The following is a 288,358-nucleotide window of genomic DNA, read 5'->3' as shown; positions in this document are numbered from 1 at the left end:
TTCACATTTCTAGATTTGCTCAAATATGACTTGCTTATTAAGGTCTTTATCAGGATACTATTCCACATAATTCACCCTTCCTTTCATCTGTAAAACTTTATCCTCTTATCCGGCTTTAGTTTTCTTCATGGATGTTGTCACAGCCTGACATTTTATTATGCATTTACTTGTTAACTTATCATCTATCTCTTCTCCTAGAATATGTGCTCCATAAGAGAAGATAGCAAGATTGTTCTGTTCACTGTTGCAAATCGTAAAGTTGATCTGCATTCAGAATATATGTGATAAATAAATACTTATCAAATTGTTAGGAATGCTCATTCCTTGATCTTTAAAATCTCTTGATCCAACATCAAAGTTTCTAGATCATTAATCCTTTCACTTGTCTTAGAAATGCATAGTGTGGTTCTTCCACTTCCACTTCCACTTCCAAATTTCTCTTGCATTTTGGTTAAAACTTAACACTAGGAAGAAAACTTAATACATATGTTGGGGCATCTATATCTGTTGGATCCATTTTTTAAGTTTTTACTACTTTAGGAAGATTTCTTGGTATTTATGTGTTTCAAATCACTCTTCATCTTCAGGTGGAAAGCCAGGAAAAAATTTACTGAAGGCATATTGTCACATATACTCATAGCATCCAAAGAGCATCACTTGTAGGTTCTGTCTTTCTCAATATTAAACCAGAGTTATTTAGAGATACATTGACTATTCAGCAAGTTTATAAGCTATGATCAAAATCACAATGTGAGAAAAAGAATAAAAGAAGGGATAACTCCTCAAGTGTTTTATATCACTAGTTGCAGGCCTGGTATTTGGAAGTAAAAGTAATAACCCAGGCAACTATCTTATAAATCTGCACTCTTTACTACATATCTATGTTGTTCCCATATCAGCTAACCTTAGCCCATACTCCCCAAGGCTTTACTATTTGCAAATTAATGTGTGAAATGCCTTTACTCTCAAAAATAAGGCCTTTTCCGTCATAACACAGCAATAATAGGAAACAAAGAAGTTGGTCAAAGATTGGCTGTGAATTTGAAAAGTTAGAGAAGGCAGAAGAGGTAGGCAGAGGCCTTCTGAACTTCTATTTGTTGTTTTCTAATTCTATGGAAAAAGGTTGTAATGACATCCCCGAAAGTATAGTTGGAAACAGTTCAATGGTGGGGAAATTTTCTCTTGCCAAGGGCCATTGGGATATTTATGGCATCATTTGCAGGCCATACACAATTATTAACTTAAAAATTAGCCTGCTATAAGTTTATCGACTTTCAAGTTCCACCTGCAGTTACCTTGGCAGGACCAGATCAAATGATGTTGCAGACCTTATATGGCCAGAGGCTGGACGCTTCCCACCCTCACAGACCATTAAAACTAACGGGTGCAAATAATGTTAAGTCAAGAATTGGAAGAGTGGAGGAAAATCCTCTAAACTCAAAATTCCATGTATTCTTTATAAGGCTATTTTTCCGTCTTCTGCCTCTCTCACTGTTTGATATCTTAGAAACCATATATGATTTCTCAGAGAGGAAATCCTCAGGACAATTAAGAGTGGTGTGTATTGTGGAGATTAATGAATCCCTCATTAGAAATGAAATTTGACTGGGAATTGAAAGAGACATGAAATAGAAGCTGTTTCCATAATCCAAAGTCCCTTTATTATCCTAAAATACTTTATTTGGAGCAGTTCATTTTGTATGACTCCAAATAGAATTAATCTTTCTCTGTCTATCTATCTCTCTATTTCTCTCTCTCTCTCTCTCTCTCTCTCTGTCTCTCCCTCTATCTCTCTCTCTATCTCTATCTCTATCTCTATCTCTATCTCTCCCTATCTCTATCATCTCTATCTCTTCCCTTATTCACTTAAGGAAAACAAACACCTTGGCAAGGCTAGATTCCTTAGCAACCTGGAAAAGTTTGCAGAATAGACAAATAGACAAATGAGAGAGGAAACATTTGTGATCACTAGTAATAACCATCTTTTTCTGCCTGATTCAGACATACAAATGTCTGTGTTTGGCTTTGTTACTTACTAGCTCTGTGACCTTTAGTAAAGTTACTTAATCCCACTAATCCAAGGTTTCCCTAAAACATAAAATATAATGTTTCTCTAGGTTGTTGTAAAGATGAAACAAGATAAAGTTATAAAACGACACACATAGTGACTGGCACATAAAAACAGTAGTTTACTTTCTACTTCCCCTTATTCTTTCAATTCTACCTGATTTTACTTTTGTAAATTTTATTTCATTTTTAAGATTTATTTACTTATTTGAAAGGCAGAGTTACAAAAAGGCAAAGAGAGAGAGAGTCTTCCATCCACAGATTCCCTCCCTAAATGGCCACAATGGCCAGAGCTGGGCGGATCCGAAGCCAGGAGTCAGGAGCTTCTTCCAGGTTTCCCATATGGGTGCAGGGGCCTAAGGACTTGGGCCATCTTCTACTGCTTTCCCAGGTCATAGTGGAGAGCTGGATCAGAAGTGGAGCAGCCAGGTCTTGATGCTGGCACTACAGGCTGCGGCTTTCCGCTCTACGCCAAGTCACCAAACCCTGATTTTACTTTTTTAAAACTTGATTTTATTTTCAATTAAAACATAATCACTGTACAACTTTAGGGGGTAAATTGTGATGATTTGATACATGTACACATTGTGTAGTGATTAAATCAGAAAACACTGGCACATCTGTCTCACACATTTATTGTTTCTTTGTGGAAAAATACTCAAAATTCTTTCTTCTAGCTAATTTGAAATATATAGTACATTATTTTTGTTGAGTCACCATACTATGCAATAAAATACCAGAATTCAGTCCTGTTATTTATAATTATTTTTTATCTATTTACCAACTTCTCCCCATCCTTTGCAGCCTTTGTGAAATATTATTTTCCTTGATACTTCTGTGAGATCAACATTTTTAGGGTCCACATGAGTGACATCATTTTAGTGTTTGTCTTTCTGCATCTGATTTCATGTAACATAATAACCATCAGGTTTTCCCAGGACTTCATCCTTTGTATGTTTGAATAGTATTCAATTATGTAAATATACAACATGGTTTTTTATACATTCATCTGTTGATAGAAATTTAGGTTGATTTCTTAGTTATGAATATTGCTATAATCTTAGCTAATACATTATCCCTTTTAGTATTTTTTTTGTTTGTTCTACTTAATACTTTTGGTTGAATACTGTAATCAACACACAGTTATCCTTAAGTGTTGAAACTTAACTGAAAAGTGATCGCTGTTAAATAAAAGAGTGGGAATAAGAGAGGGAAGAGATGTGCAATTCAGACATGCTCAAGCTGACTTACCCCAAACGGTAGAGTTAGAAACATACCAGGGGATTCCAATTCAATCCCATCAAGGTGGCATGTACCAATGCCATCTCACTAGTCCCAGTGATCAATTTCTGTTCACAATTGATCATAATGATAGGACTAAGAGCCAAAGGGAGCACATAAACAAGACTAGTGTCTGCAAATACTAGCTGATAGAATCAAAAAGGGAGAGAAATATCCAATATGGGAAGCAAGATACACAGCAGACCCATAGAATGGCAGATGTCCTAAACAGCACTCTGGCTTCTAACTCCACCATTTGGGGCAAGTCCGATAGAGCATGTCCCAAATTGTACATCTCCTCCCTCTCTTATTCCCACTCTCATATTTAACAGGGATCACTTTTCAGTTGAAATTTAAACACCTAAGAATAATTGTGTGTTAATCACAGAGTTCAACCAATAGTACTAGAACAAAACAAAGAGAAAATACTAAAATGGATAAAGTATTACATTGTACATCACCAGTCAGGACAAGAGCTGATCAAGTCACTGTTTCTCATAGTGTCCATTTCACTTCAACAAGTTTCCCCTTTGGTGCTCAGTTAGTTGTCACCAATCAGGGAGAACATATGATATTTGTCCCTTTGGGCCTGGCTTAATTCACTCAGCATAATATTTTCCAAATTCCTCCATCTTGTTGCAAATGACCGGGTTTCATTGTTTTTGACTGCTGTATAGTATTCTATAGAGTACATGTCCCATAATTTCTTTATCCAGCCTACTGTTGATGGGCATTTGGGTTGGTTCCAGGTCTTAGCTATTGTGAATTGAGCTGCAATAAACATTAATGTGCAGACAGAGAGTTTTTTCTACTTCTTTGAAAAAGATTGTAATTTTGATAAGGATTGTCTTGAATCTATAGATATCTTTGGGTAATACAGACCTTTTAATAAAATTGAATCTTCCATCCCATGAATATGGAATATTAGTCCAGCTAAAACTTTGTTAATTTTGTTAATCTTTACCAAAAAAAAACCCACCTATTTGGGGAGAGCATTCAACCCAGTGGTTGAGTCACTGTGTGAGATGCTCACATCCTACATCAAAGTGCCTGGTTTGAGTCCTGGCTATTGTACTTCCAATCCTGCTTCTTGCTGATGTGTACCCTGAGAAGCAGCAGATGATGACTCAAGTATTCAGGTTCCTGACACTCACATGTAAGACCTCTGCCTGGCCCATCCCTGGCCATTGCAGCTGTTTGGGCAGTGAACCAGTGAATGAAAGATCTCTCTCTGTTCATTCTCTCTCTCTCTCTCTCTCTCTCTCTCTCTCTCTCTCTCTGTCTCATCTCTCATCTCTCAAAAAAATGAAAAGAAATGCATTTAAAATTTAAACACACTTCATTTTGGTGATCCTTTGTGATTTTTTTTCAGTCTCTCATTCATTAATTTCTGCACTGGTCTTTCTTTCCTTCTACTAATTTTAGGTTTGTTTGTGCAGTTCTGCTTATTCCATGAGGTTCAATATTATGCTGTGGGTGCTGATTGCCAATATAAGCTTCCCTCTTAGAGCTGCTTTTGGTATGTCCCCTAGGGTTTGATATGTTGTATTTCCATTTTCATGTGTCTCATGACATTTTAAATTTTATTCATTGGCCTATTTGTTTTTTTAAAAATACGCTGTTTAATTTCCCATGTGTTTATACAGTTTCTCCTGTTACTGATTTCTAGTTTTATTCCACTGTAGTCAGAAATTATATTCAATATTAAATATGCTTTCATTATTTTTCAAAATTTATTGAGGCTTTTCTGTGGCCAGATATATGGCCTGCCCTGGAGAATGTTCCATGAGCTATTTAGAAAAATGTGTATTGTCCTGCTGTTGAAGGGAATGTTTGGTATTTAGCTCTTAGGTCCATCTTGTCTAGAATGAAGCTTATCCTAGATGTCTCTTTCTTAATTTTCTGTCTAGGTGATATGTTCATTGATGAAAGAGGAGTATTGAAATTTTATACATATATTTATATATATAAATACATTTATATATAATTTATATTTTTTATATTTTATATATATAAAGGGATATATGTGTGTGTGTGTATATATATATATATCCCTTTAGGTCCATTAGTATTTGCTTTATGTATTTAGGTGGTCTGATATTGAGTACATATTTATTTAAACTTGTGTTCATTTTTGCCTTTTTCATTGAATAATGGTATTATTTATACAGATTTTGAGTTAAAATCTATTTTAGTAAATGTAAGTTTATTCTTATGCTATTTTTGCTTTGTATTTGCATGATTCAGGATTATACTGAGAAACCTCTACCCCTAAGATTCACATTCTACCTTCTTTTGTCTCTCTAAATCTCTATAGTCTCTACTGTGCTTCTATAGAAGCAAGGGTAAAGAAATGCCTTGTTCCTAGAACAGTGGCAGCAATAAACTTTCCTATTTAACAAGTCTATTGTTTTTCTCTCTCTTTAATGAAGATGGATAAATATTACACTGTAGCTAAACAACCTTATTAGCTAAATGAATTATAGTCCTTTTACCAGAAGTCCAGGTAATATAAGGAAAAGGAGCAACGGGATTAAGGGCACCTTGGTAGGAACTACAAGCAATGCTTAATACGGGCATATGTAATTCAGGGTCCATAATCACAAAGAAGCACCAGAGCAACGCATTTCGTTGGTAGAGAGAATAGGATCTGATAGGCTCTTCTGAACTGAAGTGTGAAATAGGTACTGTTCTCCTGATACTACTAAGTGCACACAAGGGAAAACAACTTAGAGACAACATACAGCAAGCCTTTCAATCAGCCATGCGGTATTGCAGTAGTAGAATACACAGTGTAACTTCTGGCTTGTTGTGAGCTCATGCTCCTATTGCTGACAAAAGTTGGCCTTCATAACAAAAACAATCTTTAAACTCCTCTACACAGCCCCAGATTTCATTGTATTTGAGGACTATCACTCTAGACTAGAAATCCCCCAATGCCTTTGGCTTTTCAAGCTTATGTACTGAGTCTTTCATTAAGCAGAAAATTAAAGTCCTGGGGAAAATCTTGTCATGTCCAAAGGCCATATTAATACCCCATAGAAAATTTCAATACTTTAAGAAATCTTTGGAACAAAAAGGACTTACCTGGATGCATGTTGAGGGCTTTCTCTTATGTGATACAAAATTAAAGGAACAGAAGTTGTAGTGACGTGCTACTGGGAGAAGGACATAAAATTTTACAGAGGAGAAACATGATTTGCAGTCATGCCATTTGTTTAGATTAGATTTCTGCCACTTTAGTCTTTACTGGAAAATGTGGCATTTCTAGTATTTCTTGTTGCTTACTTCAATATAATCTTTCTCTATCATTGCTCTTCAAAAATAATAAAGATTGTAGTCCATAAAATGTTCCTACATGTTTGTTACATGGTAGAGCAAAGAAAATAAATAACTACCTATTTTTAAGCCAACATGATACAGGAGAAAAATTCTTCTCTAAGTAAGCACACCAGAATATCTCAGGTGGTGGTCATATGCCGCTCTTTTGAAACCAATAGCCAAACAGTTTGGGCTCTACTTCTCCACAGTATATCACTGCATAAAGCAACGGGATAACAGAAGCTCATTAAACAGTCCAAGATACAAGTATAAGAGAAGATAATTTTAATAAGTAATATGAGATATAAGGGTCTTTTTTCCTAACCTCAACCCCTCATATCCTTCATATTCCTCTAAATCTTAATTATAATCTCCAAATCTTTTCATTTCAGAAATCTGGTCCTTACCTTCATTGCAACAATCCCTCTATCTCCAATTTCTCATTATAACTTATTGCTGACATCATTACTCAAGAAATACTACTAATGTACACTCCTTATTATGACATTCTCATACTCAGAAATATTTAATAGCTTCCCATCACTAATTAAATAAAGTTCACATTCCTTAGTCAAAGCTTCCCATGATTTCATCTTTCACTGTCTATTCCATGTCCCATAGGATGTTAATTCTAATATATTCAAGATGAAATAACCATTTTTCCATGCAAATACATTTTCTTCTATAAAAAAAATTGGAGTAAGGCTCAAAATCTACTCTCATTGAAGCCTTTCTTGATGTAATTTCTACTCTGTCTGCACTCTTACAGCATTCTATTTGTTGCAATCTTACAGCATTTAAAACATTCTGACTTCAATTACTGTTAATTATTTACTTAACAGTATACTTTAAACATAGCCCAGTATATAATAAGTAGATATTTATTGGATTAATAAGTGCAAGAACACTGTTTCAAAGTTTACTAACTATGCTTACATTTAAAATGAGTCTATAAAGGACACAGGCTACTTCATTAATTGGAAAGGGTCCTTGCATAGATCAACAGAGTCACTGAAAAATGAAAGATAATTTTCCTGGTATGAGATATCAAGCTAAAATATCATTAATCTGCAGCAATACTTAATATGTGATAGAATTTCAACAGGTTGTTGAAAACTAAAAAATATGAGTTACAGTTGAAGATACTGGTATGAACCACTTTCTTCCTATTCATAGTATATGTAAAATAAGTATTGTGAGAGATTGCAAGCTGAAGTATGTCTCATGTTACAAACTGCACAAAGTATTCAGGGTGTGGCTTTTCTTCATTTAATTTATGCATAAATATCCCCAGAACTGACTGCACTACAGATATAGAGCTATCTGCTATGTTTTCCATTTCTGGAATATTTTGTTTTGAAAATCTATTAATGAGCTATAGAAAGTTCTTTTTCAAGCTGGCAGCCATAATTGTTTATATTTGTTTGTAATTTGTGTCATCAGAAAATACTCTTTCTTGGCAACTAATAATCCTTATGGAATGTATTCCAAGGGGGTTGGGGGGAGGATAAAAAGATACCTATGCAAAACATGGTTTTTAGAGCTCAATACATCTACTTCCCAAAACTACAGGTTAACAGACATCGGAAACAAATGACTCTTTAAGTCTCAAACCAGTTCACCATTACAGATCACATAACTTATTTTTTTTTCTTTTTTGACAGGCAGAAACTAGTACAGTGGAGTACAGCTCATGTGGAGCATGAAAGATATGCTCTCCTTCAGAGAAAAGGTATGTTTTCTCCTTTGGAGAAGTAAAGTTATTTTAAGATTATACATTTATGATGGATTCAAAGTCATAATCTCTGGGAAACAACTATTGACCATGTGTGATGGGTTATTTCTTGCAGTACACCAAAGTACCCTTCTTGACATTTCTATTTTGCTATCATCCTAACTTACCACAATGCCCATAGCAAATATAATACCATTCTAAGAACTTATTGGTAGAAATGAGAGCAGATTAATTCTACCCAAACCTGTTTTTCTGTTTTCATATGTTAAGGGACCAATGCCATTGACCAAGGTATTCAGGTAGGACTTCTAGCCAACCTGTTCTCCTTACCCCAGACCTAATGCTTATTCTTAAGGATCTCTACTACTCCCCATAAGAATGTGTCCTATTGATAAAAGACATTTTATCAAGTGATATGCACACTTTTTCCTAAAGATGATTTCATCCACTCCCACATACTGATCAGGATGAATGTATTATTGGTTCCCAAATCTGCATCTTTAGTCTAAGGTATATCTCTATTTCATGAACTCAAAACTCATTTTCAACTGCCTACTAAGCCACACTAATTAGATAGCCCATTTACCTATCATAAATTAAACTCATCTTTCCATAAGAAATCTTTTATCCTATATTACCTGTGATGTACATATAATTATAAATACAAATATATAAAGTTACTTCATGGAGGTCCAGGCAAGATGGCGGAATAGGAAGGGAGCACACTGATAGTCTGGGGAGAGACAGTTTAATAAAAGTGGAGATACTGCAAGTTCAAGGAAGAGTAGGGGAAGAAACAGCAGAGGAAACTCTTCCGGAACTGGTAATTCATAGTCAACCTGCGTGGAGAGTGTGGGAGCCCACAGTTTGGGACACCAGCGGCAGACTCACCACACCAGCGCTGGAACGCGAGGTGAGCTGAACCTCAGTAGCCCGAGACACCGGCAGGCAAGCAGAAAGAGGAGACTAGAGGGAGCGACCCCGTGGGGGAAAGTTCACCAGGCTAACTAGAAGAGAGAGAGAGAAAAAAAAAAAAGTGACCGATACGGACACGAGTTTCTCTCTCTCCGCTCACCTCTCAAAGGCGAGCAAGACAAAGAGCAGGCGCCATCTTGGACATACGTCATAAGCAGGGCGACCTCAGGTCTGCACCAGGCCTGAGCCTAGCAGAAAAACCTGACTCTGTGGGGGGAGGGGAGTGAATGAACAGGAGATTAGGACCCAGTGAATTTTTGGTGCTACTGAACTGAGACTGTGAAAAAAGAGACGGTGGGGCAGAGAACTCATGGAATTCACCTGAGTGCTCTCCAGAGACGCTACAATTCGGTAACCTTGGCAACCCAGTGGGAGATTGCAGGAGAATTTTAGCCCACACTGAGGGCAGAACAGATTCCCTGTGTGGTCCTTTGCAAAGAGCTTCCGATCTCTGGCTCCTGTGGGTATATCATTTGCCTGCTAACTACCTCCAATTCCGTTCAGCTGTGCATAATTACTTCCCTTTTGAATCAAAAAAAAAAAGAAAGAAAGAGAGAGAGATTTGCCACGCCTAACCTGGGAGTGTCACCTTTGGCACACCCCTGACCCTGAGGAACCAAACAGAGCTCTCAGGCCACACCCATCTCAAGCCTCTAAGGCTCCATCAAATACAGACAGTCCACTTAATCTAGAGTCAAAATATAACAAGAAAAAAACACCACAGTGAAGAAAACAAAGAATATCTCCAATATGCCAAACAACAAACGCAAAAACCGAGGTAATAAGAACATGGTAGACACTATGACATCCCCAAATGAAAAAGACACCCCAATTCAAGATTATGAAGATGATGAGATAGAAGAAATGAAAGAAGAGGATCTCAAAAAATTGATAAGAACATTAAGAAGTCCTCAAAAACAAATTCTTGAACTATAGAAATCCTTAATGGACAAGATAGAAAATCTTTCTCATGAAAATGAAATATTAAGGAGGAATCAAAATGAAATGAAACAACTAGTAGAACATGAAACTGTGATAGTGACAAGAAATCATAATGAAGTGAAAAATTCAATAGATCAAATGAAAAACACAATAGAGAGCCTTAAAAACAGAATGGGTGAAGCAGAAGAGAGAATATCGGACTTAGAAGACAGAGAAAAGGAAAGGATATAGTCAAACCAAAGAAAAGAAGAGGAAATTAGAAACCTAAAAAATATTGTGGGGAATCTACAGGATACCATTAAAAAATCCAACATTCGGGTTCCAGGAGTTCCTGAAGGCATGGAGAGAGAGAAAGGATTAGAAGGCCTTTTTTACTGAGATAATAGCAGAAAATTTCCCAGGTTTGGAGAAGGACAGAGACATCCTAATACAGGAAGCTCATAGAACCCCTAGTAAACATGACCAAAAGAGATCCTCACCACGACAGGTTGTAATTAAACTCACCACAGTGAAACAGAAAGAAAAGATCCTAAAATGTGCAAGAGAGAAACGTCAGATTACTCTCAGAGGATCTCTAATGAGACTTACAGCAGACTTCTCATCAGAAACCCTACAAGCTAGAAGGGAATGACGAGATATAGCCCAGGTACTAAGATAGAAAAACTGCCAGGCCAAAATATTATATCCTGCAAAGCTCTCATTTGTGAATGAAGGTGAAATAAAGACCTTTCATAGCAAACAGAAATTGAAAGAATTTGTCGCCACTCATCCAGCCCTGCAAAAGATGCTTAAAGATGTCTTGCACACAGAAACACAGAAACATGGTCATCAATATGAAAGAAGGTAAAGGAAGGAAACCTCACAGCAAAAGATCACAGGGAATTCAAAGCATATGTTAGAAAATATCTTTGGCAAATGGCAGCACAAAGTTACCATCTATCAATAGTCACATTGAATGTTAATGGCCTGAACTGTCCAGTTAAAAGACACCGATTGGCTGATTGGGTTAAGGAACAAAACCCATCTATTTCTTGCTTACAAGAAACACATCTTTGCAACAAAGATGCATACAGACTGAAAGTGAAAGGCTGGAAAAAGATATACCATGCCAACAGAAATGAAAAAAGAGCGGGCATAGCCATCTTAATATCGGACAACATAAACTTTACCACAAAAACTGTTAAGAGAGATAAAGAGGGGCACTATATAATGATTAAGGGATCACCTCAACAGGAAGATATAACAATTATCAATGTATATGCACTTAATTACAGGGCACCGGTTTATTTAAAAGATTTGTTAAGGGACTTGAAGGGAGACTTAGACCCCAATACAATAGTACTGGGGGACTTCAATACTCCACTCTCAGAAATAGACAGATCAACAGGACAGAAGATCAACAAGGAGACAGTAGATTTAAATGACACTATAGCCCAAATGGATCTAACAGATATCTACAGAACTTTTCATCCTACACATAAAGAAATTACGTTCTTCTCAGCAGTACACGGAAGCTTCTCTAGGATTGACCACATACTAGGCCATAAAGCAAGTCTCAGCAAATTCAAAAGAATTAGAAGCATACCATGCAGCTTCTCAGACCATAAAGGAATGAAGTTGGAAATTAGCAACTCAGGAATCCCTAGAGCATACGCAAACACATGGAGATTGAACAACATGCTCCTGAATGAACAATGGGTCATAGAAGAAATTAAAAGAGAAATCGAAAAATTTCTGGAAGTATATGAGGATAACAGCACAACATACCAAAACTTATGGGATACAGGAAAAGTAGTGTTAAGAGGAAAGTTCATATCAATAGGTGCCTACATCAAGAAATTGGAAAGGCACCAAATAGATGAGCTTTCAATTCATCTCAAGGATCTAGAAAACCTGCAGCAAACCAGACCCACATCTAGTAGGAGAAGAGAAATAATCAAAATCAACGAAGAAATCAACAGGATTGAATCCAAAAAAATTACAAAAAATCAGCCAAACGAGGAGCTGGTTTTTTGAAAAAATAAACAAAATTGACAAACCATTGGCCCAACTAACTAAAAAAAGAAAAGACCCAAATCAATAAAATCAGAGATGAAAAAGGAAACGTAACAACAGACGCCACAGAAATAAAAAGAATCATCAGAAATTGCTACAAGGACTTGTATGCCAGCAAACAGGGAAACCTATCAGAAATGGATAGATTCCTGGACACATGCAACCTACCTAAATTGAACCAGGAAGACATAGAAAACCTGAACAGACCCATAACTGAGACAGACATTGAAACAGTAATAAAGGCCCTCCCAACAAAGAAAAGCCCAGGACCAGATGGACTCACTGCTGAATTCTACCAGACATTTAAAGAAGAACTGACTCCAATTCTTCTCAAACTATTCAGAACAATTGAAAAAGAGGGAGTCCTCCCAGATTCTTTCTATGAAGCCAGCATCACCTTAATTCCTAAGCTAGAAAAAGATGCAGCATTGAAAGAGAATTACAGACCAATATCCCTGATAAACATAGATGCAAAAATCCTCAATAAATTTCTGGCCAGTAGAATGTAACAACACATCAGAAAGATCATCAACCCAGACCAAGTGAGATTTATCCCTGGTATGCAGGGATGGTTCAATGTGCGCAAAACAATCAACGTGATACACCACATTAACAGACTGCAGAAGAAAAACCATATGATTATCTCAATAGACGCCAAGAAAGCATTTGATAAAATACAACACCCTTTCATGATGAAAACTCTAAGCAAACTGGGTTTGGAAGGAACATTCCTCAATACAATCAAAGCAATTTATGAGAAACCCATGGCCAACATCCTATTGAATGGGGAAAAACTGGAAGCATTTCCACTGAGATCTGGTACCAGACAGGGATGACCACTCTCACCACTGCTATTCAATATAGTTCTGGAGGTTCTAGCCAGAGCTATTAGTCAAGAAAAAGAAATTAAAGGGATACAAATTGAGAAGGAAGAACTCAAAATATCCCTCTTTGCAGATGATATGATTCTTTACTTAGGGAATCCAAAGAACTCTACTAAGAGATTATTGGAACTCATAGAAGAATTTGGCAAAGTAGCAGGATATAAAATCAATGCACAAAAATCAACAGCCTTTGTATACACAGGCAATGCCATGGCTGAGGAAGAACTTCTAAGATCAATCCCATTCACAATAGATACAAAAACAATCAAATACCTTGGAATAAACTTAACCAAGGATGTTAAGGACCTCTACAATGAAAATTACAAAACCTTAAAGAAAGAAATAGGAGAGGATACCAAGAAATGGAAAAATCTTCCATGCTCATGGATTGGAAGAATCAATATCATCAAAATGTCCATTCTGCCAAAAGCAATTTACAGATTCAATGCAATACCAATCAAAATATTGAAGACATTCTTCTCATACCTGGAAAAAAATGATGCTGAAATTCATATGGAGACACAAGAGACCTTGAATAGCTAAAGCAATCTTGTACAACAAAAACAAAGCTGGAGGCATCACAATACCAGATTTCAGGACATACTACAGGGCCGTTGTTATCAAAACAGCATGGTACTGGTACAGAAACAGATGGATAGACCAAGGGAACAGAATAGAAACACCAGAAATCAATCCAAACTTCTACATCCAACTTATATTTGATCAAGGATCCAAAACCAATTTTGGAGTAAGGACAATCTATTCAATAAATGGTGCTGGGAAAATTGGATTTCCACGTGCAGAATCATGAAGCAAGACCCCTATCTTTCAGCTTACACAAAAATTCACTCAAAATTGATTAAAGACTTAAATCTACGAGCTGATACCATCAAATTATTAGAGAGCATTGGAGAAACTCTGCAAGATATAGGTACTGGCAAAGATTTCTTGGAAAATACCCCAGAAGCACAGGAAGTCAAAGTCAAAATTAACATTTGGGATTGCATCGAATTGAGAAGTTTCTGTATTTCAAAAGAAACAGTCAGGAAAGTGAAGAGGCAACCAACAGAATGGGAAAAATATTCACAAACTATGCAAGAGATAAAGGGTTGATAACCACAATGTACAAAGAAATCAAGAAACTCCACAACATCAAAACAAACAACCCTCTTAAGAGATGGGCCAAGGACCTCAATAGACATTTTTCAAAAGAGGAAATCCAAATGGCCAACAAACACATGAGATATCTATTGAGATAATCATATGGTTTTTCTTCTGCAGTCTGTTAATGTGGTGTATCACGTTGATTGTTTTGTGCACATTGAACCATCCCTGCATACCAGGGATAAATCTCACTTGGTCTGGGTTGATGATCTTTCTGATGTGTTGTTACATTCTACTGGCCAGAAATTTATTGAGGATTTTTGCATCTATGTTTATCAGGGATATTGGTCTGTAATTCTCTTTCAATGCTGCATCTTTTTCTAGCTTAGGAATTAAGGTGATGCTGGCTTCATAGAAAGAATCTGGGAGGACTCCCTCTTTTTCAATTGTTCTGAATAGTTTGAGAAGAATTGGAGTCAGTTCTTCTTTAAATGTCTGGTAGAATTCAGCAGTGAGTCCATCTGGTCCTGGGCTTTTCTTTGTTGGGAGGGCCTTTATTACTGTTTCAATGTCTGTCTCAGTTATGGGTCTGTTCAGGTTTTCTATGTCTTCCTGGTTCAATTTAGGTAGGTTGCATGTGTCCAGGAATCTATCCATTTCTGATAGGTTTCCCTGTTTGCTGGCATACAAGTCCTTGTAGTAATTTCTGATGATTCTTTTTATTTCTTTTTTTTTAAACTTTTATTTAATGAATATAGATTTCCAAAGTACAGCTTATGGATTACAATGGCTTCTCCCCCATAACGTCCCTCCCACCCGCAACCCTCTCCTTTCCCACTCCCTCTCCCCTTCCATTCACATCAAGGTTCATTTTCGTTTCTCTTTATATACAGAAGATCAGTTTAGTATACATTAAGTAAAGATTTCAAAAGTTTGCTCCCACACAGAAACATAAATGAAAAATACTGTTTGAGTACTAGTTATAGCATTAAATCACAATGTACAGCACACTAAGGACAAAGATCCTACATGAGGAGTAAGTGCACAGTGACTCCTTTTGTTGACTTAAGAAATTGACACTCTTGTTTATGGCATCAGTAATCAACCTAGGCTGTTGTCATGAGCTGCCAAGGCTATGGAAGCCCCCCTGAGTTCACTGACTCTGATAATTTTTAGACAAGGCCATGGTCAAAGTGGAAGTTCTCTCCTCCCTTCAGAGAAAGGTACCTCCTTCTTTGAAGACCCGTTCTTTCCACTAGGATCTCACTCGCGGAGATCTTTCATTTAGGTCCCCCCCCCCCCAGAGTGTCTTGCCTTTCCATGCCTGAAATACTCTCATGGGCTTTTCAGCCGGATCCACGTGCCTTAAGGGCCGATTCTGAGGCCAGAGTGCTGTTTAGGACATCTGCCATTCTATGGGTCTGCTGTGTATCTCACTTCCCATGTTGGATCATTCTCTCACTTTTTTATTCTATCAGCTAGTATTTGCAGACACTATTCTTGTTTATGTGATCCCTTTGGTTCTTAGTCCTATACTGAAAAGTGATCACTGTTAAATACAAGAGTGGGAATAAGAGATGGAAGAGATGTGCAATTCAGGACATGCCCAAGCTGACTTACCTCAAACGGTAGAGTTAGAAACATACCAGGGGATTCCAATTCAATCACATCAAGGTAGCATGTACCAATGCCATCTCACTAGTCCCAGTGATCAATTTCTGTTCACAATTGATCATAATGATAGGATTCTTTTTTTTTTAAGATTTTTTTTTATTTTTTTTTAAAACTTTTATTTAATGCATATAATTTTCCAAAGTACGACTTATGGATTACAATGGCTTCCCCCCCATACCGTCCCTCCCACCCACAACCCTCCCCTTTCCCACTCCCTCTCCCCTTCCATTCACATCAAGATTCATTTTCGATTATCTTAATATACAGAAGATCAGCTTAGTATACATTAAGTATGGATTTCAACAGTTTGCTCCCACACAGAAACATTAAGTGAAAAATAATAGATGATTTTTTTAAATGATGATGAAATCAGAGCAGACCTATTGTCATGTTTAATCCCAGTGAGAGTCAAGTTGGGAATTGATAATTTCTTTTTTTTTTTTTTTTTTTTTTTTTACAGAGGATCAGTTTAGTATGCATTAAGTAAGGATTTCAACAGTTTGCACCCCCATAGAAACACAAAGTGAAATATATTGTTTGAGTACTCGTTATAGCATTAAATCTCAATGTACAGCACATTAAGGATAGAGATCCTACATGAGGAGTAAGTGCACAGTGACTCCTGTTGTTGACTTTACCAATTGACACTCCTGTCTATGGCATCAGTAATCTCCCTATGCTCCAGTCATGAGTTTCCAAGGCTATGGAAGCCCTCTGAGTTCTCCGACTCTTATCTTGTTTAGACAAGGTCATAGTCAAAGTGGAGGTTCTCTCCTCCCTTCAGAGAAAGGTACCTCCTTCTTTGATGACCTGTTCTTTCCACTGGGATCTCACTCACAGAGATCTTTTGCCAGAGTGTCTTGGCTTTCCATGCCTGAAATACTCTCATGAGCTTTTCAGCCAGCTCCGAATGCCTTTAGGGCTGATTCTGAGGCCAGAGTGCTATTTAGGACATCTGCCATTCTATGAGTCTGCTGAGTATCTCACTTCCCATGTTGGATCACTCTCCCCTTTATTTACTCCATCAGTTGAAAATTAACTGAAATGTGATCCCTGTTGAACATGGTGGTGGGAATGGGAGAGGGAAGAGATGTGTAATTTGAGACATGCTCAGGCTGACTTGCCCCAAGTGGTGGAGTTGGAAGCATACCAGGGGATTCCAATTCAATCCCATCGAGGTGGCATGTACCAATGCCATCTCACTGTTCCAGGTGATCAATTTCAGTTCACAGTTGGTCATGGTGAAGGGACTGGGAGTCAAAGGGAGCACTTAGACAAGTCTAGTACCTGCTAACGATAGGATTCTTTTTATTTCTGTGGCGTCTGTTGTTACGTTTCCTTTTTCATCTCTGATTTTATTGATTTGGGTCTTTTCTTTTTTTAGTTAGTTGGGGCAATGGGGTGTCAGTTTTGTTTATTTTTTCAAAAAACCAGCTCCTCGTTTGGCTGATTTTTTGTAATTTTTTTTGGATTCAATCCTGTTGATTTCTTCGTTGATTTTGATTATTTCTCTTCTCCTACTAGATGTGGGTCTGGTTTGCTGCAGATTTTCTAGATCCTTGAGATGCAGTGAAAGCTCATCTATTTGGTGCCTTTCCAATTTCTTGATGTAGGCACCTATTGATATGAACTTTCCTCTTAACACTACTTTTCCTGTATCCCATAAGTTTTGGTATGTTGTGCTGTTATCCTCATTTACTTCCAGAAAATTTTTGAGAGTGTAAAAAAGATACTATTTTTTTTTAACCACCACTGTGATGATGTTGTGAATAAATGACTGAAAGAGACAACAACTGGAGAATGAGAAACCAGTAAGAGGCTATGGGAATAATCTTATACTTGAGAGGATGAGAGACAGAATTAAAGTAGTACATTGGAAATAAAACTGAGACCTGTGCCACTGGTGAATTTGAATATTTAACCTTTATGCTATATTGTACCATCAAAGACAGTTTCCTGAAAGGAAGTTGAATTTTTAGAAATTGAAGATGAAACTAAGCTGAGGCAAAATGGCTTACTCTGGAAATTCTAAGGAGATGATTATGTAGCCATCTACATTGTGGAAAAATAGAATATTTAAAAGATTCCAGGGACCGGCGCTGTGGCGTAGCTGGTAAAGCCGCTGCCTGCAGTGTTGGCATCCTATATGGGTTCAAGTTCCGGTGCTCCACTTCTGATCCAGCTCTCTGCCATGGCATGGGAAAGCAGTAGAAGATGGCCCAAGTCCTTGGGCCCCTGCACCTGTATTGGAGACTGGGAAGAAGCTCCTGGCTCCTGTCTTTGGATCAGCTCAGCTGCGGCCATTGTGGCCACCTGGGGAGTGAACCAGCAGATGGAAGATCTCTCTCTCTCTCTCTCTCTCTCTCCCTCTCTTTATCTCTCTGTGTAACTCTGACTTTCAAATAAATCTTTAAAAAAAGATTCCATTAAAGAATGTGCTGAGTCCATTTGTTCTTTAGAGGATCACTGAGAGTCATTCAGTGGTCACATGTACCACTGCCACATAGACACTCAATTGGAGATTATTGCAGGCCAGTGAGATGTATGCAAGCAAGAACTGGAGAAAAAACCATGGAATCGAGAATAATAATTTCCTACCAGACATGTTTAATAAACGCAATGGAATAATTTAGGAAAAGAGAGAAGTTAACTAAAAGATAATTTCTCATGTTAATGTATTTTTATTGCTTTGTTTAATTTGTCCACAACACTCTCAAGCTTACCATGAACAGTAGCTAACAATTATATTCCAATTACGTTCCTAGGACTTTTAAAAGCAATTTATACACATTTTTTTTATTTTCACAACAAACCTGTGAATTAGATCCAAGCATTATCTTCATTTTACAGAGAAAGAAACTGAGACCAGAGCAATGATGTTCCTAACCCAAGGTAAAACACTTCATAGATCATTGTGGAGGGTTCCCCACACACATAAGAAACTTCTTACTCAAAGTGGATAGCATGTATAGGTGTCAAACAATAAGGACTATCAAGTGTGAAACAGTTAATGATTGCCAGGCATTGTGCTGAACACTTTGACGGCTTTTTCTCATTTAATTTTCACAACTATATGAAGTATTTATTTTTTCATCCTATTTTATAAATAGGGAAAGTGAACCACAAACATCTTAAAACACTTTCTCAGGGTCACACTGCTGTGAATGGTCTAGCAGCACATCGAATCCAACATCTTCAAAACTTGCAATCTCTGTCCTTATGCAACACTGCCTCCCTCCCTAACAGTAAGCAGCGGTTCAAAGGATGGAAACATTGATTGGCTGAAGTTCTGTAGAGATTTTTGCTACATTATATAAAGAGATTCTGTGAACTAAGCCAGTCAACAATCATAGGGAAGGTTCTAAGATCAATAGAAACTTAAAAAAAAATCATCGATTTATTTGCTTGAAAGCCATAGTTACAGAGAAGCAGAGGGAGAGAGAGGCAGAGGGAGAGAGAGAGAGAGCTCTTTAAACTGCTGGTTCACTCCCCAAATGGCTGCAACAGCCAGAGGTGAGCTGATCCGGAGCCAGGACCCAACAGCCTCCTTTGGGTCTCCCACATGAGCACAGGGACCCAAGGACTTGGGCCATCTTCTACTGCTTTCCCAGGCCATCGCAGAGAGCTGGATTGGAAGTGGAGCAGCCGGAACTTGAACTTGTGCCCATATGGGATGCTGGCACTGTAGGTGGCAGCTTTACCTGCTACACCACAGCGCCAGCCCCAAGGCATTTTTCTAATGTCCTCCTGAACCCTTTAGCTGTAGTTAACATGCAGTGTCCACTATTCTACTTCTCACCTGCTGTGCCCCCTTCAGTGCCCTTTGCTCAATAAAACCCCTGAGAGCCTCACCCTTACCACAGCTACTCAAGCCCACTGTCAAGGCATACGTGTAAAAAGTAAAAATATCTGACACACGTGACTTTGTTTATTCATTTGTCTGAAAGGCAGAGATACAGAGAAAGAGACAGAGAGACCCAGCTTTACCCACTATACCACAGTGTCGGGCCCCCAATAGGAACATTTATAGAATAAGCACCATGTTGGGTCTCCTACCCCAGAATCCCTAACAGCTATATTCTCCCTTCAATTTACAAAGAGCCATTTTATTTTCAGGAAAACCACACACAAGCAAACCCATCCCAAATACAATCTTGATATTCAATCAATTTAAGAAAATAGAACAATTTAAAACTTATTTGGGACTTTTCTTCTCCAATAGTTTTCATAAGCTATTTTTTAAAAATTTATTTTATGTATTTGAAAGACAGAGTTAGAGAAGTAGAGACAGAGAGAGAAATCTTCCATCCGCTGGTTCACTCCCCAGATGGCCACAACAACTGGAGCTGCACCGATCCGAAGCCAGGAGCCAAGAGCTTCTTCCAGGTCTCCCATATGGGTGCAGGGGTCCAAGGACTTAGGCCATCTTCCACTGCTTTCCCAGGCCACAGCAGAGAGCTGAATGGGAAGAGGAGCAGCCAGGACTAGAACAGGAGCTATATGGGATGCCGGCGCTTCAGGCCAGGGCTTTAATCCACTGCACCACAGTGCTTGCCCATCCACAAGCTATTACCTTCAGTATGAAATCCAACAGACTCAGATAAACAATTATGCCAAAACAAACGGAACAAGAAGAGAAATTGTTTGCTCCTATTATTGTAGGACTTCAAAGCATATTGCAAGTATCAATTAATGTTCACATCCGCTCTCTGAGGTGACAGCATTTTCACATGCAGTTTACAGATGGCTGAACTCAAAGGCAGTTACCTAACTAGTGACTGACATCCAGAAAACAGACTCCAGAAGTCTTGAGTCCCAGTCTTTCTGCCCCTTTGCATGCCAAATATATTTAGTAGTAACATCATTTATGATACTGTTTTTGTTTTACTTACTAGATAAAACAGGTACATGATAATCACTCTAAGGTGATATGTATCCAGGATCGCAATATACCAAGCATCATGAGTGCAATATAAAAAGCATTTTGTGGAATCTAAACTGAGTTTGAAGTTTGATATGATAGTACATCTGGTCTTTTTTATTTAGTGGGAGTATTGTGGTGAGGAGGAGGGAGCAAAGAAATGTATCCTTGGTTTGTTCTGGGAGCAGGGATACTGTGTCTAAATGTTGGTTGGTATTCATGTTTATATGTGTCTACAGACATACATATACATCTCTGATATTCTCATCTCCATCTACAACATTTCATGATAAAGATGTTTAACTCCAAGTAAATGACTGTGCAATGTAGAAAAATACTACAAACATTTATCCGCAGGAAACAAATTTGTGAAATCCTCTAACATTATTGAAAATAGCCTACTACAATAATTATCCCCAACTTCTGTTACACTTAATGACTTTTATGAGAACATTAAAGGAATGCAACAATGTTGTTGTATTTGCAGGCATCATTTCATGTTCCATAGGGTAATCTGGATCTGTTTTGTAAAAGATCTGTAAAAGGTGCCCATTGCAAAGTGAATGAGGGACTATGGGTACTATGGAAGCAATTTTAAAACAACATGTTTAATTTATAATCAGATAGAATATGAAGGGTTGTTTGAGAAGATTGTATGAAATAATGTATTTAAAGCAACGCGACACAGTACTGAACATATGATAAAAGTTTTAAAAAAAGTTTTCTTACTTGTTGCAAACCAGGAGATAGTACCTAGGCTATTATCAACCTTCTGAAAGGGTAATGGACAAATTTCTGTTATTTGCCTGAAATGGACCAGCCCTTAATAAGCTATTTTATTTCACTCCTGGAATGTGATAGAAAGACCCTTTGCTCTCCTGGGCAGTCTTGATTTGAGGGAGGGCAAGGAGTAACCATACCCAGTTCCCAGCTATATTCATTCTTCATCTTAGAAACTGAAGCTGTAATTGTCTGAACTTACTGCTCTACAGGGACTAATGAATTTATGAAGGCCTGGTTTTTAAGTTGGATATAAAGAAAGTAAATGGATAACAGAATGGACTTATGTATTTGTGGAACAAACTCAATCTCAGAAGTGTGGCAAGTTGCAGCATAGTTATGCCTTCTTACCCCTGTTCATTGTAGTTAAGGTAGTCAGTTCTGTCTACTATAGTAAAACTTACTATATTGGAGGCAAGTTTCATGCCAATCCCTACATTTGATACTTTATGCATGTCTTACAGATACTTACAGTGCTTTGACCTACTACCTTGATATGATCTCCAGATTCTATATTTTTTCTTGCTTCTAGCTCCCCATTTAGGATTGAATTTTTATCTCATCTGAAACACTGGTATTTTATTTTTCTAAGGTTTTAATATTTCTAACTTCTCTTTATTCTTATCCTAGACTCTTCTATGCTTCCCAACTTCTGGTTTATGTCTATATTTCTGGGTTCCACTAGTACCTGGAGGTCAGTGTGACATGTGCTTACCTTGAAATACAGGAGACAGTACAATATATCAAATACAATACAGATTAAGCAACGGTGTAGATGAGAAAAACTGAATAATTAAGTCTGATCTATGAACTCAGGATCTATTTGATTAAAAGCATAGATTGCATCTCTTAATGCAAAGAACTAAGATCTATCACCTCCGTATTTTCTTGGAGTTTCTTCATTGTTAGATACATCATGTCCATCTTATCCTGCTTGGGAAGAAAATGAAAACAATACTACCTATCAGTAGTGGAGGCAATTTAAAAGGGGGTAATTTATAATTTCATAAAGAAGAAGATGGGGATCTCATATTTTGCAGCCTGTATGATCTTTGCTAATCTTATAATGCAGGATAAGTAAGGCCACTAAGCAATAAAATCTCAGTAGGACAGTTTCATATTTCTATATGCATGCTGTGCATCTTTTCTGGCTGCAGCGTTCCATTTGAAGCAAAATGGAGGTGCTAGGTTAAAAAGCTTGAATCTGTGTCCTTAATCAACATGGTTGGGATTGCCACTCCAGTGACTGGGGTATGCCCTTTTTGAGAAAGTTCCTTTAACCTGAAGTTAAAAAAGATTGATTGACAGAAATTCAATTTTTTCTCCAAAGGGAGACTTTTTTCTTCTTAACCATGTGTTATTAACCCCCAGATCAAGGGGCCAATGGATGACTAAATGACCAAATAAAAAGGTGTGTCACCTGGAGAACTGCTTTCCAGAACCAGCATTTTGCCAAACCAGCTATTAGGAAGAACTTTCTGAACAGCATTTAGCTTAAAAAAGGAATCTTCGGCCTGCCTTTTCTATGCCTTGCAGGCTCTTGGGTTCTGAATATATTGCTAATAGCTTTGGAAACCATTCTTTATTTCCTGTACTCATTAGACTATTTGGTATGTTGGGGGTGGAGAAGAGGAGAAATCTGCAGTACCCATGGCCCCAGAGGCTTGGAGCTTGAGGGGCAACAATCTGCTTGCTTGGTTTTCTATTTAAGTTTTGTTTCTTCCTGTAGATAAACAGATTGTCAATCTTCTGTTACTTAGCTCATATGCCAAGGTCTTTTCTACTTTCATTTATATGATATTTCTTAGGAACAACTCTGCTCTGGTCCTATATCGTATGTAGTGATTTTCCTTAGTTATCTGTTCATCACAGGGTCTACGTTATTATCACCTTCGAGACTTTGAATCCCAACTCCCAAAGAACAAATGAAAATTACTCCATTCCACAACTCCTAAATCTTTGTAAAAGTTTATGTTGTCTTTCTCAGAATTCCAACCTGAACTGACAAACCAAGACAAAACTACAGATTGGCAAGAAGTTGTAGATCTTAACAGATGACAATTTTCCTTCTGATATACCATGGTTCCTCCTTCCTTCCCTCCTCTCTTCTCTGCTACCTTTCTCCCACCCAGCTTCTTACCTTCCTTTTTTCCTTTCTTTTTGCTTCCTTAGCTCCCTTATTTTTCTTTCTCCCTTTAGCAAACATTAATTAACTCAAGGCTTATGTTAGGCCAGACACTGTGGTAGCTACTGAAAGTATAAAGAAGAATTAAAACAACGATCTTAAACTTTTGTGCATAGACACACTGACATCATTACTTGAAAAGAATATACAGACAGGGTCAAGGGGTGTAGTGTGCAATAGAAATGGATACTGCTCACCATATCAAGTAATAAAGTAATAAAATTAAAGGAGTTGCCAGTCTGTGCTTGGAATTGAGGTGAATCTCTAGAAGAAAGACACAAAACATGAAAGAGTAAGGGCATTACATAGGATTTGATGTACAATTGAAATACACTCAAAAGGCATCAAGCAAATTATACACCATTGGCAATTAAAATCATAAAATCCTAAAGTTGAAGTTACCTTTAAGGATCATATAACTCTACCAAGTGATGCAGAAAATTGTCTTTCTGATTCAGCCAAAGTGCATCCAGAACTGTTTTTATGAGATTTCCTTTGGTTACCCACGTTAAGGAAAAAATTACCACTTAACTTACTTAACCTGAGAATTCTTATATGTTGGAACCCAGGATGAACATAATAAAGTCATTCATTTAAACTGCATTGTAATGCTAGAGAATAGCATTAGAGGGAGCAAAAGTTAGATATTTTGGGGAAATTCAAGGAGTTTAAATTCTATTATGAGAACAAAATTGTGTTAGATTTTTTTTTCTGTCCCTAGGAAACAATTTTATTTTATTTTATTTTTTTAACTTTTATTTAATGAATATAAATTTCCAAAGTACAGCTTATGGATTACAATGGCTCCCCCCCCCATAACTTCCCTCCTACCCGCATCCCTCCCCTTTCCCACTCCCTCTCCCCTTCCATTCACATCAAGATTCATTTTCAATTCTCTTTATATACAGAAGATCAGTTTAGCATATATTAAGTAAAGATTTTAACAGTTTGCACCCACATAGAAACACAAAGTGAAAAATACTGTTTTGGAGTACTAGTTATAACATTAAATCACTATGTACAGCACATTAAGGACAGAGATCCTACATGAGGAGTAAGTGCACAGTGACTCCTGTTGTTGACTTAACAAATTGACACTCTTGTTTATGGCATCAGTAATCACCCGAGGCTCTTGTTATGAGTTGCCAAGGCTATGGAAGTCTTTTTTTTTTTTTAAACTTTTATTTAATGCATATAAATTTCCAAAGTACGACTTATGGATTACACTGGCTTCCCCCCCATACCGTCCCTCCCACCCACAACCCTCCCCTTTCCCACTCCCTCTCCCCTTCCATTCACATAAGATTCATTTTTGATTATCTTAATATACAGAAGATCAGCTTAGTATACATCAAGTATGGATTTCAACAGTTTGCTCCCACACAGAAACATAAAGTGAAAAATAATAGATGATTTTTTTTTAAATGATGATGAAATCAGAGCAGACCTATTGTCATGTTTAATCCCAGTGAGAGTCAAGTTGGGAATTGATAATTTCTTATTATGTGTTAGATTTTTTAAAAGATTGATTTATTTATTTGAAAGGCAGGACAACAGAGAGAAAGAGAGAGAGAGAGAGAGAGAGAGAGAGAGAGAGAATGAATCTTTCATCAACCTCTGGTTCTATCCTCAAATGGTCACAACAGCCAAGTCTGGACCAGACTAAAACCAGAAGCTAGGAACCCCATCCTGGTCTCCCACATAGGTTACAGGGGTAAAAATACTGTGCTATCTTCCACTGCCTTCCTAGGTCCTTTAACAGGGAGATGGGAGATGGATGGGAAGTGGAACAGCCAGGACTCAAAGTAGTACTCCAATGTAAGATGCTGGCATCACAAGTGTGGCATGGCCCATTGTGCCACAATGCTGGGACACATATGTTAATTTAAACCATATACATGCTGCTTGTGTGTGTCAACAGTCATTAAATATTAACAGTTTAATATAGTTCAACTTATTGCTGGAAGACCAGGACACAATGAATAAAGCGTAAGTACCATAAGCATATCTAGAAATAATATCCTCACTGATTAGAAAGAAGAGATGATATTGATAATTCAAAGAGATGAGAAACGTGGTTGGAGAAGGCAGCTTGGCAAGGTAGTGTTTTGAATAGCTTTTACAAAATACACGTAGTATTTTTTATACAAAGGGACAAGAACAGGTGAAATAAATGGAGCAAAAGTACAGTCAGTAAAGTACATGGAGTTTATTGCAAACTTTTGGTATATCAACAGGAATGAGGCATATAGATATGAGGGTAAGCCATGGAAATATGAGTAGAAGTGGAAGCAAAACCATAAATGGTCTTGCACACCAAGCTGAGGGTTTTCAATTTGGTTCAGGAGACAATGAGGAGCCTGCCAATAATTGTTTGCAGTGGAGTTGTACCAAGACAGAATTGGATCTAAGAAATTTAACTCTGTAACTCTCAATGATCACCCAGTATATTAATAGTGAATGGGATACAAATTGAGGGAAATTTCAAACATCAGAATAATAACAATTAGGGCTCTGGAAACTGTAGAAGATTTAAAGTTTTGAGAGGAACCAAATATATGAGAATTGTTTATTCACAGACTCATAACAAATAGGCAAATATAGTTTGCCTAAGATATTTACAACATCTTTTTTGTTTTCTTTACTCCTATGTTTATGTAATTAATTTTCTTCTATGCTTGACCATTTCTTCCATTAGAATCAGTTCTCATATAAAAATGGTTCCAATGATTAATTCAAAATGAAGTGTAAATGAGCACTACATTTTAGCATCCCAACTCTTTTACTCTTCCCTCATCCACAACTCAGTTCAAAAAGCAATCTTGTTGATTTGCTTTCGAGGCTGGCAGTGGAAACCTCCTCAGAAGTAAAGGCCCTAAGAGACTGAACTGGATGGCTTTTACTTATCATCAGTGGCATTACAGCATTAACTACAGAGTCATTGGACCAATAAGGAACCTCTCATGGAAAAAAAAAAATAAGGTATTGGAATTCAGAATTGTCTTAGAAGCGACACTCGCATTCCATTTGTCAACTATCCATTTAAACAATTGATTTTTTATAAAATGAACCTATCAAGTGGTCAGCCAGCCTCTGCTTGATTACCTTTTGGAATTAAGAATATTTTACTCTTAGAGGCAGTCAATTCTACCGCAATCTTTATTATTATCATTCCTTCATGTGCTAAACCTAAATTTGGCTGCTGACTCATTAGTCCAGGTTTTTTTTCTCTAAGATTACAGAGAATAAGTTTGCTCCCTCTTCTAAAAGGACACCTCTCTAAATAGTTGAAAAGAAGTAGCATGCGTCCACTGAGTTTTCTTTTGTAGGATAAATATTCAATTCTACCAACCAGATACTATAATTATTTCAAGTTTCCTTGTCCTCATTACTTCCATATTGACCATTTTCAGGCTAACTAATCCAAGACCCTTGAGGGTGGTTTGAAAAATCAAGGAACAGAAAAGTCTGTCCCTCTGAAATCACACATAAACACATATTCATGGAATACAATAAATAGCCTTCCTCCATTTTCTATATTTGATCATTGACAACTTTTAGAACCTCATTCCTCTGCCCTGCTCACCCCTGCTCACTCCTGCTCATATCTGGGTCAACTGACATAAGATGGCCAATGGGCCCCCTACATGCCAGATGGAGTTTCAAATAGTGCAACGTCTACCTGAACAATAAATCAACCTCTACTAGTGATAAAAGCCTGAAGCCATATCTGGACCCCTCCCTTTACCTTTTCTTTGGGTCCCTGAGTAAGTTTTCTCTGCTAGGAACCCTCAACTTGTTTTGAGTACTGAATATATTTTATTAGTATTCACTGGTGAGTGTGTTGTTTCATTTGCCTCAATATTTCAATAAATAACTGGCTGAATGGGGGATAATGTCCATTTCACAGTAAACTGATAAAAAACAAGGTTTCAGATGTTTGTTTTGGGAAATTTCTGCAAGTGCTGCCATATTCTAATTTTAGTCAAGAAAGCTTCCACTAGACACAGACAAGCCATGCATGCCCTTACGGCACTGATATGTCTTAGTGCTATATTTGTCATAGTCATTAAGGGCATTTCATGCATTATCTTCATTTAGCCTAGTGACTTGTAGTATCTGCCCATTTTTTTAACGCTTCTGTCCTCTTCCCTTTTGCCTTCATTCAGCTATTATCTATGAGTCTGTAATCCTTGGGTTCTTACATTTCCATGCCAGTTCCAATTCAAACCTTTAAATATCCATATTCTTTACATTCCTATGAGTTTTTCTGTCACTCTACCTTTAGGAAGGCCCATGATATCCTTCAAAAAGTCTGCGAATGCTCCTCAGAGAAAAGACTCAGTAGGCATAGTCTGAAATGAGAAACTCACTTCTGAATAATGAACTTTTTCTTCTCAAAATATGAAAAATTGTCTCCTCTAACATTTAGTCATTCCTGTTTCTGTATTACAGTGCTATTTTTGTCTGGGCCTTGTGAATGGGTGTTCAGGATGTCAATTTAATTTAGTAACATCATCACTATAAAAGCAGCTGTCCAAAATCCATATTTCTTTTCTTTTTATTTTTTTTTTTTTTGGACAGGCAGAGTGGACAGTGAGAGAGAGACAGAGAGAAAGGTCTTCCTTTGCCGTTGGTTCACCCTCCAATGGCCGCCGCGGCCAGCGTGCTGCGGCCGGCGCACCACGCTGATCCAAAGGCAGGAGCCAGGTGCTTCTCCTGGTCTCCCATGGGGTGCAGGGCCCAAGCACCTGGGCCATCCTCCACTGCACTCCCTGGCCACAGCAGAGAGCTGGCCTGGAAGAGGGGCAACCGGGACAGAATCCGGCGCCCTGACCAGGACTAGAACCCTGTGTGCCGGCGCCACTAGATGGAGGATTAGCCTATTGAGCCGCAGCACCGGCCCCAAAATCCATATTTCTAAAGAATTTTTTTTTTAAAAAGACTGTTTCAAAATAGATGGATGATCTAGGAGCTGCTGTGACACATAAATGTCTCTCTCTCCCTCTGTGTTTGTGTGTGTGTGTGTGCATGTAGTATTTTCCCTTTGAATTTCTGTATTTCCAAATGTTTGTAGCACTTTAAGGGTCTAACTAATTTTCCTCAATGAGTTGCTTTCTACACACACATATGCAAATACACACACATACACACTCTTTAATCCTCAGCATTTGCTACCTTCGGCATGAATAAGACATAAAAATATTGGAAACAAAATCTTGTGGCATCATAAAAAATATAGTGTTAGTTACTCAAAAACTCCAGTACCATGATGCATTTTGGCAATATTAATCAATGATTAAGAGCATAGTCTTTGGGGGCCTGCACTGTGATGTATGAGGCTAAGCCTCTGCCTGCAGAGCCTCCATGCCATATGGGTGCTGGTTTGTGTCCAGGCTGCTCCTCTTCCAATCCAGATCTCTGCTATGGCCTGAGAAGGCAGTAGAAGATGGTTCAGATACTTGGGCTCCTGCACCTGAGTGGGAGACCCAGAAGAAGCTCCTGGATCCTAGCTTCGGATTGGCCCAGCTCTGGCCATTGCAGCCTTCTGGGGGAGTGAACCAAATGATGGAAGACCTTTCTCTGTCTCTCCCTCACTCTGTCTATAACTCCTACTATCAATTAAATAATTAATTAAAATCTAAAAAAGAGCATAGTCATTGTTTCTAAGCAGATCTGGAATCAAATCTCAGCTCGTATTTTCCAGCTATATGACCCTAGGAAAATTACTGAACTGCTCAGAGTTTAAATCTCTGATAAATGAAATGGAACTGTTTAGCTATTTATTTCTATGTTTAAAAAAGGTGCCCTAAAACTTAGTAGCTTTAAACAACAACCTTTACAACAACCATTAAGCTAAACAACAATTTAGCTCAGAATTTCACAGGCTGGCAATTTATATTGGACCCTGCTGGCATTTCTTTTGTTGTTTTAAAGATTTATTTATTTATTGGAAAGGCAGAGTTACAGAGAGAGACGAGAGAGAGAGAGAGAGAGAGAGAGAGAGAGAGAGAAATCTTCCATCCACTGGTTTACTCCTCAAATGGCCATAAAGGCTGGAGCTGGTCCAGTCCAGAGTCAGGTGACAGGAGCTTCTTCTGGGTCTCCCACATGGGTGCAAGGGCCCAAGCATTTGGGCCATCTTCTGCTGCTTTCCCAGGCAATTAGCAGGGAACTGGATCAAAAGTAGAGCAGCTAGGACCTGAACTGACATCCGTATGGGATGCTGGTGCTGCAGGCTACGGCTTTACCCACTATACCCTAGCACTGACCCTGCTGGCATTTTTTATCTCCCTTATGTATCTGTAGTCAGCTACAAGTTAGCTAGAAAGTTGTTCTGGTGTTCAGTGTTAGCCACCTAGGAAGTTGTGGCTGTTTCCCACTTGATCTCTGATCCTCCAGTAGGTTAACCCAGACTTAATCATCCAAAAATGGTAGGAAAAAGAGATAACAGCTCCATCAGTCTGAGACTCCAAATTAGCATAGTATCACTTTGACACATTTTATTGACCAACTCAGGAAAAGGGAAAACTCATGTTTAACAATTGAGGATATAGACTCCACCTCTTGACGGGAGGTATGATAAAGAAATGTACCAAAACGTGTGGATAGAGAAAGCAGGGAACAATTAGGGATATGTTGCAGTGCACCACAGGCAATAATAAGAGTATTTATATATTAATACCATTGTGTGAATTAATTAGATAATGCACATTAAGATCTTAGCATTTCTGACATACCAAAAGCTATTTGTTACTATTAAATTGGTAGGTTGTCTGAATCAGAAAGGCCTATTGGTGCTGGTATAAGCTTTTACATGAAGTCTCTGAATTATGTACATTCTATTGGGGATGGAAGTTATAGATATCAATCCATGGCATCAGTTTTGAATCTAATAGGGTACAGAGGATCTCAAAAGTCTTAATCTGCTCCTTCAATTAGGTCTCTAGCTAGATTTATTATCTTCAAGGTTTTTGAAAAATCTTATTAATATAGAGAACAGATTTCATGCATTCCATAGGTACAGTCCCAAAAAGACAGCCACACTTCCCTCACTCCTTCCCTCAACCCTCATTTGCCCACCCTTCCTACCCTCTCTTTATCAGTTCTTGCAGACATCATTTTAATTCACTCCAGATAGAATATTTTGAGATTTTCCAGACTAATCCATAGGTCAATTGGGAGAACTGAGAGAACTGGAAGTTGGAAGGGAACCTATCTGCTCCCAAGATAGGAGGTTCTGGGATGTATGGGACCATACTAACTTTGAGATAGCCAGATTTCAGTCCTTTTCTTTTTTATTTTTAAAGTTGGTTTAAAGAAAGAGAGAGACAAAGAGACAGATGGAATCAAATCTTCTATTCACTGGTTCACTCTTTAAGAGCCCAAAATAGCCAGGGCTAGACCAGCACAAATCCAGGAAACCAGAACTCAACCTGAGTCTCCAAGGTGGGTGGAATTGATCCAAATACTTGGACCATCACCTGCTGCTTCCCAAGGTGCAGATTTGCAGGAAGTTGGACTGGAAGTAGAGCCGGGACTCGAACTCAAGCGCTTCAATATGGAATGTGGGCATCTCACATGATGTTTTAACTATTAAGCCAAATTATCACCTCTCATTTATTTTCTAAAGCCTAAAACTACATTGTTCTCAACTATAATTCTACAATACCATGAACAGAGAACAGCAACATCATCAGGAACAAATATGGACTGAAGCCTATCATGTGTGTACTACATGGTAACAAGCATACTCATACAGATATTAATTGATTTTTTCTGAGATGTCATACTTTCAAAAATGTGATCCAGAATAATCCACCAACTTTGAAGTTTTTCCATTATCTTTGCTGTTGTAAGATAGCTGTCCTAGATGACACTACTTTAAAAGTTTTAGAGGTGACTACTTAATTTTTTTTCCAGTCCAAAGATGAATCCTTGCTTGAAAATGAATTTGGACATTTCACTTATGATGAGAACAAGTTTATAGAAGTGATGCTGAGATCATCCCACATAGCTAAGTAGATTTATTGGAAGGGAGAGAACTAGTATTGCTTTCCAATTCCCAAAAACAAGCTCCAGCTGATGTACCTAGAAATTAGAATTAATTCACGTATTGTTGTGATCACATAATGTCAAAAGACAGAAAAAATATCACTAAATACCGGCTTCTCTGTTCTCCATCAACTGCATACAAATCTCAAAACTCCATATCAATTTCTGTTTCAGCAATGTCTCTTAGGAGATATGATACCAAAGAAAAAGAAGAAAAGAAATGGAAACAAACTTATATGCTAAACTCAGTCCAGCTGCACCCAAATTACAACAACATCTTTCCTAACATCTTGTTTAAAAATGGCATTTGAGGATGCAGCAAAATAATTTGGATAATTCAATCATTCATTTATTCATCCATTTATTTGTTCATTCAATTAATCATTCATTCTCCCATCAAATAATTTGTTGAGTGCCTTCTATTTGACTGACTCTATGCTACATATTAAAAACGCAAAGATAAATTTTAAAAGATGGAATCACTTCTCAGGCAAATGCATACCTCCTGTGTTTAACATTCAATATGTGTATCTGCCTGTGCCCAATCAGTTCACTGGCAAAGCATATTTTAATGAGACTCATACTTGATATAGTCTAAACTCTGCAAGATACCAGGATTTTAATATAAATGCAGCCAATTCCCCTTTGCTGAGGCTGAAAAACTAAGATTGACTGTTTTAATGTATATTTCAATTTACAGTATGTAGGGAGGCCATTGGGGAAATATATAGTCTTAACTGCTTAGCTGAAAGTTGTCATTATGTCAATAAGAAATCATTATAGTCAAACATTTCTGTCTCATACATGGTTAAAAGTCTAGGAGTAATTTTACACAAATCTATAGTTTTTCTCATAGGGAAATTATATGTACAGTTGTTAGTCTCATAACAGTTATTATTATTATTATTATTATTGAGAACTTTCAAGAGAAAAACTTAAAGGTTCCTCTGCCACATAAAACAAACTTCCTTTGGTCCTCAAACTGGCGGAGTCTGTAGTGTTAACGTGGCAAGTGGTAGGATAGTTACTCTACTTGGATTATTACACGGTGCCAGTCTATGAATGGCAGCTGAAGGACTCAGTGGGTTAGCTGGATATTTTTCCCCAATCACTTTGAGGCACTAAGGGCTTGACTGAATGATTGCATCATTCTAGTAATGAAGTCCCTCGAGAACCTGTAGAAGGCAGTATTTCAAGCTTTCAGGCTTCACTGCTCAAGGTGCAGCTGGATTGCAGGAGCAGAAAACTAATTTGAGGGCACTAACCTTATGTTTTGATGAATACAAGAATAAAATCATGGAAGGCTCACAATCACATCTACACATATTCTTGGAGAAGTCAGCTTCTAGTAGCCAACATTTTAATTTTGGTTTCTAACGCCACTGCATCCAAATAAACAATAAGTGACAACAAAAGGCATAGCATACCTTCTCCCTAGTATTCACTTGGTCTCTTGGCAGTGCTACAAAACTTTATCTCCTCTATGGACAATAATATAACTTACATCTACTTACATCCCTGGAAGTATTTCATTAGCTCATTATTTACACCTTTTATGAGTTCCCTTACTTGAAATTCATGTTAGAATCACGGTTCTTTTAGAATAGTATTATCTAGCATCAGTATTTTTCTCAGTATTATTTAAAATTGAACTATGGTTTTGTAGTTTTGTAACCTTTCCTTTATTTACCTAGTACTCAAACAGTTCCAGTGGTACTTCTTCATCTTCTAACTAGTGACAGTTGCAATATCTCATAGGAATATTTTCTAAAACATAAATACTAACATGCCATTTCTCTCCCTATAGCCTTATTATGCTTCTCATTGCTCTCTGGATGAAGTCAGACTTCTTAACACAGCATACAAGACCCAGAACACTCAGATTTCTATCTTTGGAATTTTATTTCAGGCCTCTCTCCATCTTGATTTCTTCACTACAGTCATCGTAACCTTCTTCTGGTCCTTTGAATATGCCATGTTCTTTCAGCCACATGGACTTCGAACACTATTCTCTGCACATGGAATTTCTACATCCTTCTGATTAATATCTTCTCATTTTCAACCATGACATCATCTCTTCAAGGAAATATTCCTGATCCCTCAGGTAACAATCCATTTTATTTGCTCCTTGTAGGCCCAACATGTCTCTTTTAAAAACTTTATATCACTGCACTTAATTTACAAAATATATACAATAATTTGTTTAAGGTTGACTTCTCCATGAGGCTAAAAAATCCATAAGTTTAGGGAACAAATTTGTTTGGTTCACCACACCTCTAGTATTTAGAAAAGTGATCATTTTAACTGTACTATTCTATTTGAATGTCATAGGCCTCCAGCAATGAACCAAGTACCAATTATCATTTAGGCCCAGTCAGTATCAGCCCTGCTTTGCCTCCATTCACTCAGCAGCAAATATACATACCAACACTTCACAAATCAGCATGTATCAATACTCAAAGGAAAAATATGTGAAATCATATTATATGTAGCTATATAACTTAAAGTTTCAGATTGTTGTTTTCATAGATCTGAGAGGAAACAAAATATAATGAGACTCTCCATGCTGCAGTGGTTAAGAATATAGATTCAAGAGCCTGACAATGTGGGTTAGAATCCTGGTTATGTCATTTACTTGCTGCATGAACTAAGGCAGGGTGCTTGGTATTGCCACACATCTCATTAAACAGTAGTCAGTAAATAATGACACCTACCTCATAAGTTGTCCTCGACAATCAAGTAAATTCTAATATATGGCAAGCGGCATACATTGTGTAAATTGCTATTATTTATATTTTAATATCATTGAATTTGATGTTTATTATTATTTATCCTTGTTAATATCTAACTCTGGGCAGAAGTATGATACTAACCAAAAAGGCAGCAGGTAGTTATTTTCCAAATTATTATTAAGTATATTTTAAGCAATCAGAGCTAGAATTTAGCTGTGCCATGCCTCAGTTATATTTCCATTTAAAACCCATTTTGCCTGAATGTCACCTGGCAAGAAGTAGAAGACAGATGTGTTAAGACAAATGCATACTAATACACCAAAATTCAAAGGGCAATATTTTAAATAAGGATGAAAATCAGAAGAGCATTGAGACAATATGCATTTTGAATATAGATTGCTACAAACACATGCAAGGAAAATGAAATCTGGCTGTGGAAGAGACATGTGCACTCCCATGTTTATTGCAGCACTATTCACAATAGCCAAGAAATGGAAACAATCTAAGTGTCTATCCATTGATGAATAGATAAAGAAAATGTGGTACATATACACAATGGAATATCACTCAGCCTTAAAAAAGAATGAAATGTTGTCATTTGCACCAATATGGATGGAACTAGCATACATTATGTTATATGAAATAAACCAAGCACAGAAAGTAAAATATCACATGATGTTACTCATATCTTAAAAAATAGGTGATCTCACAGATGTTAAAAATATAATGATGGTAGAGGCTAAGGAGGAAATTGGGGAGGGAGGTATGAGGAAGGGCTGTTTGATAGACTAGATTGTAGCTACAATACCGTAAGAAGCTCTGGGGTTCTATTACCCATTAAAGTGACTATAGATGATGTTAATGCACTGAATACTTATCTAAAAAAATCTAGAAGACAGGATTTTTGATGTTTACAATATAAACAAAAGACAAATGCTTGGAAGGATAAATATATTTACTCTGGATATTTTACAATATATACATGTAAGAAAATACTCATAGAATCCATCCTATAAACATGTACAATATTTATTTAAGTTAAATTTTTAATTTACTTTTTATTTAGTAAATATAAATTTCCAAAGTACAGTTAATGGATTACAATGGCTTCCCCCCCCCCCATAATTTCCCTCCCTCTCACAACCCTCCCATCTCCCGCTCCCTCTCCCATTCCATTCACATCAAGATTCATTTTCAATTATATTTATATACAGAAGATCAATTTAGTGTATATTAAGTAAAGATTTCATCAGTTTGCACCCACACAGTAACACAAAGTGTAAAATACTGTTTCAGTACTAGTTATAGCATTACTTCACATTGGACAACAGAGTAAGGACAGATCCCACATGAGACATAAGTACACAGTGACACCTGTTGTTGACTTAACAATTTGACACTCTTGTTTATTGCGTCAGTAATCTCCCTAGGCTCTAGTCATGAGTTGCCAAGGCTATGGAAGCCTTTTGAGTTCGCCGACATCTATCTTATTGCGACAGGGTCATAGTCAAAGTGGAAGTTCTCTCCTCCCTTCAGAGAAAGGTACCTCCTTTTTGATGGCCCCATTCTTTCCACTGGGATCTCACTCGGAGAGATCTTCCATTTAGGTCTTCCTTTTTTTTTTTCCCACGGTGTCTTGGCTTTCCATGCCTAAAATACTCTCATGGGCTTTTCAACCAGATCCGAATGCCTTAAGGGCTGATTCTGAGGCCAGAGTGCTGTTTAGGACATCTGCCATTCTATGAGTCTGCTGTGTATCCCGCTTCCCATGATTGATCATTCTCTCCCTTTTTGATTCTATCAGCTAGTATTAGCAGACACTAGACTTGTTTGTGTGATCCCTTCAACTCTTGGACCTATCAGTGTGATCAATTGTGAACTGAAACTGATCACTTGGACTAGTGAGATGGCATTGGTACATGCCATCTTGATGGGATTGTATTGGAATCCCCTGGCACATTTCTAACACCACCATTTGGGGCAAGTCCAATTGAGCACGTCCCAAATTCTACATCTCCTTCCTCTCTTATTCCGACTCTCATATTTAACAGGGATCACTTTTCAGTTAAAATTTAAACACCTAAGAATAATTGTGTGTTAATCACAGAGTTCAACCAATAGTACTAGAATAAAACAAAGAGAAAATACCAAAATGGATAAAGTATTACATTGTACATCAACAGTCAGGACAAGAGCTGATCAAGTCACTGTTTCTCATAGTGTCCATTTCACTTCAACAGGTTTCCCCTTTGGTGCTCAGTTAGTTGTTGCCGATCAGGGAGAACATATGATATTTGTCCCTTTGGGCCTGGCTTAATTCACTCAGCATGATGTTTACCCGATTCCTCCATCTTGCTGCAAATGACCGGATTTCATTATTTTTGACTGCTGTATAGTATTCGATAGAGGATATGTCCCATAATTTCTTTATCCAGTCTACTGTTGATGGGCATTTGGGTTGGTTCCAGGTCTTAGCTATTGTGAATTGAGCTGCAATATACATTAAGGTGCAGACAGCTTGTTTGTTTGTAAATTTAATTTCCTTTGGGTAAATTCCAAGGAGTGGTATGTCTGGGTTGAATGGTAGGGTTATATTCATGTTTCTGAGGAATCTCCAGACTGACTTCCATAGTGGCTTAACCAATTTGGATTCCCACCAACAGTGGGTTAGTGTCCCTTTTTCCCCACATCCTCTCCAGGATCTATTGTTGGTAGATTTCTGAATGTGAGCCATTCTAACCGGGGTGAGGTGAAACCTCATTGTGGTTTTGATTTGCATTTCCATGATTGCTAGTGATCTTGAACATTTTTTCATGTGTCTGTTGGCCATTTGGATTTCCTCTTTTGAAAAATGTCTATTGAGGTCCTTGGCCCATCTCTTAAGTGGGTTGTTTGTTTTGATGTTGTGGAATTTCTTGATTTTTTGTAGATTTTGGTTATCAACCCTTTATCTGTTGCATAGTTTGCGAATATTTTTTCCCATTCTGTCAGGTTGCCTCTTCACTTTCCTGACTGCTTCTTTTGAAGTACAGAAATTTCTCAATTTGATGTAATCCCAAATGTTAATTTTGGCTTTGACTGCTTGTGCTCCCGGGGTATTTTTCAAGAAGTCTTTGCCAGTACCTATATCTTGCAGAGTTTCTCCAATGCTCTCTAATAATTTGATGGTGTCGGCTCGTAGATTTAAGTCTTTAATCCATGTTGAGTGAATTTTTGTGTAAGGTGAAAGGTAGAGGTCTTGCTTCATGATTCTGCACGTGGAAATCCAATTTTCCCAGCACCATTTATTGAATAGACTGTCCTTTTTTTTTTATCTTTTATTTAATGAATATAAATTTCCAAAGTACGACTCATGTGTTACAATGGCTTCCCCCCCCATACCGTCCCTCCCACCCACAACCCCCCCCTTCCCACTCCCTCTCCCCCTCCATTCACGTCAAGATTCATTTTCGATTATCTTAATATACAGAAGATCAGCCTAGCATACCTTAAGTAAGTATTTCAACAGTTTGCTCCCACACAGAAACATAAAGTGAAAAATAATAGATGATTTTTTTTAAATGATGATGAAATCAGAGCAGACCTATTGCCATGTTTAATCCCAGTGAGAGTCAAGTTGGGAATTGATAATTTTTTTTTTTTTACAGAAGATCAGTTTAGTGTACATTAAGTAAAGATTTCAATCGTTTGCACCCCCATAGAAACACAAATTGAAATATACTGTTTGAGTACTCGTTATAGCATTAAATCTCAATACACAGCACATTAAGGACAGAGATCCTACATGAGGAGTAAGTGCACAGTGACTCCTGCCGTTGACTTCACAAATTGACACTCCTGTTTATGGCATCAGTAATCTCCCTATGCACCAGTTATGAGTTTCCAAGGCTATGGAAGCCCCCTGAGTTCTCCGACTCTTATCTTGTTTGGACACGGTCATAGTCAAAGTGGAGGTTCTCTCCTCCCTTCAGAGAAAGGCACCTCCCTCTTTGAAGACCTGTTCTTTCCACTGGGATCTCACTCACAGAGATCTTTTTGCCAGAGTGTCTTGGCTTTCCATGCCTGAAATACTCTCATGGGCTTTTCAGCCAGATCCGAGTGCCTTCAGGGCTGATTCTGAGGCCAGAGTGCTATTTAGGACATCCGCCATTCTATGAGTCTGCTGAGCATCTCACTTCCCATGCTGGACCACTCTCCCCTTTATCCATTCTATCGGTTGGTGTCAGCAGATACTAGACTTGCCCATGTGCTCCCCTTGACTCTCAGTCCTTTCATTATGATCAATTGTGAACTGAAATTGATCACCTGGAATAGCGAGATGGCATTGGCACATGCCACCTTGATGGGATTGAATTGGAATCCCCTGGTATGTTTCCAACTCTACCAATTGGGGCAAGTCAGCCCGAGCATGCCCCAAATTATACATCTCTTCCCTCTCTTATTCCCACTCTTACATTCAACAGGGATCACATTTCAGTTAATTTTCAACACTCAATAATAACTGTGTGATAATTACAGAATTAAACCAGTCATATCAAGTAGAACAGACAAAAAAAATACTATGAGGGATAATGTATTAAGTTGTCCATCAGCAGTCAGGGCTATGCTGATCAAGTCACCATTTCTCATAGTGTCCACTTCACTTCAGGAGGTTTCCCCTTTGGTGTTCAGTCAGTTGTCACCGATCAGGGAGAACATATGGTATTTGTCCCTTTGGGACTGGCTTACTTCACTCAGCATGATGTGTTCCAGATTCCTCCATTTTGTTGCAAATGACTGGATTTCGTTGTTTCTTACTGCGGTATAGTACTCTAAAGAATACATATCCCATAATTTCTTTATCCAGTCTACCGTTGATGGGCATTTAGGTTGGTTCCAGGTCTTGGCTATTGTGAATTGTGCTGCAATAAACATTAGGGTGCAGACCGCTTTTTTGTTTATCAATTTAAACTCCTTTGGGTAAATTCCAAGGAGTGGGATGGCTGGGTCGAACGGTAGGGTTATCTTCAGGTTTCTGAGATATCTCCAGACTGATTTCCATAGTGGCTTGACCAGTTTGCATTCCCACCAACAGTGGGTTAGTGTCCCTTTTTCCCCACATCCTCGCCAGCATCTGTTGTTGGTAGATTTCTGTATGTGAGCCATTCTAACCGGGGTGAGGTGAAACCTCATTGTGCTTTTGATTTGCATTTCCCTGATTGCTAGTGACCTTGAACATTTTTTCATGTGTCTGTTGGCCATTTGGATTTCCTCTTTTGAAAAATGTCTATTGAAGTCCTTGGCCCATCTCTTAAGTGGGTTGTTGGTTTTGTTTTTGTGGAGTTTCTTGATCTCTTTGTAGATTCTGGTTATTAACCCTTTATCTGTTGCATAGTTTGCAAATATTTTTTCCCATTCTGTCGGTTGTCTCTTCACTCTCCTGACTGTTTCTTTTGCAGTACAGAAACTTCTCAATTTGATGCAATCCCAATAGTTGATTTTGGCTTTGACTGTCTGTGCCTCCCGGGTCTTTTCCAGAAATTCTTTGCCTGTGCCAATATCTTGAAGGGTTTCTCCAATGTTCTCTAATAACTTCATGGTGTCAGGACGTAGATTTAGGTCTTTAATCCACGTTGAGTGGATTTTTGTGTAAGGTGTAAGGTAGGGGTCTTGCTTCATGCTTCTGCACGTGGAAATCCAGTTTTCCCAGCACCATTTATTGAATAGACTGTCCTTGCTCCAGGAATTAGTTTTAGATCCTTGATCAAATATAAGTTGGCTGTAGATGTTTGGATTGATTTCTGGTGTTTCAATTCTGTTCCATTGGTCTATCCATCTGTTTCTGTACCAGTACCATGCTGTTTTGATTACAACTGCCCTGTAGTATGTCCTGAAGTCTGGTATTGTGATGCCTCCGGCTTTGTTTTTGTTGTACAAGATTGCTTTAGCTATTCGAGGTCTCTTGTGCCTCCATATGAATTTCAGCATCATTTTTTCTAGATCTGCGAAGAATGTCTTTGGTATCTTGATTGGGATTGCATTGAATCTATAAATTGCTTTTGGGAGAATGGACATTTTGATGATGTTGATTCTTCCAATCCATGAGCATGGAAGATTTTTCCATTTTTTGGTATCCTCTTCTATTTCTTTCTTTAAGGTTTTGTAATTCTCATTGTAGAGATCTTTAACATCCTTGGTTAAGTTTATTCCAAGGTATTTGATTGTTTTTGTAGCTATTGTGAATGGGATTGATCTTAGCAGTTCTTTCTCAGTCATGGCATTGCTTGTGTATACAAAGGCTGTTGATTTTGTGCATTGATTTTATATCCTGCCACTTTGCCAAACTCCTCTATGAGTTCCAATAGTCTCTTAGTAGAGTTCTTTGGATCCTCTAAGTACAGAATCATATCGTCTGCAAAGAGGGATAGTTTGACTTCTTCCTTCTTGATTTGTATTCCTTTGATTTCTTTTTCTTGTCTGATGGCTCTGGCTAAAACTTCCAGAACTATGTTAAATAGCAGTGGTGAGAGTGGGCATCCCTGCCTGGTGCCAGATTTCAGTGGAAATGCTTCCAACTTTTCCCCATTCAATAGGATGCTGGCTGTGGGTTTTTTATAAATTGCTTTGATTATATTGAGGAATGTTCCTTCTATACCCAATTTGCTTAGAGTTTTCATCATGAAAGGGTGTTGAATTTTATCAAATGCTTTCTCTGCATCAATTGAGATAATCATATGGTTTTTCTTCTGCAGTCTGTTAATGTGGTGAATCACATTGATTGATTTGCGAATGTTGAACCATCCCTGCATACCAGGGATGAATCCCACTTGGTCTGGGTGGATGATTTTCCTGATGTGTTGTTGTATTCTATTGGCCAGAATTTTATTGAGGATTTTTGCATCTATGTTCATCAGGGATATTGGTCTGTAATTTTCTTTCAGTGCTGCATCTTTCTCTGGCTTAGGGATTAAGGTGATGCTGGCTTCTGAATAGACTGTCCTTACTCCAGGGATTGGTTTTGGATCCTTGATCAAATATAAGTTGGATGTAGAAGTTTGGATTGACTTCTGGTGTTTCTATTCTGTTCCATTGGTCTATCCATCTGTTTCTGTACCAGTACCATGCTGTTTTGATTACAACTGCCCTGTTGTATGTCCTGAAATCTGGTAATGTGATGCCTCCGCCTTTGTTTTTGTTGTACAAGATTGCTTTAGCTATTCGAGGTCTCCTGTGTCTCCATATGAATTTCAGCATCATTTTTTCCAGATCTGAGAAGAATGTCTTTGGTATTTTGATTGGTATTGCATTGAATCTGTAAATTGCTTTTGGCAGAATGGACATTTTGATGATATTGATTCTTCCAATCCATGAGCATGGAAGATTTTTCCATTTTTTGGTATCCTCTTCTATTTCTTTCTTTAAGGTTTGTAATTTTCATCGTAGAGATCCTTAATATCCTTGGTTAAGTTTATTCCAAGGTATTTGATTGTTTTTGTAGCTATTGTGAATGGGATTGATCTTAGAAGTTCTTCCTCAGCCGTGGCATTGCCTGTGTATACAAAGGCTGTTGATTTTTGTGCATTGATTTTATATCCTGCCACTTTGCCAAACTCTTCTATGAGTTCTAATAGTCTCTTAGTAGAGTTCTTTGGATCCCCTAAATAAAGAATCATATCATCTGCAAAGAGGGATAGTTTGACTTCTTCATTCCCAATTTGTGGTACCATCTCACCATAGACCTCCTCCCAGTAGCACCACACAATTGGGAGGAAATTCAATGTTCTTGGCTACTTCTGGGAGATGAAAAGAGCAAATTAGACCATACATCCATGATCTGACTTTCTGGTGGAGGTAAGGGTAGCCTGAAGGACTAGCTTTTGACTTGCCTGTTAAAAATACTGATAGGACCTATTGTATTAAAAATATTGTGTTAAATATTGTGTTAAAATATTGATAGGACATATTGTATATGCCTTTGGGAGGCTCTAAACAAAAGAAGAAGTTGTTGGCGTACTTTTCCTTCAGAAAAACCAGAGAAATAGGGATCAATATATGTCAGAGGCTTCTACAATAGGGACAAAGAAGAGTTAAGCATGCCTCCAATGTTCCATTTCTCCAGAGGTCTGCTTGACGAACTGATTCATGTTTAATCAAACTCAGAGCAATAAAGGGACAAAGTACACCATATATACCTATGAGAAGCTGAGAAAATAAGATCTTGAAGTTGTGCTGCTGCTTCAAAAGGCACATAGTACATCAGGAAGACATCAATGGAACAGAGACTATGAGTTCTTGAAAAAAAAAAAGAAACAAATCAGTAAATATCTCTAATTCAGAATCTGTATGTATAAGTTCATAGAAAACATATACACAACAAAATCATGAGAGGTTCACAGACTATCTAGTCATGATGATTGGTAATATTTTTTCCTGTGGGAAGCCAGTCCATAATGACAGGGAGTAATATCTGTTTTTCACATGCATAAATACCAACACTAAGTTCCAAGAAACATGATGAAACAAGGAGAAATGACTCAAGCAAAGGAACTAAATAAACCTCTAAAATGAACACTAAAAAATGGATGTATATGAATTAGTAGCATCAAAAAAGATAAAATACTTAGTAATACATTTAACCAAGTTGGCAAAAGACTTATACACTTAGCACTACAAAACACTGCAGAAAGAAACTAAAGATACAAATAAATAGAAAGACATCATGTGAATATAGATTAAAAGACAATGTTACAATATTTCCATACTGATCAAAGTGATCAACATACTTCATATGTTGATATAAAAATCCCAATGACAATTTTAAAGAAATTGAAAATCCAATTTCAAAATTCATATGGAATCACAAAACAGTCTTGAGAAGGATGACTAATTCTATATACCAAATCATAGATTCTGAAGTTAAAATATATTTCAAAGCTATGATAAGGAAAAGAGTATGGTGCTCGCATAAGTCAGATATATAGGCCAATAGAAAAGAAGTGAGAGCCTGGATATAAACCCACACATACAGTATCAATAATGCTGCCAAGAAAATACAACAGGAAAAAGTATTCTTTTCAAGAATTGGTGATGGGGTCACTGGAAGTATACATGCAAAAAATGAAATCATATCTGTATCTTACATTACAAAAAAAAACCTCAAAATAGTTTAAAAACTTAAATGTAAGGTTTTATACTATACATCCTAAAAGTTAACATAATGTCTTGATGATGTTGAACTTTACAATGATTTCTTGGTTATGACAGCAAAAGTACAGGAAACAAAATAAAAAATAGACAAATAGGAGTATATCAAACTAAAAAGCTTCTGCACAGCAAAGAAAACAACCAACAGAGTAGAAAGACAATTTAAAAATGTGAGAAATGTTTACAAACTATATCTGATATGGAAAATATCACAAAATATGTAGAGAAACTCTGTAACTTGGTATAAAAACAAATATCCCATTTCAGAAACGAAAACTTAGTAAATGACTTGAATATGTGTTACCCTAAAGAGGATACACAAATGGCAAAGAGGTCTATAAAAAGATGCTTAACACCACTAATCAGCAGGGAAATACAAATTGAAACCACAGTGAACACAATAAGATAATATCTCATACCTATAGGATGACTAGAGACAGAGAAAGGAAGAAAGAAAATCAATACTAGATAATCGTCATTCTAATGAAATGAGGTGATTTTTCATTGTAGTTTTTATTTGCCATTCCTGGTTGCTAGTGATCCTGAGCACTTTTTCATGTGTCTGTTGGCCTTTTGTATTTCATCCTTTGAAAAATGCCTATTCACATCCCTTGCCCATTTCTTAACTGGATTTTTTGTTGTTGTTATTGAGTTTCTTGAACTCCTTATATATTCTAAGTATTAACCCTTCATCAGATGTATAGTTTGCAAAAATAGTATTTATGTGTATGCATATAACATCTGTGTTTGAAGGGAATGTGGCAAAATGTTAAAATAGGTAAAATAATAATAAAATAAAATAAATGTTGGTAAAGACACGGATAAATTTGAATCCCTGTACATTACTGGTCAAAATGTAAAATAGTGCAGCCATGATGTAAAAATAAATGTGAATATTCCTTTAAAAATTGTAAATAGAAGCAAGAGATGATGGCAGTAATCTCACATCTGTGTTTATATCCATAGGAATTACAATCAGGATCTCAAAGAGATATTTGCAATTCTATATATTTTGCAATATTAGTCACCATAGCCAAGAGGTGGAAAACCTAAAATTTCCAGTCTTGTATGGAAAAATATATGGAATATATACATGCCAAACTATTATTCAATTGTAAAGCGGAGGAAATCCTGCCATATGCTACAACATGGACAAACATTATGCTAAGTGAAATAAGGCAGCCCAGGAAGGAAAAATGCTACATGATTTCATGCATAACGAGTTATTAAACACAATGAAACTGATGGAAGCAAAAATTAAAATTTTGATCTCCAGGGAAGGGCTCATGCAAGATGAAAAAGTTCTGGATAGCTTCTCTACAACATTATACTACGATAATCAATACTTTGAATGTCAAGATGTGCTAAAGTGGATATCATTCTTTATCATAAAAAGCTATAAATAAGTAAATTCATAGAAGCAATAAATAAAATTTAAAAGGTTAAATTCTATAGTGTATAGCAAATACAACTTCTTTTCAAATGCTTACGCACTAAATTTTGTAATTGAAAATACACAGTGAAAAAGAAAGCTTCATTAAGTTCCAGAACACAAATTTTCCAAGCCATATTTTCTAGTCCCATTGCAGCAAAATTAAAACTAACAAGAAACACTCAATGAACCAAAAACTTAACACAAGTAATAAGTATATCTAAAACTAACTATTGAATCAAAGAAATTTAAAATGCTACTACAAATTATGTGGAAAATTTCATACTACAAATGAAAATGCATATGATAGAGCCAAAATATCATTTAGAAGTATCTTAACATTCTTAAATACATTCATTCTTAAACATAAAGAATGAAGACAAATGAAGTAAACAGTCACTCAAGAAGCTAGAAAGGGGGGAAAAGTATCCCCAAAGGAAAAAAAGAAATAGTATAGGAAAAGTAAAAACTAATCAATTAGCAAACAAAAGACAAACTTGTTAATAAATACAAAATCCAGTTCTTAAAAACATGAAATAAGAAAGGTAGAAAGGACCAAGGGAGGGAAGAAGGAAAGAGAGGGAGGGAGGGAGGGAGGGAGGGAGGGAGGGAGGAAAAGAGGGAGGGAGGGAGAGAAGGAAGCAGGGGAAGAGCAAAATAGACAAATATCTTACAAAAATATTAGAGAATATACACAGTTGAAATTAGAAAGGAATGCATCCACAGGCACAAATAATACTAACAACCTCTAAGACACTATTTAATTGATATTAATACACTTAATAATCATGGCTATCTTAATAAAATGGTCATTTGAGAAAATAATTTTCCAACATGAATCAAAGAATATGGGAAATGTGTATAGACCAATAACCACAGACAATGTTATTTTTAAATCATCAGGTTATTATTTACCAAACCCTGTGAGTTTTTCAGTGTGTTTCAGAGCCATTATCATTAACAGGCCATTTGTATGATTCCATTTTTCTATTTTTCTAAAGTTAATGATTGGGGCCGGTGCTGTGGTGTAGTGAGTAAAACCACCATATACAGCACCTACAGTGCCAGCATCCCATTTGGGTGGAAAACAGCACACACATGCACACACAACAAGATCTGGAAGTAGCTCCTGGCTCCTGGCTTTGGATTGGTCCAGCTTGTCCTTGCGGCTATTTGGGGAGTGAGGATGGAAGACCTCTCTCTCTTCCTCTCTCTCTCTGTTACATGGCTTTTCAAATAAATAAATAAATCTTTTTTTAAAAATTAATGATTTTTTCTCAGGTGCTAAATTTCAGCTGTTTATGAAGTATGTTCATAAGACAGTACTATCACTCAATGCTCTCAAATTTCTATGGTTTTCAAATCTTATGACTCATAAATTCTCAGGTTAAAGGATCTTCTGTGTTGAACATTAACTCTGATTCTAGCATGCTCTGACAGTGTGATAACCAAGTTCTAATTCTTTCAGTGATCTATGATATTGGATAGAACATTGCCTTGAGTTAATGACTGAATGGATGAATAAAATGATGTACTTATTTGCTTACTGGAAAAATTACAGACCAAAAACAGAATAAAGATGGGAAAATAAATGAATGATGAATTATTTTCTGCAAACATAATAAGCAAAAAGCATGTGATTTTAAACGGTTTCCATAGTTACGATGATTTGAATTTTAAATACAAATTTAAATATATACTAAAACACTACAGTCTCAGTTCATAATAGTGAAAGACATGAACTGATAAATCACATATGAAGGAATACAATTTCTTATCTTTTCTTACCTAAATTTTATAATGTGATTATATTACTATCTAACCTGCTTTTTTAAAATATATATATATATGTGTGTGTGTGTGTGTGTGTGTGTGTGTATATTTGAAAGGCAGAGTTTAGAGAGAGAGAGAGAGAGATCTTCCACCCACTGGTTCACTCCCCAGATGGCCATAAAGGACAGAGCTGGGCCAATCTGAAGCCAGAAGCCAGAAGCCAGGAGCTTTCTTTAAGTCTCCCAAACACAGGGGCCCAAAAACTTGCACCATGTTCTACTGCTTTCTCAAGTGCATTAGCTGGGAGCTGGATCAGAAGTGGAGCAGCTGGGACAAGCTTCCTTCACGTGCACCTTTGGAGGAAAATGCTTCATCCAAATCCCAGCATTCCACCCTTGGCTCCCGAGGTTCATGTGTACCTCACACACAAAAAAGTATTCATTCTACATCAATAGTCCCCAAATCTTAACTCACTCTAGCATTACTTAAAAGTCCAAGTCCAAAGTCTTATCTGATTCCTAAGGCAAACTCCTTCTGCTGTGAGCCAATAAAATAAAAAACCAAGTTATCTACTTCCAAGATTCAATGACAGATATAGATAAGATAAACATTCTTATTCCAAAAGTAAAAAACAGAGAAGAAGAAAGAAGTAACTGGCCCAAAACAAGATCAAAACTCAGCAGGTCTGACTTTAAACAAGAAAGCTCCAACCTAGCATCCTGTGCAAGGCCTTGGGAAGCTCCACTCCCATGAATTTTCTTACTCCAGCCTCCATAGATGTTCTCACAGAATGGCTTTGCATACTACTACCTGCAACTTTCCAAAGTAGGCACTGAATTTTATTGGTGTCTTCTTGGAATCTCAAGAGTAACAGTCCTAATCCCACTGCATTCTAGTGTGGAGTCTTGGTGACAGACTTATTCCTGGCTTTTAAGCTTTCCTTCAAAATTTTCATGGAAACCACCATGGTCACCCCAAAGCACTTGTTTTCTGCATACCCGCAGAATCAGAACCATATGGGTGTCAAGGATTGCGGCTTCCTTCCTTCAGAACCGTAGCACAAGCTACAGCTTGATCATGGCTGAGCAGTGATGGATTACCTCGCCAAAATGCAGGAAGCCTAATTCCAAGGCAACTATGGGCACTGACCACATGGAGTGTACCCCTGGGTTCCCTGAAATAATTCTGCCTTTGTAGGCATCTGGTTCTTGAAGATTTCTGAGATACCCTCAAGATGCACTCTTGGTTCCCATTGATCTGTGCTAACATCTTTAGAAAGCTGTTCCTGGGCTGTACCCTTACACACTTTTTCCTAGGTCCTTATGTAGTCAGGATACAAATTTTCTAAATCTTCCCGCTCCCTTTCCCTTGGTCCACAAATATGGGCATGAATAGTTTAAAGTAACAAAGCAGCTGCCTGAAGGATTTGATGTTTAGAAATTTTTTTGTGCCACATTTTTATCACTTTTAAATTCAGCCTTCCTTAAAACTATAATGCATTGACACAGTTCAGTAAAGGCTTTTGTCACTTCATAATAAGGATGGCCTTTTTTCTAATTACTAATCTTAGCCTCCACGTCTTCTGAGCCTTTACCAGAATCACCCGTAACACTCCACTTACAGTACTGCAGGCTTTTTCTAGACTGTCCCTCCAAACTCTTTCAATTTCTGCCCATTATAGTTTCAAAGCCATCTCCACATTTTCAGGTATTATTTAGCAATAACCCCACTCTTGTCTATTCCAAAATACCCAAAGCTTAATGTTTATTTTAAAAAGAATTTTACTTAGCTCACAATTCTGGAGTCTCAGAAGTGTGGTGCTGGCATCTGCTCAGATCTGGTGAGGGTGTACATACTCAGGGATACTGTAATGGCAGGAGAATATGTTAGAGTGATCACATGACAAGAGAGAAAGCCATAGAGATTCAGGATCTATGCATGTTCTTTGTATAATTCATTCTTTTTTTTTTTCAATCTTTTTTTTTTGACAGACAGAGTTAGACAGTGAGAGAAGAGAGAGAGAGAGAGACAGAGAGAGAGACAGAGAGAAAGGTCTTCCTTTGCCGTTGGTTCACTCTCCAACGGCCACCGCGGCCGGCGCGCTGCGGCCGGCGCACCGCACTGATCCGATGGCAGGAGCCAGGAGCCAGGTGCGTCTCCCATGGGGTGCAGGGCCCAAGCACCTGGGCCATCCTCCACTGCACTCCCGGGCCACAGCAGAGAGCTGGCCTGGAAGAGGGGCAACCGGGACAGAATCCGGCGCCCTGACCGGGACTAGAACCCGGTGTGCCGGCGCCGCAAGGCGGAGGATTAGCCTAGTGAGCCGCGGCGCCGGCCTGTATAATTCATTCTTGCAGGAAGGAACCAAGGTCCCAGGAGAACTACAATTACACTCTCAAATTGTTATTATCTTCCATTAAGACTCACCTCTTAAAGGTTTCTTGATCTTCCTACACTACCACACTGAGGAACAAGAGTTCAGTGTCTGAACCTTTGGGAGACAAAACAAATCCAAATTATAGCACTTCCTAATAGTAAAAGTAAAAAATGAATTATTGGTCAATATCAGAAAAGAAGGGCAGTTCTTCATAGAATAGCTTCTGAAATTCATTTTTCATAGGGTTTTAACCACAGGAAGAAGGAAGTGAGGCAGTAGACATTGCCTTCAAAAATGTTGCTTTAGCAAATGCACTAAGGGGATATGTAGAGATTTTATTGAAACAAGGCAGGAGAAATACTTGGAGAGTAACGATTTTATTTTGATTGGAGAAAAGCTGAAATGATAACAAGAAAACACAGCACATTGTAATCAATTCTGTTCAGAGTGGCAATAATAAAAATACAGGGGATCGCTGATGGTCTTCCTGATAATCTTAGTTTAAAACCCAAGTAAATTATAAGAATTGTAGATTAACTGAACGTCCTTTACATGAGTTTTACTTCTCTTCAGCATCTGTCTCCTTGGTTTCCATGATTTCATTATTTGGCCTATTCTGTGATTGTGGAATTTTAGTATTGATTTTATAAAGCCCTTGTTAGCCCTCTATTAGGGTCCTTCTATAAATCTCAACCAACTAATGAGCTTCATAATTACTGATCACCCTTGTACTCAGCATGAGTCTACCTGCTGGTGGTTCACTGGTGAAAGCTCTACTTTCTCCATTTTTAACTCAAGACAGACACATACTAGAAAGAGAGAAATGCAAATAATAACCACAATGAGATTTCACCTCATTCCAGTTAGAATGGCTATTATCAAAAAATCAGAAAACAATAAATGTTGGCTAGGATATAGGGGGAAAAGTTACCCTAATCTGTTGTTGGTAGCAATCTAAACTAGTACAACTATTGTGGATAGACAATAGTATGGAGATTCCTCAGAAATATGAATATAGATCTACCATATGACCCAGCCATACAACTCCTTGGAATTTACCCAGAAGATATGAAATCATCATATGAAAGAGTTTTCTGTGTCCCATGTTTACTGTAACTCAATTCACAATAGCTAAGATATAGAGTCAACCCAGATATCCATCAACTGATGACTGGATAAAGAAAATGTGGTATACACACTCTAAAAAATACTACTTAGCCATAAAAAAAGAATGAAATACTGTCTTCTGCAACAAAATGGATGCAACTGGAAACCATTATGCTTAGTGAAATAAGCCAGTTCCAAAAAGACAAATATCATATATTTCCCCTGATATGTGGTAATTAATATACAGTACACAAAAATGTAATGTATATGAACAAAATTGGCATTTTGTGATTTGATTATTGTTTATAGCCCTTGTCTCTAGAGAAACAGTGGTTTTCCTACTTACCACTTGTTGAATTCTTCATTTGGTAGAGGGTTAAACATGTGATTATATTTAGTGAAATAAAAAAGTCCCAAAAAGAAACACCATATGATTTGCTTGATCTGTGGTAACTAACATTATACCAAAAAAGTAATGTGTAGGAGTGAAATTGACATTTGAGATGCAATGATTGTTTATAGCCCTTGTCTCTACTGTTGAGGTACAGTGATTTTTCTTCTTACTGTTTGTTGAACTCTTTACTTAGTGAAGGATTAATCTTATAAGTATAAAGTAAATTGAAAGTAGATCATTATAAAAATTAAAAGATGGAATAAGAGGGGTAGGAGGAAGAAGGATTGAAGTGTGGGTAAAAGGGAGAATAGGGTGGAAAGTATTACTATGTAACTAAATCTATATATAGGAAATATATGAAATTTGTTCACCTTAAATTTTTTAAATAAATAAACTGGAAATATGTCATTGTAAAAATTAAAAGCAAAAATAAGAAAGGAAGGAGAAAGAAGGGTGAGAACATGTATGGGAGGGAGGATGGGGTGGGAGTATCATTATGCTCTTAAATCTATATATATATGAAATACATGAAATTTGTTCACCTTATATAGATTTAAAAATTTTAAATAATTTTCTAAAAACAAGTGAATTAGAAGCATCAAAAAGAATTTTGTTCTCAAATACACACAAAATGTATTTTATGTTGTTAATATTTATTTTGTTTATTATTGTTTTGTAATTGTTTTGTTTCAATCTATTTGAAAGGCAGAAAAAGAGACAGTAGGAGCTAGACAAAGACACAAATGGTATAATATTTTTCTTTTTCTTTTTTTAGCCATAAATTTTATTTGCCACATAAATTATACTTTGAAGTTCACATTCTTCTCACATGTTTCAGTTTCTAACAATTTTGTTGCTTCACCTAAAGTCAAGCATTTTTAAGTCTATATGATCAGCACTGTAAATAATCTGTTTATTTTGATGTAATTGTTATTTAGACTTATCATTATGAAAAACTGATTTGATCTGTTAAAATAATTACAAATTTATGTTTGTCTTATAGTATTTCTTTTAAAGAATTATTTATTTATTTGAGAGGCAGAGGCAGAGAGAGAGAGAGAGAGACAGAGAGAGATCTTCCATTCGCTGGTTCACTCCCCAAATGCCTGCAGTGACCAGAGCCTGGCAGATCCGAAGCCAGGAGCCAGGAGTTCCCTCTAGGTCTCCCATGCAGGTGCAGAGGCCCAAGCACTTGGACCATCTTCCACTGTTTTCCAGGCCATTGCAAAGAGCCGGAACAGAAGTGGAGCAGCCAGGTCCTGAACCAGCACCCATATGGTATGGTTCACTCCCTAAATGCCCACAAAAGCCAGGGATGAACAAAGTGAAGCCAAAAGCTTGGAATTCCATCCAAGTCTCCTACCTAGGTGGCAGAGACCCCAAGTACTTGAGCTATTACCTGCCTCCAAGGATACACATTATCAGGAAGCTGGGTCAGAAGCAGGGTAGCTGGGGTTTGAACCAGGCACTACAATATGGGATTCAGGCATCCCAATCAGCAATATAATCATTGTGCCAAATGACAGACACCAGGTTTATTTTTGGTTTGATTGAGAATGACATACAGTTTTGAGTGTGAACAAAGACTGCAAAATGACTCAAAGAACATTAACATCCATGTACTGCTACTGCTGAAGACTTAGAGCAATAAGAAATTACCTGATACAATATAATCACCTCCATTATATTCTTTTTCTTCAGAGTATGATAGTTTGTCCAGAACTTTGGGTCCAAAATGTTGTTTCCACTCATATTGTTCAAAAAATTGACAATTCAATGTGTGTGATTATGTAAAACTATCAGCTATAAGACTGTCTTGCTGAGGAACGAAAATGAAGCAGCATATGATCTAAATGTGCATTTTAACATGCAAAAATGTACATTTTGGAATTACACTAACATAGCCTGTCAACTACAATACACATATTCAGAGTTCAAGATGTATAATGTATATCTCAGCATTTCAATTTCGAATTTTGGATCTCCTTCCTAGTTCTTACAGAATAATGTGGTCAGTTTCCACAAATATCAAGTGTCCTGAGCTGCCATCTTATCAATGCCAGTGACAATCCATAGTACATTCTATTTGCTTAAATAAAATACAACATGTTTCTCAAGACTGAGTCAGCAATTAATCTATGTGTACTTGTCAATCAAATCTATCACTAGAATGTGCTAATTAGTATCTAACCCTGTCCATCTATATCATTTCCTGTCACTAATATAGTTTTAAAAGCAAAGAAGGCAGTCTTTCAAATTAGTTAGATGAGTGCATTGCATTCTTAATGAGTGACAAAGGATCATGCTTCTGTTTTATCCCCCATAGCATCTAGCATAGAACAAGGTATGTAGTAAACTATATAAAATAATGTCACACCATATTTTATAATATCATGCAGTTTAACAAGTGCATCAAATTGCACTCTCTAGCTTGATCATGGCATTGATATTGTTACTATTTTTATTAGCAATATTCCTATACCATATGTGATGATTATTCTATGTACGATATTGTGACTATCATAACTGAATCATTCATCAGCCTGGAACAATATGATTGCTTGCCTTTTAATCTAGTACCTTCTTGAATAAAACTTCTTCATGTTTAAAAACTAACCATTCATGCATGCATGTATAAAATAAATATTTATCTGGCACCTTCCATGCATAAGACAGTGAAGATTATACAATGGTTTGAATATTTGAGGTTTAAAAATTATATATTTTGCAGGCAGAGCCAATTTTATAGGAGAAAGTGGTGGTAATGGCTCTATTCCAATATTTTGGAGAAATTATTTTATTCACCCTAGAATCAATAGGCAAAATTCTCATAATTTTGTTTTATATGCTCAGGACACTGTCCTGAGAACCTCAGAATAGACTTTAGTCTTTTTTACAATATAACTCCAGTTCTTTCAGATCTTCTCCAAGACTCATCTATAAGACCAGCAACAAAATAATGCATATTTCGTTGAATATTCAGTAACAGTTTGAGCATATTGTCATAAAATTTCACACAATCCAATTGTTTCACTAAAGGCAGAGTGTTTTTAACTGAAAGAAAACATTCTAAATAGAGGGGAGCTTAGACTGTACATCCATACATATCAGCTTATACAGATATATAAAAGTACATGGAAAATCCCAAATGTTCTCAAATTTTTTAAACCATGAGAACTACTCTTATTTCAGCAATATTTTATTGTAGTGAAAATACATAACTTAAAATTTACTCTTAACCACTTTTACATATGCAGTTCAGGAGTGTTAAGTATATTCACATTGCTTTGCATCAGATCTCGAATTTTTTCATCTTATAAATCTTAAACTGTATGTTCAAAAAACAATTCCTATTTTCTCCTTACCATCAACTTCTGGCAACCAACTTTCTAGAATCTGACAACTTCAGGTACATCATAGAAATGGAATTATATGTATTGATCTTTATGTGATTGGTTTATTTACCATAATGCTTTCAAGGTTCATGCATGTTATAGCATGTAACAGGATTTTCATCCTTTCTGAAATTGAATAACATTCCATTGTATGTATGTGTATATATATATATGTGTGTGTGTGTGTGTGTCTGTGTGTGTGTGTATATATATGCCACGATTTGTTTATCTAGTCACACATAGATGAACATCTATGTTGCTTATATACCTCTTGGCTATCATGAATAGTGCATGGCTGCACAAATATCTCTCTTACATATGGATTTCAATTCTTTTGGATATATACTTAGAAGTTGGGTTGCTGGGTCATATAATTCTATTTTTTTATTTTTTGACGAACCCCCCATACGGTTTTTCCGTAGAAGTTGTGCCATTTTACATTCCCATCAATAATGCATAAGGATTCCAATTTCCCCATATTGTTTCTCATAACCATTTGTTATTTTCAACCATACTTCTCATACGTTCTCCCTCCCCCAATCCTCCTCCTTCCCTCCCTTTTATTTTCATTAATTTTTGTAAAGATATAATTTTAATCCAATCTATAATCACAGGCTTAAAATACCACTAATCACAATATTCAACAATAAAATGTAATACGTTCTAAAGGCAGGAACCATGAGTTCTCTAACTTTGTTCATCTTTTTCTAAATTGTTTTGGCTCTGTGGAATTCATTGAACCATGGTATGATTCCATAAGAACCACTTTGAGAATTCTTCCTTGTCAACAATCCATGAGAGTAAAGTAATTTGATTTGTTTTCTTTCAAGAAATCTATTTCCTTTCAAATTATCTCAGCCTTTAAGAGAGTATATCTTGAGCCTCTCCTCATTAGATATCCATTTATATAATACCTTATATATGAAATGCTCCAGATTCTATGATGTGTAGAAAGTCTGGTTATACAGAAGGGCAACAGAAGTTGGGTGATGGCTCATCAAGGAAGTCTATAAAATTGAAAAAATGTTGCACAATGTTTTCCTAACATTTAGGATACTGCCTAATATGTGAAAAAATATTTGTTGAAAGAGTTAGTGAAAGCTGAAGACAGTAATATAGTATTAACAAGGCCATTACACATAGACTTTACCAGGTGCACAATTCCATTTTTGTTGTTTCCATTAATTGATAAATTGTTATCAGCATTATCCATGTATGTATTTTAAAATTAAATATTTATTTAAAACTTATAAGAAAACCAGCCTTTCCCTACTTTATCTTTCTCCACCCTGTATTTCTGCTCTCAGAAATAACAACTACTCATGTTTTTGAAATTACTTTATGTTTGTAAATGTTTGATCAACATGCAATACTCATACATTTGATGGCATACAGTACATATACACAGCACAAACCAATGGCAACTAGCTTTTCCGTTTTCTTTATTTTTCTTCGTGTTTTCAGCCTACCAGCTCCTCTCTTACACAGTATATACTATATTATTGTAAACTATATTTGCTTTGCTGTACTATAGAACACCAGAACTTATTATTTCTCTCTGTATATAGTACCCTTTATCCAGCCTCCCTTTATCCCCTACCCTTCCCAACCTCTTCAATTACTATTCTAAGTTCAGATCAATCATTTTTCAACTTCCACATATTAAAGAGAACATAAGGCATTTGTCTTTTAGTGTCTAGTTACTTCACTTAACGCAATTATCTTTAGTTCTATCCAATTTGATGCAAATGTCAGGATTTCATTCTTTTTCATGACTTAATTATGTTCCCTTGTGCATATATACTACATTTTCTTTATCCATTCTTTTGCAGTGTCACCTGACATTCAATGTTATAAATAATATGCTCAGACTGGTATTCCTAGGCTTTTCATTTTTTTATAACAATGTATTGACTTTTTACTATGGAAGACAGAGATGTACATTCTTCACTTCCCAATCACATTTGCATATGTATGCTCGTATGTACCCATGAACATGCACTCTTACCTGCCTCTATTCTCCCAATATATTTATTGGAAAAAATCAGCTTTCATTATTTTGACTACTATATGTTTGTAGAATATAAGAGAATGGTATATTGTTATATTGTTACATTATAATTAATAATTGTTATATTATTGTTATATTGTTACATTACACTTGTTATCCTCAGAGTTAATACTTGTATTTATTTGCAAAGTTTTTCTACATATTTTTCTCTAATTTTCTCCCAAACTCTCCACCAAAGATGTAGATCTCCTATCAATTAGTTCAATTCATCAAGCAATCCACAGATTTAATTACTTTTCCTGGGGGAAGCTTTTCAAGAACCTTCTTCATCCTGCTTCACTCTGAGCTGATGGTTCACCAAGTCTTACATAGCCCTACTTTGTCTACCTTCAACATGATCATAGCCATTCCCATTCTTGTTTTCTATGTTGGGTTTCTCATATTCCTCTTTTAAAATTTTTGTTAGCATAAATAGAACAGATTTCATTTCATAGATATAATTCTATGAAGATAACCATATTTCTCCTTTCCTCTATCAAACTTCTCTTTAGGTTGTTTTCTCATTTTGGAGGATCTATCTCCAGTAGAATCCTGAAAGGTTACATGGGAGATTAAATGTGAGACCTTGTATATCCGAGCACACTTCATTCTAACCCAAGATTTGATTAATTCGTTGACTGGATATGGAATTCAGTATTTACTTTAAAATATCTCTGGGGTGGGCATTTGGCATTGCAGTTAATGCCACTTGAGATTCTTGCATCATATTACCTGAGTTTGTGTTCTGACTCTGCTCTTGATTCCAACTTCCTGCTAATGTGCACCTTGTGGGTCAGCAGGTAAAAGCTGAAGTAGTTGGACCCCTGCCAGCTACCTGGGAGATTTGGATTGAGTTCTGGTCTCCTAGCTTTTTTCTCTTCCTCCCTCTCTCTTTCTCTCTCTCTCTCTCTCCCCACACACCTCCCTCCTGTCGCTCCCCCATTCACGGAGGAACGACACTGGACCCTGCGCTGTTCTTTCTTCTGCTCGGCCCTTCCCAGGTTAGCTGCCGGTTCCTCACTTGCAGAGGAACGACGCTGTCCCGGGTTAGCTACCGGCCCCTCCACCTCCGTGGAGGGGCGGCACCCCCTGCCGCTTTCCCCCTTCCGCGGAGGAGCGGCACACCGCCGGCCGGCTCTCTCGGGGGCTGCTCAGATGTTATCCGGATGTTCCTTCAGATGTTCCTGGTGCATGTTGTCTCTCTCCTCCTTTATAGTCCTCTTCCACCAATCCCAACTCTGCTACCCACACGCCAAGCACGCTGCTCTCCTCCAATCAGGAGCAGGATCAGCTCCTGCAGGTTATTGGTCGAACTGGAGGCAGCTGCGTAGAAGTTGTTTGCTCCTCTCCAGTGCCATATTGTGGGAGAGCAGATGCATAGAATTAGTCCTAGTTCCAGTAATTTAGTCTCAGTTGCTCCCCACACCCTCCCTCTTTCCATTTCTCTCATTCTAGCTCTCACTCTCCTTCTCCTTAACTTTCAATTAAATACAAATTTAGTACATAATCTATCAAAAGTTTCAAGATATTTGACATGTTATTATATTTTAACTTGCAATGTTTCTATAGAGAAATTTCTACTTCACCTTCTAAAGTTACTATTTAAAACTTGTACTATCATATTTTTAAGAATTTCTTTGAGTCACCTGAATATTTCCTTTCCATGGCCATCTACTTTTTCCTCTTTCTATAAGGACAGTAATTAAGCATTTTAAATATTTTCTTCCTATTCCCTACATATATTTGTTTTCTACAAATTTATTTTACATTTTGCATTGTTTTTGTTTCCTGTTTTTCTTGTTACAGATTTTCCTCAAATATCTGATGATTTCAGCTGTATATTTATACTCAAGCATAAAGTGCAAAGAACACTAATCAGACACTTTGTGCAGGAATCATACTTTGATCGATCAATACATGGTTGGCTTCATATATGTCAAAATGATTGGGCTATTTCTTCAGGGAACTCCCAGGTATCAACATCTGTAGGTCTCCTCTCTTGTACTGCTGAGTTTATAGCTAGCAGAATTGTTTAATACCCTGCTTTCTGTCTGCCAGAAATGCAGATTCTTAGAAGGCAAGAGGAACTTGGGATCTTAATTCTATAATCAATGTCCTTGCATTTGGCTGTACTGGGAATCCTCAAGTCCTACATCTATCTAGTTCACTGAAGGGAGCAAACCTTCAAGCCTCAGACATGTGGAGTAGGAAGTGGATCTGGTGATCTACATACATAGCCAATTCTTTCCCCATACTTAGAGGTCTTACTGCAATTGCTGAGTATCTCTGTGGTTCTAGGCTCACACATTTGCTTTCATGCTACCTCATCACTTCCCAGCTTAAGTTGTCAGTTTTTTGTGGTTTGCCAAATTATATGACTTCCAGTCTTGAAAATTTTGCATCTTCTTTCTTTATGGGCTTATGTCCCATTTAGTCATTTTTCATTGCCACTTTAGTGAGATGTGAGGAGGAAACGGAGATAAGTAGTTAATTACAATTCAGAAAGTTTTACACCAGTCTCCAAGATTTTTTAAAGTTATTTTCTACAGATCTCAGCATTTTTTAGAAAACAGTTTTTATAATGATGCCTAGAAATCAAGGTATCCAAATTTGGTGAAAGTGTGTTCATGTATCATTGAGGGAAGTAGTTTGCTTGTATTTGAATTTAATTTTATGTAGCCCATGAGAATTACTTTATCATAATTAATAAAATATTTAATCTATTTCTATTAAACATTTAAAAATGGGGGGTCACCTAGTTTTCAAAAACATAATTACTAAGCCTGCCAAAACAATTAGAAGATGTTCATTATTTTGTACTTGAGATTATTGTGTATTATTTCAAAAAATATGAAAAAAATCACATGGTAAATAATATTTTAATCACAGCTTGAATGTGTTATTTTGATAGTTTTTAATGTAAAACAATTAGTTAAAATCATAAGAAATGTGTCATATATTATTCCATACTGAAGACAGAAATTGGGCCAAAGGTGTACTCTATCATTTCCTGTAATATTTTTTCCTTATAACTTAAATGAATGTGGATTCACAACACTTACAGCATATGGTAAGGATTCTATTAAGTGCACTTACCACCAACATTGCCTGTCATATTCCTATATGACAAAAGAAAACATAATTTGCTATTTTACCCATTCATGGCATCTGACTACATAGTGTGTTCAAAATCACCCGAATTGCATTAATTCATCAGAAGTGATTGAAAAGTGAAAATCAATTTCTCTTCTAAAATATATTAATATAAAAATTCAGTATCAATTCTACTGTCATTTCTTGAATCACATCTCAAACAGTTTTTACCAAAAATCTGGTTTTTAGGGTCAGCATTGATTTAAAGAGAGTTCAGCAACTTTGATTTCATCTGCATTCCAATAAGAAAGGAGGGTTATATTAGATAATTTATCCAGCAGAAGAAATTACACTGTGTATTGTAATGATCCATTAACACTAACGTGAACAAAATAGTTTAATATTTGAAACTGGTTCCCATCACTGTTTAAAATAAAATAATAATTTGGAAATTATGTTTTAATAGAGTCTATTAGAGGAATACATTTGGTTTCATGCTATAGACATAAAATATTCACACACAATCACACACACAACATATACTCAAAACATATATACTCCCCATGAGCATCTTAAATTTATAGTAAACCTTCTAATGAAGCAGGATAGTCTTACAAATCTATTGGACTCTGCTGAAAAAAAATGGTAATTTCAAGTTGTGATGGTGATATCTCATTCACATTATTCAATCTTCATACTTAAATGCCAATGAAAACAGAACAAGGTATAGAAAGTAAATAGCCTTAGAAGGAATTGCTTTTATTAGATGGGCAGGGTTAAAAGACAAAGTTTCCTTCCCATCCCAACATGCTAAATATCTATAAAGGTGACATGAGCAAGAAAAAACATAAATAAGAAAATATACCACTTATATCATTACATTAGAGACTCAAATATAGGGAAATAGATGAGGAAATGTGTTGGTCAGCATTTACCATTCTGAAATTCTTTAAATTCAGAAGTCATTCCTACCAGGTCCCATAAGTTTCTCCTGCTAAATTCTTTAACAAAATATTATTTTTTCAGTAATACAACATTGAAAGGGGTGAAAAGAAATATTCAGGAATCAAAATCTTTTTAAAAAATTTTTACTATATCAGAGCTCATAATACATATTTTATAAAAATACTCTATAACTGAAAGAAAGCATTAAAGGATAGGTTTGCAGTAGTAACATAACAATCAAATTTATGGAGATAGTTATATAATTATTGTAAACAAAATTAATTGCACAGACAAAATAGGACATAAAATAATACTACAATAGTTAAATAATTATGTAGTAATAATAATTCAAGTCTATAAAACTAAATTATATCAGCATGCCTTATGAAATGCAGAGAGGATGTAGTAAAACATGCTACATATTTCAATTTCATAAGGAAAAATTAAATGAAGTGTTCTCAAATTTTGTAATTAAATAAAATAGGGTTACAAATAGAATAAATTTTATAAAATGTAATGGATTTCATAAAATTTTATAAAACAAAGCAAAAGTTATCAAATTGGCAATTTTATTAGGATAATATCAATTTTAAAGGTACAATATCAAAAATACACTCATACTCTGTGAGAAAATAAATCGATATACCTTCTTAGAAAAAAATTGGCAGAAGGCTTAAATAGGCATTAAAATAATTCTACTCAATGACTCCTTATTTTTACAACCTAGAAAATATGCCATATGTTAAATATTAGAGAAATCACATAGAATAGATTGCAGTAATACTCAATGTATCATTATTTATGAGACATAAATTTGCGTGAGCAAATAAAATCTAAGACAAAAGCAAGGAGACTGGCATAAAAACCATAGTATATATTTGTACTCTAATATAATGTTCACATTAGAAGTACTTTTTCAAAAAAAGTAAGAAACAATGTACATATGATTGAAAATGACATTTTGAGATTTGTTTATAGCCCTTATCTATACTCCTGAGGAACAGTGGTTTTTCTATTTACTATTCATTGATTTCTTTATTTAGTGGAGGGTTAAGCTTGTGATTATAAAGTTAAAAGTATGAGATTATAAAAATTAAAATAAAATCATAAAGGAGGGAGGATGGAAGAGAGGGAGAGGGAGAGAGAGAGGGTGAGGGAGAAATATGTTCTTAAAAATTAAATGAAAAGTGATCGCTGTTAAATATAAGAGTGGGAATAAGAGAGGGAAGAGATGTGCAATTCGGGACATGCTCAAGCTGACTTGCCCCAAATGGTAGAGTTAGAAACATACCAGGGGATTCCAATTCAATCCCATCAAGGTGGTATGTACCAGTGCCATCTCACTAGTCCCAGTGATCAATTTCTGTTCACAATTGATCATAATGATAGGACTAAGAACCAAAGGGATCACATAAAAAAGAATAGTGTCTGCAAATACTAGCTGATAGAATAAAAAAGGGAGAGAACGATCCAACATGGGAAGCAGGATACACAGCAGACTCATAGAATGGCAGATGTCCTAAATAGCACTCTGGCCTCAGAATCAGCCCTTAAGACACGCGGATCTGGCTGAAAAGCCCATGAGAGTATTTCAGGCATGGAAAGCCAAGACACTCTGGGGGAAAAAAAAACAAACAAACAAACAAAAAAAACAAAAAACCTAAATGAAATATCTCTGTGAGTGAGATCCCAGTGGAAAGAACGGGTCATCAAAGAAGGAGGTACCTTTCTCTGAAGGGAGGAGAGCTTTTACTTTGATCATAGCCTTGTCTAAATATGATCAGAGTCGGTGAACTCAGGGAGCTTCCATAGCCTTGGCAACTCATGACAAGAGCCTAGGGAGATTACTGATGCCATAAACAAGAGTGTCAATTTCTTTCTTAAGTCAACAAAAGGAGTCACTGTGCACTTACTCCTCATGTAGGATCTCTGTCCTTAGTGTGCTGTACATTGAGATTTAATGCTATAACTAGTACTCAAACAGTATTTTTCACTTTATGTTTCTGTGTGGGAGCAAACTGTTGAAATCTTTACTTAATGTATGCTAAACTGATCTTCTGTATATAAAGAGAATCGAAAATGAATCTTGATGTGAATGGAAGGGGAGAGGGAGTGGGAAAGGAGAGGGTTGCGGGTGGGAAGGACGTTATGGGGGGAAGCCATTGTAATCCATATTCTGTACTTTGGAAATTTATATTCATTAAATAAAAGTTAAAAAATGTGTATGAAATACATGTGTTCCCATTATATAAATTAAAAAATTGGCAAAAAGAGTACCTAATATTATTGACATTCTTACAATATGACTTAAGTAAAAAGATTACATATGGTGTTACCCAAATTTTTGTTAATGAAAAAAATATGGATCAAAATAAAGAATGAATTGAATGCAAAAGAGATATATTGAAGAGTTATTAAATTTTATTAATTATTGACAGGATTAGATCTAGTTGTCTTTATTCCTTTATAAGATTTTTTTGCTTTGCAAATTATACATAAGCCATTATATACTACATATAAAATGAGAAGAAACAAAAGCTAATTGACCACAAAAAAGTAACCTTTCCAGTAAAGGTATATTAATCTTCTTGGAGCAAAGTGAGAGAGGTCTGCAGCAACTTATGTCACTGGTGATATTGCCTGAAGAAGAACCTGGCAGACCACTCTGACTTTGTGTCTGGCCTGGATCACCAGAAGGAGGTAGGGTACCCACCTATCTAAGAGAAAGAAGAGTACATTGACTTTTCCCATGCCCCCTCAAGGGCACCCAGCGACTAGCAGGGAGTGAGCACCATCTTAATAAGTTAGGTAGAGGCTGCTATAGCTCCTGCATGAACCCAACTAGGGAATTTTATCAGAGGGATAAATCTATGATCCCCCACTGACTTTGAGTCTGGCCTGGATGGTTGGCTGGGGTTGGGGTACCCACTTAGGCATGTGAGGTGCTTCATTCCCCTCACTCTATTATGAGTGCCCATCCTCAAACTTCTAAGGCAGAGCACCACAGGAACATCTCAGCTCCTTTGGTCTAAGTGGCAGGCTTGCAGGCCAGAGAGTGGATCCCCTGTTCACTGTTGACTGTGGGACCCCTTTGTGCTATGACTATGGGAATTCTGTGACTACAAAATAGGGTGTGGGGTGTATCAGGGTCTCTGGGCAATCACTTTGTCTGGATTCAGAGGCTCAGAATTCCCTGACTACCAGAAGTAGGTCATTGCAGAGGACTCCATGGTCACACTGAGGACTACATACATCATTTGTGCAGTTCATGCACCTGTGTGGATGGGATGTGTAGCTACTGTGGGCTCACTTCAAGCATTGATCACCTTGGTAGACAGGTGAGGCTGTGATCACTACAGATGATATAATCATACCCTCAAGGCTGCTGACCATAGAGGAGACTTACTACCCCCGACTTGGGTGTCATCCTGGGTACTGATCCCACCCTCAAGCATGGCCCTTAGCTTCCTGGCCACACCCAGAACCTGCCTCTGGATGTCCACTTAATGAGAAGACACTCCACTAACACTCAGAAGCATAGTTGAAAGATAAAAGCCAGCAGAGAAGAAAACCAAGTGTTTCCCTGAATGCCTAAAAAAATGTAGAAATACAAGAAATATGAAAAAGTAAGACTATATGACACAGCAACACTTCCATATTATAATGTGAAGACAAAGAGATTGATGAAATGCCTGAAAGGGAAATAAAAGAATGATCATAAGATTACTGAAAAACCCAGAGAAGCAAATATATTAAAGAAATTCACACACTACATGGATAAAGAATTTTGCTGAGAAGTTGAGATACGGAAGAGAATTCAAACTGAAATTTTAAAATGAAGAATTAAATGTGTCAAATAGAAAATGCAGTGAAAAACCTTAACAACAAACTTGGTGAAGTCGAAGAAAGAATATATGAGCTAGGAGAAAAATCCACGGAAATATCTCAGTCAGACAAACATGAAGAAATCATTAGAAAAACCAAATATAGTCTTCCAGAATTGTGTGATACTATTATATAACCAAGAGATCCTGAATGTGTGGAAAGGGATAATAGACCTAACAAATTAAAAAGAAAAATGAAACAATAAGATGTATCTTTTTTGACCACAATGGAATGAAGCTGGAAATGAACAAAGTAAGAAACTCTATAAAATATGCAAACATATGAAGACAAACAACATATGAAAATCAATAAATGTAAAAATATCACAGTTACAATTGAGAAATAAAAACCATATCATTATATCAACAAATACAGACAAAGCATTTGATAAAATACAAAATCCATTAATGATTAAAAAAGAAACCTTAAGCAAATTGGGTATAGAAGGACCATTCTTTAACATAATCAAGGCAATTTATGACAAAACCACAGCCAGCATCTACTGAGTGGGGAAAAGTTGGAAGCATTTCCATTAGGATGCAGAATCAGACAAGAATGCCCATTTTCACCATTGTTATTCAGTATAGTATCAGAAGCTTCTGCCAGAGCCAGACATCAGAAAAAAATATCAAAGGGATACAAATTGGAAGGAGAAAACCAAGTTATCTCTGTTTGCAGATTACATTACACAACATATATGGAAACCAAAAGACTATACTAACAGACTACTGAAACTCATAAGAGAGTTTTGCAAAATAGCAGGATATAAAATCAACACACAAAAATTTAAATACCTTGGAATACACTTAATCAAGAAGATGAAAGATCTCTACAATGAAAATTATAAAACATTAAAAAAATAGAAGACAAAAATGGAAAAATCTTCCATGTTCAGGTATTGAAAGAATTAATATTGTCAAAATGTCCATACTACCCAAAATAATTTACAGATTCAATGAGATCCCAATCAAAGTACAAATGACATTCTTCACAGATTTAGAAAAAACAATGCTAAAGTTCATTTGGAAAAAGAAAAGACCCTGAATAGCTAGAGTAATGCAAACAACAAATTCAAAGTGGAGACATCACAACACCAGATTTAAAGACATAATACAGGGCAGTTATAAATGAAACAGCCTGGTACAAGCACAAAAATATACATGTAGACTAATGGAACAGAATAGAATCTCCAGAAATCAATATATGCATCTACAGTGAACTTGTCTTTGACAAAAAAGCTAAAATCAATCCCTGAGAAATGACCGTCTGAACAAGTGGTGCTGGAAAGTATTAGACAAGTCCCCAATCTTACACCTTATACAAAAGTCAACTCAAAATGGATCAAGGATCTACATCTATGACCTGAAGCCATCAAAATACTAGAGAAAAACATTGTGAAAAATCTGTAAGATAGTGGCATAGGTAAAGACTTCTTGGAAAAGTCCCCAGAAACACAGGCAATAAAAGAAAAAATAGAAAAATTGGATTGCATTATCCTGAGAAGCTTCTGAATTTGGGACATGCTCAGGCTGACTTGCCCCAAGTGGTGGAGTTGGAAGCATACCAGGGGATTCCAATTCAATCCCATCGAGGTGGCATGTACCAATGCCATCTCACTGTTCCAGGTGATCAGTTTCAGTTCACAGTTGGTCATGGTGAAGGGACTGGGAGTCAAAGGGAACACATAGACAAGTCTAGTACCTGCTAACGCTAACCAATGGAGTAAATAAAGGGGAGAGTGATCCAACATGGGAAGTGAGATACTCAGCAGACTCATAGAATGGCAGATGTCCTAAATAGCACTCTGGCCTCAGAATCAGCCCTAAAGGCATTCGGAGCTGGCTGAAAAGCTCATGAGAGTATTTCAGGCATGGAAAGCCAAGACACTCTGGCAAAAGATCTCTGCGAGTGAGATCCCAGTGGAAAGAACAGGTCATCAAAGAAGGAGGTACCTTTCTCTGAAGGGAGGAGAGAACCTCCACTTTGACTATGACCTTGTCTAAACAAGATAAGAGTCGGAGAACTCAGAGGGCTTCCATAGCCTTGGAAACTCATGACTGGAGCATAGGGAGATTACTGATGCCATAGACAGGAGTGTCAATTGGTAAAGTCAACAACAGGAGTCACTGTGCACTTACTCCTCATGTAGGATCTCTATCCTTAATGTGCTGTACATTGAGATTTAATGCTATAACGAGTACTCAAACAATATATTTCACTTTGTGTTTCTATGGGGGTGCAAACTGTTGAAATCCTTACTTAATGCATACTAAACTGATCCTCTGTAAAAAAAAAAAAAAGAAAAAAAAAAAAAAAGAAATTATCAATTCCCAACTTGACTCTCACTGGGATTAAACATGACAATAGGTCTGCTCTGATTTCATCATCATTTAAAAAAATCATCTATTATTTTTCACTTTATGTTTCTGTGTGGGAGCAAACTGTTGAAATCCATACTTAATGTATACTAAGCTGATCTTCTGTATATTAAGATAATCGAAAATGAATCATGATGTGAATGGAAGGGGAGAGGGAGTGGGAAAGGGGAGGGTTGTGGGTGGGAGGGACGGTATGGGGGGGAAGCCATTGTAATCCATAAGTCGTACTTTGGAAAATTATATGCATTAAATAAAAGTTTAAAAAAAAAACAAACAAACAAAAAAAATAGCAAACTAATACCTCCATATAATAGGATATTATTGAGTGTTAAAAAATGAATTATTAAGCTGTGAAGACACAGAGAACCTTAAATGCATATTGCTAAATAAAAGTTCAATGTAACAAGTCTGTATACTGTAAAAAAAAAAAAAAAAAAAAAGATAATCTAAAATGAATCTTGATGTGAATGGAAGGGGAGAGGGAGTGGGAAAGGGGAGGGTTGTGGGTGGGAGGGACGGTATGGGGGGGAAGCCATAGTAATCCATTATTCGTACTTTGGAAACGTATATTCATTAAATAAAAGTTAAAAAAAAAAAAAAAAGGAAACATCCAACAAAGTGAAGAGGCAATGGACAGAAACACAGAAAATACTTGCATTCTATGCAACTGACAAAGGATTAATACCCAGGATTATAAAGAGCTCAAGAAACTCAACAACAGTAAAACAAACAATCCACTCAAGAAATGGCAAAGGACATGAGCAGGCATTTTTCAAAGGATGAAATCCAAATGGCCAACAGACACATGAAAAGATGCTCAGGGTTACTAGCCATCAGGGCAATGCAAATAAAAACTACAATGAGGTTTCACCTCACCTTGATTAGAATGGCTGGCATCCAAAAATCAAAAAACAAAAGTGCTGGCAAGAATGTGGGGAAAACAGCATCCTGATACACTGTTGGTGGGAGTATAAACTAGTACAACCATTGTGGAAAATAGTAGGGTGATTTCTCTGGAATCTGAAAATAGATCTATCATATGATCCAGCCATCTCACTCCTGGGAATTTACCCAAATGAAACGAAGTTTGCATAGATAGAGTTACCTGTACCACCATGTTTAATGCAGCTGAAGTCACAAAAGTTAAGATACGGAGTCAACTTAGGTGTCTATTAACTGTTGACTAGATAAAGAAAATGTGGTATATATACTCTATGGAATACTACTAAGTCATCAAAAGAATGAAATCCTGTGTTTTGCAACAAAATAGATGCAACTGGAAGCCATTATGTTTAGTTAAATAAGCCAGCCACAAAAAGACTAATATCATGTTTTCTCTGATATGTGGCAATTAATATAGAATACAAATAAAATACGCAAGGGTGAAATGGATATATGGTGATATGGCGTTTGCTTTTAACCCTTGTTTATATTCCTGTGGAACTGTGGTCTTCCTACTTTTTACTTGTTGAATATTATGGCTAGTGGTTAATTAAGCTTGTGATTATAGGATGGATTGAAGTTATATCTTTGTCAAAATTAAAGAAAAAATAGAGGAAGGAAAGAAGGGGATTGAGACAGGGAAATTCAGAGGGAGTGGTGTATGTTTATCTTCTTAGAACTGTGCTTATTGTAGGGGGGGTGGATTCCAAGAAGGTGAAATAGTGACAGGGCTATTAGTAGTCTGATCTAGGATAAGCAAAATTAACAGAAAAAAAAGTGGAGAAAGTACACTCTCAGGGTAAAGCTGCAGGGGAAACTGCAGTGGGGTGTCCTCTGAAGGCAGTAGAATGGACTGGACCTGAGTGGAAAAAATGCCTGCCCTGGCATACAAGGTTAAGTCAGACTGCAAAGACCTGATCCACTGCTAATACAGCTGGAGGGAGAGCCTAAAGGACTGCACCGTTTTTGAGTCTGGCTCAGGTCCCTCGACACAGTGGAGTGACTGCTCACTCAAAGAGGGGGAAAAAAGCAGCATATCTCTCTCTCCCTTCTCCTTCCTATAATAGCAACCTGTAGCCAACTGTTGGAGGGCCGGCACCATTTTTAGACATAAGCAGAGGTAACAGCTGCTCAAGCTTTTGTGTGTGTACTCAGAAACTATTGGGGACATTCTGCACTCAGTCAGCAGGGTCAAACACTGCAGTTCAAGAGTAACTAACTGGTGGGCAAGGTCACATACCTTGCCAGCTACACCCCCACAGCAGTGGGTGAGAAGGAGGAGCTATCCCTACAGAAGGGAAGTACCCTGGGGGATTCTTGTACATGCCCAGCACAATTGTATAGAAAGCAGGGCTTTGGTCGGTGAGTATTGTGTGCACCTGTGATCCAGGGATTTTATCAGAGAGAAAAAACCATGTTCCCCGCTGACTTTGAGTCTGGCTGGGACGATCAGCCTCAATCCAGCACTCCTAGACCATGAGAGCCCTGGGTGATGAGACTGAGAAAACACTGTGACTGCAAGAGAAGATACAGGGTATAGCTGGGTTTCTGGGCAATCATTGAGTGCTACTGCGCACTGTCAGAGTTCTTTGGTTGCATAGAGCAGCTCATAGCAGAGGGAAACATGCTCATAGGGCAGTTCATATGGCAGTTTGGATGAGGGTTGAATATATGGCAGTTTGGATGAGGGTTGAACACACTGAGGTCTAACCCCTGGGCATTCCTCAGCTTGAAGGAGAAGTGACAGGGTGGTTCCACCAACAGAGGTGATCATTCCTCTCCATCCTGTTAGCCAAAGGAAAGCCACCACACCCTACTTGGGTGTTACCCAGGATACTTGCCCCACACAAGAACACTGATCAGAGCTCCCTGGCCACACCCACCACATACCTCTTGGTATTCACATAAAGTGCAGACATTCCACTAAGCCACAGAGACATAGCTGGAAGATAAAAGCCATCACAGGAAACAAAATACAACAAGTAATTCTACAAATGCCTAAACATAAATGCAGAAAGTCAAGAAACATGAATAAGACACCACGACCCCCTTCCCAAAGGAACACATCTCAATATTAGAATGTGAAGATGAAGAGACTGATGAAATGACAGAAATGGAATTGAAAAACATAAACACAGGATTACTCAAAAGCAATCAGAAGCAAATCCATGAACTAAAGAAAACCACACATGACATGAATGAAAATATTTCCCATGAAATTGATATTTTAAAGAGAAATCAAAATGAAATATTTGATAGGAAGAATTCAATAGATCAAATAAAAAAAATGCAGTGTAAAGCCTAAACAACTGACTGGGTGAGGTAGAAGAAAGAATATTGAATCTAGAACATAAATCTCTGGAAATTTTTCAGTCAGTCCAAAAAAGAAGGTAAAATTAGAAAATTTAAAAACAGTGTTGTACATTTATGTGATAATATCAAATGACCCAACATAAAGGTCGTAGGAGTTACTGAAGGTGCAGAAACAGAGAAACAGAGAATGGACTAGAAGGACCATTTAGTGAAATAATTACAGAAAACATCCATAATTTGGAAAAAGAAAGGAACATGCAAGTAGAGGAAGCACATAGAACTCCTAACAGAAATGACCAGAAAAGGTCTTCACCACAACACACTGTGGTCAAACTTTCCACAGAAAAGCATAAAGAAAAAATTCTAACATTTGCACGATAGAAATGCCAGATTACTTTCAGAGGATCTCCAATTAGATTCACAGCTGACTTATCATCAGAAACCTTACAGGCTAGAAGACACTGGCAAGATATAGTCTAAGTCTTAAGAGAAAAAAACTGTCAACCCAGAATACTGTACCCTGCCAAGCTCTCAGTAATGAGTGAATATTAAATTAAGACCTTCAATAACAAACAGAAATTGAAAGTAGTTATTAACAATAATTACCTTGAATAAAAATGGACACAACTACCCAGTTAAAAGATACAGACTGGTCGAATGGATTAAAACAGAAGAGCCACCTATTTGCTGCCTATAAGAAACACATCTGAACAACAAAAATACATGTAGACTTAAAGTGAAAGGATGGACAAAAGATATTCCAAGCAAACAGAAAGCAAAAAAGGGCAGGTATTGCCAGCCTAATATCAGACAAAATAGACTTTAAAATAAAAATTGATAAATGAGATGAAGAAAGGCACTATGTAATGATTAAGGGATTAATTCAACAGGAAGATATGACTATAATAAATGCATATGCACACAATTATGAAGTACCTGGCTATTTAAAAGAACTGCTAACGGATCTAAAGGGAGACATACACTCCAGTACAATACTACTGGAGGACTTCAACACCCTCTGTTATCAATGGAGCGTTTAACCAGACAGAAAATTAAGTGAAATAAGCCAGTCCCAAAGGGACAAATATCATAGGTTCTCCCTGATCGGTGACAACTAACTGAGCACCAAAAAGGAAACCTGTTAAAGTGAAATGAACACTATCAGAAATGGTGAATTGATCAGCCCTTGCCCTGACGGTTGATGAGCAGCTTAATACGTTATCACTCTTAGTACTTTTTTTTTGTTTGTTCTACTTAATACTTTTGGTTGAATACTGTAATCAATACACAGTTATTCTTAAGTGTTGAAACTTAACTGAAAAATGATCACTGTTATATATAAAAGTGGGAATAAGAGAGAGAGGAGATGTGCAATTCGGGACATGCTCAAGCTGACTTGCTCCAAATGGTAGAGTTAGAAACATACCAGGGGATTCCAATTCAATCCCATCAAGGTGGCATGTACCAATGCCATCTCACTAGTCCCAGTGATCAATTTCTGTTCACAATTGATCATAATGATAGGACTAAGAGCCAAAGGGATCACATAAACAAGAATAGTGTCTGCAAATACTAGCTGATAGAATAAAAAAGGGAGAGAACGATCCAACCTGGGAAGTGAGATACACAGCAGACCCATAGAATGGCAGATGTCCTAAACAGCACTTTGGCCTCAGAATCAGCCCTTAAGACACGCGGATCTGGCTGAAAAGCCCATGAGAGTATTTCAGGCATGGAAAGCCAAGACACTCTGGAAAAAAAAAATGACCTAAATGAAATATCTCTGTGAGTGAGATCCCAGTGGAAAGAACACGTCATCAAAGAAGGAGGTACCTTTCTCTGAAGGGAGAAGAAAACTTCCACTTTGACTACGACCTTGTCTAAATATGATCAGAGTCGGTGAACTCAAAAGGCTTCCATAGCATTGGCAACTCATGACAAGAGCCTATGGTGATTACTGATGCCATAAACAAGAGTGTCAATTTCTTAAGTCAACAACAGGAGTCACTGTGCACTTACTCCTCATGTAGGATCTCTGTCCTTAGTGTGTTGTGCAATGTGAAGTAATGCTATAACTAGTACTGAAACAGTATTTTTCACTTTGTGTTTCTATGTGGGTGCAAACTGTTGAAATCTGTACTTAATGTATGCTAAACTGATCTTCTGTATATAAAGAGAATTGAAAATGAATCTTGATGTGAATGGAAGGGGAGACGGAGAGGGAAAGGGGAGGGTTGCAGGTGGGAGGGAATTTATGGGGGGGGGAAGCCATTGTAATCCATAAGCTGTACTTTGGAAATTTATATTTATTAAATAAAAGTTAAAAAAAAGAAAATTAACAAAGAAAAAACAGAGCTAATTGACACTATGGACCAAATAGAGCTAACTGATATGTACATAACTTTTCACCCCACAGTTGTAGAATACACATTCTTCTCAGCAGCGCCTGAAACTTTCTCTAGGATAGACAATATACTAGATGATAAAGCAAGTTCAGAAAATTCAAAATAATCAAAATCAAATGCAACAATAGATACCACAGAAATATAAAGAATCATCAGAGATTACTACAAAGAGCTGTGTGGCAACAAATTGGAAAGCCTAGAAGAAATCGATAGATTCCAGGATACATACAATCTACCAAAATTGAGACATGAAGTCAAAGAACACCTAAATAGTCCAATAACAAAGACAGAGAATGAATCAGTGATAAAGACCCTCCTAACAAAGAAAAGCCCTGGTCTCAGCAGCTTCACTGCTGAATTCTACCAGACATTTAGAAAATAACTAATTCCAATTCTTCTCAAGCTATTCAAAACAACCGAAATGGAGGGTATCCTCCCAAACTCCTTCCACGAAGCCAGCATTACCTTAATTCCAGAACCAGAACAAGAAACAGTAGAGGCCAGCTCCACGTCTCACTAGGCTAATCCTCCGCCTGTGGCACTGGCACCCCGGGGTTCTAGTCCCGGTTGCTCCTCTTCCAGTCCAGCTCTCTGATGTAGCCCAGGAAGGCAGTGGAGGATGGCCCAAGTGCTTGGGCCCTGCACCTGCATGGGAGACCAGGAGGAAGCACCTGGCTCCTGGCTTCGGATCTGCATAGTGTGCTGGTTGTAGCGGCCATTTGGGGGGGTGAACCAATGGACAGAAGAGCTTTCTCTCTGTCTCTCTCTCTCTCACTGTCTAACTCTGCCTGTCAAAAAAAGAGAAAGAAACAGTAGAAAAAGAGAATTATAGACCAATTTCCCTGAAGAACATAGATGCAAAAATCCTCAAAAAATACTAGCCAATCAGAACCAACAACACATCAGGACGGTCATTTAACTGGACAAAGTGGGGCTTATTTCTTGTATGCAAGGATGTTTCAATATCCAAAAATCAACCAATGTCATACAATGTATTAACAAACTAAAGAACAAAAATCATGATTATGTCCATAGATGCAGACAAAGCATTTGATAAAATTCAATATCCTTTTATGATGGTAACCTTAAGCAAATTGGATATAGAAGGAGCATTCCTCAACATAATCAAGGCAATTTAAGACAAATCCACAGCCAGCATTCTACTGAACAGGGTAAAATTAGAGGCATTCTCATTAAGATCTAGAACCAGACAAGGATGCCCAGAGTTACCATTGCTATTTAATATAGTCCTGGAAGTTTAGCCAGAGCCATTAGGCAAGAAAAAGAAATCAAGGAGATACAAATTGGAAAGGAGGAATTGAAATTATTCCTATTTGCTGATGGCATGATTCTATTTATATGTGAGCCAAAAGACTCCATGAAGAGACTATTGGAACTCATAAAAGAGTTTGGTAAACTAGTAGGATAAAAAAATCAACACAGAAAAATCAATAGCCTGTGCATACACAAACAATCTCATAGCTGAGAAAGAATTTCTAAGATCATTCCCATTCATAATAGCTACAAAAAAATTAAATACCTTGGAATAAATTTAACCAAGGAAGTCAAAGTTCTCTATGACGAAAATTAAAAACATTAAAGAAAGAAATAGAAAAAGACATAAAAAGTAGAAAAACCTTCCATGTTCATGGATTACAAGATTCAATATAATCAAAATGTCCATACTACTGAAAGCAATTTATAGTTTCAAAGTGATCCCAATCAAAATATCAACAACATTCTTCTCAAATCTAGAAAAAATTATGCTAAATTTCATATGGAAACAAAAGAGACCCAAATAGCTAAAGCAATCTTAAACAACAAAAGAAAACTGGAGGCATCACAATACCAGATCCCAGGACATACCACCTGGCAATTATACATCCTGGTACTGGCACAAAAACAGACTTGCAGACCAGTGGAACACAATAGAAATTCCAGAATTCAATCCACATATCTACAACCAACTTATCTTTGACAAAGGAACAAAAATCAATCCCTGGAGACAATCAACAAATGGTGCTAGGAAAAGTGGATCTCCACATGCAAAAGTATGAAACCAGACCCCTACCTTACACCTTACACAAAAATCCAATCAAAGTCAATCAGAGATCTAAATATACAGTGGGCTATCACCAAATTACTAGAGACCATTGCAGAAATGCTACAAGACATTGGTATAGGGAAAGACTTCCTGGAAAAAACTACAGAAGCACAGGCAATAAAAGCCAAAATTAACCAATGGGATTACATCAAACTGAGAAACTTCTGCACTGCAAAAGAACTACACAGCAAAGTGAAGAGGCAACTAAAATAATGGGACAAACTATTTGCAAACTATGCAACTGATAAAGGATTAATTTCCAGAATCTATAAAGAGCTCAAGAAACTCGGGAACAGTGCTGTGGCATAGGAGGTAAAGCTGTCTTCTGCAGTCCTGGCATCCCATATGGGCACTGGTTCAAGACCTGGTTGCTCCACTTCTGATCCAGCCCTCTGCTATGGCCTCAGAAAGCAGTAGAAGACAGCCCAAGTCTTGGGCCCTTGCACCCATGTAGGAGACATGGAAGAAGCTCCTGGTTCCTGGCTTCAGATAGGCCCACCTCCAACCATTGCAGCCATTTAGAGAGAGAACCAGCAGATCAAAGATTTCTCTCTCTCTCTCTCTCTCTCTCTCTCTGCTTCTGCCACTGCCACTGCCATTGTCTCTCTGTAACTCTGCCTTTCAAATAAATAAATAAATCTTTTAAAAAAGAGCTCAGGAAACTCAACAATTACAAAGCAATCCATTTAAGAAATGGGCAAATGACCTGAACAGACATTTTTCAAGAGAGGAATTTAAATGGCCAACAGACACTTGAATAAATGCTCAGGATCACTAGCCATCAGGGAAATGCAAATCAAAACTACAATGAGTTTTTACCTCATACCAGTTAGAACAGCTCTCACAGAAATCATCAAACAAATGCTGATGATGATATGATGAAAAGGGTACCCTAATTCACTGTTGGTGGGAATGTAAATTGGTACAGCCACTGTGGAAGACAGTATGGAGATAACTCAGAAATCTGAATATAGACCTCATATGACCCAGTCATCCTACTCCTGGGGATTTATCCAAATGAAATGAAATCAGCATATGAAAGAGTGATCTGTATCTCCGTTTTCATTGCATCTCAATTTACAAATGCTAAGATTATGGAATCAACCCAGATGTCCATCAGCTGAAGACTGGATAAAGAAATTTTGGCATATATACACTATGGAATATTGCACAGTGGTTAAAAAAATGAAATCTTGTCATTTGCAACAAAATGCATGCAAATGAAAACCATTATACCTAATGAAATAAGCCAGTCACAAAAAGAAAAATACCATATGGTCTCTCTGATCTGTGGCAACTAATAGAGTACCTAAAATTTAATCTATAGGAGTGAAAACTGACATTTTGAGATGCAATGATTTTGAACAGCCCTTGTCTTGACTATTGAGGAATAATATTTTTCTTGCTTTTTTTTTTCCTTTTTCTTCATACTCTTCTGTGAACTCTCTACATAGTGTAGGGTTAAACTTAGAAGTATAAAATTAACTGAAAATAGATATTTGTAAAAAATAAGAATGGGAAAGAGAGAGAGGAAGGAAGATGAGTGAGAGTATGGTGGAAGGTGGGGAGAATCCCCATGTTCCCAAATTTGTACATATTGAATGCATGAAGTTTGTATTCCTTAAATAAAATAAAAAAGGAAAAAAATGCAATTGAAAATTTAAAAAAGAACTGTACCTATGAAATACATGAAATATTTTTTCTTGATATTAATAAAGAGGTTTAAAAAGATTACTAAAAATAGTCTGATGATTCCTTTAATATAATCTAAGGAAAATTTTTCAAATCCATAAATTATTCCTTCCACATATTATCATACTACAAGTGAGAATATTTATTGTTTTATTGTTATTCTTTACTGATCTATATTTCATTTTTCACATCTAAAAATTATTTCTGGTATTAGGCCCTCTCACTATTAAAGCACTGCTGCCTGGGATTATGATGGGGCAGAGATCAGTATACCAGAGTAATTCATTCATTTTCATGGGTTGCAATGGAAGTTTTTCTAGAAATAAATCAGATTATATAAATCATAATTGTATAGTTGTGTACACTGCAATAGAATTGAACATATCAGCAAGTTATTTTTCTCAAAAACTTTTAATTTAGTTTGATATATGTTAATGTACTGAGTCTTGAGTTCAAACGCACATATTAATATGAATCAGGATTAGCAACATGAAGGAATAAGGTGAATGAAAGATTAGTCACCAAGGTTGAGTGGATTATGCTGTTATAATTATCGAAATGTTATATTGCACCCCATAAGCTGTACAAATGCTACATGTTAATCACAAATTTTAAGTAATATTTGAAAGCCACTATACCAAATATCTTTTCTGAAAAGCAGAAAAGATATTTTGGTCAACCAAACTAAGCATTCTTACTGCTTCTTCTATAAAAATAAAAAAGATATTGCTTTAAAAGATTTGTTTGAGTTCAAAAAATTCCATTTCATTTGGAGGCAGTTCCATCCTGTAGCTCACATTTCCATAGGAAAACAAATATGACTTAGGACTCCAGCAGTGGACCTTCAAAGGAAGTGTACTGTGCACCAAATTTCATTGATCCCATATTTCAAACTCCTGTACCAGCCAAGGCCTCCATTTGCAAGCCAACTAGAGTTACAGTCTTTGATCCAGCAAAATAGGAAATTTGCAAATGCATTCTGAATTTGCAAACATATACGCAGCAAACTTAGACTTCAGCATAGCAAAAGTATACTAGAAATGAAAACATTTCCAACAGCAGCTTTCACTGGTACAGGCTACAAATTTCAAACATCAACACAGTGAACTTACAGACTTCAGACCGCAAATCACAACAGCAATTTTCCAGAAGAAAGGCAATACTCCTTTCTTTTGTGTAGTATGTTAAATAGCCTTTGTTTTCAGGAGGATTGGGAACTGAATTATGTTAATAGAAATGTAGAAGAGACATTTTTTTAGAGGTTTGGAATAGAAAAGGAAAATATTTGCAACTCTTCATTATGTCGAGTAGTGTGGATGGGTTTATAATGAACATATGCCTATGTTCCCTTAGCTGCTCCTATTCCCTTCCTTGCCCTTTAAAGTTCTTCACAGGGTTTTGAAAATATTTCCCTATTTCAGTGATACTATCTGTAGTTATGAGAGGGACAATGAAAATTAAAAGTAAAAACAATATAACTGCTGTGTTCCGTGACTATGGCAGTTATGAATCTGACAGGAAGAAGATCTAGCCGTGCAGTCAGATTCTGAATCTTTGAATATGTTCCCTAAATTTGTTGAGTTTCACTACACTTATTTTTAAAGTGGGGATGGTGCCAACAGTATAGCTATCATGCATGCTTGGTATAAATATTAAATGATAGTATATTGAGACTCATCAATAAATATTATTTACCATTAATACTTTTATGATTAATTTGTCTAACAAGACAATGAAAGAACCTATATCATGATCACAGTCTCATGGCTCAACCAAAACTCTCATTATGCCAACCTTCTGAAAAAAGACTTGATTGAACCTATAATGTTTCAATATGTCATTTCTAACTTTCAGCATTGCATAGACTGTTTCCAAGTAGTTTTGTAATTCAAACTTTCTCTTTACTTGTCACATTTGTTTCTTTTTCTGTTATGCAGCATCTATAGTATCATCCACATGCTGCAACCCTTCCTTTATCCTTTCGCAACTGTCATTGACTCAGTAAGATTCTTCCTTGCTTGCTTGGATTTCCTATAAGATAATAAGGATGCAACTATAAACTCACCATATATCTCTGATAATGAAACAAAAGTGTTGGCAGAGACACAAAGCATTCTGTGAAGATAGAAATGCATATATAGAGTCTGTTCCTCTTATTTATTGTCATGTAACTACTCCAAAATTTAATGGCTTCACTTACATTTCTACTGCCCTTGAAGAAATGGTTACAAAACTGAGTTCACAAGTACTTTCAATCAAAGTGCCTATAGATGGCCTCTATGTCTGGCCTAACCCATGCAACATAGGGTCTTGGAGTATTCACTTCACTTACAGCTTACAACCCTCAATGCAAGTATTCCAACAAACAAAGCAAAAACCTTGAGGCAGGCATCAAGGAACAGCTGGTTAAACCAACACTTGGAATGTCAGCATCCTATTTCAAGGTACCTAATTTGAGTTCCAGTACTCAGCTTCTGATGCAGCTTCCTGTTAATTAACATGACAGGCAGCAAATGACAGTCCAAGCACTTGGGTTCCTGCTACCTGTGTGGGTGACCCAGGTGTCATTCCTGACTCTGGCTTTGTCCTGGCCTAACACTGGCTATTGTGGGTATTTGAGGAGTGAACTGGCAGATGGAAATTCAGTCTCTCTCTCCCTCTCTCTCTCTAATAGTTATTAAAAAATCAGAAGTTTCTTTTTTAAAAAATATTTACCTTTTAAATTATTTAGAAGGCAGAGTTACAGAGAGAGAGAGAGAGGTGGAGAGAGAGGTAGAGAGAGAGAAGAAGAGAGAGAGAAGGAGAGAAAGAGGGGGGGAGCATGTAAGCTTTTCATCTGCTGGTTCACTCCCCAAATGGCTGCAATGGCTAGAGATGGGCCAGGCTGAAGCCAAGAGCCAAGAGCTTCTTTTGGAATCTCCCGTGTGGGTACAGGGGCCCAAGAATTTTGGCCATCTCTTGCTGCCTTTCCAGGCACATTAGCAGGAAGCTGAACCAGAAGTAGAGAAACTAGGACTTTAAGCAGCACTCCAGTATAGGATACTGCTGAGACAAATGGTGGCTTAACAATCTGTACTACAATGCCAGCCCCTATTCTTCCCATTTTATACAAGAAATCTGGATTCAAAGATGCAGTAACTTTCTCAAAGTAACTCAAAGCAAGCATAGCTGTGATTCAATCTTAAATCTATGACTTCAAAGGGCATTTAACACTATTTGACTGTACTATGCCTATTCTTTTATGATTGTGATGATTCTGGATATGATCATTATAACAAATTAACTGTAAAGCACTATATGAATACAAGATGTAATTATTGTGATGGATTCCAACAGCTGAAAGGGCTATACGTGCCCATAATAAGATTTATCATGTCTTTGATGTACCCAATAAACTAGATAAAGCTTAAACTCTAAGCCCCAAATTTTCATACAAAGCAGAACTAAAAATGAATGAAATCGTATTGATCAGCCAAGATATAATAGAACATAATTATAACACTTACCCAGTTAAAGCTGCTTTTATCTTCCTATGTCTTATCACATTCAACACACAGAAAAGTCCCTTTGTCTCAAATCTATCATCATTTATCCCTAAGGGGCGTGGGGGTGGATAATGACCTATCTCCTTCCTTGACTCAATCTTCAAAGATGAGATGGGTTATTATAGAGAAGTCTGAAGAACAGAAAAGTAGTCTACTCCTTTTCCCTCCTTTTTAAAAAGATTTATTTTATTTATTTGAGAGAGTTACAGAGAGAGGTAGAGCCAAAGAGAGAGAGAGAGAGAGGTCTTCCATTTCGCTGGTTCACTCCCCAGATGACCGCCAGATCTGAACTGATCCAAAGCCAGAAGCCAGGAACCAGGAGCTTCTTTTGGGTCTCACACATGGGTGCAGGGCCCCAAGCACTTGGGCCATCTTCTACTGCTTTCCCAGGCCATAGCAGAGAGCTGGATCAGAAGAGGAGCAGCCAGGACTCGAACCAGGCCCATATGGGATACCAGCACTGCAGGCTGGAGCTTTAACCAGCTGCACCGCTGTGCCGGCCCCCTGTTTTCCACCTTTGAATAGGTTCAATTTGACCCCACAAGTATTAAATGTATAAGTATGTGCAGGGAAATAGGGATAGTCCTTTTGGTGGCATCCTGGCAATAGAAAATAGGTAATCAATTCTAAGTAAAATAGGGGGGAATCAAAGTTATTACTCCTGAACTATTCAAAATTCAGGTTGTAGGACTAACATTTCTGAGGCATTGTTGTATGTGGCTTTACAGACAGTTAAGTGCTAGAGCACTTGCTCATGCACGCTCTCTCTCTCTCTCTCTCTCTCGCTCTCTCTCTCAGCTAGTATTTATTTCCACTAGAAGACAAATGCTGAAATAAAAAAGTGTTCTCTTGGGGGACAGTGCTGTGTTACAGCAAGCTTAAGCCACTGCCTATAAGGCCAGCATTCCATATGAGTGTCAATTCTAGTCCCAGGTATTCCACGTCTGATCTGGCTCCCTGATAAGGTGCCTGGGAAAGCAGCAGAAGATGGACCATGTTGCTTGGGCCCCTGCATCCATGTGGGAGACCCGGAGGAAGCTCCTGGCTCCCGGCTTTAGCCTGGCCTAGCTCAGGACATTGTGGCCATTTAAGGAGTGAACCGGTACATGGAAGCTCTCTGTCTCTTTCTCTGCATGTGGGTGTGTCTCTCCCTTTCTATATGTAATTCTGCCTTTCACATTAATAAGTAAATCTTATTTTTTTAAAAAAAGTGTTCTTATGCCATCTTTAAGTACATACTCTATAATTCTGTAAATGCACAGTAGAAAATGATCAACTGAACATGACTGCTCATTTTTATTTAACTCTAGTGATTTTGCTCAATAGAATGTTAGTAATATCTAGCCATTTTAAAAAGAAACAACAGCTAGGGTAGCGCTGAGGCATAGGGTAAAGCTGCCGCCTGTAGTGCCAAGCATCCCATATGGGTGCCAATTCGAGACCTGGCTGCTCCACCTCTGATCCAGCTCCCTCCTAATGTATCTGGGAAAGCAGTGGAAGATGGTCCAATTCCTTAGGCCCCTGCACCCATGTGGGAGACCTGGAAGAAGCTCCAGGCTCCTGGCTTTGGCCTAGCCCATACCTAACCATTGCAGCCATTTGGGGAGTCAATCAGCATATGGAAGATCTCTCCCTCTCTGTCTCTCTGTCTCTGTCTGTCTGTCTCTCTCTGTATCGGCCTTTCTTTCAGTAACTCTGCCTTTCAAATAAAATAAATAAATTTTTTTAAAAAAGGAAACAACATATCTACCAGTTTATTGCTTAAAAATATTATGACTCTTCATCTTACAAGTCTACAAAAATCAGTTCTGGTGGTTATAATTCAAAATATCCACTAATATTTTTTTCATAATTTATTTTTTAACCGTTTCAAATGCACTCTTCAATACCTGATATAATTTTTTAGGACTTATGTTTAAAATGCCAAGCATATACACAGCACTATATAGTTTTCTAAGTATTTTCATGTTATTATATTTATAATTAAAATATATTTCAAATAGCCATTTAAAACTAGTCATGAAAACAGAGTACCTAATTGTTACTTATAAAAAGAACTACATTTTAGATTGCAATTAGTTTTTGACATTTATCTTTGGTAACTAAGACAAATATTTATCTAATTTCTATTTGCAACTTTTTGACATTGCTTTAATTACTGTTTTCTGATCTATTATTTATAGCTCTGCAATTTCTTGTCCATCAACCTACTTTTCTTTATCTTGTCCAGGTAGTTTTGTCTTTAAACATTATTTTTGGGGTGCAGGGTGGCAGCATTGTGACCTAGTGAGTGATACCTGTGATACCAGCATTCCATGTGGTCACTGGTTTGAATCACAGTTGCCCCACTTCTGTTCCAGCTCCCCGCTAATGCACCTAGGAATGCAGCAGAGGATGGAGCAAATGCTTAGGCTCCTGAACCCATGTGTGAGACGTAGAGGAGGCTCTTGGCTCCTGGCTTCAGACCTGACCAGCTCCAGCCTCTCTTTGTCTTTCCCTCTGTGTGTGTGTGCGTGTGCGTGTATATAACTCTCTTTCAAATAAATCTTAAAAAAAAAAATTTTAAAAAAAGAACATTATTCAAGGGTCAGCATTTTGCTTCAGAGGATTAAGCCACTGCTTGAGACTTACATCCAATATCAGAGCACAGGTTCAACCCCTGGCTGCTCCACTTACAATCTAATTCCTGCTAATTCCAGCAAGGATGGCCCAAGCACTTGGGTACTGACCAGGCATGTCGGAGACTCAGATAGAGTTCCAGGCACCTGCTTTCAGCCTGGCCTAGACCCAGATGTTGCAGCCATTTGCAGAGAGAACCAGTAGATAAAGATCTCTCTCTGTCTCCCCTTCCCCCCCCAATTACTCTGCCTTTCAAATAAATAAAATAAAATATTTTAAAAATTGTCATTTAGTGCATAGAAATCCCATAGGACCCAATCTTTTTCTCCTGAGACTTTTTACCACATATCGTTTTCTAGTGTCAATAACAGATTTCTTACCTCTTTATTTGACTTCACACTGTGTAGGTCAGTTCAACTCTCCCATTCAACTCTACCAACTAGAAAGCCCTATAATGACAACATAAAATTTAACTTTTCCAGAGTTGACTTCCATACAAGTAACTACATATAACTTTTAAACAGAGGCTTTGAAATGGGCTCAGCACAAAAAATTTGTTAGTTTACAAATATTGCCTTTGGTCAATTTTTATCATATTATGGGATATTTTTGCCAAGGACAGATGTCATTATATTGGAAAATTTAATGAATGTATTCATATTTGAATTTTCCACATCCCATTGTGCCTAGTACAATTGCACTCAGTAAAAGACTGTTAAATTTTAATTCCCTAAATCATGAAATAGTCTAGACTTATATTTTAAAGATTAAACTGAATCACTGAAGTAGCTAATGTTTGGTACTTAGTCTGGAAATAAAAACCTCAGGATTTTTTTTTTGGCAGCTCTATCATTTCAGAAATGGTGCCTATATGGCCATAAGAAACCATACCTATTATATCAGTATTGGGCATTTAATATTTAACTACCACAATTTGAAATCTCTGGTCAAGTGCTACTACCTAACTGCAAACTATTTTTATTATTTTTTAAAGATTTATTTATTTATTTGAAAGTCAGAGTTACAGAAAGAGGAGAGAGAGAGAGAGAGAGAGATAGGTCTTCCATCCACTGGTTCACTCCCCAGTTGGCCGCAACAGCCAGAGCTGTGCCAATCTGAAGCTAAGAGTAAGAAGCTTCTTTCAGGTCTCCCACACAGGTGCAGGTGCCCAAGGATTTGGGCCGTCCTCTTCTGCTTTCACAGGCCATAACAGAGAGCTGGATTGGAAATGGAGCAGTGAGGACTTGAACCAGCACCCATATGGGATGCCAGCACTGCACGCAGTGGCTTTGCCCGCTACGCCAAAGAGCCAGCCCCACTATTTTTATTATAAAAGCAGGATTAGTGGCAAATTGTCATTCATATCTTAAAGTGAACACCATTAAAATGGCAAAACAGTAACTCATATGCTTAGTTTCCAACATAGAACACAGTTTCTAGTGGCTCCAAAGTCCCTGAATATGGAAAGGAAGAGGTGGGGACCATAAATACATCCAATAAAACCTTAAACCTGCCAAACGTCAAAAAAAGCACATGGGAAAACTTGATATTTGAAACAAAAACAACAACAATAATAGATAGGCTATAAAACAGCAATAAAAAAGCAGAGATTAAAGTAAGGCACCCAAGCTATTTAATGTAAAAAAACACAGGAAGGAAAGACCAAACCACTTTTAGTTTTTTGTTTTTTGTTTTTTTTTTTTTTAAAAAAAAACAGCTGATACAAATGGGGAAAACCACTTGTACTGAAATATCACAGATCTAACATGACTCTCAACACTTTGACAAGTTATGGCATTTTTAAACAGATGGACTATTTTTCTGCAATTAAGATTATAATTACTTTATTGCTACACTAGATGCAGTGTTTAGAATTTCATAGGATCTAAATTTGAATAAAATGATAAAGCGCATCATCATGAAAAACTATTAAATAATAAATCTTATCAAAATAAGTGTCTCTTAATGAATGAGTATGATTTTAATATTTTCACTCAGATTTGTTGTTTCATTGAATATGTATCTCAAAGCAAACAAAGGAAGCATGTTAGAAAAATCTTCAAAAACACAATGAATGCATCTAAAGTCTTTTATAAAAACCACTGAAACCAGGGCCCAACTATCTTCAATGAAAGAGTAGCTATTTCTTCAAAACTATTTATATTTGAAGGATTAAAATTATAAAAATAACCATTCTACATGCTAACGATTTACATATTCAATGTAATCGCCAGGAAAACATCACTGACATTTTTCACAGAACTAGAAAAATAGTTCCAACATTCATACGGAGGCACAAAATCCCATGAATAGCCAAACAAACCTTGAACATAAAGAATGAAGTTGGGGCAACAGAATCCTTGATTTCAAGACATACTACAAAGCATATTAGAGATTACAAGATGGCAGAATAGGGAAAGGGTGGATTGCTCTAGGCTAGTGGAAAATAGTAAAAAAAAAGTGGAGGACGTTCATTCTCAGGGTAGAGCTGAAGAGAAAACTGCAATGAAGATGCTGTGGAAAGAGGAGAGATGCCATGGATCTGTGTGGAAGGTGCTGGAGGATGTGCAGCAGTGAACACCAACACAACACATGACCCAGCAGCCCAGAGCTGGAGAAAGTACCAGCTTTGGAAAGCAAGATGAGATCAGCCTGCAGCAGCCCGTGCCACTGGCAATGTAGTTGGAAGAGAGTCTAGTGGACTATACTGCCTTTTAGCCCTGCCCAGAGCTCTAAGGGGAACAGGGTGCCCGCTCACCCAGTGAAAAAAAGGTGGCATGTTTATCTCTCCTCATTATCCCCACAACAGCACTTGGTAATGGACTGAGAGAGGGTAGGTGCCACTTTAGGCATAAGTAGGTAGCAGCTGCAGCAACTCTTATGCATGCCAGCAACATGAGGGTAAAAAATGTCAGCAGAGGCACCAGCAACAGCTCAGGTGTGCATACCCAGCAATGAGAGGTGAGAAGGAGCCGATCTGACATCAGTACCAGCTGCAGAGACACTTGTATACACCTGGCTACCAGCAGGGAGAAGGCATGATTGTGAAACGAGTAGGGCTGCAGCTGGTGACTATTGTGCACACATGTGAGCCAGGACTTTTATCAGAAGGAATATCCACACATTCCCCACTGGTGTTGATTCTGGCTGGGAGGAGCTACTTGGGGCTGGGAGGATTGACATGTATGACTCTGAGGTGAGCCTTTCAACAAATCACAGACTCTGGGGCTTAACCCACTTAGGCAGAGCAACCAAAGACAGCTGGCAATGGGAACGTCTCAGCCTGTCTGTGGACAGAACAGGCTAATGGGGTAGGGTGGATCCTCTGCACTCTGTGACTGTGGGAACACGGTGACTACATGAGCAGGATGTAGCTGGGTCTCAGCAATCACTGCATATGGCTTCACACCCACAGAGCTCCCTGATTGCCTGGGCTGGGTCATAGCAGCAAGATCCATGCTCACACTGAGGACTGCACAGATGCTTTGTGCGGTTCATACAGAAGCATGGATGAATATTACACCCACTGAGGGCTAACAGCTGGTCATGGGTCACCTTGGAAGAGAGGAAGTAAGGGTTGATTGCACCAACAGAGGTGATCATACCTCTCTTTCTGTTAACAATAGGAGATCTACAATGCCCAACTTGGGTATCACCTTGGATACCTGCCCCATCCTAGAGCACTTACCAGAGCAGGTATAGCCATTCTAATATCAGACAAAATGTATTTTAACACAAAACTCTTAAAAGAGACAGTGAAAGGGCACTATATAATTATTAAGGGATCAATTCAACAGGAAGATGTGACTATAATAAATGTATATGAACCCAATCACAGGGCACCTGGATAGTTAAAACAAATATTAATGTATCAAAATGGAGACAGACTCCAACATAATAGTAATGGGGGACACCAACACCCCACTTTCATTAGTGGACAGATCAATTAGACAGAAAATCAACAAAGAAGCAACAGAGCTAATCAAAACTACTGACCAAATGGACCTGATATCTGCAGAACTTTTCATCCCACAGTTGCATAATATTAGACGTTTTCTAATATTTGGAACTTTCTTTAGAATAGACAATATGCTAGACCATAACACAAATCTCAGCAAATTCAAAAAAATTGAAACCATATCATGCATCTTCTCTGACCACAAAGGAATAAAGCTAGAAATCAATAACTCAAGAATCTATAGAACATATGCAAACACATGGAAACTGAACCAAATGCTCCTGATGAACAGTGGGTCATAGAAGAAATCAAATGAGAAATAAAAATAAATTCTGGAAACAAATGAAGACAACAATGCATTATATCAAAACCTAAGGAATACAGCAAAAGCAATGTTACGGGGGAAGTTTAGAGTAATTGGTGCCTACATGAAGAAATTGGAACAGCACCAAATAAATGTGTTATCAACACATCTCAGGACCTAGAAAAACAACAACAAACCAAACCCAAGATAACTATGAGAAAAGAAATAATTAAAATTAGAGAATAAACAAATTGAAATTTAAAAAACAATACAAAATATCAGTGAAAAGAGCTAGTTTTTTGAAAATAAACAAAATTGATACTCCATTGGACTAACAAAAAAAAGATAGAGAAGACACAAATCAATAAAATCAGAAATGAAAAAGGAAATGTAAAAGAGAAACCACACAAATAAAAATAATCATCAGGAATGACTACCAAAAGCCATATGCCAACAAATTGGAAAACCTAGAAGAAATGGATTCCTAGTGACATGTAATCTACCAAAATTGAGACATGAAGACATAGAAAACCTAAACAGATCAATAAACAATATGGAAATTGAATCAAAATAAAGATCCTCCCAACAAAGAAAAGCCCAGGACCAGATAGCTTCACTGCTGAATTCTATAAGACATTAAAAAATAATTCTAATTATTTTCAATCTAATCAAAACAATTGAAAGAGAGGGAATCCTCTCAAACTCCTACTGTAAAGCCAGTATTACCTTAATTCCTAAATCAGAAAACAATGCAACAAAAAAAAGAACTACAAACCAATATCCTTGATGAACATGGATGAAAATATCCTCAACAAAACACTACCTAGTTGAATATAAAAACACAACATAAAGATATTTCACCCAGACCAAGTGGGATTTATCCCTGGTAAGTAGGGATAGTTCAACATCTGAAAATTGATGTGATACATCACATTAACAAACTGTAGAACAAAAACCATTTGATTATCTCAATAGATACAGGTAAAGACTTTGATAAAATTCAACAGCTTTTCATGATGAAAACCTTATCAAAGTTGGTATAGAATGAACATTCCTCAACACCATCAAAGCAACTTATGACAAACCCACAGCTAGCATCTTATTGAATGGGGAAAACATGGAAGCATTCCCACTAAGATCCAGAACCTCGCAAGTATGCCCACTCTCACCATTGCTATTCAACACAGCCCTGGAAATTTTAACCAGAGCCATTAGGCAAGAAAAAGAAATCAAAGGGATACAAATTGGGAAGGGAGAAGTCAAATTATCCCTATTCACAGATGACATGATCCTATAAATAGGGAAACCAAAAGACTCCACTAAGAAACTGTAAGAACTCATCAAAGAGTTTGGTAAAATGGCAGAATATAAAATTAACACACAAAAATCAATAACCTTGTGTACAAAAAAATCCATGGCTGAGAAAGACTTTTTAAGATCAATCTCAGAGCTGGCTCCGTGGAGCAGCACATAAAGCTGCCAACTGCAGTTATGGCATATCACATGGGTGCTTCTTCGAGTCCTGGCTGCTCCACTTCTGATTCAGTTCTCTGCTGTGGCCTGGGAAAGCAATGGAAGATGGCCCAAGTCCTTGTGCCCCTGCACCCACATAGGAGTCCCAGAGGAGGCTCCAGGCTCTTGGCTCAGATGTTCCAGTGATTGCAGCCATGTGAAGCAGCAGATGAAAGACTTCCTCTCTCTCTCTCCCTCTCTCTCTCTCTGCTGCTGCTGCTACTGCTGCTGTTGTCTTTGCCTTTCTGTAACTCTGCCTTTAAAATAAATAAATAAATCTTTTGTTCCAAAGAAGATCAATCCTATTCACAGTAACTACACAAAAAGTTGGAATATATTTAACCAAGTATGTCAAAAATCTCTACAATGAAAATTTTAAAAAAATAAAGGAAGACATACAAGAAGAAACAAAAAAATGGAAATTTCTTCCATGTTATGGATTGGAAGAATTAATATAAAATTGTCCATACCACTGAAAGCAATTTATAGATTCAGTGCAATCCAAATCAAAATACCAATGACTTTCTTCTCAGATCTAGAAAAAAATGCTAAAATTCATCTGGAAACACAAGAGACCCCAAATAGCTAAAGCAATTTTATACAACAAAAACAAAGCTGGAGGCATCACAACTCTAGATTTCAAGACATACCACAGGGCAGTTATAATCAAAACAGCCTGGTATAGACACAAAAATAGATGTGTAGACCAATGGAACAGACTAGAAACTCCAGAAATTAATCCACACATTTATAACTAACTTATCTTTGATGGAGGGGTTAAAATCAATCCCTGGAGCAAGGATAGTTTCTTCAACAAATGGAGCTAAGAAAACTGGATATCCACGTGTAGAAGTATGAAACATGACTTCTACCTTATACCTTACACAAAAATCCACTGAAAATGGATCAAGGACCTAAATCTATGACCCGATACCAGCAAATTACTAGAGAACACTGTGGAAACTCTGCAAGACATTGGCACAGGCAAAGAATTTTTGGAAAAAACTGCAGAAGCAAAAGCAATCAAAGCCAAAGTTCACAGATTGGATTACATCAAGCTGAGATGCTTCTGCAATTCAAAAATACACTCAGCAAATGACAAGGCAACTGGCAGAATGGGAGAAAATATTTGCAAACTATGCTATGCAGCTGATAAAGGATTAATATCCAGAATCTATAAAGAGCTCAAGAAAATCATCAACAACAAAATAAACCCAGTTGAGAAATGGGCAAATGACTTGAACAGGCATATTTCAAGAATGGGAGAAATTATTTGCAAAATATTCATCTGATAAAGGATTAATAACCAGAATATATAAAGAAATCAAGAAACTCAACAACAAAATAAACAACCTAGTGAAGAAATGGGAAAGGACTTAGAAATTTTTCAAAAGAGAAAATCCAAATGGCCTACAGACACATGAAAAAATGCTCAGGATCACTATCCATTAGGGAAATGCAAAACAAAACCACAATGAGGTTTCACCTCACCACAGTTAGAATGGCTCTCATACAGAAATCACCAAATAATTAGTGCTGGCAAGGATGTGGGGGAAAAAGTCCTCTAATCCACTGTTGCTGGGAATGTAAACTGGTGCAGCCACTGTGGAATACAGTGCAGATATACCTCAGAAACTTCAATAAGACTGTCGCTCCCCCTCTTCGTGGAGGAACGACACTAAACCCTGCCTAGGCTTCATATCCGAGTCACGGCACCATTATGTCGCTCCCCCTCTTCGTGGAGGAACGACATAGGACCCTGCGTTGTTCTTTCGTCTGCTCGGCCCTCCCCGGGTTTGCTGCTGGTTCTTCCCGGGTTGGCTACCGACCCTTCCACCTCCGTGGAAGGGCGGTTCCCCCTGGCCACTTTCCCCACTTCCGCGGGGGAGCAGCACACCGCCGGCCGGCTCTCTCGGGGGCTGCACAGGTGTTCCTTCAGATAGATGTTCCTCTTAGATGTTCCTGGTGCATGTTGTCTCTCTCCTCCTTTATAGTCCTCTTCCACCAATCCCAACTCTGCTACCCACATGCCGAGTACGCTGCTCTCCTCCAATCAGGAGCAGGTCCTACAGTTTATTGGTTGAACTGGAGGCAGCTGTGTAGAAGCTGTTACTCCCTTCTCAGCGCCATATTGTGGGAGAGCAGATGCATAGAATAAGTCTTAATTCCAGTAACTTAGTCTAGTCCAAGTTGCTCCCAGTTGCTCCCCACATAAGACCTACTATATGACCCAGCCATCTCGCCCCTGGGAATTTACTCAAATGAAATGAAATCAGCCTATGAAAATGTGATCTGTACCCTCATGTTAATTGCAGCTCAATTCACAATATCTAAGATATGGGATAAACTCAGATGCCCATCAACTGAAAACTGGATAAAGAAATTATGGCTTATATACACTATGGAATACTACACAGTGGTAAAAAATGAAATCCTGTGTTTTGCAACAAAATAGTTTCAACTGGACACCATTATACTTATTGAAATAACCCAGTCCCAAAAATACAAATTCCATATGAGTATCCTGAAATTTTACTGAGTTTGCTTTTCATATACAATAGTTTCTTTGTGAAGTCTTCAGGTTTCTCTACATACAGACGACATCATTTGCAAACATGGATAATGTAACTTCCTGCTAATCTATTTCATGCCTTTTATTTCTTTCTCTTCAATGATAATTCTGACTAAAACTTCCAGTACTGTATTCAACATGAGAAGTGAAAGTGGGCATCCTTGCCTGGATCCAGATTTTGTGGAAATGACTTTAGCTTTTCCCCCACTCAACATGATGTTGACTGTGGGTTTGACACATACAGCCTTTATTGTGTTGAGGTGTATGCCTTGTGTACTTATTTTGCTCAGTGTTTTCTTATTATGAATGGATGTTGGATTATATCAAATATTTTTCAACATCTATTGAGGTGATGAGGTGATTTTTATCTTTCATACTGTTTATGTGATAAATTACATTTGTTTATTTGGAAATGGTGAATCATCCCCGCATTTTTGGATTAAGTCCTGCTTGATCATGATGTATGACCTTTTTTCCTGTATTGTTGGACTCAATTTGCCAGTGTTTTGTTCAAATTTTTGTATCTATGTTCATCAGGGAGATTTTTATATAGTTTTCATTTTTCATTGTGTTTTTGTCTGGTGTTAGAATTAAAGTATTGCTGGCATCACAGAAGGAGTTTGGAAGCATTAATTCTCTCATGATGTTTCTGGAATAGTTTGAGAATAATTGATGTTACTCCCTCTTTAAAGTTTGGTTGAATTCAGCAGTGAAGCCATCTGGTCATGGAATTTTCTTTGTTGGGAGGTATCTTATCATTGATTCAATCTCATTAGTCATAATTGGACTGTACAGATTTTCTCTCTCTTCATGATTCATCTTAGTAAGATTTATGATCCAGAAATTTGACCACTTCTTTTAAATTTTCCAGTTTGTTGGTATATAATTTTTTTAAGTTTCTAATGATTTTTGGAATTTTTATGGTATCAGTTGCAATTTGATATTATTGATTTGAGTGTATTTTTTCTTAGTGTAGTGAAAAGTTTATCGATTGGTTTATTTTTTCCAAGAGCCATCTTTTCATTTCAATGATATTTTATATTTTTAGGTTCAATATCAATTATTTATGCTCTGTTATTTATTATGTTTTTCCTTCTACTAAGTTTGGGTTTGGTTTGTTCATGTTTTGTATATGCTTGAGATGTGTACTTGGGTTTATTTTAAATCTATTTTTAATATAGCATCAATTTTTTTAAAATATGTCCTCTTAATATTGTTCTGGATTTATCTCATTTTTGCTATGTTGTGGTTCAATTTTTGCTTGATTAATAAGTTTTTAAACTTCCCTTTTGACTTTTTCAATGATCTATTTTTCATTCAGAAGTATGCTATTAATGCTTAATGCATTTGTACAATTTAAATAACTTCATTTGTTATTGATTTCTAATATTACTCCACCGGGTCAGAAAATATATGTGGTATGGTTTTTTTTGAATTATTGAAGTTTGCCTTTTGACCTAAGAGATTGTTTCATATACCGATGGAAAGAACATATATTCTGCAGCTATTGTTTGGAATGTTCTGCAAATATTTGGTCAATTAGGTCTAACATATGGTTTAACTCTGATATTTCTTTATTGTTTGTCTGGATGATCTGTCCATTGGTGAAAGTGAGATGTTGAAGTCCCCCATTATTACTCTTTTGGAGATTCTCTCTCTTTATATCTAATAATGTTTATTTCATAAAATTGGATATTCTGGCCTTATGTACTTATGCATTCAAATCATATCTTCTAGTCTATTTTACCTGATATAAATATAGCTACTCCTGGTTGCTTTTGGTTCCTACAACCATAGAATATCTTTTGTCCATTAGTTCACTTTCCATCTATGTATTTCTTTTCTGGTGAGGTGTGTTTATCAGAAGCAGCATATCATTGGGTCTTCTCTATTTATTCAGCTAGTCTGTAACTTTTAGTTGGGGAATAAATTCCTTAGACCAGTCACATTCAAAGTTGTTGTTCATAAGGAATGACTTATGTTTGAGTAGTATTTCATATTGTATACATACCACACTTTCCTTATCCAGTCATCAGCTGATGGACATCTGGGTTAATTCCATGTCTTAACAACTGTGATTGAGCCATTATAAACATAGGTATACATATAACAGTTTCATATACTGATTTCATCACTCAGCCATAAAACTTTTTAAAAAATAAAAGAAATCCTGTGTTGTACAACAAAATGAATGCAATTGGAAACTATTACGCTAGTGAAACAAGCCGGATCCTAAAAGACAAATAACATGTTTTCTCTGATTTGTGGTAGCTAATATATAGAATATAAAAAGTGATATGTATATGAGTGAAATTGCCATCTTGATATTAGGTTATTGTTCATAGCCCTTTCCTATACTCTTGCAGAACCATGATTGTTCTACTTACTACTTGGGGAATTCTTTACTTGATGTAGGATTAAGCTTGTGATTATAAATTGAAACTATGTTACCCCCAAAATTAAAAAGAAAATAAGAAAGGAAGGGGGAAGGAGAGTGAGAAGGAGAGAGAAAGGGTGGGAAGACTCATGGTCTTCAAAGTATATATCTGCTGACGCCATGGATCAATAGGCTAATCCTGCACCTGCGGCACCGGCACCGTGGGTTCTAGTCCCAGTTGGGGCGCCGGATTCTGTTCTGGTTGCTCCTCTTCCAGGCCAGCTCTCTGCTGTGGCCCGGGAGGGCAGTGGAGGATGGCCCAAGTGCTTGGGCCCTGCACCCACATGGGAGACCAGGAGAAGCACCTGGCTCCTGGCTTCGGATCAGCGCAGTGCATCGGCTGCAGTGGCCATTGGGGGGGTGAACCAACAGAAAAGGAAGACCTTTCTCTCTTTCTCTCTTTCTCTCTCTCTCACAGTCCACTTTGCCTGTCAAAAAAAAAGTATATATCTGAAATACACAAAATCCTGGGGCCTGCGTCGTGGCATAGCAGATTAAGCCACTCCCAGCATCCCATATAGACACCAACTTGAGTCCTGGCTGTTCGCCATCTGATCCAGCTCCCTGCTAATTAACCTGGGAAAGCAATGGAAGATGGCCCAAGTACTTGTGCTCCTGGCACCCATGTGGGAGACTCAAATGGAGCTCAGGCCCTGAGTTTCAGCCTGGCCAACTCCTGGCCATTGTGGCCATTTCTGGAGTGAACCAGCAGATGGAAGACTCTCTCTCTGCCTCTCTGTACCTTTGCCTTTCAAAAAAGTAAATCAATTTTTAAAAGAAGGAAATACATGAAAACTGTAAATAAATATTAATCACTTAATCCTATAATTTTTAAAAATTCCTTTGCTATTTTTAATATCTTTTCTTCTTTTTCTAGTGGGTGTTGCACTTTCATGTTTTCATGATAATAATTAGTTTCCTTTGTTTCTGTGTGTAGAACTCCCTGAAGTATATTTTGTGAGGCTGGTCTGTGGTGATAAATTTCTTCAATTTTTGCCTTATTGGAAAGTCTTTTATTTCTCCTTCATTTATGAAACATAGATTCACTGGATAAAATATTCTTGTTTGGAAGTTGTTTTCTGTCAGAACATGGAATATATCATTCCATCCCCTCCTGGCCTGTAAGATTTCTGTTGAACAATTTGCTATTGTTCTAATGAAGAATCTCTTAAAAGCGAGGTGGCAATTTTATCTACTAGATTTTAAAATTATTTCCTTTTGCTGATTTTAGAAGCTTAACTATAATGTGTCTAAGGATATTTTCTGGTCAGATCTATTTGAGGTCTAAAGAGTTTCCTCTCTTGGATGTACATATGAATCTCCAGATTGGGAACCTTTTTTCAGCTATTATTTTGGCTATAAATAAGTTTTCCATGCTTTTACTCTTATCACCAACAGGAGGTCCCATCATTTGAATAGTAATTTCTTTAATGGTGTCCCAGAAGTCTCAGAGACTGTTTCAATTCTTTTCTCTGTATTTATTTATTTTTATATGACTGTGATGTTTCAAAAGTTCTATCCTGAAGTACAGATATTCTTTCTTCTGCTTAATCTAGTCTATTATTGATAGTTTCAATTGTGTTTTTATTTGAATTATTAAGTTTTTCATTTCTGAGGTTTTTTCTTATTTTTATTAACAATAATTGTACGTTTTCATGAACTAGATTGTGATGTTTCAATACATGTAAAAAACTTGTACTGATCAAACAGAGTAATCAACATCTTGCTTTCTTTGATATCACTTTATGATCAGAGGCTTGGAGCTTCTTCTGTTTGTTCATGCAATATATACAAAGTTACTGTGAACTAGAGTCTACCCACTATTTTTTAACTCTGGGAACTCATTCCTTTGATAAAATTCTGATTTGGTACCTATTATCCAAACTCCCTGTGTCTCTCCACCCATCCCATCCACTTAAATCACTATTCTGTGTTCAGATTGGGTTTTTGTAAGCTTCCACATATGAGACAGAACAAACAGTATTAGTTTTTCTATGTGTGTAAGATCTCTAGCTCTTTGTTGAATTTTTCATTCATATCATGGCTTGATCCTAATCTCATTCAACTATAATAACAACAATAAGAGCCAACATCTATCTCCCATCCTACAGTATAAGCTTTGGTAAAATTATAAAACTGCACCATTTAAATTGATGTTTTACTTTTAATTTATGCAATAAATATTTATTGAAGGTACTTTATGCAGCAACAATGCTAGGCAATGAAGTTGTATGTGTCAAGTCAACCTCAAGGAACACTGGTGGAACATTAATTTTTATTCTTTTTTTTTTTGAGATTCATTTGTTTACTTATTAGAGATAGAAGGAGGGAGGGAGGGAGGGAGAGAGAGACAGAGAGAAAATTTCACACCTGCTGGTTCACTCTACAAATGGCCACAATGCCTGGGGATGGACCCAGCTGAAGTTCAGGGCCTGGAGCTCCATCTGTCTCCCACATGGTTGCAGGGGCCCAAGCACTTGGGCCATCTTCCATTGCTTTCCCAGGTACATTAGCAGAGAGCTGGATTGGTAGCAGAGCAGCCAATTAATATTGATTAAATTCCTGGATCCTGGTTTGGCATTAGCCCAGCATAAACTATCAATGGCATTTGAGGAGAGAACCAATGGATGTGATTTCTTGCTGACTCTCTCTCTCTTTACCCCTCCCTTTGTCCAAACAAAAGCAAAAAGAAACACACACACAAAACTTAGAATAATAATTTTCCTCAATAAAATAAAAGAAACATAAATTAATAAATTATATTTATGGTCTAAGTGACCATAATCACTTGCTTGTTGACCATTTGATGCATCATCCAAGATATTTAGTAAAACTTATATGTTATACAGTAGATGTTCCTTTAAGTCAAAAACATATAATCTTTATTCAGAATACAAAATAAATTAAAGCAGAAAATGTCATAAAACAAAATGCATTCTGATCAAATATCAAACTACATTGGTCAGGCAATAAACTTTATAGAGATTTCTAAAAGTACAAACTTGAGGGCCGAAGTAGTCATGAGGTGAAAAGCAAATTGTATATTGCTAGGATAGTTAATATTTTGATAGATAACAAAGGGATAAAAGAAGAATACTCATCCTCATTCCTCTAAATAGTTTGGGTAACAAGAAGTGGAAGTAATGGAGGTTGATGTACCAATATAATTTAGTTCACTTGTGACATAAGATATAAAAAGAAACCTTACAACCTAGGTCATGAACATTACAGTAGTAGACAAGTTTCTTGCAAATATCCTTGCACTTGCAACTGAATAACTATGTGTTTCTTTAGCACAGAGCTCTTTAATTGCTTTTCCTGTAGTGGAAACGATCGTTAAAATCTTTAGTAACTGCAAGTGATTATTTCAAATATCAAATATTCACTCTATATATAACTATGGATGCATATATTTATGATATATTTATGATACAGCACTGTAGATATGCAGCAGTAGTTATTTATTCAGCTTTAAATCCAAATTTATCTGTAAAAATACGCATACACCTACACACGCTTATTGTTTTCATTCTCATATTTCTACACTTCAAAGATTTAACCAAGAGTTGCATCAAAAGTGTCAAAGCACAGTAATAGGAGCTATTCACAAATATCCTAATTACCCTCTCTGGCTATGCCTCTAAGCTTCAATGAGATATAGCAAAGCAAAGACATTGTTTAATCCAATTAGTGCTAGTAACCATCCCCGGAGCTCTTCAAGTGTTAAGAATCTCTTTTTTGGCATACCTGTATTTATCACTGCCAATCAGACTACATTATTTGAATGTCAGTTCAATTATCTTTATGTGAAATATTAGAAAGCCAGCGAAAACGTGCAAACCTTTTCTCTTTTCTATTATTTTAATTAAGTTGGTGGCACCACAATTATCCTGATCTCTCACTTTCTCTCTATAACCTATCCCCTTATAAATACTCAGTAACAAGTCTTAAATCCTTCACCCTCAGTCTCACTGGGATTTCACATTTCTGTTGTTCCTCCTCTCTCCTTTCAGGTAAATTCCCCTCAGCCAGACTTCTGGACTTGTTGATTTCTGAAAACATACTAAATTTCATATTCTATACTACTCTTTTTTTATTTTTATTTTTTGACAGGCAGAGTGTACAGTGAGAGAGAGAGACAGAGAGAAAGGTCTTCCTTTGCCGTTGGTTGACCCTCCAATGGCCGCCGCAGCCGGCGCACCACGCTGACCCAAAGCCAGGAGCCAGGTTCTTCTCCTGGTCTCCCATGCGGGTGCAGGGCCCAAGCACTTGGGCCATCCTCCACTGCACTCCCGGGCCACAGCAGAGAGCTGGCCTGGAAGAGGGGCAACCGGGACAGAATCTGTCACCCTGACCGGAACTAGAACCCGGTGTGCTGGCGCCGCAGGCAGAGGATTAGCCTATTGAGCCGCAGCACTGGCCTATACTACTCCTTTAGTCCCTTCATTATTTATTTACTTTTGTTCTCTGCTTGGGTAAATTCATCCAAGAGCACAGAATTCAACACAACTTATATAAAGATACTTTCAATTTTATCTCTCATCCATAATTCTTCCTAACAAATTTATATAAGCACAAAAATGTCCTGTCCAAAAATTACTCTGCTTTCTTAACTCAATTGACAGCAGTCTTTACCTCCTAACTTACTGCTCCTGCTCATTCCCCTCTGCACATATTCCTGTGTAATAGGCCTTAATACTTGTAAATTTTGCATCAGAAATTCATATATCTCCTATTTAGTTACTATCTTTACTGTAATCACCTTTATTTCTAACTGAAAGACTTCATTTATCCCTAACATGAATAATAAAAACTTCAACTTAATGAGTATTTTTATCCTTTTTAGCTCATCTTCCTTTTTTCTCCAGAATTGTATTCCCAAAACACAAATTTGAGTTTGACATTTTTCTTTCCAAAACCCTCAAACCAGCATTGATTTATCTTTGTCTCTAAAATCCAAATTGCTTAGCAAGGTGCCAGCCTTCCTCTAAGGACAATCATGCCAATAAATGATGTATGGAAAATTAGCTATCCACATGCAGAGTAAACTTCACCCCTAGCACTCTCTAATTACAAAACTCAAATAAAATGGATTAAAGATCTAAATATTACCTGAAATTATGAAACGACTAGAAGAAAACATATAGAAGACAATCCAAGACATGGGTACAAGCACTCAATTTTGGATAAGATCTCAAAAGCATAGGAAACAAAAGAAATAGACAAATGATATTTCATCAATCTAAAACATTTCAGCGCAGCAAAGAAGTCCAACAGACTGAAGGGACAAGCTACAGAATATATATTCACATGTATATATTCATATATATCATATATATAAAAAACATCCAATCAGATGAGATGGAATACATTCAGGGTGGTAAAAACTGTACATCTCATAATGAGTTAACAACATAACATAAGGAATTCAAACAACTTAATAAAAAATACAAATATCTAATTTTAATATGGGCAATAGGGGTGGGTGTTTGGTGCAACAGTTATCAATTAGGAGACACTCATCCCATATTGGAGTATCTGAATCTGAGTTCCAGCTACTCCACTTCTTTTTGTTTGTTTTGTTTTGTTTTGTTTTGACAGGCAGAGTGGACAGTGAGAGAGAGAGAGAGAGACAGAGAGAAAGGTCTTTCTTTACCATTGGTTCACCCTCCAATGGCCGTTGTGGCCGGCGTGCTGCGGCTGGTGCACCACGCTGATCCAAAGCCAGGAGCCAGGAGCCAGGTGCTTCTCCTGGTCTCCCATGCGGGTGCAGGGCCCAAGCACTTGGGCCATCCTCCACTGCACTCCCGGGCCACAGCAGAGAGCTGGCCTGGAAGAGGGGCAACCGGGACAGAATCTGGTGCCCTGACCGGGACTAGAACCCGGTGTGCCGGCGCCACAAGGCGGAGGATTAGCCTGTTGAGCCACGGCACTGGCTTTATTCCACTTCTAATTCAACTTCCTGCTAGTGTGCACCTTGAGAGAGCAGATGATGTCTAAAGTACTTGGGTCCCTGACATCTATATAGGAGATAAAGACTGAGATGCAGATTCCAGGCTCCTGGCTTTTACTTTGACCTGGCTCAGCCTTGGCTGTTGGCAGGCATTTGGGGAGTTAAACAGTAGATAGAAGATCTCTCTCCATTTTGCTCTCTATCTCCATTTCAAATGAAATGAAAATAAATAAATTGTTAAAATTGGCAGTAGATCTGAAGAGACTTTTATTCACAGAAATACCTATAAGCAGCCAACAAATACATGGAAATAAAATTTCAACATCACTAATCATCAAAGAAATGCAGATTAAAAAGACAAAATTCCAATAAGATATCACTTCATTGAAAAAATGAAACATCTTCTCACTTCAGTTAAAATAGCTATCAAAAAGATAAAAAGATAACATTTCTGGGACATATATTAATAAAAATAGTATGGTGGTTCTTAAAAAAATTAGAAATAGAATTACTATATTACCCAGGAATTACCAAAGGAAATTAAATCAGTTGTCAAAGAGAAATCTGTATTCGTATGTCTAGTGTACACTACTCACAATAGCTAAGAAATGGAAAAAGCATAATTGTCCATCCACTGATGCATGGATAAAGAGAAAGTGTTACATATATATAATAGGATTCTATTTAGCCATAAAAAGCATGAAATCCTATCATTTGCAACAACATGGATGGGACTGTAGGTCATTATGTTAAGTGAAAGAAGGTAGGCACAGAAAGATTGTCAAATGATCTCACTCATGTGCAGAGTCTAAAAAAGTTGACCTCATAGAAGCTGAGTGTATCATGGTAGGTTCCTGAGACTGACAGGAAGAGGGGAAGGATGAGGAAAGATTGCTTAATGAGTTCTGATTAATAGTTAAGATAAGAGAAAAAAGTTCTGGTGTTCTATTGAACAGCAGGATGACTATATGTAACAATAATATAGTATATTTTTAATAAAAAATTAGAAGATAAAGTTTTGAAAGTATTCACTAAAAATAGATGATAAATATTTTGAGGATATAAATATGCTTAAACTGATTTGCCATTTTGCAACACATACATATATGAAGATATCACATGGTATCCCATAAATTTGTACAATTATTATGTATTAAAATTATAAATCAATTTTGTACCAAGCAAAAATGAAAGGCTAATAAAATGAGAAAGAGGAAGGAAAGGAGAAGTGAATGGAAGAGACCATTACCACTAGACAAACTCTAAAGAAACACCAAAGGAAATATTTCAGGCAAAAGGACAATACCACTATATGCAAACACGAATTTAAGAAAATAAATAAAATTTTTGCAAATGCTACAATCAGCATATAAGGGGTTTCCATTTACAATTCTCTTTAAAAATCAATGCCTTTTTAAAAAGATTTATTTATTTATTTGAGAGGCAGAGTTACAAGAGAGGGAGACACAGAGAGAGGTCTTTGATACACTGGTTCATTCTCCAAATGGGAAAACCAATGCCTTTTTAAAGTAAAATTAATAACAATGGATTTTAGTGGTTACAAAATATGAATAACCAAAATCTCTGATGAAAATAACCGAAAGAATGATATAAGTGAAACACAAGTGTATTGATGTAAGATTTTTTCACTGAATAGGAAGTGATACACTATTTGAAAATTGACTGTAATAAGATAAAGTTTTATATGATGAACTCTAGAAAAATTACTAACAAAACAAGAAATATATGGTAACAATCCAATAGGAAGATAATTTAGAATAATGAAAATACTAAAAAAAATCTAAAAGAAGTTGGGAAAAAAGAAAAATGAACAAACAACAGATGGAACAGATGGAAAACAAATAGCAATATTTTAGATTAAATGCAACCATAATGATAATTAAATTAAGTATAAATGGCCTGAAGGCTTCAAATAAAAGACAGATGTCAGATTTGGAGAAAAAAAAAAAAACAGAGCTATATGTTGCACTAAAGAAAACCACTTTAAATACAAAGACACATATAGGTTTGTAAAAGGAAAATATATACCACACAATTATTACTCAACAGAGTGTGGTTGTATTCCTTTTATGTAGCTAAAGTAAGACATTACTATGAAATAGGTGGCTTAAAATGGCGTAAGTTTATTCCCCTTCAGGAGGCCAGAAACACAAAACCAACTAACTTATCAGAAGGGTTAATTCCTTCTGGATTTATTGAGGAAGAAATAATTCCCTTGTTTTCCTTGATCTTCTGGTATTTACCAGGAATTCTGGCACCCATTGGTTTGTAAATAGGGGTGATGGTTGTACAACAAAGCAAATGTACTTAATATCTCAGAACTATATGCTTAAGATATTTGGAATTGTATTTTGCATTTTACAAAGTTTATCACGATGAAAATCATTTGTATTATTAAAATGTAATGAGAATAGTGAGGTAAATTTATCAAGACAATCATTCTGCATGGATATAGAACTATGATCAGAGTTTAAGAAAGCCTGAAGGAAACTTGATTGCATTGAAAGGATATGTAGAGAAATCCACAATTAGGCACTTCTTTTAGTAACTGACTGAATGAGTAGTTAACAAAATTTGGTAAGGATATGTTTACACTTCCAAAAACACTATAAATGGGGAAGGCAGTGGTTAACTCACAATCTGGGGAACTCACATCCCATATCAGAGTACCTAGGTGTTAGTTTCAGCCCCATTCTCTAATACACAATCCTGAAAATGTGTATGCTGAGAGGTAGCAGTTGATGAACCAAGAGCAAATGCCCCTGCCACCAACATGGGAAATCTCCATTGAGTTCCATGTTCGTTTGGCCTGGCTATCTTGGGCTATTGTGGGCCTTTGGGCTGAGAATAAGTAGATGGGAGATGTTTCTCTGTGCCTATATCTCTGTGCCTTTGTGTCTCTCTCTCCTCCTCTCTTCTTTCAAATAAATAAAAAAAATTAAAACACCATAAATCAATAGTTAATAAATATTTATATAACACTTCATCGAACAAAACAAAGCCTATCTTTATGGCTGTGCAGTACATTAAAAATTGACCATATCCTGTGTAATGACTTCATTAAATTAGGCATATGAAATCATATACTACATATTCTCTGGCAACAAGGATTGGGAATAACAGAGGGAGGAGATGTATAGTTCGGCACATGTTCAATCAGACTTACCCTTAATGGTAGAGTTAGAAACGTGCGAGGGGATTCCAATTCAATCTCATTAAGGTGGCATGTACCAACACCATCTCACTAGTCCAAATAAGTGATCAGTTTCAGTTCATAATTGATCACAATGATAGGATTAAGAGTCAAAGGGATCACATAAACAAGACTAGTGTCGGCTAATACTAACTGATAGAATTAAAAAGGAGAGAACAATCTAACACGGGAAGCAGGATACACAGCAGACCCATAGAATGGCAGATGTCCTAAACAGTACTCTGGCCTCAGAATCAGCCCTTAAGGCATTCGGATCTGGCTAAAAAGCCCATGAGAGTATTTTAGGCATGGAAAGCCAAGACACTGTGGCAAAAAAAAAAAAAAATGACCTAAATGAAAGATCTCTGTGAGTGAGATCCCAGTGGACAGAATGGGCCATCAAAGAAGGAGGTACCTTTCTCTGAAGGGAGGAGAAAACTTCCACTTTGACTATGGCCTTGTCGAAATAAGATTGGAGTTGTCAAACTCAAGAGGCTTCCATACCCTTGGCAGCTCATGACAAGAGCCTAGGGTGATTACTGACATCATAAATAAGAGTGTCAATTGTTAAGTCAACAACAGGAGTCACTGTTCACTTACTTCTCATGTAGGATCTCTGTCCTTAATGTGTTGTACTATGTGAATTAATAGTATAACTAGTACTCAAATTGTACGCTGTATTTTGGGTTTCCGTGTGGGTGCAAATTGTTGATATCTTTACTTAGTATATACTAAGTTGATCTTCTGTATATAAAGGTAATTGAAAATGAAAAAAAGACAACAACAGAAAGTTATCAAGAAAATATGAACGTAAGTAATATTGCATCATGGTTTTGATTTGCATTTCCCTTATGACTACTGGTGTTGAACATTATCTCATGTATTTCATGGCCATTTATATTTTTTAAAATTATAAATACACACACACACATACACACACACACACCCCACATTACCACATTTTCTTTATCCAGTCATCAGTTGGTGGACATTTGTGTTGATTCCAAATTTCAGCTATTATGAATTGAGCTGCAATAAACATGGGGAACAGACAACTCTTTCTATATGCTGATTTCATTTCCTTTGGGTAAATTCCCAGGAGTGAGATAGCTGAGACTTATTGGTAGATGTATTTTCAGATTTCTGAGGAATCTCCATACTGTCTTCCATAATGGTTGTACTAGTTTATATTACTACCAACTGTGGATTAGGGTACTTTTGTCCTCATGACCTCTCCAGCATTTATTGTTTTATGATTTTTGAATCATGGACACTCTAACTGGGGTGAAAGGAAACCTCATTGTGGTTTGGATTTGTATTTCCTGAATGACTAGTGATCCCGAACATTTTATCATGTATCTGTTAGCCACTGGAATTTCATCCTTTGAAAAATGCCTGCTTATGTCCTTCGCCCAATTCCAATTCTTTTTTTTTTTTTTTTGACAGGCAGAGTGGACAGAGAGAGAGAGAGAGAGAGAGACAGAGAGAAAGGTCTTCCTTTGCCATTGGTTCACCCTCCAATGGCTGCCCCGGCCGGCGCACCGCGCTGATCCCATGGCAGGAGCCAGGTACTTCTCCTGGTCTCCCATGGGGTGCAGGGCCCAAGTACTTGGGCCATCCTCCACTGCACTCCCTGGCTACAGCAGAGAGCTGGCCTGGAAGAGGAGCAACCGGGACAGAATCCAGCGCCCCGACCGGGACTAGAACCCGGTGTGCCGCCACTGCAAGGCAGAGGATTAGCCTAGTGAGCCACTGCGCCGGCCTAGCCCATTTCTGAACTAGATCTTTTACTTTGTTGTTGTAGAGTTTCTTGAGCTTTTTATAGACCCTAGATATTAATCCTTTATCAGTTCCTTAGATTGCAAATATTTTCTCCCACTCTAGTGATTGTCTCTTGACTTTGTTTAGTGTTTTCTTTGTAGTGCAGGAACATTTTAGATTGATGCAATCCCATTTGTTTATTTTTACTTTCATTGCCTGTGCTTCTGAGGTCTTTTCCCCAAAATCTGTGCCTATGCCAATGTCTTGCAGTGTTTCTCTGATGCTTCCCTCTAGTAATTTGATGTTACCAGGTCACAGACTTAGATCCTTGATCCATTTTGAATTGATTTTTGTATAAATTATAATGTAGGTGTCTTGTTTCATACTTCTGCAAGTGAAGATCCAATTTTCCCAGAACCAATTTTTGAAGACACTGTCCTTTCTCCAGGGATTGATTTTAGCTTATTTGTCAAAGGTTGGTTGGTTGATGATGCATGGATTAATTTCTGGAGTTTCTCCTCTGTTCCATTGGTCTACACACCTATTTTTATGCAAGTACTGGATTGTTTTGTTTATAATGTCCCTGTAGTATGTCTTGAAATCTGGTATTGTGAAGCCTCCAGATTTGTTTTTGTTATTTAAAATTGCTGTAGCTATTTAGGATCTCTTGTGCTTTCCTATGGATTTAGCATCATTTTTCTAGACTTCAGAAGAATGTCATTGGTATTTTGATTGGAATCACATTGAATCTGTGAATTGCTTTCAGGAGTATGGGCACTTTGATATATTACCACAAACATGGAAGATTTTTCCTTTTTTATTGTTTTATTCTGTTTGGTTTATGTTTTCATAATTTTAATGTAGAGATCTTTCACCTCTTTGGCTAAATTTATTACAAGGTATTTGAATTTTTGTAACTATTGTTAATAAGACTGATCTTACAAGTTCTCCCTCAGCCATGACAATTGTCTGTGTATACAAAGGCTATTGATTTTTAAGATGTAATGAATGTGTTAAGGAATGTTCCTTATGTACCCAATTAGCTTAAAGTTTTTATCATGAAAAGATGTTGTATTTTGTCAAATGCTTCCACTACATCTACTGAGATAATCATATGGTTTTTATTCTTCAGTTTTTATTGGGATGTATCACATTTATTGATTTGCGTATGTTGAACCACCCATGCATATCACAGATAAATCCCACTTGGTCAGGGTTAAAGATCTTTCTGATGTGTTGTTGGATTCAACTAGCTAGTATTTTGTTGAGAAGATTTTTGTATCTATGTTCATCAGAGATATTGTTCTATAGTTCTCTTTGTTATATTCTTTTTCTAGTTTTGGAATTAAGGTGATGCTCAACATATAAAATGAGTTTGGGAGGATCCCCACCCTTTCAATTGTTTTGAATAATCTTGTAATCATAATTAGTTCTTTAAATATTTGGTAAAATTCAGCAATGAAGTCCTCCAGTCCTGACCTTTTCTCTGTTGGAAGGATCTTTATTACTGATACAAGTCTCCATGTTGGTTATTGGTCTGTTTCCATGTTCTGTGTCGTCATGCCTCAATTTTTGATTGATTTTATGTACTCAGAAATATACCCATTTGTTCTGTATTTTTCAATGTGTTGACATATTGCTGGTTGTAGTAATTTCGGATGATTCTTTGTATTTCTGTGCTATTGTAACATCTCCTTTTTCATCTCTGATTTTATTAATTTGCCCTCCCCCCTTTTTTTGGCTAGTTTAGCCAATGTTGTATCAATTTTGTTTATTGTTTTAAAAATCAGCTCTTTATTTCACTGATCTTTTGAGAACTGTTTAATGACATCATTTGCCCACATCTTACCTAGATGTTTTTTTTTTCTTTGTTATGTTTTTTGAAATGATGATATATTCTAAATATTAATTCTATGGTGAATACATAGTTTGCCAAAATTTTTCCCATTCTGTTGGATGTCTCCTCATTCCCTTGTTTTCTTTGCTATGCAGAAGCTTCTGCATTTGATATAGTCTGATTTGTTTACTTTTGTTTTTGTTGCCTGTACTTTGGGGATCTTATCCAAGAATTTCTCAATGTCAATGTCTTGGAGTATTTCTCCTACATTTTCTTCCAGCAACTTCATATTCTTAGATCTTAAATTTAGGGCTTTGATGCATCTTGAGTTGATTTTTTTATATGGTGATAGATATGGACCTCACTTCATTGTTCTACATATATACATCTGTTTTTTTGCCAGCACCATTTAGTGAAGAGAATATCCTTACTCTAGTGTATGATGTGGCACTTTTGTCAAAAATATCAGTTGGCTATATTATGTAGATCAATTTCTGAGCTCTCTATTCCGTTCCGTTGATTTATGTGTCAGATTTTTGCCAGTACCATGTTGTCTTCATTACTATAACTTTGTAGTGTGTTTTGAAATCAGGTATTGTGATGCCTCTAACTTGATTTTTTTTCTTCCTCAATATGATTTTGGGTATTATGGGTCTTTTGTGATTCCATATGAATTTTAGGATATTTTTGCTAATTCTATAAATAATGTCATTGGTGTTTTGATATGGATTGCATTGAATCTGTAGATTGACTTAGGCAATATAGACATTTTAACAATATTGATTCTTCCAATCCATGAACAAGTAATATCTTTGCATTTATGGTGTCCATGATTTCTTTCATCAATGTTTGATTATTTTCATTGTAAGGATTGTTTTTGTGGCTATTATGAAAGGGGTTTCTTTCCTAATATCTCTACCAGTGATTTCATCATTATGCATATGAAAAACTTCTTTGTAATGTTTATTTTATTTTTTTAAAGAAATATTTTTATTTATTTATTTTAAAGGCAGAGTTACATAGAGGCAGAGGCAGAGAGAGAGAGAGAGAGAAAGAGAGAGAGAGAGAGTTCTTCCACCCACTATTTTACTCCCCACACAGCCACAATGGCTGAAGCTGGGCCAATCTGAAGCCAGGAGCCAAGAGATTCTTCCAGGTCTCCCATGTAGGTACAGGTACCCAAGGACTTGGGCCAACTTCCACAGCTTTCCCAGGCCATAGCAGAGAGCTAGATAGGAAGTGGAGCAGCCAGGACTCCAACTGGTGCCCATATGGGATACTAGCAACACAGGCAGCAGCTTTACCTGCTACGCCATAGCGCTGGCCCCTTTATGCTTATTTTATAACCTGCAATTTTGTTGAATTGGTTTATAAGTTCTAGCAGCTTTTTGGTGGAGTGTTTATGTTTTTCCACATGCAACATCACGTCATTTGTAAGCATTTCCTCTTTTCCAATTTTGAAGCCCTTTATTTTTTCTCCCTAAGTGTTTTTGCTAATACTTCCAGTACTATTTGTAATAAGAGTAGTGAAAGTGTACATCTTTTTATTACTCCAAATCGGAGGGAGAAATGCTTTCAGCTTTTCCTCATTAAGTGTGACAATGACTGTTGGTTTCTCTTATGTAGCTTTTACAATTTTGAGGTATGTTCCTTCTATATATAATTTGTGGAGCGTTTTTATCAGGAAGTTATGTCAAATCTTATCAAATGCTTTCCCTGCATTTCTTGAGATGACCATATGGTTTTTGTTTTTATTCTGTTTGTGTGATTTATGACATTTACTGATATGCAAAAGTTAAACCACACTTGTATCTCTGGGATAAATTCCACTTGATTGTGCTGTATTATTTTTTTTAATGTTTTTTTTGGAATCAGTTTACTAATATTTTTGAGAATCTTTGCATCTATGTTCATCAAGGATATAAGCTGGTAGTTTTCTTTTTGTGTTATGTCTTGGTTCAGTTTTGGTATCAAAGTGGTGTTATCCTCATAAGAACAGTTTGGTAGGGTTGCATCCTGTTCAATATTTTGGAATGGCTTGAAAAATATTGAAGTTATTTCCTCTTTAAATGTTTTGTAGAATTCAGTAGTAAAGCCATCATATATTGGACTTTTCCAGATGGAATAATTTTAATTATTGCTTCAATCTCATTCCTTGTTTTGGGTTTTGTCTATATCTTCTTGACAATCTTGACACATTATATGTATCCATGAATTTATCCATCACTTCAAGGTTTTCAAATTCATTATTTTGAGATAGTAGAATTTTAAGATCCTTTGTATTTTAGTGCTGTCAGTTGTAATGTCCCCTTTTTACCTCAAATTTTAGTTTTTTCAATTATTTCTTTTTTTTGTTAGTCCAGCTAAAGTTTTGTCTTTTAGATATCACCTTACACCTTTCAGAATCACTATTATCCAAAAGACAGAGAGAACAAATGCTGGCAAAGATTTGGAGAAAGAAGAACACTCATACACTGTTAGTGGAATGGAAATTAGTGTAGCCACTGTAGAAAACAGTATGGCCGGCGCCGCCATAGCTCAATAGGCTAATCCTTCGCCTGCGGCGCCGGCACTCCAGGTTCTAGTCCCGGTCGGGACGCCGGATTCTGACCCGGTTGCTCCTCTTCCAGGCCAGCTCTCTGCTGTGGCCTGGGAGTGCAGTGGAGGATGGCCCAAGTGCTTGGACCCTGCACCCACATGGGAGACCAGGAGAAGCACCTGGCTCCTGGCTTCGGATCAGCAGTGTGCTGGCCGCAGCGGCCATTGGAGGGTGAACCAACGGAAAAGGAAGAGCTTTCTCTCTGTCTCTCTCTCACTGTCCATCTGCCTGTCAAAAGATAAAAAAAAAAAAAAAAAAAAAAATAGACTTGCTATAAGGTCCAGCTATTCCACTAGTGAATAAAAGCCAAGAAAAACACATAAACTTGTTGTATCAAAGAGATAGCTACAACACCAGTGATGGGATCCACCAAAGTGTCCATCATCAGATGAATAAATAAAACAATATGGTATATAAGTATATACATGCATACAATGGAATATTATTCAGCTCTAAAAAAGAATGAAATTCTACCATTTGCATCAAAATGGATGCAATATGAGGACATCATTTTGAGTGAAATAAGGCAAACATAGAAAGGCAAACTCTGCATGTTCTACCTATATATGGGAGCTAAATTTAAAAAGAAAAAAATCTTAAAAAAAAAAACAAATATCTACGTGTGTCAGCAGTTTTAAAAATATGTTTTGATCAAACTTTGCTTTATATCCTTGTCAAACCAATGGGTAGCAATGTTATACTACTGCAGATTTAATAATTTGTGATTATTTGTAAATTTACTGTATATAGGTGAAATGGTCATCTTTCCATTTGATCATTGCTTAGAGCCCTTGCCTATATTACCAATTGAATGAGGATCTTCTTACTTTTTACTTTTTGGTCTCTTTATTTGGTGGAGCATTAAGAATTTGACTGTAATTTTAATCTAAAATGTGTTATCTCAAAAACTATAGGAGAGAGAGAGAAGGAAGGAGAGGAGAGGAGAGGAGGGCAGAAGAAGGAAGGGGAGGGGAGAAGGGGAGGGGAGGGTAGGAGAGGAAGGAAGAGAGATACAGAGAGAGAAAGGGAAGACAGGAAAGAGGGGAGGGTGAAAGGTAGAAAAGAATCATCACTATTTTTAGAAGTCTATCTATTAACTATATTAAATCTGTTGAAATTACATTAACATGAAAAAGAAAATATGTACATAATTTGCAATTAAACGTCATGCTTAAATAAACCTAGAGATGGAAAAATCACAAATACAATTATAAATATTTTGAAAGGAATGAAAATTAAAACATACACATAAAGTTTTTCTATATAGAGCTAAAACAGTGAAGAGAGGAAACTTTATAGCATTATAAAATATAGCATGTATTTAAGTCTCAAAATAATGCCCTAAGCTTCTACCTTAAGAAAGTAAAAAAGTTAAGAGATAATTATATTCAAAGAAAGTATGAGGATGTCAATAATGAAGATAAGAATAGAAATCAGTGCCGGCTTGAGTTCTCACTGCAGAAACCCTGTAAGACACAGGGATTGGGATAATATCTTGAAGGTACTGGAAGTAGAGAACTGCCAACCAAGAATACCATATCCATCAGAGTGGTTCTTCAGATGTGAAGGAATAAATATATTTCAGAAAAACCAAAGCTGAGGGAGTTCATCACCACTAGGCCTACATTATGAGAAATGTTAAAGATTTTTCAAGTTGAAATGAAAGAAGAGGAAAATATACTAAACACTGGTGAAGGTAAATACACAATCCAAGTCAGAATATTTGAATATTGTAATGATGATGTGAAAGTCACTTTTAACTCACGTAAAAAATAAGATTTTAATAAAAAAAGATTATCAAGTATAACTATAATACAATAATATGTTAATGGATACATGTTAAGGTTTCAATGAGGTATCACCTTATGTTAAAATTTCATTGCTATTGCATTATTATTCAGAGGTGTGACCTTTAGGAGATAATTAAGTCATGAGTGCTTCCTCCTCATGAATTGGATTAACGTCCTTATAAAAGGCTCAAATTTGAAGGACGTTCCACCTTGCACTTCTGTCACCTACCATGTGAAGATTCAGTAAAAAGGCACCATTTATTAAAGAGAAGCCCTCACGAGACACCAGTGCTGGTGCCTTGATCTTGGAATTCCTAGCTTCCAAAATCATCAGAAAGTTTCTTCTTTTTATACATTACTCACTGTGTGGTATTTTGTCATAGCAACATAAGTAGACTAAGATAATACATGATACAAAAATATGTAAAATGAGAACTTGATAGCATAAAATGAAGAGGCAGAAGTATAGAGTTGTATGAGATTGAAGTTAAATTACTATAATATATTTAATGTTAGCTCAAGATAACCACAAAGAAAATATTGCTAGTAGATATTGCAAAAAGAAAGGTATCAAAACATACCACAATAAAATTTTCAAATCACAACTCAAAACAAGAAGACAGGAAAAGGAATAGAAAAACTACTAAATAGTCAAAAGTGAACAAAAAGGCAATAGTAAGACATTCCCTATAAATAAGTGCATTTCAATGGATTAAATTCTCCAAGCAAAATGCAGAGTGGCTGAATGGACGAGAAATATAAGGTCCAACACTACAAAAGGCTCACTTTATTTTTAAGGATATCTACAGGATGAACATGAATAGTCCATGCCAATGGTAACAAAGAGACCAAAGATGACTATAGTCATTAGAAAAAATAGGCTTTCAGTCTAAATTAGTCATAAAAACAAACGAGGTCACTATATAATGATGAAGGTGTTGATTTATCAAGAACACATAATAGGGGCCAGTGCTGTGGCGTATTGGTACTGGATCAAGTCCCTGCTGTTCCACTTCTGATCAAGCTCTCTGCTATGACCTGGGAAAGTAATAGAAGATAGCCCAAGTCCGTGGGCCCCTGCACTCACATGGGAGACCTGGGGGAAGCTCCTGGTTCCTGGTACCTGGCTTTGGATCAACGCAGGTAGGTTCAGCTGTTCCAGTCAATTGGGAAGTGAACCAGTGGATGGAAGACATCTCGCCCTCTCTTTCTCTTTGCATGTAACTCTGACTTTCAAATAAATAAATAAATCTTTAAAAAAAGAACACATAGTAGTAGTAATACATATATATGCACTGAACATTGGGGCACCTGAATATATAAATGAATATAAACAAAACTGAAGGGAGAAATAGCAAATCAACAGTAGTAGGAGGGACTTTGGTATTCCACTTTCAACCACGGACACATCATCCAGATAGAAAAGCAACATGATGTCTTCCAGTGGCATCAATTTTTTTGTGCAAATGACAGAATTTCATTTTTTATAGATAAATAATATTTAATTGCATAGTTTCTTTGTCCATTCACCTCATGATGGTCATGTTGGTTGATTCCTTGTTTTGGACATTATAAAGAGCGCTGCTATAAACATGGTGGAGCAGGTAGGTATCTCTTCAATACAACATGTTTATGTCTGTTGGGTACATACCTGATAGTGTCATTGCTGGATCACTTGGGAAGTCTATTTCTAGTTTTTAAGGAAATCTCCATAATGTTTTCCACAATGGCTGAACTAATTTACATTCCCAACAACAGTGAACAAGAGTTCCCCTTCTTCCACATCCTGGCCAGTATCTGTCTTTTAGATAACAGCCATTCTGAGGCGGGTGAGGTGATAACCTCATTGTGGTTTTCGTTTACATTTCCCTGATGGATAGTGATGTTGAACTTGTTCTCAAACATTTGTTAACCATTTGCAGTTCTTTTCAGAATTTTCTGTTGAGGTTTGTGGGGAGCAACCGGACTAGACTAAGTTACTCGAATTAGGACTTATTCTATGCATCTGCTCTCCCACAATATGGCGCTGGGAGAGAAGTAAACAGCTTCCGCACAGCTGCCTCCAGTTCAACCAATTAACTGTAGGACTTGCTCCTGATTGGAGAGCAGCGTACTCAGCCGAGTTGGGATTGGCGGAGGAGGACTATAAAGGAGGAGAGAGACGGCATGCACCAGGAACATCTATGGGGAACATCTAGCTGAAGGAACACCTGTGCAGCCCCCAGAGAGCCGGCCGGCGGTGTGCCGCTCCCCTGCGGAAGTGGGGAATGCGGCCAGGGGGAACTGCCCTTCCACGGAGGTGGAAGGGATAGTAGCCAACCCGGGAAGAACCAGCAGCAAACCCGGGGAGGGCCGAGCAGACGAAAGAACAGCACAGGGTTCAGTGTTGCTCCTCCACGAAGAGGGGGAGCGACAAGGTTCTTTACCCATTTTATGACTGAATTTGTTGTTTTATGTTGTTGAGTTTTTTGAGTTGCTGATGTATTTTGGATACTAATCCTTTGTTGGATAAGTAGCTTGCAAATATTTTCCCATTCTGTCAGCTGTCTCTTCACTCTATTGATCATTTCCATTGATGTGCAGAAGCTTGTGAGGATGATCTAAATACCACTCGTATTTTTTTTTTCTTTTGTCTCCTTGCTTTGAGCATTTTATCCAAGAAGACATTACCTACAGCAATATCTTGAAGTGTTTCCCCTACATTTTCTCCCAGCAACTTCTAAGGTTCAGGTCTTAAACTGAAGTCTTTCATCCATCTTGAGTTGATTTTTGTGTATAGGGAGAGGTAGCTTCTTCACCTTCTTGAATAGCAGATTCCATATTAGATTCCCCTATATACTCTATTAGTAAAATATCCTGTGCCAAACTAAGCTCTAATATATTCTCTCCAGGGTTTTTTTGATTTTTTTTTTCTTTTCGTGTTCCTTTTACAACATGTACACCCCAGAAAAACAAATTTGGTTTTCAGTGTGTTTCTGTGCAATATCTTCAAAACAAATAACTTTTAATTGTATCTGTGAATAGCACTTTAGTTGTTTGTAGATAGTTTGAGGTAGTATATTGATGGAATATAACATTTATAATCAAGAGTTTGCTTAAAAATTAATCTATATTCAAGGAGTACATATTCCATTCTAAACAGTTCCATGTAAATCCTTGTTTAAAAACATGAATCCACTTACTCTATTTAGTAAAAAAAAAAATGTAAATTATACTGCTGGAAGACCAGCAAGTAATTGGAACTATGATTTAAAAAGCCCAATCAGTTTTGCAGCACATAAGACGCCTGACCCCCAAGAATAAAGAATTCTGAATTTTTGCTAAGATACAAGTATATTTGATAAACTTATGTCCTAGAAAATTCTAAATCTAACTAGATTTACCTGGAATTAAATCTAAATTGGTTGAGAATATTATTCATTGGAGGAACAAGATAATATTTCATGAACTTTTATAATTTGGTTAAGGATCACACTATGCTGTCCCAGATTTACAGTTCAGGAAAGGAGCAATTGATAATTTCCCAGAAAGTAGTCACATTAAAGCCTCCTGGGCTAATGTGACATTTTACTAATCTTCCTAACATAGTACAAGAAGTGTATTAATATTAAACTATGCCATTATGAGTTGATAAGACAAAAGTATTTTTTGAGTTTACATGTGGGCTAAGAGGCAAATATGAGATAAAGAGTGCCATAAACTGTAAAGTACTATATAAAAATTCATTTATTGCTGTTTTTGATGTTTCTTGGTCAAAAACTGTCTTACACAATCATTTTCCCTGCCTCACTGTTGAGAACAGTCCACGTTGTACACAGAATTCTAGTACATATTTGCAGACTGCATTATGTTTTTATTGGGTTGACTGTGTTTAATTATGTTAAATACTTGAAACCCCAAGGCACAAGCACTGAGTTGATCTTTTAAATCACTAAAATATAAGTAATAGGTATGTGAGCAGTTATAAAAGACATACATGAATAAATAAAAATAACAAATTAAAATAAATGAAAATGCTATTTATCAAAAAATGAGAAGGCTTGTATCTGGCATGTGATCATTAGGCTCTAGAATTTTGCATGTGTGACTAAGTTTACCAATGGTCAACTTTTCTAGTACAGAAGAAATCTCTATTAATGACTAATTTTTGCCTTATCCCATGTAGTAATTGGTTTAGCACTTTAGACACTTGGGAAAAAGCTAATTTTTGTCATAGCATTCTAACAGGATATATCTCTTCCTTTCATCCAGCTTCATCTTCAGGGCATTTTAACTTACAATCTTAGAGGAGGATAATCTTTGTCTGGGGTCAGATTCATAGTCTCTTGGCATATTTTACATACACAATGATTGTTTCATATGATTTTAAATGAAAAGAGATACCTAGGATGTCTAGACTGCACATTCCTTTTAATAATAGAGGCTTGGACATAGCTAATGACAATAACTAGCAGTAACCATGAGAAACAAGCATTGTATTACAAGTTCAGCTATTCATCAGTGCCACATAGTACTGTAGATCCATACAATCATCACCTAGAAAAGTCAACTAGAAAGTGCTGGAAAAAAGATGAAATGGACAGATAATTGGATGTTAGTATAAATCTATACTAAAAAACATAATAAGATTACATAAATCCATGGCTTTTGGCCTCTTTAGGTCTCTTATAACACCTCATATACATCTCTGTAGCTAGGAGCTGGTGTTGTGGCCCAGCATATTAATTTGCCATTTGTGAAGCTCACATACCATATTGGAGCATTGGTTTGAGTCCCAACTGCTCCACGTCCAATCCAGCTTCCTTCTTGCTTGGGAAGTTAGCATAAGATGCCCAAGTGCTTGGGCCTCTGTGACCCATGTGGGAGACCCAAAAGGAGTTTCTGGCTCCTGGCTTCAGCCTGGCACAGCCCTGACTGTCACTGCGGAGTGAACCAGCATATGCAAGAAATCAATCAATAGCTATCTCTCTCTCTCTTTCTCTCTGTCTGTCTCTGTCTCCTTCCCTCCTTCTCTCTCTTCTTCCCTCTCTCTCCCTCTTCCTCTCTCCCCCACCATCTGTCCCTGAAACACTTCCTGTTGAATAAATAAATCTTTACATATATATATATGAAACTATGTTACATATGTTTATGTATATATATATACATATATATATAAAACTATGTCAGAAGAAAAATACCAGGAATTGTACTATGCACATGAAGAACAAATGTACAAAGTTTCCTCGATTTACAAGGGTTTTGAGGAGTACCATATCCCCAGACTTCTATGGGGTTTTTTTTGAAAGGCTGAGCAAGTTTTTCATAACAGAACCAAAATTTTCATGAGCCACTAGATGCTAAATTGTGGGCAGCTTCTTGTAACTGTCCAGGTCATACAGGGCGGCTGTATGCTGAATCAACAAACAAGGTCATGTTCAAGGCCGGCGCCACAGCTCACTAGGCTAATCCTCCGCCTTGCGGCGCCGGCACACACACCAGGTTCTAGTCCTGGTCGGGGCGCCGGATTCTGTCCCGGTTGCCCCTCTTCCAGGCCAGCTCTCTGCTGTGGCCTGGGAGTGCAGTGGAGGATGGCCCACGTGCTTGGGCCCTGCACCCCATGGGAGACCAGGATAAGTACCTGGCTCCTGCCATCGGATCAGCGCTCTGTCTTTCTCTGTCTCTGTCTCTCTGTCTCTCTCTCTCACTGTCCACTCTGCCTGTCAAAAATAAATTAAAAAAAAAAAAAAAACAAGGTCATGTTCAGCTCAGAGAGTGGCTAGATGGCAGTGTCATAAACCAGGAGTCTTGGGTCTTCTGCAAGAACCAGTACAATCCCTTCTATGGTCTATTCCCACTCGGATACAGACTATACTGAGACAGGCCACAGATCCCCAAAATATCAGGGGAATCTTCCAGTCTTTCATTTCCAACTCCATTTTCATGGTAGCTGGCAGAGTCTTCTATAAACTCTTTTTTTAATTATTAAAGAAACTTGACTTTTAAATTAGGAAATGAAGAGTCAATATTTTGGATCTTGAGGTTATATGAAGTCTCATAGTTGGGAGGCTATAATGGGGAGGATGCAAAAATTTGTGATCTTGGGGCTGGCGCTGTGGCTCACTTGGTTAATCCTCCACCTGCAGCGCTGGCATCCCATATGGGCGCCATATTCTAGTCCCGGTTGCTCCTCTTCCAGTCCACCTCTCTGCTGTGGCTGGGGAGGGCAGTAGAGGATGGCCCAAGTGCTTGGGCCCTGTACCCGCATGGGAGACCAGTAGGAGACATCTAGCTCCTGGCTTCGGATCGGTGCAGCGCCAGCCATAGCGGCCATTTCGGGGGGTGAACCAAACGGAAGGAAGACCTTTTTCTCTGTCTCTCTCTCTCTCATTGTCTATAACTCTACTTGTCAAATAAATAAATAAATCACTAAAAAATCTGTGATCTCTATTTTAATTTTTTTCTGAAACATTTCTCCTTAAAAAACCCTTTACTTTTAAAAAAAAAGTTATTCTTCTAAATATAGACTACCTCTTCACAATATCCCTTCAGTTTATTAAATGGTATAATTGAAATATCAAACAGGTAAATTCTGGATACAATTTTTTAAATATACTATCACACCTGGCTCGGATTATGTCATTCATCAATTTAAGCCTCATTTCTTTCCCTGATTTTCCAAATAGTAATTTCCTCTGGCAAGTAGGATCAGAGTGAAATAGATCTAAAGAGTGACACAGTTCACTCAACATAGGCATCTAGAAACATCTCAACATTTTCAGCCGGCACCATGGCTCACTTGGCTAATCCTCCGCCTGTGGCGCCAGCACCCTGGGTTCTAGTCCCAGTTGGGCCCCCGGATTCTGTCCCGGTTGCCCCTCTTCCAGTCCAGCTCTCTGCTGTGGCCTGGGAGTGCAGTGGAGGATGGCCCAGAACCTTGGGCCCTGCACCCACATGGGAGACCAGCAGGAAGCAACTGGCTCCTGGCTTTGGATCAGCGTAGCTCCAGCCATAGCAGCCATTTGGGGGGTGAACCAACGGAAAAGGAAGACTTCTCTCTCTCTCTCTCTCACTAACTCTGCCTGTCAAAAAAAAATAACATTTTCAGGCTTTGGAAATTCTAACACATAGGAAACATTAAGTAAGTGAGAGGTGGTGCAAATGGAATACACTATCTCACAAGCACCATTTATCTTCACTGTGCCACTTTGGGACATAGTCTTTGAAAATACAAAAACCCACCCCTCACATAGATTAGGCAGTAGTACAGCTTCATTGGGTGGGTATTTCATTTCAGTAGAATGAAGCTGTGACAGGTAGTTTCATGTCCCCTACCATACTAAGGAAACTTGCACAGATGATGCAGATGTATCACAGAAACTCTGTCTCACTGCTTTCTGAAATAAAGTCTATGGCAACTTAAATAAATATGAGTTATACGGCCATTAAATTATAAACTGTAAAATCATAAGCATTTAAAATTACATTGCATTTTATAAATATTTATTTATTTATTTGAAAGGCAGAGCTACAGAGAGGCAGAGGGAGAGAGAGAGAGAGAGAGAGAGAGAGAAGTCTTCCATTCACTAGTTCACTCCCCAGATGGCTGCAACAGCCAGAACTAAGCTGATCAGAAGTCAGGAGCCTGGAGCTTCCTCCAGGTCTCCCACACAGGTGCAGGGGCCCAGGCACTTGGTCCATATTCCACTGCTTTTCCAGGCCATAGCAGAGAGCTGGATTGCAAGTGGAGCAGCCAGGACCCAAAATGGCACCCACATGGGATGCTGGCACTGCAGGCAGCGGATAACTGATATTTTTCATAACATAAGTGATCACTCAGGTGTCCCTCTAGGCCAGACATTCAGAATACCAGGTTATAGGGATTTCCTTTTAGGAAACTTGTTTTTGTATAAATCTGCAAGCTGTAAATAGTTACATTTCCAAGAAACACTTCTTCATCAGTCTGTAAAGGCTTGCTGTTAGGTGGGAAGAAAAGACAGAGCATATTTCATCATGACACAGCATATGCTAAGAGCTAAACTGTCTGTCAAAAAGAATTCTTTAGAGAATAAGTTTTCAAAGCTGAGATTTAAAGTGTACACTAATGACCTGGTAATTGTCTTAATGATTTTTCAATGAAGTGTGAAATTCTCTGTTAACATGTCAACAAAGTGTAAAAGATTTTGCAAGCATGGTTTTATTAAGAAATTGTGTATCTACTATATATTCTAGTAATAACCCTTTTTGCCGTCAAGTAAATATTTCTGGTTACAATCTGAGCTTGGCTGATACTCTTTTTCTACTTGTTAAAATTTAGTTGTTTGAACTGTTTGTTGATTAGCTTATATCTGGGGACCTGGGAAGACTCCCTTAGTTTTCTTTGATGACAAACATGCAACTTGAATGATGCTAACAGGAACAACTGGTTTGAAGTACAGAGCAATGTTGTACAGTAACCAAGTTATACAGTAATAACACTGAGATAATAAATCAGGCTTCTTAATCTCTCTTCTGGTACTTACATTATGATTTCATTAAAGTATTCTTAATACAAATCAAAAGTCATAAATACAATAAGAAATTACATACTTTTAAATTGTATAATGACTAAAAAATAGAGAAAAGTAAATAGAATAGATATATGTATATATTCTTTCCTCCTCCAATTGGCAGGCTTGATCATATTACTTTTGTGGGTCAATGGGATTTAAGCAGAAATGACTGTGGCAGTTTACAGCATATCTTTTAAGTGCTATCAGATTGCTTGATTTTTACCATTTTCCCATGAGCCTAGTCTGTTCAAGATGGGGGCTATTTTTTCAGCTGGTATTCTAGAAAGAAGAGACACATGGAGCATAGGTTCAAAAAACTTATAACCTGGTAAAAGAGAAATAAATATTTTGTGCTGTAGCCCACGTGATTTGGGATTGTGTTTAACCCTAGAAAAATATCACAAATAAGCCTGCTCACCATTGTTTTATATAAAGAAAGTTTATTTAGTTTTGTCCCTGTGTTTACTATTCTCTTACAACTGTTTCTTGTATATTTGATCTTCTTTCTGGAATCTCTTTCTTTCCTCCTAAATAGCAACATTTAGAAGTTCCATTAGTGAGAAACTGCTGTTAGGAAATATCAAAGTTTATGTTTTTCAAAAAATTATTTTTACAGAGCCAGTGCTATGTCATAGCAGGTAAAGCTTTCACCTACAGTGCTGGCATCCCTTATGGATGCCAATTTGAATCCTGGCTACTCCACCTGCCATCCAGCTCCCTGCTAATGTGCTGAGAAAGCAACAGAGGATGGCCCAAGTGCTCAGGCCCCTGCACCCATGTGACAGATGAAGAAGAAGCTCATGGCTCCTGGCTTCTGATAAGCTCAGCTCCAGGCATTGTGGCTATTCAGGGAGTGAACCAGCAGGAAGACCTGTGTCTGTCTCTGCCTCTCTGTGACTCTGCCTTTCCAATGAATAAATCTTTAAAAAAACTTAGTTTTACTCTGCTTTAATTTTTCAAAGACCATTTTGCTGTGGTATTCTAAGTTCATAGCTATGCATTTTCTGGCTAATTTATTGATGTCTTCAATGTTCTAGGATTTTACTGCCAAATTTTTAATTCTGTACCTTTTTTATTTTCTTTCTTAGGATCCATTAGACTTCCTGAAACTTTGAAATTGAAGATTCATATTTCTCAACAATTTTCACAATTTTTCACACAATTATCTTTTAAATATTGCTTCTCCCCCAATTTTTCTTTATCTCCATTGTTTCTCAAATTAGATTTGTATGCAATGGTCTCAATCTATAGTTTATGCCCCTTAATCTTTCTTTCATGTTTCCCATCACTATTTTTCTCAATTGCATTCTCTCAATTTTCATATCTGTCTTGTGTCCCTCTGATTCTTTCTGAGCCAAATCAGCTTACTAACTTTTTCATTGAATTTCTGATTTCATATGTACAGATACACATTGTTGTATTTTTGGAATCTATTTGATTCTTTACATCTGTCTGATCATTTTTTAGAGTTACTTATTCCTTTGTTATACTTTTAATACCTTCCTTTGTTACTTTAAAAATAAAAAGGATGTACATTATGTGCAATAGATGTGTTTTTCTTAATCTACATAAAGATTTATTTTAACTTAAATCCTATTTCCTGAAATCAGAAACTCCAGAAACAAATACTTGTACAAGTGTTTCCTTTCCTCTCCAAATATATATTTTTTTATTGTTTCTTGCTCCCGGAAATTTAGTTTACTTTCTGATCTGTTCAGCCATGCAGTTACAAAAAAGGGTATCTTCTGTATATTTTTAGAGTTTTATACCATAAACGTTTCCTGTACATCTATTATGCCACAGTGGAAGAATTTTAAGATTTACAATAACATTTAAAAATTAAAATTCTGATACTACTGGGTTAAGCCCAATATGGTCAGTATATATTTTTAATATGTTAAAGGAGTCAGATTATTAATAATTCATTAGGATTCTTATATCTAATCTCATGAATTACATTGATCTACCATTTATTCTCCCTACTATTTTTGCTTTTATTTATAAGTTATAGGTTCATTATTGAGTTGCAAAATGTTCTTTCTCTTCTGAATTCACTAGAATCATATACTGAAGATAAAAATTCTATTTTGCTTAAAAATTTGGTGGACCTGGAGGGTTTTTGATATATTCATGAAAATTGTTTTCTGAATTTATTCAGTTACTTTTTTTGCTTGTAATAGTTAAAAAATTGTCATAGTCAATAACATGTATATTTCATTATATTTTAAAATATACTGTTAAAAGTCCTCATTTTCCCAATGGAACAGATTTGAAACACCAGAAATCAATGCAAACATCTACAGACAACTTATATTTGATCAAGGATCTAAAACCAATACCTGGAGCAAGGACAGTCTATTCAACAAATGGTGCTGGGAAAATTGGATTTCCAAGTGAAGAAGCATGAAGCAAGACCCCTACCTTTCACCTTACACAAAAATCCACTCAACATGGATTAAAGACCTAAATCTACGACCCGACACCATCAAATTATTAGAGAGCATTGGAAAAACCCTGCAAGATATAGGCATAGGCAAAGACTTCTTGAAAAAGACACCAGAAGCACAGGCAGTCAAAGCCAAAATTAACTTTTGGGATTACATCAAATTGAGAAGTTTCTGTACTGCAAAGGAAACAGTCAGGAAAGTGAAGAGGCAACCGACAGAATGGGAAAAAATATTTGCAAACTATGCAACAGATAAAGGGTTGATAACCCGAATCTACAGAGATCAAGAAACTCCACAACAACAAAACAAACAATGCACTTAAGAGATGGGCTAAGCATCTAAACATATTTTTCAAAAGAGGAAATCCAAACAGCCAACAGACACGTGAATGTCCTTGCTCTCCTCGCAGGTCATCCATGTCACATCCACTAGATACAGAAGAGTTTCCTCTGCAATTTTTTCCCCGAGCCTTTCCTGATATTACCATAATTCCACTATTATTAACCTATCTTTTCCCGGAATATCAGTGCACATCCTTTCTATTCTGTCATCTTGGCTGAGAAAAAACTGCTAAGATCAATCCCATTCACAATAGCTACAAAAACAATCAAATACCTTGGAATAAACTTAACCAAGGACGTTAAAGATCTCTACAATGAGAATTACAAAATCTTAAAGAAAGAAATAGAAGAGGATACCAAGAAATGGAAAAATCTTCCATGCTCATGGATTGGAAGAATCAATATCATCAAAATGTCCATTCTCCCAAAAGCAATTTACAGATTCAATGTGATAGCAATCAAAATACCAAAGACATTCTCAGATCTGGAAAAAAATGATGCTGAAATTCATATGGAGAAACAGGAGACCTCGAATAGCTAAAGCAATCTTGTACAACAAAAACAAAGCCAGAGGCATCACAATACCAGATTTCAGGGCATACTCCAGGGCAGTTGTAATCGAAACAGCAAGGTACTGGTACAGAAACAGATGGATGGACCAATGGAACAGAATTGAAACACCAGAAATCAATGCAAACATCGACAGCCAACTTATATTTGATCAAGGATCCAAAACCAATCCCTGGAGCAAGGACAGTCTATTCAACAAATGGTGCTGGGAAAATTGGATTTCCACGTGCAGATTCATGAACAAGACCCCTACCTTTCACCTTACACAAAAATCCACTCAACATGGATTAAAGACCTAAATCCACGACCCGGCACCATCAAATTATTAGAGAACATTGGAGAAACCCTGCAAGATATAGGCACAGGCAAAGACTGCTTGGAAAAGATGCCAGAAGCACAGGCAGTCAAAGCCAAAATTAACATTTGGGATTGCATCAAATTGAGAAGTTTTGGCCCGCACCATGGCTTAATAGGCTAATCCTCCACCTGCAGTGCCAGCACACCGGGTTCTAGTCCTGGTCAGGGCGCCAGATTCTGTTCTGATTGCCCCTCTTCCAGGCCAGCTCTCTGCCATGGCCCGGGAGTGCAGTAGAGGATGGCCCAAGTCCTTGGGCCCTACAACCGCATGGGAGACCAGGAGACACACCTGGCTCCTGGCTTCAGATCAGTGAGGTGCGCCGGCCGCAGAGCGCTGGCCATGGCGGCCATTAGAGGTTGAACCAGTGGCAAAGGAAGACCTTTTTATCTGTCTCTCTCTCTCACTGTCCACTCTGCCTGTCAAAAAATTAAAAAAAAAAATAAAAAAAAATTGAGAAGTTTTTGTACTGCAAAAGAAACAGTCAGGAAAGTGAAGAGGCAACCGACAGAATGGGAAAAAATATTTGCAAACTATGCAACAGATGAAGGGTTGATAACCAGAATCTACAAAGAAATCAATGAAGTCCGCAACATCGAAACAAAAAACCCACTTAAGAGATGGGCCAAGGACCTCAATAGACATTTTTCAAAAGAAGAAATCCAAATGGCCAACAGACACACGAAAAAATGTTCAGGATCACTAGCAATCAGGGAAATGCAAATCAAAACCACAATGAGGTTCCACCTCACCCCAGTGAGAATGGCTCACATTCAGAAATCTACCAACAGCAGATGCTGGCAAGGATGTGGTGAAAAAAGGGCACTAACCCACTGTTGGTGGGATGCAAACTGGTAAAGCCACTATGGAAGTCAGTCTGGAGATTCCTCAGAAATCTGAAGATAACCCTACCATTCAACCCAGGCATCCCACTCCTTGGAATTTACCCAAAGGAAATTAAATTGGCAAACACAAAAGCTGTCTGAACCTTAATGTTTATTGCAGCTCAATTCACAATAGCTAAGATCTGGAATCAACCTAAATGCCCATCAACAGAAGACTGGATAAAGTAATTATGTGATATGTACTCTACAGAATACTATACAGCAGTAAAAAAAAATGAAATCTGGTCATTTGCAACAAAATGGAGGAATCTGGAAAATATCATGCTGAGTGAAATAAGCCAGTCCCAGAGGGACAAATATCATATGTTCTCCCTGATTGGTGACAACTAACCAAGCACCTAAAAGGAAACCTGTTGAAGTGAAATGGGCACTATGAGAAACAGTGACTTGATCAGCCCTCATCCTGATTGTCAAAGAACAACTTACTACTTTATTCCTTTTAGTATTTTTTTGTTCTACTCAACAGCATTGATTGATCTCTTCAATTAACACACAATTATTCTTAGGTGTTTAAATTTAACTGAAAAGTGATACCTGTTAAATATAAGAGTGGGAATCAGAGATTGAGGAGATGTACAGTTCGGCACATGCTCAATCAGACTTACCCCAATGGGAGAGTTAGAAACGTGACAGTGGATTCCAATTCAATCCCATCAAGGTGGCATGTACCAATGACATCTCACTAGTCAAAGTGATCAGTTCAAGTTCATAATTGATCATAATGATAGGTCTAAGAGTCAAAGGGATCACAAAAACAAGACTAGTGTCTGCTAATACTAACTGATAGAATTAAAAAGGAGAGAACAATCCAACATGGGAATCAGGATACACAGCAGACTCATAGAATGGCAGATGTCCTAAACAGCACTCTGGCCTCAGAATCAGTCCTTAAGGCATTCAGATCTGGCTAAAAAGCCCTTGAGAATATTTCAGGCATGGAAAGCCAAGACACTGTGGCAAAAAAAAAAAAAATTACCTACCTGAAAGATCTCTGTGAGTGAGATCCCAGTGGAAAGAACGGGCCATCAGAGAAGGTGGTACCTTTCTCCGAAGGGAGGAGAAAACTTCCACTTTGACTATGGCCTTGTCTAAATATGATTGGAGTTGGCAAACTCAAGAGGCTTCCATAGCTTTGGCAGCTCATGACAAGAGCCTCCGGTGATTACTGACACCATAAATAAGAGTGTCAATTGATAAATCAACAATAGGAGTAATTGTGCACTTACTCCCCATGTAAGATTTCTGTCCTTTATGTGTTATACTATGTGAATTAATGGCATAACTAGTACTCAAATAGTACGTTATACTTTGTGTTTCTGTGTGCTTGCAAACTGTTGAAATCTTTACTTAGTATGTACTAAATTGGTCTTCTGTGTATAAAGATAATTGAAAATGAATCTTGATATGAATGGGATGGGAGAGAGAGTGGGAGATGGGATGGTTGCGGGTGGGTGTGAAGTTATGGGGGAAAAATCTGCTATAATTCAAAAGTTATACTTTGGAAATTTAAATTTATTAAATAAAAGTTTAAAAAGTCCTCATTTTTATCTTTTTATTTTTATTTTTTTTATTTTCTTTTTTTTTAAACTTTTATTTAATGCATATAATTTTCCAAAGTACGACTTATGGATTACAATGGCTTCCCCCCCATACCGTCCCTCCCACCCACAACCCTCCCCTTTCCCACTCCCTCTCCCCTTCCATTCACATCATGATTCATTTTCGATTATCTTAATATACAGAAGATCAGCTTAGTATACATTAAGTATGGATTTCAACAGTTTGCTCCCACACAGAAACATAAAGTGAAAAATAATAGATGATTTTTTTAAATGATGATGAAATCAGAGCAGACCTATTGTCATGTTTAATCCCAGTGAGAGTCAAGTTGGGAATTGATAATTTCTTTTTTTTTTCTTTTCTTTTTTTTTTTACAGAGGATCAGTTTAGTATGCATTAAGTAAGGATTTCAACAGTTTGCACCCCCATAGAAACACAAAGTGAAATATATTATTTGAGTACTCGTTATAGCATTAAATCTCAATGTACAGCACATTAAGGATAGAGATCCTACATGAGGAGTAAGTGCACAGTGACTCCTGTTGTTGACTTTACCAATTGACACTCCTGTCTATGGCATCAGTAATCTCCCTATGCTCCAGTCATGAGTTTCCAAGGCTATGGAAGCCCTCTGAGTTCTCCGACTCTTATCTTGTTTAGACAAGGTCATAGTCAAAGTGGAGGTTCTCTCCTCCCTTCAGAGAAAGGTACCTCCTTCTTTGATGACCTGTTCTTTCCACTGGGATCTCACTCACAGAGATCTTTTGCCAGAGTGTCTTGGCTTTCCACGCCTGAAATACTCTCATGAGCTTTTCAGCCAGCTCCGAATGCCTTTAGGGCTGATTCTGAGGCCAGAGTGCTATTTAGGACATCTGCCATTCTATGAGTCTGCTGAGTATCTCACTTCCCATGTTGGATCACTCTCCCCTTTATTTACTCCATCGGTTAGCGTTAGCAGGTACTAGACTTGTCTATGTGTTCCCTTTGACTCCCAGTCCCTTCACCATGACCAACTGTGAACTGAAACTGATCACCTGGAACAGTGAGATGGCATTGGTACATGCCACCTCGATGGGATTGAATTGGAATCCCCTGGTATGCTTCCAACTCCACCACTTGGGGCAAGTCAGCCTGAGCATGTCCCAAATTATACATCTCTTCCCTTTCCCATTCCCACCACCATGTTCAACAGGGATCACATTTCAGTTAATTTTCAACACTTAAGAATAACTGTGCATCAATTACAGATCTAAACCAGTCATATTAAGTAGAACAGATAAAAAAAACTACTAAGAGGGATAATGTATTAAGTTGTTCATTAACAGTCAGGGCTATGCTGATCAAGCCACCATTTCCCATAGTGTCCACCTCACTCCAACAGGTTTCCCTCTTGGTGTTCAGTCAGTCGTCACCGATCAGGGAGAACATATGGTATTTGTCCCTTTGGGACTGGCTTATTTCACTCAGCATGATGTGTTCCAGATTCCTCCATTTTGTTGCAAATGACTGGATTTCGTTGTTTCTTACTGCGGTATAGTATTCTAAAGAGTACATGTCCCATAATTTCTTTATCCAGTCTATCGTTGATGGGCATTTAGGTTGGTTCCAGGTCTTAGCTATTGTGAATTGAGCTGCAATAAACATTAGGCTGCAGACCGCTTTTTTGTTTGCCAATTTAAATTCCTTTGGGTAAATTCCAAGGAGTGGGATGGCTGGGTCGAACGGTAGGGTTATCTTCAGGTTTCTGAGGAATCTCCAGACTGACTTCCATAGTGGCTTGACCAGCTTGCATTCCCACCAACAGTGGGTTAGTGTCCCTTTTTCCCCACATCCTCGCCAGCATCTGTTGTTGGTAGATTTCTGCATGTGAGCCATTCTAACCGGGGTGAGGTGAAACCTCATTGTGGTTTTGATTTGCATTTCCCTGATTGCTAATGACCTTGAACATTTTTTCATGTGCCTGTTGGCCATTTGGATTTCCTCTTTTGAAAAATGTCTATTGAGGTCCTTGGCCCATCTCTTAAGTGGGTTGTTGGTTTTGTTTTTGTGGAGTTTCTTGATCTCTTTGTAGATTCTTGTTATTAACCCTTTATCTGTTGCATAGTTTGCAAATATTTTTTCCCATTCTGTCGGTTGTCTCTTCACTCTCCTGACTGTTTCTTTTGCAGTACAGAAACTTCTCAATTTGATGCAATCCCAATAGTTGATTTTGGCTTTGACTGCCTGTGCCTCCCGGGTCTTTTCCAGAAACTCTTTGCCTGTGCCAATATCTTGAAGGGTTTCTCCAATGTTCTCTAGTAACTTGATGGTGTCAGGTCGTAGATTTAGGTCTTTTATCCATGTTGATTGGATTTTTGTGTAAGGTGTAAGGTAGGGGTCTTGCTTCATGCTTCTGCACGTGGAAATCCAATTTTCCCAGCACCATTTATTGAATAGACTGTCCTTGCTCCAGGAATTAGTTTTAGATCCTTGATCAAATATAAGTTGGCTGTAGATGTTTGGGTTGATTTCTGGTGTTTCAATTCTGTTCCATTGGTCTATCCATCTGTTTCTGTACCAGTACCATGCTGTTTTAATTACAACTGCCCTGTAGTATGTCCTGAAATCTGGTATTGTGATGCCTCCGGCTTTGTTTTTGTTGTACAAGATTGCTTTAGCTATTCGAGGTCTCTTGTGCCTCCATATAAATTTCAGCACCATTTTTTCCAGATCTGAGAAGAAGGTCTTCGGTATCTTGATTGGTATTGCATTGAATCTGTAAATTGCTTTTGGGAGAATGGACATTTTGATGATATTGATTCTTCCAATCCATGAGCATGGAAGATTTTTCCATTTCTTGGTATCCTCTTCTATTTCTTTCTTTAAGGTTTTGTAATTCTCATTGTAGAGATCTTTAACGTCTTTGGTTAAGTTTATTCCAAGGTATTTGATTGTTTTTGTAGCTATTGTGAATGGGATTGATCTTAGAAGTTCTTCCTCAGCCATGGCATTGTCTGTGTATACAAAGGCTGTTGATTTTTGTGCATTGATTTTATACCCTGCTACTTTTTCAAACTCTTCTATGAGTTCCAATTGTCTCTTAGTAGAGTTCTTTGGGTCCCCTAAATACAGAATCATGTCATCTGCAAAGAGGGATAGTTTGAGTTCTTCCTTCCCAATTTGTATCCCTTTAATTACTTTTTCTTGCCTAATAGCTCTGGCTAGAACTTCCAGAACTATATTGAATAGCAGTGGTGAGAGTGGGCATCCCTGTCTGGTTCCAGATTTCAGTGGAAATGCTTCCAACTTTTCCCCATTCAATAGGATGTTGGCTGTGGGTTTTTCATAGATTGCTTTGATTGTATTGAGGAATGTTCCTTCCAAACCCAGTTTGCTTAGAGTTTTCATCATGAACGGGTGTTGTATTTTATCAAATGCTTTCTCGGCATCTATTGAGATAATCATATGGTTTTTCTTCTGCAGTCTGTTAATGTGGTGTATCACATTGATTGTCTTGCACACATTAAACCATCCCTGCATACCAGGGATAAATCCCACTTGGTCTGGGTGGATGATCTTTCTGATGTGTTGTTGCATTCTATTGGCGAGAATTTTATTGAGGATTTTTGCATCTATGTTCATCAGGGATATTGGTCTGTAATTCTCTTTCAATGCTGCATCTTTTTCTAGCTTAGGAATTAAGGTGATGCTGGCTTCATAGAAAGAATTTGGGAGGACTCCCTCTTCTTCGATTGTTCTGAATAGTTTGAGAAGAATTGGAGTTAGTTCTTCTTTAAACGTCTGGTAGAATTCAGCAGTGAATCCATCTGGTCCTGGGCTTTTCTTTGTTGGGAGGGCCTTTATTACTGTTTCAATTTCTGTCTCAGTTATGGGTCTGTTTAGGTTTTCGATGTCTTCCTGGTTCAATTTAGGCAGGTTGCATGTGTCCAGGAATCTATCCATTTCTGATAGGTTTCCCTGTTTGCTGGCATACAAGTCCTTGTAGTAATTTCTGATGATTCTTTTTATTTCTGTGGTGTCTGTTGTTACATTTCCTTTTTCATCTCTGATTTTATTGATTTGGGTCTTTTCTCTTCTTTTTTTAGTTAGTTGGGCCAATGGGGTGTCAATTTTGTTTATTTTTTCAAAAAACCAGCTCTTCGTTTGGCTGATTTTTTGTAATGTTTTTCTTGATTCAATCCTGTTGATTTCTTCTCTGATTTTAATGATTTCTCTTCTCCTACTAGATTTGGGTCTGATTTGCTGTAGGTTTTCTAGATCCTTGAGGTGAATTGAAAGCTCATCTATTTGGTGTCTTTCCAATTTCTTGATGTAGGCACCTATTGATATAAACTTTCCTCTTAACACTGCTTTTGCTGTGTCCCATAAGTTTTGGTATGTTGTGCTGTTATCCTCATTTACTTCCAGAAAGTTTTTGATTTCTCTTTTGATTTCTTCTATGACCCATTGTTCATTCAGGAGCATGTTGTTCAATCTCCATGTGTTTGCGTATGCTCTAGGGATTCCTGAGTTACTAATTTCCAACTTCATTCCTTTATGGTCTGAGAAGCTGCATGGTATGATTCTAATTCTTTTGAATTTGCTCAGACTTGCTTTATGGCCTAGTATGTGGTCAATCCTAGAGAAGCTTCCATGTACTGCTGAGAAGAATGTAAAATCTTTAGCTGTAGGATTGAAAGTTCTGTATATATCTGTTAGATCCATTTGGGCTATAGTGTCGTTTAAATCTACTGTATCCTTGTTGATCTTCTGACCGGATGATCTGTCTATTTCTGAGAGTGGAGTATTGAAGTCCCCCAGTACTACTGTATTGGGGTCTAAGTCTCCCTTTAAGTCCGTTAATAAATCTTTTAGATAAACTGGTGCCCTGTAGTTAGGTGCATATACATTGATAATTGTTATATCTTCCTGTTGAATTGATCCCTTAATCATGATATAGTGTCCCTCTTTGTCTCTCTTAACAGTTTTTGTGGTAAAGTTTATGTTGTCCGATATTAAGATGGCTACGCCCGCTCTTTTTTCATTTCTGTTGGCATGGTATATCTTTTTCCAGCCTTTCACTTTCAGTCTGTATGGATCTTTGTTGGAAAGATGTGTTTCTTGTAAGCAGCATATAGATGGGTTTTGTTCCTTAACCCAATCAGCCAATTGGTGTCTTTTAACTGGACAGTTCAGGCCATTCACGTTCAAAGTGACTAATGATAAGTGGTAACTTTGCCCTGCCATTTGCCAAAGATAAGTTCTAATATATGCTTTGAATTCCCTGTGATCTTTTGCTGTGAGGTTTCCTTCCTTGGTTTCCTTCCTTTACCTTCTTTCATATTGATGACCGTGTTTCTGTGTTTCTGTGTGTAACACATCTTTAAGCATCTTTTGCAGGGCTGGACGAGTGGCAACAAATTCTTTCAATTTCTGTTTGCAATGAAAAGTCTTTATTTCACCTTCATTCACAAATGATAGCTTTGCAGGATATAATATTCTGGGCTGGCAGTTGTTCTCTCTTAGTACCTGGGCTATATCTCGCCATTCCCTCCTAGCTTTTAGAGTTTCTGATGAGAAGTCAGCTGTGAGTCTGATTGGAGATCCTCTGAGAGTAATCTGACGTTTCTCTCTTGCACATTTTAGGATCTTTTCTTTATGTTTCACTGTGGAGAGTTTAATTACAACGTGTCGTGGTGAGGATCTCTTTTGGTCGTGTTTATTAGGGGTTCTGTGGGCTTCCTGTACTAGGATTTCTCTGTCCTTCTCCAAACCTGGGAAATTTTCTGCTAATATCTCACTAAAAAGGCCTTCTAATCCTTTCTCCCTCTCCATGCCTTCAGGAACTCCTAGAACCCGAATGTTGGTTTTTTTAATAGTATCCTGAAGATTCCCGACAATATGTTTCAGATTTCTAATTTCCTCTTCTTTTCTTTGGTCTGACTGTATCCTTTCCTGTTCTCTGTCTTCTAAGTCCGATATTCTCTCCTCTGCTTCACCCATTCTGTTTGTAAGGCTCTCTATTGTGTTTTTCATTTGATCTATTGAATTCTTCACTTCAGTCACTATCCCAGTTTCCTGTTGTACTAGTTGTTTCGTTTCATTTTGATTCCTCCTTAATATTTCATTTTCACGAGAGAGATTTTCTATCTTGTCCATTAAGGATTTGTGTAGTTCCAGAATTTGTTTTTGAGAACTTCTTAATGTTCTTATCAATTTTTTGAGATCTGCTTCTTGCATTTCTTCTATGTCATCATCTTCATAATCTTGAATTGGGGTGTCTTTTTCATTTGAGGGCGTCATGGTGACTTCCTTGTTTTTATTACCTCGGTTTTTGCGTTTGTTATTTGGCATATTGGAGATATTTGGTTTCTTCACTGTGGTGCTTTTTCTTGTTATACTATGACTCTAGATTAAGTGGACTATCTGTTTTTGATGGAGCCTTAGGGCTTGAGATGGGTGTGGCCTGAGAGCTCTGTTTGGTGTGCCAAAGGTGACACTCCCAGGTTAGGCGTGGTAAATCTCTCTCTCTCTCTTTCTTTTTTTTTTTTTTTTTGATTCAAAAGGGAAGTAATTCCGCACAGCTGAATGAAGTTGGAGGTAGTTAGCAGGCAAATGATATACCCACAGGAGCCAGAGATCGGAAGCTCTTTCCCAAGATCCCCACAGGGAATCTGTTCGGCCCTCAGAGTGGGCTCAAATTCTCCTTCAGCCTCCCACTGGGTTGCCAAAGTTACGGAATTGTAGCGTCTCTGGAGAGTGCTCACGTGAATTCCGTGAGTTCTCTCCCCCACCGTCTCTTTTTCCACAGTCTCAGTTCAGTAGCACCACAAATTTACTAGCTCCTAATCTCCTGTTAATTCGCCCCGCCCAGAGTCAGGTTTTTCTGCTAGGCTCAGGGCCGGTGCAGACCTGAGGTCGCTCTGCTTATGACGTATGTCCAAGATGGCGCCTGCTCTTTGTCTTGCTCGCCCTTGAGAGGTGAGCGGAGAGAGAGAAACCCGTGTCCGTACTAGTCACCCTTTTTTTTTTCTCTCTCTCTCTCTCTCTCTTCCAGTTAGCCTTGTGAACTTCCCCCCCCCCCGGGGGGTCGTTCCCTCTAGTCTCCTCTCTCCGCTTGCCTGCCGGTGTCTCGGGCTATTGAGGTTCGGCTCACCTCGCGTTCCAGCGCTGGTGTGTTGAGTCTGCCGCTGATGTCCCAAACTGTGGGCTCCCACGCTGTCCACGCAGGTCCGCTGTGAGTCACGCGTTCCGGAAGAGTTTCTTCTGCTGTTTCCTCCCCTACTCTTCCTTGAACCTGCAGTATCTCCACTTTTATTAAACTATCTCTCCCCAGACTATCAGTGTGCTCCCTTCCTATTCCGCCATCTTGCCGGGAGTCCTATCTTTTTATTTTTAAATATCTACAATCCATCTAATATTTATCCTTAATTATTTTTCATGGGTCTTTAGTGACTTCTTTTTTCTCACTAATATTTCTTTTTTTTAAAAAAAGATTTATTTTATTTATTTGAAAGACAGAGTTACAGAAAGAGGTAGAAAGAGAGACAGAGGTCTTCCATCCTCTGGTTCACTCCCTAGTTGGCTGCAAAAGCCGGAGCTGTGCTGAAGCCAGGAGTCTTCTCCAGGTCTCCTACGTGGGTGCAGGGCCCAAAGACTTGGGCCATCTTCTACTGCTTTCCCAGGCCATAGCAGAGAGCTGGAATGGAAGAGGAGCAGCAAGGACTAGAACCGGCGCCCATATGGGATGTTGGTGCTTCAGGCCAGGGCGTTAACCTGCTGCACCACAGCGTGGGCCCAAAACCCGTATTTCAAATTGCTTAACTACCTTGTTGCTGCATTCAAATATTTGGTTTTATTTTAGTGATCCTCTGTGTTACTTTTTATTTTACTAATTACTTTATGAATGTATCTTCATATTTATCATTTTGATCCTGTTTTTTATTTCTATTTATGTTAATGTTTCTTCTTTAACTTCTTTGGCTGATTAACTCGCTAATTTTAAAACTCATTTTTCATTGCATGAATTTAAGATTATCTATTCACTTTTAAGCATAATTTTAACTTCTACAAATATTTTATGAATTATTTTTACTGTTTTAAAGCCACAATTTTCTTCCTACTTTCTCAAATGATATCCCCTTTGATCCACCAGTTTTTTCAGAGGCATTTGATTTTGTAATGGATAGTGGTAACTTGATTATATATTTGTATTATTTATTTTAAATGTAAGTGCATTATGATCAGAGAATATAAAATAATTTATTTGTTGAGAATTGGCTTGTGACCTACTGTGTGGTCAGTGTTTATAAGACATTGCATATGTGTTTGAAAAGAATGTATATTTACTGATTTTTGGAAAAGGAATTTATATGTATATATGTATGCATTTAATCAAATTCTTTAAAAATGTTGAAATATTTATAGCCTTTATACTCCTTGAACGATTTCATATAAAACCCTCATTTTAAATCCAACCCTACAGAAGTTAACTGATTTACCCAAAGTATTTAGTGACAGCTTCACAGGTAAAAGCTAGAATATCTAATTCAGTGGTCTTTCAAATATAATATACATGTTTTCTAAGCCTTACTGAGGTATATGACTGACAAATAAAAATTGTATATATTTTTGGTGGATAATATGATTTGATATACAAATACATTGTGAAATGACTAACACAATCAAGTTAATTAATACAACTATCAGCTTGATTTACCATTAGTGTGTATATATGTGTATGTTTGTAAGTATGTAGAACACTTGAGATCTATTATCTTAATAAATTTCAATTATGTAATACAGTATTATTAACTACAGACCCTAAGTTGATATTAAATCCTCAGAACTCATTCACTGTATGTCAAATAGTATGTTCCCTTTTACAAACACCTCCTTACTTACAATATGTATTTTCAATGTCATTTAGGACATCACAATTTCTGTACAAACATTATGAATGTGATAAAAAAAAGTGTGTGGGGCCAGTGTTATAGCACAGCAAGCTAAGCTGCCGCCTATGATTCTGGCATTCATACTGGATGGCACTTTTGAGTTCTGGCTGCTCCACTCCCAATCTAGTTCCCTGTCAATGCATCTGGGAAAGAAGTGGATAATGGCCCAAGTGCTTGAACCCCTGCCACCCACATGGGAGACCTGGATGGAGATGTGTGCTCCTGTCTTCAACCTGACATAGAACTAGCTGTTGTGGCAACTGGGGGAATGAACAAGCACAAGGAAGATGGAAGATTTTCTTTCTCTCTCTCTCTCTCCCTCTCCTTCTCTCTCTCTCTCTCTCTCTCTCACAGACACACGCGCACACACATACACACACTCACTCCTCTTCAAGTAAATAAATCTTTTTCAGGAAGTGTATATTCTTTTTTGAAGTAATGAAATAAAGTGAAAGCTTTATGTTCTCTGAACTTTTCATACTGCATACTTTTATTATCAAATGCCAACAAGGTTTCTTTCCAGGTTTAAGAGGGTCCCAAAATGCAACAGTCCTCTCCTGCCCAAATCCTAAACCCAGTTAAGACACAGACAAGGAATAAATGAGAGGCAAATAAAAATATAGCCATTATTACTGATTAAGCTAATCCTGGAGAATGTGTTCTATGTATGTATGCCTTCACTTCAGGAACAGACTTGTTTACATTTATGATATAGAACAGAGGAGGAGAAAGTTTACTCTTTGCAAGCAAACTCATTCCCCAAGGAAGAATAAAACAGACTAGGGCTAAGGGATTCTCTAAATGGAATGAATTTGTATTGCCAACTCTATAATACACTGGTTCAAATTAAGAATGCAGCTTAGGGGCCATCTTTGTGGCACAGTGGCTTAGGCTGCTGCTTGCAATGCTGGTATCCATATTGGAGCACCTGTTCAAGTGTCTGTTGCTCCACTTCCCACCCAGTTCCTTTAATGTGCCCGAGAAATCCATCAAAGGCAATTCAAGTACTTTGACCTCTGCCACCCATGTGGGATACCTAGATGGAGTGCCAGGTTCCTGGCTTCAGCTTGGCCCAGACCTGGTTGTGCAAGCATTTGTGGAGTAAACCAGCAGATTGAAGATCTCTGTCTTTCCCTCTTTCTCTGTCACTCCGCCTTTAAAATAAATGATTTTTAAAAAAAATAATAATGCAGATTCACCATAGCTTACATTCTGTGGTATCTGAGGAACGGAGCAAAAATAGAATAAAAAGTCTATGCCACTTTATCAGAGACTGTGACCTGTGGATCTTAAAACAATGAGGAGAAATCTCTCGTAGATATTATCATTAGAAATATATGTTGACTTTATCTGAAAGAGGACATCCATTTCAGTACATTGTTTATCTCTCACGGAGTGCCATTTGAGACACTTGGAGAAGTTTATACATTTGAAATGATGATGACCAGTTAGTACCATGTTTTAAGTGTATATTCCCTTTTGTAGATGTCAGACTTCATTCCCATTTTGCCTTTGAATCCTATGTTTCTGAAACCTCATTACTGTACTCTCTCCTATTAAGGAAGCAACTAGTCCTGTGAAATAGTTCTCTTGAAAAAATTGTTCACTGTTATCCGAGTACTTGCTTCTACTAGAGGATCACCCTCTGCATATTTCTGAAATGGAACTGATGTCATTGCTTCTGAAGTTTGTCTCTGAGGGACCTAGTTATTGACTAACAATCCTCTCATGTGCTCCTGAAGTTAATGTCATTCTTCTGCCTTTGAATCTTCCAAGATACACAAGTGTATTTGTGTCTGATATTTTCTTTTTATTCCTCCTTTACAATGCAATATGACTCAGTTGTATTTCCCTCTGTTGTTTCTCTATGCCTCACAAGAAAACTCAGTTAACCTGCTTCTAAAGTTGATATATTTTCTTTTCTGACATATGTAGAGCTACACTCTTTACTGAATATGGGTGCTTTTTTCTTTTCACTTTCCATTTGATTTCTGGCACAGGTATTTGTTTTGTTAACTTATTCCTCTAGATTTCATCTTGTGGGGGTCTCACATTGTGAAAGATATGAAATCAATAAAAGTTGGACCTGTCAAAAGTATCTACTCTTCAGACAAATCATGTCCACTTTCACCTTCTAGAGTTGGATAATAGTACCCAAGAGATAGTCTCACATCAGACCAGTGTCTAACCATAGTCTGAACTTGATCTATCATTGTCCTATCTCATTCTCCTTTAACATGTTTCATTTTTGATGTGCATCCTTTTGAGTTATAATTCATTAAATTTCTCAGACTTGTTCCCTTAGGATACAAGTTATAACTAAATTCCCATCTCAAATAAGTGCACTGCTTTGAAACTTACCTAATATTCTTTAATACTATTTTACACTGATTTTTCTACTTTTTGCCATCAGATCTGTGCAGACTTCTGTAATCACTTTGTGTAGCTATCCCCAATTACACTCTGATTTCCCCAATTGATCTTTTCTTTCCTCTCAATTCTCTATCTGCAATCTTTCAATAATCTCCTGGATCCCTGGCCCCTACTGGGGAATCATAGCTGATTGTTGTCTGAGAACATTCATCTTTTCTTCTGTTAAATTTCATTGGGCTCTAGTCAATCTTTCTGATCTGGTTAAAAATTGGACACTTTCCACTTTAATAATGTCCCTTTCAGAGAAGTTAGATACATTTCAGTCTTCATTTCTGTTTTATACAATTCTCCTTTATCCTTTGAGACCTAATTTTAACTTTCACAAAAATAGGGGATGCTATGCCCAAGAGCTTCATATATCTTCTAAGTAAATATCTTAATTATTTTCATTTTTCTATTGATCTTATTTTGCTATTAAAGTTAAAATACATTTTTTAAATTTCTCTAGATCCTTCTTATTCCTTATACAAATCTGACCCTTTGAACAAAAATCTAGAATTGGCCTTTTAGGTTACTTTCTTGTATTTATAGTTTCAATCATTTCATTAACTTGTTTCTATATCGCAACCTAAAATGGCATATTCTCTTAATAATACATTTGTTAGTTTACTAATAAAACTCCCCACTTTACTCCATGTAGAGTTATAAATTGACTGTAGTCTAAAATAACAACCAAAATTTAATAAATTAATGTAACAAGCTAGACCCAACCCAAGACCTATTCCCAAAAAACTGACAATATAGTCTACAGACCAACCACATGAATTCAATGTTACCACTACCAAAATTTCCTCCTTAACCTTGAATAGATAAATGATTTGGAGTAACCAATGCTGCCTCTAGCATTTCTGAGTCTAAGATTACAACAAGAAACAGTACTGCTTGGATACACTTGTGCTATTAATGTACTTGCTTACAGACTAAGCAGAAGACATAAAAATAGAAGCAGGACCCATGAGGCCCTGTCAAGCACTGCTTTATATCATGATGGGTGTGGTACTAGGTATCAAGGCTAAGGCCTGGACTTAATTCCTTCCTCCTCCCCTAAGTGGGAATCATGGTGTTTCTCTTTTGGCTGCACTACTTGGAACTGGGGGAGAGGTGATACAAGCATCTCTCCTTTCTGCTTTCTTCAATTTGTCTTTCATTATTATTAAAATTATTATTATATTAAAATCAGGCACTATGGTCTCTCACGTGGCTTCCTTAGCTCTTGTGAAGATGACTTGGTGTGTGAAGTCAAATTGGTGTCACTGTGGAGAAATGGTAACTGTAACATCTTACTCAGCCACCATTTTGTTCTGCCTCCTCTTTGATTTTTAAATTGAATTTTGATTCAGTTGCCTCTACTTAAGGATTCTACAATATTCATGCATGTGCTTCAGAAGATTCATAGCTCCAAATGTATAAATCAGGCATTGTTTGGATACTTCAATGTCAAACAGGTTTAGCCTGAACTTTAAAACTCCCACCATCTGACCTAGACTTTCTGGAGTATACCATATCAGTCTTGGCCTGCTTCATTGCTTTGCCCAGCTCTACTGCTAACCCCACAATTTGTGAAGGTGCTCAATTTTCTTAAATGGGGGGAAAACTTGTGTGATTTTCACCTACTGCCATGCTTTCCATAAAAATTATAACTTGTTAGGGCCAGTGTTGTGGCATAGTGGGTAAAGCTACCACCTGAGATGCCAGCATCCCATATGGGTGCAGGTTTGAGTCCTGGCTGCCCCACTTCCAATCAAGCTCCCTGCTAATGTGCCTAGGAAAGCAGCAGAAGATGGCCCAATTACTTGGACCCCTGAATCCTTGGGAGAAGACCTGGGAGGGGCTCTTGGCTTTGAGCCAGCACAGTCCTGGCCTTTATGGCCATATAGGAATTAAACCAGCATATGGAAGATCGATATCTCTCTCTCCCTCTCTTTATGTCTCTTTCTCTCTTTTTCCCTCCCTCGCGATCTCTAAATTTGACTTTCAAATAAATAAATCATTTTTTAAAAAAATAAAATTTGTTTATGAAGAATGTTATCAAAACTAAATGTATAGTATTGCAAAAATAATACTCCAAAATTAGTGACTTAACTTTATTGTGTTGCAGTACCTGCTCGTCAGGATCTGAGCAGATCTTGCCTAGATGATCTTTTTCAGGGTGTCCCACAAGGATGCAATCAAGGTGTTGGGTGAAGCTATGATCTCATCTGAGAGTTCAACTAAGCAAGTTTCCAACTCCAAGATCACTCAAATGGCTGTGAGCCACATTCAATTCTTCATCAACTATTATATTGATGGCTTTAGCTCCTTGGTGGCTGATAAATGGAAGCTGAACTCAGTTTCTTGCAATATGGAACTCTCCAACATGGCTGCTTGATACATCAGAAAATGCAAGGCAAAAACCAATAGAACACTAGCAAGATGGGAGTCACAAATTTTGCAACCTAATCACAGGAATGGTGCCCCATCAGTTTTTCCAAATCTCTTTATTAGAAGCAATTGCCAAGTACAGCTTGAACATAAGGATTGAAGGTAAACATAAGGACATGAGTACTGGAGATGGGATCATTGAGAACTATCCTTGAAAACTGTTTATCATTTTCACCAATTTGAAAATTCCCCTTGGCTTGCCTCTATGTGTACCAGTCAAAAAAGACAAATACCATATGTTCTCCCTGACCTGCAATAACTAATAGAATACCTAAAAGGTAATTTATAGAAATGAAATTGGCCAGCGCTGCGGCTCACTAGACTAATCCTCCACCTGCGGTGCCAGCATCCCGGGTTCTAGTCCAGGTTGGGGCGCCGGATTCTGTCCCGGTTGCTCCTCTTCCAGTCCAGCTCTCTGCTGTGGCCCGGGAGGGCAGTGGAGGATGTCCCAAGTCCTTGGGCCCTGCACCCGCATGGGAGACCAGGAGGAAGCACCTGGCTTTTTTTTTTCTTTATACTATTCGAATTCTTTACCTAGTGTAGGGTTAATCTTATGTGCATAAAGTTAATTGAAAATAGGTATTAGTAAAAATTAAGAATAGGAATAGGAGAGGGAGGAGGAGGAAAGTTGGGAGTGTGGGTGGGACAGAGGGTTAGGGGAAAGAATCACTATGTTCCTAAATGTGTATTTATGAAATGCAGGAAGTTTGTATACCTTAAATAAAAGGTTTGTAGGTAAAAAAAAAAGTGGAATGTTCTTGTCACATTATTTAAAAGGCAAGTGTACAACCACATAAAGTGGCCACATAGCCCAATAAAATCTTTTACAAACTATCATGGCAAAATGTCCATTACACATACTAAAGTCCAAAGCCATAGAGTGATATTAAAAACACAATACTAGTCTCCAAAATTTCCTCTGGGTTCTCAGTCTAATATACCAGAACTGTAGTTTGAGAGAGCCCTATCTCCTATTCTTCTGGCAGAGTTCTGAACATGTTGCAAGAGAAATGGTAGAGAAAGAACAAGAATATTTACTTTTATTGTTGTTATAGCTGATATCGGAAAATGTAACATATCCGCAGTCAGGTTGACTTCCCATCATTGAATCTGTGGATTAGACAGGTTTAACTGCTTAGTCCTGCCAGTGTCAGACCTCCATACATTTCTCTCACAGGAGCAGGTGTCCTTACAAATTGTGGATGTTCATAATTGAGACCTGTTCTCTGAAGGCAAACTCACTTCCTAGGAGGATTCTAGGGAATTCCAGGGTGTGCATTAGCTCTGTTCATTCAGACTCAGTAATAGGAGTGAGCATTTGCCACAGCAGTTAAGATGCTGCTTAGGATGCCACGAATCTCATTTCAGAGTCCCTAGGTTTGAGCCCTGGCTCCAATTCCAATCCAGTTTACTGCTAAAGTGCACCATGGAAGGCAGCAGGTAATGGCTCACATAATTGGATTTCTGCCACCCATGTGGGAGAGCTGGATGGAGTTAGCAGCTCCTCCTGGCACCAGGCTCAGCTCTAGTAATTGCAGGAATCTAGGGAGTAAACCAGAAGGTGAGATCTCTTCCTCTCCTCTCCTCTCCCTTCCTTCAAAATAAAATTTATATAATAAATAATTTAAAAACTCAACAATAAAATTAAACTACTCTTCCTTTCCAAAAAGGAGTGAGAGCACAAATACACTTTCTTCACTATGAAGGGAAATTTAAGAAGGAATTGTTTCCCATCTAACAACAGTAAATGAAAAAGAAAAATTATTTATAAACCAGGCCAAAAATCTATTCTAGTATGTGCCAACACTTTACGTTCTATAACTGAATATAACTAATGAGAAACTGCCTTCATCAAAGGAGCACAACCTTAGATTTTTAAAAATTACTAGAATATAGAACAATAGAAGTCAAGAAACATGTGTTCCATTTCTGAATCAGGCACATGTTAAAAAGTGGTCTAAATTTCAATTTCCTCATTATAAGAGTAAAGATGGATTCATTTATAGAGGAACAAATGATAAAAAATGAATAAATGATTCTTAATATAGAGGAGGAGGCACAACTCCCTAGTCAAGAAATAGACTGTATATTTTCATATATTATAGGCTGGATATCCTGAAAACCCCTCTCTGAGAAAAGAAACAGAAAATAGGAATAGGTTTGTAGTCTCTTATTTAAAAAAAAAAAAACTAGAAGCTTGTATTCCCTTATTTAAAAAATTAGAAGTTAAAGGTCTTCCCACAATTAAAAATACAGGGCCAGATGGCTTCACTGGTAATTTCTGCAAAACATTAAAGTATCAAACAATCATAAATTAGATACACTCTTCTAAAACAAGGTAAAACAGAACAAAAACAAAATAAAACAGAGTAAGCACCACAATCAATTATATACTCTAGAAAGACCTTGTTAGGGAAATACGGAGAACCTAAAAACAAAAATTAAAAGCTCTTTTTGCTCTTTAGCATAGATAGAAAAATTAAAATATTAGCAAAACAAAACCAACAATACCAGAGAAAGATGATACATTATGACCATGTTAAATTTATTTTCATATTGAAAGGTTGTTTCCATATTAGAAAATCTATTAATCAAGATAGTATGACTTCTTAATCTGTTCCATTACATGATTAAAGGAGAAAATAATATAAATATCTTGATGCATGAGGGAAAATGATAAAATTTAACATGTTTTCATTAAAAAATTCAGGATAGGATTAGAAATAGTATTTTTAATTGAGAAAACCATCTATAATAAATAAGCTTAGAATAAAGAGTTAATGGTGAAACATTATGTCTTTTACAATCAGAGTCAAAACAGATATTCCTAGACTTAATATTTGGATCCAGCATTTTAGTGGAAGCCCCAGTTGGGGCATTATATTAAAAAACAAATTAGAAATGTACAGATAAGAAATCAAGAACACTCACTGTTTACATGAAAAATGGGATAATCTAAGCATTATCAATATGAAATAGGGGGTTGGTGTTTGGGGCAGTGATTAAGTAGCCCTAGGAATACCCACATTTGTATCAGAGTGTCTGATTGAAGTCCCAGCTACTTAGTTTTTTTTTAACTTTTATTTAATGAATATAAATTTCCAAAGTACAGAATATGGATTACAATGGCTTCCCCCCCATAACGTCCCTCCCACCTGCAACCCTCCCCTTATTCACTCCCTCTCCCCTTCCATTCACGTCAAGATTCATTTTTGTTTCTCTTTATATACAGAAGATCAGTTTAGCATACATTAAGTAAAGATTTCAACAGTTTGCTCCCACACAGAAACATAAAGTGAAAAATACTGTTTGAGCACTAGTTATAGCATTAAATCTCAATGTACAGCACACTAAGGACAAAGATCCTACATGAGGAGTAAGTGCACAGTGACTCCTGTTGTTGACTTAACAAATTGACACTCTTGTTTATGGCATCAGTAATCACCCTAGGCTCTTGTCATGAGCTGCCAAGGCTATGGAAGCCCCCTGAGTTCACCGACTCTGATCATATTTAGACAAGGCCATGGTCAAAGTGGAAGCTCTCCCCTCCCTTCAGAGAAAGGCACCTCCTTCCTTGATGACCCATTCCTTCCACTGGGATCTCACTCGTGGAGATCTTTCATTTAGGTTTTTTTTTTTTTTCCCCCAGAGTGTCTTGGCTTTCCATGCCTGAAATACTCTTATGGGCATTTCAGCCGGATGCGCATGCCTTAAAATAGTGGATATAGCCTCACCTAATATAGAAAAGCTAAACATAAAGCAGTGAACTGCAACAAACAGGGCATTTTTTTTTTATTCTCTTACGAAAGAACTAGGAAAGTGTTCATGACCCATGAAAAATGGAAGATGTTTTAGGTCAGGCTCTCTCCATCAAAAATCAGAGTAGGATAAAAGTCTTCTCATATCTGCAAGGCGGCTGAGACATACATAGGGCGAAGAGAAGATATGCAGCATTACAGACAGTGACCATTTTAGCCATAAAATCACAGCAAAGAAGCAGAAAAAAAAAGATGGTGGTATTAACGAGCCACATGCTCTGTCTTAAAACACTGCTCCTTGAAGGAAAGCAACCTTCTTAGAAACAGAATTAATGAACATATTACATGTAAGAGGAGAGTTCACACAATTAAATTCAGAGAGGCAGAATTCTCTGTGATTTGTAGTAAATACTTAGTCATAAGGAAGAGTTCACATCAAGAACTCTGGCAAAGAAGACCAACTGAAAAGGACTAAAGTAATTATCCAAGGACAATGAATTTTTGGCCTAAAATTTTTCTATAACATAAACTTTCTTTGACCCCACATGTTTAGGAACTACTCCAATCTCTAATGAAGACAAATTGACATCCCATCCCAAAATAAAATCTGGACAATTTTTAGGTTTTCACAAATGTGTCAGAGTATATTCACATGAACATTCACTTTTAACTTCCCCCAATGAATATATATGCAAAATTCCTCAAAAAATATTAGTAAACCATGCCCATAAAGACATAAAAAGGTCTATACCAAATTATGCAACATGATCAGATAGGATTTAAACCAGGAATGTAAAAAGACATAACATTTGAAAATCAGTCAAGTCACTTTCTCAGTCTGTTTGTTCTGCTATAACAATGTATGAGTCGGGATTCTCCAATTAGAATATTGGAGGGAGAGGAAATTTATTAGAATCAGTTTATGTAATTATGGCAGCTGAGATGGACCATGGCAAGTAATCTGCAAGCTAGAGAATTTAGATGCCCATAGCAATGGCCGCAGAGCCAGGGAGACTGACAGTATAATCCTCAGTCCAAGGCCAAGATTCTGAGAAGCACAGTGGCTGCTGGTGTAAGTCCTGGAATTAAATAGTTTTCGAGACTGGAGTTCTGATTTCCAAGACAGCAGAATAAGGGTCTATCCCAGATCTTGGAAGGAGAGACAAATTCCCTTTCTATTTGTACCTTCAGCTGCTTTGATTGTACCCACTCACATTGAGGACAGATCTTCACCACTTATTCCACTTGGATTCACATCCTATTCCTTTCTGGAATACACACTAGTTATCCCTTAATATAGTCAAGTTATTACTTAAAATCAACTGTAACAAACGATACTACACAGATCACACAATTTCTAAAGAAAGGAATGTTATTTTCTCACAGTTCTGGAGACTGCAAAGGTCAAGGTGTTGGCATGTCAGATGTTTGAAGAGAGCTTTCTCTGCTTTTAAGATGATTTCTTGATGCCAAGTCCTTCCAAGGGGACAAATTTTCTATATAGAAGAGATGAAAGAGATGGCCTGGCAAGAGTATGATCCCTTCAATCTTGAGCCCTTTTACAAAGGTACTAATAGCATTCATGAAGGTGGAGCTGTGACGACTTAATTACCTCCTAAATGCCACACACCTTAGTACTGCTGCATTGAAAATTAGGTTTCAAACATGAATTTTGGAGAGGATACCATTATTCAAAGCTTAGTGTATACTTTTGCAATCAAGTAAGAGTCAAAATCCACGTGATCATCTTTTTAGATGCAGAAAAAATATTTGACAAAATCCAACACTCTCTTCATAAAAACTCAACATGATGCTGGCATCATGGCGCAGCGGGTAAAGCCACTGCATGCAATGCCAGCATCCCATATGAGAGCTGGTTGGAGTCCTTGTTGGGTTACTTCCAATCTAGCTCCCTGCTAATTCACCAGGGAAAGCAGCAGAAGATGGCCCAAGTGCTTGGGCCCCTTCTCCAATGTGGAAGAATCGCGTGGAGCTACAGGCTCCTGGCTTTGGGCTAGCCCAGACCCAGCCCCTGTGGACATTTAGGCTGTGAATCAGAGGATGAAAGATCAATCTCTCTCTGTCTCTGTCTCTGTCTCTGGTTCTGTCTCTGTATCTCCCTCTTTCCTCTATTCATAACTCTGTCTTTCAAATAAATGAATAAATCTTTTAAAATACACTCAACAAACTCATAGTAGAATGGAACTCCCTAAACCTGATGAAGAACTTGTAGCTAACATCATACTCAATGATAAAAGACTGCAAACTCTTGTAGTAAGATAAAGAACAAGAAAAGAGCCATTAAGGGATAAATGGATAAGTATTATATATATATATATATATATATAAAATATTCCATTCCATATTATTGTGTTATATCAATCAAAGAAATCCTACCATTTGCAACAATATAGATGGCACTGGAGGACATTATGTTACGTCAAATAAGCAAGGTACAGAAAGACAAGTATCACACAACCTCAGTGACTGTGGAATCTGAAAATGCTGTGGAATCTGAAAATGCTGAGGAATCTGAAAATGTAGAGAGTAGAATGATGGTTACAAGAGGCTGGGGTGGTTGGGAGAAGGGATAGAGGAGTATTGGTTAAAGGATACAGAACTTCAGTTAGATAGGAGGTATAAATTCAAAAGATCTATTGTACAGCAAGGTGAGGACATATGTGGTCATTAACTATAAAAAGTTTCTGGGCCGGTGCCGCAGCTCATTAGGCTAATCCTCTGCCTTGCGGCGCCAGCACACCGGGTTCTAGTCCCGGTCAGGGTGCTGGATTCTGTCCCGGTTGCCCCTCTTCCAGGCCAGCTCTCTGCTGTGGCCAGGGAGTGCAGTGGAGGATGGCCTAAGTGCTTGGGCCCTGCACCCCGTGGGAGACCAGGAGAAGTACCTGGCTCCTGCCATCGGATCAGCACGGTGCGCCAGCCGTAGAGCGCCGGCCGCGGTGGCCATTGGAGGGTAAACCAACGGCAAAAGGAAGACCTTTCTCTCTGTCTCTCTCTCTCACTGTCCACTCTGCCTGTCAAAAGATAAAAATAAAATAAAAAAAAGAAAAAAAAAGTTTCTGGATAATAGAATTAAAAGATAAACTTATTTTTGGTGCAAAAAAAGATTTGAAATTCATGGCGTTTTTGTTTCTTTTTTTTTTAAGTTTTATTTATTTGAGAGGCAGAATTACAGAGAGGAAGAGACAAAGAGAGGTCTTTCATCCGCTGATTCACTACCCAAATGGCCACAACGGCTGGAGCTGGGCCAATCTGAAGCCAGGAGCAAGAGGCTTCTTCTGGGTCTCCAGGTGGATGCAGGGGCCCAAGCACTTGGGCCATCTTCCACTGTTTCCCAGGCCATCAGCAAAGAGCTGCATTGGGAAAGGAGCATCTGGGACAAGAACCGGCACCCATTTGGGATGCCAGCATCACAGGTGGAGCTTAGCCTACTATGCCACAGTGCCACCACCCCCTTTTTTCATAATACAAATGTTCAATGGATTTTTTGAAGACATCCTCATATACATGGACTTTAAAACTCACACCATATTAAGAAATACTAAGAATGAGATGCAGTGTTCATATCACAAAAAATTTAACAATCTGAGATAATGCATATGTTACTTAACTAGATTTACTCATTCTACAATGTATATATATTTTCGTATACAAGTTTTGAATATGGTTTGAGTGTGCCCTGCAAGTGTTTATCTGTTAGAAGGTTGTTCCTCATTGTAATGATATTGGAAGGTAGTGGAGCCTTTAAAAAGTGGGACTTAATGCACACTAATTAGGGCATCCGTACTTCTATTCTTGGAAAGAATTAACAGTTTCACAGGTACCCAGTCAGTTCCAGCAGGATTTGTTGATAGGTGAGACTGAGACTAGCCCTCCCTGCTCTCTGTGGTTTCCTGTTTCCCCATGCCAACTCTTTCACATAGGCTCCCATCACCAGAAGCTGAACTAATGACATTACCTGATCTTGGACATTAACCCTGCACCACTGTGAAACAAATTGGCTTCTTTTCTTTGCAAGTTGTCAATCTCAGGTATTTTGTTATAGCAATGGAAAATGGAGATTTTTATACATTTTTATATACATATATATAGTAATACAACAAACATCTGTTGTAGATACAAATACATAAAATTTTATCTGTCAATTAAAAGATAAAAAATAAAAAAGAACGAGATGGAGATGCTCATTTTTACCACTGCTATACAACATGTATTTAAGGTTATGGCCAGGCAATAAAATGAAATAGAAAGCATGTATTCTGGAAAAAATGCTGACTAAAACTATCTATATTCAAAAATAACATGATCTTATACATATAAAATTCTAAGGAACCCATAAAAATATCTTGAACTAAGTTCAGCAATATAAAAAGTCAATTCTATATCTATGCAATAAAAATGAACAATTTGAAAGTGAAATTAAGCAAACAATTTTAACTGTTATAGCATCAAAGTGGGGTCAGTGTTGTGGTATAGCAGCTTAAGCTGTATCTCATATGGGCACAGGTTTGAGTCCCAGCTACTTCACTTCAGGTCTAGCTCCCTGCTATGTGCCTGGGAAAGTAGTGGAGGATGGCCCAAAGGCTTTTGCCCCTGCACCCATGTGGGAGATCTGGATGAAGCTCCTGCTCCTGGCTCCTGGCTCCTGGCCCAGCCCTGGCTACTGTGGCCATTTGGGAAGTGGAAGATTTCTCTCTCTCCCTCTCTCCCTCTCTCTCCCTCTCTCCCTCTCTCCCTCTCTCCCTCTCTCCCTCTCTCCCTCCTTCTCTCCCTCCCTCTCCATCTAAATCTGACTTTCAAATAAATAAATTTTTAAAATAGCATAAAACCAATAGAATACTTAGAAATAGTCTTTAAAAATGTTAAATTTTTCCCCTGAGAACGACAAAACATCAATGAAAACATAATGGACTCATTACATAGAGAAAGCAAGGAAGAAAAGACAAATCAAATTCCCAGTGAGACATTAGGAAGTTCCTTTAGCACCCCACATTCCCAGGTCAGTCCCCACAGAGCCCTGCTCTCTTCTATTTTCTATCTGTTCAGTTACATAAACTCCAACACCGCCACCACTTACAGTTTACACCACTATTTCTGGCCTAATAAGTCAGAAGCATGGATATTCTTAAAGCTAGTTATTCTTTCAATAAATGCCTTTTTATCTGAATAATGTAATAGATGTTTGTGCCTTAAAATCAAATGATTTATAACAAAAATATGTCTGGACAAGTTGGGTCCCAAATGACAAGAGCAGTCAAGGTACTTGTTTCCAAAGTAAAGCAAACAGGAAAGCAAAACCATACACAAAAGAATGCATTGGAAGTTCTCACTCCTCTCTGACTATGCCTCATGTTACAAGGTAGATTATTCTAAGTCACACCAATCAATCTAGAAAGTGAATATAGAAGTGAAGAGTCTTCTAAGAATTTGCATTAAGCTCTTTACAAACTGGTTTCACCCTTTTCCAACCTCCTGAATGAAATTTGGTTGGTGTAATAAATTAGAAAATATGAAATGTTCAGCATTTCAATTACACAAAGAGTTTGAAATTATTAGAGGCCTAACTCTACTACATAAGAGAATGACACACATGCTTACATTGTAATAACCTCCTAACGCTGATACTTCCAGAGCCTATTCCACCAGAGACCAGGGAGCAAGACAAGCAGTGGAGCACAAGAGTCCAAAATAGCCACATCCTTCAGGCATTTGCTAATCTAAATGGAATAGGGAAGAAAAAAAAAAAAAAAACAGAAGAAAAAATGAAACATTTCTACTTTTTGTTAAATTGTATTCTATTCTTACAAAAGGCCAAGAATATAGAACCTTCTAGTACTTTATGTCTTAAAATCTATTTGGTAAGTCAGGAGTGGTTCTGTAATATTTAGAGAGTATCTGTGTTTCATGTCTAAGCATAGTAATGAACTCTCTCCAAAATTCACAATTTATTATAACTTTGGGTGGAGGGGAGAATAATTAATAGAATTTGAGATTATATTAGCAGTTCCTTCATTATAGGGGGAAAGGAAATACAAGGGAAAATGAAGGAAAATTCATTGAACTTTTTAAAAGAAAGCACAGGTGTATCATGCGGAAATTCGTCAGAATAATGTTAACAACATGGCCTTTTATTTAGCATGATGCACTGATGTTTCAATGCACACTCATGATTGTGCTATAAACTGAAAGAGGAGGAAACTAAGGCTCTGAGAAGTCATGTTGCTTGCCTGTTTAAGGTTATTTGGCTAGATTGCAACTGAGGCAGGACAAGAATCTAAGCCCTAAAAAAGACAGTTAAAGCTTTTTTTCTACTATATCAATACTACTTTTCAATCTTTGAAGTAAAAAAAAAAATAAACTGAGGAAATTAAACAGAAGAACAGAGCATTTTCCCTTACGGTATCTGAGGGCAATTATGTAGTCTTCACACACACGGAGTAATTTATGATTAACAACCAGTTGTCCAATTAACGAAAGCACAGGAAATATCCTAGTAAACGCATATATATTGCTTCTAGAAAGATCAATAGGTTACTGTAGCATCTTCGACTGGGAATAGAAGTGAGGAAATATCTAAACTGCAGGCACTTTGGAAATGTTCACAGGCCTGCAAACGGTAAGATAGTTTTAACTATTAGAATCAATCTGATATGGCGGCTGCTGCCAATGATTATAGCCACTATAACTCTTCTCCCAAAGTACCAGTTTTGAAGAGATGTAAAACACAATGCCTGGCATTGATTTGGCAAGAAAATGTGCCTTTCTTTTGCTGAGCATAGCTAACATAGGCACACTGCTGACACAAATAGCAACTGCAAAGTCATCATGGGAATTAGCATGAGTACTTATCTTTGAAGAAGTGTTGAGAGTATCAGTGGGTGGAAAAATGACTTCAATGGCCCTATATAATAATTAAGAGAAAGTGGGATTTTTTATTACTCATGATTTTCAAATATTGTACAGATACAAGGGATACTTACTAAACAAATATATATGTTGGCCAGCACTGTGGCTCAATACGCTAATCCTCCACCTGCGGCGCCGGCACACCGGGTTCTAGTCCCGGTCGGGGAGACCAGGAGAAGCACCTGGCTCCTGGCTTCGGATCAGCGCAGTGCGCTGGCCGCAGCGGCCATTGGAGGGTGAACCAACGGAAAAAGGAAGACCTTTCTCTCTCTCTCTCTCTCTCACTGTCCACTCTGCCTGTCAAAAAAAAAAATAGATATATATGTGTTAAACAGACATCTTCCATTCTAGTAAAAGCAACTGAGTATAACAGTAAGGCATATGCTACTTCAAGTAAAATAGAGGTAGTATACCAATCTTTTCATGTTGCCTCCCAGGTCCGCCTAAAATTATAAGATATTGTAATAGTATTGGCTAAGAATAGAGGTAAAATCTATTGCCACAGAATAAAATAGGGCTAATTGTACTGTGAAGGGAGTAAATCATTGGCATCAGCTATATTATATTTCCATGGATCTAAGTGTTTATATTTAAGATAAAATATAAGCTCAAGGGGCTGGTGCTGTGGCCTAACAAGTAAAGCTGCCACCTGCAGCACCAGCATTTCATATGGGTGCTGGTTCGAGTTCTGGCTGCTCTATTTCTGATCCAGCTCTCTGCTATGGCCTGGGAAAGCAGTGGAAGATGGCCCAAGTCCTTGAGCCCCTCACCTATGTGGGAGACCCAGAGGAAGCTCTTGGATTCAGATGGGCGCAGCTCCAGCCGTTGCAGCCAATTGGGGAGTGAACCAGCGGATAGAAGACCTCTCTCTCTCTCTGCCTCTCCTCCTCTCTCTGGGTAACTCTGACTTTCAAATAAATAAATAAATCTTTAAAAAATATAAGCTCAAAAAGACTGAAGGCATCACTTGATTGTATGGAGAATAGATCCCTATTAGGCTTCTATATTTTCTCTTTCAAACATCTAAAAAGAAAATTCCTGCAGGTTCATTGCCAAGCTCTTTTGCATATCTCCTCCAGAAGCAAAATGATGTCAGATGGAAGAAAGACTTCAAGTTGACAAAGCTCTGATTTATTTAAGAAAATAAGAGGAAATTTTGAGGGTTCAAAAGGTTAAATAGTTTATTGAAAAAATATTCTGGATTCCTTTTCTATATCTGAGATAATGTGAGCAATGAAGGCAATGCTTTGGACAAAATTTCCAGTCAAGATTCATTCTAGTATTATGAATCTACAGGTATGTTATTCTACTTCATTTAATATACATATACCATGCTTATGGTTATGGTAATGGCTTAGTCTATACTTTGGTAGAAATGACAAAAAGCACGGATTTTAAACATTGAATGATTTTTAAAGAAAGAATATATAACTGAGACATAAAACCCTGTGCTGGGATCTACAAGGGTATGCAAAAAATTTGGAGGAAAAATAATTTAAAGATGAGTTTATTTTGGTAGAAAAAATTGATTCCATGCACAATATTTTTCATACTGCACATTTTACAGGGACTTTTCAAGAGCTATTGTATTCCAGTATTGGCTAGGTTGCTTCACAAATACAAAAATTCTATTCCTTGGCCATTGGCAATTCCTTACAAAAGTCACTTGAAGAAATAAAAAAAGGTCACATAGCCACAATAAATCAAAGGAAATCTACTTCTGGGTCACAAGTAGCCTCAGGACTTAATGCTCAAAAGATGTAATGGTGCATAGAAATGTGGAGTTCTACTTAAATGAGAAAGTATAGGACTGTCCAACACATTATAATTAAAAGGTGAAAATCAAGGAAGCAGAGATTTACCATTTTCATACAAAACAGAAAATAGTGTTTTCTGAAGTATTATTACCATGGAAAGTCTTTGAAACCCCACCTAATTTAAGCCACAGATAGACTGAGATGTCTGCTGTGTCCGTCACCTAACAGAATTTACTACTAGCTAATTACTCATTCCCTTCATATGTTCCCATACACACACACACACACACACACACACACACAGAAGTCAGTATTAGAATGGGTACTTCCCCAAACTAATTTCCAGTTTCCATCTTCCTGTATTGTATTTTAATACCAATAGTTACATTTTGCCATTGTTCAGAAGCCACAATTTTTGTCAATGGGTTCATAATTCACAAAAACATAATAAGAATGGCGTTAATCCAGTGTCCATCAAGAGGCAATATTTGTCTGTTGTCAGGTTCAGAAATGTATTGTTTGCTCAAAGGCACAGTAACAGAGGGAGATAGCACAGAATCATTTTCCCTTTTTAAAATATGTAAATCAGTAATAAACAGTGTTTTAAAGTGTTTGTGCTGCTTTTGAGTTGTGAATAATTTTCATACAACTGCTGAGCCATCTGTTAAACAGAGAGGTCTTGCTTGCTCAAAAAGCTAAACTTAATTTTTTTTAATTTCAATAAACAGCTTTTGTTTGAATCCTCTAAACAACAAATACTCTAATAAGTAACAGTTCATGGTAATCATGGGGTCAAACTAAGTAGGAAGAGAATTAAGCTATCTTTAAAAAATGGTTTAAACACTATTTTCTATAGAGGTCTTTCAGCTGTACCATATGCGGCCAAGTCAGAAACTGGCATGTTTTGGTATTTCTCTTGACCTTGAAAGACTAGTTTTTAAATGACAAATGACAAAGTCTGAAGGACTGTGCAACCAATGGCATAATTCCTACATATGCAGCCTTCTTATCATCACATTCTGTCCTGAGACCTCATGCCTCAGTCCTGTTTCTAAACTGCTAAATATAGTGCCCATGATTGTGTTCACTGCATTCTGGTGGTTATTGCAGCAATCCCAATTCCAGCGAAACACACCACTGATCTTCCTCACTGAATGGGGACTCGTGTAAGACAATTTTCATGGATTTTGAAATTACTTTTCCATCTCCAACTTTTTCACTTTGAGGGTTTTTCATCTATGTAGCAATAGCACTTAACAGTTGAAAATATACTAATACTCAAAATTAGAAGATATTTGGTGTCTTGATTCTAAGCATTGCTACAGTATATTACAAAATAAAATGTCACTCAATTTGATTCAATAGCATCAGTGGAGCAATTGTTATTTCCTAACTAACCACACGCCCAATACTGAAATAAAATAATAGATATTCTACTTAATTCAGAGCTCATCCTTCATAGTCCCTTGTGTTTTAAGATAATGCAATTTAACAATACTTATCTATTAACAGCCAATATGAGGTTAACTCTATATTAAAAAGGAGGTAATTCTATGATCAAAGCTTTCTATCTAAATTAGAACAAGTCTGATATTTAATAGCAAGTAAAATATTTCAGCTTCCATCCTTAGAAACAGGGACGATTTGGGCTAAAAGCAATACATAGAACTGAAATGCATCCCCACACAAATAAATACTGTTTCACCACCAATTGTATTTTCTACCTGGATCACACTGCACTCCTATACATCTCAAATTTTAGTGTATCAGGGGCCAGCACCATGACATAGTAGGTAAAGCTGCTGCCTGAAGCACCAGCATCCCATAAGGGCTCCAGTTCAAGTCCCAGCTGCTCCACTTTTGATCCCATTCCCTGCTACTGTGCCTGGGAATGCAGTGAAAGATGACACAAGTGCTTGGGCCCCTGCACCCACATGAGAGACCCAGATGAAACTCCTGGCTTCTGACTCGTGGCCAAGCCCTGGTCATTGTGGACATTTGTGGGGTGAGTCAGCAAATGGAAGCTTTCTCTTGATCACTCACTCACTAGCTCTACCTCTGCCTCTGCTTCTCCTTCTGTGTAACTCTGACTTTCAAATAAAATAAATAAATCTTCAAAAAAAATAATTTTCGTGTATCAACGGAAGGAGAGTGAGGGAAGACACACAGAGATCCAAGACCTAGTGAATAGAAGAGGGAAATGAAATCATAGAAGGCAACTAGTACAGTTTTAGTAATAAGTAAACAATAAATGTAATGGGTTGGGGGCTGGTGCTGCAATGCTGCATCCCATATGGGTGCTGGTTCATATCCCAAATGCTCATCTTCCAATCCAGCTCTCTACTATGGCCTGGGAAAGCGGTGGAAGATGGCCCAAGTTCTTGAGCCTTTGCACTGGCATGGGAGACCCAAAAGAAGCTCCTGGCTCCTGTCTTTGGACTGACCCAGACCCAGCCATTGCAGCCATTTGGGGAATGAACCAGTGGATGGAAGACCTCTCCCTCTGTTTCACCCTTCTGCCTGTAACTCTCAAATAAATCAATCTTTAAAAAAATAATTTTTTTACTTATTGAAATATGATACTTTTCAAATTGTTAGGCTGGCAAATATTTTAGACTGCAACTTAGAATTTGTTAACAGAGTGGACATGTTCATCATTGGCATATTTATTATTTTTTTAAACTTTTATTTAATAAATATAAATTTCCAAAGTACAGCTTATGGATTACAGTGGCTTTTTCCCCCCATAACTTCCCTCCCACCTGCAACCCTCCCATCTCCCGCTCCCTCTCCCATTCCATTCACATCAAGATTCATTTTCAATTATCTTTACATACAGAAGACCAACTTAGAATATATTAAGATACTAAGTTAAGATTTCAACAGTTTGCACCCACATAGAAACACAAAGTGAAAAATACTGTTTCAGTACTAGTTATAGCATTAATTCACATTGGACAACACATTAAGGACAGAGATTCTACATGAGGAGTAAGTGCACAGTGACTCCTGTTGTTAACTTAACAAATTGGCACTCTTGTTTATGGCGTCATTAATCACCCTAGGCTCTTGTCAGGAGGTGCCAAGGCTATGGAAGCCTTTTGAGTTCGCTGACTCTGATCTTAGTTAGACAAGGTCATAGTCAAAGTAGAAGTTTTCTCCTCCCTTCAGAGAAAGGTACCTCCTTCTCTAATGGCCCGTTCTTTCCACTGGGATCTCACTCACGGAGATCTTTCATTTAGGTCATTTTTTTTTTTTTTTTTGCCAGAGTGGTTTGCCTTTCCATGCCTGAAATACTCTCATAGGCTCTTCAGCCAGATCGGAATGCCTTTAGGGCTGATTCTGAGGCCAGAGTGCTGTTTAGGACATCTGCCATTCTATGAGTCTGCTGTGTATCCTGATTCCCATGTTGGATTGTTCTCTCCTTTTTAATTCTATCAGTTAGTATTAGCAGACACTAGTCTTGTTTATGTGATCCCTTTGACACTTAATCCTATCATTATGATCAATTGTGAACAGAAATTGATCACTTGGACTAGTGAGATGGCATTGGTACACGCCACCTTGATGGGATTGAATTGGAATCCCCTGGGTATTTATTGATAAATAAATGAGAGTGGCATGATACAAAGAAGAAGTTAAGTTTGTTTGTTGCTGTCTTACTTTCATTTTGTAATTCTCATCACCAATTTTGTGATTGAGTCACAGTAGGAAGCTTACTAAAAAGCTAATAGATTCCCTTCTCTTAGTGCACATAAACACTTCCGAGAGACTTCAAGGGATAGTCTGAATTCTGCCACAAAATAATAGTTCTTATTAATTCTAATAAATATCGATTATTTAGAAGTTATTTCAAGTAATCCAGTAAAATCTCTAATCTTTCCTACGTGTAAGTTTTAAGAATTAACTTCAATGTCAGAATGAAAAGGAATCTCTGTTTCCAATTTAACTTTTTCATTTGAAATTGTAATTCAGGCAGCCTTTGGCAGAAAACATGACTCACTGACCACTATCACAGTTCTGACATTCAGAAGCTATCTTGCCATGAACCAATGTCTCAACTAGCCCAATGTACTCCATGTAAAAAGCCCATTGTATCTGTAGTAAATATTTTATAAATTGGGAAACATAAAACTTCAATCAGTGAATCTGTCCCAGGCCATTCCAGAAGCAAAAGAATAATAAAACGTGAATGTGTCTATGTCTATGTCACATTTGGAATTAAATGCATCTCCCAATTTAATTATGCATAATGCAGCTCTAGCTTAGCATTTTTTAAAAGGTGTTAAGCATATTTAAGACTGTTTTCTTTTAAACATATTTGGAAGTTTGGGAGGGTAAGAGAAGCCTGCAAATGTTACAAATATATATGAAAACATAATCTGTGAATTTGCTGGGAATTTTATTTTCAGAACTCAGCATTTGACCAGATCAAGACATCTGGCAGATTTTTTAGCCTCAAGCTTTGATTTATGTCAGTAGTTTTAAGAACAAGTAATTTAAAACAAATAAACAAAAAAGTTTCCGAAGTAGGAGGGGAGTAATAAATAAGGAAAATGAGAAGAGACAGTCCATGGCCTCAAGGCCAAATCATTAGAGACATGCCTTGAACAAATGAGTCCTGAGCCAGAATCTCAAATCTGACTTTGAATAAGTTTAAAACTTAATCAGTAATAAAGGCCCTCCCAACATAGAAAAGCCCAGGACTGGAAGCATTCACTGCTGAAGTCTACCAGACTTTTAAAGAAGAACTAACTCCAATTATTCTCAAGCTATTCAAAACAATTGAAACAGAGGGAATCCTCCGAAATGCTTTCTACAAAGCCAGAATCACCTTAATTCCTGAACCTGAAAAAGATGCAGCATTGAAAGAGAATTAGAGACCAGTTTCCTGGATGAACATAGACGCAGAAGTCCTCAATAAAATTCTAGCCAATAGAATCCAACAACACATCAGAAAGATCATCCACCCAGACCAAGTGGGATTTATCCCTGGTATGCAGGGATGGTTCAACATTCACAAATCAATCAATGTGATACACCACATTAACAAACTGCAGAAGAAAAATCATATGATTATCTCAATAGATGCAGAAAAAGCATTTGATAAAATACAACACCCTTTTATGATGAAAACTCTAAGCAAATTAGGTATAGAAGGAACATTCCTGAACACAATCAAGGCAATTTATGACAAACCTATGGCCAGCATCATATTGTATGGGGAAACGCTGCATATAGTCCTGGAAGTTTTAGCCAGAGCCATTAGACAAGAAAAAGAAATCAAAGGGAAACAAATTGGGAAGGAAGAAGTCAAACTCTCCCTATTTGCAGACAATATGTTTCTTTATATAGGGGATCCAAAGAACTCCAATAAGAGACTATTAGAACTCATAGAAGGGATTGGTAAAGTAGCAGGATATAAAATCAATACATAAAAATCAACAGCCTTTGTATACACAGACAATGCTACAGCAGAGAAAGAACTTCTAAGATCACTCCCATTCACAATAGCTACAAAAAAATCAAATAACTTGGAATAAACTTAACCAAGGATGTCAAAGATCTCTATGATGAGAATTACAAAACCTTAAAGAAATAGAAAAAGATACAAAAAAATGGAAAAATCGTCCATGTTCATGGATTAGAAGAATCAACATCTTTAAAATGCCCATTCTTCCGAAAACAATTTACAGATTCAATATGATACCAATCAAAATACCAAAGACGTTCTTCTCAGATCTGGAAAAATGATGCTGAAATTCATATGGAGGCACAGGAGACCTTGAATAGCTAAAGCAATCTTATATAAGAAAAATAGAGCTGGAGGCATCACAATACCAGATTTCATGACATACTACAGGATAGTTATAATCAAAACAGACTAGTACCAGTACAAAAACAGATGGATAGACAAATGGAACATAATAGAAACACCAGAACTCAATCCAAACATCTACAAACAACTTATATTTGATCAAGTAGCTAAAACCAATTCCTGGAGCAAGGACAATCTATTCAACAAATGGTGCTCGGAAAACCAGATTTCCACATGCAGAAGCAAGAAGAAGACTCCTACCTTACACCTTACACAAAAATCCACTCAACATGGATTAAAAATCTAAATCTACGACCTGACACCATCAAATCATTAGAGAACATCAGAAAAACCCTGCAAGATATGGAACAGACAAAGACTTCTTGGAAAAAAAACAAAACAAAACAGAAGCACAGGAAGCCAAAACCAAAATTAACAACAGGAATTATATAAAATTAAGAAGTTGCTATACTGCAAAAGAAACAGTCAGGAAAGTGAAGAAGCAACCAACAAAATGGAAGAAAATACTTGCAAATTATGCAACAGATAAAAGATTAATAACCAGAACCTACAAAGAGATCAAGAAACTCCACAACAACAAAACAAACAATGCACTTAAGAGATGGGCTAAGGATCTAAACACATTTTTCAAAAGAGGAAATCCAAACAACCAACAGACAAGTGAAAAAATGTTCCAGATCACTAGCCATTAGGGAAATGCAAAAAAAACCCACAATGAGGTTTCACCTCACCCCAGTTCCAATGGACTTCATATAGAAATCAACTAACAACAGTTAGTATCAGCAGACACTAGCCTTGTTTGTGTGATCCCTTTGACTCTTAGACCTATCAGTGTGATCAATTGTGAACTGAAATTGATCACTTGGACTAGTGAGATGGCATTGGTACATGCCACCTTGATGGGATTGTATTGGAATCCCCTGGCACATTTCTAACTCCACCATTTGGGGCAAGTCCAATTGAGCATGTTCCAGATTGTACATCTCCTCCCTCTCTTATTCCCACTCTTATATTTAACAGGGATCACTTTTCAGTTAAAATTTAAACATCTAAGAATAATTGTGTGTTAATCACAGAGTTCAACCAATAGTACTAGAACAGAAAAAAAATACTAAAATGGATAAAGTATTACATTGTACATCAACAGTCAGGACAAGGGCTGATCAAGTCACTGTTTCTCATAGTGTCCATTTCACTTCAACAGGTTTCCCCTTTGGTGCTCAGATTCTGCCAAACTGTAGGGATGGCCCAAGTCCTTGGGTTCCTACCACCCACATGAGAGAACTAGAATGAATCTGTGGTGCCTGGCCATTTGGGGAGTGAACAACCAGTGGATGGAAGATCCCTCCACCCTTTTCTACCAATTCTCCAATAAATAAATACAATTTTGAAAACAAAAAATGTAACTTGTCTACCTATATGTCCTCAGGTTTTCTTTACATAGGTAAGCTGGAGACAGTGATGTCTACTTTGCAATTTACATCTGTGTATACATAGACAGATATACATACATACCACAGTGATAACTGGCACTGAATATCCAGAGTATATTCATTTAATATTTCTACTGTTACTACAATTGCTACTGCTAGTACTGCTACTAGTATTGTTACTCAGCCACTTATACTTGGTAGAGAGTAAGAGATATGGAAATCAAATACTCATTTACTCAAAAGGGGCAGTTACATTGAAATCTATGCACATTCAAACCTTATGTTTAACTCCTCTAATTATTTCTCTCATTTAACTGATTAAAGTTTAATGATATGTTAGGCTGATATACCCCTTTACAATTTTCAAAGGATTTTCAAGCACTCCATTGATATTTGAAATTTTTTTCCAATATGTTTTTGCTCTAGTCTATCACACTGACCAAATAGTTTTTCCACACAATAGTAGTATTATCTTTAGCGCTGTTAAGTTATGAAAGAAAATCATGAAAAATTATTTAGCACTTTTTTGAATGAAATAACACCTAGAAACATTGAAATAGCTTCTACAAAGCTACATAGAAATACTCAGTAATTCTAAAACAAGTAGAAGAAATAAATATAAATTTCAATAAAATATATCATAAAACCCGTTTCAGGGGCCAGTGTTATGACCCAGTAGGTTAAGTTGCCACTTAGGACACTAAAACTGCTTCCAATCCAGCTTCTTGCTCATGTGCCTGGGAAGGAAGTAGAAGACCGAAATAACTTGAGCCCATCACCCATGTAGGACACCAGGGTAGAATTCATGGCTCCTCAGATTCTGCCTGGCCCAGACCTAAACTAGCTAATAAAGGATTCATTCTCGCTTAAAATTGGAAAAGAAGAAGTCAAATACCCATGTTTGCAAAAGATATGATGTACATGGAAAAACCTGAACATGCCACCAAAGAAGCTCTTAAAAACAGATTAACAAATTTAGTGAATTTGTAGGTTACAAAATAAACACATGAAAAGTAGCTTTTGAATTTTGAATTTTAATTTTTAATTAGTTTTTAACAGATTCAATGTGCTGTGTAGATACAATTTTAACAACATAATGATATTCCCTTCTTCTTTTTCCCGCTCTCCCTCCCACCCTTTTCCCTATTTTTTCTTTTAGTTTTTGAGATACCTTTTTTTATTATTTATTTAAGTCAGAGTTACACAGAGAGAGAAGGAGAGGCAGAGAGAGAGAGAGAGAGGTAGAGAGAGAGAGGTCTTCCATCCACTGGTTCACTCTCCAATTGGCCACGATGGCTGGAGCTGTGTCGATCCGAAGCCAGGAGCCAGGAGCTTCTTCTGGGTCTCCCACGTGGGTGCAGGGGCCCAAGGACTTGGGCCATCCTCCACTGCTTTCCCAGGCCATAGAAGGGAGCTGGATTGGAAGTGGAGTAGCCGGGTCTCGAACTAGCGCCCATATAGGATGCTGGCACTGCAGGCGGTGGCTTAACCCGCTATACCACGGCACTGGCTCCAAGATAGCATATTTTAAATTTACATTACAGTAAAAGGCTTAATATTTTGTAGATAAGAAGTTTAATAATTAAAAAGCAAAAAGACCATAGTTTAGTAGGAATATAGACAACCGCTATAAATAATAATTGAATGGAAAAATGACCATTTCTCCACATACACTGAATTTTAATGTAATCACAGATCATTAAAATCATAGTTATATAACATCATAAACCACTGGTTTCACAAATATATAAAACAAAGTTTTAGGGCCAGCACTGTGGCACAGTGGGTTAAAGCCTTGGCCTGAAGCTCCAGCATCCCATATGGGAACCAGTTCTAGTCCTGGCTGCTCCCCTTCCGATCCAGCTCTCTGCTATGGCCTGGGAAAGCAGTAGAAGATGGCCCAAGTCCTTGGGCCCCTGCACTCACATGGGGGACTCAGAAGAAGCTCCTGGCTCCTGGCTCCTGGCTCCTAGCTTTGAATTGGTGCATCTCTGGCCTTTGCGGCCACCTGGGGAGTGAACCAGCGGATGTAAGATCACTCTCTCTGTCTTTATCTTTCTCTGTAACTTTGTCTTTCAAATAAATAGAATAAATCTTTTAAAAAAGTTTTACAAGATTATATTTGCAAAAATACTGATACACAGACATTTCTTTTTTCTTTTTTTTTTTTTTGGCTTTTTTTTTTTTTAACTTTAGCTCCCACACATCAACATTTGATAATTTTCATTGTAGAGATCTTCCACTAATTTTGTCAAATTTATTCCTAAATATTTTATTAATTTTTATGGCTATTTTGAATGATATTTCTGTCTTGATTTCTCTTTCTGTCAGTTCATCATCTGCATACAAAAAACCTATTATTTTTGTATGTTTATTTGTTACCTACAACTTTACTGAACAGGTTTATCAATTGTAACTTTTTTGGTGGAGTTTTTAGGTTTCTCCATGTACAACATCATGTCATCTGAAAACATGAATTTAACTCTGTGTCTCAAAATTTGGATGCCCTTTATTTCTTTTTCCTCCATAATTGCTCTCCCTAAAACTTCCAATACTATATTAAATGAGTGGTGAAAGTGGGCAATGTTCTAGATCTGAAAGGGAATGCTTTCAGCTTTTCCCCATTCAGTATGATATTGGCTAGTGTTTTCTAATATATAGCCTTTATAATTTTTGAGGTATTTTCCTTCTGTACCTAATTTGTGTGTGGTTTTATCACGAAGGGGTGTTGAATCTTATCAAAGGCTTTCTGTGCATCAATTAAGATGACCATATGGGAGCCGGCACCGTGGCTCACTTGGTTAATCCTCCGCCTGCAGCGCTTGCATCCCATATGGGCGCCAGTTCTAGTCCCAGTTGATCCTCTTCCAGTCCAGCTCTCTGCTGTGGCCCGGGAAGGCAGTGGAGGATGGCACAAGTGCCTGGGCCCCTGTACCCGCATGGGAGACCAGGAAGAAGCACCTGGCTCCTGGCTTCAGATCAGCGCAGCACCAGCTGTAGCAGCCATTTCAGGAGTGAACCAACGGAAGGAAGACCTCTCTCTTTCTCTAACACTGTCTATAACTATACCTGTTAAACAATTTTTTTAAAACTGAGCACATGGTTTTTGTTCTTCATTCTATTTATGTGATTTATGCCATTTATGGATTTCCGAATGTTGAACCACAACTTGCATTTCTGAGAGCAATTCCTATTTATTGTGATGTGCGATTTCCCATGTGGGCACCAGTTCAAGTCCCAGCTGCCCCACTTCTGAAACAGCTCCCTGTTAATGCACCTGAGAAAACAGCAGAAGATGGCCACATCCTTGGGCTCCTGCATCCACGTTGGAGACCTAGAAGATCCTGGCTCCTGGCTTTGAATCTGCCCAGCTCTGGCCATTGCAGCAATTTGGGGAGTGAATCAGTGGATGAAAGACCTCTCTTTCTGTCCCTCTCTGTCTGTAACTCTGTCTCTCAAATAAATAAATACATACTTTTTAAAAAAAAAAAAAGAGGTAGTAACATAATGAGAATTAAACATAGGGAATTGAGCAAATATTTCCAGACTGTATACAATGAGATATGGGATTTACATACATAGGTTTCAAATGTGAAATTTGTAGCAGAATCTGTGTTTTAAAGTTAGATGGGACTAGAAAGCACTAGCTATAAGACATGCATGATGCTTCCATATGTGGAGTTTCAGGGAAAGAAATAGCTTTGAAGGGAATTAGAAATAAATTCAAAGGCTCTGTCACTTATTTGAGTTGTGAACCTGTGCAAATTATTTAATCTTTTTGAGCACCAGTTTGTGTATACCATGGGGGAGAGAAAGACATTCTTTGGTAGTCAATTTTGTAAACAAAAACAATGCAACTAAGTTGATAAATAAAAGGTTTTATGATCTTTAAATTTTGCACATTACCTTTGAAGAATATGTAGACATCTGACAAACATCTGACATGATTTAGCTTTTGCTTTTCATATAATTCCATTTGGAGGAGAATGTTTTTTCTTATAGTATTGCACCAAAAACGCAAAGTAATATGTCTATTTAGTTGTATTATCTTCTACGATAGTACTCCATGATTTTTTTCATGTTCCAGATCAATTTGGTGATACAAAATTTTTAAAATCTTTTGATAAATATCCTCTGTGGGTTATCCTCAGAGAAAAAATATCACCATAACTAATACAAAGCTGTGGAATAGGAGCCTGCACTGCATAGACATCTAACTTGCCTCTTTCTTGCCTTTTCTTTACTCCTCCCATAGTTTGCTATTTTTTATTCCTTTTCCTGTCCTTATCACTTGCTCAGATCCAACATAATTACCTGTATGTTTTCTCCAAATGAAGGTGGAAAATATGGAAAGAAGAAAATATTAAACTATACTATAGTATTCCTTTTAGTATTTTTTTTTGTTCTACTTAATATCATTGGTTGAACTCTTTAATTAACAGACAAATATTCTTAGGCATTTAAAATTAACTGAAAAGTTATCCCTGTTAAATATAAGAGTGGGAACAAGAGAGGGAGGAGATATACAGTTCAGCACATGCTCACTTAGATTTACCCCTAATGGTAGAGCTTGAAACATGCCAGGGGATTCCAATTCAATCCCATCAAGTTGGCATGTACCAATGCCATCTTACTTGTTAAAGTGATCAGTTTAAGTTCATAATTGATCAAAAAGATAGGATTAAGTGTCAAAGGGATTACATAAATAAGACCAGTGTCTTCAAATAATAATTGATATAATTAAAAAAGAGAGAATGATCCTACATGGGAAGCAGGATACATAGCAGGCTCATAGAATGGCAACTGCCCTAAATAGCACTCTGGCCTCAGAATCATCCCCTAAGGCATTTGGATCTGGCTTAAAAGCCCATGAGAGTTTCTCAGGCATGGAAAGCCAAGAAATTCTGGCCAAAAAAATGACCTAAATGAAAGATCTCTGTGGGTGAGATCCCAGTGGAAAGAACAGGCCATCAAAGAAGGAGGTACCTTTCTCTGAAGGGAGGAGAGAACTTCAACTTTGATTATGCCTTGTCTAAATAAGATCGGAGTTGGCAAACTCAAGAGGCTTCCACAGCCTTGGCAGCTCCTGACAAGAGCCTAGAGTGATTACTGATGTTATAAATAAAAGTGTCAATTGTTAAATCAACAACAGGAGTCATTGTGCACTTAGTCCCCATGTAGGATCTCTGTCCTTAATGTGTTGTACTATTTGAATTAACGGCGTAACTAATACTCAACTAGTACATTATACTTTGTGTTTCTGTGTGGGTGCAATCTGTTGAAATCTTTACTTAGTATATACTAAGTTGATCTTCTGTATATAAAGATAATTGAAAATGAATCACAATGTGAATGGGATGGGAGAGGGAGTGGGAGATGGGATGGTTGCGGGTGGGAGGGAGGTTATGTGGGGAAAGAGTACTTTGGAAATTTATATTTATTAAATAAAAGTTGAAAAAACTATAGTAAAATATGCACAACATTCTCCATTTCATTTTATATTAATTTTTATCATTCAACAGTGCTTGGTATATGTGTTTCTAGTTCAGATCCTAAAATACATGAAGTCCTAATTTGCATGAGGAAACAAATCTTTGGAATAATTTCAGCAAATGTTCTCCATGCTCCTAATATAGTTTCAGCAACACAGTGGGTGCTCAATCAATATATATGTTTATCAAGATAGTGATGAAGATGATAATGATGATGGACGTGGTATATTTCAAGACAGCTGTAGTTAGAGACCCTTGAGTACCATTTATGTTATCTCAATGACTACTGAACAGGGTCTCTCAATAGAAGCATAGAGTTTATTAAGATAAAGTAAATGTAAGAACCTTTAAAGCACTACTTTGCACATTTACATTTTCTTGATGTTTAAAATCCTACTTTAGTTTTACCTCCACGGAGCCTAACACGTGTGATGACAGCTGGCAAAGGATTTCAGGGAAAACAGATCAGACAAAATGAGAATGCTCACAGCATGTTGGACTCTTCACCAAAATTAATGTCAGCAATCAACCAAAATTGTGGAATATATCAGAACACACACCTGATGATTCATAGGGAAAGTAGCACCACTCAAGGATTCCTCTGAGAGTGCCACTATGCTTGTTACTCAGCCTCAAACAGTACATATAGCCTATCCTCTGATCTTCTGGAGAAATTCTTATAGTGCAGTACCTCTCTAGCATCGTGCATGCGTGTGTGTGTGTGTCTGTGTAAAGACAAAGGAAGGGTCCAATAAGGCAGTCTCCAAAGTATATGTGGGTTGCTTAATTCATAACTTTCTCCACTTCCAATATATATTTCAGACATCGACAGTTTTTTAGCATCCTCTATTGCAGTGATTTTAGAATCTACCTTTAAAGAAAAACATTTAAAATAATTTAAATTAATGCACAATTAGTTTTATATGATGTGTCCAGAAAGTGAGAAAATCATTATTGGCAATAGTTTCTGGCTGGGCATAAGAAGGGAATATGTTGACATTTGCACATGCATAAATGCATAATATTAAATCGTTATGATTTAGATTCATGGATCAGGAAAGACTATGGGTAAAAAGAACTTCTGAGGAGTCAATATTGGCTCCATTTAGTCTGGGACTCTAGAGAATGGGATACACTAGGAATATAAAACATTTCAAACTAAAGAGCCCTTTCATGACTCTCAAAAGTAAGCTGGGTTCCTTTCAAGATCAGACATTCTTCTAAAATTTTCACTACTTCCTTAACCTAAAATTGCCATAAGAAATTTTCTTTTATTTCAATTCTTCTCATAGTTCATGAATTTTCTGAAGAAATATTAAATAATAAACAAGCAATTGTCTAAAGTGTAAAGATATTTTACTCTCTTGTTTAGACTGAGGTTACAAGAAATGGCTTTCATATCACCAGCAATAAACAGCCCTGTTATAATTGCAATTGACACATGCATTAAAATACTTGTTATGTTAATGGATAGAAGCAATCTGCCACTTAAATGAATCCAGACACGTATGCATAGTATTAAGTGATGTTTTTATAATATTTGCAAAACCTTGAATTGAAGGGGTTTCTTTCTCCAAAATGTAAATGTCCTCGCATTACAGATTTTCACAGAAATCTTGTTATTTATGAGCATCTGGTTACCTTCTCCAATCTCCATAGTCTGCCTGGACTCGACATGATTGTGATACGAACATAGATGGCAGATGCCTTGACTTTTGATGTAGTTGATCATAACTGGAGGCATTCCAAGACGTTAGTCCTGAAGAAACATGGCTCTTGTGTAATGGTAAACAAAGCACCAAAGTTCCTGCACAGTTTCTCTTCTCATTAAAGATTTTGAGATTCATTCTCTAAGCCTTTGAATAATTGCTGTAAAGACCTCTTTGGACAATATTGAAAGAAAGAAAAAGCTGTTTCCTGTATACTATGCTTAATGCTGCTCAATAGTTAATCATAGAAAAAGTCAATTGCCTGTTTTCTATGCCCAATTGTACAAATTTATTTGATGGACTGCTTTTGCATGTGAAATGTTAATAAATCATTAAAACTACTGCTACAAATATCTGTTCTTTCACTCCTGACAGTGAGAGGATAAATTTACAACAAATCAGAAAACAGAAATATATGGTGAATGTTCTTCCTGAAATTAAAACAAGAAGAGCTATCAACTTCAGACTATTCTCGCTTATGTAAAATCTCTTTTTCTTTCCATAATTGTATTTAATCAGTTAAAATATTCATCCATTCTCCCAGCATAGTAATTCATCCCACTCTCTGGCAGACCACAGTCCCATTAAAGCAGCCAAAAAGACAGGCTTCCCTCTGACTTTCAGGCTTTTTTTTTTTCCCATAAAAGTTAGAAAGATTCAGTGTCAAACTGATAACAGAATAGAAGATTATAACACTAAAGCCAGAGACAAAATTCCTAGTGGAATGAATTCAAACAGCGAAGGTGTGCTGAACAAAGTGGAGACATTACTGCTAAATCAGTGGCATTAATAAGCATTATTTCAAGCTTAGCCCTTTTATACAGCAATCATCCTGCAAGTTGCCTTTTGGAGCATTCCCTATCTCATAAAATGCTGTGTGCTTTCAAAGACTGAAACAACAAAAGGGCTAGAACAACTAATGTGAAACAGAAGATCAGTGCGAAGAGATGCAACTTCAATATGGAAGCAGCTTAAAAAGAAGTATTGGAAGACCAGAAATGAATAACAAATATTGTGCAGTGAACACAGCCACTATGCTATGGCTTGTCAATTTCAAGAGGTTTCATACTCTTCATAAATTGGGGCAGTTTGCTCTGTTATTAGGCTGATTTGGAAGTATCCATTCCTCCACCTTTTATCTTTCATTCCATGTGATGTACATTTCTTGTTGTGCTTATTTTTCATTTTTAATAAAGTCTCTGATACAAAAACAATGCAAATCACTTATTATTTCCATTGATCTTTCGTGCACTAGCTTAATGTTTCTTTCCATTCCTTTAATATTGAATATTCGTAGGGCGCTCCTCTTGCTCATCACTTTGGGATCCTGCTAGGACAGCCCTATGCCTCTGCTATCGTTTCCAGTTGCTTGTTTAATATTTACTAATATTTTCTTCTTTGAAATATATACCTTTACAATTCCAATTAAAGAGAACATCACTTCAAGATGAGCCTTTCTTGAAGGCCCATGCATTCTCACCTGATAAATTCTGGAATATTAATTTCACATATTTAAGAATGCATTTAGTAAATAGTCTCATCATCTAAAATATAACTTTATCCATTCCTTGGAATTTACGGCAGTGTTTGTGCATGTAGAGAGTCCCAAGGTACAAGACTGGTATGCGTAACAGTGCAATCAATGACATAACATTACTACAAACAATATAACACCAGATAGGTGGTCTCTTTTCACTCCTCAACCCAATTAGTTCTGAAAGTTTCCTAAATGTCTTTTGAGACACAATTTGTTATGAAACCTATGCCCTTGATGAATGGTCTCATAATAAAAAAATTATCTAATTAAAAAAACTTTTCCTCACCTGGCTCCTGGCTTCGGATCGGTGCAGCGCACCAGCCATAGCGGCCATTTCGGGGGGTGAATCAATGGAAGGAAGACCTTCCTCTCTGTCTCTCTCTCTCTCTCTCACTGTCTAACTCTGCCTGTCAAAAAAAAAAAAAAACTTTTCCTAAATCTATTTCCAGAAATATATACCTCCTTCATGTTATAGTCTTGCAAGAAAGTGAAACAATAAAGCAATTTGGTAGGAAAGGATTATGAATTATAATATTATTATATCATTACGTATTCTATAATTCTTTATCCAGCAGCTGCCCTGGAATCTGGCTAAGAATCAACAGTTAATGTCATACCACAGCTGAGAGGAAATGGAACAAAAGTTTCGACTCCTTCTGATATAATCTATTCAATAACCACTCCCCCAGTAGTGGGAATTAGAATGTGTTCCCCATCCCATACCCCCACGCACACATATATCAAGCATGAGTAGCTCTTTTCCTGCCCTCCATGATATTAAACTTAAATTTAATTAGGTCTGCCACACACTGAGGAAAAGACTGTTTAGTTTTGAAATTGGACTTGCCTTTACCAAATATGTCAGTAGTTCATCTTTGTTCCTGAAATTGGATTTGCATGCCTCCCCCTTTGTTACCTCTAAATTAAACTGCTAAGACACAACACATATTGAATTCTGCTCAGAGACATTCTGTCATCACTAAAGTGTGATCCTCTCTTTAAAAGGTAAAAAAAAATCATATGCATGAGTGTGTACGTGCGAACAAAATGTATGTGGGAGTAGAATGTGCACTGTAGAGGTTGCCTGCCAGCAGCCCATTAATTGAAGCTTCCTTGTTTTTCCAAATTCTGAATAATTCCCATCTGCCTTGCCTCTCTCTGAGCTTGAAATCCAAGTTCCTTAGTAGAGGGTGGGGGAAGTTTAAGCTACAGCACTGAGGTAGCTTTAAAAAGTGAGTTTTTGCCCCATGGGGAAAACAGAACACAGATTTCAAAGGACTTTTCAGAATGCCTGCTTATCTCCTGAACAACATGCAATTGCAGAGATAAGATGATAATCTGCAGCACTGATTACCAACTATGCATTTGCACATGTAGGACTGTTATGTGCAAATATTTTCTCCCAGAATTGGTGCAGGTGCACTGTAGCCTTTTGCTACATCTGACTAAAAATAGCCTCAAGTTCTGTGCTGCTCTTATAATTTAATTCCTGTACATAGCAGTCTGTCACCTCCATTCATATAGAGTTCTTCAATTTTATATTCCCAAGGCTATCTCATAAAATTGCACCACCCCTCCTTTCAGCCACCCATTTGCTCTTCCTTGATAGGAAGATGGGATCTCATTCCTGAGTCAGCTGCTTTTTAATTTATTATTTACCCCACTGCACATTCAGGTTTTCAGTAATAACAACTATTCAGTTCCTGTACACAGAGTGCATTGGTGCTTTCTGTTCATTTCTTCTGGAGCCCCTATATCAGTTCATGAATTTTCTAAACTTAATACAAACAGATAATGATCCACTATCATTTCATTGCTCATTACAGGTGAGTTTTCAGGACCACTGGTCTTTCAACTTTATCTTTTCATCAGCATACTATATGTAATGGCTTTTCCACCCAAATTTTACATTTCATAGTCTTTTGCCTATGAAAGCTTGCTCTGGAATAGTATGTCATACTGATTATATATCTACTTAAAACTAGGTTCTGCTTTTGATAGCTCACCTCTATTAAAAGGCATCAGACGTATTACTCTCATATTCCACAACTTTTCATCTTGAGCAAATCATTCAATTTCTGCAAAAGAAGAATATTTTCCCATGAAGAATCTGAAGGCTTAAGTTCACTTAGAACATAGTTAATATTTATAAGCATGTAGAAATCTCCTGCACTCTGAATGTGAAAGTCAGTTTCTTAGTCTTTCTGATCTTTTGCTCCTTAATTTACCCTTCTCTGTTGCCTCATTTCTCCTCCAACCTTTACATGTGCTCTCTTGTGATATTGACAAATTCTGGTCATCCATGAAGAGTCTAGTAGTATATCAGTGGCACATTCAAGGGGTTTGGAGAGGCGAGATGAATGCCAGAAGAATATTCTCTCTTAGCTGAAGACAGGAGTGGCTGTTAGGTATGACACTTTCAAGCAATGTGCTCATAGGCTTGCCTTAACAGGCGAGAGACTAAAAGTCTTTTCAAGGTACTAGAGAAGTATCATGGAGGGAAAAAAAGATCTAGTTCAATTCCTTAATTCACCTTCAAAACAACGATTAGTATTTTTAAAATACCAAACAAGGTTAATGCTCTATAAAGTCACTAACCATGTGGTCTCTATGATCTATACAGATTCATTATAAATAATATTATGTGTTGCATTTGTATGTTTTCTCAAGTGAGTGGTGGAAGAGATTTACATAGATCTCTTGAGAATTATTTTTTCCAAGGATGCGCTGATGAAATAAATTGTCTTCCTACTCCCTTCTCATTTCTTCTTTAATGGCCTAAAATTTACTGCAGAGAGCTATTCCAATGAGAAAAAAATTGGGGTTTCATCATTAGAGCTCTAGCAATATTAATGTCAAAGAAGTCCAAATGGGTTGGATAAAATGTCATGGTCCTTGGAGATGTTCTTCAGACTGAACTTCAACCATACTGGAACAATGTTGTTTTGTCTTGTCTCCTCATGCAACCCGTAACCATGCACTTAGCTGAGGAAAGTTGCTACTGAAGAGGTATCCATTTGAGGAAACCAATCACTTACAAATGAACACTCTTTGGCGTTTTGCTAAAATTATGTCTCTCTTTTGTGTTCTTCTTTACCATCCAGGTAAGTTGATATCTTATTTCCAACCACGTAAGAGGAAAGGGGATAATAAAATTTTTAATAGAAACCAGAGAAGACTTTCCTGTGTGCAGTTTAGAGCTCATATTGACCTGCATTATCCCTCTATATAATCCTGTTTGACCTATCCATTTCTATTAGTGCTGATGTCATAACATGTCAAATAAAATTTCTTTCTGAGGGTAGCAAATGGAAGTAATCCAGACCTTTTGACAATGACAGCTAGTGTTGAAAACCGTGTGCATCCAGAAACTAGGGAGAGATTGTGATCTGATGTTATAGCTTTTGTCTGTAACTCTTATTACCTATTAAATAAGTTTATTTTGTAAAATCTTTCAATAGTGATTTGCATATGATTAGTTCTACTAACAGTGTGCTGCTGTTGCAATTGATATTTTCAGTATTATTTCTGAGCTGACCCAGTCTACTTTGTATAAAAGGCATTGGGATGCCTTAACAGAATTCAAGAAACTCCTAGTCAATCTGTGAATTTTTGAAAGACTGTTATCTTACCTTTATGAATACGACGGACTATTTTAAGGTGCATATAATTACACAAGGGAGAGTATTTTCTCCAAAGTGAAATAGTCTCCATATTTTACCATTAGGATGTGACTTTTGAGAGTGAGGATATTACAAAGGATTATTTGAGATTGGGAGCAGGGGATCATGGAGGAGGAATTGAAGCAATAGTATCAGTAACTATCAAGAAATTAATAATTATCAAGAAATATCAAGAAATTTCAGATGAAACTTCTATAACTGGAAACAGCACAGATCAAGGAAGATTCACTACCACTCCATGACAAGTTGAGATCAGCAACACTTCTCTGTACCTTATTGTACTAAAACTTAGCAAGGCTCTGTTTAGAATGTTTTAGCTCAGATGACAAAATTTACAATATTGCTCAAAGGATCAGAATATTTATTTGCAGGAACAGAATAAGCTTTTGACTCATTAGAAAATTCTATACAGTCCTATAAAATAATTCTAGTTAAATGAAAATAATTAGCCAGACATTATTGCATCACTGAGCACTGGAAAAACATGTTTGAGAAACCATGAGAAGGGTTGGCACAGAGGGTCAGCAGGAAGAAAGAAGAGTTTGTCTTTAAATAGGAGTGGGATTGCTTAAAATGTATAGAAGGCTCTGCTACTGACACTCATAATACAGATCTTGTATTTTCATACATTCCTACTTTATTTTTTCAATTTTCCTTTGTCAAATAAGGCTTTCATAAAATGAAGTCTTTCTCATAAATTAGGTTATTCCCCACTCTTCATTTACTAGCCATGTTTAACAGGCTATTCCTAACCATTTGGATTTTTGCTTTAAGAAAAGCAAAGGCAACATTAAAAAAAAAAAAAAACTGTTGTCTAAAAAGCATTATGTTAGAAAAGAAGTCTATCAGTAAGATGCCCAGAAATTGCCAGAAGTCATGCACAATTGGACTTCTGTTTGAGCCAATCTGCTTCTAGTGGACTTTCACTGAACTGGGAAGGGGAGTTGCTGCAAATTATAGCAAATGGTTAATTGAAAGAAAGACAGATTGGTAAGCCATCTGTGGCCGGACTAGCATTGGGAAGAAACTAGATCAGCTGGCTCTCAGTCATTGCTCTAATGTATAATTCCCAACAAATAACTGCATTGCCATTTCCAGGACTGTTCTCAAGGCTCTGCCGCCTAGCAACTGTGCAACCATAGGCTTAGTCCTTTAACCCCAATATTGTCTGGGGTCAGTTTCTTTGTCTATAAATGCTGATAATAGTCATATCAACCTCACAGTGTTGCATGTGAATTGACTGAGATAAAGTGTGGTCTGATTCTAAAAACAATGAATAACACACCTGACAAAATGCCTAACATAGTGTTGAATAACTACTAGAGGTTCTTACTGTTTTTCTCACTCTTATTAAATAATATATAGTGTGAAGTCTATTAATATTTCTGTTTTTGCCTCTGTTTTACTGGATATTACTTTTCGGTTAATAAACTGTTTCTTCACCAAATTAAAATCAAGGTGGGCATCATGTTAAATTATACACCCTGGTACGATTTACTTTTCATCTTAAAAATCCTATGTACAAGAACCTATTAAAAATATCAGTGCCTGATGTCCATATTTGTCCAGCATTTATGCCTATCCACCACAAAGTTAGGAAGTGTTGTTAATAATTAAAATTATCCATTGTATATGTAAAAGAGGGTGATCCTCATTTGTATAATCCAAATCCATACCTTTATTTATGCAAGCCATTTTTTTCACCTATGATTACCAACCAGGTCATATAGATTTCCAATCAGGAAAAGTATACAAAATATGCTTCATTATATAGGATTTCTTTCTGCAGTCTGGTCCATTGTTTTTCATATTCAATCATCTCTCAATTTGATCAGCTAGACATTGAAAATAATACAGTTGCTTGCCTCACATATCTGGGGACCCCAAACCAAACATAATCTAAGCATGTCTCTGATATTCAATCATTTAACATAGTGTAGCAAAAAGAGTCACACACCCAAGCTGACAAATGCCTGACATCATGATTCACAGCAAACAATGAGTATTTGGCACTCATTTACTATCCAATTCCAGACACAATTTTAGACTTGCAAAGGCATGATACAATGAGGCCTTTTAAATGTGCAAAGGATGTACCTATCACCTCCCTTCAAAGACTACACACTAACCATATCATTGAACCCAGCTGCTGTTTTCTGTTCATGATTTATTTAAAAAGAAAACTCCAGTGTGATATAAAACATGCTTTAATCATTACATGTAATTATCAGGAATTGTAAATAACTCTCATGTTAATTCACTTAAACATAGTGAAATGAATAATTAACAATTACAGACTGAAATTCTAGCAATATACTGTCAAACAGGACAAAGAGGAAAAAAAACACTAATTTTACCCACATTTCCCATTGGTGTTTTAGAGAAGGTCTCTGTCACTAAACATTATCTGTTTAAGGTGAGATTTTTTTTTTGCTTTAAGCTAATGCCTGTAATATAACTTGAATTAATTAGATGAATGATATTAAATATTAATATCACTTATTTAAGTCTTAATATTATTAAACATACTTTCCATTAGCTAATTCTCTCTCTACCTCATTCTTTCTCTCACTCTCATTGTATCTGCTAACTTTCTTAATTCACTATTTCTATTTTACAACTCAAATGATCTACTCTGTGAAATGCATTAACTCATATAAAGATTCAAGGACTCCATTTGGAGCCTTGTCCACATAACTGAAAGAGCTAACTTAGAAACATATTTCAGAATCAATGACTAAGTATAGCCCTTGTATCTTCCATTGAGGAACAGTGTCTTGTTTTGCTTTATTTTGTTTTGTTTTCTTTGTCTTCATACTATTTTTTGAACTCTTTTACTTAGAGTAGGGTTAACTATACCATCATTAAGTATACTGAAAATAGATCATTGTAAAAATGAATAATGGGAATCCAAGAGGCAGGGGGAGGAAGGGTTGGAGTGTGGGGAGGTGGGAGGGTGGGGGGAGGAGCCCCACTGTGTTCCTAAATCTGTATATATGAAATATATGACACATAGCCTAAATAAAAAATTTTAAAAAGAGATGGAAAGTTATACCATTTTATCAAAATGCAGACTTTTTTCTATTTTAACATGCTTCTCTTTCCTTAGATGGAATTTTTAAACTGTTGCCATAGAATGGTGTACTTTTAACTTAAAAGCTTTCATTTATCTCATATTCTAGTTGACCTTCCATTCTAGCTGGTTGATAATCTAGACATAAATAGCTGCAAAGAGAAGCAGGCTATGCTTCATTCATATTTACCCTTTGCCAAAGCATAATCATAGCTGAGCTCATTCTAAATCATTTGGACTATAATTTGAACAATAGACACTGATACAGGAGAATTGATAATCTCCTACCTCTAATCCTCACAACTATAGTACTGGAGGTGGACATAAATTTTTAATGACACCACACTTTATTGCTACCAATTGTACATCTGTATCTTCTATTTTTTTTTTCAGGTAAGATTTTCTTGAATATGGCCTTGAAACACTACAACACTGGCTATGTATGCACTGCTTTTCAGTTCAATATGTTGCTTTAATTCTTTTTTCATTTCACATAAATCTTAGTAGAAGGGTTTGTGGAATCTACTATGCAAAACTTAATTTTTAGTGTTGATGTTTAAAATATTTGAGAACACCAGAATAAAATGGATTTGGGGGAATGGGAAAAGTTAATTTAGGAGGTCTAAGGCCTAAAACATAGAAAAAAAGTCATGTTGGCTTAAGAAAGCTGTAGTACATGATTGGCTAATTTTATAAAGGAGTACAGAGCCATGTAGCAAGAAGCTTAGTAATCCAAATTTAAATGTTGGAAGGAAGGAATGAGTGAACTGACACCATAAATATTGGGGGGAAGGGATAATTTTATCCGACTTTCTAAAATAGAGAAATTCATGATGGAATGGGCCTGCTATATTCTGCTATTACAGCTTTTTGTTGATTTTTAAATTTTTACTTATGTGAAACACAGTTTGACAGAGATAGAAACACACACACACAGAGAGAGAGAGAGAGAGAGAGAGAGAGAGAGACCGAAAGAGACAGAGACAGAGACAGAGTATTTCATACTGGTTTATTCATCAAAATGCCACAACAGCCAGGGCAGGGCCAGGCTGAAGCCAGCAGCCAGGAACTCCATCCCAGTCTCCCACATGGGTGGCAAGGATTTAAATACTTGAACCATGATCTGCTGCCTCCCATGTTATGCGTTAGCAGGAAGCTGGATTGGAAGTAGAGTGTCCAAGACTCAAACCAGGCACTCCATATGGGCTGCAGTGTTCCAAGTGGCAGCTTAGCCACAGTGCCCACCCCCCTTTTGTTGATTTTTAAAATTCTTTCTGACGCCATTTATGGTAGGTACCCTTGTAAATGGAGAAAAGGTTAGATTAGGTCACTACTAAGAACAGACAGAGTAACAATAATCAAATGCTTGATCACTGTAAAATCATCCTAGCAAATTCAGGACTAGAAGCAGGAGAAAGACGTGGAGGCTGTGAAGTCTGAAACCAATAACTACTTCCAAATACTAACAAGCTTGATGACACCCTTGAATTCTTTGGTTGGCATCAAGAATAAAATGTGGGGGCTGGCGCTGTGGCATAGTGGCTTGAGCTGATGCTTGTGGCACCAATGTCCCACATGGGTGCCGGTCCAGGTTCTGCCTGGTCCATTTCTGATCCAGCTCCCTGCTAATGCACCTGGGAAAGTAGCAGAGGATGTCCCAAGTGCTTGGGCCCCTGAACCCTGTGGTTGACCTGGAATAAGCTCCTGGCTCCTGGCTTTAGCCTGGCCCAGACCTATCTGTTGCGGCCACTTGAGGAGTGAACCACCGATGGACAATCTCTCTCTCTCTCTCTCTCTCTCTCTGCATTTCAAATAAATAAATAAATAAATATATTTTTAAAAAGACAAACTCCTTTTAAAAAGAAAGAATATTATACATACATATCAGACCATAAAGTCCAGCCCTACCTTTTCAGATAAAAAAACTGAAACCTTTTGAGGGTAAGTTATTTTCATCATTCAAATGGCTTTCGACAAAGCGAAGGCAAGAGTCCTTTCTTGATCCTCAATATAGTGCTCTTTCTGTATTAAACAGCAGATAAAAAAAATGAAGTGAGGCTAAGCATGGAAGAGGAAAAGAGAGTAAGAATGAGAACAAGAGCAAGAGTAAGAGAGGAATCTTCCAACAACTGTTTTACTCCCCAGTGCCCATAACAGCAAGGTTCAGCCAGGCTGAAGCCTGGAATTCAATCCAAGGTTTTCATGTGGATAGTGACCCAAGTCCTTGACCCATCACTGCTGTCTCCCAGGATGCACATTTAAAGTATGTGAATCAGGATCTGAACCAAGATTTCAGTCCAGATACTCTGATATGGCATGAAGGCATCCCAACAGTGATTCAACAGCTATCCTATATGTTCGATACAACCCAAAAATACTTAGGTTTCAAAATATATTAGGGCTGGGTAGAGAATTCAATGTTACATAGTGGAAAGAGCACTAAAACTGAAATCAAGGAGACCTAGGCTCTGGTTCCAGGTATGTGCATAAACTAACAGTGTGACCTTAGATTAATTAATTAACCTCACTAGATCTAACTTTCCAAATTACAAATCAAGAGGTTTGTACCAGACAATATCTGTGATGGTTTGTTGTGATTTATCTACTGTCAAGGACTATATCCTTTATTTATGGGATATGCCTTCTCCTTATTTTAGTACTAGTGCCTTCTTTGGAGCCCTGTCTCCTCACTAAGTGTTCAGTGCTGACAGAGAAATAAGGATTAACAGTTATTATAAGAATACAAGGGATTCAGCTAATTATACAATTCATGGATTCCAAAAGTAGGTAACTTGAGGTCTGAAATAATACATAAACCCCTTATGTTTAACACGTTACAGGAGGAGAAGATGGAAGCTTGGGTGAGCAAGATGTTCTTTCAACACATCTCTGCTTCTGACCCTTTGTCTTTAGTATTCTCTGAATATATTGGTCAACAATGTTTTGTCTCAAGTGCCATAAATGCTACCTGCAAAAGCCTGAGCCGAGAGAAGAGTTTATTGGCTAGTTTAACAGAGAAATCTCGGAATGGAGTTTATCTCTAATATGGCCATATGCAAGACTCACACAACTTTAGGAATCCTTTGTTCTCTATTTTCTGCTTCTTGCTATGTGGAGGAAGAGCTGACCATTTTCACAAACCAGCTTGTGGAGGATATAGACACAGTATTCCAGGCTTCCATAGTCACTATTTGCAACCTGAGAGATAAAAGGGTGATACTACCAACAACAGTGAGAAAAAAAAAAAATCATTGGGAAAAACTTTGATTGGCTCAGTTGTCATCACTTTATTCCTTATATAGTCATCATAGCCCTTAGCCAGGAGGATTGTATAATATTATTTTCATAGCCTTAGTCCCATGAGAGTATTGCTTTTTTCCTCTAGGTCTTAGTTTTATAATTACATAATAAACTCCAATGATTATACAAGCCAACCTGAGAGCCAGAAAAGTAGCAGTCATTTACGTACCTTTGTGCTTCTCTGCTAGTCCATACCTACATCACTCTACCTAAGATAACCACTATCTTAATTTTTATCATTTACTTCCCTTTTAAAATCAGGTTTAATTTCATATGTATGTGTGCCAAAGATATATGTTATTTAATTTTAGTTGCATTTGCTTTTTATAAAAAGCATGTCATCCTGTGCAATCTACTGGGTCTTGCTTTTTGCATTAAATATATTTCTACTTTCCTATTGATGCGGATATGGTTGTTTCCACGCTTTTGTTGCTGTTCTCAGTGAAACTGCTTTATTTCCCATTTTACATTTCTCGCCCTGCTATCACAAACAATGTTGTTAGGAATTTTTTTGTGTGCTTCTGCAGGAAATTCTTTTGGGTATAAACCTGAGAGTAGCAATGCACAATCATAGAGTACATGAATATCCAACTTTACAAAATATTGCCAGACTATTTTCCAAAGTAACTAAACTAATTTGTACTTTCCCCAACATATCAAGATCTGATAGAGAGCCATATTCTGACATTGTCAAAATTCTTAACATGCCTTTAATTATGGTATCTGTGACCTGTCTTTATATTATTTTTATATTTATTGTTATATATTATAGTGTTAATGAGGCCAAGCCTCTCTATATGATTATGTGTGTATTAACCATCTTTTTAAATCTTCTTCTGTGAAATAACATATGTTTTGCCCAGTTTTCTGGTGGGGTTGTCATTTCTCTATTGCTTGATATGTAGGAGTTTCATTTACATTGCTGGCTTCAGCCCTTTGATGGCTACATATTGCAAATGTATTCTTTCAATTAGTAGGCTGTCTTTTCACTATATTTAAGGTACATTATAATTAAAATAGTTAATATGGGCCGGTGCCGCGGCTCACTAGGCTAATCCTCCGCCTTGCGGCGCCGGCACACCGGGTTCTAGTCCTGGTCGGGGCGCCGGATTCTGTCCCGGTTGCCCCTCTTCCAGGCCAGCTCTCTGCTGTGGCCAGGGAGTGCAGTGGAGGATGGCCCAGGTGCTTGGGCCCTGCACCCCATGGGAGACCAGGAGAAGTACCTGGCTCCTGCCATGGGATCAGCGCGGTGCGCCGGCCGCAGCGCACCGGCCGCGGTGGCCATTGGAGGGTGAACCAACGGCAAAGGAAGACCTTTCTCTCTGTCTCTCTCTCTCACTGTCTACTCTGCCTGTAAAAAAATAAAAATAAAAATAAAAATAAAAATAAAATAGTTAATATGATTAAAAAACCAGTATATTACTTTATACTTAGCATTTTGTATGCTTTAAGACATCCTTATCCATCCTAAGGTGAATGTCACTTAAAATATATACAAACAGTAATTTTAACATAAAGAAATTTAATTCACCTGGATCTGACTTTTTTTTTATAGTTTGAAGTAGGAATTCATTTTTACTTTTTTCTATTTGAATAACTGATTCTCCAGTTCTTTTTTGAATAGTTCATCTATTTATCACAAAGCTTCCCTTGACATCACTATTATAAATATCAGTAATTCCAACATGGGTGGTGTAACTAGTATTTAACCATATGCCAGTACAAAATTCGAAGACTTTCCTCTAAAAGTATATAAACTAGATTCACTTTCTATAAATGGGTCACTTTAAATAAAAGAGAACATTTCAACAGTTCAGTTAAGAGAAAAAGGAGAGGTTCTGAGCATGGTTTCCACTCCATCACTTCTCAGGCAGGCTTGTATTTCGTAAGGTAAAGTCATGTGAACGAAGTGATTGAGTCAGTGGGTTTTCTTTGTATTTGTGCCACTAACCAGAGTCAGTTTATGAGATATTTAGAAGAAGCTGAAAAGGATATTTAATTTTTGTTTAATGCTGTCTGATGGCTAGGTCACAAAACTTGCTAAAGAAATTCACTTAGCATGGACTTCTTGGAATTAAGAGCTCTGATGGGCTAAATTTTCTGGACCCCTATGGTTCATTATACTGTACTTTTTTACTGAGATGAAAAGATATCTGACTACACTGAACTTGAAAATTCATGGAAAAACCAAACACACCCATTACACATTCCAGGAAGTGTAGGGATTTGAACTTAAACTGATTGTGAATTTAACAGATAATATCTGAAGATTGCATGCTCTTCATATTGCAGAATGGTAGTAAACTCATTTTTTTAAATGCAATGCTATTTGTGGAAAGGAAATTACAATTTCAGAAGAGATTCGGGTGTTTTAATGAGTACAAATTATGTCTCAAATTTCTGCAGCTAAGAACATAAAAGACAAAACAGAAAGGGATGTATTGCATGTATTTGCAATACATGATATATGACATGTTCATATTTTAATACACTAATCCTACATATAAATCAACAAGAAAAAGATAAAATCTCAACAGGAAGAAAGGCATAAATGACATGAAAGTTCAATTCACAATACAATAAATAAAGGGTAAATATAAACATGAAAATATATTTAACCTTACTAGTAAGGAAAGATACTAAAATGTTTTAAAACATAAAGTGTCATTTTCCCCAATCATAATAGCTAAAATTTTAAAAGTTGACAAAATTCAGTGTGGTGAGGTTATGGAGAAACAGGAAACCTCTTGGTAGGAGTAAAAATTAATATAAATTTTAGATATATCAATGTGGGCAGTTGTTACAATGCACATGCACTCTTATCCAATAATCCAATTGGGTGACAACTCGCTACTCTATGAGTCAGTCTCTTGAATTTTTGCACATCTTGAAAATGAAGCACTGACTGTTCTTGTTCTTGATACCTTTGCAAGGATATTTACATAGGGAGACAGAGATAATGTCTCTCTCAGTGCAGAGAGGCAGATTTTCTTAAAACTCTGGAAGACACAGTTTCCCATTCCAGAGCAAAGGGCAGGAATGACTACTACCCATCCTAAAAGACACCCTTTCCCTAAACTCAGGATTCCTCTCCTGTAATGCAATCCATCGGATCTGAATGTGATACCTGGTACTCTCTGAATAACTCTGTAGGAATCAAGAAATAATGAATTGACATGAACACAGAAACAACCAAAAAATGCTAGTATGTAGCTACTGCTAATGATGTAAATATTAAACTCTCTTCTATCTCTGATCCAGGAATTTCCTGTCTTCTACCAACATTCATGAAACCATAGAAAGTTAACAAATTTGATTTGCAAATAATATAAAATCTCAGCTCGTTCACCCTAATTGATAGATATCACTTGGAGAATTGTATCCTAATGTGATATTAGCCCAAGCATACCAAGATATTTGGTTATTATCGTGTTAATGTTTTTATTGTTTAAAAAGATTGAACAGCCTAAATGGATAATAAAAGAAAAAAGAAATAACTACCTCTTTAAATAAGTAATTGCATAATAAAACTTAATACTACAAATAAATAAAAATGAATACCTAGGCTTATACATATGAAACTTAAAAGATGTGTGTGACAACATAATATGAAGTATAAAAGAAGTCACATACACTAAATTTTAAAGTAATCATAGATCATTAAAACTATAAGAGTACAACATTCTTTTTTTGGTAAAATTTATTTATTTATTTGAAAGAGAAGTTACAGAGGCAGAGACAGAGAGGTCTTCCATCGATGATTCACTCCCCAGATGGCTGCAATGGCCAGAGTTGTGCCAATCCGGAGCCAGGAATCAAGAGCCAGGAAGTTCCTCTGGGGCCCCCACATGGGTACAGGGGCCCAAGCACTTGAGCCACCCTCTACTGCTTCCCCAGGCCATGGCAGAGAGCTGGATTGGAAGTGGAGCAGCCAGGACTCCAACCAACGCCCATATGGAATGCAGGTACTGCAGGTGGCAGCTTTACCAGCTATGTCACAGTGCTGGCCCCAGAGTACAACATTCTTAAGCACTGGTTTGACAAGGTATAAAATAAAGTTTTACAAAACTATATTTGAAGCAATACTGATACAGATATTTCTTTTTTCTTTTTTTATTTTCTGTTTTTTTTTTTTATTTTTTAACTTACACATATAAGGGGAATATGCAGTATTTGTCTTTCTGGGTCGATCTTGTTCCACTCAGAATGATGTTCTCCTGTTGTGTCCATTTTGTTTCAAATGGTAGAATTTCCTTCTTTTTCATAACCGAATAATATCCCATTGTGTATATATACAAGAATTTTTATCTATTCATCTTATGATGGTTACCTCCCATTTAATTATTCTTTATAGCTGTTGTCTATATTCCCACTAAACTAGTCCTTTTGTATTTTACTGGTTAAACTTCTTACTTGGTGGAGTACTAAGGCTTTTTACTATGGAGGTTTTTTTTTGTCCCTGAATAAATTTATTCAGCAAATATTTAGATACCAACATTGTTATAATTGGTTAGTATTATTTTTTAACTTTTATTTAACAAATATAAATTTCCAAAGTACAACTTTTGGATTATCGCAGCTTTTTCCTCCCATAACCTCCCTCCCACCCGCAACCATCCCATTTCCCGCTCGCTCTCCCATCCCATTCACATCAAGATTAATTTTCAAGTATCTTTATATACAGAAGATCACTTTAGTATATACTAAGTACAGATTTCAACAGTTTGCACCCACACAGAAACACAAAGTATAAAGTACTGTTTGAGTACTAGTTATGCCGTTAATTCACTTAGTACAACACATTAAGGACAGAGATCCTACATGGGGAGTAAGTGCACAGTGACTCCTGTTGTTAATTCAACAATTGACACTCTTATTTATGGTGTCAGTAATCAGCAGAGGTTCTTGTCATGAGTTGCCAAGGCTATGGAAGCCTCTTGAGTTTGCCAACTCTGATCTTATTTATTCTTTTTATTTATTATTTTTTTTTTTGACAGGCAGAGTTAGACAGTGAGAGAGAGACAGAGAGAGAGAAAGGTCTTCCTTTTTCCATTGGTTCACCCTCCAAGTGGCCGCTACAGCCAGTGCTTTGCAGCTGGCACGCTGTGCCAATCCAAAGCCAGGAGCCAGGTATTTCCTCCTGGTCTCCCATGCGGCTGCAGGGCCCAAGGACCTGGGCCACCCTCCATTGCACTCCCGGGCCACAGCAGAGAGTTGGACTGGAAGAGGAGCAACCAGGACAGAACCCGGCGCCCAAACTGGGACTAGAACCCGGGGTGCTGGCGGCGCAGGTGGAGGATTAGCCTAGTGAGCCACAGCGCCAGCCGCTGATCTTATTTAGACAAGGTCATAGTCAAAGTAGAAGTTCTCTCCTCCCTTCAGAGAAAGGTACCTCCTTCTTTGATGGCCCATTCTTTCCACTGGGATCTCACTCACAGAGATCTTTCATTTAGGTCATTTTTTTTTTTTTTTGCCAGAGTGTCTTGGCTTTCCATGCCTGAAATATTCTCGTGGGCTTTTTAGCTGGATCCGAATGCCTTAAGGGCTGATTCTGTGGCCAGAATGCTGTTTAGGACATCTGCCATATGATGGAGTTATTTTTAAAATATATTATCTCAAAAACTAAAAAAAAAGAAGACATACAGAAAGGCAGAACGAAAGAATGCAGGAGGGAGAGATAAGGAGGGGGGGAGTGAGAAAGGAAGGGAATATCATTATGTTCTTAGAATTCTACCTACGAATCACATTGAATGAGTTAAAAACTAATTAAAACTTTAAAAAAGTATGAAAAAGATAAAAGTAGGTTATAATGTAGTTCTATTTTTAGTAAATAAATACCCTCCCCACACACATATAAAATTCATGGAAAATACGCACTATGAGAAACCATGCATTTATGTAAGTTTTTTGCACCAAAATAAATTTATTTTAATTCCAATTTCCATGAACATTTTTGAAGATTTATTTTATTTACTTGAAAGGCAGAGTTATAGAGTAAGAGGGAAATGTATAGAGAAAGATCTTCTATATGTTGGTTTACTCCCCAAGTGGCAACAAGGAACTTCATCTGGAACTCCCACATGGGTTCAAGGGCCCAAGGACGTGGGCCATCCTCTGCTACTTTTCTTGGGTGCATACCAGGGAGCTGGATTGGAAACAGATCAGCCAGGAATCCAACAGGCACCCATATGGGATGCCGGCAATTCAGGCTGTGGCTTAACCCATTATACCACAACTCCAGCCCCTCCGTGAATATTTTGACTTACCCTGATACATCTCTGTATATATCACTCCCCCTATAAACACTCACATATATTTCTAGATAGATATATGTGAAAATTTTAGCAATGGTTAACTCTGAATAGTAAGCTATCAAATGAGTTTTAATTTTCTCTGCTTATCTAAATTTTCTTGTTTTTTTTTTACATTGCTCATGTGTTATTTGTATATTTAAAAAATAAATGATTCATGCTAAAAAAATTCTGCAGCTGCCTTTGGAATTCATATCTCAGGAAGTATCTGAATTATCACACATCTGATCCATTACTGAAGCTCATTTCAAAGAGGAACTGATTGAGCTGAAAGCAAAGTGTACCCACTACATAGACATAATATCTTTCAAATTTTGGAGAGGAGAATATGATTGCATAAATAATTCTGAAATTTCTGGCTATGTGGCCAAACTCTGGGCTATGTTTGGGTCCATCTGGCTCTATGAAAGCACATTTTTCCTTATGTAACTTCTGAAATCACTATTATGACCATTAGAGATAGAAAGCTGGAGTTAGTACTCGGAGTAAATTCATCTTTAGTTGCAGAATAAGTGCTGTTCATTCAGTGTTCTTACTGGTTTGCAATGGTACACTTTGTAAATAATATAGGAGTTCAAAGTAATATTAAACTGATTTTTATCACTTTAAAATTGATATTTTATTTTATTTTATTTTATTTTATTTTATTTTATTTTATTTTTGACAGGCAGAGTGGACAGTGAGAGAGAGAGAGAGACAGAGAGAAAGGTCTTCCTTTTTGCCGTTGGTTCACCCTCCAATGGCCGCCGCAGCTGGCGCGCTGTGGCCGGCGCATCGTGCTGATCCGAAGGCAGGAGCCAGGTGCTTTTCCTGGTCTCCCATGGGGTGCAGGGCCCAAGGACTTGGGCCATCCTCCACTGCACTCCCGGGCCATAGCAGAGAGCTGGCCTGGAAGAGGGGCAACCGGGACAGAATCCGGCGCCCGACCGGGACTAGAACCCGGTGTGCTGGCGCCGCAAGGCGGAGGATTAGCCTAGTGAGCCATGGCGCCGGCCTAAAATTGACATTTTAAATACACTATATACACTGTTATCAATATATACACTTTACACAGATATACCTTCCTTTTTTTCTTTATCAAAATGCTTAAGCTCAGGGCTGGGACCGCGGCACAGCAGGTTAAACCCTGGCCTGAAGCACTGGCATCCCATATGGGCACCAGTTCTAGTTCCGGCTACTCCTCCTCTGACCCAGCTCTCTGCTATGGCCTGGAAAAGCAGTGGAAGATGGCCCAAGTCCCTAGGCCCCTGCACCCATGTGGGAGACCCGGAAGAAGCTCCTGCTCCTGGCTTTGGATCGGTGCAGCTCCGGCCATTGCGACCATCTGGGGAGTGAACCATTGTATGGAAGACCTCTCTCTGTCTACATCTCTCTGTGCTCTGTCTTTCAAATAAATAAAATAAATCTTTTAAAAAATGCTTAGGCTCGCCAAAATTAATAGACTAGATAAATGCATTACACTCTAGTATTGCCAAAATGCTTATATAATTTCACAGTCAACAACGGTTTCTTTATTCCTTGCCTATACTCTTTTCTATTCTTCCTGCTTCGAGCAACTCCACGTTTTTAATCTGGATAACTGCTTATGTGTACCATTGTTTACTCATCATCCTTTCAAAGAAAGCATCCCCAAATTCCAGATGGTGATCTGCTCTCCTGTCAGATCCCAAGATATGCATTGTATACATCTGCTCCTTTATTCAAACCTATTGAGAATTCAACATGCATAAGACAATGTATTCCAGATCTAAAAGTGAACAATATTAGGCATAACTTAATGTGTATATATTTATGCATATGAGAGAGAGAGAGAGACTGCAAAATTTGACATCTTCCTAAAAAGTCATGAAGGTAAGACTTGCCTATGAGTCAGCATTCAGTGACACTTTTGGCACACCTGAAATGACAAGAGTGATGCATACACCCAATCTATTGGATGAAATTGGGTCAATGGTAGGATCAATTTGGCATTTACACTTCACTTCCATTGTCTTCAAAACTCAGTTTCAATCCATCCACCTGCCTTTTTAGGTTTCAAATAACTAGCTTCCACATTATCACAAATGAAGGCTTTGTGAAGGTACTTTGCCAGTTGGCTTTTAGAAACTATAGAATGGCCCGCACCGTGGCTCACTTGGCTAATCCTCCGCATGGGGCACCGGAACCCCGGGTTCTAGACCGGTTCGGGCACTGGATTCTGTCCCAGTTGCTCCTCTTCCAGTCCAGCTCTCTGCTGTGGCCCGGGAAGGCAATGGAGGATGGCCCAAGTGCTTGGGCCCTGCACCCGCAGGGGAGACCAGGAAAAAGCACCTGGCTCCTGGCTTCGGATTGGCGCAGCGCTAGCCGTAGCGGCCATTAGGGGGGTAAACCAAGGGAAGGAAGACCTTTCTCTCTGTCTCTCTCTCTCTCACTGTCTAACTCTGCCTGTCAAAAAAAAAAAAACTATAGAATAACAATGGATAAGACAGCTAATACAGTATATATTTTACCTAGCAGCAATAGATGCAATAAGAATTGAGAGAGGGGCCGGTGCTGTGGCATAGCAGGTAAAGTCACCACCTGCAGCACTGGCATCCCATATGGGCACTGGTTCGAGTCCTGACTGCTCCACTTCCGATCCAGCTCTCTGCAATGACCTGGGAAAGCAGTAGAAGATGGCCCAAGTCCTTGGGTCCCTGCACTTGCATTGGAGACTGGGAAGAAGATCCTGGCTCCTGGCTTCAGATCAGCTCAGCTCTGGCCAATGCAGCCATTTGGGGAGTGAACCAGTGGATGGAAGACCTCTCTCTCCCTCTCTTTCTCTAAGTCTCTGCCTCTGTGTAACTCTGCCTTTCCAATAAATTAAAAAAAAATCTTTAAAAAAAAGAATCAAGACAGAAATGTAAATTTTTTCACAATATGTTAGAGAAACAAAAATGTAAGGCCTGCCCTAGTCTATTAACCTGATAATTATTTCAATTATCTACATATAATTGTTCAGATGTAACAAAACATTAACCTAAATGGATTCCTATTATGTAACCCCTCCAATCCCATTCCTTTCTCCATGGTGACTGTATTTCTCCCTCTACTTCTCTCTCTTCCTCTTCCCTTATCCCCTTTTATTACCCTTTTCCTATCTCACTTCCAAAGCATACACGCATACACTTACACACACACACACACATTTCATAACCTGCAAAACTCATTTGTGCAAGATAGTGTGACCCCTGCATTTGTCTTTATCAACTTCTTTATCATTTGCATGATGAGAAAAGATAAACTTCTGATGATTTTAAATGCTTTTCTCACTCATTTCACCTCAGTGCTAATTGTGTTTTTTACTTTCTTCTTTTGTGCTGTGAAAGACAAAAAAAAAATGCATACTCCAAGTGGTGGCTACCTACAAGTTTATCTTTGTCGATACAGGTAAATATCTTTAAATTATATTTTTGTACCAATTTATTCTTATAGTAAATAGAGGTGATTCAGTTTATAAAATAGGAATAAAGTAATTATATTAAGGACTATACCTATGCATTTATATTGCCAAGGGCTAAAATTAAATAAAATACAAATAACTAAATTGTATTTCATTTGCATACTTATTAGAAATTTAATCAAATTATTTGATCTTTATTTCTCTCTTCACCAATAATGCAAAACCCATTTTATAGAAATATATTTCAGCATACTTTCCAGAAACATAAAGAAAAGATGAAATAGGTACTTGTCCTCTGGAAGTTCTATGACTACTCATGTGTATTTTTTATGCTACACAAAAATAGCTCATTTTTCCATGAATGTGCTATTTAAATGCAAACAGATCTGACATTTTAAGATTGTCATCAATTCTGAGAGAAAGAAGCACATGTTACCTTCTTTGTTCCTTTAGAAACTAATTTCATTCAAGGTCTCTTTCCCCCCAGAATTTGGCACTGGGGTTTTAAATGAATGCTATCAAAAGCACTATTAAATAGGATTGTATCCAGTTGACCAAGGTTCATGCTAAGAACCACTTTAGAGATCTTCTAACATTGAAAATGCAATTCTTCAATTATACTTCCCAGATAAAATGAAATTACCTTGAATGCATGGTCTAGTGGACTTACTCCTGATAATACAATGCTAAATGATCAAATCCATCCTTAGTGCAAAGTGGATCTGATCAAAAAATTTAATGCATCATAAAAAAGGAAAAAGTTAAATGGAAAACAAAAGACTCAGGAACTAGTAAAATGTGATCTGTCAAATACTTTGCCAGTTAAAGAATCTCACTTACCCCTTCTTAGCTGATGAGAATAATTATGTGCTGACCTGCTCAATTTATCTTTTTACTGTCTATACTTAGCCTTTACCAATAAATTAGAAGGAACATTTATTTGGGCTGATTCTGGGCTACTTTGAAGACCTTCATGTTTCTGGAGTTTTATTTTCTTTATGCCTACTGAGTTTTGATGAATTTTGAGTACCTCACTGGTTTTAGGTAGGCTCTAACTTGATTAATATTTTGTTTTAAATTGAAATTTCCATTTGGGGAATTGATTTTAGGAATTCTGTGTGAACATTCTGAATCATTATTTCTTTAAATAACTGAGAGCCCACATTCACTGGAAAAAAAATTTAGACAACAGTGAAAAATTGAAAAAAAATGAAAGTTAATAAAAATCTCACCATAAAGACATAAATATTGCTAAAATGTTTTATCATGAGCAAGCCAGACAGAATAAAAGATTGCAAATCAGGCCTTTTGATGTTTTTTATTCCCCTCCTTGTAACTGAATGTCAAGGTTTTTTTTCCCCAAAAATTGTACTTAAAAACCCCAGCACCACCAGCCCCTTCAGGTTTTGCTTCTCTTGGAGCCCCTCTCCATGCCACTCTGGCTGGAGGTCTTTGAATTTAATTAATCTTGCTTTTAAGTCTAAAAATGTTTATTTCTTTAGTACTTTCCATATATATGCATAAATATAAAATAAATGTCTACAATCTATATTTTATATGGTTTTATTTGCCTAAAATTAAATTATGCAAAATTCCCATGTCAATAAATACTATTTTAAAATAAATTTTAGAGCAAACACTTTGTATAATTTATTGGGCTCTTTTATCTGACTTTTTAAATTAATACACATTAACTGCACATATTTCTGGGATATCATAAACATATTCAATGTATTAAGTGATAATCAAATCAGGGTAATTTGCAAATTGATAATCTCCTATATTTATCATTCTCTTCTGTTGAAAGCATTCAAAAACTTCCCTTCTATTTTGGAATATATATTATTGTTAACTATAGTCACCCAACTGTGCAATGGAACACAAGAACTTATTCTTCCTACCTGCTTTCAACTTTGCATTTGTTGACCAAAGCCTACCCATCCTCCTTTCTTTCCTCCCCTCCCAAGTATATCAAAATCAGTATACTGTCCATATGCAGCTTGTTTTTTCAGATTCCACACACAAGTGAGATCATTCCGTATTTTTCTTTCAATATCTGGCTTACTCTGCTTAGCATGATGTTCTCCAAGTCCATCCATGTTGTTGCAAATGGCAGGATTTCACCTTTTTGTGGGTGAATAATATTCTTCTGTGTATACATGCCACATTTTGATTATCCATTATCCATTACTGGAAATTTAGTTTGATTCAAATCATGGTTATCATGAGGAGTGCTTCAATAAATATGGGAGTGCAGATGTATATATGTATATAATGATTTCATTTAATTTGGAAAGATGCCCAGTAGTGGGATTGCTAGATGTTATGGTCAGTTTATTTTTAGTTTGTTGAGGAATCACCATACAATTTTCGATAATAGCTGTAGTAATTTACATTCTCAATAGTAGCATATAAGAGTCCCCATTCTCCATAGCCATAGCTTAGATATCTCTTTGAAAATTGAGGTGATGTGATATGTCATTGTGGTTTTTATTTGCATTTTGCTGATGATCAGTGATATTAAGCATCTTGTCATATAGCTGCGACCACTTGTTTATCTTCTTTTGAGGAATATCTGTTTAAATATTCTGCCCATTTTTGAGTTGGACTCCTTTTTTATTACTATTGTGATACCTGGTTTTCTTATACATCTGGATATTAACTCCTTGTCAGATGCATCGTTTGCAAATATTTTCTCTCATTCCATTAGTTTTCTTGTTCTATTCTATGGACTGTTTCCCTTGTTGAATAGGAACTTTTCCGTTTGGTCTAATCCCATTTGTTTTTGTTGCCAGTGCTTCTGAAATTCTATTCAAAAAATGGTTGCCCTGACCAATGCCATGAAGTATTTTCCCCCAGCAGTTTCATAGTTCCAAGTATTTTATATAACTCTTTAATTCATTTCCAGTTGATTTTTTTTACATATTGAGTGAAAGGGTACAGTTTCATGCTTCTACACATGGATATCCAGGTTTATTGGCATCATTTCTTGAAGAGGCTGTCCTTTCTTCAGTGAGTGTTCCTGGCACTTTGGCAAAATTCAATTGTCTACAAATACATGGATTTATTTCTATATTTGGTTCTTTTTGTCTTTGTGTTCTTTTTATAACAGTAAAATGCTGTTTTGCTTTTGATTTCTCTAGTAGTATGTTTTGAAGTCAGGTATGTGATGCTTCCAGCTTTGTTCTTCTTGCTTAAGACTGCTTTGGCTATCCAGTCTTTCACGATTCCATGTGATTTTTAGGATTTTTTTGTATTTCTGTGAAAATGTCATTTGTACTTTTGTGAGAATTACACTGCATCTGTAGGTCTCTTTGATACTTTGAACATTTTAATGATATTAATTCTTTGTAGCCATACAAATTTTGGTCCATTCCTTTTCTTTCATCAATATTTTATAGTTTTTTTTAAAGATTTATATATTTATTTTAAAGTCAGAGTTACACAGAGAGAGGAGAGGCAGAGAGAGAAAAACAGATGGGGCTTCCAACCGTTAATTCACTCCCCAACTGGCCGCAAGGGCTAGAGCTGCGCCGATTCGAAGTCAGGAGTCAGGAGCTTCCTCCGGGTCTCCCACGTGTGTGCAGGGGCCCAAGGACTTGGGCCATCTTGTACTGCTTTCCCAGGCCATTGCAGAGAGCTGGATCAGAAGTGGAGCAGCCAGGACTGGAACCAGCACCCATATGGGATGCCAGCATGGCAGGCAGTGGCTTTACCTGCTATGCCACAGTGTCGGCCCCATTATTTTATAATTTTCATGACAGACACCTTTTTCCTCCCTTTTAGATTGATTTCTAGGTGCTTTTTTAGTTATTATAAATAGGATTGCTTTCTTGATTTCTTTCTCAGCTAGTTATCTATTGGCATAAAGAAATAGCACTGGTTTTTATATGTTAATTCTATATCCTTCAATTTCACTGAATTCACCTATTAGTTCTGAAAAGCTTTATTTTGGTAGATTCTCTAGGGTTTTATATGTATTTATACATATATATGTATATATATATATATACACACACCTCTTATTGTCTACCTCACAATTTTGTTTTGCAAATTAAAAACTATTCTGAAATAAAATGCTAAAAATAATGCATGAAAATGTTAAAAATATTGTATGGATTTCCAAACATTTGTTAATCATGTAAAGAGAACAGATTTCATGTATTTCATGTATACAATCTTAAGCCCTCCTTCCCTCCTCCTTCCTTTAATTTTTTTCTTTTAATTTTTGCGAAAACATACTTTCAATTTACTTTATAGTCACAGGCTTGAACAAGTGTAAAGTAGCAAGATCACTGTTCCACAGGAGTATAGACAAAGGTTATAAATGATAATCAAATCTCAAGGTGTCAATTTAACTCATATACATTAATTTTGTACTATATATGTTAGCACCATAAATCAAAAAAAAAACATTTATCTTTAGGTGTCTATATTTTCCTAAAGACTTGGCAAGTTTTCTGCTATTATTTCATTAAATAAGTTTTCTGTGACTGGCTTTTTCCATCTCATCTTCATCTTTATCCCCCATAATTCAAATATTTGTCCACTTAATGGGATCATGTAAGTCCTATAAGCTTTCTTCACTCTTTTCATTCTTTTTTTTCTTTTCTTCCCTCTGACTAGTTTATTTCAAAAGTCTTGCCTTCAAATTTAGAATTTTTTTCTGTTTGATCTCATCTTCCTCTGAAGCTGTCACTCAATCACATGATTATTCAATTCATTGAAGTTTCCAGCTTCAAGATTTGTTTGCCTTTTGAAATGATGTGTATCTACTTGTTGAATTTCTACTTTAGATCATGAATGATTTTTATGAAGCTATTACAACATGTATGGCATTCTCTTAAGATTTTTATTTATTTATAGAAAAGGAACAGATTTTATGTATTTCACAAATATGGTTTTAAGAACATAATGATACTCCTCCCCCACTCTCCGTGCTCTTTACTTACTTACTTTTCTTTTAATTTTTGTGATGACATACTTTCCATTTACTTTATAAATCACAAGCTCAGTCATCTTGTATCTAGCTGAGTCTCCTTGAGAGCCTTCTTTTGAATTCATTTGCTGGTAATTTGTAAGTATCCTTTTTTAGGGTTGAGTTACTAGACAGTTATTGTGGTCTTTATAAGTAGCATGTTTCCTTGTTTACTCATGCTTCCAGTGTCTTTGCACTGACATTTTTGCATCTGATATAGGAGTTGCTTCTTCCAGTTTCATACAGTAACTTTCATATGAAAATATTTTTAATTATATATGCATCCTAATGTGCTAATTGAGTATGTGTGTTAGTTTTGGTTCCAGGTTGGTGCCATAGTATAACCTCTGCCGTTTCTTCAGCTCTAATCAACATCAGTGATGCCTGTGAGTACTTCAGGGACCTAAGCTATAGAAGTCTGTGCAGCTTCTGCCCTGTTTTGAGAGCAGTCTTCCTACTGAGCGCTGGATCTGGAGTTGGATTATCTCCAGCAGGTGGTAGAAGGCTTCCGCAATGTTGAGTGGAGTATCCACAGGCTTCCAGGTGGGTGGCAACATCTGGTCTCTGGTGAATGACATACAGTACACCTTATACTGGGAGTATGATCTCATGGGCTCCTACTGTGGGTGCTGCCTGACCTCCAACATGGGGGTCTCAACTATTCTGCTTGGCCTAGGCATTCCACAGCCAGTGTTAAGGTGCTGCAACCACCCATGTGAGCACAGTGCAGTGATGGTGGTACCTCACTGGGATGGGACAATTCAGTGACTGCTGGCTCCCAGCACAGGATACCCTCTAGCACTGGCTCTAGTCTTCAGATACAGTAGCAGCCTAGGTTCTATGGGGAAGGAAGTATAATGTATGCTCCTTGTTCAGAAAAATACAACTGTATGTGCACCAGGCCACCCCCTAGACTGTGATAATAGACTGCATTGACTACAAGATTCCCAGCAGGAAAACAAAAAAAACATAGGTATCTGTGGTTTTAATGGAAACTTCCAGTTTCCTATGGATTATCTGTTCCCTCCATTAAAAGTCCTTCTTGGTTCTGAGTTGATTCCAACTAGGAAGATGGGGCAGCAGAGGCAGGGGAGTTTGTTTTCTTCTCTAGGGAGCCATGTTGACTCTGCATCTTCCAAAAGGTATCCATCACTCTTATATTGCATTCCAGTTATTGTAGCCAGAATATCAATGTCTCAATGTCTACTCATTGTTTCAGTACTTTTTTTATGGAAGAAATGGACAATGGGCTCAGCTGATCAGTCATCTTTCTCTGTCTCTCAAAGAATGAATGGCATCAATATCTCATCAATTTTAATGGCATCAATATTTCATCATTTGGAGAAACCATAATTTAAATAAGCCCTAATCTTAAGAAACTTAGACCAAGTCCAAATTCTTGCTATTAAAATAATGTTGCAGTAAACATCCTTTTAAAAATGTCTTTCTATATGTCTCCGCTTGTTTCTTTAGAATAAATTTGAATATGAAATTACGAGGTCAAAAGGTGTAAAAATGTTAAGACTCTTTATATATATTGCCAAGTTTCCCTCAACATGATTTGTACTTATTTACACCTCATTATCAGAGCATATGAGTGCCAATTTCACAAAATTCTTGCCAGAATTAGCTGTATTTTCAAAATCTTTTTCAAGTTTGTAAGAGAAAAATTGTATCTCATTACTTAATCTGAATTGGTATTATTTACATGCTAAATTTTTTTCATATATTGATATTATTTATAATTGTTTTTATTTTATTTATTTTCATTTTATTTAAGGGCAGAGGAACAGAGAGAAAGAGAGAGGGGAAGAGAAAGAGAGATAGAGAGAGATAGAGAGAGAGAGAGATTTTCCACCAGCTGGGTCATTCCACAAATGCCAGTAACAACCAGGGCAGGGCCAGGCCAAAGCCTAGAGCCCAGAACTTAGAAATCAAATTCCTGAATTATCATGTGCTATTTCCCAGGATGCATATTAGCAGAAAACTGGACTATACAGCAGAGCCAGAATTTGAACCCTGTTTCTGACAGGATACAAGTGTCCCAGATAGTGTCCTAACTGTCGCACAAACTCTCACCTCTATAAACTTTTGTTTGCATACTTTGTCCAATTTTCTTCTATGTTATTTCATATTTACTGATATGCTGCAATCTTCATATATTAAGAATATTAAACCAGTATGCATTATTTTCCTATTATTTTTTCGAGTTTACTATTTATCTTTTAGAGTTTCTCATTTAGATTTTTCTTTTCAGTTCACTCTAGCCAAATCTGTCAACTGCTTTATCTAACATGGTTTATGCTTTAATGTCATGCTTAGAAAGCCTTCTACGGTTCCAAAATTATCTAAATTGTCACAAATACTATTTCATGGCTTTGTACACACACAAACCATATATTCACATATACATGTATTTATATATATATACACACATACTAACATTATGTATACATACACATATATTCATAAATGAAATTAGTCGGTAGTGTGTGATAAGGGTTATCTTTGCCAAAGTTATTCATCAGAGTTATGCTTGCTTTGAAAATAAACTTAATGTTTTTGAAGAATTTATTTTCTAGCAATATAAATAATATAACATGAGAATTTTCAAGGGCCAGCATTTAGCACAATGGACTAAGCCACTATCTATGACTGCCAGCATCCCATATTAGTGCCAGTTTGAGTCCCAGCTTCTCTAATTCTGATGCAGTTTTATGCTAATGAGCCTGGAAGGCAGAAAATGGTGGCCCAAGTACTTAAGTTCCTGCCACCAATGTGAGAGACCCGAATGGAGTCCCAGACTCCTGACTTTGGCTTGGCCTACCCTCTGCTGTTGTGGCCATTTGGGGAGTGAACCAGCAGATGGAAGATCTCTATCTTTCTGTCTCTGTAACTGCCTTTCAAATAAATAAATCTTTTTTAAAAAGAATTTTCAGTTCACTAAAGTTTTAAAACAAATCAGAGTCATTTGAACTCTGAAAACCCCTTTAGATTTTTCTTTTCCAAATTTCTTTCATGGTTATTGTGTTTTTTTTTTTTTTCCTACTCTGGATTCAACTGTAACAATTTGTATTTTTTATTTAAATTTCACCATTCCATCTACACTTTCAAGCTTATTAGCAAAAAGTTTTCATACCTTTATTTTTATGTATTCATTTTTTAATATTTTATTTATTTGAAACTCAGAAAAACAGAGAGAGATGGACAGAGAGAAGTGTTGTCCATCCTCTGGTTCTCTCCCCAAGTAGCCAAAGCAGCCAGGGCTGACTCAGGCTGAAGCCAGGAGCCAGAAGCTTCATCGAGGTCTCCCATGTGAGTGATAGGGCCTCAGTTACTTGGGCTATCTTCTGATGCTTTTTCCAGGCCATTACCAGGGAGCTGAATCAGAAGTGGAGCAGCCGGGACTTCAAACCAGTGCTGATATGGGATGCCAGCTTCATAGGCAGCAGCTCTACACACTATGCCACAATGCTGGCTCCTATTTTTATATATTCTTAAAATATTCTTCATAAGTATTCAATTTCAATTTTTGTATCTCTCATTTACATGGCTTCTCTCCCTCCCTCCTTCCTCCCTCTCTCCCCCCCTCATACCTTCCCTCCCACTCTCCTCCTCCTCCTCCACTTCTTCCTTTCTCTTCCTCTCCTATTAGTACAAATGACTTAGAAGTTATTTATCCTTAAAACTACTGTACTTGGGTTGAGGGGATTCTTGAGCACAGTGTGTGTTAAACTAGACATCAACAAGTCTATTACCAATAAAAAACTTTGGTGAAAATTTAGATGAATCATCAACAATCAGTTACATATGTGTTAGTTATACTCTCATATCCCAAAGAGCAAGGCTTACCATAGCCAAGGTCCTCATAAAGAAAGTTTTTTAACTTTTATTTAATAAATATAGATTTCCAAAGTACAGCTTATAGACTACATTGGATAAAGTTTTAACCTTAATATTAGTACAAATAATAGATATAGTTCTTGAAATATCTAGGTCTAATAGCTAACTTATGTTGGAAATCACATTTTCAAAAACAATAAAAATTGGATACTGGCACTGTGGTGTAGCAGGTTAAGCCACCACCATGATGCAGGAATCCAATATGGGTGCTGGTTCACATCTCGGCTGTTCCACTTCCGATTCAGTTCCCTGCTAATGTTCCTAGGCAAGCAGCAGAAGATGGCCCAACTGCTTCAGCCCTTGCACCCACGTGGGAGACGCAGATGAATTTCATGACTTCTGGCTTCACACCAGCCCAGCTAAGACTACTGCAGTCATTTGGGGGCTTAACCACAAGATGGGAGGTGTCTCTTTCTCTCTCTTCCTCTCTCTCTCTCTCTCTCCCCCTCTCTCTCTCTCTCCCACTCTCTCTTTCTCTCTTTCTCTCCCCCCTCCCTCCCTCTTCCTCTCTCTGTAATTCTGCCTTTCAAATAAATCTTCAAAAAATAATACAAATAAAAATTGTAAATATTTATGGACCATATTGCAACATTTCAAGGCATGTATACAACGTGTACTGATCAGAGTAAATAATACTTCCTCCTCTGTGAAATTACCTTATGCTTGGAGACTTGAAAGATCATATGCAGATAAACTAAGATTTAAAAAAATACAAACTCTTGTCTACAGCATGCTAATTACTAATATAACTTTGTTCACTTTGCCACTTACCACAGGATTAATAAGAGTGCTGCTTAAGTTGGGTTCAAACATTTTCTACTGTCATTACAACCTTCGGGCCTATTTGAAATAAAAAAAAAAAGTTCTTACAAATGCAGCCTTATATGTTTTCCAAATCATAATTGTCACTAAGAAGAGACCAGGCTGTTTCCAAATCTTATCAGAGAGAAGGCATAAAATTACCTTTCCTGAATCCCTTATCATTATTATCATTATTGTGGGTTCCTACAAATTTCCTCTACCATTCTAAAATAATTAAAAGAGAAAAGGTGGTGAAATAAATCTGTTTTCTGATGGGACATTCTTATATTCAAAAGAGTATCATCTCTGCTTTCTTAGTACTAATTCTTTGCTCTTTGAAATAGTATTTTTGTTTTGAATTTGCTGTAGCTCCATGACCACCATGCCTTACTGACATCAAAATTGAACCCTATCTCCCTTGGATTGTGAGATAAATAGTGGATGTAAATCATCAGAGATGGTTTAGATATTTATGGTAGCTGAACATATCAGTTCTATCACTTGGTATTATTTTGTTAATGTTATTTTCAACAAATATAAACTTCATGTGAATTGATATGATGTACCTATTCGAACATCCCATATCTGATGTGCTAAAACTTCTGTATACTCAGTGAGTGTTTTTTGATCAACGTGAACTCATATTTTACACTGTGGGAATTCAAAAAAAATACGAATATTTAAAGATCATAGAAGATTTTATGCTTTAAATTGTATTTATTTGAGTGGGAGAGGGGGAGCTAAGTTGAGAGGGAGAACATGAGGGACAGGAAGAGGGAGAAATTGCTTCCCACTATCTGAGTTAATAGGAAGCTGGAGTCAAGAAAATGATCCTGACATTGAACCCAGACACTCTGATCTGGGACATGGGCATCTTAATTGGTAGACAAAACACCCATCTCAGATTTTGGGCTTTAAATGTTATCCTTTTACTTATTCATGTGACTTGCAGCACATCTTTTTATAACCCAGTGAAACAATATTTATTTTCACAGTCAATTATCTCTTCTCTTCTGTCCTCAAATGAAAAGATAAACATAGCTAAATACTGGAAATATTGCTTGTCTGTATTTGGGTTTATGTTCTAGTGAGGGGAAACAAACAACAAAAACAATGTAAGTTCATATGGAGATGAATGCATTAAATAAAACCTCATATGAAGAAATAATTGATATACAGTGACTTTGAGTGGTACATGAGGTTGAGTAACCACATAATTAGTTTGGGCGAAAAGTAAAGGTATATCTATCTCAATAATATTTGAGCTTTGATCTTCATGAAAATAAATTTTGCAAGTTCAGAATACACAGCATTCTAGGTAGGGAGAATGAAAAGTGAAAGTATCACTAGGAAAGAATGAGTTTGTGTGTCAAAGAGGCAGAAAAGTCAGCACGGCTGGGGCTTAATGAGCAAAGGGGAAATGGTAGCATCTGAAGTTGAAGAGATATGTGGCGGGGACCAAGCCATCTAAAGCTTTGCAGGTAATTATAAGTAATGGAGGTTTCATTTTCAAGTACGACAGGAAGTTAAAACAATTCAATTCTGATCATAATTCTAAATGCAATGCTTACAATCCAAGTAATAGAACATCATTCACTCTTTCTTGGAAGTTCTCTAACAGGAGGTATATGACTGCATACCTATATCTAGTCAGCCTAAATTCTGTATAAACAATGAAAAGAGACCAATTATATCCACTTCTGAAGTCAATTTAGCAACAGTGGCAAGTACGCACTAGGATCTGGAGGGAACTTAAACTGACTTCACATAAACTCCAAGAGTGCTCAAAAAGGCAACTGGATATATACTTACCTACAAAGTCTGACTCAAGGATTTGAAAGACTTAAAAGAGGTTTCACTTCAGGGGATACTTGAGAATAATCCTCAGTAAAATCAGCAGAGGCATTTGATTGTCTGTCAGATGGTAAAATTTCAAAATTATCAGGAATCAGCCTTTAAATTGTTCCCAGATTTTTTTGGCAGAGTTTTGACTGCCCAATATTCTGCCTGCAGAAAGAGATGATAGCCTACATGTTTCCATAGCAAAGGCAAATATTATCAAAAATGAATCATTACTTAATCTTTTATTTTCCTTCTAAAGCACAAAGAACCCTTTCATTTTGTAGAAAATGACTTTGTGACAATAAGCATATGATTTAAATAATTTTATTTCTTGAGAATAATAATAGAATGAGTAAACCAGAACCAAAACAAGCAATAAAAACACAAATTCCTACAGCTGGAATTGTCCTGGCGCTGTCTTAGATTCCTCAGAAAGTTCACTTGTGTTTAGTCAGTCATTTAAATTCTCCTTTCCCTACTTGTTTTGATTCTTTTCCATAATGATTATTCCTCATGTGACTGTCAAACCTTTGCATATGACAGTGTAAATTAGTGTTTTGATAGCTCTCCCTCTGAAAGAAGGCAACAAAGAAGACAACTGCCAAATATAAGACAGGAGCTATACAAACTGGGGATACTGTTCCCCAATAAAACACCAGAATAAGTTCCATCTTATTATTTTGTTACTAGTTAATAAGTACTTTCTTAACAACTCATTTGGTAAGTTCAGGGACTGCTTAAATTAGAAAGTTTTAGTTATTTTAATAACATATGTACATATTGCAGGTGTAACAAATGCTTGAGTATGTAATCATAACCATGACTGATTACATAGTTAAGCAATGGGAAGTTAAGTAAGGATCAACAATGTTAACTTGTCCACATTTTCACAATTCACAACATTGGAACTATAATTCAAGCCCAAGTTCAATTCTAAAATGCTTGATATTTCTACTATATCACTGATTATTAAGTGAACAAATGAACAAACCATAGAGCTCCACAAATGAAAGAATGTCTACCACTATAAATGAAGCATTTTCTTATACATGTGACATTCAGGTGTTCAATTTGATAAACTTAGGCATTTAATACACTACAAGATAAACACATAAACTATAAGGGTTACCTGAAAATATAAAAAGTTCTTGTTCATAATTAAAGTACTGTCATTAAATTAGTGCACCCTTTATTTTTATATCCTATAGCGAAGCAAAGCAAGAAGAGCAATAGAAAAACTGCTAAAGACACAACATGAGCAAAAGAGATTTTGAAAATCTACCTTTAGTCACTGCCTCAAAACATTGAGAAAAACGTGTCTTCAATTTTACTTTTCAGAGCCAGTATTGTGGCATCATGGGATAACCTGGGACACCGGCATCCCATATGGGCTCCATTTCTCCACTTCCAATTCAGCTCCATGCTAATGTACCTGGGTGCCGTGACCTGTGCAGCAACTCTCCAGGGTACAGAGGGGAGGGTGCACTGATGAAAGAAGACAGCAGATCATAGAAAAGCAGGGTGGGGGGTGGTTATAATCTCAGAGTTAGGAGGAGGAACCGCTCTTAAGCTTTTCCTGCAGCTTTTATTTCCGCAGTTATCTGTCAGATATTCTTGCTGACCCCAGGCCAAGTTAACCGTTTTTAACAACATTTTCTAAGTGCAGATCTTAACCAGACCGTCAATGTAAAGGGGGTAGAATGTCTTGTTAAAAGAATTCCTTGAACTTGTTATCTTGAGACCAACATCCCTGGAGGCTTTCCAAGCTGAGAAGCCTCAGGTCAGACTGTTCCCATATCTCCCAGCCTTGTTCCACTGCAGTCCTCACAGGGCTGTGGTGACCTTATCCACCTGGCCTCTAGTATCTGGGAAAGCAGTGGAATACAACTTCAGTGCTTCATCCCCTGCTACCTACGTGGACATGCAGATGAGTCCTGACTTCAACCTGGCCCAGCCCTGGCAGTTACAGCCATTTAGGGAATGAACTGATAGAAGATTCTCATTCTCATCCCCCCTCCTCTATTTCTCTCCCCCTTCCTCCCTCCTCTAACTCTGCCTTGCAAATAAATAAATATTTTTAAAATTACTTTTCTTATTATGTATAATTTTCTACAAATACAGTTTCACAAAATGTCATGCCTCACCTTTTGTATATATTAATTTTAATTTACATATATCTTCAAATATAAGACATTTAATTAGATTTGTAGTTAATGTTTTACAAGTTTAATTGGCTAGTTCTGTGTTTCAGCACATATTCTTAAGTTCTGTCAGGAGTTCAAGGTATTTAGGACTAATTCAAGGAAACAATATGACCATTAGAAGCAGTAACACAAAATAATCCTATCCGGTGGCATTTGGACAGGGTTGCAAGAAGTCATTCACAGTAGGAGTCTATCTACATGCTATGGTACAAGCATCTCTCCTCAGAATTGAAGGAATTCAAGGGAACTCTCAGGGGAGAGGAGGATTATGTGGTTAGATGATGCTACTCAGAAACATGGTGGAAAGTATCCAAGTCAGAGAGCCCCAAAGGGCCATGACAGGTTAGGCTCTTGAAACTACAAGGTACCATCTTAACAATGGTCAGGAAATGTAGTTTCTCAGAGTTTTCAAATTGGGCCCTAGATTCCTAAAAATCTGTTCTTGGGAAAGATTTTTCAGATAATTGGACTGTAAAAACTCAGGTTTGGAACTGGTGGGCTTTTGAGCTAATGAGTTTCAGCCTTATTGAGGAAATAAACAACCTAGGAGCCAATATACAGAGGGTGTCTTTGGCTCATTGTTTCAGAAAAATCATAGTCATTATCAGAACTAATAAATATATCTCTGAAATATTTGTATGTTGTCTATTCTCATAATTGCTACTTTTATTAATTTTCATGATTTCAATATCCTTACATATATACATGCATATAGAAACACCTAGAAAATATAGACAAATATACTCAAATTCCCAAAGTCTTCATACCTAAATAAAAAATAAGTGAATAATCTAAATTGAATAGCATCTTCAATGCAATTGACACTTCAATAATTTGAAAAGTAAAAGAGGTGCCCACATTGTGGCATAGTGGGTAAAGCCTCCATGAAAGACGTTGGCATTCCATATGGGTACAGGTTCATTTCCCGGCTGCTCCACTTCCAATCCAGCTCTCTGCTGGTGGTCTGGGAACTCAGTAGAAGATGGCCCAAGTGCTTGGGCCCCTGCACCCACATGGGAGACCCAGAAGAAACTACTGGCTCCTGGCTTCATATATGCCCAGCCCTGGCCATTACAGCTATCTTCGGAGGGGAGTGAACCAGCGGAGTGAAGATTTTTTTCTCTCTCCCCACCCCTCTCTCTCTCTGCTTTTCAAATAAATGAATCTGTTTTTTATAAAAAGAATTGTGTCAATTAGGAGATTATCAGACACTCAAGCATACAGTTCCACAATAGTTTGGACATAAACTAGATAAACACATTTTATATTTAAAGTATATTTATATTTAAACATGATATAGATAAGAAAGAAGGAGAAATAAAGAATGAATGAGCATGTTTATATATCACCATCTGGAAATATTAAATAAAATTTCAAACAGGATCAGAATTCTTAGAAGCTACTTATAAATCATAAATATTTTCTCTATGCGCAAGTTATATAATACAAATCTCAATGGGCATTTTTTCCTAATAGAACAAAAACATTTACTTTAAAGAGCATATTTTTATGATGATTTTAATGTTTATCCCCTCCAAAATTTATATCTAAGTTCTAATTGCCTTTGCAACATTAATAAAAGGTTAAACCTTCAAGAGGTTAGTTAGGCCATAAAGGCTCCATCCTCATGGGTGAAGTTTGTGCTGTTAATAAAAAGTGAGTTTGCCCCGTCTTATTCTGTCTTGCCCTTCCACCTCCCACCATGGGATAATTCATCCAGAAGGCCCTTTCTAGAGAGAGACCCTTTATCTTGCACTTCCCAGCCTGCAGAACTGTGAGCCAATAAAATTCTGTGCATTACAAATTACTCAATCTGTGGGTTTTTGTTATAGCAGTACAAAATAGACTAACATGTTTTAACAGAGCAATTTTGAGGGAAATAGAGGAAAAAGAAAGGAAGGCTGAAATAGTCATTTAAACTGGAGTAAATCCATTTGATCAGTGAAATCCTTTTAGTTACAAGCATATTGTCAAGTATATTTCAGTTTGCACTACTAGCCATTTGTACCAGTGTTGAGTCAGCAGCCCTGCCAACCTCTACTATTCACCCTTTGATTCAGGTACTGATCCCCACTTCCGAACACTAGCATTCTCATATTCCATCACAAATCACTCTAGTTGTGATGGCCAGTGTTTCAAATGTTGCCTGCGTTTCTCTTCTCTATCAAAACATGCCTTTCATGAGGCCCATGTACTTGGGAATCTAAGTGACTATAGTTTCTCTGATGAGCTCATCCAAATTTAAGCACTAATGGCTTAATGTTTATCACTCTAATAACAATATATTTTCTCAAAGTACTTAAGTCAAAATGATAGGCAATTAAAAGATATTTAAAAGAAATTATTTGAGGTCAATGGAATTTTGAAAAGTCTCTCAAAAATACCATTTGATCCATTGCTGACTTCAACTATGCCTAAAGGGATGCTATTTAATTGAGTAACTAGAGGAATACATTTAAGGAACACCTGAAATAATTTCTTCTCAATTGTATTAAGATAGTTTTAAAATTCATACAAAGATTTTTCCAGTGATTTCTTTACTGTGCTACAGTGGAAATAATGTAAATGCTAAAATACACACTACTAGGGAAATAAATTAACAAAAAGTAATGATTGTGAGGTACATAGTCATTAAAAGTGACATAAAACTGTAGTAATGATAAGAGAATATGGTCATGAGAAACTATACCAAAATGTTATAACTCAAGTTATAAATCAGAAAATTTGTCATATTTTTATAAACATACAAATCCTAAAAAAGATAATAGTTTTCTCTGTATAGTAGGTTTATGAGGAGTTTCTAATTATCTTTTTTTGCTTGTCACTATACTTATTAGTTAGAAAGAACATTTTAATATAATAGAAAATTTTTTAAAATTATTAGATGATAAATTATGTTAAATAGGTTATCATGATCAAGTTGGAGAGAAGATACTCAACACCACATCTCAACAATGACCATGGCACCCAGAACACAGTAGGTAACTAAGATTTTTGACAAAAAGGGAAATAATATGAGTTTTTGGTTTCAGATTAATCAATTCTATAGGGTTAATCTATAATCAATTCTAGAATCAATTTCTATAGGATTAATTCAGTGAATCCTACTCCTTTTGAAAAGTTTCAGGTTGGTCTTTTATTTGGATAATGTGAAAAAACTTTATTCAGTAATTATCATATAATTATGAAATCTATTTGATATTATAAGATGCAAAATTAGAAAAATATGTCTTATAGGTTACTTCACAATATTCTAAAAACTTAAGTTCTTGAAGGGCTTCATATAACTAAACTGTTTCCATGTAATGGTATTATAATTCTTTCAGTTTTAATAACTTCAATCTGTGCTCTACCTTTGTCCTCATTAACTTAGACCCCATCATTTCATGAAATTTCTTTGTTTCTCTGAATATGTTTCTCTTAGTTCTCTGATTATTCCATATTACATTTTAACAAATCCTTATTGGTCCCACTATCCAGCTAGGATCCTGTATCAAAATGTTTCAATTACATGCTCACCAATTCCCTGAAAATCCTTACCCCCCCCACACACCACTCTTGTCACATTATTATACCTACCATGCTGAACCCTCAGCTGTGAATTAACCCAATCAACCTTTTTTTGAAGCATCTTTCTGGATTCTGCAAGTTGTTATAAGAAATGCACATCACCACTTTTGATTAGGCACATTAAATATCCAGGAAGTAAAATTTCAGCTGGGCTCTGATTTTTTTATTCTTTCTTTTCTAAATAATTACCTCCCTACAGAATCCAGTGCAGCAAATATACCAAAATGTTCTGTTCTCTTCAGCCTCTGCAAACATTTCCAATTATTGCCAAATGCCTTGAATGAGTATCTACAAACACTACATGCTCACATTTTGTCTGTTTTTTTTTTTTTAACTCCTTTCATTCTGGGTTCAATATCTATAAAAACTTAGTCTCTACAAAGCACCAATTTCAAATGCTCTCCATTCTTGTCCTAATAGATTTATCTATATAACTCATTACTTTTGACAGCCCATCACTCATAAATTTCCCTGTCCATTGATTTCTGTGATGCTCTCACTGTCTTCTCCTCTTTTTTAATATTTTTCTGTCTTCCTTATGGATTTCTCTACCAGGCATAGGTGTTCCCCTATGTTCTGTTCCAGATCCTCTTTTCTTCCTATTTGTTCTATAACTGGGAATTGTATCTTGTTCTATAACTTTGATAATAAACTGTTAAAGCCCCGATCCTATTCTGATGTACAGTACCAAATTCATATCTTCCTGATCAACATTTATTAATTCCCCAGAAGTATCTCAAAGCTAACATCTATAAATCACATCACCTCATCAGAATTATGACATTTCTTATTGTAAAAAGTATATATATTTATTTGAAAGTCAGAGCTTCAGAGAAAGGGAGAGACAAAGAGAGAAAGATCTTCCATCCAGAATATGACATTTATGTCCTTTTTGTATTCTCTAAGGATCTTTATTTTTTCTAGGTCCTTCAAAAAAAACTTTAGCATCAATTCATATTCCTCATCTTCCAAATATTTAAAAATGAATCAAATCCTATGACTTCTACCCATGGAATATCTTTTTTGTCATATATTTCACTCTTTCCAAAAATTATTAAGTTCAAGGGTATATGAAAAGTTTGTGGAAATTGAGATTAACAAGTAGTGCACATTGCCATAAACTTTTTGAAGACTTTTCATATTTACTAACCTAGCTAAAATCTCATTATCTCAAGAATTGGATATTATGATTACTTGTGTCCTTAAATTTAGTCCATCACCACGCTCTCTGAAGTCACAGGTATAATGTATTATTTCCCTATTCTAAGACTTTTGTGACCTCCCACAATACATAAACAAAGTCAAGCCCACAATTCTAACAAGTAAAGTATTCCACAGCTTCTCCCAATCTGCTTTACCAGACTCATCTCTCAGTTGACTCCGCAACTATTGAGACACATTGGTCATGGCTTCTGTCAGGACTAACCACACCTCTTCAGTACACCCCATATCTAATCTCTGAGTTCAGGCTTACCAAACCATTCATTTACTCTTTTCTTTTTTAAGATTTATTGACTTGAAAGGCAGAGATACAGAGATAAGGTGAGAGGCAAGAGAGAGATCTTTTGTCCACTGGTTCACTCCCTAAGTGGCCGCAATGTCCAGAGCTGTGCCAGGCCAAAACCAGGAGCCAGGAGCTTCCTCTGGGTCTCCCATGTGAATGCAGGGACCCAAGCACTTGGGCCATATTCTGCTGCTTTCCCAGATGCATTAGCAGAGAGCTGGATTGGAAGTGGAGCAGCTGGAAACTTGAACTGGTACCCATATGTTTTAGGGAACCATTCATGGAGAAGGTAACTGTAGCGCTATTTGAAACAAAGTAACTGTAGCGCCATTTGAAAGAAAGTAACTGCACAGTACCACAGCTTGAAAGAAAAGTAGAAAGGTAACCACCCTAGCTGGTAAGATTTGAAAACAGACGGCCTAACTAGGCGGCCTAACCACAAACTGTCCTTGCCATGACTACCGGACCCTGGGAGGTCGGAATTTGGGCGGGGCTAGCCTCTAGAAACTGTATATAAGGGGGCCCTCAGACGCTGTAAACCAGAGGTTGCTCAGCCTCTCTCCCGGGTTCATAGTGCCTAGTGCCCCCGGGGAAGAAGCTCCTGGTCTGTAGTGCCTAGTGTCTGCAGGAGTAGGCTTGAGCGATCTCTCCTCCTAGTCACCTAGAGTATCAATAAAGTGTGTTTAGCTTGACCTTCCTCAGTCGTGTTTAGCTTGACCTTCCTCAGTCTCCTTGACTCTTCCTTCGCGGCAACCTGGCCAGTTCCCGAAGGGGGAGATCCTGACAATATGGAATACTGACACTGTCGGCAGAGGTTTAACCATCTATGCCACAGCATCAGCCCCGTTCATTCACTCTTTAACCACTTGGATACCAATCACTAGAATGGGAAATTAGGGGAAAAATAAAACATAGTGCCCATCTTCAAAGAGTTCATAGTCTAATGAAGACAGATAAATACATAATTACACACAATCTAGTAAGTGTTATAAGAGATATGTCAGAATAAAAATGGAACAGAAGGAAACAATTTGAAGATGGCTTCACATGGGAGCTAACATTTGAGCAGGGTCACAGAGCTGGTATATTAACATGAGAATTGAGAGTTGTGTCATAGTAATTATCTCTCATCTCACTACATGCTTCAAAAATCTTTTATTTTTACCTCTGTTTTAACAGTCATAATAGTCCTCTTTGTACCATTCATCCACCCATTCACCAATTCAACAGTACTCTATTATATGCCAGACATTTCTCTAAGCACTAAGAAAAACAAGAGACATGAACCTCCTACTTTCATGGAACTTTGGTTCTAGAGTAGAGCAACAAAAAAAGACAATTACTCATATATGCAATATAAGAATATCATAAATGCTACAAAAAATTAAAGCCAGGTCCAGAGTCTAAGGAGTATTAAAATGGGGATATACTTTTAACAGGAATTATTTATTCATGGATCTTAAATTTTTTTTAAAATATTTATTTATTTATTTATTTGACAGCGAGAGAGAGAGAGAGATCTCCCAAGGAGCTGGATAGAAAGTGGAGCAGCTGGGATGTGAATTGGCACCCTAACCCACTACACCACAACACTGGCTCCCCTCTTTTCTTGGGTTTTGAGTTCCTCAGGGGTAAGAATTGTGGCTTATTTAGTTTTGCATTTTGGGAGTCTGATAATTGTAAAATTCAATTGGTTGTGACAAATTTCCTTCAAATTTATATAGATTTTTTTCCTCTTATCTAAATCTCAGAAACAGTTTCCCTAACAAAGATGACTTTTTGTACAGCAGTAGGCTAGATGATTGCTGAAATGTTCCATATGACCTCTTTATGTTCTGTCATAAGGGAGAAATTTTTTTCAACTTCCTTTACTTAAATTTCCTAGCTTAAATTAAAATTTCGAAAACAAAAATTGTGGGAGTTCATAGAGAGTTTCGTAATAGGAATTACAAAATTCCTGAGTGTATAGCAATGCAAAAGGATAATAAACAATATAAACAGTTTGTGTTTCACAACTAGGTCAATTAACTTGAAAATGGTACTTACAGTGAAAGGTGGTAAAATAACAATAACAGTTTCAAATGTACAAGAGAGTTTTAACCTGTGAGAGATGCTGAACTATAATTATGAACTGCAAGTCTGCAAAAAAGAATTTAGAGCTCTTGACAGTTTCTCGGGATTAGCATTTTTGACATCTACATTCACCATGGATAATCATAGATACGATTTTTGTCAAGTGTGATTTTTATTAGCATATCATAACTCAGTAAAGATGATAAGTTTGAGTTTGGGCAAATCTTTAACTAAAATCTCAGTTTTCACAATGTGTTTAATTAGCTACCTAACTTTTTTGTTTGAATAACAGTGAATTCATCTGCTTATGTCTTCAAACTGAAATCAACTATTTGACTTTGTTTCAGATTTACAAAAAGTGGAGTCAGCCTTGAATAATAAGCCCTCGTGTTTAATTGATGTCAGAGTAATAATCTGCATTGCAATTTCACCCAGCATTGTTAAAGCATTAAACCACTCAACATGTTTTTTTTTTTTTTAAAAGACATGATGGAGAACTTCCAGATGAGTTATGTAAATTTTACCACTAATAACAGGATCTTGAAGAAAAGCAAAGTGTCACTTCTGGTAACATGAAGGTAAATGTCTTAGCATTTCCAACCACAATGCTACACAAACAAAAACCCTTGCAACTTTAGAAAGATAGGATATCTGCAATACTGTATATTTCCTTCTCATTATAAATTTGGTGATAATCTGAAAAGTGAAATGCATTAAGCTTTCATATTCATCTTCCAGACAATTTCCCATTTGTCAAATTTTATATTTTAAACTAACTGGAAAATGACTGAGAACTTCCATTGTATCAGCTCTTTTTTCTTTCTACAAAATTAATCACCACGAGTCTCTCCTTCCATTATTATAGCACAATCAGGAACTATAGAAGACACCAAATGCTCCCTCTGCACCCTTCCTGGAGAGGGAGTTGTACTCATGTTTGTTCCCTTATTTGCTGTTTTATCCAGACAACCCACAGACCCCATATGTCTACCCAGAAACTTCTCTCTGACAACTGACGACAAACTGGCCTCTCTCTTCTACATATCAGAAAATAGCCTTGCATAAAAAATCTGTCTGGTAATTAGTGTATGTATGCTAAACACCAATAAACTTTTAAGACCCAGAATGAGAACAGTCAAAACACTTTTGCAAGCAGGCTTAGCAAAGCCTTCAGGAGTTAAACATATATTTTGTTCTGAGGATTTCAAAACATAAATTGTGTATAGGACAGTTTTCCTTGCTGGACTTCTGTATAGAATACATGGTCACATGGTTCCTCCCTTTATTTCCTTTCAGCCATTGCATTGGATCTTTCTAACTAGTTCATATGTGCACTAGACAACTGTAAAAATAATTAATCCAATTGCAAGCTCCTAAGCGCACACCCAATTCTCAAACCTTTAGAGGTCCAAGAAACATGCCTTTCTCTCAGTCCTACCCAACCCATAAATCTGTGAAACATGCTTGCAACAGTGAAACAGACAATGCCTTCTAACATGAAGATTTGTGCCAGCAAGGGCATTTATTCTTATAATGTGTTTACTGGAAAAATGCAGTTGCATTTGAATGATTGTTTGGGGAAAAATAAAGTCTTTGGGTGAGTCATAAGTGAAGGGAAAAAAAAGGTCATTTGAGAAGATTTCAGTAGAAGAAGGAACTGATAAAGAATATGGAAATGAATTGTAATTAGACAGAAAGGCTCCAGGACTGCACCCTATGGTGAAATTAGTGTCTTCAATAGACAATATGCCTCATTAACAATAGGAATCTAAATTTTATTATACTTTTCTTAGATTTTTCACTTCATGTTGGAATACTTAAATATGCATTAATGACCAAATGAATGAATCTATTTGCTGTGTCTATTACGTATCTCTTGAATGAGTAAGATGTCTAGCCTAAACCTTTGAAAAGAGAACTAGAACAAACTGTGCTACATAATCTGATAGGAGGTAATGAGCTGAAAAAAAGATCACCTCAAAAGGAGTCACAAAGAATATTAACAAATGAACACCACCACTATTATGCTAGTAAAGTCACCTAGTTTTTCCCCAATGAATACATAACCTTCAAATTGATTCTGTGTAACTGATAGAGATGTAGTTCAGATTTGATCAGAAATCCCATATCATGATTTTGCATGGAAGATTCAAATGCTGTACTTATTAGAATTATTTATGGCAAGTTAAATATCCCTAAAGTCTTTATTTAATAGACAAAACTTCATCACCTGAGAACACTAGGCTTAAATAATTATTTACATGAAAGGAAGAAAAAGGTGCTTCTTAAGAACTAAACATAATGTAGTAACTATTCACTTGATTCTATAGCAGAGTCCTCTTTTGTTGAGCTTCATTCTACAATTCTTTAAGACTGATAAGTTTAAAATAAAAGAGAACCACTAATATTTGAAGTCTATCATTTTACTATCATAAATACTTCATTCTGCCAACATATAAGAAAAATAAGAAATACTAAATACTTCTCACAGTTTTTTCAACTGGTTGAGGATATGAGGATAGGGTGAGAACATAAATTGTCATCTACTGTTTCATTCACATCATAGAATTTAGCAAATGAGCAAGGAGAATTACAAGAGAAAAACAGCAAGGTGCAATACAAAGTATCTCTTGAAAAGGTAGAATATTTGACTAACCATTATGTATCCAATTTCCCAGTTAACAAATCTTTACTATAATACATCCCCAAATCCAGGAATCCAAGGACAGATGCAAAGATAATCCTGAAAGAATGGAAATTAAGCAAGGAAATATTTTTGCTCTAGTAGTTCCTGGTTGTTTTTATAACTTAGCTGTTTTAATTTTCTAGTTTAAGGTCATTTTTTATATACAATGACAAAATTTACAAGTTTGGAAATTATGAACTAGGCTGCTAGTCCTGCAGTACCCTCAAAGAAAATAAGCCAGACCACTTTTCTTACATATGAGACTAAATGCCTCTTCCCCATCATTCTGGCAGGCCCTAAGGTAGAGGTGGAGTTGAGGGTAAAGTTGGGAGAGCCTACATTCACTAAATGCAATGTGTTGACCTTTAAGGTTGTGAATGAGGAGTGGAGAAAAGACAACTCAGTTCCCAAAATAAACGGACACAAGCATTCTACATCAAGAGAAATGAAACAGTTACTTGCTAACATATTTTTCTAATAATCAGTGAATAAAATGACAATCTTATTAAACTAGATTATTCCTCATCAGGAAATAAATATAAATAATTTTTCCTTATAAGCATCAGGTTAGGTAGCAAGTAGGAAGCTGCGTGAAGGGAAACTATCATCTATATGTGCCAAGTTGTTCACTGTTGAAACCCTATTCCTTATCAATTCTTGACTATTTATCATATTCCCTGGAGATTTTTCATCCTTGCTACTAGAGTTCTCTGGGAAGTTGGGTATATGTCACATGATCTACAGCACAGGATTGAAAACATTAAGCAAACATTTTGCCAGTGATAGGAAAAAATCACACTAGTGACATTTCTTTGCAGAATGACTTCCAAATTTAAAAAATAATGAAATATAATCTTCCAACATACCCTTGTTTTTTTTTCTCCAATGCATGTGACAGACAACTAGGAGAAATCATGAAATCAGAAGGAAAACTATAGAAACATATCTAAGGAATCCCAAAAATTGTTCCAACAGGAACATAGGTGATGTTCTATAAGGCCTAGTACAGTGCTGGTGTCAAAGTCCACCAGAGTACTTCAACAATAGCAGAGAGCAGATATTTTCAGAGAAAGGAGAGATTTGAGACTTTTGAAGAAAGGTCAGGCTAAATGTTATAGCTTCTTAACATTTCCACTTCATTTAACACCTTCATTAATAATCGTATGGCTCCCAAAATAAATTTTTCAAGCTCATAATTTTTTGAGCTTAGATATAAAAGACCCAACGTAATATCAAACATTTTCACTTGAACATCTCAAAAGGCACAAAACAACTGTTATCATCCTCCTGTTCCCTATCCCAAATTATCGTTGCCTCCAATGCATTGTCCAAACTGAGGTAACAGGCTCTTCACCGAAATCAAACAAATCACAAAAACCTCTTCATCTGCCCAGCAGCACAAGCAAGAAAACTGGCAGTAAAGACCCACTCTTTTCCTACCTCTGACCCCCATCCTCCCCTTCTCTTTCATCTCTCTAGAGATACATAGATACAGACAGACAGACAGATAGACCGACCTAGAAAACATGAGATTGTATTCTACATAACTCTCCCACATTCTTCCCCTTCTTATTCCCACAGTCACTACTCCAGACTAGACCTTCGATTTCTTTCTTCCAGATATCAGTTTCCAAACTACACCATTGTCATTAAAAATAAATTGAAAGTGTGCTATCTCAAAAAAATAATTTAAAAATGGAAAGAAATGAAGGTGGAAGGAGAAAGGGAGGGAGAAAAGCATCATTGTATTCTTGGAACACTATCTATGAAATTCATAAAATCTGTTCTCTATATGTTAATAAATACTGCAACAAAAAAGAAATATATTTCAAAGGAAAAATGTGTTGTATCATTGCCTCTATTGTGAAATGTAAGAAAGATTAAGAGCAGAGTCATATTGAAGGAGTAAGAGGAGAATCATATTGAGGGCAAAGAAACTGTGAAGCACTCTCCAATTCTAACACACTTCTTAGAATATGAGTGTCATCACTGACTGCTTTCTCTTCTCATGTTCCTCTCTCACCTGCCAAAATCTACTCATTCTAAGTCTAGAGTGTCTCTAACGTTCACTACAGCCCTTCCATTCCTATTTTCACCATCCTAATTCAGGTTCTCATTATATTCCATAGCCTTTTTACTTGTCAAAACAAAAATATACTGTGTTTCTTATTCTGCTTATAAAAGTGACACAGACTCATTGCAGTAAAAACGTTCAAAAATACATAAAATTACAGTGAAAAAAATAAAATTATCTGCTATCCCACTTTTCAGAAATAACTATTGATAGTATTTTGGTGTATGTAACTCTAGATTTTTCCATATGAATTTTCCTCCCTCTTTCCTTCCCTCATTCTTCTTCCCTCCCTTCTTTCCTTTCTTTATCCTCCTTTCAAATTGTTATTAAACTCCTATATTATTCAGCAGGTACTGTACTAGCTGCAAGATATGATATTCATACCCATGAACAAGACAAATTTCCTTTCGCCAAACTTAACCTCTAGTTGAAAAAATAAACAACCAAATATAATTTCAGATTTTGATTGGTGCAGTGAGAGATATAAAGAGCATGTTGTGATTGGGAATGACAGGGTACCTAATATAAATGGGGTTGTCAGGAAAGGTCTCTCTGAGGAGGTGACATTTAAGCTAAGACCTGGAAGATCAGAAAATATAGGTCAATGTTTGTAAAGTATCTGTCATGGAGAAAGCCTTTTAAGCACTTATGATTTCTGGGTTTCAGGTTTTTGGTTTTTTATATGCTTAGTAAAGCTTTCTCCACAACAGATATTTTACAAATATTGACCCATATTTTCCTACAGTATGATTTTTTTGCATTTAAATATATTTCCATTTGCAACATTTGGATAAGGTAATATGTAGAGATCTGTTGCAGAGATAATAGTGATCACTAAACACTTCAAATACTCTCCAATTCCAAGATACTTAGTGTTAGGAATGATCATATTACTAGTTTAGGGGGTGGGCTATGAGAAAGAACAGAACAATCAGCTAAAACACCCCAGGTATCTTTTCCTCTTCCACAGCATATTAGGAGGTCACATGCTCGCAAGCCCTGGTTTTGCTAAGCCACTAATATTTCAGGGTTGATTTGCTACTTAAGCCTCAGAATCACTTGGAAAACGTGTTGACACAGACCACAAAGTTTCAGATTCAGTGGTTCTAGGGTGTGACTTGCAAATTTGCATTGCTAACAAACTCCCACTTGATGTTGTTGCTCTGGGCCAAGAACCACACCTTGAGAACCATTTATTCTATCTCACCAATATGAGAGCTAATTTTCATTGTTCCAAAAATCAGTTTGCTACACAATATTCCTTCACTCTGGCACTACTTTTTAAATACTTCCTCTTGATAAACTAACTCATGTGTTTGGGCCTATTTCCATCATTTCATTAACTTTCTTACAGTGACTTGCTAGCCTTATTGGGCCCGCTTTTAGTTTTTATAACTACATATTTCAATATTTGTTAAGATAAGTCTCCTCATCACTTTTATTTCAAAATACCCAGCTATTACTGCAGAGCTTGTGTTTGTTTTTTGTCTTTCATATACATTTTTGAACCATTTTTTCTAAGATACAAATAAAAAGAAAATCTTATTAAAATTTTTACTTGGTTTATGCTAAATTCAAGCATAATTTTGTGAGAATTATATTTTAGGTCATCCAAGACAGAAACATAAGATTCTCCTCTAATTTAAATCTACTTATGTTACCTTAGTAAAGTTTGCTTATCATCTCTTTTGTGGACTATTGTAATAACCTACTATAACTGTCCTATAAATTCCAATGTGACATACATACATAACAACATTCCCAGATCAATCTGCCAAAAGCCGACCTCCCAACATAAAATTCTGGGGCTGGGGCTGTGGCACAGCGGGTTAAAGCCCTGACCTGAAGCACTGGAATCCCATATGGGTGCAGGTTCTAGTCCCGGCTGCTCCTCTTCCCATCCAGCTCTCTGCTATGGCCTGGGAAAGCAGTGGAAGATGGTCCAAGTCCTTGGGCCCCTGCACCCACATGGGAGACCCAGAAGAAGCTCCTGGCTCCTGGCTTGGGATCAGCGCAGCTCCAGCAGTTGTGGCCATCTGGGGAGTGAACTAACGGATAGAAGACCTCTCTCTCTCTCTCTCTCTCTCTCTCTCTCTGTAACTCTGTCTTTTAAATAAATAAAATAAGTATGCTGAGTATCTCACTTCCCATGTTGGATCACTCTCCCCTTTATTTATTCTATCGGTTAGTGTTAGCAGGTACTAGACTTGCTTATGTGCTCCCTTTGACTCTTAGTCCTTTCATTATGATCAATTGCGAACTGAAATTGATCACTTGGACTAGTGAGATGGCATTGGTACATGCCACCTTGATGGGATTAAATTGGAGTCCCCTGGTATGTTTCTAACTCTACCATTTGGGGCAAGTCAGCTTGAGCATGTCCCAAATTATATATCTCTTCCCTCTCTTATTCCTACTCTTATGTTTAACAGGGAGATACTCAGCAGACTCATAGAATGGCAGATGCCCTAAATAGCACTCTGGCCTCAGAATCAGCCCTAAAGGCATTCAGATCTGGCTGAAAAGCCCATGAGAGTATTTCAGGCATGGAAAGCCAAGACACTCTGGCAAAAGATCTCTGTGAGTGAGATCTCAGTGGAAAGAACAGGTCTTCAAAGAAGGAGGTACCTTTCTCTGAAGGGAGGAGAGAACCTCCACTTTGACTATGACCTTGTCTAAACAAGATAAGAGTCGGAGAACTCAAGGGGCTTCCATAGCCTTGGAAACTCATGACTGGAGCATAGGGAGATTACTGATGCCATAGACAGGAGTGTCAATTGGTAAAGTCAACAACAGGAGTCACTGTGCACTTACTCCTCATGTAGGATCTCTGTCCTTAATGTGCTGTGCATTGAGATTTAATGCTATAACGAGTACTCAAATAATATATTTCACTTTGTGTTTCTATGGGGGTGCAAACTGTTGAAATCTTTACTTAATGCATACTAAACTGATCCTCTGTAAAAAAAAAAAAAAAGAAAAGAAAAGAAAAGAAAAGAAACTATCAACTCCCAACTTGACTCTCACTGGGATTAAACATGACAATAGGTCTGATCTGATTTCATCATCATTAAAAAAAATCATCTATTATTTTTCACTTTATGTTTCTGTGTGGGAGCAAACTGCTGAAATCCTTACTTAATGTATACTAAGCTGATCTTCTGTATATTAAGATAATCGAAAATGAATCTTGATGTGAATGGAAGGGGAGAGGGAGTGGGAAAGGGGAGGGTTGTGGGTGGGAGTGACGGTATGGGGGGGAAGCCATAGTAATCCATTATTCGTACTTTGGAAACGTATATTCATTAAATAAAAGTTAAAAAAATAAATAAATAAATAAATAAAATAAATCCTCAAAAAAATTCTACTATTTAAGCATTTGTATGCTACTATACCACTAAGCAAATAAGGTAAATTTCCTTAGCCTATGCTCTACCCTCTAGCTAAATCTCCTGATTAAAGGAAATCTAATGTAATTGGAATTTATAATACAAGAAAAATTTTTAAAACTTTTGAAATTCAGGGCTGGGTGAGAGAAAGTAAATACCTAATTCTGCATTTAATATACAATGTATCAGATAAAATAATGTGCATTGTTAAAAATATAAAGAAGTACAATTCAGCTGGCGCCGCGGCTCACTAGGCTAATCCTCCGCCTTGCAGTACCGGCACACCGGGTTCTAGTCCCAGTCGGGGCGCCGGATTCTGTCCCGGTTGCCCCTCTTCCAGGCCAGCTCTCTGCTGTGGCCAGGGAGTGCAGTGGAGCATGGCCCAAGTGCTTGGGCCCTGCACCCCATGGGAGACCAAGAGAAGCACCTGGCTCCTGCCATAGGATCAGCGCGGTGCGCTGGCCGCAGCACGCCGGCCGCGGCGGCCATTGGAGGGTGAACCAACGGCAAAAGGAAGACCTTTCTCTCTGTCTCTCTCTCACTGTCCACTCTGCCTGTCAAGAAAAAAAAAAAAAGAACTACAATTCAAAATTATTCAGAACATAGTTAGACACTAGACTCTGAGAATTAAACTGTTTCACATTCATCTTGCAAGCCTGTATATAGAGGTTAACTGTAGAATTTAGTCAGCTTCAAATTACTTTCAAATTAGTAATCAGACTGAAGGGTTAGGTGGAAAATCAGTTTTCTCCTCTTCTTTTAGATTCACTTATTATTAGGTAAACATGGAGGGGAAACTAATGCATTTCCTAACTATATTGAATAATGGAGTACACGAATCAGTAAGCAATTAAATCCCAGGCAACTGTGAGATGCCTTGTTCTAAGAACTCCTGTAAAGCTTAGTGTGTATATTATTTAGGGTAATGCTAATTGCTACAGCAAAAAAATCCTGAAAGTTCCAATGATTTCCCAAAACAGAAGTTAATTTCCCCTTAATGTTAACAATTAGATGCAATCTTTCTGGTCAGCATCTAGGTTTCTTCTGTCATGGCCCAGGAACCTAGTTTCCTTCTTAGGGCCTTGAAATGCTTTGCATCCATGGAAAGCACACCAGCTTCATGAAGGTAAACTATCCCCAAAATGACATACATCATTTCTGCCCACATTTCATTAGTGAAAACTAGTCATGCCATCACAAGAGAATGCAAAGTTTACTAGAGGGAGATGTCATCACTGAGGCTGGAATGATGTTGTCATTGGCTGGACAGCTCTGGAAGTGTAAAGTCCACAATGGAAATGGAGGAGCGCAAGTAAATGGTGAAGGGTGATTGTCCATTAACTACATTTCGGGCAGTGTCTTTAGCCATATTTACAAAGTAATGCAATGTCTGTTGGGGTAGGCTATTGTGGTTAAAATCATTTTTACATCATCACCTTCTAGCCCATGCCTGTAATAATCATTATCTGAAATTCATACTTTGACATTTGATCATCATCTTGTTTTCTGAGCTAATTGTTTCAGGTGCCAACTTTTCTCTCCAAACAGATTACAGATTCATCAAGGGCAGATAATATATATCACAGAATAGGTGTTCAATATTATTTAATTCAATTGAATGCTGCTGCACTTTTGCAAATTCTGTAAGAGCTTCTCATAATTCTCTACATCAAATCTAATCTCCTTAGCCTTTGCCGTTACTCTCCCAACTACTCAGTCATCTATATCGTTTCTTACGCTGTCTAAATCAACTTAATCAACTATCCAAAAATCATTGAAAAGCTGAAGGCTTTTCAAAGGCAGCAAGTTAAAATAAGCAAAATTCTCTATATGCTTTACTTCAAGGCTGAGATTATAAATTCTCTAAATTTATGCTGAATAGGAGCGTACAGATAACTCATGGCTGAAAATGAGCTAAATGTTCTGGAAAATAATTGAACAAGAAGTAGGAATATGGAGTAGCATTTATTGATTCCTAGTACTTATCTTCAAAGTACATCTAGTTTAGAGAACATTGGAGAAACCCTTCAAGATATTGGCACAGGCAAAGAATTTCTGGAAAAGACCCGGGAGGCACAGACAGTCAAAGCCAAAATCAACTATTGGGATTGCATCAAATTGAGAAGTTTCTGTACTGCAAAAGAAACAGTCAGGAGAGTGAAGAGACAACCGACAGAATGGGAAAAAATATTTGCAAACTATGCAACAGATAAAGGGTTAATAACCAGAATCTACAAAGAGATCAAGAAACTCCACAAAAACAAAACCAACAACCCACTTAAGAGATGGGCCAAGGACTTCAATAGACATTTTTCAAAAGAGGAAATCCAAATGGCCAACAGGCACATGAAAAAATGTTCAAGGTCACTAGCAATCAGGGAAATGCAAATCAAAAGCACAATGAGGTTTCACCTCACCCCGGTTAGAATGGCTCACATACAGAAATCTACCAACAACAGATGCTGGCGAGGATGTGGGGAAAAAGGGACACTAACCCACTGTTGGTGGGAATGCAAACTGGTCAAGCCACTATGGAAATCAGTCTGGAGATTCCTCAGAAACCTGAATATAACCCTACCGTTCGACCCAGCCATCCCACTCCTTGGAATTTACCCAAAGGAGTTTAAATTGATAAAGAAAAAAGCGGTCTGCACCCTAATGTTTATTGCAGCACAATTCACAATAGCCAAGACCTGGAACCAACCTAAATGCCCATCAATGGTAGACTGGATAAAGAAATTATGGGATATGTACTCTTTAGAATACTATACCGCAGTAAGAAACAACGAAATCCAGTCATTTGCAACAAAATGGAGGAATCTGGAACACATCATGCTGAGTGAAGTAAGCCAGTCCCAAAGGGACAAATACCATATGTTCTCCCTGATCGGTGACAACTGACTGAACACCAAAAAGGAAACCTCCTGAAGTGAAATGGACACTATGAGAAATGGTGACTTGATCAGCATAGCCCTGACTGCTAATGGACAACTTAATACATTATCCCTCATAGTATTTTTTTTTTGTCTGTTCTACTTAATATGACTGGTTTAATTCTGTAATTATCACACAGTTATTCTTAAGTGTTGAAAATTAACTGAAATGTGATCCCTGTTAAACATAAAAGTGGGAATAAGAGAGGGAAGAGATGTATAATTTGGGGCATGCTCGGGCTGACTTGCCCCAATTGGTAGAGTTGGAAACATACTAGGGGATTCCAATTCAATCCCATCAAGGTGGCATGTGCCAATGCCATCTCACTATTCCAAGTGATCAATTTCAGTTCACAATTGATCATAATGAAAAGACTAAGAGTCAAAGGGAGCACATAAACAAGTCTAGTATCTGCTAACACCAACCGATAGAATAAATAAAGGGGAGAGTGATCCAACATGGGAAGTGAGATACTCAGCAGACTCATAGAATGGCGGATGTCCTAAATAGCACTCTGGCCTCAGAATCAGCCCTAAAGGCACTCGGATCTGGCTGAAAAGCCCATGAGAGTATTTCAGGCATGGAAAGCCAAGACACTCTGGCAAAAAGATCTCTGTGAGTGAGATCCCAGTGGAAAGAACAGGTCTTCAAAGAGGGAGGTGCCTTTCTCTGAAGGGAGGAGAGAACCTCCACTTTGACTATGACCTTGTCTAAACAAGATAAGAGTCGGAGAACTCAAGGGGCTTCCATAGCCTTGGAAACTCATGACTGGTGCATAGGGAGATTACTGATGCCATAAACAGGAGTGTCAATTTGTAAAGTCAACAACAGGAGTCACTGTGCACTTACTCCTCATGTAGGATCTCTGTCCTTAATGTGCTGTACACTGAGGCTTAATGCTATAACGAGTACTCAAACAGTATATTTCACTTTGTGTTTCTATGGGGGTGCAAACTGTTGAAATCTTTACTTAATGTACACTAAACTGATCTTCTGTTAAAAAAAAAAAAAAGAAAAGAAAAGAAACTATCAATTCCCAACTTGACTCTCACTGGGATTAAACATGACAATAGGTCTGATCTGATTTCATCATCATTTAAAAAAAAATCATCTATTATTTTTCACTTTATGTTTCTGTGTGGGAACAAACTGTTGAAATCCTTACTTAAGGTATACTAAGCTGATCTTCTGTATATTAAGATAATCGAAAATGAATCTTGATGTGAATGGAAGGGGAGAGGGAGTGGGAAAGGGGAGGGTGGTGGATGGGAGGGACGGTATGGGGGGGAAAGCCATTGTAACCCATGAGACGTACTTTGGAAATTTATATTCATTAAATAAAAGATAAAAAAAAAAAAAAAAAAAAAAAAAAAAAAAAAGAAAACACTTTAAAAAAAAAAAAAAAAAAAAAAAAAAAAAAAAAAAAAACAAAGTACATCTAGTGACATCATTTTTGTCTGCCTTACCAGAAACCTTTAGTTTGTGTCGGTTGTACCTAATTATTAAAATGGATCTTTTTACTCTTGAAAAGCATCACTCTTGGCTGGCGGCACGGCTCACTAGGATAATCCTCTACCTGCAGTGCCTGCACAGCGGGTTCTAGTCCTGGTCGGGACGCTGGATTCTGTCCTGGTTGCCCCTCTTCCAGTCCAGCTCTCTGCTATGGCCCAGGAGTGCAGTGGAGGATGGCCCAAGTGCTTGGGCCCTGCACCCCATGGGAGACCAGGAGGAAGCATCTGGCTCCTTCCTTCGGATCAGTGCAGTGCGCCAGCCAGCTGCAGTGCACCAGCCGTAGTGGCCATTGGAGGGTGAACCAACAGAAAAGGAAGACCTTTCTCTCTGTCTCTCTCTCACTGTCCACTCTGCCTGCCCCCCCCCCAAAAAAAAAGCATCCGTCTTTATACGATAAATTACATGGTCATCCTATCCAAATCCTTCAAGTCTTTTCCTTGTTCTGGACCACAGGTAAATGATATCATCTTCTTGGCTGCTGATATTTTTCTGGTATCATTGCTATTATTATACATTGCTGCTCTATTAGGTGACCTTCTCTTGAGACTACATTGTCTGCCATTGCCAATATGGCTACCAAATGGTTAGCAATGCTACTGCTGATAGTGCTCTCATCATAATAATGGCTACTGCTGCAATCACCAGGTACTCTGTCTTCATGTTCAGTGTCAGTAAACCTGTTCTCCATTACAATGGACCTTAAGTAGGGAAAGGGTATCTCTTCAACAAGTAAGTATAATCAGATATCCCAAAGTAGGTTACTCTTGTGTGTTTGGTGCTTCTGAACATATTGTTTAGATGAACCATTTTTTGACACTTGTAAAAAGAGCCTCTCCCTCCCAACAACAGGTCCTTCACAATCAACTCTGTTTTTGATCAGTGATCCTAGAAATGGGTGCTTTTCTTCCTGTTGTTGCAAAATTATAAATTTTAGTGTTTGAAAGGATGCAGCTTTTAATTCTCAAAATATGTCCCAACATTTCCCTCCAGACACAGGAGATACATATTCAAATATACCCCTGGATTACTTCTTTTGATATCTAATTGTCTATAAAATTGCAATGTAAATTCAATATATATCCTATAGGGGAATCTTTTCCCCAATGCCATAGTATCTTTAAAGAAATTATTTGAAAGGCAGAGTTACTGAGAGGCAGAGAGAGAGAAAGAGAAAGAGAGAGAGAGGTCTTGCATCCACTGGTTCACTCCCCAAGTGGCCACAATGGCCGGAACTGGGCCGATCTGAAGCCAGGAGCCAGGAGCTTCTTCTAGGTCTCCCAAGCAAGTGCAGGGACCAAAGGACTTGGGCCATCCTCCACTGCTTTCCCAGGCCAAAGCAGAGCGCTAGATCAGAATTGGAGCAGTCGGGACTCAAACCAGCACCCATATGGGATGCTGGCACAGCAGGCAGCGGCTTTACCTGCTCGCCACAGTGCCAGCTGCCCCCATAATAACTTATAAAAATATTTCTTGGGGTGGGCATTGGTGCAGGCAGCAGTTAGGATGCTGCTGCGGCTGCCCACATCACATATAAGAGTGCCTGGGTTCAAAATTTGTTTAGATTTCAGATTCCAATTCCCTGCCAATGCACACCCTTAATGGTTCAAATAGATGGATCCCTACCACCCTAATGGAAGACCTGAATTGAGTCTCAGTTGCTTGACCTCACCCATACCCAATCCCAGCCATTGTGAAAATCTGGGGCATGAACCATCAAATGGATGATCTCTTTTGTTTGTCTGTGTGTGTGTGTGTGTGTATTTCTCTGCCTTTCAAATAAATAATTGAATTAGATCTTTTTAGAATTCCAACCTCCCTTCATTGTATCAATGTCCTATTTCCCTGTTTTGTTGCAGTTGTTTTTAATTATCTTTTTGTTTTATGTTAAAGTAGAAATATTTAAGTGTGAGTTTTGGCTGAAGCCATAAAATATTAGATGTCACATTTGAATAGAAGTTTACCATGTGAAATTTACAGAAGTGGTTGTATACTGTTGTGAAAATTCTAGTTGAATACCCCATTTTCAACCTATAAAAGAGATAAGAAAATTTGATAAAAACAATTTGGAGGAATCTGGAAAACATTATGCTGAGTGAATTAAGCCAGTCCCAAAGGGACAAATATCATATGTTCTCCCTGATCAGCGACAACTAACTGAGCACCAAAGGGGAAACCTGTTGAAGTGAAATGGACACTATGAGAAACAGTGACTTGATCAGTTCTTATCCTGACTGTTGATGTACAATGTAATACTTTATCCATTTTAGTATTTTCTCTTTGTTTTGTTCTAGTACTATAGGTTGAACTCTGTGATTAACACACAATTATTCTTAGGTGTTTAAATTTTAACTGAAAAGTGATCCCTGATAAATATAAGAGTAGGAATAGAGAGGGAGGAGATGTACAACTTGGGACATGCTCAATCGGACTTGCCCCAAATGGTGGAGTTAGAATCATGCCAGGGGATCCCAATACAATCCCATCAAGATGGCATGTACCAATGCCATCTCATTAGTCCAAGTGATCAATTTCAGTTCACAATTGGTCACACTGATAGGTCTAAGAGTCAAAGGGATCACACAAACAAGACTAGTGTCTGCTAATACTAGCTGATAGAATCAAAAAGGGAGAGAACGATCCATCATGGGAAGCGGGATACACAGTAAACTCATAGAATGGCAGATGTCCTAAATAGCACTCTGGCCTCAGAATCAGCCCTTAAGGCATTCGGATCTGGTTGAAAATCCCATGAGAACATTTTAGGCATGGAAAGCCAAGACACCCTGGGAAAAAAAAAAAAAGGAAGACCTAAATGGAAGATCTCTGCGAGTGAGATCCCAATGGAAAGAATGGGGCCATCAAAAAAGGAGGTAGCTTTCTCTGAAGGGAGGAGAGAACTTCCACTTTGACTATGACCCTGTCGCAATAAGATAGATGTCAGCAAACTCAAAAGGCTTCCACAGCCTTGGCAACTCATGACTAGAGCCTAGGGAGATTACTGACGCCATAAACAAGAGTATCAAATTGTTAAGTCAACAACAGGAGTCACTGTGTACTTACTTCTCATGTGGGATCTGTCCTTAGTGTGTTGTCCAATGTGAAGTAATGCTATACCTAGTACTGAAACAGTATTTTACACTTTGTGTTTTTGTGTGGGTGCAAACTGATGAAATCTTTACTTAATATATACTGAATTGATCTTCTGTGTATAAAGATAATTGAAAATGAATCTTGATGTGAATGGAATGGGAAAGGGAGCAGGAGGTGGGAGGGGTGTGAGTGGGAGGGAAATTATGGGGGGAGAAGCCATTGTAATCCATTAACTGTACTTTGAAAATTTATATTTACTAAATAAAAAATTAAAAAAAAACAATTTGGCATTAAGGAGAGGACTTTGGGTAATAGTTTTTGGTATGTTACAAATACCACTTTCAAAGGGTGAGTCTTATAGGATAGTTGCCCTTTATCTGAAGTCAAAGGAAAGGATGTGTGATAGAATCACATGAAGAATTTGAAATATGTTCCCTGGAGCCTGATGGATACTGGATTAATGCATATTCCACACCACTTTGACAATCTGAAGAGCAAGAGTTCTTGGCTAGTTGTTCTTGAAGAAGAGTAAAAAATGCTTGCCTTCTAAGAGGTTTCGTTTTGTTTTTGTGTTTTATGGGGGGTTGTTGTTTGGGTTTTTTGTTTGTTTGTTTGTTTTGATGCAGTAGCCAGGGGGAAATCTGACTATACCCTTCAGATTATATGTAGTCCATAAACAGCATGGAATTCCTTAGGACTTGGCCAAGAGAGAGCATGGGAGACACACCTCCAGTGGGCAGAGTGAATTGCTAGATTCCTATGTGATTGAGATGGAACTATAAAAGAAAATTCTGGAGGAGATATATTCACAAGTATTAAGGGATTTGCACGTGATGTATTTCCAGTGATGAAGTGGTCTCTAAGGAAACTAATAAAACATTTTGTGCAAAAAAAAAATCAAACACCTACCAACTTCAGGGAGTGTCTATTCCTTTTTTATGACAAAAAAGGTACCTCTTTTTCCACTCTTTTCTCCTCTCTTTAAGTCTATCACTATAAAGAAGTAAATATTCTCTCTCTCTCCCTCTCTCTCTCTCTTTCTCTCTCCAAACACACACACACACACACACACACACACACACACCACACAGATTAACAAGACAAAGAAGAAAAATGCCCCCTTTCCTGTTGAAGTCAGTGGTTTTGCAACAGGCTGGCATTATGGAAAGAGAGAAGCTTTAAACAAAGTCTACGGATTGCAGGGCCAGCGTTGTGGCACAGTGAGTAAAGCCACCGCCTCCAGTGCCAGCATCCCATATGGGCACCGGTTCAAGTCCCAGCTGCTCCACTTCTGATGCAGCTCTCTGCTATGGCCTGGGAAAAGCAGTACCCACGTGGGAGACCCGGAGGAAGTTCCTGGATCCTGGCTTCAGATAGGTCCATCTCCGTTCATTGCAGCCATTTAGGGAGTGAACCAGCAGATGGAAGACCCCCCACCACCTCCACCTCTGCCTCTCTATAATCTTGACTTTTTTTTTATTTGACAGGTAGAGTTATAGACAGTGAGAGAGAGAGAGAGAGAGGGAGAGAGAGAGAGAGAGAGAAAGGTCTTCCTTCCGTTGGTTCACTCCCCAAATGGTAGCTACAGCCGGTGTTTCACTGACCTGAAACCAAGAGCCAGGTGCTTCTTCCTGGTCTCCCATGTGGGTGTAGGAGCCCAAGCACCTGGGCCATCTTCCACTGGCCTCCCAGGCCACAGCAGAGAGCAGCACTGGAAGAGGAGCAACTGGGACTAGAATCCAGCGCCCATATGGGATGCCGGCACCGCAGGCAGAGGACCAACCAAGTGAGCCACAGCGCCAGCCCCCAAATAAATAATTTTTAAAAGTCTATGGTTTGCACATACTAGGCCAGAAAGCAAGTCTCAGCAAATTCAAAAGAATTAGAATCATACCATGCAGCTTCTCAGACCATAAAGGAATGAAGTTGGAAATTAGCAACTCAGGAAAACCTAGAGCATACGCAAACACATGGAGATTGAACAACATGCTCCTGAATGAACAATGGGTCATAGAAGAAATCAAAAGAGAAATCAAAAACTTTCTGGAAGTAAATGAGGATAACAGCACAACATACCAAAACTTATGAAACGCAGCAGAGGTGTTAAGAGGAAAGTTTATATCAATAGGTGCCTACATCAAGAAATTGGAAAGGCACCAAATAGATGAGCTTTCAATTCACCTCAAGGATCTAGAAAACCTATAGCAAACCAGACCCAAATCTAGTAGGAGAAGAGAAATAATTAAAATCAGAGAAGAAATCAACAGGATTGAATCAAGAAAAACATTACAAAAAATCAGCAAAACGAGGAGCTGGTTTTTTGAAAAAATAAACAAAATTGACACCCCATTGGCCCAACTAACTAAAAAAAGAAGAGAAAAGACCCAAATCCATAAAATCAGAGCTGAAAAAGGAAACGTAACGACAGACACCACAGAAATAAAAAGAATCATCAGAAATTACTACAAGGACTTGTACGCCAGCAAACAGGGAAACCTATCAGAAATGGATAGATTCCTGGACACATGCAACCTACCTAAATTGAACCAGGAAGACATCGAAAACCTAAACAGACCCATAACTGAGACAGACATTGAAACAGTAATAAAGGCCCTCCCAACAAAGAAAAGCCCAGGACCAGATGGATTCACTGCTGAATTCTACCAGACATTTAAAGAAGAACTGACTCCAATTCTTCTCAAACTATTCAGAACAATCGAAGAAGAGGGAATCCTCCCAAATTCTTTCTATGAAGCCAGCATCACCCTAATTCCTAAGCCAGAAAAAGATGCAGCACTGAAAGAGAATTACAGACCAATATCCCTGATGAACATAGATGCAAAAATCCTCAATAAAATTCTCTCCAATAGAATGCAACAACACATCAGAAAGATCATCCACCCTGACCAAGTGGGATTTATCCCTGGTATGCAGGGATGGTTTAATGTGCACAAGACAATCAATGGGATACACCACATTAACAGACTGCAGAAGAAAAACCATATGATTATCTCAATTGAGGCCGAGAAAGCATTTGATAAAATACAACACCCTTTCATGATGAAAACTCTAAGCAAACTGGGTTTGGAAGGAACATTCCTCAATACAATCAAAGCAATCTATGAAAAACCCACAGCCAACATCCTATTGAATGGGGAAAAGTTGGAAGCATTTCCACTGAGATCTGGGACCAGATAGGGATGCCCACTCTTACAATATAGTTCTGGAGGTTCTAGCCAGAGCTATTATGCAAGAAAAAGAAATTAAAGGGATACAAATTGGGAAGGAAGAACTCAAACTATCCCTCTTTGCAGATGACATGATTCTTTATTTAGGGGACCCAAAGAACTCTACTAAGAGACTATTGGAACTCATAGAAGAGTTTGGCAAAGTAGCAGGGTATAAAATCAATGCACAAAAATCAACAGCCTTTGTATACACAGACAATGCCATGGCTGAGGAAGAACTTCTAAGATCAATCCCATTCACAATAGCTACAAAAACAATCAAATACCTTGGAATAAACTTAACCAAGGACGTTAAAGATCTCTACGATTAAAATTACAAAACCTTAAAGAAAGAAATAGAAAAGGATACCAAGAAATGGAAAAATCTTCCATGCTCATGGATTGGAAGAATCAATATCATCAAAATGTCCATTCTCCCAAAAGCAATTTATAGATTCAATGCAATACCAATCAAGATACCGAAGACCTTCTTCTCAGATTTGGAAAAAATTGGTGCTGAAATTTATATGGAGGCACAAGAGACCTCGAATAGCTAAAGCAATCTTGTACAACAAAAACAAAGCCGGAGGCATCACAATACCAGATTTCAGGACATACTACAGGGCAGTTGTAATCAAAACAGCATGGTACTGGTACAGAAACAGATGGATAGACCAATGGAACAGAATTGAAACACCAGAAATCAACCCAAACATCTACAGCCAACTTATATTTGATCAAGGATCTAAAACTAATTCCTGGAGCAAGGACAGTCTATTCAATAAATGGTGCTGGGAAAATTGGATTTCCATGAGCAGAATCATGAAGCAAGACCCCTACCTTACACCTTACACAAAAATCCACTCAACATGGATTAAAGACCTAAATCTACGACCCGACACCATCAAGTTATTAGAGAACATTGGAGAGACCCTTCAAGATATTGGCACAGGCAAAGAATTTCTGGAAAAGACCCGGGAGGCACAGGCAGTCAAAGCCAAAATCAACTATTGGGATTGCATCAAATTGAGAAGTTTCTGTACTGCAAAAGAAACAGTCAGGAGAGTGAAGAGACAACCAACAGAATGGGAAAAAATATTTGCAAACTATGCAACAGATAAAGGGTTAATAACCAGAATCTACAAAGAGATCAAGAAACTCCACAAAAACAAAACAAACAACCCACTTAAGAGATGGGCCAAGGACCTCAATAGACATTTTTCAAAAGAGGAAATCCAAATGGCCAACAGGCACATGAAAAAATGTTCAAGGTCATTAGCAATCAGGGAAATGCAAATCAAAACCACAATGAGGTTTCACCTCACCCTGGTTAGAATGGCTCACATGCAGAAATCTACCAACAACAGATGCTGGCGAAGATGTGGGGAAAAAGGGACACTAACCCACTGTTGGTGGGAATGCAAACTGGTCAAGCCACTATGGAAGTGAGTCTGGAGATTCCTCAGAAACCTGAAGATAACCCTACCGTTTGACCCAGCCATCCCACTCCTTGGAATTTACCCAAAGGAATTTAAATTGGCAAACAAAAAAGCGGTCTGCACCCTAATGTTTATTGCAGCTCAATTCACAATAGCTAAGACCTGGACCAACCTAAATGCCCATCAATGGTAGACTGGATAAAGAAATTATGGGACATGTACTCTTTAGAATACTATACCGCAGTAAGAAACAATGAAATCCAGTCATTTGCAACAAAATGGAGGAATCTGGAACACATCATGCTGAGTGAAATAAGCCAGTCCCAAAGGGACAAATACCATATGTTCTCCCTGATCGGTGACAACTGACTGAACACCAAAAAGGAAACCTGTTGAAGTGAAATGGACACTATGAGAAACGGTGACTTGATCAGCATAGCCCTGACTGCTAATGGACAACTTAATACATTATCCCTCTTAGTAGCTTTTTTGTCTGTTCTACTTAATATGACTGGTTTAATTCTGTAATTAATACACAGTTATTCTTAAGTGTTGAAATTTAACTGAAATGTGATCCCTGTTAAACATAAGAGTAGGAATAAGAGAGGGAAGAGATGTACAATTTGGGACATGCTCAAGCTGACTTGCCCCAAATGGTAGAGTTAGAAACATACCAGGGGACTCCAATGCAATCCCATCAAGGTGGCATGTACCAATGCCATCTCACCAGTCCAAGTGATCAATTTCAGTTCACAATTGATCATAATGAAAGGACTAAGAGTCAAAGGAAGCACATAAACAAGTCTAGTACCTGCTAATACTAACCGATAGAATAAATAAAGGGGAGAGTGATCCAACATTGGAAGCGAGATACTCAGCAGACTCATAGAATGGTGGATGTCCTAAACAGCACTCTGGCCTCAGAATCAGCCCTAAAGGCATTCTGATCTGGCTGAAAAGCCCATGAGAGTATTTCAGGCATGGAAAGCAAAGACACTCTGGCAAAAAAAAAAAAAAAAAAAAAACCTAAATGAAAGATCTCTGTGAGTGAGATCCCAGTGGAAAGAACAGGTCTTCAAAGAAGGAGGTACCTTTCTCTGAAGGGAGAGGAGAGAACCTCTACTTTGACTATGACCTTGTCTAAATAAGGTCAGAGTCGGTGAACTCAAAAGGCTTCCATAGCCTTGGAAACTCATGACTGGTTCATAGGGAGATTACTGATGCCATAAACAGGAGTGTCAATTTGTAAAGTCAACAACAGGAGTCACTGTGCACTTACTCCTCATGTAGGATCTCTGTCCTTGACGTGCTGTACATTGAGACTTAATGCTATAATGAGTACTCAAACAGTATATTTCACTTTGTGTTTCTCTGTGGGTGCAAACTGTTGAAATCTTTACTTAATGTATACTAAACTGATCTTCTGTAAAAAAAAAAAAAAAAAGAAATTATCAATTCCCAACTTGACTCTCACTGGGATTAAACATGACAATAGGTCTGATCTGATTTCATCATCATTTAAAAAATCATCTATTATGTTTCACTTTATGTGTGTGTGGGAGCAAACTGTTGAAATCTTTACTTAATGTATGCTAAACTGATCTTCTGTATATAAAGAGAATCGAAAATGAAAAAAAAAAAGTCTATGGTTTGATCATCACACCATTATAGATATATTAATTAAATGAGACTCTACTTATAAGTAACCAGAAAAGTTATGGAATTTTCCCTGATTTTTACCCACTTGCAGGGAAAAACTCATCTCACAAAATAATTTAAACAGGTCATAGAAATTAAAATAAAGCTACTTTCTAATTAATATCCTCTACTCAAGTTTCATATAGGCATAAGTTACATGGTAGTCATCTCCAACTTGAGTGTGTTGCATCTTATTTATTCTCTTTTTCTTTCAATTTTTATTTATTTGCACATTTATTTTATTTGAAAGGCAGAAAGAGAGAGAAAGAGAGATCTCCCATCTGCTGATTTACTCCCCAAATACGCATAAGAGGTGGGGCTGGCCAGGCAGCAGCCAGGAACTTAAAACTTTTTCTGGTTCTCCCACGTGGGTGGCAGAGACTCAACTCCAAGAACCATTACATGCTGCCTCCCAGATTATACGTTAGCAGCAAGCTCCCATCAGGGGAAGAATCAAGACTCAAACCCAAGCACTCTGATATAGGATGAGGGGATCTCCAGTGGCATAGTAAAGACTATGTGAAATGCACACTCCTCATATTTATTTTGAATAAAGACATCTACCTAGATCTAAAATTTTCTATCAGATACTGTATGTGGATTTCCCTTGACTTTATTCTCTACCCAATTTTCAGTTGTACGAGTATCTCTCTCTTTTGCATGGAGTGTTAGAAATAAGTAGTTAACAGTGATCTTAGAATAAGAAACACTGGCTTTAAGACTTTTTGCATAACCTTGGGGAGTTATCTGAATTTCCTCATATGTGAAACTAGGATTTCATTACTTAACTTACAGGATTTTGAGTCTGATGTGAGGTGGTACATGTAGGAGAATATATGAGACAGATAAAGTACCATGTACTGAACACAGGATCTTGTGCAGAGTTCCTGGCCTAATTCTGATTAACTAATTATTTTTTGATTTTTTGAATTGCTGCAATGGCAATTTTATTGTCCTTGCAATCTCATATTATAAGGTCCTTATTATTTGGAATATATTTTCAAAACCTCTCTACCACTAAAAGATACCCTTACTCTTTCCAATCATGCTATATTAGTAACAGCAATGCTAGCTTCTGTAAAAAATAAATTCTAAATTTTCAGTTTGTTATAGTACTTTATTTCTTAGTGAAATAACCCTTCAATGGGTATTTGGTGGCTAAACTTTCATGTGGAAATTTAGGAACCCAGTCTAAGCCTATCCACTGGCTATGTCATCTTATAGAATGGTAAAGCCCTTTGTTACCCTCAGCTAAAAGATGGAAAGAGTACAGTGGAGAGTAATACCTAAACCCTAACCGCTTTCATGCACCCTCTTTGGCAAGGAACATGGCCATATCCAGATTCTATAAGGCCAAAAACTATAGTTTCTGGAAGTACAGCTATTTCTACAAAATAATTCTATACAGTGGAAAGGGCATGATTATTCAGAGGATAGCTAGTTGCCTCAGCTGTGTTGGCCCAGAATTAACGTATTACACTAATACATGCTCCAGAATTAATGTATTACACTAAGTCCCTCCCAACACCATGATGAGTCATCATGCATGTAATAATTTCTAATTGTATATAGAAAGTGAGGCACTGATAGAAACTGAAAGAGTATGGAGGAAAGAAGGCCCAAACAACAAGACCTGTGTGCACCCAGTTTTATTTTGAATACAAAATTTGCAACTCTGAACCATAGAAGGAAAGAAAGGAAAAAAGGAATACTTTATTTCAAACTATGTAGTTTGATCTATTCCCAGCAGCTTAGCATATGTTGACCACCAATTGTGTTTCTAGATTCGATTCCAATGGCCTGCCAGTGGACATTTCCCTTTATACATTTGGTAACTGATGAATGGTTTAAGTTTTGGTGATGTTGTAATTTTTAATTTTATTCTGTCTTCAAAAGATTGAAGTGGGAAGTTGGGAAAGGTTGCAAGTGGTACAATCAAATATATCATTTGATCTCAAAAAACTGCCTTTAAGGCACTTCATTATCTGGCCCCAATTGATCTATACAACTTTATTTTTCCTGGTATTTACTATGCCTTCCAGTCAGATATTCATTCTCATTGTCCTACAAACAAGCCAAATTCATTCTCACCTATGTGCTTTCACTTCCCCTTCCTATTCATGATTTAAAATGCTATAGTGTATCTTTTATAATTATACAAATAATATACATCACTCAAACCCAAAGCAACCATCATTTCTTCAACATAATTATCCTCCATAAACTGTCATTGATGTTTGAACTACTACAGAATTGTGTTCTACAGTGTTTGGCATTGTGATATGTGAGGCTTGGCATATAGTCTCTTTAGTTTTCTTTGTTCCTTCTGTGTGTATTCTTTAATGAGTTTACAAGTTCTTTGATGGCAGGAAGTATGCTTTATTTTTCTGTATACTTTCATGGAATCAAAAGCAGTACTTACTGGTGAAGAAAAACTACTGATTTTCCTTCAGAAAAATAATTTTAAACATGTAGATTTTAGTCCCTATATGAAATTTATAATACATATGTGCCATGGAATTTTCTGTTTACTTAGATGAGTCTTGGGGAAATTTTTCTTATATTAATTTTTATTGTGATAAATATACATAAAATTTACTCGGGCAATCATCATTCTACTTTTTGTATCTATGAATTTGAATATACTGGGTTCCTCATATAAGTAGAATCACACAGTATTTGCCCTTGTACCTGTTTTATTTTACTTAGCATAATCTCTTCAAGTTCCATCCATGCTGTGGCATATGTCAACATTGTATTTATTGTTTAACGTTGAATAATATTCCATTGTATGTACATACTGCATTTTCCTAGCCATCCATCCATTCACCAACTTTAGACTATTGTGAATGATGTTGTTATGAATATTAATGTACAAGTATATTTTCAAGTTTCTAATTTCAATTTTTGGGGTACATACCAGAATAAGAGTTGATCATATAATAATACTATGTTTAACTTTCTGAGAAATAATCATACCATTTTTCATAAAACCCACTCCATTTTACATTCCCATAAGAAATGTGTTCTTAGTTATTGCTTACGATCAAGAAAAAGTCTTTGGTTTGATAGAGAGGAGCAGGCTTTCCTAGGAATACTTAAAAGGGAGAAAAAAATCAAAGAAAAGTAAAACATATTGGAAATTTTACTCTATCACTTAGCTCTCATTAAACTTGCTACAACACAGCATACTCTAGTGAACACCTGGCCTCCTAGAAAGTCTCCTAGCTGGCCAACAGTTATTCCCCTTCATGGAAAGGTGAAATTAACAAGCAGTATGTGGTTATAGATGAATCCCACAGCCCCTAAAACCAGGGCAAACACTTGAAAAAAAATTTAAGATTCTTTTTGGGGCTTCCTTCTCTCTTAGGATGCTACACACACACACACACACACACACACACACACGGGATCCAACATAATTACACTGTCCCTGCATTGACTAGCCTCAGAACTCTCCAAATAAATGACTTACTCCATCTTGTACATAGTGCATTCTCCTGAAGAAATTCTCGTCTATCCTTTAACCCAAATCAAAATTTTGCAATATTATTATTCAGGATTATAGTGAGATAGCCAGACTTATCTTAATTCCCCAATTAAGTTCCATGAGAACTGAGATTGTCTTTTCCTTTTTATATGTCTTTCTCTTCCACATCAAATCATGTACCTTATAATCTAGTAGGTGTTCCAATATTGCATTAATTAATATAGCAAGAAAATACTGTCTTGCTATAGCTTACTGTGTAATATTTGTGTTTCAAAAATTTCTTCAACACTCAAGTCAAAGGAATTAGGGCAAAACGTATAAAATACTTTGCCAAAGGGAGTATTTGGAGTAGAAGTACTTTTAATATCCCTGAAATCATATCAGGCATGCAGTTATCTTTACTTTGGGTAAGTATTATTTACAGTAAATAATGATATGAAAATGAAATCAAGGAGCTGGGACTGTGATGCACTGGGTTAAGCTGCTGCCTGCAATGCCAGCATCTCTTATCAGAACAGTCCTTCAAGTCCTGGCTGCTCTGCTTCTATCCAGCTCCCTGCTAATGAACCTAGAAAAGCAGCCAAAGATGGCCAGAGTGCTTTGGCCACCGCAATCCATGTGGGAGACCCAGATGGAGTCCCTGGCTCCTGGTTCGGCTAGGTCCAGCCCTGATTGTGGGGAATCAATCAGTGGATACAAGATCTCTTTTTATCTCTATTTTAAATAATAATTTTTTTAAGAAAGAAAGAGTGGGAGGGAGAAAGGGAGGGAGGGAGGGAAGAAGGAAGTAAGAAGGCAGGGAAGGAGGGATGGAGGGAGGAAGGGAAGGAGGGAGGAAATGAATTCAGGATACTGAAGCACCTTCCTTCTGGCTGAACTGAGAACTAGTTTGAGTTATATAGGAGGACACAAGAATGAATGGAGGACACCTTCAAAACACAAAATAGATTAATCAGGATTTTTTTCCTCATGTTTTGCAAAATATCTAAACGAAAAGAGGGAAAAAACCTAGGCTATTAATGGAAGAAATCAAACTATGTAGGGAATTATCAGCACTTCTTCTGCAATCATTCACTAGATGAATTTCCATTTGGCAAGCATGAGGCTGTATTTAATGGCAATAATAATATACTTGAAATGAATAGTGTAAGTAAGGATAATATGGCCATTGACACTTGTTTGTCTCTTTAGACAGATTTACTATGAAACTATAAATACAAAAAGAATGTTTATGTATTTCACAATCAAATTAAAATGTCATGGGTCAGGGGTTAAATAGTATGCATGAACTTGACTTTCATTTCATCTTATTCAGCCAACTAGACTTTTCTCCATCGTTATTCATTATAACTTTTTTGAAGAATTATTTTCCTAATATGTACTTATTCATAAAGATGCAATGTAGTTTATTAATTCTGGAGGCAAACAGGTACTTTTTGATATGATATACCTCTTAAAGACTAACATTAAACAATTTACTTTAAGCATGATAGAATAGAAACTCATAAAAACTAATGAGGATGAGAGACACCAAGAGAATCAAATTCCTTATGATAAAATTCCTAGAAATAATAACCACAGTCCTCCCACCTTTCCTCCAATTTCATAACGATGAGGCCACAAAAACAGAAGAGGATCAGGAAAAAAAGTCAAGTTTATGAAAAATAAATAATAGTTTTAACTTTGATGATAAATGAAAGTTCAGATTACAAAGGCCAAAGCAGCTAGCTTACTCTAAGAAAATAACCCGGACTTATGAAGAACATATGTCTTGACTTCTTCAGGACTTTTCTCATTCAATGTAATCTAAAAGACATTTCATTTAATGAAAAGGAACAGATTTTAGAGCCAGATATATCAGTACAGTTATGGCTGTACTCTCTATTAGCCATATGAACTTGTATAAGTTTTAATGCCTCTAAAAACCCCAATTTCTTTATCTATAAAGCAAGTTTACTTCATACAAGGTGCTATGAAGATTAAATAATGTAATGGTAGAAAAGTACTTTTCACAGACTGGGTATCCAATAAACAATCTCTACTGTAATGTTTGGTAAGCTATGCTGCTCATTTCTTGAAACTAATACATGGTAACTAACACAAGAAATGTCTCTAATTTACTCTTATTTTCTGTAAGAGTAAACTATTATGGGAGAAGAGCACATTGAACTTACATTTGTAACTCAACAGAAGTGTTGCAGAGATTATTCATAAGTTATTTACAAGATTTGTTATTGATAATGCTAAGGACGCTGAAAGATTCTGGGTTCACTGATAGTAACCGTAAAATATCTACCAAACTAAGAGAAAGTTATACTGGTAATAAAGTTAATGTCAACTGCTGCGCAAAATATGTCCTGGAGAGTTACAGATATTCTTAGATCAAAGATGATTTCTTTGGAAAATATAAGATTTCCAGTTGTTTTTGGTAAGGGAAAAACTCAAATCAAACGTATATTGGGTTTTGCTTTTCGAAAGAAATAACAAAATCTCATTTTTCCAAATGTGTATGTGAAATCTTCATAACATTTTAATTCTGCAGATGGAATGGGAATTATTTTGATGTTAGCGCTGCTAAAATCTCAGATTCCCTCTTTTAAACTCAGAAACCTGTGGCTAATTGGCATATTTGCTATGGAGGCTCGCACACAAACAGCTCCATTCAAAACACAAGGTGGTGGTCTATTGAGGCTACTGCTGATTTTGAACATTTTTACGTTCATTTTCTTTCTTGCAAAGAGCCTGACTATGGAGGTTCAAAGAATAGTTTTAAAAATAGGTGCAACATTACACATGGAATCAGGACAGCCATAGGAAGCCTTAAGCATTTTTTCTTAAATAAATTGAAATATTCATACTAAGGATATTGGTGTTCTTCAACAAAATATCTTTCCTGTAATGCATATAACCCCAGAGGAAAAACTGGTGGTTGAAAAATGTGATCACTGAAACCTTTGCTTTAAAAGTAAAAAAAAAAAATGCCCAAAACATTGTAATGGTAAAGGCTGATTTCAAGAGCATTTGCACTTTATTCAGGAAGTACCCACCTACATCTGTGTGATGCCATTCCAGTATCAACCTCATCCAGCTTTAAGACATCTTTATGACAAGCTCAACAAGCTAATGTAAAAATTCAAGATGTCAAAGATGAACTGGGAAAATTTCCCCTGAAATGGAATAAGCTGATATAATTTCCATTCTAGACAATATGAGAAAGTGACTCAAAATGTGGAGAATCGTTAAGCAGTATACAAAAACCGAAAATAAAAACCAATCAGGCATTGCTTTCACCTAACCTATCACTACTAGACTTCTTAAGCCTTTAGAGAGATAAAGAAGACAACATAACAATGCTTATCAGATCTATAGACTGACATCCATAATGGAAGCACAATATAATTGAAACGGCATGGGTTTGAAATTAAACAGAAATAGGTCCAAATGCCAAATTTGCCTGCTTGATGGCTTTGTTGTCATGAAATATCATTCAACTTCTCCATTTCACATCAATAAAAGAGAGATAATGATACTGAACTCACAGGACTTTTATAAGATGCCAGAAAGGAGGTGTTAAACCTGCCTGACAACATCGACTGAACATATTAAATAATGGAACCAGGAAGAACTCCAGGTCAGCCTGACTTCACAATCCCCTTTTCACCACATTATTCTATTGATTATCAATGAATCAAATGTGTTATTTGCATCAAATTGAGTTAAGTTTATATTCATAGGAATGCTAATTTTGTTGGTTATATTACCTTTCCAAATTATATAAAGTGGTTTATAAATAGGTCATGGAAAAGGGCAAAGCAATCAATACCAAGTATCCTTCAGATAGGACTCTAGACCTTTCATATTTATATTTAATTTTCTCAAACTTGTAAAATAAGTAGGTATTAACCCATTTTTACAGTGTAGGAAACTAAGACTCAGATTAACTTTCCCAAATCCTTACAGGAGGGTACTATTTCAAAGATTCACCTTCAAGTCAACCTGATTCTAAAAGCTTACTTTTTCAGTAATACCACTACTCAGTACTACCCACATTTCTTTGTCCACACAAAATAAAATATAGAAAGATAGTATTTGCCTTAAAGGAATAAAAATATGTTGGTATATTTTATAAATAATTATATGAGTATAAACAGAAAAAAAAAAAAAACTCTGGAGAACAGCATCTGACAAACTGAGCCAAGGTGATAGCATGACAGATGATAAGACCTGAGTATAAATCCACTCTTTAGATTGCCTTGACATGTGTGACTCCTGATTTCTTTGAGAAGTATGGTTTTCCCATCATCCCTCTTTCCTCCTCTGTCAGATAATAACATTGACAACTGGTATTTACAGTAGAAATGCTTTGGGTGTTAGATAATATAGATAAACACACACACATATATATATAATAAAATAGATATATGGAATTTGCTAGGATTCTTTTTATAATTTTTATATGGGGGGAACAACTTTCATGTATTTCATATATACAGTTTTAAGAGAATAATGATTTGTCCCATCCAACCCTCCCTCCTTCCCTTGCTCCCATCCTCTCTCTTCTTTCCTTTCTTATTTTTTCTTTTAATTTTTACAATGAGATAATTTCAATTTACTTTATAATCACAAGTTTAACCCTCCACTAAATAAATAACTCAACCCTTTCCTCACTAATATGGATTTTCCTAATCCCTTTATGGAGTTTTATTTTTCTCTAAAGCACTGAGGATCTGGCATAGTATAGATCTAATTATGTCCCTGTTCATTGTTTGCTTCTCATAATTAGAATATAAACTTCAAGATGGCATGTAATATACCAATTTTTCTTGTTTTAATCTTAAAACATTTTAAATAATACATTAAAGTGTAAAGAAGGATTCAATGAGTACATAGACATAAAATTTTTAACAATTCACCATATTTGCTTCATATGTAAATATTATTTGTACACATATGTGTTATTCTTTTGAAAGCAAGGTTGGATATGGTAATATTACATAATGTGTGATTCATAATAAGGATCATGAAATAAGGACAGGATATATTGTTATGTAAGGGGTACAATTCAGTGAAGACAATATTTATAAATATCTATATACCTAATAATATGTATTATGTATCCAGACTTTTTACTAACTTTTTATTAACTTCCATGTATAAGAGAAAATACATGATATTTGTCTTTGTATCTAGCTTTTTTCACTGAGTATAATGATCTCCAATTCCATCCATTTTGTTGCAAATATCAGGATATCATTGTTTTTGTGGCTGAATAATATTCCATTTTGTATATATACCGCATTTTCTTTTTCCATTCATCTATTGATAGGCATTCAGGTTGATTCCAGAATTTTACTATTATGAATAGTGCTGCAATAAAAGTTAGAGTGCAGATATCTTCTTTATATATTGACTTCATTTCCTTTGGATATATTCTCAGAAGTCGGATAGCTAAATCATGTGTTAGATCCGTTTTTGGTTTTTTGAGGAAACTGCATGCTGTTTTGCATAATGTCTTGCTAATTTGCACTCCCACCAGGACTATATCAGGGCTCAGTTTTCTATACATCCTTGCTAGCATTTGTTATTTTTTGACTATTGGATAATAGTCAAAATAATCATTTCAACTAGATTGAGATACCTCATTGTGGTTTTCATTTACATCTTCCTCCCAAGTAGTTATACTAAACGATTCTTTCCATGTTTGTTGATCATTTGTATTCATCCCTTTGAAAGAAGTCTGGTAAGTCTGCCCATTTCTTAAGTCAGCTGTTTTACTGTTGTTGAATTTATTGAGCTTCTTATATATTCTTTATATTAACATTTTACCAGATGTATAGTTTGCAAGTATTTTCTTCCATTCTGTCAATTGTCTCTTCAACCTGTTGATTTTCTTTGCTGTGCATAAGCTTGTTAGTTTGATATGTGCTTTTGGGGTGTTATCCAAAAAAATCATTGTCTATCCCAATGTCTTGTGGAGTTTTCCCTCTTTTACTCTAATAGTTTCATAGTTTCATGTCCTATACTTAGACAATTGATCTACTTTAGTTGCTTTTTTATATAGAGTATAAGATAAGGGTTTTATTTTAAACTTCAGGATGTAGAAATACAACTTTCTCTAGGGAGTTTTTAGAAACTTTTTCAAAGATAAGTTGGTTGCAAATGCATGGATTTATTTACTGGGTTTCTCTTCTGCTTCATTGGTCTATTTTATGTCAGTATCAAGCAGTTTGGTTACAACAGTCCTATAGTTTGTCAGCCCTGTATTATTTCTTGAAATCTAATGTTGTGCTGCTTAGGGCTTTGTATGTTGTTCAAGATTGCTTTCCCTATTTGGGGTCTTCTGTGTTTCCATATGAATTTCAGGATTTTTTTCTTAATTCTGTGAAGAATCTCATTGGTATTTTGATGGGAATAACACTGAATATATTAATTAATTTGGGTTGTTTGGACATTTTGATAATGTTAATTCTTCTAATTCATGAACATGGGAAGTCTATCCATTTTTATTTCTTTCATTTCCTTCATTAGTGCTTCAAAGGTTTTAGTGTAGAGATCTTTACATCCTTACTTAAATTCGTCCCACAGTGTTTATTTTTTGTAGCTATTAGGGATGGGATTGCTCATAATTTCTTTCTCAGCAAGATCACTGTTGATATATAAAAACACTGCTATTTTTGTGTGCTGACTTTATAAAGTACAATCTTGCTGAATTCATTTATCAATTCTAATAATATTGGTGGAGTCTTTAGGTTCTCCTATACATACAGAGAATCATTTCACATGCAAACAAGGATAATTTAATTACTTCCTTTCCTATTTGCATGTCTTTTATTGATCTCACCTAATAACTCTGAATAAAACTTTCAGATTTATATTGAATAAGAGTGACAGGATTCCAAGATGGCTGAACAGGAAAAACATGCTGATGTCGACCAGGGGAAGATAGCAGAAGAAAAGCATTCCCAGGGGAGAGAAGTTGCAGTGGAAATTATACAGAAAGAAGAGAGACACTGTAGAGCAGAGTGGAATGTACAAGCATGCACCAATGAGCAGGGATACCTCCTGTGAGTCCCTCAGTTGGGAACTGGAGAAGACACCAGCTTCAGAGAATGAGGTGAGAGCAGACTGCAGCAACTCCTGCCACTGGTGATATTGCCTGAGGGAGAACCTTGCAGACCGCACTGAATTTGAGTTTAGCCTGGAACCCTAGTGGGGGACAGGGTACCCACATAATCCCATAGAGGAAAAGTACATTTATTTCTCTGAACCCCCATACAAGGGTAACCAGTAGAGAGAAAGCAGCATATGAATGCCAGTAGAGTCTGCTGTGGCTCTCATGCATGGGATTTCATCAGAGGGAAAAACCTGTATTACCCATCGACTTAGAGTTTGGCCTGGAGCGTTGGCAGAGGGCTGTGCACCCACATAGGACTGGGATGTGCTCCCACTCCCCCACCCAATCATGGGCTCTAGGATTCAAATTGCCAAGGTGGAGCGCCCACAGGCAGTTGGCTCTGGGTATGTATCTTCTGCCTCCGTGGATGGGGCAGGCTTGAGGGGCTGAGAATGGATCCATTGCACGCTGTGTCTATGGGAGCCTTGCATGCTATCACTGTGGAAATTCTGTGACTGCACAAGAGGGCATGGTGTGTAGCTGGGTTTTCTGGGTAACAGCCGTTTCTGGCTTCAGAGGTTCAGAAATCCCTGATTACCTGGGGTAGGTCATAGCAGAGGGTTCTGTGCTTATACTGAGGACCACACAAAGGTTCATGAACCTATGGGTTGGGGGTTATAGTCACTGGGGGATAACCCCAAATATTCATCATCTTGGAAGACAGGAAGTCAGTCTGTGACTATAGCAGCAGATATGATATCTCCCCCTCCCTGTTGACAATAGAAGACATCTACCATGCCCATCTTGAGTGTCACCCTTGACTCTTGCCCAACCCTTGAGCACTGACCAGAGAGGTCTGTGACCCCACCCATCGGGCACCTCTGGATATCCACTGAAGGAAGAGACACTCCACTAAGCCAAAGAGGCAAAGTTCAAAGATATAAGATATCAGAGGAGAAAACCAACTAATGTTTCCACGAATGCCTAAAAATAAATGCATAAATATAAGAAACAAGAGCAAGGAAGACAATATGGCTCCCTAGAAGGAACACAGCAATGCTTAAACATTAGAATGTGATGGTGAAGAGATTGATGAAATGTCTGAAAAGAATTCAAAATAATGATCATAAGATTAGTCAAAAACACTCAGAAACAAATTCATGAGATAAAGAAATCCATACATGGTATGGATGGAAAATTTTGTAGGAAGATATACACACTGAAGAGAAATCAAAATGTAACATTAGAAATGATAATGCACAATATCAAATAGAAAATACAGGGGAAAGCCTCAACAGCAGACTTGGTAAGGCAGAAGAAAGAATATCCAGGATAGAGGACCAATCCATAGAAATATCTCAGTCACAAAAAAAATAGAAAATTGAAAATAGTGTTCAAGATTTATGGGACACTATCAAACAAAAAAATAGGTGTCTTAGGAGAGGATGGATTAGAAGGCCTATTCAAAGACATAATAGCAGAAAACTTGCCTAATTTGGAGAAAGAAAGGGAATCCAAGTACATGAAGCATACAGAACTCCTAATAAATAGAAAAGATCTTCACCATGACACATTATAGTCAAACTTTCAACAGTAAAACATAAAGAAAAGTTTCTAAATTGTACATGAGAAAAACACTATATTACTTTCAGAGGATCCCCAATTAGACTAACAGCTGATTTCTCATCAGAAATCCTACAGGTTAGGAAAGAATAGAGACAGAGTCCAAGTACAAAAAGAAATAAACTATCAACCCAGAATACCATATCCAACAAAGCTCTCATTTATAAATGAAGGACAAATAAGACCTTCCAAAATGAATAGCAATTGAAAGAATTTGTCACCACTTGTCCAGCCTTACAAATAATTCTGAAGGATGTGTTAAACACAGAAGCACTGAATGATAGTCATCATTATGAAAGAATGTGAAGGAAGAAAATCTTCTAGTAAAGGTACAAAGGAAATCCAAAGCAAGCAATATGGATATTTGTGGGAAATTGGAGGACCGAGTCATTACTTATCAATAATAACCTTGAATGTAAAGTACCTAAATTCTTAAATCCAGAAGATTGAAGCAAGATTCAATCCAGATTGGCTGAATGAGTTAAGAAACAAGACTCAACTATATGCTGCCTGTAAGAAACACACCTTACCAGCAAATATACACACATATACACAGACTGAAAGTCAAAAGATGGAAGAAGATATTCCATGCAAACAGAAAGGAAAAATGAGCAGTTGTAGCCATCCTAATATCAGACAAAACAAACTTTAACAGAAAAAAATTATTAAAATAGACAAGGGTATCACATAATGATTAAGGGATCAACTCAAAAGGAAGATATGACAATAAAAAATTTAGATGCACCCAATTCTAGAGCACCTGGCGACTTAAAACAAATATTAATGGATCCAAAGGAAGACATAGATTCCAATACAATAGTAACACAGGACAACAATACCCCAGTTTCATCAATGGACAGATCAACTAAACAGAAAATTAAAAAAGAAACAACACAGCTAATCTACACTATAGAACGAATGGACCTAACATATCTACAGAACCTTTCATCACACAGTTGCAGAATACACATTCTTTTCATCAGTTTATGGAACTTTATCTAAGATAGACCACACGCCAGGCTATGAAGCAAGTATCACAGAATTTTTAAAAAATTGAAATCATGCCATGTTCTTTTCTGAATACAAGGCAATGAAGCTGGAAATCAACAAATTAAGAAACTCTAGAAAATATGCGAACACATGGAGACTGAACAATAGGGTCCTGAATGAACAGTGGGTCACAGAAAAATCAACAGCAAAATCAAAAATTTCTGGAAACATAACGAACACAACACAACATATCAAAACTTTTGTGATACAGCAAAAGCAGTATTAAGAGAGAAGTTTATAGCAGTTAGTACCTACATCAAGAAACTGGATGGGGGCTGGAGTTGTGGTGCAATGGGATAAGTTGTGGCTTTTGCAGTGTCAGCATCATATATATGGGCATCAGTTCAAGTCCCAGTTCCTCCCCTTCTTTTTTTAAAGATTTATTTATTTGAAAGGCAGAGTTACAGAGAGGCAGAGGCAAAGAGAGAGAGAGAGAGAGAGAGAGAGAGAGAGAGAAAGGTCTTCCATCCACTGGTTCACTCCCCAAGTGGCTGCAACAGCTGGAGCTGGGCTGAACTTAAGCCAGGAGCCTGGAGCTTCTGCTGGGTCTCCCACGTGGGTGTAGGAGCCCAAGGACTTGGGCCATCTTCCACCATTTCCCAGGCCGTAGCAGTGAACTGGACTGTAAGTGAAGCAGCCAGGTCTCAAACCAGTACCCATATGGGATGCCAGCACTGTAGGCAGTGGCTTTAGCGGCTACACCACAGTGGGGGCTCCTCCTCCACTTCTGATTCAGCTCCCTGCTAATGCACCTGGGAAAGCAGTGCAAAAATGGCCCACATCCTAGGGTCCCTGGACCCATGTAGGAGATTCAGATGAAGCTCCTGCCTCCCAGCTTTGGCTTAGCACAGCCCTGGCCATTGTGGCCATTTGGGGGAGTGAACCAACATGTGGAAGACATCTCTCCCTTTCTCTCTCTGACTCTTTCTCTCCTTTTCTGTAATTCTGAGTTTCAAACAGATAAGTAAATAAACCTTTAAAAACCAAAGAGATTGGAAAGACATCAAATCAATGATCTATGAATGCATTCATTGACCTAGAAAATTAAGAACAAATCAAACCTAAAATTATGGGTAGGAAATAAATAATTAGAGAATAAACAAAATTGAAATAATAAAAGATACAAAAGATGAGTAAAATCATGAGCTTTTTTTTTTTTTAAATAGCAAAAGTGTTATAAGATAGGCCCAACTAACCAAAAATAGAGGAGAAAAGACCAAAATCAGTAAAATCAGACATGAAAAAGGAGATGTAACAATGGATACCACAGAAATAAAAAGAATCATCAGGAATTACTACAAAGAGCTAAATGCCAACACATTCGAAAAATCTAGAAGAAATGGAGAGATTTCTGGATTCATAAATCTATCAATATTGAATCATCAGACATAGATAACCTAAATAAAGCAATAACCAAGAGGAGATTAAATCAGTAATAAAGACTCTCCCAACAGAGAAAAGATCAGGACCAGTTGGCTTCCCTGGTGAATTCTATCAAAAATTTTTAAAGAAATAAATCCAATTCTTCTCAAATTGTTCAAAACAACTGAAACAAAGGGAATCCTTCCAAACCTTCTATGAGGTCAGCATCATCTTAATTCCAAAACCAGAAAAGGATACAACAAAGAAAGAGAACTATAGATCAATATCACTGATGAAGGTAGATGGAAAAATCCTCAACCACATACTAGTTAATCAAATCAAACAACACATTGGAAAGATCATTCACCCAGAAATTATGGTGTATATACACTATGGAATATTACTCAGCTGTAAAAAAATGAAATCCTATTTTTTGCAATAAATTGGATTCAAGTAGAAACCATTATCCCTAGTGAAATAAGCCAGTCCCCAAAAGATAGATACCATATTTTTCCCTGATCTGAGGTAACTAACAGAGTACCTATATAAAATATATTGGAATGAAATGGACATTTTGAGATTTGATGATTATTTACAGCCCTTATCTCTTCTATTAAGGAACAATGCTTTTTTATTCTTCATACTATTTGCTAAACTCTTACTTACTGTTGGGTTACGTTTATGATCATTAAGTACACTGAAAGTAGATCTTTGTAAAAATTAAGAGTGGAAACAGGAGAGGGAGGACAAGAAGTGCTGAAGCGTGGGCAGGAGTATGAAGTATCACTATGTTCTTAAATATGTATATATGAGATACATGAAAACTGTTTAACTAAATACAATTTTTAAAAATAGAAAAAAAAATCCATATTCCCCACTGACTTTGAGTCTGGCTGGGAGGAATGACTAGGGGCTGGGCACCCATGAGGAACTGTGAGGTGCCTCTAGACTCAACATTTCACAGCCTCTGGGGCTCACACCAACTAGGTGGCACATCCATAGGCAGCTAGCTCTGGGAATGGATCTTCCTCTTTGTGGTTGGGACAGGCTAGCAGGGCAGAACAGATTCTCTGTTTCCTATGACCACGGAGCCTTGTGTGCCGAGACTGTGGGAACTCTGTGATAACAGGAGAGGGTGCAGGGTCTCTGGGCAATCAATATGAGTGGCTCCGCATGCTCAGAGATGCCTTATTCCTGGGGTAGGTCACTACAACAGGATTTGTGCTGACATTTAGGGCTGCATATTTCCCTTGTGCAGTTCATATGGCAGCACAGATACGTTTTGCATCTATTGTGAGCTAAGACCCGAGCACTGATCACCTTGGAAGAGAGGAGATAAGTGTGTGATTATGCCAACAGAGGTGATCATACTCTCCTTTCTGCTAGAAAGACATCTAACCATGCCCAACTTTGATGTCACCCTGGATACTCATCCCACTCTGGAACACTTACCAGAGCTCCCTGGCCATACCCAACACACACCTCTTGGTATTCACTGAAAGAGCAGACACACCACTAAGCCACAGAGGGATATTTCAAATATAAAACCCATCAGATTTGCCGGCGCTGTGGTGCAGCAGGTTAACGCCCTGGCCTGGAGCACTGGCATCCCATATGGGCACCAGATCAAGACCTGGCTGCTCCACTTCTGAACCAGCTCTCTGCTATGGCCTGGGAAAGCAGTAGAAGATGGCAAAGTCCTTGGGCCCCTGCACCCACACCGTGGGAGACCCAGAAGAAGCTCCTGGCTCCTGGCTTTGGATCAGCACAGCTCCGGCCATTGAGACTAATTAGGGAGTGAACCATTGGATGAAAGACATCTCTCTTTCTCTCAGCCTCTCCTCTCTCTGTGTAACTCTGACTTTCAAATATATAAATAAATCTCTTTTTAAAAAACCTTCAGAGGAAAAAAACCAAACAAATATCTACACAAATACCTAAAAATTAATGCAGAAATTCAAGAAGCAAGAATAAGGAAGACAATATGACCCCCTCAAAAGGAACAAAACTTCAATTTTAGAATGTGAAGATGAAGATAGTAATGAAACACCTGAAACAGAATTCAAAAGACAAATTACAGAATTACTCAGAAGCAATGAGAAACAAATTTACAAATTAAAGAAATTCATACATGACATGAATGAAAAATTTCTCCCATGAAATTGAGAATTTGAAGAGAAATCAAAATGAAATATTAGAAATCAAAATTCAATAGGTCAAATAAAAAATGTGGTGGAAAGCCTTAACAACAGATTTGGTGAGGCAGAAGAAAGCATATCCAAGCTAGAAGACAAATCCTTGGGAATATTTCAGTCAGACAAAAAAAGAAAAAGAAAATAGAAAAAGTAACACAATGTTGGAGATTAATGGGATACTATCAAAAGACGTAACATATGGGTCTTAGGATTTCCTGAAGGTATGGAAAGAAAGACTAGAACAGAAGGCCTATCCAGTGAAATAATTACAGAAAATTTGGCTAATTTAGAGAAAGAATGGGACATCCAAGTACACGAGGCACATAGAACTCCTTACAAACATGACCAGAGAAAAATCTTCACCATGACAAATTTAAGTCAAACTTCTAATAGTAAAACATAAAGATTCTAAAATGTGCACAAGAAAAATGCCAGATTACTTTCAGAGGTAATCACAGTTGAGTTCTCATCAAAATTCAAGAAGCTAGGAGAGAATGGAGAGACATAGTCCAAGGCTTGAAAGAAAAAAACTGTCTACTGAGAATACCATACCCTTCAAAGCTCTCATTTATGAATGAAGGCAAAACAAAGAACTTCCATATCAAACAGATTTTGAAAGAATTTGTCACCACTCATTCAGAAATCAATTCACACATCTACAACCAACTTATTTTTGACAAATAAACTAAAATTAATCCCTGGAGCAAGGACAGTCTCTTCAACAAATGGTGCTGGGAAACCTGGATCTCCACATGCAGAAGTAGGAAACAAGACCCCTACCTTACGCCTTACACAAAAATCCACCCAAAATTGACCAAGGACCTAAATATAGTCCTGATACCATCAAATTACAAGAGAAATGTTGGGGAAACTATAAGACATTGGCAAAGACTTCTTGGAAAGAACTCCAGAATCACTGGTAATCAAAGCCAGTGATCATATCAAGCTAAAAAGTTTCTGCACTGAAAAAGGAACACTTAGCAAAGTGAAGAGGCAACCAATACAATGAATTATTTGCAAACTATGTAACTGATAAAGGATTAATATCCAGAATCTATAAAGAGATCAAGAAGCTCAACAACAACACCACAATCCAGTTAAAACATGGCAAATGGACTTAAACAGGTATTTTTCAAGAGAGGAATTTCTTTTTTTTTTTAACTTTTATTTAATGAATATAAATTTCCAAAGTACGAATTATGGATTACAATGGCTTCCCCCCCATACCGTCCCTCCCACCCACAACCCTCCCCTTTCCCACTCCCTCTCCCCTTCCATTCACATCAAGATTCATTTTCGATTATCTTAATATACAGAAGATCAGCTTAGTATACCTTAAGTAAGGATTTCAACAGTTTGCTCCCACACAGAAACATAAAGTGAAAAATAATAGATGATTTTTTTTAAATGATGATGAAATCAGATCAGACCTATTGTCATGTTTAATCCCAGTGAGAGTCAAGTTGGGAATTGATAATTTCTTTTTTTTTTTTTTACAGAAGATCAGTTTAGTGTACATTAAGTAAAGATTTCAACAGTTTGCACCCCCATAGAAACACAAAGTGAAATATATTGTTTGAGTACTCGTTATAGCATTAAATCTCAATGCACAGCACATTAAGGACAGAGATCCTACATGAGGAGTAAGTGCACAGTGACTCCTGTTGTTGACTTTACCAATTGACACTCCTGTCTATGGCATCAGTAATCTCCCTATGCTCCAGTCATGAGTTTCCAAGGCTATGGAAGCCCTCTGAGTTCTCCGATTCTTATCTTGTTTAGACAAGGTCATAGTCAAAGTGGAGGTTCTCTCCTCCCTTCAGAGAAAGGTACCTCCTTCTTTGAAGACCTGTTCTTTCCACTGGGATCTCACTCGCAGAGATCTTTTGCCAGAGTGTCTTGGCTTTCCATGCCTGAAATACTCTCATGGGCTTTTCAGCCAGATCAGAATGCCTTTAGGGCTGATTCTGAGGCCAGAGTGCTATTTAGGACATCTGCCATTCTATGAGTCTGCTGAGTATCTCACTTCCCATGTTGGATCACTCTCCCCTTTATTTATTCTATCGGTTAGTGTTAGCAGGTACTAGACTTGTTTATGTGCTCCCTTTGACTCTTAGTCCTTTCATTATGATCAATTGTGAACTGAAATTGATCACTTGGACTGGTGAGATGGCATTGGTACATGCCACCTTGATGGGATTAAATTGGAGTCCCCTGGTATGTTTCTAACTCTACCATTTGGGGCAAGTCAGCTTGAGCATGTCCCAAATTATATATCTCTTCCCTCTCTTATTCCTACTCTTATGTTTAACAGGGATCACATTTCAGTTAAATTTCAACACTTAAGAATAACTGTGTATTAATTACAGAATTAAACCAGTCATATTAAGTAGAACAGACAAAAAAGCTACTGAGAGGGATAATGTATTAAGTTGTTCATTAACAGTCAGGGCTATGCTGATCAAGTCACCGTTTCCCATAGTGTCCATTCCACTTCAACAGGTTTCCTTTTTGGTGTTCAGTCAGTTGTCACCGATCAGGGAGAACATATGGTATTTGTCCCTTTGGGACTGGCTTATTTCACTCAGCATGATGTGTTCCAGATTCCTCCATTTTGTTGCAAATGACTGGATTTCATTGTTTCTTACTGCGGTATAGTATTCTAAAGAGTACATATCCCATAAATTCTTTATCCAGTCTACCGTTGATGGGCATTTAGGTTGGTTCCAGGTCTTAGCTATTGTGAATTGAGCTGCAATAAACATTAGGCTGAAGACCTCTTTTTTGTTTGCCAATTTAAATTCCTTTGGGTAAATTCCAAGGAGTGGGATGGCTGGGTCGAACGGTAGGGTTATCTTCAGGTTTCTGAGGAATCTCCAGACTGACTTCCATAGTGGCTTGACCAGTTTGCATTCCCACCAACAGTGGGTTAGTGTCCCTTTTTCCCCACATCCTCGCCAGCGTCTGTTGTTGGTAGATTTCTGCATGTGAGCCATTCTAACCGGGGTGAGGTGGAACCTCATTGTGGTTTTGATTTGCATTTCCCTGATTGCTAATGACCTTGAACATTTTTTCATGTGCCTGTTGGCCATTTGGATTTCCTCTTTTGAAAAAGGTCTATTGAGGTCTTTGGCCCATCTCTTAAGTGGGTTGTTGGTTTTGTTTTTGTGGAGTTTCTTGATCTCTTTGTAGATTCTGGTTATTAACCCTTTATCTGTTGCATAGTTTGCAAATATTTTTTCCCATTCTGTCGGTTGTCTCTTCACTCTCCTGACTGTTTCTTTTGCAGTACAGAAACTTCTCAATTTGATGCAATCCCAATAGTTGATTTTGGCTTTGACTGCCTGTGCCTCCCGGGTCTTTTCCAGAAACTCTTTGCCTGTGCCAATATCTTGAAGGGTTTCTCCAATGTTCTCTAGTAACTTGATGGTGTCAGGTCGTAGATTTAGGTCTTTAATCCATGTTGAGTGGATTTTTGTGTAAGGTGTAAGGTAGGGGTCTTGCTTCATGCTTCTGCACGTAGAAATCCAGTTTTCCCAGCACCATTTATTGAATAGACTGTCCTTGCTCCAGGAATTGGTTTTAGATCCTTGATCAAATATAAGTTGGCTGTAGATGTTTGGGTTGATTTCTGGTGTTTCAATTCTGTTCCATTGGTCTATCCATCTGTTTCTGTACCAGTACCATGCTGTTTTGATTACAACTGCCCTGTAGTATGTCCTGAAATCTGGTATTGTGATGCCTCCGGCTTTGTTTTTGTTGTACAAGATTGCTTTAGCTATTCGAGGTCTCTTGTGCCTCCATATAAATTTCAGCACCAATTTTTTCCAAATCTGAGAAGAAGGTCTTCGGTATCTTGATTGGTATTGCATTGAATCTATAAATTGCTTTTGGGAGAATGGACATTTTGATGATATTGATTCTTCCAATCCATGAGCATGGAAGATTTTTCCATTTCTTGGTATCCTTTTCTATTTCTTTCTTTAAGGTTTTGTAATTTTAATCGTAGAGATCTTTAACGTCCTTGGTTAAGTTTATTCCAAGGTATTTGATTGTTTTTGTAGCTATTGTGAATGGGATTGATCTTAGAAGTTCTTCCTCAGCCATGGCATTGTCTGTGTATACAAAGGCTGTTGATTTTTGTGCATTGATTTTATACCCTGCTCCTTTGCCAAACTCTTCTATGAGTTCCAATAGTCTCTTAGTAGAGTTCTTTGGGTCCCCTAAATAAAGAATCATGTCATCTGCAAAGAGGGATAGTTTGAGTTCTTCCTTCCCAATTTGTATCCCTTTAATTTCTTTTTCTTGCCTAATAGCTCTGGCTAGAACCTCCAGAACTATATTGAATAGCAGTGGTGAGAGTGGACATCCCTGTCTGGTCCCAGATCTCAGTGGAAATGCTTCCAACTTTTCCCCATTCAATAGGATGTTGGCTGTGGGTTTTTCATAGATTGCTTTGATTGTATTGAGGAATGTTCCTTCCAAACCCAGTTTGCTTAGAGTTTTCATCATGAACGGGTGTTGTATTTTATCAAATGCTTTCTCGGCATCTATTGAGATAATCATATGGTTTTTCTTCTGCAGTCTGTTAATGTGGTGTATCACATTGATGGTCTTGCGCACATTAAACCATCCCTGCATACCAGGGATAAATCCCACTTGGTCTGGGTGGATGATCTTTCTGATGTGTTGTTGCATTCTATTGGCAAGAATTTTATTGAGGATTTTTGCATCTATGTTCATATGGGATATTGGTCTGTAATTCTCTTTCAGTGCTGCATCTTTTTCTGGCTTAGGAATTAGGGTGATGCTGGCTTCATAGAAAGAATTTGGGAGGATTCCCTCTTCTTCGATTGTTCTGAATAGTTTGAGAAGAATTGGAGTCCGTTCTTCTTTAAATGTCTGGTAGAATTCAGCAGTGAATCCATCTGGTCCTGGGCTTTTCTTTGTTGGGAGGGCCTTTATTACTGTTTCAATGTCTGTCTCAGTTATGGGTCTGTTTAGGTTTTCGATGTCTTCCTGGTTCAATTTAGGTAGGTTGCATGTGTCCAGGAATCTATCCATTTCTGATAGGTTTCCCTGTTTGCTGGCGTACAAGTCCTTGTAGTAATTTCTGATGATTCTTTTTATTTCTGTGGTGTCTGTTGTTACATTTCCTTTTTCATCTCTGATTTTATGGATTTGGGTCTTTTCTCTTCTTTTTTTAGTTAGTTGGGCCAATGGGGTGTCAATTTTGTTTATTTTTTCAAAAAACCAGCTCCTCGTTTTGCTGATTTTTTATAATGTTTTTCTTGATTCAATCCTGTTGATTTCTTCTCTGATTTTAATTATTTCTCTTCTCCTACTAGATTTGGGTCTGGTTTGCTGTAGGTTTTCTAGATCCTTGAGGTGAATTGAAAGCTCATCTATTTGGTGCCTTTCCAATTTCTTGATGTAGGCACTTATTGATATAAACTTTCCTCTTAACACTGCTTTTGCTGTGTCCCATAAGTTTTGGTATGTTGTGCTGTTATCCTCATTTACTTCCAGAAAGTTTTTGATTTCTCTTTTGATTTCTTCTATGACCCATTGTTCATTCAGGAGCATGTTGTTCAATCTCCATGTGTTTGCATATGCTCTAGGGATTCCTGAGTTGTTCATTTCCAACTTCATTCCTTTATGGTCTGAGAAGCTGCATGGTATGATTCTAATTCTTTTGAATTTGCTGAGACTTGCTTTATGGCCTAGTATGTGGTCAATCCTAGAGAAGGTTCCATGTACTGCTGAGAAGAATGTAAAATCTTTAGCTGTAGGATTGAAAGTTCTGTATATATCTGTTAGATCCATTTGGGCTATAGTGTCGTTTAAATCTACTGTATCCTTGTTGATCTTCTGTCCTATTGATCTGTCTATTTCTGAGAGTGGAGTATTGAATTCCCCCAGTACTATTGTATTGGGGTCTAAGTCTCCCTTTACGTCCGTTAATAAATCTTTTAGATAAACTGGTGCCCTGTAGTTAGGTGCATATACATTGATAATTGTTATATCTTCCTGTTTACTTGATCCCTTAATCATTATGTAGTGTCCCTCTTTGTCTCTCTTAATGGTTTTTGTGGTAAAGTTTATGGTGTCTGATATTAAGATGGCTACGCCTGCTCTTTTTTCATTTCTGTTGGCATGGTATATCTTTTTCCAGCCTTTCACTTTCAGTCTGTATGGATCTTTGTTGGAAAGATGTGTTTCTTGTAAGCAGCAAATAGATGGGTTTTGTTCCTTAACCCAATCAGCCAAACGGTGTCTTTTAACTGGACAGTTCAGGCCATTCACGTTCAATGTGACTAATGATAAGTGGTAACTTTGCCCTGCCATTTGCCAAACATAAGTTCTAATATATGCTTTGAATTCCCTGTGATCTTTTGCTGTGAGCTTTCCTTCCTTGGTTTCCTTCCTTTACCTTCTTTCATATTGATGACCGTGTTTCTTTGTTTCTGTGTGTAACACATCTTTAAGCATCTTTTGCAGGGCTGGACGAGTGGCAACAAATTCTTTCAATTTCTGTTTGTTATGAAAAGTCTTTATTTCACCTTCATTCACAAATGATAGCTTTGCAGGATATAATATTCTGGGCTGGCAGTTGTTCTCTCTTAGTACCTGGGCTATATCTCGCCATTCCCTCCTAGCTTGTAGAGTTTCTGATGAGAAGTCAGCTGTGAGTCTGATTGGAGATCCTCTGAGAGTAATCTGACGTTTCTCTCTTGCACATTTTAGGATCTTTTCTTTATGTTTCACTGTGGAGAGTTTAATTACAACGTGTCGTGGTGAGGATCTCTTTTGGTCGTGTTTATTAGGGGTTCTGTGAGCTTCCTGTACTAGGATTTCTCTGTCCTTCTCCAAACCTGGGAAATTTTCTGCTAATATCTCACTAAAAAGGCCTTCTAATCCTTTCTCCCTCTCCATGCCTTCAGGAACTCCTAGAACCCGAATGTTGGGTTTTTTAATAGTATCCTGAAGATTCCCGACAATATGTTTTAGATTTCTAATTTCCTCGTCTTTTCTTTGGTCTGACTGTATCCTTTCCTGTTCTCTGTCTTCTAAGTCCGATATTCTCTCTTCTGCTTCTCCCATTCTGTTTGTAAGGCTCTCTATTGTGTTTTTCATTTGATCTATTGAATTCTTCACTTCAGTCACTATCCCAGTTTCCTGTTGTACTAGTTGTTTCGTTTCATTTTGATTCCTCCTTAATATTTCATTTTCACGAGAGAGATTTTCTATCTTGTCCATTAAGGATTTCTGTAGTTCAAGAATTTGCTTTTGAGAACTTCTTAATGTTCTTATCAATTTTTTGAGATCTGCTTCTTGCATTTCTTCTATGTCATCATCCTCATAATCTTGAATTGGGGTGTCTTTTTCATTTGAGGGCTTCATGGTGACTTCCTTGTTTTTATTACCTCGGTTTTTGCATTTGTTATTTGGCATATTGGAGATATTTGGTTTCTTCACTGTGGTGCTTTTTCTTGTTATACTATGACTCTAGATTAAGTGGACTATCTGTTTTTGATGGAGCCTTAGGGCTTGAGATGGGTGTGGCCTGAGAGCTCTGTTTGGTGTGCCAAAGGTGACACTCCCAGGTTGGGCGTGGTAAACCTCTCTCTCTCTCTCTCTTTTTTTTTTTTGATTCAAAAGGGAAGTTATTCTGCACAGCTGAGCGAGGTTGGAGGTAGTTAGCAGGCAAATGATATACCCACAGGAGCCAGAGATCGGAAGCTCTTTCCCAAGGACCACACAGGGAATCTGTTCTGCCCTCGGAGTGGGCTCAAATTCTCCTTCAGTCTCCCACTGGGTTGCCAAAGTTACGGAATTGTAGCATCTCTGGAGAGTGCTCACGTGAATTCCGTGAGTTCAAGAGAGGAATTTCAAATAGCCAACAGAGACATGAAAAAATGCTCAAGACCACGACCCATCAGGAAATGCAAATCAAAACCACAATAAGGTTTCATCTCACCCCAGTTTAAGTGGCTCTCATACAGAGATCAACAAACAATAAATGCTAGTGAGGATGTGGGCAAAAGGTACTCTAATCCGCTGTTGGTGGGAATGTAAACTGGTGCAGACACTGTGGGAGACAGTATGGAGATATCTCAGAAATCTGAATATAGATCTACCATATGAGCCTGCCATCCCACTCCAGAGAATTTACCCAAACAAAATGATATCAACATATGAGTTGTCTGTACCCCCATATGCATTATAGCTCAATTCACAATAGCTAAGATATGGAACCAACCCAGATGTCTATCAACTGTTGCCTGGATAAAGCTACTATGGTATGGGTACACTATGGAGTACTACTCAGCAATAAAAACAAGAAATTCTGTCTTTTGCAACAAAATTGATGCAATTAGAAACCACTAAACTTAGTGAACTTAGCCAGTACCAATAAGACAGATAGCATATGTTTTTCCTCATCTGTGGTAATTAATGGTGTACCTAAAAAGTAATGTATTGGAATGAAATCGACATTTTGAGATTTGATGATTATTTACAGCCCTGTCTAATGCCGAGGGACAGTGTTTTTTTTCTTCATACTATTTGTTGAATTTATTACTTAGAATAGGGTTAGTCTTATGTGTATAAAGTAAACTGAAAATAGATCTTTGTAAAAAATTAAGAGCGGGAATAGGAGAGTAAGGAGGAAGAAGGGTGGGAGCGTGGGTTGGAGGGAGGGTAGGATAGTAAGTATCACTATGTTTCTATATCTATGTATAAGAAAACATGAAATTTGCATACCTTAAATAATTTTTTTAAAAAAAGAATAAGAGTCATAATAGAGGACATCTTTTTCTGGCTCTAAATCATAGTGTATTACTTCCAGATTTTCCCCATTCAATATGATGTTGGCTGTGGCTTTTCATATGTAGCCTGAATTGTATTGAGGTATGTTCCTTCTGTACTTAGTTTTTCAAGTTTGTTTTTATCATTAATGGATGCTGTATTTTGTCAAATATTTTCTTTGCATCTTTGAGATTATCATATGATTTTTATTCTTTATTCTGTTAATGTGATGTACTCTTTATTAATTTATATATATTGAAACATCTCTGCATTCCTGGGATAAATCCCATTTGGCCAAGGTAAATGACCTTTTTCATGTGTTGTAGATTTAATTTGCTAGCATATTGTTGAGAATGTTTTTATCTATGTTCATCAAGAATATTGATCTATAGTCTTCTTTTTTGTTGTATCCATGTCTGTCTTTGGAATGAAGGTAATGTTTGCTTATAGATGAGGTTGGAGAGAGTTTCTTTTCCATTTGCTTAGAATAGTTCCAGAAGAATTGTTAATCCTTCTTTAAAAGTTTGTTAGGTTCTGCAGTGATCCTGTCTGGTCCTGGGCTTTTCTTTGCTGGGAGACTCTTTATTATAAATACAGATTTAATCTCATCATTGGTCTATTTCAGGTTTTTCTTTGTGATTCAACTTTGGTAAAGTTGTAGATTTCCAGAAATCTATACATTTCTTCTAGGTATTTCAATTAATTACCATATAGTTGGTAACAAATATTCCTAATGATTCTCTTTGTATTTCTGTAATATTAGTTGTAACATCTCTTCTTAATCTCTGATTTTATAGATTTTAGTCTCCCTTTTTCAGAGTTAAGTCTAATGGTTTAACAATTTTACTCATTTCAAAGAAGCAACTCCTCATTAATCTTTTGCATTTTTTTAATTTTTGCTTTGTTTAGTTCTTCTCTGATTTTTAATTATTTTTTTACTTACATAATTTTGCTCTTGATTTGCTCTTGTGTTTCTAGGTCCCTAAGATACATTAACAGGTTATTGATTTCATATTTTTCCATTTTATTGATATAAGCATCTATTGCTATAATCATTCCTGTTAGCACTGCCTGCATTGTGTTTTATATGTTTTTACATGTTGAGCTTCTATTTTCATTAAGTACAAGGAACTTTTTAGTTATGTTTTGATTTCTTCAATGTTGTTTATTTGATAGCATGTGGCTTACTCTCCATTTATTTGTATAATTTCTCCAGTTTCTTTTGTTGTTAATTTCTAGCTTTATTCCCTTGCGGTGAGAAAATATTTGTGATATGATTTCAATTTTTTTAAAAATTTGTTGAGAAATGTTTTATGTGCTGATGAAAATAATGTGTATTCTATAGCTGTGGGATGTTCTGTAAACGTGTATTAGTTCCATTTGGTCTATTGTATACCTCAATTCTGTTGTTACTTTGCTGATTTTGGGTCTGGTTAACCTGTTCAGTGATGAAAGTAGGGTGTCGAATTTCCCTGATATTACTGTATTGGAGTTTTTGTTTCCTTTAGATATAATAATATCTGTTTTACAAAACTGGGTGCTCTAGCTTTAAGTGAATGGATATCAGAAATATTTTTTTATTGATCACTTGATCATTATTTAGTGACAACATGTCTCTTTAACAGTTGTTATCTTAAGTTTACTTTGATGTAACTACTCTTCTTTGCTTTTTATTTCATTTCCATGGAATATGTTTTTTATCCTTTCACTCAGTCTGTATGTGTAAAACACACTTCTTGTTTTTAAAGGTTCTATTTATTTGACAGGTAGAATTACAGCCAGAGACAGGAAGAGACGGAGAGAAATGTCTTCCATCTGCTGGTTCACTCCCCAAATGGCTGCAACAGCCACAGCAGGGCAGAGCTGAAGACAGGAGTCATGAGATTCTTACAGGTCTCTGATGCACGTGCAGGGGCCCTTCTTCCACTGCTTTCCCAGTCCATAAGCAGAGAGCTGGATTAGAAGAGGAGCAGCCAGGAAACAAATCAGCACCCATATGGGATGCTGGCTCCTCAGGCGGAAGATTAGCCCTGAAGTACATTTCTTGCATGCAGCATATTTTTGGATCTCCTTGACCTTTTTTAATCCACTCAGCCTGTCTGTATATATTTTAATTGAAGAATTTAGTACATTTACATTCGACATTAGTATCGATACGTAATGATTCATACTCTTTCACAATGAATGTTAACTTTCTTTGTTTTTGTCTGTAGTACATCCTTAAGTACCATTTGTAAGGCTCATAAGTTGGTGATGATTTCCTTCATTTTTCCTTGTCTTAGAAAATTTTTTATTTCACCTTCATTTGTGAAACAGAGTTTCACTGTTTAAAGTATTCTGGGTTGGAGGGTTTTTTCTTTCAGAATTTGAACTATATTTTTCAATGCTCTCCCAGCCTATGAGGTTGCTGTTGAGAAATCTGCTGTAAATCTAATGGGAGCTTCTTGCAAATTCTAAAATACTCTCTTTGTGTTGTACTTTTAAAGGTTTGACTACAATGTGTTGTTGTGAGGTTCCTTCACAACCATAACTATTAAGGGTCTTATGAGCTTCCTGTATTTGGATGTCCATGTCCTTGTCCAGACTGGGGAGGATTTCTGCTATTACATCGTTGAATATGTTTTATAAACCATTCTTTTTTCATGCCTTTTGTGATTCCCGAAACTCCAATATTGTTTCATTGGATGATATTTCAGAAATCCCAGACACTGTTTTCATATTGTTTAAATTCTTCCTCTTCCTCCTCCTCCTCCTCCTGCTCCTCCTGACTGGGATATTTGAAAAGGCTGGCTTTCTAAATCAGATATTTTCTCTTCTGCTTGATCTAGTCTTTTAAGGCTTTCAACTACATTTTTTTTGGCAGGCAGAGTGGATAGTGAGAGAGAGAGATAGAGAGAAAGGTCTTCCTTTTGCCGTTGGTTCACCCTCCAATGGCCGCCGCGGCCAGCGCTGTGGCCAGCCCACCGCGCTGATCCTATGGCAGGAGCCAGGTGCTTCCCTGGTCTCCCATGGGGTGCAGGGCCCAAGGACTTGGGCCATCCTCCACTGCACTCCCTGGCCACAGCGGAGAGCTGGCCTGGAAGAGGGGCAACCGGGACAGAATCCGACGCCCCGACTGGGACTAGAACCCGGTGTGCCGGCGCCGCTAGGTGGAGGATTAGCCTATTGAGCCGCGGCGCTGGCTCAACTACATTTTTATTTGACTTATTGAATTCTTGATTTCTAATATTTGTATTTGGGTCTTTTTCAGTATCTCTAACCCTTTGATGAATTCCTTATTAATATCATATTAGCTTCCTGATTTTGTTTAACTATGAGTATTCTTTTGTACCTCTTTGAGTAAAATTATATTTTTTAAAATTCTTCATCAGAATTTCATCAATATTTCTTTATTCATGGTCTGATATTAAGCGTTTCTGAGTTCCTTTGCTTTTGGAGCAAAGGAACATTGCCTTGCTTACTCATATTTGCTGGGTTCCTATGTTGATTTTTTGTGCATCTTGGGGATCAGTTGTTTATATTACTTTTAGATGCTTTTTCTTCAAGATATGCCTTTGAGAATTGGTTTGCTAGACTACTTCATCCTTTGTTCTGGTGGTTTTATGGAGTATAGTATCTTTCTACTTTCTTTATAATACAGTTGATGGTAGCAATGGTAGGGATCTGGGGCACTACTGTGACAGTGTGGTATGGTTGTTGAGATCTCTGTCATGCAGGTCCACAACTATTACCCAAAGAAGGGATTGGAGTCATGAGCTTCTCAGGGATTGGGAGCATGCCCTGCTAGTGCTGAGTGAACCTGGCACTCAGACTCCCAGCAACTCCCCAAATCAGGAGCTGCAGTCGCAAGTTTAGCTCTAGATCCAGAGGTGCGCTGGGCTCAGTGATTCCTAGTCACTACTTGACTTCAGAGCCCCAATAGTAGCTCTAAGTCTTGGATAGAGAGGTTGGCCATTCAGATACTGAGAGAGTAGCTTCACTTCTGAGACAGCAGAACAAGAACTCCATGGCCTTTTCCATGAGCTGCATGATGAGCTGAGTGGGGTAGGAATCACAGGCCAACGCCACAAGTGAGAAGGAGTACACTATCCCGTGAGAAATATGGAAACCTGGCAGTTTATGTGGGAGAGGCTGGAGCTCGAAGCCCCACATTGGACCTGGAGCAAGGTACTGAAACACTGGAACAGAGCCCACAGCCTGCTAGCAGTGTACTGGGATGCACAGAGCATGGAAATCCTAGGCCACAATCCTGTGCCCATGAATGATGTGCTAGACTGGTATGGCAATGAAAGTCCAGACTGGAGCTCCAAGTTATTATGCTGCACTGGTCACGGCACAGAAAGTTCAGGTCAGAATCCCCCAGTGAGCAAGCCATGCGCTGAACTGTGTAGAGCACAGAGCACCTGGACCAGAACTCTGAGTGAGGGTGATACACCAGGCAAGGCCTGGAAAGCCCAGGCCAATACTCATGGAGGAGCAAAATCCCAGTATAATGTCTAATATGAGTAGAGTGCAGAAACCCTGGCTACTTTTAGTGGTAAGGGCTGGAGCTCAGTCTGCTGACCCTTGCCTTCAATGGTTTCAGAAGTGGGTGAGTGCAGTATCTAGATTAAGTGTACTGTCTCAAGCATGTTCACCCTCCCGAATGTGCATACTGTCCAGAGTATGGGACTCTCTCTAGTGCATGCTCATACCCTCCCACAAGAGCTGTTCATAGAGTGCAGGTAGCTCTGTGCCTCAGTGGGCAAACTCGGTTGGGCCATGGGGACATCTCAGTTCCAATGTGCACAGGTTCCAGCAGCAATGAGTGAGGTTTTTGAGTGGTCATAAGAGGGGAAGCAAGGAGTAGACAGGCAATCTACAAGTCTGAAGTGACAGGAACCCTCACTTATAGGGTCTTAAGAGCTGGATGTCCCAACTGCTCTGCTCCGTGTGGGCTGGGATACTAGGACCACCCTTTTTTGGGCCTAGTTGAAATTGTGATGCTCAGTCTTCCTTGCTAGGAATGTGCATGAGGCCCCTTTATCCTTTATCAAGGTGGCACTGTACTGCTGCAGGTACTCCTTGTCTGAAGCAAAGTGACCCTGAGTTTTCTGGAGCGAGGCTCTCCTTACTGAGCTGCTGGTCTGTGGTTACTGATTCCTCTCTAGCAAGAATTGTCCCTGTGAGGTATTCCCACAGATGAGCTCTGCCAAGGCTTTCCTACTTCCTGTTTCCCCTGCACCAGAGAACCCCCTAGTTGTGGGACTGGGGATTCAGTTGGCTTTTTTATGATTAATATGTGGGCCCTACTATATTCATGTGCTATTTCTCAGGCACTGACCTCAGGAAGTAACTGTATGGGTCTTCTTGGCAGAGGAGGTGAATGCTAGGCTCTTCTATTTTGCCTTATTGAACTCTCTATGCCAGTTTTCTTTACTCCTCTACTCCCTAGCATGCCTAGCCATGGTGGGCAATCATTATTTGTTGGATGAATTAATATAATTTGTTAAATGAATGAATATAAAGACAATTAGTAAATGTCATTTTCTTTCCCTTTCCCTTCTCTTATGTTGGATCAGAAATTTTATTAACCTTTCAATTTATCTGAAATAGCCTGATTAAGGAATAATTCAGTTGTTATCTATGAACACTTCAGTAAACTGACATGTTCATTAAAGTCATTTATCTTTTATGTGAAATGACTGTTCCATTCATAAAATTCAATTTCATATCTCCATACCTTTTCTCGTGGTCTTTAACATTTCTGATCAACACAACTGTAATCATGGCTAGGGATGAGTAACTCAGGAGTGTTTCTAATTCTCCCTTTTCTAAGTAGGAGTTTTCACTGAAACCATCCTACTTCTTTACTATAATTGTATACTGGGTGAGTGAATGGGAGGACAGATAACTTGTCACTTAGCTTATTATTTTAGAAGTGATGATAGCAATAAATAATATCTGAATGTGATAAAAAGGTTATCACTAGATATCTTTAACTTTGAGACAACTACAGCAGTTGACTGGAACTGGGGTCTTCTCTTATAGAAAAGAGTGAAATGTGTTCTATTTATGGGAAAAAGGATGGGCATTGTTAACTAGGTAGTTAATAAGGCAGAGCAGATTTAAGACTAAAATTTGTTTCCTTGTCCAGTACCCATTTCTTTCATGTAACAAACTTTTAGCTGAGCTAAATATTACATTCCCAACCTTCCTTACAGCTAGCGGTAGCACTGGGTCACAGTTACGTGCAATGCAACATAAACAGTAAATGTGACAACTTCCAAAATTCCTCCATTGACAACTTTGCCTTTATTTCAAATCCTCCTCATCTTTCTGCCTGGAATACAGATGCCACAATCTTGCAACATAAAGACAAGGACTGCATACTTCATATAACAGAGTGATGAGTTAAAAAAAAATGGGAACCCAGGTGCATATCATAGACCAGAAAAACCACACCAGCTCTGCACTGCTTGCAACCTGAAATTTATTTTTTCATATTTTTAAAAATTTCATTTATAAAGAGCTGAAACAGGATCTGGAAACCCAATCCAGGTCACCCATGTGGGCAGCAGGGACCCAATTACCTGGTCTGTTGCCTTCTAGAGTCTTCATTAGCAGGAAGCTAGGATCGTGAACCAGCACCAAGAATCAAACCCAGGAATTCAAATGTGTGACACAGGCATCCTAACCAGCAGCCTAACACTAGGCCAAAAGCTCACTCCTATAATCTAAACTTTTCTACAAAAGAGAAATAAAATATCCCTAAAGATACCATTACTTCAGGTTTTATGTCCCTCACAACTGAACCTAACTCTAACTGACAGATATTGAAAGATCTGGTTATGGTAACTGCATTAGTTCATTAGGACTGCCACAAACAAATAGCACAGCATAGGTGTCTTAATAGAAATTTGTTTTCTCACAATTCTGAAGGCTAAAAGTTCCAGAACGAAGTGTCAGCAGCACCAGTTTCTTCTGAGGTCTGAGGCCTCTCTTCTTGGCTTGTAGATGCTTACCTTCTCACCTTCTCACCTTCTCACTATGCCCTCCCAAGGTCTTTCCTCTGTGCCTCAACATTCCCTGATGTCTTGGTGTATCAAAAATTTGTCTTCTTATAAGAACACCATGGCCAGCACCATGGCTCACTTGGTTAATCCTCTGCCTACGGTGCCGGCATCCCATATGGGTGCTGGCTTCTAGTCCCGGTTGCTCCTCTTCCAGTCCAGCTCTCTGCTGTGGCCCAAGAGGGCAGTGGAGGATGGCCCAAGTACTTGGGCCCTGCACCCCATGGGAGACCCAGAAGAAGCACCTGGCTCCTGGCTTCGGATCGGCGCAGCTCCGGCCGTAGCGACCATTAGGGGAGTGAACCAACAGAAGGAAGACCTTTCTCTGTCTATCTCTCACTGTCTATAACTCTACCTGTCAAATAAAAAAAAAGAACACCAGTCAGATTGTATTAGTGCCTCACTTAATTATCTCATTTTAACAATTTTTTTCTTTTAGGCTCTATCTCTAAATACAGTCACATTCTGAGGCACCAAGGTTTAGGACTTCACTTTATGAGGTGTTTATTTTTATAAATGTATTTATTTATTTAAAGTCAGAGTTACATAGAGAGAGAAGGAGAGGCAGAGAGAGAGAGAGAGAGAGAGAGAGGTCTTCCATCTGCCGGTTCACTCCCCAGTTGGCTGCAACAGCCAGAGCTCTGCTAGTCCAAAGCCAGGAGCCAGGAGCTTCATCCAGGTCTCCCACATGGGTACCGGGGCCCAAGGACTTGGGCCATCTTCTACTGCCTTCCCAAGCCACAGCAGAAAGCCGGATCAGAAGTAGAGCAGCCTGAACTCAAACCAGCACCCAAATAGGATGCCAGCACTGCAGGTGACGGCTCCACCCACCACGCCACAGCGCTGATCCCACTCTATGAGTTTTGATGGATTACTACTCAACACATAGCAGTAACTGATATATATATGTACAAGGTGATGAGCTCTGTGAAAGCAGTAGCTACATCTTCTTTTCTTCACTGCCATATTAGCCAGTGGTTAGTGCACTGCCAGGCAGAGAACAGTCACTCATTGTATGGCAACTGCTTTTCAGGATTCAGTTTTCCTGGCCAAAATGGCAGGCCAATTTAGCTAAATGACCCCATAGGGTATACATATAGACATAGCCTTCAAATTCTATTCCTGAAATGATATATTTGAATATCTCAAAATATCTACCAGAATAAAATAATTGAAAGCACCACTGAAAGAAGCCAAATCCAGGAAGGTATTAATAATTAAGTATTTTCAGAGACTCAAAATATAGATCACATTTACTAGAGAGAATATGATGGGAGATATTTGCTATAAAGACTGCTAGCATAGTGGAATTTGTTAAGTGCATCTCAGCTGGGCTTCTTATGAAACCATCCCTTTCTGCCCCAACCAGTCCACATAAAGCTGCAAAGACTGTTGCAGAAGTCATGTACATTCACAGTGAGTGGTGTGTTGCAACTGGCTATGAATAAGACACAAGAGCTGATTGTCATATTTTCAAGCATCTTTCAAGCTGACAGTTAAACCATTGGTAGTTTTAAATTAGCTGTGGTGGGAGCATTTCTACCATGGAAATTGGCAAATCAAATGCTACAAATCAAAGCTTAGGAGGAGGCAGTTTTTAAACATTTACCAGCAAATCGCTGGCCATGATCCAGATGAGCTCATTCAATACAAAGCCTCTTCACAAAGCTGATAGTTGTTCCCACTGTGGGGAAGAGATCGATAGCAATGGTGAGAAGGGTAATGATTTAGAAGATGGAGGCCTCTCCAAGCCTTAGCCTTCACTTCCATAGAGTTTGGGGGCAAGCTGTCCCAGCTCAGCAGAGAGCATTCAAGCCTATTTTCATTGACATTTAATATACTCTTGAAAATCTGCTCCCTCAACACCTATCACCAGATATTCTATTACATAATATAATCCTGTTATTCTGAAATTTTGCCCAGCCTAATTTCTTGGATTCTAAGGGTTGAAAAGTATATCACCTATTATTATTATTGGCCTTTATAATATTACAAGTCCAACTTTCATTATTGAACACGATGAAGTATATTCTTTTTTATTTTCTCATTAAGCAGTTCTATAACATGTTTATATTTGCAAAGTACCCCCAGACCACTATTGTAAGCATTTTTAACAACAGCAACAGGAAATGGAAGGGGAAGTGACATTATCATGCTGTTTCAGAGGAGCATGCCCTACAAAGTTCAAAATTTTTCTTTAACTCAGACACCAATCCTGGACCTTACAGTAGATTATACAATCTCTTAAAAACTTTGTATCTCTCTCCTGTGCATGCTCCTATGCTGCAAGTTCTTATCTTCATTCTTACACATGCACACACATACATACACACACAAACACAACTTTCAAGGATCACAGTTTATTGTTAGCCACAATAACAGTACTACTTTCAATAAATCAGTAACCATTCAGGGAAACATGATAAGGTAATTTGCACCATGACCCAAACAGGGAGATATAATCATGCCTGCTTTTCACATGAGGAAACTGAGGGCCAGAAAATTTCTATAACTTACAAAAGTAAATGGCAAAGCTTAATAGACACTAAAAATAATAAAAGTATATGAATTTAGATTTTATGATTAATATAAAATGTAGTTGTCCACTTATGGACACAAATTATCTCATTTAATATCCACTGTAGTACATGGGGCTATTACTACCCTCTTTTAAAAATTGTGGAAACAGGATCTCAAAGGTTAAGCCAATTGTTTGCAGTCACACAACTCATCTGCAAAGTTAGGATTCAAACCAAGATCTGATTTGGGTACATCATACTTGAACACTAACATAGTACCCCATCAATAACCAACTTATCACCCACTGCATTCTTCTCTACTACATAAATTGCTTAATGATTGCATTTCTTTCTTTCTCTGTTTCTGCTCTACTCTTTCTTGCTCTCCTCCAGCATTAGGTATCCATTTTGCAACGTTGCTGTTGGCAACACTGATTTACTGGTCACATATGGTACTTGGCTTCTCTGAATATTACATGTTGATAAAACAAATTGAAAAAATAGGCTACATATGTTTCAGGGACTCAGTGAAGCAGTGAGAGAGTACATTATTAGTGTTGGCATTCTGGAGAAAGAGATTCAGTCTTTGTTTAGACTACAATAAGAAATGAATATATCATCCTAGCTAACAAGGTCATGTTTAACATCACTGCATAGGAAAGACGGCACTAATATATTTACATCATGTCCAACAATCTAAATATCAATAAAACTTTGCTGAATCACTACTATGGTGCTGAGTACTAGGGATTTAAAAAATTGTGAGTCTTCATTAATTCATTTAATATATATTGGGCTCCAACTATGCTGCTCCAGGTAACATTATGAATACCAGGAATTCAAAAGTGAACATTCTACTGCAGACTCTTCAACAGAAGTGTACACTCTGGTGGAGGCAAGAGAGACAACGAATGAAGTACTAGAAAATTAATAAAATTACTAAACATTATTTTAAATGCCATTGAAACAAACAAATAAGGATAAAATATAAGGAATGGTAGAAAGTATTGCAACCCATTTTGCACTAGATGGTCAAGAAAGAACTCTCTAAGGATGATTTCAGCACATCTCCTATACTTAAAGGGCACATATATTAGTCTGCACGGCATTCATTATGAGCAAGAACCTTATTTCCTTCAGAATTTAATGTATTGGGCACTGGAAATTGTGCTGAGCAAAAAACAACAAAACAATTACCTTTATCAAGATGTAAAGCATAATCAGAAGATGTAATAAGATGTATATGAAATATATATATATAAAGCCTTCCCCCCCCCTTTTTTTTTTGACAGGCAGAGTGGACAGTGAGAGAGAGACAGAGAGAAAGATCTTCCTTTGCCGTTGGTTCACCCTCCAATGGCCGCCGTGGCCGGCGCGCTGCGGCTGGCGCACCGCGCTGATCCGATGGCAGGAGCCAGGTGCTTCTCCTGGTCTCCCATGGGGTGCAGGGCCCAAGCACTTGGGCCATCCTCTACTGCACCCCTGGCCACAGCAGAGAGCTGGCCTGGAAGAGGGGCAACCGGGATAGAATCCGGCACCCCGACTGGGACTAGAACCCGGTGTGCCGGCGCCGCAAGGCAGAGGATTAGCCTAGTGAGCCATGGCGCCGGCCATCTTTCCCTTCTTAATTGAGAATAGTTAAACAGGAAAAATCAGTGATTAAGTCATCATAATACATAGTTTGGAAACATCAAAATACTATAAATTGGGGGGAATAATAAGAAAATTCTAATGGGTTAGGTTTTTTAGTGGGACTTACCTGAAAACTAATTTTTCAATTCATTTCAACAAAGTCCAAGTTAACTCATTTTTTTGAGTATTATCTATAAGACACTGTTCAAAAAAAGAGGAAGTTGAGGGCTTTTTAATGCTAGCAGGTTGTGTCATCTCTTCATTTTTACTAACAGTTTTGGAAAAGGCTATAATTATTCCTAACCTGAAAAGCAAAGCTTCTCTAAATCTGAGGACTGCCATTTTCTAGTTTGTTTTTCAGAAGTCAAAATTTCAAAATTGGGCTATAGATTGCTCAGAGTTATCTTTTTATTTTCTTAAAATTAAATATAGCTACAGCATTTATTATTAGAAATAGCTTATTAGAATCAGATCTCACTGGATAGTTCAAGTTAAATAGAAGACAGCGATTAGAAAATCTGTTGCCACTTCTTTGCACAATCTGGTTGTTTTTTAGACATGTTTCAAAAAGCTGGGCTAACTGTGAAGCTGTGCTTTCTTGCATTGGGAAGCTAGGTCTATCCTTTTCCAGGGTTTCAAGGTTGTTGTGGCATGCACATAAAACTGAGAACAGAGTGATAATACAATTAATGTGATCCACAATAAAATAATGCCCTTAAAATAAAATGCATAATTAGAACTGGGGTGAATGCCTAGCATAGCAATTAAGACACCAATGAGGATGCCTACAATCCACATCAGAGTACCAGCATTTCATCTCCAGCTCCAGCTCCACGTTTCCAGCTGCCTGCTAATGCAGACCTTAGGAGGCAGCAGTGACAGCTCAACTAGGCAGTTTCCAGCCATCCATGTGTCGCTCCCCCTCTTCGTGGAGGAACGACACAGGACCCTGCGCTGTTCTTTTCGTCTGCTCGGCCCTCCCCGGGTTTGCTGCTGGTTCTTCCCGGGTTGGCTACTATCCCTTCCACCTCCGTGGAAGGGCAGTTCCCCCTGGCCGCATTCCCCACTTCCGCAGGGGAGCGGCACACCGCCGGCCGGCTCTCTGGGGGGCTGCACAGGTGTTCCCTCAGATGTTCCCCTTAGATGTTCCTGGTGCGTGCCGTCTCTCTCCTCCTTTATAGTCCTCCTCCGCCAATCCTAACTCGGCTGCCCACACGCCGAGTACGCTGCTCTCCAATCAGGAGCAAGTCCTACAGTTTATTGGTTGAACTGGAGGCAGCTGTGCGGAAGCTGTTTACTTCTCTCCCAGCGCCATATTGTGGGAGAGCAGATGCATAGAATAAGTCTTAATTTCAGTAACTCAGTCCAGTCCGGGCTGCTCCCCACACCATGTAAGAGACCTGGACTGAGATCTGGGATGCAGTCCTGGCCCAACCCTGGCCACTATGGGTGCTGGGGGAGTGAATCATCAGATAGGAGCTCTTTCTTTCTATCTCTGTGCTTCTAAAATAATTAAATAAAAAACCACAAAACAGTATAGCTGTATGCAGAAAGTGTTTATATACATTTCAAAAAGGAACCAAACAATCTCATAAACAAAGTAATGCACATACCAGATAAAAGAAGAATTGGTAACTTGTGGGTATCTTAAGTCCCTAAGAGGTCATTCTGTAATATGACAAGAGATCATCTCCCTTTGGAGATTTCTTATCCTAGGAATTCTCTATTTGTATACTGGTTACTTATACATCTGCTCTGGTTTCATTAATAAAATATTTCAAATGATGTATACTTTTTTTACAATTATGGGGCTCAGAGCCTAGATGGAATATCATAAAGCATAGTAAAAAGTATTGGTTCTACAAAGACTGCTCATTGAGGCCAATAGATAGCAAAGAAGAAAGGGAAAAGTATCTGCCAGAGGCCCTCAAAATTCTAACGGGCCTAGAATCAAATACATTCGCCCAATCTGCTATCTGGAAATTTCACCTCAGGCAATTTCGTAATCTCATGGGATCTCCATGCAGCCTTTAAGCAATTTCAAAATATCAGTTTCTGCATTCCAATTTCACTGGTAAGGGGAGGAAATGTAAGGGTGAGTATCAAGAACTCCCTGCCTTAGCTGAAGGATGGTAAGTTTCCTGAAAGTGAAGAAACTCAGTAGCCAATATCCTGAGTAGACTATTTAAAACAGTGTTTCTGTTTATTGATGCTCTAGGCAAAAATGGAACAGTCTGTGATAGGGCATGCACAGGTATTTTCCAAAAGGAGTCTACTTCAAAATTATTTAAAGACTACATGGCCAGACGAGTATTATTACTTGTGTTCTTTCATGGTTACCACCTGGTTTTGCATAGAAATAGAGAAGATAACTCTGGTTGCCTGGTCTGTGAGCAGTGCTTTGACATTAGTGTGCATATATATACACTCACATACATGTGTGTACAAACATATATACATCAGTATTTATCTATGCACATTTAAACCATGAGTTCACACTGAGAACTCCAATTGCAATCTAGCAGTATTCATTCTAGCTTTTTCCTTTTTCATATTTGTAACTTTCTTCTCCAAGAGTAAGAATTTGGTCTCCATTATCCTGCATATATTAACTTAGTTGACAGAGTTCCCCTGCATATGACCAATCCCTAATCACCATTGCTCCAACTTCCCCCATTCAGTTGCTCTACTCACATCAGTGGAACCCCAATTAGCTACTTCAAAAATGTATTCTGAATACAATCATGTGTATCCTTGGCTTAGCAACTCTGAGCTTCTGTAAAAATATTCACCATTGGCTCTTCTGCCTCAGATTCTCTCATAACTACTCTGCATACTAATGACAAGGTAGGACTCTCCTCCCAGCTTGACACACTTCACTGGTACAAACTATGAACACAAGGGACTTCCATTCTGGAGGGAGCCATCATGATGACTAGAGGTCCTGGACTTAATCCTGGTTATGCCATCCATTAGCTGTGTGACTTGAGAAACCATAATTTTTCTATTTCCTTAAAGGCGGTGGGATAGTAACAAGCTTTGTGACTTACTGAGGTCTCACTCAGCTCTCTGGTTTAAATACTTTTGAAAGAATAATAGAGTCAGGGCTGGCGCTGTGGCATAACATGTAAAGCCACAGCCTGCAGTGCTGGCATCTCATATGGGTGCCGGTTCAAGTCCTGGCTGCCCCACTTCTGATCCAGCTCTCTGCTATGGCCTGGGAAATCAGTGGAAGATGGCCCAAGACCTTGGGACCCAGCACCCACATGGGAGACACGGACAAAGCTCCTGTCTCATGGCTTCAAATAGGCGCAGTTCCGGTCATTGCAGCCAATTAGGGAGTAAACCAGTAGATGGAAGACCTCTCTCTCTCTCTCTCTCTCTCTCTCTCTCTTTCTCTCTCTCTCTGCCTTTCCTTCTCTCTCTGTGTAACTCTTTCAAATAAATAAATAAATCTTAAAATAAATAAATAAATGCTAAATTTTAGGAAAAACAAGAAAGTATAATAGCGTCACAATTCTGAAAAAGAAAGATCACTGACTCAGAAATTACTTTTTAAAAACATATATGTGATCATGTCTCCTAACCCTTAATATGTTCTTCTCCCTCACTCCTCATATACAATACATCCCTAAGATTTGCCTGTTATCCCTGAACATCTTTCAAATATATGCATTTCTCTGTGCTAGCCTAATCTAGACTCTCATCATTTTTTGTATAGACAAATACAATTTCTTCTTCAGTAATGTGTTTTTTTTTTTTTTTTACAGGCAGAGTGGACAGTGAGAGAGAGAGAGAGACAGAGAGAAAGGTCTTACTTTGCCATTGGTTCACCCTCCAATGGCCGCCGCGGCCGGCACGCTGCGGCTGGTGCACCACGCTGATCCGATGGTAGGAGCCAGGTGCTTCTCCTGGTCTCCCATGGGGTGCAGGGCCCAAGTACTTGGGCCATCCTCCACTGCACTCCCTGGCCACAGCAGAGAGCTGGCCTGGAAGAGGGGCAACCGGGACAGAATCCGGTGCCCGACCAGGACTAGAACCCGGTGTGCCAGCGCCACAAGGTGGAGGATTAGCCTAGTGAGCCACGGCGCTGGCCCCTCAGTAATGTTCATGAATCTAACTATATCTTTTCAATATTACAACCAGGATATTCTTTCAAAAATGGAAATAAAATCATTCTACCTTACTGCATCCATGCTTACAGCTATGCATTAGCTTTCTATTGCCATAGGATACAAAGAGTCATTAAGGTAGCCAGTCTAAGCCCTTTATTGGCAAGTCTAGAATGATCTATCCAACTTATTAGAGGACCCTTTTCAATCAACATGCCCAGTGCTCCTTACCCCCAACTATATTCTAGCCACTCTACTCTTATTTAAGTCCTTCATATTCACCCTTCTTCTTCACAGTTTAGTATCTTTGACCATATTATTCTGCCTCTGTAGAATTTATAACCCTCTTCTCATGCCCAATTATTGCAAACTCAACCTATGAGTTCACCCTGAGCATGACTTGTTTGGGAAAGCTTTCCGAAATGGCCTCAAATAAGTCAAACTTCTGTATTAGAGTCTCATTGACCATATGTGTCTCCATTATTACACTGTATCATCTGTAATTTCACTGCTTTTTGTTAGGTTATTTGATAAATGTATGTCTTCTACATTAGTCATTGAGCTGGAAGAGGTTAGATAGCTTGTTTTCATTATTCTATACTGCATCCTCAGCATCTAACAGAGTGCTTGCCAGATAATGAATCACTGGGTCAGGTGGCCTGGTTTAGGTCCTAGCTAGCATTTACCTTACGACATGATCCTTAACTTAAGGAATATAACCTTTCGGTACTTCAGTCTTTTGATCTTTAATATAAAAGAAATGAGCCCTTGCAACATAGGGTTGTTTCAAACAGACAAATAATATATAATAATAGACAGATGCAATGATTAATATTTGAAAATTCAATATATACTCATAGGTCAGTGGCTAGCATACCAATAAATAAATAAATAAATAAATAAATTTTAAAAACAAATAAAAATCTGGGTATATATTGGTGTAATATTGTATATGTTATGATTATAATAATATCTGTAACAAGGTATAGATGGAAAATGTACTACTGATTTCATATTTCTTATCTGATTAAATACACAATTTCAAAGAAAGTGTGGCTATACCTTCTTTTTTTATAAAAAGCTTTTATTTAATAAACATAAATTTCATAACTACAACTTTTGGATTATAGTGGTTCTTCCCCCTACACTCGCCCTCCCACCCACAAACCATCTGATCTCCTACTACCTCTCCCATCCCATTCTTCATTAAGATTCATTTTTAATTATCTTTATATAAAGAAGATCAAATCTATACTAAGTAAATATTTCAACAGTTTTCACCCACACAGACAAACAAAGTATAGAGTACTGTTTGAAGACTAGTTTTACCGTTAATTGTCACAGCACAACACATTAAGGACAGAGGTCCTACATGGGGAGCAAGTGCACAGTGACTCCGTGTTGTTGATTAAACAATTGGCACTGTTATTTGATGACAGTGATCACCCAAGGTTCTTGTCATGAGCTTCCAAGGCTATGGAAACCTCTTGAATCCACAAATTCTGACATTATTTAGACAAGGCCATAATCAAAGTGGAAGTCCTCTCCTCCCTTCAGAGAGAGGTACCTCCTTCTTTGATGACCCCTTCTTCCTTCTTTCCACTGGGATCTCATTCACAGAGATCTTAACATAGGTCATTTGTTGACACAGTGTCTTGGCTTTCCATGCCAGAAATGCTCTCATGGGCTTTTTAGCCCAAACCAAATGCCTTAAGGGCTGATTCTGAGGCCAGAGTACTGCTTAGGGCATTTGTCATTCTATGAGTCTGCTGTGTGGCTTGCTTCCCATGTTGGATCATTCTCTCCTTTTTAATTCTATCGATTATTATTAGCAGAATTTTTCTCTTAATTATGTGATCTCTTTGACACTTAATAATAACTTTATGATAAGTTATGAACTTAAACTGATCACTTTAAATAGTAAGATGGCAAGAAAACCTGCCAGCTTAATGGGATTTGGAGTCCCATGGCAAGTTTTTAGCTTTACCCTTAGGGGCAAGTCCGAGGAAACGTGGGCCGAATTACACAACTCTCTCTCTCTTATTCCCACTCTTATTTTTAACAGGGATCAATTTCCAATTGGATTTAGACACCTAAGAATAATTCTGTGTTAATTAAAGAGTTCAACCAATGGTATTAAGTAGAAAAAGAAAATACTAAAAAGAATAAAATAGTAAGCTATCCTGAATAGTCAGAACAAGGGCTGATCAATTCATTGCTTCTCATACTATCAGTTTCACATCTACAGGTTTCCTTTTAGGTGCTTAGTTAGTTGTCACAGATCAAGGAAAACATATGATATTTGTCCCTTTGTGACTGGATTATTTCACTCAGCATGATATTTTCCAAATTCCTCCACTTTGTTGCAAATTTACTGATGTGTAGTATTCCATAGAGTACATATCCCATAATTTCTTTATCCAGTTGTCTGTTAGTGGACATTTAGGTTGATTCCATGTCTTAGCTATTGTGCATTGAACAGCAATAAACACGGAGGTGCAGACAGCTCTTTTATCTGCCAATTTAATTTCCCTTGAGTAAATTCTGAGGAGTGGGATGGCTGGGTTGTATGATAGGGCTATATTCATATTTCTGAGGTATTTCCAAACTGCCTGTGATAGTGGCATTACCAGTTTGCATTCCCACCAACAGTGGATTAGTGTGCCTTTTCCCCACACCCTTGCAGGCATCTGATGTTTGTTGATTTCTGTATGAAAACCAATCTTAGCAGGGTAAGGTGAAACTTCATTGTGGTTTTGGTATGCATTTCCCTGATGGCTACTTATCTTGAACATTTTTTCATGTGTCTGTTTTCCGTTTGGATTTCCTCTTTTGAAATATGTCTGTTTATGGTCTTTTGTCCATCTCTTAAGTGGGTTATTTGCTTTGTTGTGGTGGAGTTTCTTGATCTCTTTGTATATTCTGGTTATTCATTCTTTATCAGTTACAAAATTTGCAAATATTTATTCCATTCTGTTGGTTGCCTCTTCACTTTCTTGACTGTCTCTTTTTTCAGTACAGAAACCTCTCAATTTGATGTAATCCCAGTTGTTGATTTTATCTTTGGCTTACTGTGCCTCTGGAGTCTTTTCCAAGAAGTTTTTGTTCCCAAATCTTGCAGGGTTTCTCTGATGTTCTCCAATAATTTGATGGTGTCTGCTCTGGATTTAGATCTTTAATCCATGTTGAGTGGATTTTTGTGTAAAGTGTGAGGTACAGGTCTTGCTTCACACTTCTGCATGTGGAAATCCAGTTTTCCCAGCACCATTTGTTGAATAGACTGTCCTTGCTCCAGGAATTGGTTTTAGCTCCTTGATCAAATATAAGTTCATGGGGCTGGCACTGTGGCGCAGTGGGTTAATGCCCTGGCCTGAAGTGCCAGCATCCCAAATGGGCGCCAGTTCAAGACACAGATGCTCCACTTCCGATCCAGCTCTCTGCTATAGCCTAGGAAAGCAGTAGAAGATGGCCCAAGTCCTTGGGCCCCTGCACGCGTGTGGGAGACGTGGAAGAAGCTCCTGGCTCCTGGTTTCAGATTGGGGCAGCTCCGGCCATTGCGGTCAATTGGGGAGTGAACCATTAGATGGAAGACTCTCTCTCTCTCTCTCTGCCTCTCCTCTCTCTGTGTAACTCTTTCAAATAAATAAATAAATCTTAAATATATATATATATATATATATATATATATATATAAGTTTGTTGTAGATGTTTGGTTTGAGTTCTGGTGTTTCCATTCTGTTCCATTGGTCTCTCCATCTGTTATTGTCCAAGCACTATGCTGTTTTGATTATAACTGCCCTGTAGTATGTCCTGAAATCTGGTATTGTGATGCCTCAAGCTCTGTTTTTGTTATATAAGATTGCTTTAGCTATTCGAGGTCTCCTGTGCCTCCATATGAATTTCAGCATCATTTCTTCCATATCTGAAAAGAACATCTTCAGTATTTTGATTGGTATCTCATTGAATATGTAAATTGCTTTTGGAAAAATGGTCATTTGATGATATCGATTCTTACCTTCCATGAACAAGGAAGTTTTTTCCTTTTTTTTTTTTGTATCTTCTTCTATTTCTTTAAGGTTTTTTAATTTTCATCATAGAGATCTTTGACATCCTTGGTTAAGTTTATTCTAAGGTATTTAATTTTTTTTGTATCAATTGCGAATGGGATTGATTTTAGAAGTTTTCTCTGCCATGCATTGTCTGTGTATACAAAGGCTGTTGATTTTCATGTATTGATTTTATATCCTGCTACTTTACCAAAATCTTCTATGAGTTCCAATAGTCTCTTAGTAGAGTTCTTTGGATCCACTACATAAAGAATCATATTGTCTGCAAATAGGGATAGTTTGACTTCTTCCTTCCCAATTTGTTTCCCTTTGACTTCTTTTTCTTGCCTAATGGCTCTGGCTGAAACTTTCAGGACTATATTCAATCACAATGGTGAGAGTAGGCATCCCTGTCTGGTACTGGATCTCAGTGGAAATGCTTCCAGCTTTTCCTCATTCAATATAATGCTGTCCATAGGTTTGTCATAAATTGCCTTGATTGTGTTCAGGAATGTTCCTTCTATACCCAATTTGCTTAGAGTTTTCATCATGAAAGGGTGTTGTATTTTATCAAATGCTTTTTCTGCATCTATTGAGATAATCATATGATTTTTCTTCTGCAATTTGTTAATGTGGTGTATCACATTGATTGATTTGCAAATGTTGAACTATACCTTCATACTGGGGATAAATCCCACTGGTGTGTGTGGATGATCTTTCTGATGTGTTGTCGGATTCAATTGGCTAGAATTTTATTAAGGACTTTTGGATCTTTGTTCATCAGAGAAAATGGTCTGTAATTCATGTTGCGTCTTTTCAGTTTAGGAATTAAGGTGATGCTGGCTTCCTAGAAAGCATTTGGGAGGATTCCCTCTGTTTCAATTGTTTTGAATAGCTTGAGAAGATTTAGAACTAGTTTTTCTTTAAATATCTGGTGGAATTTAGCAATGAATCCATTCGGACCTGGGTTTTTCTTTGTTGGTAGGGCCTTTATTACTGATTCAATTTTTGGTCTTCATTATGGGTCTGTGTATGTTTTCTATGTCTTCATGGTTCAATTTAAGCAGGTTGTATATGTCCAGGAAACTATCTATTTCTGCTAGATTTCGCAGTTTGTTGGCATACAACTCCTTGGAGTAATTTCTGATGATTCTTTTTATTTCTGTGGTATCTGTTGTTACATTCCTCTTTTCATTTCCAATTTTATTGATTTGGGTCTTCACCCTCCTTTTTTTGGTTTGTTGGTCCAATCAGGTGTTAATCTTATATATTTTTTTCAAATAACCCACTCTTCATTTTGCTGATCTTTTGTAAATTTTTTATTCAATTTTGCTGATTTTTTCTCTAATTTTAATAATGTCTTTTCTACTAATTTTGGGTTTGGTTTGCTCTAGTTTTTCTAGATCCTTGAGATGTATTGATAACTCATTTATTTGGTGCCTTTCCAATTTCTTGATGTAGGTAACTATGGCTATAAACTTTCCTCTTAACACTGCTTTTGCTGTATCCCATAAGTTTTGATACGTTGTGTTGTTATCTTCATTTGCTTCCAGAAAGATTTTGATTTCTCTTTTGATTTCTTCTATGACCCACTGTTCATTCAGGAGCATGCTGTTCAGTCTCCATGTGCTTGCATGTGTTCTAGAGATTCCTGAGTTGCTGAATTCCAGTTTCATTCCATTGTGGTCTGAGAAGATGCATGGTATAATTTCAATATTTTTGAGTTTGCTGAGACTTGCTTTATGGCCTAGTACGTGATCAATCCTGGAGAAAGTTCCATGTACTGCTGAGAGAATGTGTATTCTTCAAGTGTAGGATGAAAAGATGTGTTGATATCTCTTAGGTCCATTTGGTTTAGAGTGTCAATTAAATCTGCTGTTTCCTTATTGGTTTTCTGTCTAGTTGATCTGTCCATTGGTGAAAGTGGAGTATTGACGTCCCCCAATACTATTGTATTGCATTGTAAGCTTCCCTTTAAATCACTTAATATTTCTTTTAAATAACTAGGTGCCCTGTAATTAGGTTCATATACATTTATAGTAGTTACATCTTCCTGTTGAATTGATTCCTTAACCATGATATAGTGCCCCTCTTTAACTCTTTTAACAGTTTTTGTGTTAAAGTTTATTTTGTCTGATATTAAGATGGCTATGCCAGCTCTTTTTTGGTTTCTGTTGGCATGGAATATCTTTTTCCAACCTTTCACTTTCAGTCTGCATGCACCTTTGTTGGAAAGATGTGTTTCTTGTAAGCAGAAAATAGATGGGTTTTGTTTTTTAATCCTTTCTGCCAGTCTGAGTCTTTTAACTGGAGAGTTGAGGCTATTTACATTCAATGTGACTATTGATAAGAGTGATTTTGCCCTGCCATTTTTCCAAAGATAGCCCTAACTTATACTTTGAAATTCCTTTGATCTTTTACTGAGAGATTTTCTTCCTTTACCTTCTTTTGTATTGATAAGGATGTTTCTATGTTTCTGTGTGTAACACACCTTTAAGCATCTTTTGCAGGGCTGGACAAGTGGTGACAAATTCTTTCAATTTCTGTTTGTTATGAACCATCTTTATTTCACCTTCATTCACAAATGAAATATTTGCAAGGTATAATATTCTGGGATGACAGTTTTTTTCTCTTAGTACTTAGGCTATATCTTGCCATTCTCTCCTACCCTCAGGGTTTCTGAAGAGAAGTCTGCTGTGAGTCTAGTTGGAGATTCTCCTAAAATATTCTGGCATTTTTTCTCTTGCACATTTTACAATATTCTCTTTATATATCACTGTGGTGAGTTTGATTACAATGTGTCGTAGTGAGGATCTTTTTTGGTCATGTCTATTTGGGGTTCTATGTGCTTCCTATACTTGAACGTCTCTTTATTTCTCCAAATCAGGGAAGTTTTCTGCTAGTATTTCACTAAAAAGGCCTTAAAATCCTTTCTCTCTCTCCATACCTTTAGGAACTCCTAGAACCTGAATGTTGGTTTTTTTTTATAGTATCCCGTGGATTCCCAACAGTGTTTTTTATATTTCTAATTTCCTCTTCTTGTCTTTGGTTTAACTGTGTACTTTTCTGTGATCTGTCTTCTAAGTCTGACATTCTCTCTTCTGCCTCACTGATTCTGTTTTTTTTTTTTTTTTTTTTTTTTGACAGGCAGAGTGGACAGTGAGAGAGAGGGACAGAGAGAAAGGTCTTCCTTTGCCGTTGGTTCACCCTCCAATGGCCGCCGCGGCCGGCGCGCTGCGGCCGGCGCACCGCGCCGATCCGATGGCAGGAGCCAGGAGCCAGGTGCTTTTCCTGGTCTCCCATGGGGTGCAGGGCCCAAGCACCTGGGCCTTCCTCCACTGCACTCCCTGGCCACAGCAGAGGGCTGGCCTGGAAGAGGGGCAACCGGGACAGAATCCGGCGCCCCGACCGGGACTAGAACCCGGTGTGCCGGCGCCGCTAGGCGGAGGATTAGCCTATTGAGCTGCGGCGCCGGCCTGATTCTGTTTTTAAGGCTCTCTATTGAATTCTTCATTTCGTTTTGACTTTTTAATATCTCAATTTAATGTTCTATTGAATTATTCATTTCATTTTGATTTCTCCTTAAGATTTCAATTTCATGGGAGAGATTTTTTTTTCATGTCCTGCATGGATTTCAGTACTTTTTGTGTTTGCTGTTGATTACTTCTATGTAATCTTATTATCAATTTTTTGCATTCTGTTTCTTGCATGTCTTCTATTTCATTGTCTTCATAATCTAGTATTGAAGTGTCCTGTTCTTTTGGGAGCATCATGTTGTCTTCCTTACTCTTGTTTCTTGGGTTGTTGCGTTTGTTGTTTGGCATTTGTGGAGACACCTGTTGGTTTCTTTTTTTTTTCCACTGTGGCAGCTTTGATCATTGTAGTATGACTCTATATATGAGTGGACTGTCTGCTTTCAGTGAATCTTTAGAAGCTTGTAGTGGGTGTGGCCAGAGAGCTCTGTTCAGTTCTCCAGGGTTAAGGGCATGCCTAAGGTGACACATCCAGTTTTGACATGGTAAATCTTCTCTTTTTTTAATCAGAAGGGAAGTATATTCTGCTCAGCTGAGCTCTTCTCTTTGATGGAGAACAGTACCTGAGTGCTAGCCCCAGTGGGTATAATATTCGTCTGCTCTTTCCCAAGGACCACACAAAGGATCTGTGTAGTCCTCAGTGTAAATTCAGATTCCCCAGCATTGTCTCTCACTAGGTAAACAGGAACCCCCCCCCCCCCGCCAGCTTATGGCATCTCCCACTGAGACTGCTTAAAGTCCCAGCCACGCCACACAACCTCAGTTTTTTTTTTTTTTTTCACAGTCCTGGTTCAAAAGCTTCACACAGTCACAAGTTCCTAGCCCCCTATTATTTCTCCCCACCAGAGTCAGGAGTTTCCACTCAGATGATTGCCAGGCTCAGACACAAGCTGGCACAGTTGTTACATATGTCCAAAATGGCTCCTGCTCTATTGGCTTGTATGCCTTTGTAAGGTGATCAGAGAGAGAGAAATGTGTCCCTACTGTCCTTTTTTTTTTTCTCCTCTAGTTTAGCTGGTACACTTCACTGTCCCCCATGGGGCTTCAATCCTCATTCCCTCTAGGCTCTTCCCACCATTTTTTCACCAGTGGTTTGGGCTAACATGGTCTCATGTCACCTCACTTTCCAGTGCTGGCACGTAGGCTCTTGGCTGCTGGAGTCCTGAGCCGTGTGTGCCCGTGCCATCTACATAGGTCCACCGTGTCCCTTTAATTTTGGTAGAGTTTCCTCTGCCATTCTTCCTTAACTCTTCCCTGAGACTACACTATCTCAACTTTTTTAAAACTATCTTCTCCTGGGCTAGAGCACTAAGCTCCCTCCCTACTCCACCATCTTGAAACCCAGTTATACCTTCTAATAGAAAAAAATTCAGCCTCTATCGATGACCCTAAAACCCTTTTCCAGTACTCCATATATCTCTTCCCATAGCATTCTTCCCTCATATACTTGTTAAATAATATTTACATTCTAGTAGGAACTTTCATGGTTGATAAATTAGTCATGGAAATTGATAGCTTCAGAGATGAGGTGTACAACTAAAGATGATCTCTGATCAGCTCATGCTGTTGGGAAGGGAGATAATATATCTGGACAATATTGTTGCAGAGCTAGAATGAGACTAATAGAGAAGAGATTTTAAGTTTAAAACTTGCCACATTTTCCTTTTACAACAAATTTAACTTCTACCACAAAAAGATACTGACTATAACTAAGGTTTATACCAATCAGCTATGGTGTCAGGAAGGAGAACTAAGGCACATGCTGACCACAAGATTCTTGGTGTCTAACGCAATGCCATTGGTCAATGGGCCCTTAGCAAGTGTTTTTTGTAGAAATAAATGTCATGAAGTGTGGGGAGCAACTCGGACTAGACTAAGTTACTGGAATTAAGACTTATTCTATGCATCTGCTCTCCCACAATATGGCACTGGGAGAGGAGTAAACAACTTCTACACAGCTGCCTCTTGCCAATTTGATTGACTGAGTTGCAGGAGCTGATCTTGCTCCTGATTGGAGGAGAGCAGCGTACTCGGCGTGTGGGTAGCAGAGTTGGGATTGGTGGAAGAGGACTATAAAGGAGGAGAGAGACAACATGCACCAGGAACATCTAAGGGGAACATCTATCTGAAGGAACACCTGAGCAGCCCCCGAGAGAGCCGGCTGGCGGTGTGCCGCTCCCCCGCGGAAGTGGGGAAAGTGGCAGGGGGAACCGCCCTTCCATGGAGGTGGAAGGGACGGCAGCCAACCCGGGAAGAACCAGCACCAAACCCGGGGAGGGCCGAGCAGGCAAAAGAACAGTGCAGGGTCCTGTGTCGTTCCTCCACGAAGAGGGGGAGCGACAATGAAGAAATAAAACAGTAAATGAATGAAGCAATATTGACAAATAAAACTAAAAACACTAAACATACAAATTACTATTCATCAGAGACAACTTACTCCAAACCAGAGGTTAAGTTAGGCTTTCAGCCTTCACTGAATCCTTAACAATGTTCTTAAGGTGTTTTGGTATCAGTTATCTGTAGATTTTTCTGTGTGTGAGGTCAAAAGGTCATTTCAGTAATGGATGTAAAAAAGGTCAATAAATGTCAATGAAAATTAGTGCCAAAATGTAACTAGCCTGCAAACTCCCTTTCAAAGTGCATTTGCACTTGTTTCTTCTTTGGCCCCAAGAGTGCCATACCACCCACCAGTGAGCCATGCCTATTAAACATTTCCTGGCTCTGTTTTGATGACCTGGCACCTGACAACTGAGGTAGAATATAAATCTGAAAGATTCTCATAGGACCTTTAACTTGTTTTGATGAGTCCAGAAGAGAAGGAATTGAAAAATATACCCTTGATCGGTATAGTTGAAGAGAGGTTGGAAATTTCATATTACCCTCATGGGGAAGATTACAACTGTAACCATTATTGCTCAGTGTTTTCTCCATTAAAGGAAAAATAAACATCCAAAGCATTTTTAAGTGTGCTGTCATATACTATATGATATTCTTCCATTAGGCTCAATATATAAAGATAAGTACTTTGTGTGTACACATACATATATGACATAGACATATATATGTATAATATAAATTTATGGTTAGAGCCACTCTTATTTGGAAAGTAATGGAAAGAAAGATAATATTAACTAAACAGTGAATAAGTGAATGTGCTTGTCTGAGGTCTTATTTTTGTTTGGCTTTGTTTAAAACTCTTGACTATCCTCCCTTACAAAAAAGACTTGGCTAAATATGTATTTTGATTCTTCATACAGAGAGATGAAGGTCTGAAAATATAACTCCCAAGTACTTTGAAATTAAAATAATGAACAGGAGGAAAATGTTTGTCAAACAGGAGAGTGGCCAAATACAACTGCACAATCTGAGCTTCAAACAGCTCCTGCTTTAAGAGTCACAGAACTGTTGAGAGAGCAGAGAAAGAAAGAAAATCCATGTTCCTTTTTCATACTGCACCATGAAAAGGAGCATTCTTTTAGAGTCCTTGAAATGACTTATAAAAAAATTCTTTGAAAAGATTAAGATGCTGGTGGTACTATGCAAATGTCTCACTTGAAATTGAAATTCTAAAAATGTTTATTTTTTTCTTTCCATTTAGAGAAGGAACACAATATATTCCCCAACAACCACAGTGTTATTTAACCACCTGCTGAATGGTTAAATAGTTCAGCTGCCTGTCTCTTATCCTAGACTACATGAATCAGATAGATACATGTTGACAATTGAATTATCCTGCTCTTCATCTCTTTATTGAGGGCATTCTTGATCTTTGTCTTCCTCTTATTGCCATAGTCAGCCCATCAAAAACAGATCCAAGAATCTATGCTATTCCTACTGTGTGTGTGTGTCTGTGTATGAACTAATCTAACACAGTGTGTTACAAACATATACTCTATGTTATATGTTTGTGGCAATATGGTGAACTAGATTACAAAGAAATGCTTCCAAATACTGAACATAGTTCTGGCTTAGAATTTCCTCTCTAATACATAAAAGATTGTGGAAAATGGAAAAGATAATTTTTCCTGCAAAAATTTTTAAAACTACACATATTTTTTTCCTAATACACCTTTCTGTGAACTTTTTGATGAAATCTTATACACATAGATTTTAAAACTTTGCACCAAAACAAACTTCTTTTTAATTGAATTTTCCACAATTTTTTTGAGATACCTTCATACATATTTCTGGTCATAAAGCAGACTAGATATGCAGAGAGATACTTTTTATGCAGAATACCTTAAAATAGTATAAAAATATTTTATGTATCTCTTTTACAGCATGGCTTTACTTGTGAAAAAATAAGATAATCAGTGGAGCAACAAGAAATGGCAGAAAATGTAATAAGTGAGGCCCAAACGGATGGACCTCTGGCAATAATGTTTTGTACCAGGTGCCACCACTCTCCTCCCACTGAGTTACAGCTGTTTTGCAAGGGACAGATACATGAACCAAGCTTAGTTGGTTCGCCTTTAAATCTCCAGAGGAGATTAATGGGAGAGGGAAGAGATGTATAATTTGGGACATGCTCAGGCTGACTTGCCCAAGTGGTGGAGTTGGAAGCATACCAGGGGATTCCAATTCAATCCCATCGAGGTGGCATGTACCAATGCCATCTCACTGTTCCAGGTGATCAGTTTCAGTTCACAGTTGGTCATGGTGAAGGGACTGGGAGTCAAAGGGAGCACACAGACAAGTCTAGTACCTGCTAACGCTAACTGATGGAGTAAATAAAGGGGAGAGTGATCCAACATGGGAAGTGAGATACTCAGCAGACTCATAGAATGGCAGATGTCCTAAATAGCACTCTGGCCTCAGAATCAGCCCTAAAGGCATTCGGAGCTGGCTGAAAAGCTCATGAGAGTATTTCAGGCATGGAAAGCCAAGACACTCTGGCAAAAGATCTCTGCGAGTGAGATCCCAGTGGAAAGAACAGGTCATCAAAGAAGGAGGTACCTTTCTCTGAAGGGAGGAGAGAACCTCCACTTTGACTATGACCTTGTCTAAACAAGATAAGAGTCGGAGAACTCAGAGGGCTTCCATAGCCTTGGAAACTCATGACTGGAGCATAGGGAGATTACTGATGCCATAGACAGGAGTGTCAATTGGTAAAGTCAACAACAGGAGTCACTGTGCACTTACTCCTCATGTAGGATCTCTATCCTTAATGTGCTGTACAATGAGATTTAATGCTATAACGAGTACTCAAACAATATATTTCACTTTGTGTTTCTATGGGGGTGCAAACTGTTGAAATCCTTACTTAATGCATACTAAACTGATCCTCTGTAAAAAAAAAAAAAAAAAAAAAAAAGAAATTATCAATTCCCAACTTGACTCTCACTGGGATTAAACATGACAATAGGTCTGCTCTGATTTCATCATCATTTAAAAAAATCATCTATTATTTTTCACTTTATGTTTCTGTGTGGGAGCAAACTGTTGAAATCCATACTTAATGTATACTAAGCTGATCTTCTGTATATTAAGATAATCGAAAATGAATCTTGATGTGAATGGAAGGGGAGAGGGAGTGGGAAAGGGGAGGGTTGTGGGTGGGAGGGACGGTATGGGGGGGAAGCCATTGTAATCCATAAGTCGTACTTTGGAAATTTATATGCATTAAATAAAAGTTTAAAAAAAAAATCTCCAGAGGAGATTCTCTAGGATTCAGAAATGGCAAATCAATCTTTTTTCATGTAGTTCAAAGTTTACGAGTTGTAGGGTAACCATATTTTGCCACATAGGCATGGAAGCAAACAAAGTCTTAAGACAAAAATGAAGCAGAGAAAAAGAAGCAATCACTAACATTTCCTGATTGTACTTCTTTACTGAGACCTAGATGCTTTTCTTCTTGTGCTAGTTTGCTAGGGCTGTATGACAAAGTGCTACAGATGGATGGCTCACATAACAGAAATTTATGTCCTAACAGTTCTGGAGGCTAAATGTCTAAGATCAGGGGGTCAATAGGGTTAATTTCTCTTGTAGATGACCATCTTTTCCCTGTGTCTTCACATGGTCCTCCCCTCTTTGTGTTACTGTGTCATAATTTTTCCTCCTTATGACTACACCCATCATATTGGATTAGGGCTCATCCTAATGATCTCATTTAACTTTAAATAGAGACCTCTCAATACAGTCATGTTCTTAGGTATTGAGAAGTAGGATTTTAATATTCACATATGGGGTGAGGGAGCATGACACAATTCAGCCAATAACACTGCTTTTGGGTTCTACAGACTAATCTGCACCTTTACACAATGCATACAAATCTAAACCACCATGCAACTCAATGTCCACTCAAGACTGCATACAAAGTAATAAAAAAACACAAAAAGATGAAAACTGAGAGTATTATTCTGTGAAAAATGCCGCAAAGCAGCTCTAAGTTAACAAATCACAAAATTTTTAAATCTTCCTTATCTCTTCAAAAGATCAGTCACCATAACATAGCAGCAAATCCCAAAAGATTTCCCTTCCCTCTTGTTCTTCCCAGTACTCCAAGTCATTTCTAACCAGTATTAGCTCTTATCTTTCTCCTACCTTCTTCTATTCTGCTGTTTTCTTATTCCATAACTAACTCCTTGTAGGTTCCAATAGAAATTACAAAGCTGGACTTACATCCTTCCATTTCTACCAATCAGCAGCCACACCAATTCACCCATAGTTCCTTACAAGAAAAGCTTAATAACTTAGCTGACGTTATCTGTTCTTATCACAACTGAATTCAAAGGAAATAGCTGCTTCACTGTAATCCTTCCCTAATAGGCATTTTCCCCTCTTCCCTGCTTTACCTGACATTAAAGCTAGCTAGCTAGCTATCTCTCAAATTCTAAAGAAAGGATTTTTACAAACCCTTTTTCTATAGTGTTGGAATGGTTTGTCATCAGCAGATGATAAAGCCAAGACTGCTCTCACAATTCTATTAGGCTACCTCATTAATGAGTGTACAAACATCATTTTTAGTTATGACTGCCCTAATTATAAACAGTATGTAGTCACTAGCCACCCCTATGATGTTAGGTGACAGGCATTAAAAATACCCTTTCTTTCCTTCCAAAAGCATCTTTTCTCCACTCACTCCTATACAATTTCTAGAATCCCAACTATCTGTCTCTCCATTGGTTTGAGTAACTGAAAAGTAAAAATCAAATGCAAATGTATTCTTTCAGAAAGGAAGTGAATTAGTCCACTTAATAAAGAAAATGGAGGCAAAGTTTGGCACAGCAGCTAAAATGCCATTTGGGGTGCCTGCATCTCATATCGATTGGAGTGCTGGGTTTGAGTCCTGGCTCTGCTCCCAATTTCAGTTTCCTGCCTTCCTGAAAGGCAGTCGTGACAAATGAAGTAGTTGAATTCCCGCCACTCACGTGGAAGACCTGAATTGAGTTCCCAGCTCCTGGCTTCTACCTGGTCCAGACCCAACTATTGCAGGCATTTGGTAAATGTACCAGTGGATCGTAGATCTTTCTGTCTTCCATTCTGTCTCACTATGTGTCTCTGTATCTCTACATTTCTAATAAGTAAAAATCTGAAAAAAATATTAAAGATAATGGTCCCAAGTAAGTACAGCAGTTGATATCTAAGTTTTCATGGGCAGAGAGGATTAGAGTAGATGAGAAAGTTTTGGAGCTTGGGAGGCTTCTAGTAACTAGAAAACAAAAATGAGTGCACTTAGCACATGGGAAAGTTAACAGAACAAATCAAGGGAGGTGTTGAACACAATTCATCTCACATCTTCAATTCTCTTCCAGTATAATCACCACAGCTGAAATGAAATATTATTATAAACATATAAGCCTTTGACACAGACAAATGCAGGTACCCTGCCCTTTGGTTATTCAAATGCCAAGATACTACCTCATAAACAAAATTTTCCCTAGCTTATTCTCCAACCTTCTTCCATTCTATTATTTTCTTATTCCATAATTCACTCCTTTTATCTCCAATAAATATTATAAAGTTAGTACTGAATCCTTTCATTACCACCCATCAGCAATCACATCCATTTGTTTATTGTGTAAATTCTTATATGATGTGACTTAAACCACTTCAATATCTATTTTCTCTCACATCTACCCCATGTCCTCCACATCCTCTCTGCTAACTATACTGTTATTCAAATAGAGATGCCTGGAGCTATAGCATTTAGCCTGTCATTGGTACGTTATACTTGGGAATAATATAAATTTGTGTTTTCCTATGTGTTCAAAATATGCCCTTTTTAAAACTCATTTGCCTCATCATGCACTATAATCCAGTTTGTTTCTTTGTGTCTCAGGCTGGCTGTCTGCTTGGTGATTGGTTGACTCCCTTGACATTTCTTCCTAACTTTGTATATTACTTTTTAGAACTCTAAATTCTGTTTGCTTCTCTCCAAAGAGATTTTCTGAATTTGTATATATGATAAACACTGCACTGTGCTGGATTGGGGAAACATAGTCTTGGGGCATCTTTAGAGATCTGCTGCAACCAATTAGCATGACTTATTTATTTTCCATATATTTTCATTCTCTGTGATGTCTTTCATCCAAGGAGCTGAGAGAGTTTTGCCAAATATAAACTAACCCTCACAGCACCCCCAGAGATAAGATGAGCAGACAAGGGATGGAAGGGAAATCCATCCATACAGTTTTCACAGGAAAAAATTCCCTCTGTCCAATACATTTTAAAATAGTCCCAGTTTTGGGACTATTCATCTAAAGAAACAGCCTTGAAAATGCAACCTTGGAGCAGTGTCCCTGGCCAGAACCAGGAAGGAGTGTGGGCCCTCAGAAGTTATAAATAAATTGCTTTGTATTTCTCTCTCACAAAAAAAAAAAATCTCCAGAGACAAGAACTATAGCAGATAGCTTCTCCGAGGTGCTGAGGTTTTAAATGTTTAGATGTGTGTCAGTGGCAACTTTTCCCTGGACAGAAAAGATAGAGAAGATGACCTTGAAGAAGAATAGGGTTATGGCAATGGATCAATTTCTACAATTGGCAAGCCTCCACCATAAGGAATCTGAAGATAGTGTCAGGAGTGTGGCTACCTTGGTGGGTCAGTGCAGAACAGCCAAGACTGAAGGTGGCAGGTTTAGGATAAATTAAAAGACCAAGTTTATCTATTTAGAATGATGACTAAGGCACTCTACTTTTCTGTCAAAGACTCAGGCTTAGGGAAGGAGTAGAAGACAATGACATAGAAGCTTCTCACTTTCATCCTATTACCTTTGGCGAAAGAGAAGTAGAGAGAGAAAAGTATTTGTTTGCTTTACAATGGGCATATTGAAATTACAAGTAATATAAATGCCATATGCTTCTGTTATGTAGTGACAGATAACAATAACATCATTTATGGACAGACAACAATGTGAAAAATTTACATGCATATTCTTACCTTATTCTCACAATAACTTTACAAAACAGGCACTATACATATCTATAGGTAATATATGGGAAAATGGAGGTGATAGAATTTTAAATAACTTACCAAGATTACAATGCTAGTGGGCTATACAGCCAAGATGCTGAGCCAGGCCTGCGTGACTCCGAAGCCCTTACTATCCATCCCTTTACAACACTGTCCCTGTATCTAAGGCCCTAAAGGGAGCCCTGTGACTGACTATGTAACTGCACATGCATTACCATATGAGGTAAATCATAGAGTAGGTGACACTGGGATCATATGAGAAGCTCTGAGAGGAAGATAAAAATCAAGCAAAATAAACATGGTAAAAATTTAAATAAATCAGCCATTTCATAGCACCTTGGCAAAATTTGCCACAGAGAATGCATACTAATAGTAGAAATAAACTAATTTAGGTACCACTGGAGATTATCATTAATCTGTGGATATGGTGAATGAGAGCACCCAGGCAGCCACAGAAGACAACTGGCTGA

Source organism: Oryctolagus cuniculus, chromosome X, assembly GCF_051225735.1.
Source record: "Oryctolagus cuniculus isolate XC-2025 breed Fujian yellow rabbit chromosome X, ASM5122573v1, whole genome shotgun sequence".
Classification (NCBI taxonomy): Eukaryota; Metazoa; Chordata; class Mammalia; order Lagomorpha; family Leporidae; genus Oryctolagus; species Oryctolagus cuniculus.
Note: the sequence above shows the minus strand (reverse complement) of the source record.